The following is a 239,170-nucleotide window of genomic DNA, read 5'->3' as shown; positions in this document are numbered from 1 at the left end:
CGACCATCTTACAAACATAATGGTAGATGGCAGATGTGGTGCTGGGCTGTAATCCCACCATTCTGGAGCCCAAGCCAGGAGAACTGCTGTGAGTTCGAGGCCAGCCTGAACTACATAGTGAGACCCTGTCTCAAAAAAATTTTTTTTAATATCTTAGTTCATTACCTAATAAACTTGCTGTACATTTCCTGTTGCAATTAAGTAAAAATTATAGGATGACTTTGGGGTTAAGGTCCTGCACTGGGCCGGCAATGGGCCAGATTTGTCAAAATGGAGCCATTCATACTAAAATTCCACTTCACCAAAACAAAACTAAATTTTCTGAATCTCACATCGGGACAGAGATATAGCCACATTTTCCAAATCAGTTTCAATCAGCATGATTATAAAGTTCTCTCTGCTTTAATCCGTGTGAAAAAGGTAACCCGATGTCAACCAGTTTTTGTTTTGGCCCTGCCTTACAAGGAAAGTGAATGAGATAACCATTCCACTGTTTGCTTTTTTTTTCTTTCCTTTTCTTTTCTTCCTTCCTTCCTTCCTTCCTTCCTTTTCTCTCCCCCCCCTTCCTTTCTTTTCTTTTCTTCTCTGTTTTTGTCAGCCTGGTTCTTTTAATACAGCCAACTTCCCTGTGTGTGGTGGCACGCACCTGTAATCCCACCACTCTGGAAGACCGAGACAGGATGATTGGAAGTTTAAGTAAGCCCAACCTGGACAATTTAGTGACTTAGGGAGATCCTGTCTCAAAGAAAAAAATTAAAAAGGATTGAGAATGTAGGTCAGTTAAAAGGTCATAGGCTCAATCCCCAATATGGGGCGTCGAGTAAGGGAACCTCTTCTGCTTGGCTCATTGGAACATTTATTCTATTTTGTGGAATGGACTATTGACTGATTCTAAAATCAAAAAGATAAGATCTTTAAATTTATTGTTTAATAGAAGGCATCTCTGCTTTCTACAAAATAAGTGATTCTTTTTCTTCATTCCTCCTTGTGGAAATCATTTGAAGGTTCACAAAAATTGTTTGCTTCTTTGAACTTTCCAGCAATGCATATCTCATGAATCAGATCCTCCAGACAGATGACATCCTATTTATTGAGAGAGCTAGCAAAGAGTTATCTGTCAAGATAATTAATTCCTTACTGATTTTGTCATAACCATACTTGTTGATCAGTTCATTTACAGATGATAAGTTTGGGTACCTCCATGCGAGCTTTGGACACAATTCTTGTAATGTTAACTGAGGCCTTGTTGAGTTTAACAAAGGTACTATTGACCAAAGTTACTGTGAACGTGAAAAACCTGCAACACTTTTCAGATCTTTGGACTCGCATCATTGATAGCTTGCATCCTGATGACAAATGCCAATTTGGATTCTGTGGGTACATGTAAGTTCCCAGTTTTTCTTGTCATTCTAGCCATTCAAATCTCAGTTCTGGACAAGTATGTATATTCCTTGGGATAGTGGATAATTTTTCCATAGATACAGTGACACACCTACCTCCTTACCTTATCTTCCTTCTTTGCTTTCTTTCTTTTTTTTTTTTTTTTGTGATACTAGAGATAAAAGCCCAGGGATACTCTACCACTGAGCTACATCTCCAGTCCTTTTTATTTTTCATTTTGAGACAGAGTCTCAGTAAATTCCCATTCTGGGTTTGAACTTGGGATCCTCCTGCTTAAGCCTCAAAGTAGCTGGAATTACAGGTATGCACCACAGCACTCATCTTCCTTCTTGCCTTTCGAAGCATCTTTTAGGCAAATTTCTTTCTCAGGTACCTGATCATCAGCTCTGTGAAACGTTTTCTTAAGGATTCCTGGTATAGAAGAAATCTTTTTCTTTCTTCAGTACTCTCCTTGATTCCAGTTGGAAAAGAAATAATTTTATGTTGTCAGAGGTATTTACATTCTGCTCTAATTTTGGGAAATAGTGTTTTTAGGAAGGCTTCTTCAGACCTTATCCACCTGAAGACAATGTAGTATTTTGAGAAATACAGCTTTGGGCTTGATCTAGGTTCAAACCCTCTGCATGTATGAAGATTCCTCATCTGAAGAAAAGATATCACAATTTCTTTATCAGAGATTAGTTGTGAGGATTAAAAATGTTATGTCAAATGTACACTGGACATAGAGGTCCTTCACATAAGATATTCTCCTACCTAGTCACAATATAATAAACAATCAGAACATTTAATATAAACAGAATACTGTAATTAACCAATTCAAATTTCCCCAAATGTTCCAGTGCCCTTTATAACTGTTCTCCAATGTATGATACAATATAGGATCATTTATGTAGTTATCATATTGTTTTGTTCTACTTTAATTTAGAATAATTTCCCCAACTTTGACTATTTTCTTTTGTCATTGACTTTTACACTACTGCCGCGCGCGCACACACACACACACACACACACACTCTGGGGATTGAATTCGGGGCAAGCACTCTATCACTCTATTACATTATGTTTCACAAAATGAAAAAACAAAAATGTGAATACCCCACCTAACCTCAATCCTAAACATAGACTAGGTAACTGGCAATTTCCACTCTACTACATTCATATCCCTACTGACTTTTTGGGGTTTTTTTTTTGGTACTGGGGATCAAACTCAGGTCCTTGCACTTGCGCAGCAGGCAGCGAAACCACTGAGCTAAATCCCTGGCCCCAAAGACAAGGGAGGCATTTTTTTTTTCCTACTGCCTTTTTAAAGAATTCAGACCAGTTTGAAGAATGTCCCTCAATTTAGATGTCTGTTTCTTTGTGATAAGCAATTTGTATACATTTGTGAGGGTCAGGCCAGAAATATTACATAGGTGTTGTTAAGTCTCCCTCCCTTCTACTCTTCTTCTCTCTCCCTTCCTTTCTTTCTTCCTCATTTCTCCTATGTTCCTTCCTCTCTCACTCCCTACCCACCCCTTCTTCAAGAGACAGGGTTTTGTTACGTAGTCAAGGATGGCCTTGAATTTTCTGTGGGCTGGCCTCCAATGTAATCCTTCTTCCTCAGCCTCCTGAATGCTGGGATTACAGGCATGCAGCACCAAGCCTGGTGATCATTACTTACAAAGTCATCTTAGATGGCGCATGAGGTCAGTCTGTCTGATTCAAAGTCTGTTGAATCCCCTTGTTCCTTCCAAAGAATTATCCTTTCACTTGGTATTCCTTTCTAGGTACTACCTTTTCTCTCTCCTTCCCTTCCTACCCAAATGTCTGTTTCGCTAAATTGTAAATAACTGTTGGTAGCTTGCTTTCTTTTTTTTTGGTACCGGGGATTGAACTCGGGTCCTTGTGCTTGTGCAGCAGGCAGCGAAACCACTGAGCTAAATCCCTGGCCCAAAGACACTATTTCTTTTTTTTTCTTTTTTCTTTTGGAACCGGGGATCGAACTTGAGACCTTGTGCTTGCGAGGTGGGCACCAGAACCACTGAACTAAATCCCCGGCCCAGCTAAATCCCCGCCCCAGCTTTCTTACTATAAATACAACATACGTGTCTCTCACAGAAAGCTAATAGACATAAATAGACATAAAGGGGAGAAATGAAGAATTCTCATGACTACATCTGACCACAATTCCATGAAATATCCCCATCAAGAACCACTCAGCTGGGTGAAACTCGGGAGTAGTGCACATGCTCAGCATGGGTGAGGTCCCTGGTTTAATCTTCAGCTCCATGGAAGGTGAGGGCAGAAAATCTCACCCACTAAATCCAGCCAACCCGGAGTTTATAATATATTGTTCAATGCCACTACAACTTTAAATTTTATTTTAGTTTATTAGTACATGTATGTATTACATAATGTTTACATTCCTTGTGGGAAGTTGGTATACACATATAACACATCTTAATTCCTTTTTCATCTCCTCACCCACCTCTCCCTCCCCCTTCCACCCATCTCTTGGTCTTCTTCCCCTTTAAGAATGATCTATCTCCCTACTTTTTCTATTATCTCTTTTTTCTTATTATTTTTTCTATTATTTCTTTTGCTCTTTATTTTTACCCTCAGTTGATCATATAAGAGAAACCATATGATATTTAAGCTTGTGTCTGATTCATTTCACTTAACATTATAATCTCAAGGTGCATCCATTTTCCTACAAATGACTCAAGTTTATCTATCTTTATGCTTCATTGTGTGTAAATAACACATTTTCTTTATCCATTCATTTGTTGATGGACATATGGGCCACTTCAAGATTTAGCTATTAATTGTGCTGCTATAAACATGGGTATGCATATATGACTGTCATATGATGTCTTTCACTCCTTCAGGAAGATACCTAGAAGGGGAATAGCTGAATCAAATAGAATTTCTAGTTTTAGTATTTGAGGACTCTTCATAGTGATTTCCATGAGTTTGTACTAGTTTACAGTCCCACCAACAGTGTAGAAGGGTTACTTTTCCCCTGCAACCTCTCCAGCATTTGTTATTGTTTGATTTATTGATGATGACCATTCTTTCTGGGGTGAGGTGAAAATCTCAGTGATGCTTCAATTTGAATTTCTCTAATGGCCAGGGAAGTTGAGGATTTTTTCATGTATTTATTGGCTATTTGTACTTCTTCTGTGAAGTGTCTATTCATTTTGCTTGCCCATATTTTGACTGGGTTTTTTATTTTGGGAGAGTCTAATTTTTAAAAAATTCTTTATATATTCTAGGTAAAGAGAAAAGGGGGAGGCACCACAATCCTGAATTTGAAGTTATATTACAAAACTATTATCGCTTCTTGGCCTTTTGGCTAAGATCAAGTGTAGTATATTACAAAACTATTGTGATTAAAACAGCATGGTACTGGCACAAAAAACAGACATGAGGATCAATGGAACAGAATAGAGGATACAGAAACAACTCCAGGAACACTCAGCTACTTTATCTTTGACAAAGAGGCCAAAAACACCCACTGGAGGAAAGATAGCCTTTTTAACAAATGGTGTTGGGAGGGCCAGGGATGTAGCTCAATGGCACTGTGCCTGCCTGGCAAGCATGAGGTCCTGAGTTTGATCCCCGGTACTGGAGGGAAAAAAAATGGTGTTGGACTTTCTGAACAGAACCTCAGTTGCAAGGAAATAGTTCTGAGAAGCAAAAATGGGATAATATCAAATTAAAAAGCATCTGCACAGCAAGAGAAGCAACTAACAGAGAGAAGACACAACGTACAGAATGGTAAAAAATTTTTGCCAGTGATTCCTGAGCAACTTACATTTTATAGTGGTGCTTTAAATAGTTATGGATAACAGGAACAAATGAGATTATATACTATTTTATAATGTTTATTCAGCTAACAATATGAACACCTTTTCATGTCAAAAATTATTCATCTACATTGATAATTTAGCCAACATTGTGAGAATAATATTTCTTCTTCCATTTCCATTTCCAACCTGGCTTAATGCAGTCTGCCTGACTTTAACCTTCACTGGTAAATGAAAACTATTCAAAACAAGGCTGCCAATGGTCTCTTTCCAGTAAAAGTTTAGTTTTTACCTAGATGTAGTAGAGCACCCCTGTCATCCCAGCACTTGGGAGGCTGAGGCAGGAAGAATGCCATGAGTTCAAGGCCAGCCTAAACTACATAGAGAGACCCTACTTCTAAATAAGTTAAGTAAATAAATAAATACTAAAAATAAAATACAAGTTTGTTACTCATTTCTCTTCCCTGGAAAATTTGACACCAATGATCACTCTCTTCCTAGCTACTCCCCTGCTCCTGCGTGTCCATGATTTTGTTAATTGGTTTCTAGTCCTCTGTAGGCTCTAGAAATCTGCCTTTCCCTTCAATGATAGTCTTTTCCAGAGTTCTGACTTAAGCCCTCTTTTCTTTTCTCCAAGTCTGTTCTATTCTCAGGCTTCAAACTACCATTTCCTAATAGATCCTCCAATATCTACAGTCTAGCCCATATACTGATTTTTTTATTCAATTCATACATTCAATTGCTTACTAGATACATCCACTTTGAGGACAGAAAGAATTATAAAATTTAACATGGGTCTGGGGATTTAGTTCAATGGTTGCTAGAGCCTGCCTTGTAAGCGCAAGGTCCTGAGTTTGATCCTAGGTACCGAAAAAAAACAACAAACAAAAAAATTAACATGTTCTAACTCTTAAACCTGAACTCGTTTGTGTCCTCCCTTGCTCTGCACCAAATGACACAACAAAGAGCTGTCCTTTAGTTTTTTATCTTGGCAAATGGCCACATCCAGTTATCTAAATCAAAAATCAGGAAATTGATCTCAATATAACTGAAGTCCCATAAGGCAGAAGTATTTGTATTTCATTTGGTGCTCTATCTCTAAATGTTTGTCAAGTGAATTATTCTTGTCATCCTCTACATCTATTTTTGGTGGTAGGAGGACTGAGATGGGATGTCACTATGTAGTTTAGGCTGGCCTCAAACTCGAGGTGATCTTCCTGCTTCTGCTTCCTGAATGTTGAGATTATAAACATGCACCATCACCCCTAGCTGTTACCAAATCTTAAAGCTACCTTCTTAATCCTAAATGGTAATCTCTTCACTGTGCTAATGTAGATCTTCCAATTGAACTTGCTTTATACTGTTAAGAAAATGATCTAAAATTATAAATCTGATTGTTGCTCACCTTTCAGTTTCCTTCAATCTCAATTTTAACTCCAATTACTTGACTCAGTCTTTGGGATCTGACTTACCTGCCATCATCTTGCCATTATCTCTGGCACAAATTCTATATTCCAGCCATATTCAACCATGGTTCCGCAGACATTCTGTAGCTATTTGGCATATTTTTTCCAGTTCTACCAAGCAAAGGCAGAACAAACCAGTGCCCACATCATAGACTGCTATGCAGTCACTAAAAGGATGTTTAGAGTTTGTAATAACTTGGTCATGTTTGTTTTACTTTAAATGAGGGAAGCAGACTGGTGTACTGTATATATCAATATGCTCAGAACCAATGTAAAAATGCATGAAAATTAAATAAAGGTTATACTAAAGTTGATAGTGGTTGTGTTTGGTGAAAATGGCTAATTTTGTTATTGTCTAGTTCACTATGACTTATTTTATTTAAAGCAATTAATTTTCATAGCAGGGCCCAGTTGAAATTCAAACAGTTCAATAAATTTATTAAAGACTCCAAAGAGTCAGATGTGCATATAGTGGTTATGACAGGTGCTTAAATTTGTTTTTGCTATGCCCAAAAATAATAGAAATATTTTCAATAGTTGTAGGATACATAAAAGCTTATATAAAAAGTATTTAGATTATTAACAGCTTGTTCAGACATCAGATGTTAGGGGTTTTTTTGGTTTATTTTTCAGATATTAGATGATGTGTTTTAAAATTTTTAATATTTGGGAGTTTTCCTCTTTGGGCTCAAAACAGTGCAAGTATGCTCTAACTTTGTAATAGTGTTTTATCTAAAGTAGTAGAATTGCTGAAAGATTAAGTAATTTACTCCAGGACATGGATTTGGAATTAAATTGATCAAACCAAAATTTCCTCTCTATGTATGTATATTAAAAATAAGAGTACCTGTGTCATAGATTTAATATGAGGACTTAGGGCCAGGGATTTAGCTCAGTGGTTTCGCCGCCTGCTGCACAAGCACAAGGACCCGAGTTCGATCCCTGGGACCAAAAAAAAAAGGGGGGGGACTTAATTAACACTTGTCAATCATGTAGGATGGTGATGACATAATAACCACTCAATATAGTGTCTAAGCTTACATTTTACAACATATAGTAAATATTTAAGACATTTTTGCTATTTTATTTAGCTACACTAAGGCAGGGACTATATTTATTTACTTCTACCTGTAATTAGTAGGTGCTTAATAATTTTTCCCAAACAAATGGATCATTTTCAAGCAATACAACTGCATTCCTCAAATAACATTCTATCTACATAGATATAATCAGATTTTAACTTATGTTCATTTTCATTTTATTATATATAAACACTTCACAATACTATGCACCATCTCAAATGATGTCATTTTTTTTCAAATGATGTCTTTATCATCTCATTCTTGTGGAGCTTAAAAGTAGGGACAAGCCTTGAATAACTTGTTTATAGAGTCTTTTCTTTCAAATTGTTTTCAAATTGAGGAAAGCAGAATGGTGAAATGTAAAACTTTTAATTTCAAGGTACTCTTATTGCAGAATTGTGATTTGAACACTGACATCTGTATAGTTAGCAGTAAGTTCTGGTGTGCTACTGCACAGTTGAGTGACTACAGATAATAATGTACTGTACATTTCACTAAGTCTTTTTTTTTTTTTTTTGGTACTGGGGATCGAACTCAGGACCTTGTGCTTGTGAGGCAGGCAGCAGAACCACTGAACTAAATCCCCAGCCCTGTTCTGTACATTCCAAAAAGCTGGGAGAAAGGATTTTGAATTTTTACCCTAAAGAAATGATAAATGTTTAAAATGTTTAATCTGATTTAAACACTACATAATGTACACATGTATCAAAACATCACACGGATCACATGGTACTCCATAATATATACAATTTTAATGTTTAAATGAAATAAAATCCAAACAAAAATGACATCTGGGATTTTGAACATGAAATCATAAATGTGATTACTTCTTAGACTTCTAACAGTAAGCCTTAGTTCAATAAAGGTTCTCCCAGTAGTTTGTTTCTAGTGTCTTAAGCATGGAATAGTGATATTTTTGAGGCAGTGTGATTTTGCTGACAAAGGTTTGTCAGACAAATAAATCAATTACAATGACTCCTCCTTAACAGACATCTCAGGCCTCATCAATAGTGAAAGTGATCTTGGGGGCAACTGAAAAACTGAAATCATTATCCCTGTTCATCAGGACATTCTCCAGCTAAACCACACTATTATTGCAAGTTAAGCATTTTACTTTCCTGTTTTCTCTGCTTGGCATGGAAATCCTGCAAATTCAACACCCATTCACATTTCTTTTTTGTTTTTTTGTGGCAGGGTCTCCCTATGTAGCCCAGGCTGCCCTCGAACTTACGAGAATACTACTGCCTCAGCCTCCTAAGTGCTGGGATTACAAGTATGTGCCACCACAGCTGGCCCCCATTCACATTATTTTTTGGTACTGGGGAATCGAACTCAGGACCTTGAGCTTGTGAGGCAGGCAGCGGAACCACTCAGCTAAATCCCCAGCCCCTCAATTCACATTTTTAAAGGTTGGGAGAGCACTGTCTTGCAGTTTTCTCTAAGAAGCACAATTTATATTGTTTAGATTTTATTATGGAAAGATATCTGGCATGAACCTTACCCCATACATTAGGAAAAGTCACATTAAATTTTTTTTCTTATATAATCTTGATTCTAATCAAGTCCTCATTCTTCCTGTTTTGATGGTTTGAGGGTAGGAAAGTCAACCTCACATATTACAGGGGTTGGAAAGGCCTCAGAAAACTACGCTGTCCAGTCCTCACATTTGTTGCAGATGGGAGGCTTGCTCGAGGTGGAATGGGCAGGTGCGGCAAGGTGGAAAGAATGCAGGGAAAGCAACCACACATCATTACCTGAAATAAATGCCCCCCCCCCCCGCCCCAGCCCGCAACTAGGAATTGGCCAGGGCTGGAGTTACAGGCTAGTGCCACAAATGATTTTTTTTTTCTTTCTGGTACTGAAAATTAAATCCAAGGCCTTCACATTAAGCTACATCCCCAGTTCTTTTTAAAATTCTGTTTTGACCTGAGTTTGATCCCTCGTACTGGGGAAAAATTTTTTTTTTTTTGGTACCAGGGACTGAACTCAGGACCTTGCACTTGCCAGGCAATCAAGGCACCACTGAGATAAATCCCTCCCCCCATATTTATGTTTTGAGATAGGGTCTGGCTAAGTCACTAAGTTGCCTAGGCTGGGCTTGAACATGTAATCCTCCTGCCTTAGCCTCCCAGAGTGGTGGAATACAGGCATGCGCTACCACACCTGGCTACCAGTAACAACTTTTTGAGAAATAGTAATTTAAAACATAAACAATTAGTTACCACATAAGTACAGTTCGCTTTGTCTGCAAGCAATTATCTTCTAGAGGATCTATATTTTTAAAATATATTGTTAGGAGCTGGGGACATAGCTCAGTGGTAGAGTGTATCCCATGCAAGAGGCCCTAGGTTCGATCTCCAGCATCACACCAAAAAGGAATAAATAAATCCTTAAGGTGTTATTTTAATGACTGGAAAATGCAGTATACTGTATTTAGTTCATAAATCAAGAGCAGTAACTGATTTTTAAAATACTCTGAATACATTTTAAGCTATAAACATTTTGACATGTAAGAGCAAACTATGCAGCTTTTATAAATAGAAGTGCATTTAAAAGCATAAAATGATGGAATGTAAGCATCAACAATGCAATAGAATGCTAAAAAACTGTCACGAATGTTGCCTTTGAAACTTGCTTGGAAGCTTGAATCTGCTGAAAAAGGGCATTAGGTAAATCTGTGTTTCAAAACCTTATTTCTGGCTTATTTGTAAATTAATGTGATCAAGTTTAATCTTTAGGAAAAGCCTACCATTCTAGGGGAGTCCTTCTGCTTCTGTCCTTCACAAGATCAACTTGAAGTTTCTTTAGCTGTTTACAAAGACTATTTCAGGTAATAAAATTAAATTCCTTTTTTCTTTTTTTTCGGTGGTGGTGGTGGTGATTGGACCTAAGGCGTTTGCACTGACTTACATCCTCAGCCTTTATATTTAAAAAATTTTTTCAAACAAGGTCTCTCATTTGAACTTGTAACCTTCCTGCCTCAGCCTCTGAGTACTGGGATTACAGGCATGCACTACCAAGCCTGGCTCCTTTAGCTTTTTAAATGACTTTCTCCCTCCTGATTAAATATGAAATAAGGATGACTTCATCATTTTTAAAGCAAAGTTGTTTTTTTGGTACAGGGTATCGAACACGGGACCTTACGGTTGCAAGGCAGGCGGTGGAACCACTGAGCTAAATCCCTGGCCCTAAAGCAATTTATTTTTAATTGAAGATCCCATAACAATGTTAAGAAGTAGTAATTCAAATCATTACTGCTAGCCCAGTAATTTTTATTACTGTACATCATCCCCTATATATTTACACTTTACATGACATATAGCCTTAAAAACCTATTTTAAAAAAATTTTTTCACTTGTTATTGATGTGACTCTTCACCCCTTTGTGTTTTTTCTTTCTCCACTGCTGCACTTTTGCTTTTCTTCTTTTTAAAAGTGAAATAAAGCAGTTGAGCTAATTGTGACTAATGCCACTGCTCCTGAGTTTCAGGAATAACTGAGCTAAGAAAAAACCCTATGCCCTAACTTTGCAATTTCCTTGGGGGAAATTCTGATGGACAGTGGTGCAAGAGGTGGCACTTTAAAATGTCTTCACTTTGCAGGGCAAAGCACAGAATGCTTGGCATTTTATAGCTATCCTGTTGCCATTCTGAGAGCTGTCCTCTTTACTCTCCTTTGAATGACTTTGTTGAGAGTTCAGGACAACCAAATCATTAATTCTGCTTCTGTCATTAGCCAGATCCTGTTGGGGAGTGAATGCCCTGACCACGAGAATATCGCACTGGGGTTCAGAGTGGATGGGGGAAAAAGGTAGTAGGAGCCACTTTCGCCTTTAGTGACATCCTCTAAGTATTGGACAAATGAAATTAATGGTAGTGGCAAATAATATTCCATTTCTGAAAAACTGAGAAACATTAGGTGTTTGCTAAATAAACAAGATGGTTCAGCTTCTACCAAGAGCTCAAGATGTATTTCAGGAAGCATTATTGGCTTTTTGTCTAATTCAATAAATTCTAAGCCAGGTGCATTCATCAATTGCACAATACAAAAAGGAGAAATTTGGAAGGCCCCTAAAGAATTTTTGTTTCTCAGCCAGGCATGGTAGTATACACCTATAATGCCACACTGAGAGGCTGAGGGAGGAGGGATCAGTTTGAGTCCAACCTGGGCAACTTAGTAACTTACTCAAGATCTATCTCAAAATTTAAAAAAAAATTTTTTTAAAGGGGCTGGGGATGCAGTTCAATGTGAAGGCCCCAGGTTCAATTACCAATACTGCAAACAAAACAAAATGCCACCTGTGGTGGTACACACCTATAATCCCAGCACTCAGGAGGCTGAGGAGGGAGGATCACCAGGAGCTCAAGGCCAGCCTGGGGTACACAGTGGGTTCAAGGCCAGCCTAACTATAGTGAACAATGTCTCAAACCACCCCCTGGCCCAACTCTGAGTCTTCCAGCACAATCTTGCATGATCCAAATCATACTTTATTGAAGCCAGAAAATCCAAAGGAATCAATGAAATATGAACATTTCAACAGTAGCTCTAAAAATGACTAAATCAACTGTAATCTCTAAGAGGTTATACCTTAACATATGCACCACAGATTAAAAATCTCCTTGCATCATTTCTTCAAACAATAGATACACAAGTTATCTGGATGTCAAATTTTTTTTAATTAAAAAATTTTAATGGTATTGGGGATCAAAGTTATGGGGGAGTTACTATATAGTTATATTCCCAACACTTTTTCATTTATTTTGAGACAAGGTCTTGTTAAATTACCCAGTCTGGGCTCAAATTTTTGTTCCTTCTGGCTCGGTTTCCCGTATCTCTGGGATTCCAAGCATGTGTCACCTTGACACCTGGCTTCCAAAACTTATTTTTGAGAATTTATTACAAGGTAGAAATCCCACACATAATGTTAGATGTACATAGAATCCCCCCAAAACTCAAGCTGAATTAATCCTAACTTGCTCTAGCAGTCAATGTAACTCACTTCAACCAGATGAGTTTTTAATCATTTGATTCTGTGTCTACCTATTCTTCTTACTTCTAAAAAGGCAACAAAACCTAAGCAATAAATGAAACATTCAGTTCACTGCAGAGGTAAAATGTAAACACACACCATTTGGTCTCATAGATTTTTCTTCTAATATGGATTACAAATGTCTGATTAAAAATGAGGATTGAGTTGGAGGCAAGCTCTCTGGATATCTGAAAATGAAAAGCAAAAAAAGTTACTATTAGTATCACTCCCTAACTCAAAACCGTTGAAGGAAAACGTTTCTGTCATCATTGAAAAATACGGAACATGTGGGGTAGGCAGAATGTGTGCAAACATAAGTGGAAGGTATTTCTGTGGGATGATGATGGTTATTGGTGATGGCACTCCATGGTTACTATAGTGGTTCAAGAACTGTGGAATTAGCCCAGATTGGACTTCTCACTTATGGCATCTCACCTGATCCTGGGCTTCTTTTGAAAGAAACTCTGCAGAGGATCTTCTCAGGTGCTCAGAATCTCTCTAGAGAGAACTGTGGCTTCAGGTTAGAATGTTTTAGGTTATCCTGGAGCAGATTCACACAGGTCTTTGTTACAGTAAGTTACTGAAACTGTGTGGAAGGCTGTAGTGGCTCCCAAAGGTACGTCCATACCCCAATTCCCAAGTTTATGAACGTTACGTTCATTTGAGGAAAGGATCTTTGCAGATGTGGTTAAGGATCTTGAGCTGAAATAATCCTAAATTATTCAGGTTTGCTCTAAATGCCGTCACAGATGTCCTTGTAAAAGAGAAGAGGGTATCAGCCACACAGAGATGTTCAGATGGAGGCAGCCTGGAATGATGGGTATAATGCTGAGGAATGGATTCTCTTCTAGAGCCCTGATGAGGGAGCTTGCCTGATGAAATTTTGATTTTGGATTTTCAGCCTCCAGAACTGAGTACATTTCTGTTACTTTAAGAATATTAAATTTTTTAACACAGTCCTGGGAAACCAATACAAATGTTTAACAGTAACTTTTTTTTCCAGAAAATAATACGAAATAGATCAATAGGAGAACCCAGTTAATAAGCAGTAAGAATTTATCTCCAACATTTTGGGTAAAGTACTAAAAAGCCATTTAAAAATGAGAGAAAAAATGTTTACATTGTTGAAGTATACAGGAAAATATTGCAGATATACATTTGGGAGCTGATTTGTGGCCCTGGTGCAGCTGAATTTGAATAGAAGTTTGCCACCACTGGCTCTGAAACACTTAGTTGCTATATAGCTACACACAGGCCTGGTACTAATTAGATCTTATTTCCAAAATTGTCCTATCCTTAGATTGTTAGCCACCTCTCCATCAATAGGTATATAAAAAGGCATAAATTATGACATTTAGAGAATGAAATGATTGCTGGTTATAGCACAGGACAAGTATAAAGAAACAATGGCACCTTGTTCTTTGCCATCAGGATGCAGTATTCTCAACTGCTATACAGGTATTTGCCTTATGTGCCCCTTTTTCAGTAATAGGACTCTTGTAATCCAATCCTTCTTCCCTTCCCAAGCCACTTTACACCAGGTTGTCCATTTTTTTCCTTCATGTTTAATTCTAAGGAAAATAATTTCACTTACACTCATGGCTTCAAATTGCCTCCTGTCAAATCAGTAACTCTCAGGGAAGGGAAACTGTTTACATTTGGCTATCTACAGAAGATATCCATTAAGATATTCTACTAAAAGCTGGGAGTGGTGGTGCACACCTGTAATCCTAGTATTCTAGGAAGCTGAGGCAGAAGCTATTGACCAATTCTCCAATTATTTCTTTGCACTTTCTTGGATTTCCAGTCTCACCACAGCTATAATCCTGACCACTTCACGCTTACTGACCAAACACCCTATAAGACTGGGTGGGTTAATGCTAGCTCTACCTTCCTGGGCTACTTTTCACACAGCTGTCAAATCTGTTGATTTTATTATTCCTATTTAGTACAGCAGACGGCTTCCTGGTAACTACCCAATCTATTCAAGACCCATCTGATTGTACTCCATTTCCAGGATGCAAAAATTCTTTTTCTTTCTGCCTGCCATGTAGTTCTCATCACTGGTTAATCTGCTTATGAATCTATGAATTAACACTGACCTCTTAATAGTCAACTAAATCTAATAGGAATATGAATCAAACAGTTTACGAATTGACTGATTTTTTTGAGACAGGGTGGCCTCAAAACTTATCATTTTTCTGCCTCAACCTCCCAAAGGTGGAGGTTACAGGGGTGTGCCATGACACCCCAACTTTAGTTCCTGAATTTTAAAGCAAATAGTAAAATTTCTAATACCAGTCACTTGCTCTAATATGGGTAATAGACTATGTTTAGATATGATTTATTAGATTTGATAGTTTGACTGATCCTTTCCACCAATGACTCATTAAACAACTTGCCAGCAGAGACCTGGTTTATTATAGTATTTACTCATTCTACTCCCCTCTGCCCAAGCCCAACGCATTACACATTAAAACATGACAGTAATAGTTTCCTTTTCTGAAATTAGTGCTCACAGTGGACACAAATTACCACACTATAAATAGAAATCTGAATGGGTAATAATACTGGCAGATGATAAAAACACGAAAGGCTTTTGATCTCTGCCTATTTAAAAACTGCTCTAACCGACTTAAACAAATATATTTACATAAAAATCCTGTTAAGATGTTTAGTTTTCAGAAAAAGCCCGCATTTTGAGCCAAACACTGAAACTTGTTAAACTAGGTTCAAAATAAAACCAAACACTAACAATTTTCTGCATATTCTTTCAGACCAATCAGAACAATTACTGACTGCCTATGATAAATATTCTTAAACATACAATAAATGATAGCATGACCATTACACTGTCCCAAATGGAGAGCTCTGTGGAAGTTTAACAGACTGTTACCCACAGAGCTTGGTCTGTGTTTCCCTCTGTGGGCTAAACATTCCCATCATATCTCTAGCATTGTAAACAATGCTACAGATAGCTCTTAATACTTCACATTTGTTGATTTTTAGACACACAGTATCAGGTAGATATCCTTTATTTTAGAAAAAACCCTTACTTTCTAAAATCATTAACCTGTAGCTGGGCGTGGTGGCTGATGCCTGTAATCCCTGCACTCTGGAGGCTGAGGTAGGAGGATGGTGAGTTGAGGCCAAACTGGGTTACACTGTCTCAAGTTCCAGGCTAGTGACATGGTCTAAAAAAATAACAAAACCTATGGGCCATTAAAATGGACATTTTAGAGAAGCTAAGTTCAAAAGATGTGTACATATGGAATACTTTTTTGAAAAAAAACCAGCAATATTTAGAAAACAGGACCATTTAGCACTAAGCATTTTTTCCTCTTTGTGGTACTAGGGATTGAATCCAGGGCCTCTATAAGTTATGTTCCCAGACCTTTTTTCTTTATTTTTTTGAGACAGAGACTTGCTAAGTTTCTCAGGCTGGGCTCAAGGTTTTGATCCTCCTGCCTCAGCCTCTCAAGAGTGCTAGGATTACAGACATGCACTGCCATCCCCATCTGCAATGAGTTCTGATTCTAAATCTGCTCTCTCTCACATCTCAAGATGAGATGAAGTTGAGCAGGGTGGCACACACCTGTGATCCCAGCACTTGTGAGGCTGAGCCAGGGGGATGGCTGTGAGTTCAAGGCCAGCCTTGGGCTGCACAGTGAGCTTAAGTCTAGCCTGAACTATGTAGTGAGACCCTGTCTCAAAAAACCAAAAATTAAAGACAAAGCAAAACTTGCTTTTATAAATGGAATTTTAAAAAATTCTTTTTCTTTCAGTAGTGGAGATTGAACCCAGGGCTTTGTGCATGCTAGGCATGTGTGCCACCACTTACTACGTCCCCAGCCCCTTCCTAAAAAACTTTTAAAATTCTGAGATACAGTTTTTCTAGGTTGCCCAGGACTCAAACTTGTGATGCTCCTACCTTGGCCACTTGAGCAGCTAGGATTACAGGTGTGCACCAATGCCTCCAGCACCTTTTTATTCTTAATGTTCATATATAGTAGACTATATATTGATACTTAAAAAAAATTAGGACGCGTGGTGACACATGCCTGTAATCCCTGTGCTCTGGGAAGCTGAGGCAGGAGAAGTGCAAGTTTGATGCCAGCATAGGCAATTTAATGAGACCCTGTCTCAAAATTAAAAAGAAATGGGGGGAGGGGAGGAGAGAAAAAGGTTTTCATATTTCTTGAAAAATGTCCATAGTACTCACTTTGATTTTCTTCTATAATTAATTTCAATTACCCTTGGGGACATAAAAACAAACACAAGCCTGATTTTAGTATTATTTCATCTAAGTGCCAGCCAAGTCCATCTACATATGATTTAAAACTCTAAACTGCAGCTATTTTATATACAAAAAGTGTTTTTTTGCTAAACCCCAGCCCTATTTCTATAAGCATTAAAAAGAAAGGACTAAAACATCCTAGAGGATAGTAGTGGCAATTCATTTCACTCTCTTTAACTCCCCTGAAGTAAAGGGCATTGTTCTTTTCATCTTATAGAGGAGGAAACAAAGGTAAAGTAAGGTCACACGCTAGGGAATGGTAGACCTGGGTTTAAGAGACCCAGGAAATCTGAGCCCATGTCCTTATTCACTAAAGAATCCATTTTATAGTCCTAACAACTGTCTACAACTAATGTGTTTTTCCCACGGATGAGTTCTCAAGTAGTTTTGCAATGCAACTGGAGGGTATCTGACAATGTCTGGAGACATTTTTGCTTGTCATAACTTGGGAGTATGTGTGTGGAGTTATTGGAAACTAGTGGGCAGAGATTATAGAGATGCCACTAAAAATTCTGTAATGCATGGGGTAGCTGCTGCAATACATTATACAAAAACATCAATAGTGCTAAAGTTGAGAAAATCTATATGACAGTATAAATTCTAGGCGGAAAGGCAAGGTTTTAGTTGGGTTTGGTTTGCTGTTACATCCTTAGGCCTAGAATGTTTTTTGATACTGTAAGTTTTATCAGCAGCATGAATATTTAGCTGTTCCTAAGAGCCTAGAACTGTTTCTGGTGTACAGCTGCTAGGCAATAAATATTTATTAATGGTAACTGAATTAATGTCAGTGCCCTCAATAAATTTACAAAGCACAGTAAAATGAAGTGATTTTATTGTTCCACAGTCCTACTTTCCTGGGCTTAATCTTTACTCAAATGACTATAAATAAAACCAGTTCTGCCAAAACAAGTCTCTTAGTTAAGTAAGAACTTGTGGGAGAACATTTTTTGTTTTCTATGCCTTTCAATAGATGGAACTGTCTATTAAATATGTAAAGTAAGACTTTGTCTTAATGTGAAAGCCTTTAATGTCCATTCAAATAGCATGCACTTAGGGGACTACTACACACTTGTAAATTAGAAGGTAGCACTAATTAATTGTTCCAGTAGGTGATAAATATTATGAAGAAGTTTGAGTTAAGAGCTTCTTTATGAATTTCACAGAATTGAATTACGACACATATGACACAGGCCTATTCTCTAAAAACAAAGTAATGAGCCAGGGATTTAGCTCAGTGGTTCCACCGCCTGCCTCGAAAGCACAAGGTCCTGAGTTCGATCCCCATTACCAAAAAAAAAAAGAGTATATTATAAAAACAAAGTAATACTTGAGTTCATGTCATTCAAAATTTTTATAACTGTAATATTCTAAGTACAACTTCATTCTATATAAAAAAATTCATAGTGTAGTATCTACCAAAGTATTTTCAATTCTTCCTACTTCATCCCAAAGAGCTACTACACATTTATTCATAAATAACACTGCTTGATTTATAAAATTCCTTTCTCCGGGAAAAGTTCAAAAGTTATGTAGACATTGAAATAATAGGAAAAAACCCCCCGATATATTTCACTCATCTCTTCTGTAATTAATGAGTCTGGTTTACCCAAATGTTAAATTATAAAACCACATTGTGTAAAATAACATCTATTACATTTAAAAAGAAGGTAAACCCATATTTATTTACTAGCACTGTTAAAACATTACACAAAACACATTCAAATGGCAAGTAATTATAATGCAAGCCCTTGCATGGCAATCCAAATTTATTGAACTACTGATGCTAAGTTATACAAAATTGCACCACTTTAATTAAGGCTTTTAGTTTACATTTGGCCACCTCAAAGTAGTTGTAACATTAGGTTGGTCAATTTAAATACTGTGGCTCCCTGTTGGATAGACACACAATCTTTACACCCAAACATTAATGCATACAAAGCAACAAGGCATTGTTAAATAAAACAGCAATAGTTACTGCAAATTAGGCCTTGTGACCAATTACACATGATTAAAATTACTTCCCACATTCACATCCACAGTACTCGTCCACCATTTAACATCTCAACCAAAACATTACACATGTGAAACAATCACTAACAGGCAAAAATACTAAACCTGTATATTTGGTATTGCAAATACACTTATGCATGAGCAAGCAAGGGATTCACAGTGAGAATCTACAGCTGCAGAAGCCTGAAAATGATTTACAAAAATTGTTAAATCATTAAAAAATTGTTTGAAAATATACACTTCTTGTTGTAGACCCCCACTGTACACACAACTATAAACATTGTTCCCTATGTAAACAAAAAAGGAAACATAATAAGGGAATTTGAAAAGTCTGGACATTTCCTTCCCAACAGATATTAAAGGCAACGTCTTTAATCTAAGACATTATACTGAAAGGACTATCATATTTTAAAGACAAGATCACTGTCTCCACAGGTTTTTGAAAAATTAAAAAAATTATATAGCTGTGTTAATCAAAGCGCTTATTTTGTACAATACAATGATAATGACCTTGATTTAAAAAAAATTACAATAAGCTACAAGTATCAAAGAAGCAGTTATCTGGAGTAGTCTATATAGGAGCTCTTTGGACTTTCTTTTATTATGCTAAAATAGTGGTGCTTTTAGGATTTACATTATTGTACTCTCCAATACAAAGTATGGGGTGTGTTAAAGTATACAGTACACCATTTTCATACATGTACAACATTGGTGGATGAAGAAATGTCTCTTAGCAGTAATACTGGATGTAGCCTCTGGTTTTACCAGCTGCATACTCTAGGACTATTATATAAGTAAAAATCTCTCTTGTGATACTGGAAAGTGATTAGAATGTGCAAACTGATATAGTAGCTTTCATCCGCCTCTTAAAGGGTACCACCACAGGAAAGTCCATTTAAGATGTTGGTAGGTTTAACAAAGTTGGAATGCTGGCACTGTTGAATTGGGCAACAGTTCTTCAGACCTGTCAAAAGGCGGAAAGCAAATAATTGAAAACAGTGTACTTAAGATCCAAAGGAAATAGTAAGGCACAGTTTTTAAGTGTTAGAAATAAATATACTACAGGATCTCATTCTATTATTACATTTACAACAATGTACCATAATTTACAGTAGAGATACTTTCGTCTTTTCATTCTAAAGCAATTAAGTCTAGCTGATGGCTAGACTCAGGCCTGTAACCCAACACTCTGGGAGGGTTAGGCAGGAGTGCAAGTTTGAACCTAACTTGGGCAAGGAGACACTATCTCAAAAATAAAATTAAAAAAAGAGCTGGGGATGTAGCTCAGTGCCTGTCTGGGGGTTCAATCCTCAGTATTGCACAAAGAGAGAGAGAAGAAATCTTTTCTGCTGCCTTCTTTAGAGTCAAATGAACAATTTAGATATAAAAAGGAAAACATATTTGTGCAAATTTCTGTGTACAGTGGTACCTTGGTTCACAAATGCTTTTTTGGGGAGTGGTAGTGTAGTGCAAACAATTTATTTTGCAAACAAAAGCATTTGGCATAATTTTGTACATCAGGTGACAAACATGACCATAACTGTGGCCATCTTTTCTGCAAAACACAAACATGGCCATCTTTTCCAAAATCATGTAACAAAGTAAGTTCATGAACCAGGGTACCACTATATTACCTTCCAGAGACGACAATTTAGGTCAAGTCAACCTAGTAGAATTAGGATTAAGAGACCGATAGCAATATTAAAAAATGAGTGGTCCTATAACTATTTAATCCTGGAATTACACTGTAAATATAGAAAGCACATGTAACAAGAATTTATAGTTTATCAGAAAACTAAGACCTTGTTTTTATACTCTTCTAATAAATGAGTAGCTGAAAAGTTGGTTCAGAGTAGGCAATTTACTGTGATTTTTTTTTTTTTTACTGCTTTACAGTTAACAGTTATCTACTTTCCAATTTCATACTTATACAGATTCTATCAACATAAAAATGCCGATATTACATAAAAATCACGTTTTTCAGAGAAAATTGAAATACATTAAAATATTATTTGTGAATGGGCTGGGGATTTAGCTCAGTGGTTCTGGCACCTGCCTCGCAAGCGTAAGGTCCCGAGTTTGATCCCCAGTAGCCCCCCCCCAATTATTTGTGAGTAATATAAAAGTAGTAAAATCTGAGCTGAATCTGAATTTTCTACATACATGTCTGGGCTTTTAAAATAAAGGTTTTTTAAACTTTGTTTTATTTGGCTTAGATCTGTTATAAACTCCAGAAGGATTGTTTTTTGTTTTTTTTGGTACTGGGGATGGAACTCTGGACCTTGCATTTGGGAGGCAGGCACTAGAACCACTGAGCTAAATCCCCAGCCCCAGAAGGATTATTAATATAGATGTGGCTGCTGAAGTAATTTTTTTACAAATGCCTAGAACTTTAGGTTTTCATTCATTCTGAGTCTGAATGAGGTTTGTAATCTAATTTTCTAAAACCCAGAGACTGAATATAACAACTTGAAAAGGACAGATCGGGAGTGTGTGAACTCAGACACATGTGTGCTGCTAAGAATGAGCATGCATGCGGCCAGGAATGAGAAGAGATCAGAATAAGAGGATCTATCACTAAACAAAAAGCCCTAACTGGACTGTAGAGAAAAAAACTCCAAAAAAAAATACTCTTAAGTTCTATGGTAGTACGGAGCCACTTAACAAAGGAAGAAGCAGAATCATAAATGTCAAAAGCTCCCGAGGTTGAGAGCACAATTAAACAAGGCTGAGGGGCTTTAAATGATAATTGAATAGAAAAAGATACCATTGGCAAAGAGTGGAAGCTAATAGTCTAGTGCTTATTACGTGCCAGACATGGATCTAATCTATTTACAAGTATTAATCTTAGTTGATATGATTATTTTTAAAATCTATATAAAAATGCTGTATGTTCAGTTTTCCTTTCCTCACATCTCTGGGTTTTGTTGTTTTTTTGTCTTTACTACCAACATGGATAACCTGCGCCCATCTTTTAGATCTCAGCTTAATGTCTCCTACTCTGACAAACTTTACTTTAATCCTTAGTGCACATAATGACACGTTTGATACTGTAATTATATGCTCCCACAGTACCTAAGCATGGACTCAGGAGCCATCTCCTATTCAGATTCTGGCTCTGATATTTACTAAATGCAGGGTTTGAACAACTCTTTTGTGCCTCAGTTCCCTCATCTGTAATGTGGGAATAATAATAGTTCTTGCTATTTCTGTTGTGAGTTAAATTAATATATAGGAAATCTTTCAGAGTGCCAGGCACCTAGTAAATATGTCAGGGGGTTTTATTAGTAGTACTATGCTAGATTTATTCTCTAATTGCACATATCACATTTTGAAATTGTTTTTCTCTTCTACTACACATCTTGGTTTCATACAGTTAAGAGACAAGGAGGAGAGGTTGGTTTGTTAGTATTGCCAGCACTAATTAGCACACATTGACTGAACTTATTTAGAACATTCACTTATGTGCAATACCTTACTTATGGTAGGTAAATATTTATTTTAATTTATAGGATATATTAACTTATGATTATCTTAAAAAGTTACTTTTTTAGAGCAATGAAAAAAATCTATGCTTGTTTTCATGACAGTGCCCCCCAAGACGTTACATGATTGAAAGTCAGAGAAAAGATGAATTACCTGGCTCAGAGCTACAATGCATTTAGTATATTAAAGCAGCTGACATGATGACTTTTTGCGGGCCTTCCCAGGCACTGGAGTTTTTCTGTTAATTTGCCGCACTAGGTCATAAAAGATCTGCAAACATATGTATTTTTTTTAATTTATAGGAGGAACAAATACCCCAACATTGAAAATGTGGAATTAAAAAAAAAAAAAGGAAATATCCATGGATAGAAATGAACCTGCAGAAAACAAATATTCTGTTCAGTTAAGGAATGAGAGTAAAAGCAGGTGTTCTTTTCAGTGCCAAGTACTTTTAAATTTATTTTTTGGGAGAGTTAAAATTATTCTCTTTAAAACAAGTACTTAACTGAAGGAGCTGCAGAGATATTAAGTTTAGTTAGAACAGTTACCATTATACAAAAAAAAGTCCTGTCTTCAATCTGTCTTTTGAGCCCCTTCAATAATCATGCACACCTTTCTGAATTTTAGTCTTTTACATAACATCCCCACCCCTACTTCCTGTCTAGCTTTACTTTTTCATAAATCTCTCCTATATCAGCATTTATTAGACTGAAAGAGTACTATTACTTATTTAGATGCATATATATATAAAAATTCAATTTTTTTTGCCTCTAAGATTATTAACATGTCATCCTAAGTACATATTAACTTGGGGCTGAATTAATGTACATACATTTTTCTAATAATTTAAAATGCTATAGTGCCGGGGATTTAGCTCAGTGGCACCACACCTGCCTGGCAAGCACAAGGTCCTGAGTTCAATCCCTGGTATAAAAAAAAAAAAAAAGCTATATTCCACATAAAGAGCTATTTTAAGTATATCTGACCATACCTCATTAACATTTATTTTTGATTTTGCAGAAGATTCTAAGAATGCACAGTTGTTCCACTGTCTTGCTAGATTTTGACCTTGTTCCTTTCCTACGACTCTTTCGTCTTCCAAGTCACATTTATTACCAACCAAAATCATTGGAACCTAAAAAGACATTTGTGAGGATAAAAACATGTAAGTATAGTATACAACTTCAAATAAAAAGAATTCTAAGAGTCAACTCAAAGGATTACTTTCCCTATCATGCTAGAAAAAAAGCACTAAATTAATGAAATGCAGTTAAAATATGGGAAGTCTTAACAATGTTAATTTGTTAAGACTTACTTTGTTAAGACTTAATTAGTACTGACTTTCAGATCAATTATACTGTCAATCACCTACACTGCTCTCTCTTCCCATGAAAATTACAACTGATAACTTCAAAAGGAAGTAAAGAGAACAACTGAAATTCTCGTATGGGTAAAACAGATATAACCTAATCAATGTCGATTCAAATAAGAGCCACTCACAGGAAATTTTTAGAAATAAGCTGTGACCTACTTATAAAAACAGGGAAAATTCTATCACAATTGACTTATAAATAATTATGGTAACTAAAACACAACTTCTTTAAAAGGAAGTACAAAGGATATTACAGTAAAAAGTCAATCTATTTAAACATTTTCAAGTGTTTCTTTAAGGGTGTGAATCAACCTCAAGTTTTCTGGTTTCCTGACATGAATTTATCAATTGCATAACACAAAAAAGAGAAATCTGGAATGTCCCTGAAGAATTTTGAGTTTCTCAGCCAGGTGTGGTGGTGCGCACCTGTAATCCCAGTGTTCTGGGAGGATGAGGTAGGAGGATTATGACAGCCTGGGCAACACAGTGAGACCCTGTCTCAAGAAAAACCAAGCCAAAACAAAACAAAAAACCCAAGAATAATTTATTTAGCTTCTTTCTTTTATAGTCTTGTGTTAAAAAACCAGAAAGATCAACTTAATTTACTAAAAATCAAGGCTACTTATCAATGGCATCATGTGTCTGGATATATGCGATGCTTATAATTTTAAAAGAACATTGTAGGGAATAATAATGCTTACTCTATCAAAGCACTACTGACTGCTTAGAAATCATTTTTTTTTTTGAGGCAGGGTCAGGTCATCCTTTGTAGTTCAGGGTGGCCCTGAACACAATATGTAGCCCAGGATGGCCTCGAACTCTGTGGTGATTCTCCTCCCTCAGCCTCCTGAGTGGTGGGATTACAGGTGTGTGCCACCATGCCCAGCACTAAACTGCATTTTTGAAAAAAATCTAAACTAGAAAAAAAATTTGGTGTTTTAGAAATAGATTTAGTTTATTAATCGGTATTTAGTAAATAGCTGTTTGATCCAACTGATAGAAGGAAGTATGTAGCTATCTCTAAATTCCAGTTTGAGAAGTCCAGAACATGACAAGAGACCCATGGGTGTCTCTCAGTTCCCACAATGGTAGCTATAAGGGAACAATAAAGTGCAACCAGATCAGCAGCCATCAAGGCCACCTGCAAACATGTTAGAAATGCATGTTTCCTGGGCCTGCTCCAGGCCTACTGAGGCAGATACTCAGGGGCTGGGTCCAGCAATTTATTTTAACCTACAGTTACTTTGATGCAAGAGCAATTTTAAGCATCACATACTGAGGAATTAAAACATTCTTTTTGAGGTTTCCAATAGGATTATATTCTATTTTGTTACATTCTGAAGGGGAACACAAATTAATGTTGGAATCTAATGTATTTTTTACTTTCCATTAAAACTTTCATTATGTTCCTGTCACAGTTGCATATATGTTCATATGTGTAATTTTTGTTAAAAGGCTCTTAAATGTACCAGAAATGTGCCTAGAACATAATTTGCTCTATTAGTAACATCTACCTCCAACACTTCCCCTTCCTTTCCACAAGATGCAGTTTAAAAAGAGGAAGGGCGTAACATTTAATCTTCACAAGATAGGGGAAAAGGAGGGAATGTATCACTTTCTGGATGACATATATTTAAAAACATCTATAAACATTAAAGATGTATTTCTGCATCTCAAAGCTTCTGAAAAACAATTCGCCCCATCTCAAATACATGACCTTTAAATTATGTTTAAATTTAAACTTTAAAATTGGATACCAATATAAAAAGGAACTTGAAATAAAATATTTATTTAGTAGAAGTCAGCTTACATCATCAGTGTCTTTAACTCGAAGAATCTGTTCTCTCAGATCTTGTAAATCATTAAATGTGGACTGTGCTGTGATGGAATAAACTAAAGCAAAGCCTTGTCCATTTTTCATGTACAAATCTCTCATTGCTGTAAATTGTTCCTATGGTAAAAAGAAAGGAAAATTAAAAAACAAAAATGTTTTGAGTTAATCTATTTTCAAAGTTTATAATCTCAATGAAGAATACTGGAGTATTATGTAACATTTCTTAAAATTACAGTCTGTAGCAAGATACTATTTGAAAAAGAAAGATGTAGGTTCAAGACCAGCCTGAACTGCACAGCCAGACCTTGTCTCAGAAAAGAGAAAGAGAGAGAGAGAGAGAAAGAGGCTTTAATAAAAAGCAAAACCTCCCAAACATTTATATAAATATTCTTATATGGAACTAAATAGCTTGTCTTTTTTTGTACCGGAGATCGAACTCAGGACCTTGAGCTTGTGAGAATAGCTGGTCTTTTAAAGCCACTAAAAGTCAGGATTTTAATATCAAGTGTAGCACATTCTAATTGTATCCTCAAGTTATAGCTAGCTCACAATGCTCTTGTTCTGTGCGGTCCATCACCATGTTTACCATTATCTTGCCATTTCTCCTCACACTTCTTTACTAGACTATGAACATCTGAGGATTAAGAGCACAGTGCCTGGCACATACTGGTACTCAAACATTAGCTGAATGCATACCATACACACAGAATACATTTTCCCTTTACTTTTGGATACTATATTTACAAATCTAGTTGCTCTGGCTGGGTATAGTTTGAGTGTCCCCAAAGGCTTCATGTATGGAAGTTTAATCCTCACTGTGAGGAATGATGAGGGTGGAAACGTAGCCTGCTTAATGTTCAGAGGGGCCTTTGGAAAGTGATTAGGATCCCCCCATTGAATACTGGGGCGGCTGCATAAGTAGAGGGAGAGACACAGACAGACAGATATGCTCTTTGTCTTTTGCTATGTAACACTCTGCATTGCCTCAGGACTATCAGCAAGAAGGCCATCACCATACAGGACCCTGAGAACTTGCACTCTTTTCTTCATAAAGGAAGCCTCCCTCAAATATGTCATTATAGTAACAAAGGAGTGAATACACTGACCAATTACTTCTAAAGAGTAAAGACATCAGTTAAAACCCTTCACACAGCCACTGAGGAATGAAAAGTATGTGAATTTCCACATCATTTGAAATATGGTAAAAGTACTAGTGAAACTGAAAATTTTCATTCTAACACATTTTATAAATTCTTCAACAACTGATCCACTGGAATTTCGAAGTGTAATATTAAAATAAGTAGAATTCAAGAAAATTAAGAAAAACAGCTTTAAATATTAATATTAGTACTTTTAAATAAGCTTACTAGTATTATCTACAAAATAACAGCATTAAAGTCAATATTGTACAAACTGCATAAACTGTCATAGTTCGTTTTACATACCGTTCCTGCAGTATCCAAAATTTCAAGCATACACTGCTGTGCATCTACTTCAACTTGCTGAGGGAAAACGGAAATACAGCTTTATTTTTTATGTATATAAAACTACCTTAAACATACACAAGTTATTAAAAACACATACAGATTAGGGCAACTGTATAGGTAGTTATCAATATCAAATCAAGTTTCAGTCTTAGTATCATTCAGCTCTTAATTCTGAAGAAAAAATTTCAAAATATCTCAAAGCCAGCAATAATTCCAATATCAGCAACGATTTTGACTAATTTTCCCATAATGCTTCAGATATACTTTCTTTTTTTGGTTTTTTGAGACAGGGTTGGCTTTGTAGTGCAGCCTGGCCTTGAACTTATAGAGATTCTCCTGCCTCAGCCTCCCAAGGGCTGGGATAACAGGCGTGCTCCACCACACCCGCTCCACCACACCCAGCTCTCAGATATACTTTTTATTCTCTAGTTAACTTTATTCCCTCAATATACTGGAATAAGATTTCTTGTAGGAACAAAGCAGTGATATTATAAAATAAGCTGTATTTTTCTGTCACCACATTTAACCTAATATTTCCTAGGGAAAATTACTATTTAGAATAAATTTCAGAGTTGGGGTACAAGAAGGAGTTTCCAGTATTTCTGGTAGACTGTGGACACAGAGAAATGGAAACACAATATTTAAACAATAATAGGAGCAAGGCTGACTGCTACCTGAAGGTGGGGAGATAACTTTCCCCACTGAATTATAAATGTCTGCACATTGTTTACTGCTATTTGCTGTATTAAAAGACATAAGAATTCAACTTTCTACTGTGAGCAATGACACTTTCTCAAGGAGGTAGTAAGTAGGAAGGTTAGGGAAACGTCTGTATGGCTTTCTCCCAGTTAAAAAATGGAGCTTGAGAGCAATCATTCTAGGTGGCAGGGAATAAAAAGCTGGCACTTGAAATGAATGGGTTGGCTCTAAAGTTTGTGTGTCAAATCACAATTCTCGGATCAGTTCTCTGTGTGTGTGTTTTATTTATTTTTTTCTTTTTTTGGGGGGGTACTGGGGATCGAACTTAGGACCTTGCACTCGCAAGGCAGGCGCGATGCCACTGAGCTAGATCGCTGGCCCCCGTGTTTTATTCTTAACTGGCAAATATGCAATGCCAGAAAAAGTGTAACTTTTAACACCGATTTTCTGAATTAACCGTCTCTTCATTCTACTTTGTATACAATATCCAATAATTATAAAGGTGAAAAAATTTATTTACATTAAAACCAAAAGGCCTTTTAAAGTAACATATACCTTTCTATAAGAATCTTCTATCGTAGGATCATATTTTTCAACAAAAATTCCTTGAACAAACTGTACAGTCTGAAAAAAATTAACATGCCATTATATTTCTAAAGAAAAGAACATATCCAAGTCTCTACATTTAAATTATAGCTGACCCTCTATATCTATGGGTTCTGCACCCTAAGATCCAACCAACAGATGATAAAAAATACTCAGGGGGGGCACACACTGTAATCCCAGTTACTCAGGAGGCTCGGATGGGAAGATCGTAAGTTGCAGGAAGCTTGAACAACTTAGTGAGAGCCTGTCTCAAAATAACAAAAAACAAACAAAAAAGCTGGAGGTGTGGTACACCCTTACTTACTTGGTTAGTATGTACTAGGCCCTGGGTTCAATGCCCAGTACTGGGGAAAAAAAAAAAAATCCAGGGAGGCGGGGGGGGCACAGACAGGATCTATACTAAATGTACAGTAAAATAATTATTTATATTCCATTAAGTATTATAATTTTGTGCAGCGCACACACGCATAGCCAACCCAGCTCCCCAATACTTCAGATACAAATTTTATTTTATTTTTTTTTGGTACCAGGGATCAAACTCAGGACCTTGTGCTTGCAAGGCAGGTGTGGTACCACTGAGCTAAATCCCTGGTCCAGATACAAATTTTAAAAAGCAGCTCATGCCATAGGGGGAAGGGGGCAGATCTCACCATGTTGCCTAGGCTGGTCCTGAACTCCTGGGCTCAAGTGATTCTTGCACTTCAGCCTCCTATGTGTTGGGACTACAGGTGTGCACCACTACACTTGGCTCATGCCATATTACATACACCTCTCCGTTTGATCTAAACATGTCAAGTTCTGTGCTGGATGGCTACTTTAAGTGGCCAAGGTAAGATGACTTATCTCCATAAGGGGAAAAAGAAGGTCAATCTATGTTCTTATGAGTCTCTGCCAAACTTTGAATCAAAGTGATTTTCCCGAAATCCCTTCTCCCAATCCTCATCACTAAGTTATTTTTGCATTCTTGCTATCCCATTCCTTTATGCTGTAAACATGACCATTAAAATAATGCAAAATTAGACAAAGGTAACTGAAACTTTATAAGCTTTGACGTTTTCTACTATAGAATATGTAAGACATTTCATAACTAGAAAACCCAAAATTCATTCCTATCCGGCCCTAAAATACAAACAGACATATACTTATACACTCTCACATTGTGTGCTTAGCCCAAACTATATTCTGGCATACCTGAAATACGATCATTGGATATAAGTAAAAATCAACTAAAATCACAACAAAAATACCACATTCCTTTTAAAGTTATTAGGGATTTCACCTTAACAAATAAAGACAAATAATCAAAAGCTAAAACTCAATAGGAAAAAGAACATCTTGGAGTGAAAGCTTCGTTCAGCCAAGAATGACTTACCAGAGCAGACTTTCCAACGCCTCCTGAGCCAAGAACAACTAGCTTATACTCACGCATGATGCCAACTTGTCAAATTGAGTACCTTGTTAAAGAAGAAGAAAAAAAGAATTCTTGAGTAAAGTCTTGGTATTTATGTGCTTATAAAAATAAGATATTTGTACAAGATTTATTTAAAATGATTACCACACCATACTACTACGGAATACTCTATAAACAGACTTACTACAGAACTACAGATAGGACTTTCAGCCCTATCCCACGTATGAGACAAGCACTGAGCTACACCGTTAGCCCTACAGAAAGGTTTAATGAAACAGTCATATCCATTCATTTGTGTAATCTCTGTGGTTTCTTTCATGCTATAACAGCAGAGTTAAATAGTTATAACAGAGGCCATCTGGTCTACAAAGCTTAAATTATTTATTATTTGGCCAATCCCTGGGACTGATGAATGATAAGTGTAAGTTAAGCTGGCAGAGGAAGCAGAAGATCACATTTATAAATAATTCCTGAAATGGATGGAAGTATAGACAAAGAAGCTGAAATATTCTGAAATCAGAGGCAAGACCAAAGACTGAATTCCCAGACTGAAAAAGTCAACAAGTGTTCAGAATGATGAAAAAATGGAAACCAAACCTAACAGAAACAACCCATACCAAGGCTTATTATTAAGTTTTAATAATACTACTGGTAGATATAAGATTCTAAACATTTCCAGAATAGGAAATTATATTAGAATAAAAGCTTGCACACTTCTGGAAACAAAGAAATGATCAGTAGTTACAGCACAAAAATAACCACTGGAACAGATTTTAATTAGGGTTGGGGATGTAGCTTAGCAGTAGAGTACTTGCCTAGCATGTACAATTCCTGGTCCCCCCCCCCAAAAAAAACCCCCCCAACCCCTCCCCATGTCTTTCAAGGTAATAAGTCTAGAACTAGCTTATGGAAACTGAATCAACCAATTACAATTTACCTCAGTGAACATGCTTCTGGAAAGTAACCCATTATTGGTGGCCCCTTATTTCTGAAAGTTAGCTAATTAAAAATGGACACACTTCAATGAAAACATTGTGAATGCCAAACAATTGACAACCAGCACAGGTCTTTGTATAAGTTAATCAACCCTTTTGGTTTTTGACTTGGAATTGTACTTCAGTACTTGGTAAATAGTTTTGTAATTAGTTTAATTCTTCTGGTACTTTAACTTCTGTTTCTTTATTTGTAAAAAGTTTTGTCTCTGGGCTGCCATTTTCCATTTACTGAGTGCTATTCCACAGGGAGTAGATGGACACACAGGATCATGAGCCCTTCAATCCAATTCAAGCTGGCCCCAAGTACTCAAGGTTTAACAGGAATAAAACCAGTAACATTCAGGCAGAAGTGAGCAACTGCTCAACTGCTCACCTGGGATCAGCTATGAAAACCTGATAATGGCAATCATTTTATGAATTTATAATCATTCTGTTTAGTTTGTTATCAAAAGGGTAGTAACTGTGAGTCTGTTGATTACACAGCTTCTTCCCACCATTTGCTTGGTCAAAGAATCTGAGAATCTATTAGAAGATACTTATTCTAAAACATTAAACATTAAAAATATTTTAGTTTATTGGACTACTTTACATATAGTGAAAGAACAAGTATGTCTTACGAATTACAATTATGCCAATATCCATATAACCCACAAAGGCATCCCTCATTAAGACTTAAAACACTTCTATTATATAGGAAGTTCCAATGTACCCTTTCTCTCTTGAGACATCTTTTTTGGCCTGTAGTAGCCTCTCATTTGTCACAGGTTTACACTGTCAAAGCCACAACGTCCTCTTAGAAGAAGTTCTTTTGTGAACTCTTAATATAATCTTTAATCCCCCCCACCCCCTGCTTGCAGTACCGGAATTGAACCCAGGGCTCGGCCCTGAGCTGAATCCCACACCCCCCCATTTTTGAGAAAAGATTGTGCTAAGTTGATAAACTCTCCAAGCTGGGCTTGAATTTGAGATACTCTGGTCTAAGCCTTCCACAGTGCCTGGATTGCAAGCATGTGCCCCATGGCATGCTGCCACACCCAGTTTAACCTTAACTCTTGCACTTACATGGTTAATGACAAAAATTGTGAATTAACAACTGGGCATATGGCCAACTTTTCAAATGTCACAAAACTTTAAAAGGAACTATATAAAAATTATGAGACAAAAGTATCATTCAACAATCAACTTCTTCAATTGGTATTTGTGGTGGATTAAATAATGGTCAACTTATAACGCCCAGCTGAAATAAATCAGCATAGTCTGGGTGTGGAAGATCCACCTGAGGATTGTTACCAACAGGCATAAAATCAGAACTGGAGGGGAAGAATGAGGGCTGTTATTTTCTAGGAGAAGTTTGCTCCCATGGTTTTCCTGATGCAAATTTGGCTATTCTTGTCAGAGGAGGAGCCTGAGGCCTCACTTTCACTGGGAATGGCTGCTGTTCTTGTCAGGAGAGCTCTGATCTTCACCATGAGCATCACTTCCTGGCTCCAGTACAGATCCCTCAGCCTGGTGGCATAAATCCTTCACCCCACTGGCACAGGTTTTCTGGTTCCACCACTGGCCTTTGGGCCTTCCAGGTATAGATCCTCCATATGGACAAGAATGAGTGACTATAGGCCACTGGCTTGGACTCTAAGCCTTTAGCTGGACTTGTGTGGGACACTGTTGTGGAATCCAGGCCGTTGGCTGGATTCTTTGGACCTCCAGTGTGTGGCTAATCTCTTGCACTCCTCTGTATTTGACTTTTGGGTAAATACCATAAAATGATCCTATAAATTACGTGTCCTGTATTAAATGTATTCCCTTGCCAAAACCCTGACTACAAAAGTATTTTAGAGCATCAAAAAAGACTAAGATATTCCTCCCTGCTCAAACCTTCAGAAATCTATTCCTTGAATCATTCTATTTACAGTACTCATACAACCATTCTATATCTGCTGCTTTTTCCTCTTCTTACCTGTGAAATGAATTACCTTTCTTGAGGGTTCTTGGGAAAGGAGCAATTACGCAACAACCTCTTTGAATTGCTAGAGCAAAATCCAAATCTATAGAAATTGAATTTAAACTCTGGTAAATATTTTCCTAAATCGCAGAAAGACTGACAGAAACATATTGCAGAGTTCAGGAATCTGTTACCTACCTACTCTTCCAGAATGCTACATCTGTACTAGCCCTTCAATATGAGAATATTGTTAAATGCAATGGGATAGGAAGGACCAGGAGATTTAAGTAATCCAGCATTTTTTTAAAAACAAAAAATGACCTTAAAAAAACTATCTAAGAAATACATTATTAGCCAGGCGTGGTGGTGCACGCCTATAATCACAGCACTGAGGAGGCTAAGGCAGGAAGATCATTGTGAGTTCCAGGCCAGCCTGAGCTACACAGCTCATTCAAGGCCCAACTGAACTACAAAAAAAAGCAAAACAAAACAAAGCAAAAAAAGAAATACATTATTTCACAAGTCTTTCTTAGGAGTATATTGGTCAGACCAAGATTCAAAATTGTAATCAAAATAAAAATGACCTGATAGGAATCAAAATAAAACTTTAGGAAAGTTCAAAGTTCTTTTGCTCAAATTCAACAGCTGAGATAAGGGGAAACTTTCTTTTCTTTTCTCTTTTGGTAAATGGGCTCACACCTTAAGTGGGAAACTTAAAATGGAAAACTGATAACTTAGAAAACTTAACAATGACTGAGAGTTCCAGAGCACCTTACAAAGATACTTTTAAAAACAACACAACCAAGCAAATCACATTAAACCAAAAGGTCATTGTTTTCTAAGAAATGGAAGCTTATGGACGAGGGCACTTGTAAAAACTGCCAACAGGAGTCACAGGAAGAACAATGGTTCATATTTACTAGAAATTGAAGTACAACGATCTAAAAATCTGCCCAATACTGCTGTTCCACGGAAAACATAAGCACTGAATTCCCTACCACTTCCTTTCCTGGGAGTGGAGGTGAGATTGACTACAGGCAGTAAACAGAGAATCTTTCAAGGTGTTGGAAATATTCTAAAGCATTTACACATGCAGGATGTATCTGCATAAAATCACTAAAACCCCCAAACATAACTGACCAAATCAACATGAAAACCAATAGTTAAAACTATTAAATATAAAAAGGAAACACTAATGGGAATTATTTTCCTTTTTTTAAAGTACTCGTTTTTGGGCTGGATTTAGCTCAGTGGTGACGCTGCCTGCCTTGCAAGCTGAGGTCCCGAGTTCAATCCCCGTACCATAGATAAATAAATAAAGTACGTGTTTTTATTTCCTTGCTTTACAAATAAAGGTGAATGAGTTGGCTGTGGGAATTGCACTTCTTTTTTTTTTATTTTTATTTATTTTATTTTATTTTTTGGTACCGGGGATCGAACTCGCGTCCTTGCACTTGCGAGGCAGGCAACAGAACCACTGGGCTAAATCCCCGGCCCAGAATTGCCCTTCTTAATGAGATAGTTAGGATTCTTTCTCCTGGTTGCTTCATTTATCCATGAATGAGAATTACTTGTTACTAGAATGAGTCATGGTTCATCCATTGTGTCTATCAGTAAGTTGTTCCTTTTCTCATTATTGATTAAATATATCCATTTTATGGATACAACATTTTCTTTGTCCATTCAAATCAGTTGATCCTATCTGGATTGTTATTCAATTTATTGAAATAATGCTTATCAATTTGTTTTGATTTTAATAACTATACCAATACAATTTTTTCACTCCTATAGGTAGGTAACTTGTGGTTGACAACAGTTAACTATATTTAAAATAACTAGAAGAGAATTCTGAATATTCCCAACATAAAAAAAGATAAAATGTTTGAGGTGAGGTAATAAGACTATTACTCTGTCATGTGTACATGTACTGTAATGTCACACTGTACCCCATAAATATGTACAGTTACTATGTATCAGTTAAAAATATATTTAAAAATAAAAAAATTCACTACAAAGCCTAACAGTAAATTTTAAATATTTCATATTTTAAAACAGCAAAATATGGTGAGGACACAATAAAGATTTTCAAACTTAAAAATATGACAAAACACACGTGACTTGACAATATGAAGGGAGTTTTCTTTCTTTTTTCTTGTGGTGCTGGGGATCAAACCTAGGACTTCAATTGTTCTAAGCAAGCCTTCTCCCACTGAGCTATACCCCTAACTCCTCTCTACTTTTCAAATTCGTACTTTGGTTTGAGGCACCTACTGAGAGTCTTAAAACATGTCCCCAGTTAGGGAGGGATTACTATAAAATTAATGTAAAAATATATAGGTGACAGGATAGTGATTGCTTTTCTTTTCCCTTTGCTTATGTTTTTTTTCTGATATTATTAGTTAACATAAAAATTTATAAAACACACAAATGAAAATACAAAAAACTGAAAGTAGAAGAGGAATCCTGAGCCAGTCATGGTAGTGATATCTATAATCTCAGCACTAGCTTATGCAATTTAGCAATTTGGTTAAGACTGTCTCAAAATAAAAAATAAAAAGAGCTGGGGATGCAGCTCATTGCAAAGACCTTGGGGTCAATCGCCAGCAATGCACACTCCCCTTCTACCCCATGGCCACTTGCCAAATTCTGGTTAGAGCTGTTTTCCGCATGATTACTACTGACCTTTATAAAAGTAACTGAAGGTTCTTATACTTTGCTATTATTTCTTGCAAAAAGCCTGAGTACTCAACTCATTTGTTTAAAAGTTTACTTATTACTTCTAAAACTTTCTCCATTACTTTACAAACTTTATCTTTGCTTGCATTATTATTATTATTATTATTATTATTATTATTAAAATCAGCTTAAGAGGTTAATTCCAGCCCCAGAGTAAACCACAGCAAAGACATGAAAACATGACCCATTAGGGCTCCTTCCAAAGTCAACTGACAGGGCCTGCTTCATAAATACTTGAAATGAAAAGAAGAGGCACAATCATTCTATACTAAATTCAATAAATTTATCTAAGATAATACTTCAAGCAAATTAACTGGTTTAGTCACAAAAATATTGTGACGCTATAATGATTTTGAAGTAACAGAAAATCCTGGAGTTTTATGAGTCAAAGAAAATGAAAACTGAGTAATGATTTAATCTAAATATATTCACTAAATGAAAGCACACATCAAAAGCAAATAAATGATTTAATTACTCACAATTCTAGAGTACTTACATTACTCATTAATAAGACCCAAATAAGGGCCAGGGATTTAGCTCAGTGGTTCCGGCGCCTGCCTTGCAAGCGCAAGGTCCCAGGTTCGATCCCCGGTACCAAAAAAAAAAAAAGACCCAAATAAAAATCAACTGCAGAGATTGATCCACATTATGAACTACAAGAATCTAAAAATCATTAAGGAAATTATTTATTGGTGGTAACATTTACTGAGGCCATATTCTGTTCCAAAAACTGTGCTAGAACCAGATGATCAGAAAAGAATCTAAGAAATGACACCTTCTACCAAGACTACTGTAATTAAACATTAAATATCCAACATTATGCCAAGTGCATATTCTATCTCTAGCATTGTTCTGGAAGCAGTGAACAAAAGATCCTGTCCTCAGAATTTATATTCTAGAAGAGGACAAAGTCCATATAAAAGATGGCGAGATGTGACTAGCAGTATGTATGAAAAAATAAAGCAAATTAAAGAAGACACAGAATGAGAAATGGATGTTTATGTCAAGTGGCTATGACTTAAGGTAAAAAGCACCCAGAAAGCCCTGTCAATGGAATAATATTAAATATTATTTTCAACAAAAGGCTGTATCATTAAAATCATGTTTGGTGGGGTAACATTCAATTAATTTATGGCTGGAATTACATTTAGATTTGGGAGCAAGAGATTTTGTTCAAGATCTACTGGAGAGCTCATGGCTTAGATGTTCCTTCCTTGCTAATAAAGGTATAAATGGATTCCTGGAGGAAATGCAGTTGGTCTTATGAGATGCTGTTTTTCCATATGTACAAAATGCCCTTCAGTGATTTCCTTTACTAGCTCTTTTACAGGAGACTATTCTTATCTTTCTCCCTTGTGTAGCAAGAATAATATATAGACCAAGTAGCATACACTCACGATGCAGTTCTTGCAAGGGTAGTGTTAAGGACATCTGTGAAGAATGCTTGAATTATCGACGCACAGTGATCATTCCCCAGTCTGACAGGCTGCACTAGATACTTTTAAGACTTGATTACATACTATCTTGTGTTTTCTAAAGGAAGACAACAAGCTGTATAAAGTAACATCTGGTGATTTAAGAGCCTTCACCCTACATGGTACTTTGATTCACCAACTTGATTCTTTCCATGATTCTGGTTGCAAGCCAAGTTGGACGAGAACTCAATCAAATTCAATAGTTGGGTTCAATGCTGACCTTATGGGGAAATTTGTTTTGGTTCTCACCAAGTTCGGTTTGCGACTAAGTTGAGTTTGTGAATCAAGACACCACTGTATTTTAAAAGCTGTGTGTGGGGGGGTAGTAAAGGGGATGCAACACAGGGTGCTGTACTACCAAGCTATAATACCGACCCTTTTTAATTTTGAGACAAGTTCTCACTAAGTTGCCCAGGCTAGCCTCCAAATTACGTTCCTCTTGTTTCAGCCTCTTGAGTAGCTAGGACTACAGGTGAGTGCCTGTGCCACCATGCCTAACTGGAAAATTGTTTATTTTTGAGGTAAATGACTTAATTCTGTTTCCTGGTTCCCAGCCTGTAAAATGAGAATGATGGAAGGGGGAAATAATGAACACTGATGCCTTACAACAGACAGGTTAGTATATAAATGCCTGAAGCATCATGGTGCTCCAGGAAATGGCATAGACTGTGGTCAAGTACAGAGTGAAGGCTTAAGCAAGTAATAGCATTTGCATTCTACAAATTAATGGAATACTGTAGTAACCAACAAAATCTATGAGAGAGAGAGAGAGACTGATTACATTCTGGGCAAGTAGTTTCTAACTTTTCTGGACTAGCTGATCCATGAGATCTCTTTTAATTCTAAAATTAGATATATCAGGACTTGAAAAATTAAATATACACAACACTTTAAAAGCATATCAATGCTATATTTCTCTTCCTTAATAATGTTAGAAAAGAATAGAAAACTGCTTTAGTAAGAAAATTCAATAATAATCTACTATTTCTCTAACTTCATAATGGTGCTTTGATATTACAGTTATTTTAGAATCATCTTTCAAATATAGATTTTTTTAAAGGGTTAAATAACAGGACAGCTGCCCATTCATAAGCTGCCCAAAACTGGGAAAATCCAGTAATACTACTGGGAACTCAATTAAGGACAGATGCAAAGGCCTTCTACATTTTCTTCTTCCTTCTGGCATGCTATTCTCCAAGATGCTTCATGCACTAAAGGCCTTTCTAACTAAAAATTAGGGCATGGGCATGATGAAATTACCCCAAATGATGAAATTGGTTATATAATTATAAATAATGGTTATTAATATTATAAGACCAGGAAGTAAAAAGATAAAAAGTACAAAATGGCTATAAAGGAGAAGTCTATATCCCAAATATGTAAAACATGTAGATTGGGGGACTAAATATTACTAGATTATACTACAGATCATTAAAATGAATAACAGACTATTTTTAAAGATTGCTTGAATTCTATTCAGGATAAAAATTCAGATCAAAAGAATTACAAATAAATTATTTCACTTTTAAAAAAAGATAAATCTTTGTTTAAATGAAATAAACCAAGCTTATACTATACTGTATAGCTCATGACATTTTTAGAGACTTCTTTAATGAAGCAAAGTTCATCATAAAAAAGTCATTTGGATGGTTCGAAGACCAAATTTAGTTTTTCTTTATACACATAAAAGTAAACATGATTCCATTTTTGCAGCCCCGTCATCAAACATGCAGTCTAGAAACAAGGAGACCTAGAACTAGCTATATATGTAATTTACCAGAGGGCAGTCATTTCTTTCTAAGCTGGTATCCTAATCTGTAAAATATGGACAATGATAGCCAACCAATTTCACAGGACTGATGGACAGATTAAACAAGAATATAAACTATTGATAAAAACCTTAAATGTTAGCCATTGCCAGTATCAACCAGATGAAGAGTGGATCTTATTGTTCCACTATTTGATATAGAAATGTTTGGTGAATAAGACCAGCTAAAGACTAGTAATAATTTACCTTTAAAGGTAAATTGCTATTTATATTCAATTTTTGACAGATGGCATGAATCCTAACTGAAGGTTGAACTATACAAATCTTGGCATCAAAAAAAGTTCTTACTTGCCTTTTAGGAATTACAGTAGAGTAGAAAAGACAAGTGCCCTGGAGCAGAAATAGTGTTAAAACCAATAACTCAGCCAGGTGTGATGGCATACTCCTGTAATCTCAGCACTCTGGAGGCTGAGGCAGGAGGAGCTCAAATTCAAGGTCAACCTGGACTACATACCAAAACCTTGTCTTAAAAAATGAGAAATAATTCCTCCAAACCAAACCAAACACCTATCTCAACAAAACCCTCCAAAACCCTAACAACTCTTCTTTTCTACAGATCTTTGCCTCTTGGCCTCATATTTACTCTTTAAATCTCAATAATAAATGTAAAAAGGGTTAAGATAAGAATCAAATCCTTGAATAGCATCTAAGCAACATTTTAAAAGCCTGTTTGCCCTTAAAATCTCAAAGGGGTCTCAAATAGCTAAATCAAAATAATTTTTTTCCCCAAAACTGTTGCCAACAAGCACTTCTTATACTGAAGTTAGTTACAGCTCCTATACCTTCATTTGAAATTCTGTGATCTTAAACTACAAAGAAAAGGCTAAGTAAAAATACCTAACTACTGGTTCCTGAAGTCAAGTGACACTACTTCTCCCACTGAGTACTTTCTGGAAGAAGATACTTGATTTGTCCCATCCACCTACAACTCCTAAAGTAGTATTTTTTTTTTTGGTACCGGGGATCGAACTCGGGTCCTTGCACTTGTGAGGCAGGTGCTGGAACCAATGAGCTAAATCCCTGGCACCTGAAGTAGTATTTTAGTAGCTAGAAGAGATTACTGTGTTCTCTTCTCATTTCCAAATAAAATTAATTCAAATGACAGAAGGACCCGGAACTAATCTGTTGGACACAGTAACAACATTTAGAACTCCTGAGCATATTTAAAGTTATTTTTGGTGGAAAAAAATTAGGCCCAACCACTACCTCTGGAAAATAACTCTTTAAACTTCTAACAGGGAACAACAAAATGAACAAAAAGCTGTTTAAATACTGATTATATTTACTTTTTGAGTTATCTACCTGCTACAAATAGAAATTGTTTCTAATTGTACTAACTTATATTCTGCCAAGAAAGGTCTCTGTGATCTGGGTTCCTAAATTTAGTCAGTGTAGAAATTTGTAGACTATCAACGTGTTTACAGCATTTTTTCTAGTCTGACCATATTTCTATCTTGAGTAGGAAAAAAATCTTCCTTGCCCTTTTCATGGATTAATACTGCTGGTAAATAAAGCTTATTCTAATCAGTCATACCTACTTTTTAAACTAAAATATTCAGTAATAATTTGACATGTAATTTAGGATGTTTTCCAGTTTTATATGTAGTTACCTATCAGTTCATACTTCATCACGAGAGAATACAGTACCCAGAATAAAACAATTTATCAATAATCTGTCAAATGCAGAAGAATCAGTTTCTTAATAGACTTCTCAGCTGAGTCAAGGTACTTAGTGACAAACTAGAGAGACTAGCAATGTTTCAAAGGCAGGCAAGAAATGAGCTCAAGATCATCTTACTAGTTTTTATCAAATTCTTCTGATAGGTTAGGTTTGTTGTGCACAATTCTCCCATGCTCTTAAAAACAATCTAAGACAAGAACCTGTCAATTTATTCCCTATCATCAGATCAAACTGTAAATTCTATATAGGCAGTCAAACTGACTCAACGACCTGCTATATTCCAAACATAATTTAGATAAACATTTGAATATTAATTAACTTTATTTGCTGTTTATCTTAGATTCCAACATACAAAAAGGTTTTGGTTAATTGCAATTTAAATTGAGAAAAGGGGGCTGGGATGTAGCTCAGTGGCTCCACCTCTGCCTGGCTAGCACAAGGTCCTGAGTCCAGTTCCCAGTACCAGGAAAAAAGAAAAAGAAAAAAAAATTGGGAAAAGGATAAAATAGGAATGTAAGAACAGATAAAAATACAGACTTCAGATCTGATTTCTGGGTTGGAATCTCAGTTCTACAACATATACTAGTTCTAAGTGATCTTTGTGCTTAATTTCCTTATCTGAAAATAAGAATCTCTATAAAAAAGATTAAAATGAAATATGTAAAATGCTTAGAAGAATGAGTAAAAAGTAGTTGGTATATGTTAATTTGCTAGTTTTATAAATTACATCTAAATGTTTATAGTGCTTGAAACTTAACACCTAGAAGTATAATATTTTAATAAGAAACTGTGTCTGGAAATTGTCAGATTCTTTTCTCTTCACCTCTTTAGCAAGTCTATCCCATTCTATTTGATATCTCCAGAATCAATTTCATTCTCTCTACTCCCCTTAATAAGGGCCCTCTTTATTTCTTATATATTCTTAATAATGAGGTGATATAGGAGGCAAATATGAAAAAAATAATTTGCTATACGCCTGAATTTCAGAGACTTACAGAAGAGGTATTAGTTTTAATCATGACTAAGTGGGAGTCCCAGAAATTTGAGAAAAAAATAAATATGACTTTATTTTAGTGGACTTTTATAGCCCAGAAGTCACTTTTTCAGCTTTATACATTAAAATGTTTATAGTTTTTGCACTGATAAGTTCATAATCAGGCAGAATCTACAGAACAAAGTGCTCGCTGTGAGTACCCAGAAGAGAAATGTCTGCCTGAGAAGACAGCTTAGGTAAGTCAGGTAAGACGACTTCATAAGTAGATACCTAAACCAGGTCAGACCAGCGGATATTTTATGAGAATGAAGGAGTTCATGGGAGATAAGGGCACTCTTAGGAAAAGGATGAGGATGATAAAGTCCTCAGCGTGTGAGAGGCAGGGGAGGTAGATGGAAGCACAGGGGATAGGAGCTTTTTTTTTTTTTTTGGTACCAGGCATCGAACTCACAACCTTGCGCTTTCGAGGCAGGTGCAATGCCACTGAGCTAAATCCCCAGCCTGGGATGGGGACTTTTAATAACCACAAATCTCCACTTAAACTCCTGGGCTCAAGTGATGTTCCCTCCTCAGTTTCCCAAGTAGCTGGGACTACAGGCATACACCATCTTGCTTGGTGTTATCGTTTATTTATATGTCCCTCCAAAGCCAAATGTGTTTATGGGTTGTGTTTCTGTTGTTGTTTTGAGGCAGTCTCCCTTTATAGCTCAGGTTGGCCCTGAACTCACTATGTAGCCCAGGCTGGCCTCGAACTTGCGGCAATCCTCCTGGCTCAGCCTCCGGAGTGCTGGAATTATAGGCATGTGCCAACATACTGAACTGGGTCATGGGGTCATGATACTTATCAGTAGATTAGTTCACTTTATGGGTTTATTCTAAATGTGATGTTGGGAGGTGGAGCCTGGACAGATGAGGAGTGTCACTGGGTCTTCTGGAATATACTGGGGTGTATTTCCCTTCCTGGTTCCTGACTCTTATCACTCTGCGGTTCCCTGCTGTCATGCCACCACCAGCTCTCCTCCACCATACCCCTCTGCCTTGGAGCCAGCTGACTACAGACTGAAATGTGAGCCAAAATAAACTTCTCTTCCCTTTAAGTTTTGGTTGTTGGGGCTTTTTGTCCCAGCAATAAGAGAAATGACTAAGGCAGATTTTGGTACCCAGAGAGGAATTGCTGCTGAAATGCTGCCTGTCCACATGGTTCAGAAGCCTTTGGAACTGATTTGTGGGAAGAGTTTGGAAAGGTTTGGAGATGCAGGCAAATGAAGCCTTAGAATGCTGTTAGCCGAGTTTAATGGGAGATTCTGGTCAGAACTCAGAATACTAGAAAGCTGATAAAAAGGCAGCTGGTAAAGACCATCCTCACGAGGTTCCAGTTGGGAACAGGGACTCCACTAACAGTTGGACTCCATGCCAAGTGTGATGATATGTTTTGGCAGAATATTTGTCTACATCTTGTTCATGTTCTGAGATTCTATAGGAGACTTAGATTAAGGACAGCTGACCAGCTGATGTGGCAGAGGAAATTTTAAGACAGCCCAACATACACAGACTGTGGCATGGGTATTCTTGGAAGATTTTAGCCAACTTTATACTAAAAATCAAGAGCAAAGAGCACAGCTCAATGACTTGAAAAGCTTTGAGTTTGGCCAGAAAGGAACCTCTGGTAAAATTGGGCCCTGTAAGGATGGAGGAGCAGGAGACCTTGGTAGCTAAAAAGATTAGTATTAAAAAGAAGCCAAGCCTGGTGTGGTGGCACACACCTGTAATCTCCGCATTTGGGAGGCTGAGACAGGACTGCAGAAAGTTTGAGGCCAGACTGGACTACATAGTGAGTTCAAGGCCAGCCTGAACTACATAGTGAGACTGTCTCAAAGAAACCAAACCAAAGCAAACCAACCATCCATCCATACAAACCAAAGCCAAGTACTTTACAACAGGACAATAGGAAAAATGGCTGGAGGGCATGTTAAAAACCAGCAAAGCCTCACCTTTTGCAGGCTCAAAATTGCAAAAGTGAAAGACTTCACTTTGAGAGAGAGCCCCACGGCACTGTGCTTAAGAAGGCCATTTAGAGAATTTGTTCCCTTGGATTAGGAACATAGTACCAAGCCATCCAAGCATGCTACAGCTGTGATACAAGGAAGCCTGCCTATTTACTGCTCAAGCTGGAGGCAGATCCTGGCATCACTCATGTGGTGCTGGTTTTACAGGCAGGCAGAATGCAAGAGTTGTGGTGTCAGGAGGCTTCCACCCAGATTTCAAAAGGCCTGGGAGGCCAGGCAGTGTGACCAAGAGGGCAGTGAGTGACGCTGCGACACTGAAGCCCAAAGTGCAGTGGAGTCTCCAGAAAGTTGGGGAAGGCAGGAACATGGAACATTTGAGGAAAACTGTAAGAAATAAGCAAAGCCAGCCCAAGAGAGAAGCCATAAAGGCTACAACCACCAGCAATACCTAAAGGTGAAGACACCCAAGCCATTTGGAGTTCATGTCTCATCACTACAACTTGCCCTAGGTGCTGGACATGCAACTACAGGATTTAATGTCTGCCTTACTGGATTTTGGTCTTGCTTTGGTTCCACTGGTTTCTATCCTCCTGTTTCTCCCTTTTGGAATGGGAATGTTTATCCTGTGTCTATATGCTGGCAGTATTTAACTTTCCTTTGATTTTTTGGTACCGGGGATTGAACTTGGGTCCTTGAGCTTGTGCAGCAGACGGTGAAACCACTGAGCTAAATCCCCGGCCCACTTTCCTTTGATTTTTACAGGGGCTTACAGCTAAGAGTTTGCCTTAAGTCTCATGGGAGACTTTGTACTTTTCAGCAATGCTAAAACTGTCAGGACTTTGGCAGCTGGGTTGGAATGTTATGGTTTATATCTAGATGTTCCCCCAAAGTCTCATGGGCTCACAGGTGAGGCTTTCAGGTGGTGAACTGGATCATGGGGGCACAATACTCATCAGTGGATTAGGTCACTGAAGAGCTTACAGCTAAATGTGATATTGGGAGGTGGAACCTTAAGGGGGGGGGGGTGACCCTGGAGGCATGGCTTGGGAGGGTGTATCTCCCAGAACAGTTTATGTCCCTCCAGGCTTATCTGCTGATGAAATTAGCATAGATTTTCAGCAGCTACTTTATTTTAAGTTATATACCTGCTATTAAAGAAAGATCTTGGCCATGAGGTTCTTTGATTTATGCAACATGAACATCTACAAAAGCCAATTATGGCAAAGAAACCTAAGCACAGTTATCCCAGACGTTCCTTTAGAAACACAGCTTCTATAAACCTCTAAAGCTTAAACTACTTTAGAAGGAACAAAGGAAAATTTCAAGATGCCTCAAGCTTTATTATATTTAATAAAATACAATAAAGCATTATTATCTGACATTATGCAATTTCTAATTAAAAATGTCAAGTAGCACCATCTTCTAGCAAGGCCACCAAGATGTCACACACTAACATATCCCTAAATAGATGAATGAATTGATCAAAAGTACTCCTTTTGAACATCAAATAGTCTATCTAAAAATAATTACATCAGAAACTCAATAAATAAAAATCCAAGTTCCCCTAACATCCTTCCCCACCAAATAAAACTGCCAACACAACACCAACATAACTGCCTCTTAGCCAGTGTTTATTGTACTTCCTCAAAAGTACACTAATATAGCAATATGCAAAAGAAATAGCTATAGCACAAAGTGGAATCAGGGGGACTAATAACCCAGTTTAAGCTCCAAAAGTCTCAAGTTCCTTGAGTGAAACAGGATGGCTGGACAGTCTAAGTGGAATAGGTCTTGATAACTGTTTGCTTCCTCTCATGTTTCATAATCTTTTTTTTTTTTTTTCCCTTTGGTACTGGGGATCAAACTCGGAACCTCGTGCTTGTGAGATAAGCAGTGGAACCACTGAGCTAAATCCCCAGCCCTTATGTTTCATAATCTTAAGGAAGAACAGAAAATACTTGCTCAAGAAGCTTCTATTCTGTAGGAAAAGATGAACCATAAAATCAAGGAAAATATATCTGGTGTGGTGGTGCAAGTCTGTAATCCTAGCACTCCTGAGGGCTGAGTCAGGAGGACTCAATGTTTGAGCTCAGCCTGGGGAATTTAGTGACTTAGAGAGACCCTGTCTCAAAACACCAAAAACATTAAAAATGGGCTAGGGATTAGCTCAGTGTAAAGGTCTTGGGTTCAATCCCCAGTACTGGGGGAAGAGGGGCACAAAATATATGGGAGTTCAAAACACAGTATCAGGAAAAGATTTATGAAAAAGGCGCAGCCTGACTAGATCACTGGGTACAAAGGAACAGGAAGTCTATACTCAAGATAATAGAAATCTTTGAGTACTGGTTAGGGGTTTTGACTCATTTATTGTCAATACTGGACAAGCGGAAAAGAAACAACATTCAAAAAACTAGAAGTAACTTTAACAAAAGGACTTCTAACAGTAGAAGGTTGAATAATACATCTAAGAATGTTAAGCATTTTATTAAAACATGGTTAACATGCAGCCTATTTTTAAAATGCATGAAATGGTTTGCAACAAAAATCTATGTAAGATGGTGGAAATCAAAATTAAAAGGTCAAAAACAATATATCACATAGAGGAAAATCCAAGAAAAAGACAAATGGATGGATAGTTAAGACAACTGGTAAGGTCAATTTTATTCAAAAACACTGAATAGATACTAAGTGCCTATTAACTGAAGCCAGTCTAGATGTCAGATTTCACACATCTTAGGCTATTTTTCTTTAACAGGATGCTAACTCTGATAACATAGCATCTGATATTTACAGCATATTGAGATTACTTTTAGTTATACCACTACCAGAATGTGGCACTTAGGGTAGCAGGTTCAGTTCTCACATATATTGGTAGATGAATGGGCAAGTCATATATATATATACATGACTGCATTGGGTCTTTCCAAGTATATTAAAGGAATAAACAAACAAAAAACAAAAAACTCAGTTAAGGTTAAATACCTCATGGCCCAAGATCTATGCAATATTCATTGCTACATAACAATACAGTCCGTGAATACAGAAGACACTTAACGAATTAACCAAAACTATTTTTGTGGCTTAGAGTAGGCATAGGCTAGCAAATAAATCTCATTTGCTGCCTTTTTTTAAAACAGTAGTGCTACTGTCCAATCCTGGGCCTCAGGTATGGTAGGCAAGCCATTATATACCACTGAACTACACCTTCAGTCACTGCTGCCTGAAGAGTATTCTGTAAATAACTTACTAGAACACAGCCAAGTTTATTCACTGTGTATTGTCTATGGTTGCATTCATGCTACGATGGCAAAGCTGAATGGCTATGATAGAGACTATATGGTCAACAAAGACTAAAATATTACCTGGTTCTTTACAAAAACACTTTGCCAACAATTACCATTCAGGCTAGGGCCTAGAAGAGACAAGGAAAAATCCTGCCCATTAGTTTAGTGGTCACAAATGGGTTTTAGCTCAAACATCAAGACAAAATACTAATGGTTGCTTGAATTGGGGGCAATGTTGATGACGATTTTGAGACCAACTCTGACTCAAAGAGACTCAATGATAGACTACAGTTCATAATTATTAAAGTCTACTGTGGTTTAGGTGAAGGAGAAACAGGATTATTAATCTAAAAACATTTGAAAACTGCCAAGATAGATCAAGGTCTGTCTGCAGAAGACCATCTTATTCATCTGCTTATTTATCTGCTTGCATCAAATTTCCCCCAATAGAAAATGAGGGTCTTTGCTCCTCAGATCTCTAGACATCAAATTCTTCAGTAACTCAAACTAGCCACTCATGTCTTAAGCCTTCGTAAGTCACCCAAGGTGGGGAAGGGAGTTGGAGAAAAAGATACCACCTCCAAAGCATGACCTTTACTGAGGGAAAGAAGGCTACCAAGGTGGTTTTCGATGTCCAGAATTTAATGTTACCATCAAAAAAGTCACTCACTGATGAATAGGCTACAGAATTAGATAACTATTAACAAAGAGAGATCTCTATAGGTACAAGTATCTGCTTCCATATAGTTAAGGCAAATAATAAATGCAGTTTATGAGATGTTGGGGTAGGGGCATAAGCAATCAGAAATAAGGCACTTAAATACAAGTAGACAAATATAAGGATTCCAGAACAAATCACAACCATTTTTATGAATATAAAAACATCACAAATATTTCTTTTTTTGGTTTTTTGAGACAAGGTTTCGTTATGTAGTTCAGGCTGGCCTCAAACTTGGCAGTGATCCTCCTGCCTCAGCCTCCAGAGTGCTGGGATTACAGGCGTGTGCCACCACACCCAGAATTTTACAGATATTTCTTAATATAACTACGTAGGATGTGTAAGTTTTAAATTTTACAGTGTTTCAATGTATTCAATGAATTCAGAAATAAATTAAGTGTATTCTGTAAGAGAAACAAGTAGCCACAAAACTATTTTATCTCATTTACTGTTAGCTTCTTATCCAGAAGTAAACAGACAATACTTAATATGACTGCCCCCAAATCCATTAAGAAGCCATAAGAATGCCTTGGTTTTAGAATGTGCATTCATAATCTGCATGATTACACATTCTAAATGAAACTTCAGGACCAGAATATTCCTAATGGAAAATTACCTAGCAAATCTGCCAAAAGTTCAGAGAAATATTAACCAGGCAATAATAATAATAATAATAAAAAAAATGGAAGCACAAATTTTCCTTAATTTTCCCTTAATTTTAATATCAATTAAATGTGTAATATAATTCTTAGAAACCTTATCAACTGAGATAAATTGCATGGTATCTTGTAAGACTTTTAAAATCAAGAAGAAACTGATTAAGGTAACAGCTTTCACTATTTAAACATTTTTTAAAAACACTGTTTGCTAGGCACCAATATGCAAAGACGAATATTCACTATTTCCAAACATTTAATTGGGCTCTACAACTATGGCATTAGGTGGTTCTTCTAACCTTTAAACACTCAGCCTCAGCAGTGCATTCCATCCTGTGTTAGTACAGAAAGAATTCCTGGGCAAACTGTTTCTAAGTTAATTGGCATAAAGTACCATACTCAGACCTGTAAGTCTTCCCCAAAGATACATACTAATGAATAAAGACTTTCCAAGCCATTTCAGAATCATTTTATAGAAATTCTTAAATTTATAGGTATCTTCCTTTAGTATCATGTACAGACCCTGCTTCACTTTTATTGCCTTTTCTTAGTAATAGAGCCTAGTCTTTATAAGGACTCACCTCTAAAATACATTTGGGTATTTTGAACATTTACATTGCATACTGATTAATTTTTTCCATGTCTTTGCTAACCTTTTGTGTGTAACTCTTTGATTTAATTTTTTGTTTGCTGTTTTGAGACAGGGTCTTGCTACAAAGTTCAGGCTGGTCTTCTTGATCCTCGGGTCTCAGCCTCCTGAGTGCTGGAATTACAGGCATGCACCACCCAGTCTAACTATTCAATTTAATTCTAACATACAGTAACCTAGAACAGTTAGCTCTCAATAACATGCATCCAGATGAACCATCAAGAGACAGATGCCCTAAATAAAAAATGAGGAACTATAGTTAGACATAGAAATAATTTCAAGAAATTAGTGTAAGACATAGTTTATGATGGGAATTGATAAAGACAAAGCACTGCAAATTTTATACATTTTTTTTTCAATTAAAAGCTTTTGAGTATATGCCAACTAGACTTGGCTAACCATTTGAGATAGTGGTGGAAGTAATGTAGTGTTGTTTTCCTGAAATAGTTTAGAAGGGAAAAGAGATAAATGATTGGATAAACAGAATTACTAAAAAGGCAGTGATGAGTGATCCTCCTTTATATAAGGTGATCAGGAAAAATTGCACCATAAATGTGACATCTGAGCTAAGATCTAATGCTGAGACTAAAGCAGAATTGCAGACGGCTGGGGAAAGAGCATTTTAAATAAAACAAGCTCCAAACCTCAAAGGTAGTAAAGGGATTATGGGGCTAAAATCAGAAAGTACAGTATCGTGTGGAGACCATGGGTGTAAGCTCAGTGGTAGAGCACTTGAGCCTGCTCTCCTAGTACACTCAAAAGCTCTGGATTTGAAGCATGGGGGTGGGGTGGGGGTACAGCTATAGTTTAGTGAACGGAAAGGAGATAAAGATGTGAGGTAAGCAAGAACTAGATTATGCAGGACCTGTAGGCCATGATAAGGAACTGGTTTTTTAATTTTACGCCAATGGGGGAAAACTGGGACCAGAGGGGAGAATATCACATGATCTAATTTACATTTTAAAGGATTTGCCTGTGTCTTCTGGGTAGACTGATGAGGGGGAACATAAGAATGGAAATTCCTTAGAAACCTAAAGAGATGACTGGCATAAACAAGGGTGGTATCATAAAAACACACAACTGGACAGTTCAAAAAGGCCTTAACAGCCATTTAGCCACACTTTCTTTACATAAAGATAACTGTCTTAAGAGTTAATCTGATCAAGTTTTCATGGCCAGTGACAGAAAAAACTGAAACCCAAGTCCCCATTGTCAGTGGGATCAACCACTAAACCATGCTATTTAAGACTATAGGGTGGAAACAAAGGTTCAAAACTACTGTAGTTAAAACAGGTGGATAATTTCTCAGGTTTCTCCTCATATCCAAAGGAACCCACTAAAAACTTAGGATAATGAAATGTCTTACCTGAGCACCTGAAGATTTCTGGGGAGCAGAAACAGCAATAATACTCTCAACTCAAACTGCTTAGTGACAAAACTTTAAGACCACAATCTCTAAACTGGTAGATAATGCCAATTTATCCTCTACACAGGCCTCTCCTGTGGATAAGATCAACCAAGCATCACAAGTGCTTTTCAAAGTGGGGTTTATCATTCCTGTTGAACCCAGACTGTGAAGTGAATAGCCAGTAAACAGTGGCCCTGATCATTCAAACAAGAACCTCTTAATCACCATCCTCACACTCCTTTCTGTTCTACTTCCTGCCCTTCCACCTCTTCATTGCCTATTATCTTCATCATCACTTGTCTAACAACAGAGAAAAAATGTTATGAATGCCATTCTGTCCTTAAAAACTTGCAAAGCCTATCTTCTCTTTGTTGAACGATAACAAAATAACAGGGCTCATGAAGAAAAAAAAAACACACAAGTATAAAAACGCTAAAATAGAAGCTACTGCACTCAATTTTTCCAGCTAGTAACTCAAAACTGCATAATAACTAGTAGCAATCTTGTGACTAATCTGGATGTCCTGGATATAAAACATGCTAAGTATGTTTCCTAATTCAGAACTGCTAAAAAGAATAGCTGAGCAGTTAATTGCTTAACATAGGGAGCAATAAAGCTCTTTAACTTCCCCCCTTCCTTACTGTGGGATTAGGCAAAAGTTGTATAATGTGTCACCCAACCCTGAAGTTAGCATTTCATACTTACTCTCTAAACTACTACTCTTGTTCTCTCCTCTGGTGTCAACCCTGTCCTTTCCGTCAGTGGTGTTTCAAATTCAATATTCATTTTCTTAAAACATATTTATCTCTAGAAAAAAAGTAGTAATAAACTTCTAGGAAACTGAGCACAGTGTAAACTATAATTTACCCATCATTCTTACTGCTTTCATAATCTGAGACTGACTGCTTGATCCAAACACAGGTTAGCTTAAAAATCTTTAAACTTTGGAACTGTCTTACCACAGTTTATAAAAATAGCTCTTAAACAAGCATTGCTACAATTTTTTTTTTTTTTGAGACAGGGTCTTCCTACTGAGCTCAGACTAGTCAGGAACTTGTTATGTATCTTATCCTGACCTTAAACTTTTGATCCTTCTGCCAGTCTCCTGAGTGCAGGAATTATATGCATGTACCACCATGCCCAGTGCCAAAATTGTTTTAAATCATTCTGGTGGTGTTTTAAAAAAGTATTTACTTAAGGTAGACACACAAAATTCTCAGGTCAAAGAGATATTATTAAAACTTAAAGGAAAAAAAAAAAAAACTTAAAGGAAGACAGGAGAGGGGGCATATGCCTATAGTCCCAGCTACTTGGGAGGCTGATAGGGGAGGATTACAGGAGCCCAGGAGTTTTAGACCAATCTGGGCAACACAGCCTGTCTCAAAAACAACAAATAACACCTAGAACTCAACAGTCTGCTCTGAGAATAACACCAAAAACTGAATGGTCTGCTCTGAGAATATTGCAAAGAAATTAAATCTAAAACAATTATATGTTAATAAGGGATTCCAAGATAAAGCACATGAAAACACAGCTTCACCTTTGCCTATCGTTACCAACCCTTAGGGCCCATGCCAACAAAAATAAACAAAGTAAATCAAAGACATTAAACACAGAATAAGGCATAATACAAAATTAAAAACATCGAACAAACAAATATTTATTTTAACAGCCTATTTAGATAAATGTGGATAATCTTCCTTGATATGACACCAAAACTGGACAATTGGTTGCAATACAGAATGGGAAACCTCATCAGACTTCATGTTCTCTGTAATACTAATATCCACTGGTCTAGCCAGCACTTTAGAAGGAAATTCTTACCCATGCATGATTTTGTAATTCATGCATTGGTTCTTTGGAAAATACTGGCTCACAATTACACAGACTTTTCAAGTAAGGACTCATTTCATCATACATTTTTTTTTTGGTACTGGGGATCGAACTCAGGTCCTTGCGCTTTTGAGGCAGGTGGTGGAACCACTGAGGTAAATCCCCGGCCCATTATACATTATTTTTAAAATGTACCTTAGTATCAGGAAAATCTTTTAAAAATATTGAGAGGCCGGAGATTTAGCTTAGTGGTGCTGCTGCCTGCCTCAAAAGCGCAAGGTCCTGAGTTCAATCCCCAGTACCCCCCCCCCCCAAAATTGAGAAATTGTCAAGGGCCCAACAACTGATACAAGCTTTCTAAAATTCTAACCTTTGCTTAAAAACAACTTTTTGACTGTATTTTCCTTAAAGCAACAGGCTCCCTGAGAAAATATCAGTCTAATATGTAAGTCCAAATAATCAGTTTGTGGTTAAAATGGTAAAATTAAGGAAAAACGCTATTTCATAAAAATGCAGCTGGTTCAGCTTTTGAGAATCAATCACACAAATACTTTTTCCTAGCAACAACCACTATACAGTATGCAACCAAAATGTTTTAAACATACTTATTTTGTACAGTATATTAAAAAGATGTGTACAAAGTACAGATTTAATTTAAAACTGCTTTCTAACTTCTTCATCACGGGCACGTAGGTGAAACATTTTTTCCTTTTAATTGCAAGTGCATGGCAGTGACTATTAGTACAGTGTGGTGCTCTATTCTGATTTGATTCTAAGGCACCATTGTTTCTATGCCACAGGTACAAATGTCAATACAGTGAAAAGGCAAAGAACATCTCTGTGTTATTATAAAAAGTTCTGTACTTATAGACTCCCGGAAAATATCTACAGAATCTTCACTTCCTGGATTCCTTGGATCATAGTTTGAAAATCAATGAGATAGACAATTCATTTTTAAAGCTGTTCAAAATCACAAATTATTCTCTTTAGTTCTTACTCAGGCCCTAGTGAAGATCTTAAGCAATGCCTATAGGGGCAGTGGTGGCAAACCTACAGCCCATGTGCCACAGCAGGCTGTTATTATTAAAGCTCTAAAAGCCTCACCATTACTGTTACAGGTGGAATAAAAGCTTTAAAGAACAAGAAGTAATGCTACATTAGCATATTCTTTGTGGTTTATAAAACATTTCTAATACTCTTATTTAATCCTCAACAACTCCATCACTGTCACAGACTAAGAAAGGAAGTAAGAAAGCTTTAAAGGGAAGTATGTATTTTGCCTAAAAACATCAATGTAGTGGTGGACTTACAGGTGATACTAATTTTCTTCTTTACACTTTTCTGTATTATAAACACTTAAATACATACTTGAAAACTCAGTCAACTTTATCAATACACATTTTGTGTAATATCAGTAATTCAATAAATTTTAAGAGCATTAAGAAAAAAAAATGACACATTATTATATAATTCATCCCTATCCTTCTTTTTTATCTATATAGTACAGAAGTCAAAATTTCACAGGGATTCCTGAGTTTTACAATGGTTACTGAGCTCATCCATAACTAACATCTTAGAAGCAGTTGGGCATGGTGGTTCACACCTGTAATCCCAGCACTCTGGGAGGCTGAGGCAGGAGGATCATAAATTTAAGCCCAGCTTGGGCAATTTAGTAACACCCTGTCTCAAAAATGAATGAATGAATGAATAAAATAAAAAAGGCTGAGACTGTAGATCGATGCAAAGCCCAAGCTCAATCCCCAGGTACCACCTCCCCAAAAGCTAAACTGCAGCTATAAATGTTAACATATTAATAGGATTTCATATTCACTGTAACTTAAGACATAAGGTAAAAAAAAGCTGAATCCAACATACAATACCACTTAATATTCACTTATTTTTGGTTTTCTGAGACAGTGTCTTGCTATTGTATTTTAGGCTGGCCTTGAACTATGTTACCCAGGCTGGCCTTGAACTATGTTACCCAGGTTGGCCTTGAACTTGCTGTGATCATCATGCCTCAGCTTTGAGAGTGTGCCATCAGGCCCAGCCTAGAAGGATAAGTTTGAGAAGACAGATAATTAGATACCATTTTCCATTTCCTCTTCAGAAGTTTCCCTCAAAATTACTATTAAATGGACAAAATGAAGATGGGAATATAGTTTAACAGCAGAGTGCCTGCCTAGCATACATGAGACCCTGCCTGGATTCAATCCACAGCATCATCAAAAAAGGAAAGACAAGACAAGACAAGACAAAACATTATTTGCTTTCATCATTTTCCCCCTTCCCACAAGGCAAGGGGAGAAAAACAGGAAGCAGAAGTAATCCACCAATGGAAAAAAAATCAGTTCCCTGTATATTTTCAAAACAAACTTAAATTTTAAGTGAAGGAGAAAAATCTTTTTATCAAGTACATATATGTTTACTGAAATAAATTTCAGAGTAACTACAGAAAAGCTACCGGAATTTAACTTCTGTGGTGCTTTTAATGAATATTCTCTTGCTTTAAACATCTTTATTCAGCTATCTGTACATAGTTAAAAGACATTTGATCCTTGTCTAGAAAAGATCATTTGGCAAGTTGTCTCATGACAGCCTAATCCATTTTAAACTGAAAAAGGTCTCACTGATCTGTATAAAACAGTAATAAAAGCAAAAGTATAAAATAAGAGTATAGTAAAAGATTTAAGTTTTGGGAATCAGATATAAAATTCATATTCAGAACATTTACTCTCTATGGTTAAAAACTACAATTTTCTATACAATCAATTTTAAGCAGTGATACTTTAAAATATTGTCCTTCTGTATAATAAAAACCAGATGGAAATTCTGCAGCTCATGCTGCAAATATTTTTACTTTAGAGAAGTAATTTAAATGTTATTTTAAACCCCCCCCCCCCGTTTTCATTTCTTTTAGAGTTGTCTTTTTTGTGTGTGTGGTGCTCAAACCCAGGACCTTGTGAATGGTAGGCAAGTATTCTACAATTGAGCTACAATCAACCCTTTTAAAAAATAACTCAAAATTTCCTTGGAAACAATTTAAAATGTTTTGATTCTCCACTGATATGTGCGTGGCGGGGGCTTTCACAATTTTGGAATAAGTACAGCAGTGTTATGAAGTATGGAAAGTAAGGGATATTCTTTTTGCTAGTGGTCAATTTTCAAATATGATTTTTTTTTTTTTTAAAGCAGCCCAAAAGTTCTCGAAAACATTTTCATTTAAAATAGAAACTCTATGCCTAGAAAGATTAGCCTTGAAAGTCAGTATTCTACTGATACAAAGTACAACATATTATCTAGCAGGTCAGTTTTTACTATAAATGGATATATTCATTCTATTCTTTGTACCTAATGATCCCACTGTGTTCATTAGATTTCCAAAGAACTAATAAAAGATTGAAGTCCTCAAATGGTAATACCTTTGAACACCATTGCAAAATATCTATGAACACTAGTTTTTAGCACAAAACATGGTACAATCCTCTTGTTTACAAACACACACACAGATGAATTAAAAGTTTTGTTTCCAATGTTAAAATGAATCATGGCATTCATTATGATGTTTATTTCTTAAATTATTCTATCTAAAAAGTTCAATTTGAATGAACTAACCAGTAAAAACTTCAGCATAATCTCTAAGATCATAGAAACTTCAAAAATAAACGGAACGGCCAGGCATGGCAGGAGTTGCCTATAATCCCAGCACTTCTGAGGCTGAGGCAGGACTACATAGTGAGACCTTCTCCCAACAAAACAAAACAAAGTGTGGGGGGGGGGGGGACAAAAGGCATACATTTAAAGTGTTAGAAAGCTTAAGATCAATTTTTATCAAGTCTTTATCTTTTCTGAGACAGTATCAATATGTAGTTCAGGCTGGCTTGGAACTCACTAGGTAAGCCCAGGTTGGTCTCCACTTCCTGGAGATCCTCTTGCCTCAGCCTTCCCGAGCGCTGGTATTACAAGGATCCATGACCATGCTTGGCTCTCCAGCTTTTCTACAGTGAACCTGTAACATCACTGGTATTGAAAAATCAGCTTCTGAATATTTAGTTCACAAACAGTAAACTATCCCTAGTCCCAGTTAAATCTACACTACAAATCAATACTCATCCCCTTTTATCAACACAGACACACACAAGGACATATTTTATATTTTCAGGTAAATGATTTGGGCAGTCTGACAAGGAATCATAAAATTACTCATGTAAACTATGTTATAGGGGGGACAACACCTTTGTAAAATCATATTTTCTCTGAATCAGATCCAAATTCACAGATTAATTTCATTCCCTCAACAAGTATTTATCAATTACTTAAAAGGCAAAAAACCCCAAATGTGAGCTTTTCATCTAACTTTTAGACTTTACATTTAAAATAAGATACGTATAATTAGTCCTCATAGGCCATATCTTTATATAGGCCTTCCATCAATTAAATTATACAGGAAGATACATTTGAAAGACCATTATATACATAGGTCAGTTAAAAAAAGTTATTTCACCTTGCTAGACCTTCCATATAGTGGTTCTTTACTATACTTACTTTCCTTTTACACAGCCAAGAGAAATTATTGGAATTCTGTCAAGGATTGAGGAAAAAATGAAAATCAGTCCGTAAGGAGATTCCAAAGGCAATGTGGAAGTATTTCTTTGAAAGGATTACGCTTTTCTTTTCAAATACACATTACTTTGCATGTTCATTACTATTATTATTCTTAACATTTTAATCCTAAACATTACTTTTACCTAGGCCAGGTCCTAGGAATGAAGAATACTGTGGAGAATAAAACAGATCAAAGCCCTATCCTCATGGTGTTTTCATTTAACTAGTATTGTCTACATGCCTCTATTGGCCAATGATTTGGGACATATAAAAAGCAAACTTATGTTCTCGGAGTTTACATTTACAAACACATTATTATAATAGAAGACAAGCATGGGTGTCATAGAAAGAGAGATGACTTTCTTGGGGCTGGGTGAGAAAACGTAAAGACATAGTAGTGATCATTTCACGCCCCATACCACATTCTAAAACTAAGTTTAGTATTGGACTCTTCAGCTGTATTTTGATACACGGCACATTAAAATCAAACTGGCTATACATGTGTTTCAACAACGTACTTTGGGGCTTTCTCAAACAAGGATGCTTCACAATTTATTGTGAATGTCAAGAAAATGCAAGTAAATATAATGTAGTGCAAAGATTAAAGGAATGGATGGCGTCAAATAAGACTACAAGATTCTGTGTCCTTAAACAAAATTAGTCTCCTGAGTACATATTAATTAACTCTCCAAAAACCTGGGAATAAAACTACCCAAGGGGTTATTCCACACGATTTGACTAAAGTGCTCACTTTTTTGGGTATATGATGGGACTAGTAATCTCTGTAAGATTTAACTCACTATAAAAATGTCATATTTCTTCTTCCAGGGTGCCTATGATGGCTAGATTACTGTCCTAAAAGTCAGCAGGCCCACTAACTGGTTATCTTATCTATTCTAGGCCTCAGTTTCCTCCTCCATAAAAAGACAGGGTGGGACTGGATGATCTAAATAGTCCCTTCCGGCTCATATAAAGTCCTATGACTCCATTATGACTCAATGAATACTATTTCAAGAGTCAGCTTTGAAAAAAATGATAAGAGTTTGAAGTTAAATGAACATCTCTTTTTAGGTTACTTCTTGCTAAGCTCTTTTTGAGTAAGACTAAACATCATTTTAATTATTTAAAAAAGGGTTGAAAATAAAATTTACAAAGGTAGAAGCTTTAATAAGGTACTTGATTACATATATGTGTATATATATCTACATATTAGCTACATACGACCAGCAAAACAAAAATCCAACTAAACTGGATTTTAAAATCACAATTTTCATTTCAGTGTCCACTTTCAACTCTGTACAAATATGATTTTCCGTTACTGTAATAGAGAAGTGCTTCTATTCATGCTAATCAGGAGTTATAGGATCAAAATGTTTTCTAAACTACTGAGAGCGTGCAAGGGGGACAAGCGAAGGGGAAGCAAACCATCTGCTCAAACCGCAAGGACGATCTTTTCTCCAAAAGGGTTGGGTTCTCCCCACCCCCCGAAGAAAAATCCAGAGGGCCTGGTTCACTACGAGTACTTTCAGATAAAATTCATGGCGCTGTTAAGCCAATTTTAGGATTACACACATCGAGATGGCGAAAGAGACGAGGTCAAACTTCCTGGATCTTTTTTTCTCTCTCTTTCTGTGCAAGAAAAAGAGATTTCCTCTTGCTGACGAAGGGAAAGGCCCCTTTAACAGTTCTTCTCTACACGGTGGCGGCTGCCAGACTAGGTGGGGCTCCCTCCGCTGCCTTCCTCCTGCCACTTCCCGCAACAAATGGAGCGAGTCAGCCCCATTTCAGGCAAACTTTTTCCCTGTCAGGCTCGGGCCCGCAGGGGGCCGGGGAGTGGTCCCCCCCCCCCAAACGCTCCACGCCCCGGCTCGGGGCTGGTCAGGAAGCCAGATCTTCGCAAAGGACAACTTTTCTGGTTTCCGTTCTAACTTCACTCACACCCGGGAGGGGACCGAGGCGGCCGGCAGAGGAAGGCGGGCAGCGGGAGAGGCGGCGTGGCCGCGGCCGGGAGGGAGCGGCGGGGGGGGGGGGGTCCTCGGGCTCTCACTTCCTCCGCCATATTTCAGACATTTGACCCCTTCCGCAAAGCGCGCTGTTCCCCCGCGGCGGCGGCGGCAAAGGTTCCTCCTCGCCGGCCCGGGAGGCAGCGCTACCGCCGGCCGGGCGCCAGGCCCTCGCGCCACCTGCCGCACGCACAGGGCCTCCGCGGGGGGCCCCGGCCGCCCCGCTCGGCCCGGCCCGGCCGCGCCGCACCCCGCCCGCTCCCCTCGGCCGGCGCCGGCCCCCGCCCCGCGCCGCCGCGCTCCCCGCAGCGGCCACGCACGCACTCTGCGAACCTCTCACGCTGTCACCGGCTCGCCGCAGCCAGCGTCACCCCGCGCTCCCTCCGGGTCGCTGCTCCCGGCGCCGCGGCGCTCCTGCCGCTGCCGCTGCCGCTCGGGCTGGTTTACACGCCTGACTCTGGGCGAGGTTTGGCGGTGTCGCCTTGACGTCAGGCGTTCAGCCTCGCTCTCGCTTCCGCCCGCGGGCGGGGCGCAAGGGGTGAGGGCCGGGAAGGGGCGGGGCCGCGGGCGGGGTCCCGCGCGTTGGTTCTCGCAGTGGAGTTCGCTCCGGCCTGCCCCTTGCACCCGGGGAGCTCGACCGGGTTCACGCGGTTCTTTAGGTCATGCGACCCACGGTGCTTCTCCCGCCTCCGCCGCCGCTTGAGCTTCGCCGCCGCAGGCTGCTAGGTGGGCGGAATCGAGGGCTGGCCTCCCCCACGCGCGCCCTGCCGGACCCCAGCAGTTAACGGAGTGCAGGGCTTGGAAACCCAAAAGGTGCCTCTTAATGCAAACGATAATTCAACCACCACCGCCTCCGAACCGTTGGTGTTCGCATAGCCTTTTGTGCTGGAGAAGTAGCTCGAGAAGTAACTGAGAGCACGCAGTGTCCACGCCTAGATCTCTCTTGCAGGAACCTAGGCCAGGACAGTCTTTTGAAGAGGCATTCGTCCTGAATTGACAAGTGTTTCATCCACTGGTGACTTAAAACCCGGGGAACCCTTCCAGATTACTCCGCCAAACGTAATAAACAAATTGATGATCCCCGATTGAGCTGATACCCTGTACCTAAATTAACAATTTAAAGAAAATAAATTGCACATTAAAGTGCACAACTGGGGCACTTTAGTGACTTTAGAGAGTACCCGTAAGTAAGTAGGTCTATGATGTGGCTTCAGGGTGCCAAAAACCATTTTCTGTTCCAAAAATGTCTTGTTCTGAAAAGCACAAGAACTTACCAAGGGAACCTACCATATCCAGAGAAAAGATTCCTTACTCTTAGCATGAGAAACTTACTGGGTTTTTTTTCTTTTCTTGGAAGTAGTTTGGATGGGAGATTCAGAGCAAAGTGCCGGGAAAAGTAGGGGTTGTTAAAATATTAACTTGTACTTAATTCAGTACAAATTATCCTTGAAATAAATTTTTATGAACTTTGATAAATTTGGAAAATAAATGAAATATGATTAATTTCACCCCTTTTAACAATACATAATAGTTGATCAGATGTGACTAAGACCTGTAATCATAGCACTCAGAAGACTGAGATAGGATTGAGAGTTCTAGCCCATCTTGATCTACATAGCTGAGATCAAGGCAAACCCATATAGCAAGGCCAGTCTGACTACATAGGGAGAACTTGTCTTAGACAAGGAAACAAAACTAGGAGAAACCAAGAAAGAGTATATATATGTATATATATGCACACATGTACATATATATATGGTGTATATGTATCGCTATGTATATTCAGAGTCCACCAAAAAATGTATATACACTTCAAGAAAATAAAAATAGTGTGATGTTTTTCAACAGATGGTGTTACTCTGATATGGGGACCCTAGAGAATGTTGTATATCACAGAAAACCCACTACACTGCTGGCCTTTAGAATAGAAACTGAAAATGCATGTGCAGCAATCTTAGTGACCAAGGTTACCCAAGCAGCAGTTTGCTGTGCTAATAAATGTCTAGAAGCTAATGGCCACAACTTTGAGCACCTCTTGTAATTGTAGAGCCCAAAGATAACTTTCATTAATCTCATGATGTCTCAATAACTTTTATATTAAAATATTTGTACAAGTTTTTTTCTTCAAGTGTGTATACATTTTTTAGTGAACTCTAAACACACAAAACTAAGCAAACTTAAGTTAAATAAGAATGAATTATAATTATCTCAACCGTTTTGCATTTGTATTTTCTAGGTATTTTATAATTTAGGTTATTTAAGGCTGGGATGCAGCTCAGCAGCACTGCACTGCCTGACAAGTGCAAGGTCCTGAGTTTGATTACTGGTACTGGAAAAAAAATGAGAAACAGGCCGGGGATTTAGCTCAGTGGTTTCGCCGCCTGTTGCGCAAGCGCAAGGACCCGAGTTTGATCCCCGGCACCCAAAACAAAAAAAAAAGAGAAACAATTTAGGTTAATTAGATATGTTACCTATTCCCATAAGTTCTAGTTTCTTACAGAACCCCTTTTAATGGAAATTTCAAAGGCACTTAGTTTCAAGATTATCAGTTCTGAATGAATGAATTGCAAATAAATTTGACTTTCCTATCTCATCAATTGCATGAAAATTTGAGAAGTCAGAAAGCCTAAAGTTTTTAGCTCATGGAAGCAGTGTTATTCCCTTTTTTAACTTTTTCTTTCTTTCTTTCTCGCTCTCTCTCTCCCCCTCTCCCTCCTCTTTTTCTTCTTTCTTTCTTTCTTGATATGAGGATTGAACCCACGGCCTTATGCTTGCTCTGTTGTTGACTACATTCTCAGCCCCTTTTTAATTTTGAAACCGAGTCTCATTACTTTGGATAGGCTGGCCTTGACCTTGACTTCTTTGGTTTCATTTTTGGCCATCTACAATCAATCTACCATTAGCTAGGAAAGAAAAGAGTTAGTATTAACCATAAAATTTTGAGTGTTTTATTTGTAGTGGTACTCCTGTTTTAATTCAAACAAGTTTCCTCTCCCCTCCTCTCTTCTCTCCTCTTTTCCTTGTCTTTCCCTTTGCTTGGTTTCCTTTCCCTTTTTCTTTTCTTTTGATACTGGGTCTTTCACTGTTGCCCAGGCTGGCCTCTGACTCACCACCCTTCTGCCTCAGCCTCCTGAGTAGCTAGAATTACAGGGTTTTGTTCTTTTTTTTTTTTCTAACTCTCTTTGACTTTGGGCAATTGATTTTTTTCTTCTTCAGAAAAAAGATTGAAACTAGAATTTTAGATTTTGAGAGAGTGTGTAAATAGTTTATTTTAATTAAAAGTACATTTATCATCTCTACTAGGCTGAGAATCATTGAACTTGTATTAAATTTTTTATCACTATGCAGAGGATACCAGAATCTCCATCTTGTAATACTGAATTTGAATCCCTGTTCCTACCCAGTTCCTTGACATCTTAACCAGGATATCCCACTGGCACCTCAAACTGGTCATGTGTGCAAATTGAACTCATCATCTCTGTCACCACACCAGTTTGGTCTTCTTTGTCAACTGAATTTAAAATTACCCATTCTTCAAGCCTGACACTTTTCTTTTGCCTATTCTTGAATAATCAGTCAATTGGCATATCTATCAGTGATTTAACAAGGTCTTTCATCGTGTCTCTGTTTCTGTTAACATTGCCACAACTTCTCAGCTCCCAGATCTTTGCAGCCTGGTGGCTGCAGGCTGTTGCTGCTGTGATCCATTTTTCACACTGTTGTCACATGCGTTATCTTAAAGCACACTCAGGAAGCCCATCCTTCCGAAGAAAGCCTTCAATTACTCCCCTCTTCTTATATCTCACTTTTCCCTTTCATTTAAAGCTGGTTTGCACTCAGAGTGGACTTTTATCTTGCCCCAAAAAATAGCTTCCCTTTCCTCTGTTGTATGTAGGTAATTTTCAATGCCTAGAATATCACTTCCCACCTCATCTCAGTTTGAAAATACTTGGCTTGTTATTCGAGCCTGTTATTCCACCTACTTTGTTTAAGAATATTTTTTCTGATCCTTCCAACCTAACATGGCCTCTTCTCTTTTGAATCCCATAATATCTTATTGCTCCTTTCTTTTGTTACCTGTGTTCGATCTTCCTACTAGGATGAGGGTTTGCAAACCTTTTCTGTCAAGGGTCAGATAGTAAATATTTTATAATTTGTGGACCAGATGGTCTGTCTCTGTTGCAGGTATTCTACTATACAACTAGTCATCTCTGTGAATGTAGCACAGAGACAGCTGTAGACAATATGTAAAGAATGGATGTGGCTGTATTCTAATAAAACTTTATTTATGGACACTAAAATTTGAATTTTATATAGTTTGCATGTATCAAAAAATAGTATTTTGAAACTGATGAATAATATAAAAATGATTCTTAGCTCATGACTGAATAAAAACAGGCAGCAGACTGGAGTTGGCCAGTGAGCTATAATTTGCTGAGCCCTGCATTCAGGCTGGTTTCATACAGTTGTACAGGCCTTGTGCATATAAGGGCCAGTGACTGATTTAATGCTCAAATGTCACTATTTTGATATTTTTAAGAATTTTAAAACAAGACACCTACATCTTCATCTTGTATTAGGTCTCAAAAATTATCTAGTTGGTCCTGTCTATAGTAGAGTATAAGATCTAGACTAGGATGTACATTTCTTTTAAGATTGAGATAAATATTTCTTATCTTTGTCAGCACCTGGCATGCCTTTGTTGGTACCTGGCATGATGTTTTTCACATAATAGGCATTCAAGATCTATTTGCTTAATTTTCTGTGACAAGGTACTGTGCAATAGTGGAGAGTCAGTGTTCAGCCTCACCACTTGTTAACTGAACAGTCTTGAGCAAATTATGCAACCATGTAGAGTTTTAGTTTTCTCATCTATGACATGGAAGTAATAACATCTGGTCTGCAAAACTGTTGTAAGATGAGGTGTAGAAGATAGTCAAGTCTCAGCCCCAGGAACAAGAAGAAGTTTAAAGTTAGTTTTTCCCCTTTTAGAGAAAGTAAACTAACAGCATACCCATTATTGTTGTTATATTTTACCTGAAACAATATTTCTGACACTTCTAATTTTTCACACTCTATACTTTAAAAGTTTTACTTCAGGGCTCTAGAGATAGCTTAGTGGTAGAGTGCTTGCATAGCATGTGTGAGGTTCTGGATTCAACCTTGAGCACTGACGAAAAAAAAAATTAAAGTTGAAATGACTGTACTTCATTAATTTCGTTTCAAAAATACACGAAAGTTGCTGGGGATTTAGCTCAGTGGTTTCATCGCCTGCTGCACAAGTGCAAAGATCCGAGTTCGATCCCTGTACCAAAAAAAAAAAAAAAGTAAATTTAAAAGTACACGAAAGTACAAGTAAGCACATTTTTAAAATCCCAAATTTATTATTTTCTTAACTGTTAATGATTATTAGTATAAACAAGAGTCATACTATTTAACTTCCAACTAAGCTTGGTTAATATTAATATGAATGTTTATTAACCTTAAGTATTGTTTCATTCACAAATAAACAATATTGACATTTGAGCCTTTCAAAGTACTTTATTACTAATTTCCCTTTTGTGATTTTGTGTATTCGTACACGTGTGCATGCAAGTGTTTGCAGCTGTATGTATGAATATGTGTATGTGTATATAGTGTATAGAACATAAGTCTGCTTCTGTATCTTTGCAGGAGTTGGAAGTTGAACAGAATAAGAAGGCTGCTTACTGGATGCAAAAGAGGAAAAACTATGGCTTAAATTTCCAGTGAGTTTCATTGTTTTTTTGGTCAAAGATTGTGTTCCATGCTCTATGCAGTTGCGTATTTTATAAATCCAACCACTTAACCACACAGGAGAGCAGGTAAGAGCACATTAGACAATTGCTAGTATGGGAAAACAACTCAGGACTTGAACTCTCTTAAGGTACTTTGTATACCTCTAAGATTTCTGTTTTGGGAAAACCAGGTACTTGGATATAAGAAAAATGAAGCAGTTTGGCATGTTTTCTACTCTGTAGCAGCTGTAATAACTGCTTATTCATCTCAAGATATATTTCAAATTCTGCCTGTTCTCTATATCAGGAGTTGTAGGCTTGACCACCAAACCTGCCTATACCACATTACATAAATCTTACAGTTTTCTAATTTTTTTATTGCTGATGTAAGGAACAGATTATACCTAAAATTTCTCTTCTGAAGCCTTAGCTGAGAAAAACCATAGAAATGAAAATGACATTCCCAGAGCTATCATGTAAATGAGCATTAAAAGCAGAAAAGCATTGAAAAAACCAGCTTTATGAAGTATCCTCTGCCATGAAATTTTCAAAAGCAATTTAAAGGGCTGAAGGCGTAGCTCAATAGTGGAGTGCTTGTCTAGCATGTGTGAGGCCTTGGCTTTCAGCCCTAGCACTAAAAAAAGAAAAAAAAAAAAGAAAAAAAAAAGAAATAGAAGAAAAGCAATTTAAATTAACAAAAATTTCAAAAACCATACATAAGTCTGTCCAGAACTGGGGCTTTTCGCAGCTCAAACAGCTAATATGCCAAAGATGCTCAAGAGTCAGGGATCTCCTGGGACTTTATGATTAAAGCAGCAATTGTCTTCAAGTCCCAGTAACCAGCCAGTCCTGTACATGAATCACACACCTTAACAATGATTTCCAAATTCCAAGAGATAGGCTTTGTTTTTTTGTTTTTGGTGGTACTGAGGATTGAACCCAGTGCCTTCTCATGAGCTACATCCCCAGCCGTTCTTCTTTGTTTTGTATTTTAAGACAGAGTCTTGCAACATTTCCCAGGCTAGACTTGAACTTGTCATTCTCCTGCCTCAGCCTCCCAAACTCCTAGAGTGCCAGAGCCACCACACTAGGGTCAAGAGACAGGTTTTAACATTCTGATACAAGGTAAGAAAGCTAAAGGTTAGAAAAATCAAGTGCCAGATATGAATACATGACAGAAGTGAAATTTGTGTCTTACTTTATCTGCCCTCTTTTGACGTCATCCTGCCCTACTTGTGCCTTTATTAATACTGTTCTTTCAGCAAGAAAAAACAACTCTCCTATTTTGTATTTATCTAAATCTTAGTCATTCTTCGAGACTCAATGTTCTCTCCTCTAAATTTCTCTAATAATTGTGTATACCATTCATTTGCTACTAATATACATTACCTAAATTAAATTGCTCTTGCCTTCTCTCTATCCTGAGATTCTTGAGTATTGAAACCATGTCTTACACTTCTTTGTACCTAATATACTTTATACCATTATGTATAAGAAGTTAATGTAGTTGGAAAGTACTAATCTTGGTTAGAGTCTCCAAATTGATCATAGTGGATTTGTGACCCATGGCAGCTATTTAACTTTCCTGAGTTTCTTTTTATTAATTTTTAAAATGCATATAAAATATTTACAATGCTGGGCTTTAAAAAAGATTTAAAATAGGGGGCCAAGTATTAAAGAAGTAGGGCTGAAGTTGCAGCTCAGTGGTAAAGTGATTGCTTAGCATTTGCAAGGCCCTGGGATCAAGCTCCAGCACTGAAAAAAAAAAAAAGAAAGTAATAGAGAATAGCAGTTAGGCAGACTGGCTTCAGAGTCACACCAGAAGTGTTCAAATATGGCCTCCACTCATTTTGAGGGATTTATATCTAGTGCCTCATGTTGTAAAATAAGTACAATAGAACCATGTTATGGGGTTATCTGTGCAGATTATAGTATGAGTAGGATAGTGTCCACTATGAAATAACCACTCTATAACTATTAGATATCATCACCCAGAAGATTTTCAATAAGTGTGAGCTCTTGATACATTCTCTGGCACAGTATTACTTCGTGTAACCATAGTAAGAATACATAAAATGCTTATCAGACTTTCATTTTGCTTTACTTTGGAAGTTCTCAATTAAGGATTGTTTGTGTTCTTTATATCAGTAGTTTGTAATTTGAAAATATTTATGCATTAGAAGCGATGCTTTAAAATTTATAGCCTGTGTGAATTAAAATGTGACTTACTACAGAAGCTCAAAAATAATACCTATTTTATCCATAAATGCTGAAAACAGTTTTAAAAGTACTATTTCAATGACTACTTATCAGCATTTTAAACACCACTTCCTTAGTTTCCACATTGCCTCATTCTCATGCTTTTTGTCCTTTCTCTCTGGCTGCCCAATCTCAGTATCTCTTCAAGGCCTTTAAGGGTTAGAGTCCTTTAGAGCTTGATCTTGGGTTCTCTGGGCTAGCTTATGGTCTCTGCCCTGACTTTATATGCCATTTAAATGTCAGTGACTCATAGATCTGTATCTGTGATCCAGACCTCCCTGCTGAGCTCCAGATGCCTAGAACCAGTTGCCTCCTGGAAAGCTTTCCTTATTTGACCTTCCCAAACTGCTCTTCCTCTAGGAATCCTAGTATCAATAAATGGCACCACTTCCCTAAAACAGAAAGCTGATGCTTCCTTCCTCCACTTATCAAATTCTTCACTTAGTCCTCCCGAAACACTCCAGTCTGACCACAGTTCTCTATTTCCATTGTTTGTTTGGTTTATGTATTTTCATTTTTGTCCCTCTTTCCATCTAAACTCTAGTCTTAATTTTTAAAATAACTTTTTATTATAGAAAATTTCAAACACATATGAATAGAAAAGTTTAATGGACCTCTATGTTCTCATCATTCCATCTCAACACTTAACCTCATTTTCATAATCTTGTTTCATCTGCTCCCCCGCTTCCCCTCATTGGAATAGTTTAAAGAAAATCCAAGATATCATTTCATTTCATCTATAAATATTTAGATATGCATCTCCCACAGACAAGAACATTTAGAAAAACATAACCATGGACTGAGAATGGTGGCATGTGCCGATAATCCCAGCTACTCAGGAGGCTGAGGTAGGAGGATTACAATTTCAAGACCAGCATGAGTAATTTAGGGAAACATTGTCTCAAAACAAACATACAGTCACAATAGCATTATCTTATCTAACTTAAGTAAAAATCATTCCTCAACACATCTAATATTTAGTTCATATTAAAAATTCCCTGATTGTGTTACAGGGAAGTAACTCTGAACTGGTTAGATGTGCCGAGCTCATGTCTCATGATACTAAAGAATAGACTTGGAAGGGCTGGGAATTTAGCTCAGTGGTTCTGGCGCCTGCCTCGAAAGTGCAAGATCCTGAGTTCCATCCCTGGTACCAAAAAAACCAGGGCGGGGGGGAAGAATAGACTTGGGGACAAAGGAGGTGAAAAGTAGGAAAGTCTCACTGAGAGTCTTACTCCTGAGAAGCAGGAGGGGTCCTGAAAGTGGGTTGCAGCTGAGGCTCTTTGTTTAGGGGGGTTTTATACAGCAAAATCACATCACAGGTTACCTAGGTTCAAACTACATTCAACCTATGGATTACAATTATAGTCACTTAGTTAATATTGATTTAATAGAAAAAGTTCTGGCAAGGATATGTAGCACAGAGAAGAACAAAGGCATTTATGGAACGGGGAGGAGTGAAGGTCAAAGTGTTCTGGTCATCTGTCTGTGTTTGTTACATTGTTCAGGCTTACTGGACCAGATGGAGCTAGTTACAGTATAGCTTTCCACTGTTGTTTATCTCTGAGGAGGTTTGTAGGCTTAGCCTTTGTGTCTCCATTTTAGATCTTAGTTTCTATTAATTCAGCCCTTGATCACAAGCCTAGTTTGCCCCATGTCTGTTCTGACTCTGCCTTGGGCCTTGTCCCTTTCTAATTGGCTATCAAATGCTTCCTAAATTAACTATCTGCAATAATTGTATCAAATAGGACTTTTTACTGTTTTTTTCATGATCCAAACAAGTTCAAACATTACATTTAATTGTGGTGTCTCTCAACTCTCTTTTAATCTAGAACAGTCCCTACTCTTTTAGTCAATGACCATTTGTACTTTTTCTTTCATGGTGTGTCTTTTCTTATTTTCCAGATTCTGTACACATGGCACCTCTTCAGGCCAGTACCTTCTTTATCTTTTTTTTTTTTTCCTTCCTTTTTTTGCTGTGAATTAACCCCAGGGGTGCTCTACCACTGAATTACATTCCCAGCCCTTATATTTCTTTTCTTTTTTTTGGTACCGGGGATCAAACTCAGGACCTTGTGCTTGTGAGGCAGGCAGCGACACCACTGAGCTAAATCTCTGGGCCCCCAACCCTTTTAATTTTTGTTCTGAGTTGGGTCTCACTAAATTGCCCAAGTTGGCTTCAAACTTGTGACCCTCCTGCCTTAGCCTCCTGAGTAGCTGGGATTAACAGACACATGCCACCACGTCTGGCTCACATGTTTATAAATGTAAGACTGAGAAAGTAAGGACCTCCCTTATACACACACATATTTATATTATGTGAAGAAAATTTGGAAGGTAGATTAAAAACTATTCATCAGTCCCTAAATCTGGGCAAGAAGTGCAGTCAGTTAGTGAACCATTGCTACCTGCTAGGAATTTATCTTACTTGATCCTTTCAAAAATCATTTGAGTTGGGAATTTTTTATCCCTGTTTTCAGATTAGGAAACAGGTTGAGGATGGCCAATAGAAATATGAGGACACACTGTCAGCTTGAAGTAGAAGCCCAGGTCTCTCTGGGAGACTCACGATCTTTCCATGTGGCTGTGGTGCTGTAAAGTGAAGAAAGTAGTGAGGTAATGAAGATTTTAAAAAAATCTTTCTTTTTTCTTTTGTTTTTGTTTTGAGACAGAATCTCACTATGTAGCTCAGGCTGGCCTGGAACTCGAGCCCCTTGAGTACTAGGATTACTAGCGTGTACTACCACTTTGGGCAACGAATATGGTTTAAATAGGAAAAACACAAAACAAAACAAAACAAAACAACCAAAGAGCAATTCTGGTAGATGCTTTATCAGACTAAAAAATCCCCTACCTGTGTGTAGGGACAGACAACTGTGTTTTGGTTTAAGGTGACTGTATTTAAGACAACAATTACTCAGTGGGATTCTCATAAAAGCTTAGCAAAAGTTAATAGTGGCAGAAGCAGCCTTTTAAGAGTGTGTATCTTTCAATGCTCAGCTGTAGCTGATTCTGAACATTCTTTTTCATTACATAGTACAATATTTGTCCCTTTACTTTTTTATGCTTGTTTGTTTTTAATTTTTTTGGTTCCTTTGCTTTTTTAAAGGCTGACTTTAATTTCAATAATGTGTTCATACATTTCCTTCCTGCTTCACAGTAGACCTCAGAGCCACAACCTTTTTTTTTTTTTTTTGAGTAGTACTCTTTTCCTCTTCTAACTGTCTCTATCTAAATTCTTTAGAGGTTGTCATGTCTTCAGTGCCTACAAAATGCATGCCAAAAGACCATGTTAACCAAGGTTGGGAAATTATGTCTAAAATACCTTTGGCCTGGAAACTTCTGTCTGGTTCAGGAATCCACTTGTATGTGCCTATGCTTATCTGTACCTCCTCCTGCTGCTCTCCCGGATACCAGTTTAAGATGACACATAAGGATTTCCCTAGATGTCTGCACATTTGTAATTCATAAATTGATATGTGTGTGCACACACACATGCACATGCACAAACCAAACCAAACAAACAAATGAATAACTGGCCAATATAAAACCAGGAAAAATGATTGAAAATATTTTAGTTGATGTATATATACTCAACAGAACTGAAAGCAGAGACTGGGAGAAATAGATACTTCCTCCCATGTTCATAGCCGCACTATTCATAATGGTCAAAGGTAGAAGCAATCTAAGGGCCCAATGGAAGATATCTGGTTAAACAAGATGGGACACATATACAATGAAATATTATTCAGCCTTGAAAAGAAAGTCATTCGGACACATGGTGCAATACTGTTGAGACCTAACAAAATTATCCTAAACAAAATAAGCCAGCCAAAAAGGGATAAATATTGTATGATTCCACCTCTAGGTGTATAGTCAGATTTATAGAGAGAAAGATATTTTCACAGGGCTGGAGGTTAATGGCAAGGAAGTGTTTAATGGGAAGAGATTTTAGGAAGATGAAAAAGTTCTGAAGATGAATGGATGGTGATGGTAGCAAAACAATAGGAGTGTATTTAATGCCATAGAACTGTACATTTAAAATTGGTTAAACTGGTAAGTTTTATGTTATGTGATTTTACCACAATGAAAAAAAATACCTTGGTAAAGAATTTGGGTTCTGAGACAGGAAGCCTGGATTCCAATTCTATAATTTAGTTGTGAGAACTGCCACTATTTCCATATTTTAACTTTGAGTTTCTTTGCCTAAAAAAAGGGGAGGGTATAAGAATAGTACCTATCTTATCAGGGTGTGGTGACAATCACCTGTAATCCCAGCACTAGGGAGATAGGAGGATTGCTCCATGAGTTCAAGGATGGTTTGAGATACATACCAAGACTATCAAAAAAAAAAAAAAAGTACCTATTTTGTTGGTTTATGAGAATTAAATGAAACAATCCATTTAGAATTGTTTGCACACTGCCTCTCACAAGGGTAGCACTCAACAAATATTACTGTTGTCATTTTCTTATACATGGACTGATGTTTCAAGGTTAGGGTGGTAGATTTTCCCATGAGTTTTTAGGAATTCAGTCCACATATAAACTTCTTAATTATGTGGCTCTTGATAATGATTTTTATATCCATGGTAGCTACACAGGTAGCTGATCCTGAGTTAGGATAAATAACATGAAGTTCTGATGAGTTTGTGAAGTTTGATGGAAAGAATAAAGATGTTAGAATAATTATGAAAGGATCTCTTTATGTGTGGGAAATGGAATTTTCAGATGCTTTCACTAAACTATTCAAAAATAAATAGCCATTAAAATTTCCTGATTTCTGAATATTCTGAAACTTTAGATAGCTTTTTGATTGGTAGCATTACTGCATGATCCAGTAGATATAATCTAACTTGAAACTACAGAAAAATGTAACATGCTTTTTAGAGTATGAGTATGTATCTGCTGACTTGAATAGTTTCAGAAGAATAATTGTGAAACGTCTCAATACTTAGAAGAATGATTCTTTTGAAAATCATTTGTGCGTGTGTGTGTGTGAGAGAGAGGGAGAGAGAGAGAGAGAGAGAAACAATAGAAACTTCAGAGTTCTGTTTCAAAAAGGGTAAGCGAAATAAATAATATAGGGGAGTCAGTGTGCCAGCCTTTTCACAAATGAATGAAACCCTTGACTCTTCCAAGTTGCCATTATCATCATCAACTCTGTTTTAAAGGTGAGGAAGCAGGCTCAGAACTTGTCTGTATGTACAGTAAGCCTGGAATTTAAAGAGAACTTGACCTGATTCCAAAGACTGTGTTTTTTCACTCAGACCACACGCCCCAAACCAGAACTTCCTGTCACACTTGTTACTGTCACTGGAGCTGGTGGTCTCCCTTTTGGAGCTGCTGCCTGTTCTGAAGTCACCCTCTGGGGCTACTTGCTGTCCCTGATGGGAAGCAATGGTGGCTCTTTGCTCTCCAGACTGCTTTCTGCTGAAGGAAAGAAGCTGCTTCTTAGAAGAGGTGAATCACAGGAGCACAACACAGTCCCTGTTTCCCAGAAACATTCCCTCTCCTCTCTTGTTTAACCTGAAATGGTGCTAGTCAAGTCATTTTTGGTTTGGAAAACAAAAGTGCCATTGTTTTCAGAAATACCTCCTTACAATATGCACATGCTACCAGAGAGTAAGGAAGGATTGAAAGTTTACTCTGCCTTTCTCATTAGCACAGTGTGTCAGATGAGCTAATTGTCTCCTAGAAGGCCTAGGAAGACTGTCCCAGGGAAGACACACTTGAGAAGCAAATGTCATCAGTGCTTAATGAGAGTTCAGTGAGGACACAAGTCTGGGCTGAGGTCCTGAAACCTGAGTTATAATGGAGCAGGCTGTGGATCCTGGGCAGGTAGTGTGAGTCTTAGTCATGGGTGCCTATTATAGTGATGGCTTATTCATTGCAAATAATAGACCCAAGCCCTTAAGCAGGGTGGGAGTATGTTACAAGGATAGAAAGGTATCTGAAGGAACCATGGAATTATGCAACCACCAAACCTCAGAAAGGAAGGGACCAAGGCTAGTCCAGGGATGGCTGCTGCAGGTGATGGGGGGCCCAGCTCATGGCCATCCAGTAAGCTAACTTGGCTCCCAATTCGTTTCTCAAGCTCAAGTGAGAATGAGAATACAATCTGCCCAGTTTATTGTTCACTGTTGTCTTACTCAGCAATGGCTGTATGGAGGAGGGACAGTGATGCAGGGGAAGTTCAAACAACAGAAATACAAGCCTCAGATTAAAAAAGAAACACTTTTTCTCTTTGAAAGGGACAATTAAGAGAATGAAAATATGATCCACATACTAAGAGAAAATATTTGCAAATCATATATCTGGTGGAGTTGTATCCAGAAAAAATGTCATAATTGAACAATAAGACAAAACACCTAGTTTTCTCTAATTTCTGAGACCAAATACCTGAAATCCAAAGTTGAAGGGAAAAAGATTTATTTAGATCACAGTTTGTAGACGTTTCAGTCCATAATCAGCTAACTCCAAGGCATGGTGGCATGACAGACAGGAATTGCAGATGAGAAATAGTTTATAGTGGGCAGAAGGTAGCAAAGCAAGCGAGACATCAGACAAGCCTCTTTCTGTCCCTTATATTGTATCCAGGCTATGGTGATTAGTATGGTGCCAAACCAGCCAGTGGACTGTTTTAGTAATCACCTACCCTTATTCCTAGCACTTTTGATCCTAGCATTGCACTGTGAATTAATCACATACTCTAGATCCAGCCACCTCTGAAAAAGCCCCACCTATGACCACATGAGGCTTTGGGGGGACATCTAAACACAAGCCATAACAACATCTCACTAAAGAAGTTATTTGAATAGCTAAAAAACACATGAAAAGGTGATTTTTCCTTGACTTGGGAAATCCAAATTAAAATCACAATGAGATACTACTCATTATAAATTCACTAGAAAGACTGTGATCCAAAAGACTGACTAGAACAAGTAAAGAAGCTGTGGAAAAATTGGAATAACATACTTTACTGGATGTAAAATGATGCAGCTACTTTGGCGATATCTTAAAAAGTTAAATATAAATTTAGCATATGATGCAGTAATTCATTCCCTAGATTTTTACCCAAAAGAACCAACAACAAAAATATGCTCACACAAAGACTTACAAAAATATGTTCATAGAATCATTATTCATAATAGCTGAAAAACAGGGAGCTAGATATTTTGTGTATGAGTAAGGAAGCAAGAGGTGGATGGGGGGATGAGGGAGAGAAGAGGAAGGGAAAGTAACAAGAATAAGAAGTGTTATGTACACATACCAACCTCCCACAATGAATGTAATCATCATGTACTGAAAACAGGTACTGCAAAGTTTAGAAATAGCTTAAAAAATGGACAACATCCAAATGCCCATTGACTAAATAAAACATGATATTATATAATGGAACACTATTCAACAACAACACACAAAAAATAAACTATATATCACAGGTGAACCTTAAAGACAGTATGTAAATTAGGAGACAGAAAAGACTTTGTCTTGCACGATCCTAGTTACATGACATTTCTAGAAAAGACAAATTTACAGAGACAGAAAGCAGAACAGTAGTTGTCTGGGGCTAGGGATCAGAGTAGGGAGTGACTACAAACTAGAGTAAGAGAAATTTGGGGGATGACAGCAATAGTTGAAAACTAGAGTGGAGCGACAGTTGCAAACTTCATCAATTTACTAAAATCTATACTTAATGTGTGATTTTTTGGGGAGGGTTGAGACAGGATCTTGCTATGTAAGCCAGGTTAGCCTTGAACTCACAGTGACTCTCCTGGCTCAGCCTCCTGAGTGCTGGGATTATAGGTGTGCACCATCATGCCCAGATTTTAATAGGTGATTTTTATGGTATGTAAATTATACTTCAATAAAACTGCTTCTTTTCTACATATCAGTCATTTTTATGCCTGATCTCATCTCACTCTATCTCCCCGCCTGGTCCACCCTGGAGAGTAACTTTCTTTATCAGGGAGGATAAAGCATATATGGACAATGAAGTCTAAGAGTCTTCTATATTGAGACCTGAAGTAGTCTTTATGAATTAACTTTCTTTCTCTCTCTCTCTCTCTCTCTCTTTCTTTCTTTCTGGTTTTTGAGACAGGGTCTTGCTGTATAGTTCAGGCTGACTTTGAACTCATTATGTAGCCCAGGCTGGTCTTGAACTCATGGCAATTCTCCTGCCTCAACCTCCTGAGTGCTACAGGTATGTGCCACCATACCTGACCAGGAACTGTATTTATTAGCCCTAGCTATTCCCATTCCTATTTGATAGTGCACAGGTCCAAACATTACTTGAGAGTGGGAAACCACTCTCCAAAGGAAATTTGCCAGAGCTGATTTCTACAACTACCTGCCAATACCCAGGAATTTCTTTTCTTTGCCTTCAGAGTGCCATACTGTCCTAACTTGACAGGAAAAAAACAACTTTCAGGTTGAGTGCCACATCAAAAAGTCTTCTCCTGTTACTTAAAAAAAAAAAATCATTCACTTGATAGTTACTTCCTGTGTCAAAGTATCAAATGTTCCCTTAGAAGGCAGCCTTCTGGGTGTCCGTTGTTTGTTTTATGCAATGTGTTAAGGTAAGACAGCTGGAAGGAAGAATACTCATTCACTTACATATCCATGTATCCATTCGTTCATCTACACTTCAACAATGATTTCTTGAGTACCCCATCTGCACTGTACCCTGAGCTAGGTACAGCAGATGCAGCAGTACATAAGAAAGGCACGGTCCCTAATCTCACAGACTTTAGTCTTTTTCCAATGACAAAGAAGATCAGCAGTAAAGACACAGTTTTCTTTCGTGTGTGTGTGTGTGTGTGTGTGTGTGTGTGTGTGTGTGTGTATTGCTTTTGACTCTCTCCTGGCTCTACTGGTAACATCTCAGGTGACATGTAAGTGTTATGATTATTATCTAAAATGTCTCCCAAAAGGCTGTTGAAGGCTTGATTGCTGGTGGACTTTGGGGAAATGATTGGACTATAAAGGGTCTAACTTTGTCAGTGGACTAATCCATTAAAGACAGCATAATTTATGGTATTATTGGGAGGTGATGGAAACAGGTCTTGGGGCCTAATTGAATGGACGAGATCATGGGGTATGACCTTGAGAACTCTATCAGGTCCTTGTCCCCTTCTTTTCATGCTGTGACTCTCTCCTCTCTCTGGCTCTTGGTTACCCTGAGATGAATAGCTTTCCTGCACCATGCCCTCCATTATGATGTTCTGTTTCTCCATAGGCATGAAAGCAGTGGAGTTGCCTGACCATAGCTAAAACCTCTAAAACTATGAGCCAAAGCAAATCTTTCCTCCTTTACATTGTTTATGTTAGGTATTTATCACATGACAGAATGCTAATACATGGTGGCAGTGAGCTCCCAGGTGGTATTGCTTTTGCTTCATCGGCAGTGGTCACTTTGTTAAACTCCAAAGGGTTGAACTCTGAAGCAGCTTCTTTTTTTTTTTTTTGGTACTGGGGGTTGAACTTGGGTCCTTGCGCTGCACAGCAGGCGGCCAAACCACTGAGCTAAATCCCCCGGCCCCTGAGGCAGCTTCTTAATGACAAGTGCAATAGTCTTAGCAGAGGCCACAAGAACTTTGGGATGGTAGCAGTGGCTCTGCCATTGTCAATGGTGTCTCCAGGACCTCTATAAATTAACTAGAATCAGATGCAACCTATAAGTCTTGTAATGAAAAGATACTTCTTGTTCTTCCTTAGAAACACATCCATTTTGCAAAGTAGAACACTTTCGTGCCATAATTTCCCCAAGAAATAAGAAAGCATTTGTTTTGTAAATATTTCATATTTCTGTGATCACATAGTAAATCAAGATTACTTTTCAAGTCTTGCTGGGTGGTATGTGGCAGCTAGGCAATGACATTAAATAACATTACAGAAAAAAATTAAATATAATGTGCCCAGTGGAGACTCTACAGAGAAAACAATAAATAGACAATTTATAACTAATGCTAAAAGATAATAGTCCTAATCTTTATTTTTGAACAAAACAACAAAAAATATATAAAAATTGAACAGTACTTTGGACAACTTAAGTGTGTTAAGATGTCCCAAGACCAATACACTTGCTGTATAGCCTAAATTAACCCTGAATATAATGAAGTCCAAAGGTACTTGAGTTACATGATTTGCAGAATGCCACATAGTGTGATCTAGTTACTGAATTACTGCATCCATCACAAGAGACTTGTGTGATAGTTTCTTTCATCCTGTCTGTCTGGACAGTCCTATCATCGAAGAGACTTCCTGTGAGGTCAGGATGACAAACATATGGTAGACATACCCAAGCCCAGAGCACCACCACTTTCTCCTTCCATCCCTCTCCACCATTGAGCCCAGGTATGGCCTCAGAACCTTGATCAGTTCAGTCTTGCAGGACCCGCTACCAATTAGTTGGAATTAACATAAGATGAAATCTATTGGATTAGGGAATTAAAACAGTCTCATGGACTTTAAAGGTTATCTGTAATGCAAATATAGTATCTAGCCAGGAAGAGTTTGCCTGGACCAATAGGAAAAGTTCGCTATTCATTTATTCATTTATTCATTCATCATTCATTCACTCATTTATTTATAAATCAGATTAATAACTATTCCTAAAGAATCAGAAGAGTTGGAATTAGAGGAAGACAAGAATGGTAGTGACTAGGGGCTGAAGGTGTAGCTCAGTGGTAAAGCACATGCTTAGTATGGTTGAGGTCCTAGGTTTGATCTCCAGCACTGGAAAAACAATTAAAATAACTAAAGAACAGTAGGGACCAAGTTTGGAGCCTGAAATGGGGGAGGGGTGTGTGTGGCCGGGAAGGAAGCCCAGAAAAGAATGGAAATGAGAGAAAAAGCTAAACTTGTCTCATTTTACAATTATGTGAGGTCATGACGTATTTTTCCTAGTGCTGTCCTCAAGAGTTTGGTGGAGAAAGACTCACAATGGGGCTACTCACAGTGAGTCGTCTGCCACTTCCTGGATTACCTGGACATTTTTGGAAGACTTCCACCAAATACTGGTAGGGCAGCCCAGCCCCACCTATCTTGTGACAGTTGAAACATATTGCTTGAGGTAAATCTGAGTGGAGTAAAACATTCCTGGGCTGATCATTTCCCCTGAAAACGGAAATAAAGCTTTTAGTGGCCTCAGAGGCTATGAGGTTTGTGGCTTTAGAATGAATGGCTTCCGGTCAGGTGAATAACCAGCCAAATTTGGGACTGTCCACTAAAATTTCCCTGATAAAATAATTTAAGACTTAAAGTAACTTCATTTTTATTGTTCCATTTAATAGGACAAAGACCATAAGGCAACTTTGCAAATTGCCACTCTCTCTTAACCTGTGACCTTTGTCAGTCTTGTGATTTTTCTTTTACTTTATCTATGAAATGATTGCTTTTCAAAAAAGAAAAATGAAGGCTGAGGCTATTGTTCAATGGTAGACCACTTGTCTAGCATGTGCAAAGCCCTGGGTTCAATCCTTACCACTGCAAAAGAGCGAAAACAAGAACAGTGAGTTGTTAAATAGTTTGAAACAAATAAATATATAAAATTGTGGCTTATGTTTGAAAAGTATAAAGAACTCAAGCACAACACCTATGGAAAGTTAAAACCTCCTTGGATTTAAACTAGAGGCTTTGGTGGTGGCGGCAAAGGTATAGCACTCGTGCTATTTGTTACTCTTTTAAGACAAAAGATGTTCATGTATGAGATGTTTTTTCTAAGCTAAAATCTCGGTATTCAGGTTTAATTGCAGTGTTGGGACTTTGCTATAAATGAGTGGGTTTTGAGTTGCAATTTGGGCCCTTGTTCTTTAAGTTTCACCCATCACTGGTGTAGAGCAAGCAACAAAATGCAGATTTAATGTTTTCAAATCAAACTGTTCACTAGAACAAAGATCCAATGTGCAACTTTCACCTTTTATTACTTTTGAAAACATTTACTCTTCTTTTGACTCCCAGCTAAAAAGAAAAAAGCATTGAAGAATGTTGTAGGGACAAGCTAAAAATAAACCAATCTTCTATAGCCTTCCTCCTTTCAGCAGCAAGGTTCTAGCCCAATTAACACACCGATTTAAATGGAAATAAAATTGTGGTCAGTTTTGGTTGCTTTCTCCTCCTTCTTGCTGTTGAATCCCAGTGTAATTAGCATTTTAATTTTTTAATATGTAATTTTAGTTAAGAAAACAAAATTGAGGATGTAGGCTGTGTAATTAGCCAGAACTTCTATTTTATTCTTTTTTTTTTTTTTTTTGGTACCAGGGATCGAATTTGGGTCCTTGCGCTTGCGTAGCAGGCGGCAAAACCACTGAGCTAAATCCCTGGCCCCTATTTTATTTTCTACTGATGCACCCTCACATCCAATGAACTTCATGTTTCCACATTTTTATGCATTTTATTTTCTAGAACACAAAGAATAGCTTCAAGAAAAGAGACCAGTTAGCAAGGATTCTTTACACCTCTTGTTTGTCTCAAACATGGAATAAATTCATATTTGAAAGTGTTCATGATTAGGTTCAACTCACTTTAAATACACTGAAAACAAATAAGTCAAATAGAAATGAAAAAAAAGTCACTGATAGTTCATTCAAATTGTTTTTCAAGAATTTTAAACGTACAGTATAGTCTAGATGTACAATGTAGTGGTTTTATCATCATTTCTATTGAAATAAGAGGGTTTTGTTTAATTTAAGGGAGACTTTGGTCTTCATTTTAAAGCAATCTAGTTTAAATACATGTTGAGATTAAAAGCAAAGAAAGAACCCTAAACCTAAGGGACAGAATCAGACGTGCAATTTCAAAAATCAGACGTGCAGGAGGAGGTTGGGCTGCCTCTAGTTTTTAGTTTCAGGTCAGAGGTCATTACAGATCCCGATCAGTGCATCCTTTTAGTCTTTGGCCCCAGGTCCCCTCCAGGGGGTAGATGGGTATCTTTGCCTTCCTCAGGCACACCTGAAGGCCAAGACCTCTGTCAGGGCCTAACTCCAGATCCCATCTGCCTGAGAAAAACAGAGAGAAAGGCAGAGGGATCAGATCCTCCTTCCTGGGGAGTCCCTCACCTCAAGCACTAGTTGAAATAATTTACCCCAGACAGCAAAGTAACTTAAACAGCAGGCCAAACCAAAGCCCAGAGCAAGACCTCTCTGACTGGAGGGGCACTCTCTGTCCTACTGCGTAGGTCATCATGTCACATCATGTTGCTTGTTTAGTTTTCCACATCCGCACCCTTCAGACTTCCCTCCTAATTCCCATTATTCTTTTTCTCATTTGCTGGACTAGACTGGTTTCTTCTTTCATCCTCAACTATAGAATATATATCCAAATTTAATATATATGTGGCTATTTGAACAGTGCTCATATCTCAGTAAGGTGTTTCATTTCCTTTTATCTTTAAAGTGTTTGATGGACACCTTTAATATAAATAGTGGCCTCACTGACTTAGCAATTTGTGGCTGTATCCTTTTGCCTTAGCTTAAAGTCTTTTTTCCTTCCTCCCCTGGCCCTCTATGCCCTTGTTTCTCCTTCCTCACTCTCTCTCTCTTTCCTCTCCTCTTTTCTTCCTTCTCTCCTTTCTTCCTTTTCCTTCTCTTCCCTTTCCTACTTTTTCCTTTTCTTTCCCATCTTTTACTTGTGTGGTTAATATATTTTGATAAAAATCAAGTAGCATAAAAGAAAATTCAATAAGAGTCTCAGATGTTTAAATATTTTCCCCTAAAAATTTGATGATCTCTGATTGATATGACTTTCAAGCTCAAATGAAGTTCTGACTAAATTACTTGAAATCAAAGACAAAGGCAATAGCAATAATCTATTTACCAAACAGCAGAGAACAAATCAATGGTTGAGATTCCTTCTTCCCCCTTCTCCTTCTCCCTTCCCTCTGTCCCTTTCTCTCTTTCTGCTTGCCTCTCTCTGTCTCTGATTCTCTCTCTCTCTTTCTCTCTGTCTCTGTCTCTCTCTCTCTCTCTCTCACACACACACACACACACACACACACCTCACTTGACAAATAGCTGGCAATTTTGTGGTGAGTACTCTAGGCCATGCTATTTAAAACAGACCTTATTTAAAGTTGCTTTGTGTGAAGTGGGTCATTCTATATTTTCCAACACTCAGATGCAATGTTCCTTACAAAATTTATGACTTTGAAAGCTGGAAATTAAATTTACTTCAGCAAGTAATGTGTTGACCAGTTTCTTACTATGGATCTTGTAAAACATTTATAGGGGTAAAAGAAATGTATCTTTAACAAGTTCCTTCTCAGTGGCAGGAATCTTTCTTCTAGTCTGCATTCTGAAGTCATGCTGCACTGCCACTCTCCACTTGAATGACCTGAACAAGTTCCTTAATCTTGGTGCATCTGAGTTGCTTTTTTTCTTTTTTTGAGGCAGAGTCTGTCCTGTGTTGCTCAGGCTGGTCTCAGATTCCTGGACAGGGATCCTCTTGCCTCAGCCTCCTGAGTGCTGGGACTGTGAGAACACACCACCACACCCATCTGTATCTCAGTCTTATCATCTATGAAATGCAAATAACAACAGGACTTAGTTCATATGCACATATGAGGATTAATTAGATAATTCAATAAATATTTGACGTACTTCCTAATTCTAATCAGCATTTAATAAATGTCATCCCTGACTACTGTAGCTAACTTCCCCTACCTTCAGTCTTTATTATCTGACTCTGTGGAGGCAGATATTATTTCATCTGTTTTACTGATGAGTAAACCTATTAAATAATTCAGTTTGGTACTGAACCCAAATCACAGAGCTTTTCACCAGCAGAGCTGATACACAAACTTCATCTACCTACCTCCAAAGCCTGTGCACCACAGTACACTGAGTTTGCTCTTTGCATATAGATTATAAATCATTATAGGACATATATATATTTTTTGGGGGGAGAAGTTTTATGCGACAGGGTCTCACTATATAGCTCAGGTTGGCCTGAACTCACTACGTAGCACAGGCTGTCCTGAAGCTCATGGCGATCCCCCTTTCTCAGCCTCCCGAGTGCTGGGATTGTAGGCATGTGCCACCGTGCCCAGCCACAATATTTCTATATAAATTTTGACTTTTACAATAAATAAGAAAATTTGAATTTATCAGATATCCAACAACCAATTAATTCCATAAGAGTAATATTTGTAGCCATTTAACATTATTTTTCAATAAAGAAACATGATTAAAATATTAATTGATAGAGAAATTTAGCTGAAGAAAGAGAAATTTAGCTGAAGAAGTAGGAAAAAAAAGAAAGAAGAGAAGAAAGATGAAAAATACACAGAGAATTCCAGGGTGTGTTTCAAATTTAGGGCAGAATCAAAGTAATAGTTTACTCCATCATTCTCCATTATTTTGTAGGTGTCACAATGTAACTCGTGCCACTCAGATTTTGGGGAGTTGAAATCAGTATGCTAAGATGTCTGCACTTCTGTGTTCATTGCAGCATTATTCATAATGGCTAAGGCAGAGAAACAACATAGTATCCTTCTTAAATGTATAGAGAAAATGTGGTTGATTTACACAATGGAATACTGTTCAGCCTTTAAAAAGAAGGAAATTTTGTGTTTTGCACCAACATAGATGAAACTGGAGGCCGTTATGCTGAGTGAAATAAACCAGGTATTGAAGGACAGATGGTGGAAATGTTCCACACGACCTCAATTATATGCAGAAAAAGTCATACTCATGGGAATGGAGAGAGGGATAGTGGGTAATAGAGGCTGGAGAGGAGGGTGGGTAGGGAAAAGGGAGATGTTGATTAAAGGATATGAAATTCCAGCTAACAGGAATATGCTTTAGTAATATGGCACAGAATATTTCAAAATCATTAAGAGTATATTTTAAATAGTTTTACCACAAAAATGATAAGCGTGTGGGGTGGATTTGTTAATTAGCTTAATTGAATCATTTTATATGTAAACAGGTTTCAAAGCATCACATTGTATATCACATAAATATACAATATATACAATTATTATTTGTCAATTAAAAATAAAACTAAATTAGGGCCCAGGATTTAGCTCAGTGGTTCCACCGCCTAGCAAGAGCAAGGTCCCGAGTTTGATCCCCAGTACCAAAAAAAAAAATTATAAAAAAGAACACCGATTTTGTAATTAGATACAGTCCAGCTATTGGAATTCTAGTTCTGCTGACTTTGGAAGGCCTGACTGTAAGTGTCCTTACGTGTAATATCAGGGTAATAGTATCTATTTTATAGACTTGTTAAGATGATTAAATGATACCATGATTGTGAAGTGCCTAAGTGAGGGCCTGGTGAAAGCTAAGTAGCAAAACAACATAACCAACTTTTATAATAAGTTTTTGAGGTTGTATAAAGTTCTAACGGGTCTTTTCAATAATGTTGAAGAATTCCCAGTATCTGTGTAATCATAACATTGTGGAATTTTAAGCTGGCTATGGTGATGTATACTTGTAATCTCAGCACTTGGGAAACTGAGGCAGGGGATAGCCAGGAGTTTGGGGCCAGCCTGAACTACATAGCAAGACCCTGTCTCAAAAACAAACAACCAAAAAAACTCCTGAAAGAAAAAACAAAACAAAACAAAAAAAACACTGTGGAATTTTAATGATGAACTACAAATTAGAGAATTTTCTAGTTTGATTACTTCATCTTTTTTGTTTGCAGTACTGTGATTGAATTCAGGAAGCCCTGAGCTACATCCCCAGCTCTTTCTCTTTTATTTTTGAGCTAGAGTCTTGCTAAGTTGCCTAGGGTGGCCTAGAACTTGTGATCCTCCTGTCTCAGCCTCCCAGTGTGCTGGGATAACAGGCGTGCATTACCATGCTCAGCTAAATTACTTCATTTTATGTTTTAGGAAACAAACTCCAAAGAAACTAAGGGAATTGCCTAACTTGTCACACAGCTAATTATAATCAGAGCTGGGACTAGAACATGGGCTCTTAATGATTCCTCTAATTTTTTGGAAGTTGTACAGAATGATCAGATCATTCTGAAGTGTGAGCATCTGTGAACAGAGGTTTGGATTCTAATCTATTAACGCTCATAATAAAGTTAGACATATTTATTTAATGAGAGCTGCAATTGTTCTTGCACTGAATGCTAATAAGGCACAAATATAAGCAGTTCATATAAATAAGTGTCATTGTAATTATTTTGTATAACCATGCCAAGAGGAAACTGCTTGGAGGACCTCTCTTAACGCTCTTGAATCTGTTACGTAAAAAGATTGGGGAGTTCGGGCTAGGAGTGGAGAAAGTAGCTGTGTTTTTTTCTAGCAGAAGATAGGAGGCTGGAAAGTGGTTTCAGAGGGAGTAGAGACAAGAGGTTTTCACTGAATATCTCTTCTTCTAATGGAGGAATCAGCCAGCATTCTTCTTTTTCCCCACTGACATCTTGCTTGGATCCACATTTCAGCTGCCCGAACTCATTCCTTAGCAAATGATGCGAAAGCCAACAGAGTGATAGAATAGCTGTACTTTTAGCAAATCTTACTTGAGTCTTCCATTGTCACTGTGTCCTGACTCCTAATACTTTGTGGCCATTGTACTGATACACTGAAAACCTCAAAGAACACCTGGTCCATGGAGCACGCCTCACCCTAACCAAGTGAGAGTCGGGTATATGATTATCTCTTTGGTCTTTGGAGAAAACTCTAGGTTTTCAATTCCTTCTTCTGTTGCTCCCAACAGGAGAGAGTGAGACATCACTTTTTCTAGGCTTCTTTAGAACTATGTCAAAGACGTGACAGAGGAAAAGGATCTTGGCTAAAGATTTTTTTCCCACAGCACATGGTCCCTATAGTTATTCCTCTGGCGGGCTCCTTGCAGTAGAAACATTTTCATTTATAGGTTAGGTTAATCACATTGTTTTCTAAGACTCAAAAGGAAGGAAAGAGTCTTCTGATTGGGGGTGGGGGTGAGGCATGAGAAGTGTAAAATACATTATGAGTGGTGAGAGTTTGAAGAGCTTCTTGTATTGGAGTCCCTGTTGGGGAACTTTGGTCATCTAGACAGCAAGATGGGAGAGAAAGTGTAGCAAGGAAAGGAGACGTGCACATCCAAGAGGAGGTCAGCTAAAGTCAAACTTCATTTTTCCACAAAATCTCTACAGGATCTCCCTGTCCTTTACTTATGTTTCTCTCCCTACTGTGTCTCAAGGAAAAAAAAAAAGCTAGTATTTAAATCTGAAAAGGTGCCAGACATGCCTCATTTCTGGAGGGCTTAAACTATATGAAGACTCACTCAGAGATGATCTGTATAAATTTCTTTGCAGAGACAGGTCCAGGACTATCTCTGGGCAATGGGTAAGAAAGTATCTTAAAGTGTGTATAAAATAGTTTCTGCCTACATCCACGTGCAGTTGAGCTGGAACTCTGTCACGTGATATTTTCCCCGTGTCTTGCTGTTGGGTCTAATTGACACTTCATGCTCATTGAAAAATCTACCTTCATTAGCCAGGTCACTCAGTCAGTGCATGTGTGTGTCTAAGTGGGAGGTGGGACATTCATTCTTGCTCTGCGCTTTGGTCCTCCTCTGGGCTGCATTGCTTGGGCCTGGTGGCAAGTGTTGCTTTCCCACAGCTGTTGCCACACTCCCAGCTACTTAGTTGTTCCTGTTGCTCAGGCAGCCATGCTCACTGTTCTTACCTTTGTCCTCTTTTTGCTGCCACCACCAGCAATGTTGTCTGCACTGGATGCCTCAGCTCACCTGCTCCTGCTCAGAGCATCTTGGAGTTCGAAGAGAGATTTTCTCCTAGATGGTGATGGCTCTTTCTATCATCCTTGGCTAGTCGAACTTCTTTATTTCATCGTGCTGGGGATCAAAGCAGGACCTTACACATGCTAAGCATGTGCTGTACCATTGAGCTATACCCCCAGCCCCATAGTCTAACTTTTTTTCCTTAAATTCTTTTATTGGTACATTTTAGGTATACAGTATGTTTACATTTATCATTGGGTGCTTGTATCTGTACAGGATGTATCTTGGTTCTTATTTTTTCCCCATTCCCTGTCCTCCCTTCCCTATTTACAAAGACTTTGTTTCCATTTTTTCCTTTTCTCATAATTTTTTCTTTCACTTCTTTCCTTTCCCCTTCCCCTCTCACTTTCCCTACTCCTTTGAACCTTTTCTTCCTATTTCAAATTATCAATTATTCATTTTAATCATTTTAGTCCTTATTTACACTTTCATTTTCTCACACCAGAGAAACACTTTGGTATTTACACATGTGTGTCCTATTTATTTCACTTAAGAGTATGGCCTAAATATGCACCCATTTAGCTATAAATAACTCTAGTTTCTCATTCTTTATGGCTGGGTAGTACTCCATTTTATTAAAAAACCACATCTTCTTTATCTAGTTTCCAGTTGATGGGCACTTGGGCTGTTTCCAAGCTTTAGCTATTACAAACTGTGCCGCCAGAAACATAGGTGCACATATATTGCTGTGGTATGATTCTTTTAATTCTTTGGTGAAGATACCCAGCAGGGGAATAGCTGGGTCAAATGGGACCTCTAGTCCTAGTTCTTTGAGGCATCTCCATACTGATTCCACAGTAGTTGCCTCAGTCTGCACTCCCACCAACAATGGAGAAGGGTTCCTTTCTCCCCACAACCCTGCCAACATTTGTTATTGATTGAGTTCTTGAAAGCAGCCATTCTTTCTGGGGTGAGGTGGAATCTCAGTGTTGTTTTCATCTGCATCTCTCAAATGACCAGTGATATTGAACATTTTTTCATATGTTTATTTGCTGCTTTTACTTCTTTGTGTGAGAAATGTCTGTTCATTTCAGACGCCCATTTTTGAATTGGGTCTTTGAATTTGTGGGGTGTGATTTTTTTTCAGTTCTTTATATATTCTAGATAGTAGCCCTTTGTCTGAGGTACAGCTGCTATGATTTTTTTCCCCACCTGGTAGGTTGTCTCTTGGCTCTGTTGGTGGTTTCTTTTGCAGTGCAGAAGCTTTTTAATAAGATGAGATCCCAGTTGTTGATTCTTTGTGCTAGTTCCCGTGCTACTGAGGTTTTGTTCATAAAGTCTTTTCCTATGCCAATGTCATCAAGAGTTCTACCTAACTTATCTTCCAGCAAGTGTAGTGTTTCTGTTTTAATATTTAGATCTTTAATCCACTTTGATCTTAGTTTTAGTGCATGATGAGAGATATCGGTCTAGTTTTAATCTTTGGCAGGTTGAAATCCAGTTTTTCCAACACCATTTATTAAATGGGCTCTTTCCTCCAATGAGGGTGGTTGGCTCCTTTGTCAAAGATGAGGTGCCATAGTCTAACTTTTAAATGGGATGGGGTAAGTTTTGGAGCTTGGAAAACTTGAATTAGAATCCTAGCTTTTCCACACAGACACACAGACACACACAGACACACAGACACACACACACACAGACACACACACACACACACACACACACACACTGACTGGTGACCTGAATAGAGAAGGTAGGCCTATTGATGAGGACAAGTGCCAATTAGACCCAAGTAGCAAGGCACGGGGAAAATACCACAAGTGACAGAGTTCCAACTCAACTGTATGTGGATGTAGGCAGAAACTATTTTGTGCATACTTTAAAATACTTTGACTTTGGGAAAATTACTTAAAATTTGGGACTTTGTTTCTTTACTCATAAATTGGAGACATAATAGCCCCTTGACAGGATTGTTATGAGAAATGGAGGTATTTTATGAAATACCAGGGCTATAGTAAACATTTAGTTAATGATACTTAAGCTCATTATTTAAATGGCCACAGTTGTTTTGTTTAACATGAGAGAGCTAGGCTAGAGTTCTCAATTGGGTCTGGAAATCAGGATACTTCTCATGACCTTATTATAGTTCATTGGTAATTTATGGATGGTTTCTAGGGTAATCTTTGTTCCCAAAGAATGTAGCAAGTTGGAGATTTTATTTCCAGGCATTCTATCTAATACAATTTTATGGAAAAGTTTTCACTCACTAACAAATCAATAAACTATTGGCCTATTGAATCTTTTCTTATGAACTCAGCTTAAGGACAGAAGTAGTTGGTCTTTTCAGAGCTGTACTTGTGGCATTAAGGACTGAGGGAATGGGACTGTCTTGTATGTAATTCAACCCCTGCCAAAAGGTAAGGGCTTGAGTATTACTGAGGGATGGGTGTATTATTGCTACGGCAAGGCCCTATTGCCTGAATTGAAAGAAAATGGTATTCAGTCTGTGGCCGTGACTACACATAGCCATGAAAGTGCTGAGTACCATCCAACAGAAAAGCAGGCTCATAAAAACATTACCATGTGTCCTCGTCTACCTTTTCCACTGGATCTGGCAACTTTCAACTTCTGGCTGTTCTCCAGAATCAAAATTACCAAGAAAAGTAAATTGTTTGAATCAGTTCAGGACACGGGGCAGCCATAAAGCGCAACTAAAGACATACACACAAAAAACTTCTAGAATTGCTTCAGAAAGAGGCAAAATTATGGGATAAATGTGTTCCAAGTCAAGGGCAGTATTTGAGGAGGATTAATCCAATGTTTTTTATAGTAATAAAAATTTAAAAAATTTAAATGTTCACCATATTTTTCAGTCACACCTCATATCCCAAACAATGCCAAAACTTTGTAGGTATTAGCACATATAATCCTCAGAAGAATCTTTCGATGATAAAATATGAAGTGCTTAATATATACCAGGCACTGCTTTGGATACTTTACAGTTATTCATCGAATTAATCTTCAGTACAAGAGAATTAAGAGGTAGGTAAAATTATTATTCCCACAGATGAGGAAATTGAAGATCAGAGAGGCTATGTAACCTGCCCAGGCTCACACAGTTGAATACGTGGCTCAGCAAAAGTTTAGAACAGGTTGCTCTGTCTCTAAGTCTGGTATTATATGGTGTATTTTTGTGTTCAGAATTGACAGAAACATCTCTAAATGTTCTGAATCATTTCTATACCTGCTAATGAAATTTTTGATAAACTGTCGCAATAGAACAGATCTTACTGTTAAAAGATAATCTTATTCTCAAATTGAGCTCCACTTAAAAGTATCTTTTAAATTCAGAATTGCTTTCTTTTTCTTAATTTCACTGAACTTCTTTGAAGAGAGGCTTCAAAAATGACGCCAAGACTGGGGTTATTGTCCATTTCTATGAATAATACTAAGGCTGCCTTTAAATCTCCTGTTGCTTTGAAAGTAATTCAAAACATATTCTTTGTGATAGGTACTTCATCACATTTTATTTGTATAGGTATTTTTAATAATAGGCAACAACCCCTGAATTATTTCCTTAAATTGTTCTTGTCAAGCACTACTTGTAGTGCTAAATTGGATTTTGGGGGCAGCGTAAAGCTTAATGTTTATGGGGAATTTTCAAAGGAATTTGATTTTTATTATTTTTCTTAGTTTCATATTTGACTTTAGTGTTCAGAGTGATGCCCTAAATAAAGCCTTGGAGATTGAAGTGTTTTATCTGCAGATTGGCCAAAACAATTTTTACAGAGTACATGTAAAGCCATTTCCCTGTGTCTCATTCCTTTATCAAGGAGATGCTCAAGGGGCTGGCTGCTAGTTCATTTTCCCTTTAGTCCATGCATTGGCCTATAGCTGCAATCCAAGGTCATTTGTCATTTGAAGTGAACATTTTACAACACAGGCTTTTCTGGATGACAATGACTAGAATCAGACATCCATACATTGCAACTTTCACTAGATTCCTGAACTGTGAGAGGTGCTAAAGTTAAGGACCAATCCTGACAGCCATTGAATTACATCACAAACCAGAACTGTTCTGTGGTCTCTGATAGAATGAAGGATTCTTTCATGATGTAAAGCAAGGTTCTTAACCTGGCAGTCTACAGATTGGTGTTTAGAATTGAGGGGTCCATGTACATGAGGGAAAAACCCCCTACATATTTATGTTCATAATCTCTACTTGAAATTTAGTATTTTCTTTCATTATGAATGTAAGCCACAAACCACAGTAGAATTAACATTACCTGTGATTCTATCTTTAGTAGAAATAACAGGCATTATTCTTTTACATGACAGATATTACCGACGTCTCAAAATATCATTTATCTTCCTTTCTACTTTAAGATCATGGTAATTATTAGACTTACTGAGACATCTTGAAATTTAGTGTCTTAATAAAGAAGTAGATATTATAATATCAAATTCAAAAGCTATTTTGATAACCACATTTCAATATAATTGGTTTACAACCTAATATGACTTACTTTATAGATTTAAAAATAGTTTATTTTCTGAAAAGGATCCTCCAGACTTACAAAGGGATGCATGGCACAAAATAAGTCAAGAACCCCTGCAGAGGAAGTACAAAGGATGCAGGCCAAGGGAACTGGTGAAATGCAGTCTCCAAATCAATCTGTCTGAGTGATATCCAGAGAATCTTAGGAAAGGAAGAGAGAGCCTCATTTGCCCTCCCAGCTTTTAGCAAGGATGATTGATCCTTAATCTAAAAGATCTGAATCAGAAATCCTGGATCATTAAGAAAGCCAGCCAGCCCATACCCAGGGATGTGAGCAGGTCCCAGGAGCCAGCAGCTACTGGTGCTTCCATGAACCCAGTGAACTGGGGGGCTTCGGTGGACCACTCCAGGCAACTCCCTTTATGATTTCTGCATAAAGCTGCTTATGTTGCTAAATACTTCTGCGCTCCGTTTTAGAGGATACACAATACATAAAACACACAGACTCAAGTGCTTATTTGTAGCAATCTGTTCAGGAGAATTTAACTTTACTCTTCAAAATGTAATATGGATCCAATAGTATATATAAGAGCCTATGACTTGAGAATGCACATATCTTGAAATAATCACCTTATTTTCTGATTACTCACTGGTAAAAGAATTTATTTCAAACAGAATAACCTTAAAAATAATTTGAGTAAATTATGTGTATCAATTAGGATTATAATCTGCTGCGTATAATTGGAAACTCCAAATCACATTGGCTTAAGATAAATATTTATTTCTCTCATGTTAAAAAAAGTCTGAAGGTAAGAAGTTTAGGAGTAGCATTGTATCTCTGTAAAGTCATCGATCCAGAATCCCTTTTGTTACTCCCCTCAGAGGAAGTGACATCCAGTCTCTAGTGAGTCAGTATGGCTGATTGAACTCTTGCTATCACATCTGCATTCCAAGGAGCAGGAAGGAAGAAACATAGCATAAAAGAGTTCTTCTTTCAGCTAAGTTATTTTCTTTTTAGTACCTTTCCAGTAGGTCTCATTCAACAATTCTGTTTATATTTTCATGACCAGAACATAGGCATAAGGGAGAATGGGAAGTGGAATCTCATAATTAGGTGCATTATTGCTTCCAATCAACCTGAGGGTCTAGTTTGAGAGAAGAAAATGGAATGGATATTAGGTAGAAACTTATGATCCTGTTATAATATATACTTGGGGATTTTCAGTTAAGCATGTACATGTTTCAGAGGAATACTCAAGAAAAAAGCACTAGAATACCAGACAGATGCCCTAGGTCCTAGTTTTGCCTCTGCCTTTTATCTACTACACCTTGAGCAAATTATTTAGCTTCTTTGAAGTATAGTTCTTTCATTTTTAATGTGGATGTGATAATTCTTTTCCTTTTGCTTTTCAGTTGTGGTGGATTAAGACCGAGACAATGTATATGAAAGCATTTAAAAAACTATAAAAGCTTTGCTTAAATGCAAGCACGTTTTGTTTTTTTGGGGAGCATGGGAACTATAATCAGAGACGAGTTCAGTGACTCTCTCAGTAGGCCATAGTGCCAAAACCCTTGAGCCAAGGAATACCCCCCATCTCCAGATAGGTTAATCAACTTCTGATAATGTATTTTCTAAGTTTAAATGGAAATTAAATTATTGTGTCACCCGACCATTAAATGGTGCCAACTCCAATGTACTATAATTGCCACATCAGTAAAGAAAGAAGTTTTAAATACAGCATCATGTCTAATGGCTAATATCTTAAACGGGAAGCCTTGCCCATCATTGAGAAGACAGAATCAACTCCCGCTAACAGAAGCAGAAAGAGTTGCACTGTAGGATGTAAAATGGCTTACCAAATCACTGTGGACAAGGAGCTGAAGAAAGAGCCCTGGCGGGTGCTGAGCTTCTATAGCTTAACTTCTAAAGCCCCCATGGAACTGGACTGCTGTTCCTGCCCTGATCAAGAAGCCATCTGTTAAATCAGGAGTCTTGCTTGAGGTCTTGGCTCTAGAATCTCACTGCAGGAGCCTCCGCAGATCCAGCCTGATCCAGCCTACACCAGCAGCAAGATGTCTTTTACCTTTTCTCCCTGCATTTATCTCCTGTCTAAAACCAAGACCCACATGATTGCTTTTGACTGATGGAACCTCAGTCAACTCAGAACGCGAGCTTTAAGGAAGGCTAAGAAATATAGCTTTTGTGTTTACAACTTCTGCTAGGAACATGTTGGAATAGATGTTATATGTGTCAACCCACAGTATCTGCCAGAATGATTTTTAAGTGTACCTATGAAATGGAAAGTGCTATTTAAAGTTCAAAAACACAGGCAAGTTGTCCTAGAAATGAAATAATTCCAGTGTGGCAATCATGTGAGAGGAAATTTATTTAATGCAAATATAGATTAACTAAAGAATCAGAAAACAGAAGAAACATTTTTGTACATGTATTTGTAGCATGCTATTCTTACATTAATAAATTTGTACTAGCATGCCAATTTAGGCATGTGAATATTTTATCAAGAGTATTATTTGCTCATATATATAAATTTCTGTTTACTTCCATTGATTAGGAACAGAAAAACTTACTCATTTTAATGTGTTTACACATCATGATGAAAACAGACTAATTACATTTCAATGTGTGTATAGAAATAATCTAATGAAATTTTATTGACTGAGAGAGTTCCCAGTATTCATCTTTCTGCTTGAATAGCTTAGCTAATAAAACATAAGGCATTCAAAAATAAGATTAGTTAGAGTCATGGAAAAATAATCAGAATTCTTAATGATTTAAAAAATATTATGGAAAATAAGATATATTCATTACAGTGAGGAGACAGTTTTGTTGTTGCAAGTCAGATCAGTTTCTGAGAAGGGTGGGCTTCCAAACCGGTAACACAGATAACACAGAACTTTCTGGAAGTAGAAATATGACCTCATACTGATTTGTGTATTGGGGAAGTAGATAAAGATGATCAATGGATGGAAGAATTAGACTGACATTTCTGAACACGGATAAACAGGGCAATGGAGAGGGAAACAGGGAAGGGATGATTGAAGGACAATGGACCTGTGAGAATGTCCCTCTTTCTAAAATCTGTTTTTTGCGGTTAGGGTTTTGGCTGAGAGTACAGTGCTTGCCTAGAATGCATGAGACTCTGGGTTGGATCGCCAGCACCATAAAAAAATGAGACCTGCTTTGTGTTTCCCTGGGAGAATGGTTTGCAACATTTTGTTCTCAAGATTCTTTAATCTCTTAAAAATAACTGTGGCTCCCCAAAGAGCTTTTTGTTTGCATAAATTATGTAGTCACACCTATCAATATTTGTCACATTTAAAGTTAGTACAAAAAAAACCCCTGAGAAATTTGAAACTATTTATTTAAAATAACAATGATTTCATTACATGTTAATGTAAAGGTTAGTTACAATTTGTACTCATATCAATGAACTATTTGTACTCTGGTACACTAAAATCCATTAGTCTGTCTTGTACTTTAAATGACTCATTGCAAATTTTGATTATTTAGCATCACTCATTGGTCATTGGGAAAATATTAATTCACTGAGGCAGGAGATTAGGGGGTGGCAGGCTGGCTGGGGAAGTAGGTGTGATCTGTTAATTATAGAGTCCCAGGACACATGCACAGAATGGTTCCCAAAGCCCTGTATGTGGAACCAATCATAAAGTTCTCTCTTCATTTTTTTTTTTTTTTGAGACAAGGTCTCACTATGTATTTGAGGCTGTCCTTGAACTCACTGTGCAGACCAGGCTGGCCTCAAACTTTCAGAGATCCTCCTGCCTCAGCCTCCCAGGTGCCGAGATTACAGGTGTGTGCCACCACACCTGGCTGTCTTCAGTTCCTGCAAGAACTCAAGCAAGTCTTTGATAGAATAGCCTAGACCTGATGTCAGCTTGAGGAATGGGAGATACAAAAGGACAGCTACCACTGTACTCTTTGATACTGTGTTCTCTATTTCTCAGTGGTCTATTCTCATGCTGTAGAGTGCACTTTTTTTTTTTTTACTACTTTTACTTGGCTCAAACTTGCTCTGCAGAGCCTATTTCTTTTCCTATCTTTAATAAATGTAAAACCTCACTGTCTTTTGCATTTGGCTTGACCAATTCTTTGTTTAGGACAGAAAGAGCCTAGAAACCATCTATAGAAGGAAACTCCAGCACCCCCAAATCAGGTAACAAACCTACCATAAAGGTATATACACTGTATTATATAATATAAAAAAAAAATCACATCTATTAATGTCATCATTGATGTCATCAGAAAACTCTTAAGCATTGGGAAGTTGTCAAGCTTATTATTATAGATATGTTTTCCACAATTCCAATTTTGAACCTTGAGTGCTGTCATTGGCAGCAAAACCTGTTTATTGTTTTCCTTGAAGTGACAGGCTCACTGTGTTCATCTTCCAAGGAATTGGGTGTGGTGGTGATTGCCTATAATTCTAGCACTCTGGGAGGCTGAAGCAGGAGGACTGCAGGTTTGAGCCCAGTCTGGGCAATTTAGCTAGATCTTGTCGAAAAACAAAAACAAAAACAAAAACACAAAAAAACAAACCAGCTACAGATATAGCTCAGAGTGAAGGTCCTGGGTTCAACCTCAGAAATAAACAAAACAAAACAAAACAAAAAACCCCTGCTAAGCCAAAAACCCACGTCTGAATCATCATTGTTTTTCTGTCAATTGTTTTTTTAAGTAAAAATGATGACCCATGGGGAAAAATGGCTAGTTGAGATTGCAACTCAAACAATTGCACAGATACTTTTCCTAGAAACAATAGAAACACTTCTACTTTGACATACATAAGTGGTTCACATATACTTCTGATTTCATCTCACAAAATATCCCTCAGGTTGAGGTGTAAGAAGGTAATATTTTTACTGTTTCACCAAGGAAAATATAAAGTGAAATTATTTTTTCCTATAAATTCATGGTGATGACTACTGATACAGTAAGTACCACTTCCTTGATTTGTGCTAATGTGCTAGCAGTTTGTCTGTTATCATTGCAAATATCAACAGAGTGAAAAGACAATGCCTTGTTTTGTCATAAAAATAAAATTGATCTCATGGACTCCCTGAAATACTATTGAAGTGGGTATATGAAATGGTGGTTCCTAGCCAGGTCCCATATTGCCCTATGGTAATTGTCATTGGCATGGAGATTTTTGCATTTGCAGTGAGGAAGCTGTAGTCTTGTGCCAGCCCTATACATGAAATATTGAAGAAATATTAGATTATTATTTGTATAACATTAATATTAATCATGTTTTGCTAATTCAGGAGCACTGCTCTAAACAAGACTTATAAGTTTGAAAAAATTATGTTAGTATTGCCAAAGTTCTTTCCTTAGCTTTCTCATAACCTTGTACACATACCCCTGGGTTATTATTCCTCCCACAGGGATAGTCCTCTGAGCTGGCATTGACAGCTTTCTTTTGGCAGTTTCCTTTGGATATTTTGGGGCACCTCAAATCCAAAATGACCTCTTCTCTATTTCCTCTTTTGGTGTCCAAGCCAGAAACTTGGAAGTAAACTCTAAACTTTCTCCAATTAATGTCATCTTTAAGTATTGCTTACTCTGTTTTTTTCTATCTTTTAAATCATGCTGCTATCCTGCTAGTCCATTTTGAATCCTTGGATAACTATTACTAATATCCTGATTAGTCTCTCTGTCTTGGTCTACCTTATTCATTTTTTTAAAAAAAACAGATCTTAGAATTTCTTTTGTCTAAAGCCAAATATGACTATATAACACCTCTATCAAAAGTCCTTTATTGAGAACTTCCAGGAAAATGGAAGACTAGTGAACAGCAAAAAATAACCTCTCCAAGATTTGGTGTCTAGATGTTGGACTGTAGCAATATGGGGAAGAGAAGAAGGAGGGAAATGGGTTCCCAGGACCCAGAAAGGATCTGAAGTTAGAATTGAAGCACATAGGGAGAGTGAAAATCTCAATGCAGAAGAAAGAGGTGGGAAGTCGAGCTTTCTCCTTAAGCCATAATTCAGTGCATGGGAGGAGTACCTTGAACCTGCAGAGACACCATGACTACTGGGAACTCCAGAGGCCTCCATGGAGAAATGTACCAGTGGAGTGAAGCAGTGGATGCATCAGACTTCAGTGGCTGGTGAGTTATTCAGGTTCAGATGTCCCCCAGGAGAGGGCAGTTGGCCAGTCACCATTTTGGACAGAGGCCAGCTGAGCTTGGAAGGAGCTGTGGGCTGACCAGTGTCAGTCAGGGTAAGGTGGAACTAAATTCAAGACAGCCAGAGGTCAAGGAGTCAAGTTCAAGCTGGCAGGGAGCTGAGTTCAAGCCAGCAGGAGGTACATGGAATGTTGCAGGTTGAACAAAACAGGTTCTAGCCTTACAGCCAGAAACCAGCCTGAACTTCAATGGAACTAAAGGTGCAGGCTTGCTGGGATTACCCACTACCCTGCTTTAAATCCATGGCTGGTTTGCTGGGATTAGTAAACACAGATCTGGGCTCTGTTTGCTCATTCTGTCTACCAGTGACAGCAGAGATACACCCTGAAGTGACCAATTTTTTCTTCTTTTCTTTTTCATTGTTGTTTTTATTGATTGTTCTTATTTTTATATGAGTTTGAATGTTGTTTCTAATTAATTTTTGGCATTTTGTTGTTTTGATTTCTTCTCTTTTCCTCTTGTCTTCTTCACCAGTTTCTTAAAGTTCATGTAATCTTCTTTTGTCCTCCAGCCTTGCTTCTACTCTCTTTCTCTGGTTCTACTTCTCTCTTTTTATTTCTCCTACCCCCTTTTAAATTTTTTCCCCTGAAGGTAAAGTGGCCATATTGAGGGTATATTTAATGTATACAATTTTCATATTTGTTTTAGATTTTGTTATATAACCACAAACCTAGTTCATATGGTTAAAGGTGGCAAATTAATAGTTACCACAGTTTGCCATTTTCTAGGCTGTTTGAAGCTATTGTTATTATTAATTGTATTGCTTTAGCCAAGGTGACATAATTGTTCTAATTAGTTGTTTTTCCTGATATGCCAAGACTGAGATAGATCACAAACAATACTATAGATCAGTGCTAAAGAACTGGGGCTAGGCCAAATAGACAGCAACTTCTCAACCTCAACAAATTGAAGAGGTGGGATTTTGCAATAGACTCAAAACTCAAAAGCCAGCCTTGGAAAACACCTGGAAAACATCTCTGAGAAGTAGTCATTTCCTAAGGGTTCCCAATACTAGCAATAAAGCTACCTTCATAAGCAATTTACAAACATCAACCCAGGAATTAAACTAAAAAAGAGAAAAAGAAAATGAGGGGATTTAGTTCAGTGGCAATATGTCTGCTTTGCAAATGCAAGGTCCTGAGTTCAATCCCTGGTACAAAAGAAAAAAAGAAAAAGAAGGCACAGAAGCAAGACGCAACCCTAAATTTTCAGCTCATCAGAGGCAAACCCTCAGGGCAATGAGGTGGAACAAGTCAAAAGCCACACACCTGGACTCTCTGAAGTGGCAACATTGGAAGTAACAAAGCAGATGAATGAAGTTCTAGAAAAAGTCAAATCAGAAGTAATTTCTCAGATAACTACAGAGATAGTGACCAAAGTGAAGGACATGGTTAATGACTGTAGAGCAGATACAGATAAAAATATTAGAGGAGCTTAAGAAAATGATGGAAATCATGAATGCCCAACATAGGAAAGAAGTGGAATTCATGAAACAGATTCAAACAGATATGCAGGAGAGTAAAAATTCCATTGAAAGTATACACAGCAGAATGAGCCAATGTGAGGACAAAATATCAGATAGAGAAGACAGGATTGCAGTTAGCAATCATAGAAAGAAAGATTTCTTAAAAATAGCAAGGGACCACAAAAAAAAAATCAATCCAATAGCTGCTAGATGATGCAAAGAAGAATAACATGAGATTGATCAGAGTCAGTGAAAAAGGAGATAGTGCAAATGACAGAAAAAAACCTGTTTATAGAAGTAATGGCAGAAAACTTCCGAAGCATGGAAAAGGAATTTGACATACAGATAAATGAGGCATATAGAGCTTCAATTAGCCATGATAAAAAAAAATACACTAAGGTATATAATAGTCAATTCAGAAATTCAACCCAAGAACAGAATACTAAAAGTTGTTAGGAAAAAGAAACAAATTGCCTACAAACGAATCCATCAGAATCACAGCAGCCTCCCTGTACAGACCCTCAAGTCAAGGAGAGCTTGGCATGAAGTATTTCAAGCCCCAAATGATAACTTCCAACCTAGACTGATGTACCCTGCAAAACTACCTTTCAAATATGATGGAGAGATAAGATTATATATCATGTACGGTACAAATTCTCTATTATGAATGTTATCATCATGTATATCTAAAATATACCAATAAAAAGAAATCTAGTTTAAAAGAGAAAAAATTGATTAAAAAATCCATCAGGCCTAGTCCACACTCAGCGGAGGGGATTCTACAAGGACATGATCACCAGGAGGTGGGGATCACTAGGGGAAATCACCAGGTGCTATACCTGTAGGCACACCTTTTGCTTAATATTAGGAAGTAGAGACCTGGCTCCCAAAATCATGTAGCAGGTGAGCTCAAAGAGGGAACTGGGGCCCAAATTCACCATCAGAAAAAGAAAAGTCCTTTATTGGTGTCTTCAGGATCAAAGGAAAACTCAGAATAGCATGAAGGATTCTCTGGCATCTGTTCTTCTCTTCCCAGCCTTATTTTCCTTACTTTCCCTCCTTCCCTTTCTTCTTCCTTTCCTTCTTTTTTTCTTTCTTTTCTTCCTTCCTTTACTCTTCTCCTTCCCAACCCATAGTACTGGGATTGAACACAGGGCCTTATATTCTAGGCAAGTGCTCTACCACTGAGCTATTGCCCATCGTTTTTTTTTTAGAAAGAAATAAAATTATTACTACTATTATTTTTTTGCCCTGCCCATCTTTATTTCCCTCATGCCTTCTTTTCTCCCAGCCAGACCATTCTGTTTACAATTCCTTCAAAGTAGTGTACTCTTTCTCATGTGGGTGATTTTGGTTATGCAATTCCCTCTGTGTAGAAATCCTTCTCTTTCTTTTGTCTACATGTATCACACTTGCTCTTCAAAATTCAGTTTAAGCACTGGGCAAACACACCCAACCCCTCAATATATGCCCTCCTACGTATTCCACACCTCCTTGAATTTATCCCTAGTATAGTACTCATCATATTGCATTGATTTGCTTGCCTGTGTTCCCCAGGGCACTTAATCTTTTAATACAGAGTCCTTTAAGGGATATTCATTTCTTTCCCCAGTGCCTACCATGCTATTGAGGACACAGAGAAAACATTTAAAAAGTATTCAACAAATTTAATTCTGTAAATAATTATTTAAAAAATAATAAAAATTTAAATCTTCACATATTTTAGAGAAGAAGTCCTGTAGGATTCTACATTAGTATAATTAAAGAATTATGGTGGAATAATATATATTTTAATATAATTTAATCTCATAGTTTTTGAACGGGCTTCAGTTGTCTTCAGCCACCTGCTTCTTTTGTGGGAGCAGCATCTTGCAATAGATGGCAGTAAATGGCCCTTGAGACGGGGTATGGTTGGTAAGAAGACCACTTATCTTTGTGTATATTGTTCCATTTTCAACGAGGATGAGTCCAAGCATGCCTAAGATGTAGTCTGCAGTGCTTGGGTAGGGTAGGGATTGGGAGGGCAAATACTGCCAACAGTCTGACTCCAAGAGTGGGGGGGAACCTAGAAGGGTGACAAGGGTCTCTCCTTGTGCAGGTGTGTGAATAGAACTCTCCTGCAGATGAAGACACAACAGTGGCTATGGACCTAACTGTAGGATCGTTGTCATCCTAGCTTTCCTCAGTTCTGGCTGAACTGTGGGTGTCATGGATCAAAATAAGGGATTCCTTTGGGGACTGATACGTGGATGTTGTGTGAGCTGCATTTGGGAATGCTTCTTTGGAGACTCATGAAATTCATTAAGTGGGTGTATGTTCTGAAAGAGTGTCATTAGAAGAACCTCACAATCTTAAGTTCTCTCTTGTGAACTCTCCAAAAACACACAAAGTATTTCTTGAATGTGGAGAGTCTTCAGTGTTTCAGCTCAAGGGTTAACATTTACTTTAGCAAGTTGGATTTATCCACCACAGACTTCTACTTGAAATTAAAGGCCTCTTGTGTGAAGCACAGGAGAATTTTGTTTTGATAAATAATGTTTCTGAGTTATCACTGGGAGGGCTCTGGCTGTGTTGACTATGGAAATCTTTTGATAATTCAGAAGCCTTCTTATCACAATCTTTTCTTTGGCCTATTTTTCTTCCTTTTTCTTTTTCTTTTTAATCTTTCTTAAGTTGGTTTCTTTTTTCTTTATACTTACAGTCACAAGATGGCTCAATTATGTTTTTTTTTTGTTTTTTGTTTTTTGTTTTTTTTTTGTTACCAGGGATCGAACTCAGGACCTTGTGCTTGCAAGGCAGGCAGCAGAACCACTGAGCTAAATCCCTGGCCCCTATGTTTGTTGTTTAGTTGAATACTGTCTTACTCAAAGCTAGTTCTTTTCCATAGTAAATAATTTTTCCCTCATAGTCCTCCCTCTACCGCCCCCTCCCCCCAAGACTGGAGATTAAACCCAGGGCCCTCACACTGAGCTACATCCCCATCTGTATACCAAAGAAAATTTTTTTGAGATAGGATCTTGCTTAAATTGCCCAGTCTGGGCTGAAACTCATGATACCCTGCCTCAGCTTTCTGGAGTGCTGGGATTACAGGCATGTATCACCACACCTGGCTTATATCAGGATTTTTGAAAATAAAGTTTCTCTTATTTTCAAGTATAATCTAATTTACTTTTTTTGGTACCGAGGATCAAACTCAAGACCTTGCACTTGAAAGGCAGGCGCAGTGGCACTGAACTAAATCCCTGGCACTCTAATTTACTTTTTAATCCTATGACTTTCTATGCAATAACATATGATAATTTCTTCTGAGATCTCTGGGTGTGGTTATATGTACATTCTTTTGTTCTTCTTATTAGAGAATCTTTAATGAATCTTTCTTCTTCTGCTTTTTTTTTTGAGACAAGTTATTCTGTGTAGTTTAGTCTGGTCTTGAACTTAATGTGTAGCCCAGGCTGGTCTTAGATTCCTGGCAATCTTCCTACCTCAGCCTTCTGAGTGATGAGATTACAGATGTAAACCACCATAATTGACTTTACTTTCCTAAATCATATATCAGCATAATTTAAAAATTTTTATCAACATTTTCTTTACATTAATCTATAAATATAGATGTTGATTTCTCAACATATTTTTTGTGTTCTATGCTTATATACCTGTTTCTAAAGTTTCTATATATTGTGTGGTTTATGTAACTATTTGAAAGAATGTGATCACAGAGTGTCAAACAGTGTCATAAGAGGAAAATACATAGAACTAGAGTCTCCTTGCATTTCACTCTGTTTATTGAGTTAACAGTAATCTCATTAACTGTGTTGCTTTCCAAAGTGTCCACAAGCATTAGTTCATATTGCTAAGCAGACAAATTGTCCTTTGGAAAAGAGTACAGATAATTTTTAGAAAGGACATAGTCATCACAAAGCTTCTTTTAGCTAGAAGTGAAAGCAAATAAAAACTGCAAATGAACCAATAAAAAAGAAAGAGAAAGCATTTGCAGAATAAACCCTATGATGCACTTACGGAAGTGCTGCATGACATTTCCTTTTGCTGTTATAATGGTGTGCACTGGTTGACTAGCTGGCCAGGCAGCCACTAAAGACTTCATAGCCTGTTTTCCAATTATAGGACTAAGAATTAATGCATCACCAGCATTGAGCAATGACATTTTGGCTCATTTAACTAACTCCTTTACACAGGTTACCTTCCTTTATCAGTACCATAAAAATGAGACTGATGGCAGTATTTATAGTCACTGCTAAGAGTAGCCTCATAAGCCAGTGCATCATGAACTCATTCTTTCCCGTTGCCCAGCATTTCTAAGCAAAGCTGAAATGTTGAAGAAAAATGAACCATACATTTTGCAAACATGCAAAGAAGCATGGTGACAGGTTAACTGACAGTATTAGAGTCAAGATGAGAAATCATCTGAAGCCATAATATTATACTCAGAATTTTTTCATCTTAGAATATTGCCTTGCAGTTTACTTTAAACTATTCTTGTAAACTATTTTAATAATTTAAGAGATGATCAGTTAGGTCATTAAATTAAATTTTTATGTCACTACTATTATAACATTAGGTGCACAGCATGAATATGTTTCTGTGTGCTGCCATTGATATGGCTGACATGTACAGTCTTACTTTGCTTTCAGGGCTTAAGTTGTTGAATTGGACAGGACAAAAGAATTATTTACATACTTAATACATTTTTTCTGATAGGATGATGCTTTTGAAATAATTCAGACTTAAACTCCCTTTTAACTAAGATTTGAATGGCCAAAGAGGAAGTCTAAAATCCAAATCTAATTTTCTGTAGAAGAAATTACACTGTCAATCTTTTGGGTAGTGATATCCTCAGTAGAAGCAGTCATACAAATGACATAAAATTTGGATTGTAGAGGTGTCATATATTTTAGATGTATATGACATATCCCCAGATGTGGTCACAAGTAGAGTGTGACAGGAGACAGTCTACAACTTGAAGTATTCATCTTATTACCAGGGTGCATCATTATGCATTACTGTTTTAGAATAAATCCTGCAATTATCTTGTGAGTAGAACATTGCATTGTGTAGGGGTGGGTGGGTGGGGAGAGTGTTAGAAACATTACTTTGCCAAATGTTTATGTAATTATGTAAACATTTATGTAATTTTTATAATCTCATTCAGTTATTTCTTCCATTTCTAATGGAATGAGACATTAATAATAATAATAAAAGTAAAGCAAGTTTGCTTTTCCTGAATCTCTGAGAAGCTTTGAGAAAAAATACAAAGAAAAACATCTGAGAACTTAAGTGATTCTGCTCTAGAACTTACTGTGTAGTTTTTAGAAGAATAAAGTTAGATTTACAGACTCTTACTCAGCAATTAGGGAAAAGTCAGAGCAACAACAACAAAAACAAACAAAAAAAGAGGACTAAAAGTGTCAAAATATTAACATCAGCTAGCCATGATTTCAAGATTGTCCACGTGTTGACTGGGATACAGCTACATATTTTATTCCTCTTTTTTTAAACTGAGAATGTTCTCTTTCAGCAAAACACTACTGTGGTTCTGTCTGGACCCTAAAGTGTAACACCAAAGTAACTATTTTCCTTCTGGTAAAGAATGTATCAAGCATCCAAATTGTAAATTGTAAACAATTATATTTTTTCTCGGAAGTAGTTTCTCCAATTCTGCCTTCACGTTTTTTCACGATGCTGTTTCCTGTTTCCCTCTGTGTCCATGACATTTTGCTGTTCTGAGCCCAGAGTCCAGGCCTACATATGCAGTGGCCTGAGGCTCATACCTCACTCCGCCCTCACTCCGTGTCAGCTGCTCCCCAGATCTTCAGGGTTGATATATACTGGGGTTATTGAAGTGTGGTCCCCGCACAAAAGCATTAACATCACTAGGGAAGTTGTTAGAAATGAAAAATTTCAGGTCCTACCTGAGTAAAATCAAGAACTCTGGGCATGGGGTCTAGTAATCTGTCTTTTAATAGATTAAAGTGTTATAGGTGATTCTGGTGCATAATCAAAGGGGTTATTTATGTTTTTGTAGTACTGAAGATTGAACGTAGGGCCTCACACATGCTAGACAAGTGCTCTACCGATGAACTACATCTGTAGTCTTTTTCTTTTTTTAAGTTTTGAGACAGTGGTTTGCTAAATTGCCTGTGCTTGGCCTCTACCTTGTGATCCTCCTTCCTTAGCCTCCTGAATATCTGGGATTATAGGCATGTGCTCTTGTGCCCAGCTATACTTAACATTTTAATAGAGGACAACATTTTGACCCAAAGAAATGCATTTTTGTGTGGTGGAATTTCAGGTTATTAGTGACAAAGGGAAGTGTTTTTCAGACTGTGCCACTAAGTAACTCTACCTGTGTATAAAATGCATGTTACCTTGGGTCCACAGCCCAAAATAAAAAACTTGATGGTGTGAGGATTGTGGCTCAGTGGTAGGGCTTGGGATGTGTGAGGCCCTAGGTCTGATTCTTAGTGCCATAAAACCATACAAAACCAAACCAAACCAAACCAAACAAAACAAACCAAACATGGAACCTCAAACTCGAAGCTACAACAAATCTAATGGCAAGCAAAGAGTAGATATAGTTACATAGAACTAGGCCAGAGAAAGCTTAGATTCAGTTCCTTGAGTTAGGGGAAAGATTGAGAGGAAATTTGTCATTTTATTGCAGTCATGGGAAGCTTTCTTTGTTTTCACTGTTCTTGCATTTGATCTTGAATGATTAGAAGATGGCTACAACGAAGCCTTTAAAAACTAAAAGTCATCCTACTCCAAAGGAGTTTTTATGCAGTAGTTTGAATGTTAAGACTAAACTGATCTAGATTACAGACTGCCTACCTTTTTCTTGATGGTTTTATGTAAATGGATTACTTTTGTTCCTCGATTTCTCTTTTAATTATGAATATATTCTTTTTTAAAAATTGTAAATATTTTAAATCTATGAGTATATTATAGAGACTGTTTATAAAAACTATTGGGAAATGTTTTTTTCTTCACATTTCTTTGTCTTGTTTTGTTTTCCTCTATAAAAGAGGACCAGTATCAAGGTAAGATGAGGGAAGAGATACTCCCCTTAGTGTGGAGGAACGGGGCATGAGAAGGATAAACCTCAAAAGGAGGGAGGGTGGGAAATGTCACTAAGGAGGCAAAATATTCTCCGTGAAAAGTAGAGGGAGTGCCACAGCCTCAGAGACAAGGGCAGAGGTCCCCTTCTCAGTGGGGGTTCTCTCCACTCAAGAGTCCAGAAGGGAAATGGCAGCTTCTCCTTCTATGGCAGCCACTCCACTGCTCACTGTGAGTCACCTTCCTCCTTATGTAGGTAAGAGTGCTGCTGGGCTTGGAATGCAGAGATTTGTCAGCATTTCCAGCAGCAGCTGTGCTCTAGACTCCTCCATCTCAGGCCCCACTGACTGCACTGGGCTTGGCCCTCTGGGGAAAACAACCTCCTGGGGTAAAGATACATCTCTCGGTCAGCATCCTCTGGAGGCAGCCCAGTCAGGTCAAAGATTTTTCCCAACTGGTCAGCTTCAGTTTCCACAGAAGAGAGGCTTTTGATGAAACAGCTCTGCAAAGATATAGCCAACATGTCACATGTCCACAGGTGTTTTGTATGTAGATTGCAGAAGAACTTCAGGAGCCCAGTACCAGAGTGAAACTACCTAAAGGGAGTAGTTACGGTAGATGAGTAAAACACAGGACTTCTCAGCTGGTATGGGCAATCACTCTCCTACCCCCAGCCAGAACCCATTTGGTTACTATCTTTTCACTGACCACTGGTCTAAGGGCCATCTGGTAGCTGTAGATTCTGGTGAGGCCAAAGTCAGCCAGCTTGACTGTCCCACCTCTTGTCACCAGAATGTTCTCTGTTTTCAGTTCTTGATGAATGACATAGTTGGCATGAAGGAAATCTGGGCCTCTTAGAAACTGGCACATCAGATCCTTGATGGTTTTAGCTGGCAAGCCTGGTGGAGGTGCCTTGTTGAGATCTGTTCTAAGGCCTTGTTCTATGATCAAACACTAGAGTCACCTTGATCTCCTGGTCAGTTCAGGAAGTGACACAGAGGTCCATCTACCCAACAACACTGGGATGCTCACATGCCTCCAGCCGCCTTAGTAAGGCCACCTCACTTACTGAACTGATTGATGGGTAGGCCTCCTCCAGCTCCTCCACTGGGGACTCATACACTCCTGAGGGCCACAAAGTAGGGATCAAGGGCCTTGTACACAGTCCCATAAGCATCAACACCAATTTCAGCCACTGTTTCATATCGAGAAGTAGACATTCTCAGATCAGGGGAGATCCTCAAGCCAGGCCAAGAGCTGCGGAGGTGGACTGTTATTGGGGCCCCAGAGCTGGCTCCCGTGGCGCCATACCCTGGAGCTTAGCCTGGGACAGCTGGACGCTACTGGACCACAGACAGAGGCCACAGGCCTCACCCCACCCTCCCCATGTGACCAGCTGCCAGAGAAGCGCATGGGAACATCTGGGAAATATTCTTATACTACTTTATTCTTTCTAAGATATGATTATGAATGTCATTATCCATATTATACCAATATAACTAAGGAGGTTGTTTCTGATTTCTTTTTTTTGGTACTGGGGATTGAACTCAGGTCTTTGAGCTTGTGCAGCAGGTGGTGAAACCACTGAGCTAAATCCCCGGCCCTATTTTATGTATTATTCAAGCTATCATTGTGGAAGAGTTTAGGCATTATTTTCAGGCGTGGTTGTGTATTGCGATGGGATGTAGGTGAAAAATGTATAGATGAAAGTCTTTCTTTTTTTTTTTTGAAAGTCTTGTCAATGAGGACAAATTGCATAAGAAATGGCAATGGGAACAAATCCCCTCCTCTCTTTCTTTCTTTCTTTCTTCCTTTCTTTCTTTCCATCTTTCCTTTTGTTTTTGTGGAAATATGTGGCTGGCACATAGTGGTAGGCGTATGAATTAAATAATTGAATATTTATAAAAATAGAATCATATTTAACAGAAAGGATTTAGTTCAATTTGGGTTAAGAATGTCAGTGACCTTGGCCCTAGGAAGGCATGTATGTTGAAGGGAGCAGAAAAAGGGATCACCAGTGATGGATGAGGATCCATGAGTTGTTCATCTAGACTAACAAAGTCCTATTTCATAGTTACTTCACTGTTTTTGAGTGTATGTGTGTGGGGGGTACTGGGGATTGAATCCAGGAAGCACTGGGCTACTTTCCCAGACATTTTTATTTTTAAATGTTGAGAGAAGGTTTCGCTAAGTTTCCCTGGCTGGCCTTGAACTTGGGATCCTCCTGTTTCAGCCTCCCAAATAGCTAGTATTGCAGGCATGTGCCACCATGCCCAGCCCTGCATTTTTATATGTTTCTAAAAGGGTCTTCAGAATTAAAGTAGTTTGAGAAGTAGGGAAGAATGAGAACATCAAATTTTCCAGAAGCTGGCAGGCCATTCACTATGATTCTGTGATTGTTTTTAAGGTCGTATATAAAGTTCTAACCTAGTTGCTTCACATAGGTGTCTAACTTAAGTTACTAATGTTTGGGCAACTAGGAGTAGCTGAACTAGTCCAGATTTATGTCCCATTTATTTCATAGAATGATAATGCTTGTTTTTTTTGGTCCCAGGGATCGAACTCGGGTCCTTGAGCTTGTAAGGCAAGTGGATAATTCTTTTTTTTTTTTTAATCTACCTTCTAGATTTTTTTAAGTACCACATAAATATTCATTGATCTTACTAATGTCTGATAAAGAGAATATTAAAAATGCACTGCTTGCCCTCCATGTCTGCAGATGCACAAATTCAATGGACTATGTATTGAAAATATTTGCAAAAAAATTATACCTATATTGAACATGTGTAAACTTTTTTATTGTTAGTAGAATGACTATTTATATAGCATTTACATTGTATTAGGGGTCATAAGTCCTAGAGATGATTCAAAGGAAGATGTGCATAGGTTGTATGACAACACTACTTAAAATAAGGGACTTGAGCAGTCTTGGATTTTTGTGTCCACAGAGTGCCTGGAACCAATCTCCTGCAGATATGGAGAGATTTTATAAATCGTTCACAAGAGGATGTGCAGAAGGAAGGACTTTAATGATCTCTTGTACTTTAACTCCTCAGTTCTAATTACCCTGTGGTGCTATATATGTCATACAAGTGTTTGACAAGAAAAAAAGGGTTTACTTTTAAGGTAAAGGGATCTGGGTGTGCATCCCAGACCAACTACTTAATCAACCAGGTGGCATTTGGCCCTCAGCTTCTTCATCTGTAAAGCAGATATAAGGTATTGGCCAGCTTTCCTGTTGCTGGAACACAATACCTGAGACTTTCAACTCTAGGAAGGAAAGGTTTATTTTGACTCACAGTTTCAGAGGTCTCAGTCCATGGTTGCCTGGCTCCAAGGAAGAAATATCATGGCCAAAGGAATGGAAGAGGAAAGCTGCTCACTTCAAGGTGGCTGGAAAGCTGGGCACATGGGAAGAGGGCCAGGGAGAGATATACCCCCAAAGCCACACCTCCAGTGGTCCACCTCCAACTGGACTGCATCCCCTAACAGCACATTCAGCTCTAAGCAGCAGTGGATTAATCCACCGAGTGTATCATTCCTATGACCCAGTCACCTCCCAGGAGTCTCTTAATCCAGTCAAGTTGACAGTTAAGATTAACTGACACCCATAGTAATGCTAGTTTATTGCAATTATTTAAAATACTGTGTATAAAATGTCTGGCCCTGGCAAGTTGTCAGCACTTAATAAAAACTATAATACTTTTGGCATCATTAGTATTATTTTTTCTACCATGTAAAGAGAAGATGCCTGCAAGTTCTGGCCCAGGGTACTGGGCATTTGCTGCTGTTAGTAGCATGACAGCTGTGTATAATTCATAGTCCTGAAATAATGTTTGTAACCCCTCAGATGAGGCATCACAATGAAAATACTTTTAATTTTATCTGGGATGTGTTTGTTAATCTTTGGCCAAGTGTTTCATCAGCTCTTTTGTAGGATTCCTTTGAAAGTCCTGAAGAAATAATTCATTTGGTATTCATACTTGACCACTTGTGTAATTTAGGATTAAGCAACATCTAGAATTATCCTTTACTTATGTAGTTAATTTGTATAAAAGCCAATGGATGGCTTCTTTTGGCACTCTCCTGATGTGACTGTCCAAGCCTGCAGAGTGATATCCCAGGACCAGCTGCTCAGCCCTCACTGCCTGCTCTGGAGTATCAGCCTGCTGACCTCTGCCCAGCCCCCTGGGGTCAAGACGCTGCCTCTCCCCTCTGGCTTGCTGCTGGGCCTGTGACCTGGCCTGGTTCACTCCAGCTGCTTCCCATTCATTTCCTGGCTTCCTAGCTTGCAGAAGGCTTGGGAATTTTTCTCAAGTCAGGCAGTGATCAGCATTCTTCACAGCCAGCAAAATGAGTCTTCCTCCTGCAGAGTCCCCCACTTGCCTATAGCTATGTTACTTCTGGACATGCCCATGGCATCTGGAACACAGAGTGAGAGTGACAAAAACTGAGCTGAATTTCTGCTCAAGGCTTTCCATACCTTATTCCAGACAATGGAAACCCCCTTCCAACTCTGCCCTGTCTCCCATTCACAAACAGAGTGAAGCATCCTCTGAGAAGATTTCTATAGGTTCCTGCCCTGCCCTGCCCTGCTCCCATTCCCTGAAGGAGAACACTGTAGAAAGTCAACGGGACTGGAAGCCAACCAGCCAGGGTTAAATCATGGAAAACAGCAAAGATCCAGACAGGAAACAGAGGCCTCATATAGTTTCAGATAGTTGATGAAAAGCAGGATTGACTGGACATTCACACTTGTGGATAACTGGAGCCAGCCACTGCCTGATGTGATTTTTGTGTCTTCCATTGGCCTCACATAGTGCCTGAAGCTCTAGCTCCTAGCCCAACTTCCTCTTTCCACTGAATGCAGGGTGTGGTGCAGCATTTTCCAGAGTGTTCTGTGCAATAGGAATCCCCAGAGGTGCTTCCGAAGGAAAGGTTTCCATGGTTGAATAACATTGTGCAATGCTGTATACTTTCACTTGTTGCAGATTCACAGTGAAATCGTGTGTTAGAATTCACTCTGGAAGTTGTGTTTAACCAGTTTCCAGAAGTTATGGAACCATAGAATGCTTCTTTTAAGTAACACTTAATCATAATCAGTAAAATTAGTGTTCACTGGTCATACTGTTCTTTACACACACACCTCTGCCTCAGGGCCTTCATCACTGCTGGTCCCTTGTCTAGAATGCTTTCTCTATGAATGTTCACATGACTCATTCCCTCAGTTTGCTCTAATCTCTGCTCAAGAGATGTCTTCTCCGACTATCTTGTTTAAAACAGCCTACCCTTTCATTCCAATCCAGCTTCTTTCTACGTATCTGCTGACTTTGTTATTATTATTATTATTATAGGTTTTTGAGACAGGATTTCCTTATGTAGTTCAGGCTAGCCTTGAACTCATTAGCCTAGGCCAGCCTTGAACTCTCAGTGATCCTCCCACCTCAGCCTCCCAAGTGCTAAGGCGTGCTCCATTATGACTAGCTTATTTTATTATTATTATTATTTTTTTTTTTTGGTACTGGGGATTTAACTCAGGACCTTGAGCTTTCCAGGCAGGCAGCAGAATCACTGAGCTAAATCCCCGGCCCTAGCCTATTTTTTTTTAATAGCAGTTATAACTCTCTGGCATTACAAATTATGTATTATGTAATTAGTTTATTTTTTGATAAGTCTGAGGTAACTAAAATAGGAGCTCCCTGAGGGAAGAAACACTGTTTTGTTTGGTGTCTGATGTGTTGTCAAATCTAGAATGGTGCCTGGTGCAGTTTGCATATGACAAATAGCTGTCGTGAGGGATATTACTCATTGCCAGAGACTGGACTTCAACCCCACCTCTGCCTCTTTTCTGTGAGTAAATCCCTTTGTCACTTAGATTCTCCATTTCTTTATGTAAAGTGAGACAAAACCACGCCCATCTTGCCTATCTCATAAGAACAGGAGGAGGATCAAATCAGACAGGGAAGAGATGATGTATTGTAAACTGGGGGGAAAGAAATATAGGTTGCTAATATATATTATTAAATATACATATTATATAAATAATAAGTATATTATCAAAGATAAAATGCACAAAAGAAGAGGGAGTGAGGTCAGATTAGCTGGCTATATGAGGACAGAGTGTTCTGATGGAGGGAAAGACAGAGTAGGAAAACCCAGCACAGGTAGGTAGTATGACCTGGAGAAGAAAGATCCCTTGATGCTGTTCTCCATCACAGCAAATTGGAGAAATATTTGAGAAGAAGAAAATTTCATGAGTACAAGCAATTAGGGTAATTGAATAGTTATTGCTTCTTGGATGCTACAATGTCTCTGGCACATTAATTTTTAAACAAAGTTGGTTGAATTCTATGTGACAGTCTTATGGAGTATTGTCTGGGTTTTATTTGTGAGGAAACTGAGACAGAGGGAGTTTCAATACTGTATCATACCCAAAGCCACACAGAGAGTGAAAGTCTAGACCTAGAGTCTGACCAAATTAAGTCTGTTCCTTACCATATGTGGAGGTGGCAACATAAAAGTTAGGACAAGGTTGACCAGGAAACATCTTTTGACCTCTTCCTTAGCTCTCTGTAGAAGAGAGTTTGAACTATGAACCTACAGGGGCTACACACCTTGCTGTTGCAAAGAGCCATCCACTGGGTTGTTCTAAAGAGCAACCTAAGAGGGACCGAGCAGGAAAAAGAAAGTGGAAGGAAGGAAGTGTTAAGATATAGCAGTAAGGCTGGGGATTTAGCTCCGTGGTTCTGGCACCTGCCTCCCTCCCAAGTGCAAGGACCCAAGTTTGATCTCCGGTACCAAAAAAAAAAAGAAAAGAATCAGCAATGACCTTGACCTTGTTGTTTGAGAAAATGTGCCCATGTCAAAAAAATGAAAGTTATTGAGACTGAGGTATAAGGACCCTGCCCTTAGTCTTGGTTATTTGCATTAATTTCTTGTTGCTAGGGTTCATTTCTTTTCATGATTTTTTTCTCTTCACTTTTAAATCATGCGTCAATATGTTTGTTTGCATGAATTAATTATCTGTGTTTCTCCATCTAAATTAGTCCAAAAATTGTAAGTGACCTGAGTGACAAATCTGACACTTAAGTGAACTGCATGAGATCTAAGATTCTTCTCTGTCACCAATGTTTATCTAAATGAGGATTTAAGTTAGCTTTGAAAACCTTATATCTATTTGAGTATTAAATTTAATAAAGGCCTCCCACCAATCGGGCAATTAGTCCTGATGTGTGAAAATCACCCCCACTGAAGTTGCTGGGAACTTTGCCTCTAAAACAGGGACCATGGTTAAAAATCAAATCTTGACAATTGTAGAATACAAGATAGTTGAATAAAACTATCCTGGGATAAAACATGACCAATAATATTTCTACTCCACAGAGCTCATTTTCCTTGTAGAAGTTGCTAGGAAGTGGCTCTGGAGCAAGGCTTTGACTGTCTAAGTAGAGTGGCAAATCTAATTATCAAGGTGAATGAGCCACCAAAACCTTTTTCTCAAAATAAGCAAATGTAATGTTAAGAGTAAGAGTGGGGGAAAGTTTTGGTCTCATTTTCTTTTCTTTTGAATAATACTTTCCATTTTTTTAGTTCAAGGAAATGGGAGAGAGAGAGGAGAAGGAGAGAATGTGTGTGCGTGTAGGTCAGACAGTGTCTTCAGACTTAAAATATTGGGATAAAATGTGATTTCAAAGCCTGGCTTTGAGCCAGGTGTGCTGGTAGTCACCTGTTCTCCCAACCACCTAAGAGGCTGAGGCAGAAGGATCACTTGAGCTCAGCAGTTCAGTTGAGATGAACCTAGGCAACATAGTGAGACCCCCAGCTCAGAGCAAAACCAAACCAAAGCACAACACAGCACAGCAAACCAAACTAAGCCTGGCTTTGTGTCTTTTCTGAAGCTGCTCTCTGTACCTTTGATGGATCCTAATGGTAATCTATTGGGATTCTATTTATCTTTCAAAAGCTCCCACTTGGATCTTTGGGCACTTTCTGCAGTCATGTCAGCGATAACTGATCTTTCTTTCTAAATTCTTACAGCATTCTATTGCCTTGTAAATATTCGTGTGGAAGTTTTGTCTTGCCTGTGCTTTGAGCACAGGCTGCCTGCCTCATCTGCCTTTCCATTCCACTTAACTTTTGGCACAGTGTAGGCACAATGAATATTTATTGAATGAATGAAAATAGATGAATAAGAAAAGACTTTTGAGCAAAATTTAAGAAAGATTTGTTATGACAGTTATGATGAAGTACAGTTATCTGAGTTCTAAAATCTATTTCTAAACTATATAAAATGAAGAAAATCCTTAGATGCTACAGGATTCAAGTGTAAAGTGCTGCAGCCTTTGTATCAGAAATAATCCATTGTTTTAGGCACTTTATTCATTTAGTCATTTTATTGCTCATTTTTATGTGCTATGTGGTATTTCAATTGTTGGAGCTATGACCTTGAACAAGACCACCTGTGGTCTTAATTAGCTTATAACTAGTGAGATCTTTTAAAAAAGCAATTACAAGCTGGGCGTGGTGGTGCACACCTATAGTTCCAGTACTCAAGATGCAGAGGCAGGAGGATCAGCATGAGTTCAAAGCCAGCCTGGGATTCACAGATTTCAAGGTCAGCCTAGACTAGATAATGAGACCCTGTTTCAGACCCTGTCTCAAAAAACCAAAGGGGAGAAAAAAAGGCAATTATAGAATTTGATTATATGAGGACAAACACACTATGTAGCAATTAGATAGGGTGCATCCTAGAATGAAAGACAAGGGGACAACTTAATTGCTATAGTCTTGAGGGTCAAAAAGGACTTCTTAAATAATAACATACATGGCTGGGAAAGTGGGTCAGTGCTACAACGTTTGCCAAGCATGCATGAGACCCTAGGTTCAATCTCTAGTATCATAAAAAAACCCTAACATATGTGACATATTTAGTGACCAGCAAATTGTGAATGATGATAAATTCAGAGGTAGAAACCATAAATATATTGTGTTCAAAGACAGGCTGATATGGTCAGAGAAATCTTCAAAGAGGAGATTTGATTTAAATTAGACCTTACCCAGTTGAGTAATAGAGTTTTATATGGTCATGATAGGAGGCCAGGGAGAGAACATACCAGGAGAAAGTTTCAATAGGTGTGAAGATAGGAGTCCCTACTTTGAACTAGGTATCAGGGACCCAGTAATGAATAAAACCAGGTCCTGGTCCCTTACAGTGAGTCAAGTGTATAGTATTATGAGGATTGATCTTGGGAACAGTGGGCAATATGACTGAAGACATAGAGTGCAGCCAGATACTGTAATATTTTGTATAACGTCTTGGGAATTATTTCAGGTTTGAAGTCACCAACATTTTTTATAAAGCAATACATTTCCTGGCCAATGTGATAGAAGGAATGTTATGGGAAGAAGCAGCAGCTCTTCTAGGCACAAGGAAGTGACCCAAACAGGTTCAAGAACAGGCCAATTTCTGGATCCTTCTTCTACTACCACTGCAAATATGCTGGCTTAGGTCTGAGTTGTGGATGTCTCCCAACTGGTCTCCCTGACTCCAATGTCTTGTCCACTCTGCTGTGGACACTGCAGGTGTGACGTATTCATGAAACAGCACCATGGTTCTCATCTTAGAAATTCTCAATGAGTTCCTTTTCATTAATTCAACAAATATTTTTTGAGTGTCTAAATCAATCAATTATCTATCTCAGTTGGTAGTGAGTTCTAAGAATCAAAATGGTATAAGGTAACAGAAAACAACATATTTGGGGATAACATTTTGAGGGATAACCCCCCTAGTAAGATGAAATTTGAGAAAAGACTTGATTGTGGAGACGTTTTGTGGCTAAAGGAGTGGCCAGGGCAAAGTCCATGAAGAGGGAGTGGGATTTCTGGGGTCAAGGAACAGAGAGGTAGTTTTGTGGCTGGACCATAGTGAGTGAGAATAACAGAAGGTAAGCTTCAGATGGAGGTGTGGGGCAAATGAAGTAGTCCCTTGCCATCCATTCTAAAGATTTTGTTCTGAATGAGGTGAGAAGTTGTTGGAAGGATCTGAACAAAGGCATATCATGAGATGATTTAGTTTTTTGGTACAAGGAAGAGACCCAGGGTCACCCAAGGAAGTAACCCTCTACACCAGGGAAATTCACCCAGGTAGGGCTGCATTATATTCCCAGCCCTTTCTATTTTATTTTATTTTAGATTTTGAGACAAATTCTCACTAAGTTGCCCAGGCTGGCATTGAATTTGCAAACCTTCTGCTTCAGTCTCCTGGAGGCAGCCTGGAATTCAGGCGTGTGCCATCATACCCTGCAAGGTAGTCCTTTAGTTTAGAACTTTACTGTTATGAGAAGCTGGAATGGAGGGTATCTTAAAGGATCGGTATAGCAAAAAGAGTCTTGTCTTTAATAGGATAGGAGACACTACAGTGTAGTTGTTGGTGGTGAGAATGATGATTGACAACCTGGGGAAGACAGGACATTTGCTGAAGTCTTTAGTTTCCCAAGTAGGTGAGAAAGCCTGCAACCCGGTGTGCAGTGGAGGCCAGCCGTGGGAAAGAGCATGGAGCGTTCATCCATTGTAACAACAGCATGGGCAACGGACATTTAGACAGCTGGGAGACGCTGGTTCATGTAGTCTTGGGAATGCTTGGCAGTTTTTTTTTTTCTTGTTGTTTCTAGTTTCTCAGCAAAACAATTAAAAACAGTAATTGATAAGGAGAATGATGGAGATGTTATAGGATTGAAGAACAAGAATAAAATATAAATTAGACATTTAGAAGAGGAAGATGTGATGGTAATGGAAATTTTCAAGGATTGCCATTTATTATGGCATTCCAAGCTTCTCAAAATTTCTTTCTTAGCTCATCTGTTCTTCACTTCTGGTCAGGCTTATACTCACTTCCATGTTAGCATCCTGAGTTCAGGCGTGATACAGCAGGATGCTGAGGGAGGTGACTGCTCTGCTGACACCCGCAGTAAAGTTTGAATCTCATTTGCATCGTTTTGTGGGTCTCCGGCCTTGCACGTTAATTAACTTTTCGGTCTTATTTTCCTCACCTGTTAATTAGGGCTAGCAACAGTCCTTACTTATTGTGGCTGACATGAAGATTATATAAGTAATGCATGCAGAGCAACTGATGCATGGTAAAAACTCAGTAATTATTAGTTATCTTTATTACTGCCATCCTCTCCATCCTCCCTAAAGACTTGTGTTTCCTGAGGGCAAGGATTATTTTACTCATCTTGTGGTCTTCAGGATTCCTTGTATGGAGTAGATGAGTAATAAGTGTTTATGGGGTCTACATTTAAACAAGAGTGAAATGGGGTCTACATTTAAACAATACTCAGTATACTGCAATTGACCCTCAGGAGTTTTGAAAATCTGAGAACTTAGCACGTTTTCTTTGAAGGCACTGTCAGGTGTCAGGTTTATTGTTTGAAGGCTTCCCTATCCTAAAAATAAATTCAACCTGTATTTCTCAAAAGCACACCTCACACATCCAAATGCCACCTTATTTTTTGAACAAGTACCAGACTGGATCCGGAGCCTGAGTTTTATGTAGCTGCTAGGGGAGCTGGGTGCATGAGATCCACAGTTGAGCAAATCAGATGAAGTTTTGAACAGGGTTGGTGAGAAAACAGTTGTTTCTATTTCTTCCTGCTTTTCAGTGTAGTGATCACAGTGGGCAAACAGAGGCACAGAGAAAATTAACTAGGCAAGCCAACTTCTATTATTAGAAAGGCCTCGTCAGCTGGGCATCTGCTAAGGAGAAGTGCTTTAAAAACAGTACAACTGGGGCTGGGGCTGTAGCTCAGTGGTAGGGTGCAAGCTTAGCATGTGGAAAGACCTGGGTTCCAACTTCAGCCCTTGAAAAGAAAATGATACAACTTTTCAATGTCTGCCTGAGACAAACTGTGAGACTAAATTGTTCAGGTTGTGCAGATCATGCTTCTGGAACAACATTTCATTGTAGAGAGGTGGCAAGAATTGACTTTTATTAATAAGCACTGTGATGATAAAATGTGATTAAGAGGAATCAGAAGAAATTACAAGCTAGAGTCCAGAAAGGATAAGGGGACTTGGTCATGAGAACACACACCAGATGAATTCATTCTAAGGGAGTTTGTAATAATTTCTCATAAATATTGGAATAATAATCACGCCCCCAAATTATGTGAAAATTATCTCCCTTTTAATTGCATAAAACAGTTTAATGCCTATTATCAACGGAGCCAGGGAACATGTAGTGATGTGAAACTTAAGATCTCCATGAAATGTTTCCATTAAAAAAAATGACAGTCAACTTTCCTTTACTTACATTTACTTGTCAGATTCAAAGGAATCAAATTTCATTATGTTATATAAATAAAAGATCCTGAAGGCGCTAGCTCCTGCTGTTTCAGTAAGCTACCCTATATTTAGAAAATTTCTGTGGCTTTGAGCTAAATGCATTTCCTTTAGAAAAGCAATTCTCACAACCCAGCCTAAATGGACGGAGTAGTAGCGGCTGTTTCTAATGCAACTAAAGAATTCGTAATGTCATCCTGTGCGTGGCAATCCCCCAATTAAGGGGAGGGGGTTGTAGAAAACGCAAAACCCTCTGGTTATCTTCTGGAATTTAAAAGAAATGTATTAAGAGCTCATTATGCACGCCCACAGTTTGTAGCAAAATACAATCCACTAGAAAGTCAAAGGGATCGCTCTTTTATGTAACTTGGCGTTGGAAGCCTGCTGTATCAAGCCGCCCGGGTCAACAGCCCCCCTTTGAGCAAACGCAGAAAACCACTTGTTAGTTCCTCGCCTCTACGCGCTCCTCCCTGTGGTTCCGCTTTGTTTTTAAGCTATTTTATTTTTGGTAAAAGTTACAATACGTGAAATTGCCTGCTATCTTTTGTAACACTGGAAACCGCTCCAATGTAAAAAAACCGGTACACTCCATGCGGTAGAGCAGAGGAAAGTTATTTTAACAGTTGGCACGAGAACTCCTCTTAGAAAGGGAAATGTATTTACTTTGAAAAATACCCTGAGAGATTGAAGCTCAGCAGTGAGCTCCGGAGGCGCTAAGGGTGTGGACCAGACGTTCCTGAGCCAAAGGGAGCAATTGGCAACAACTTGCGAGCGCCTGGGGAGGGCCGGGAGGGCCGGGAGGGCCGGGAGGGCGGGAGGTGCTGCAGCCAATGAGCCGGCGGACGCGGCTGGCGTCCTCAGGGTGGTTCCGTTCCTTCCCTCTGTCCTTTTGGCGCAAGTCCTCACTGGAGTGACTGCACTGCCTAAGTTCTCGGTGCAAGTAAATTTTTGTGGCTGTTGTGAGAAACTTGCTTAAGGGTTGGGCTTGTGCCTAGATCAGCTCAGTAGAACAGTGTTAACACAAAGTAGACCTGAGTGGGGGAAGAAAAAAGGTCTCTGAAAATAAGCTTTGAGCATTATTTTAGAAACCGTGTGCTCCCAGATCTGGGTGGGTTTGTTTTCATCTTTGAAGGGGACAGAGACCCCCGATGGCCTTGATTCGACCAGAATCACTGTTGGGCTGGGTGGGAAGCTACGGTGACTGTCTTACCTGCTTTGTGGACAGGTACTTGGGAGCGGAACTCTAAACACCAAGCGTCCCGGTTATTAACTGTTCAGACTTCAGTACGTTAATTTTAGAGGCTGCTTTAAGAGGCTACTAATATAAGTGGAAAATAATGCTTCTGTAGTAGAATAACGAACTTTCATATTAAGTTTCATATTCTAAACTTAACAGTTTGTAAATACTTAATTCCAGTGTTAAAAAAATTAATTAAAAATCCTTGAGAATGAGGAATAAATCCAGAACCGAAAAGGTATCTAGTATTCTAGACAGTATTCAGAAAATGATTCCTCGTTGTCAAGGTTGCGCTAAGTAGCAAGTGCAGATGGATACACACACGTGTTGGACCCTTTGCACACCGTCGTCATATCTGTACTAGGACCAAATCTAGAGAACCGCAGAGGAAACCAATGGACAAAAGGTAGAAACATATTTGACCATGGCTTCACATTGTGCCAGGGATGTTGGGTATAAAACTGCTGCTATATCACCTACAGAAACGATTCAATGTGCATTAGATATTTCTGTGGCCTGAAGTTTCAGATTCTGTCTCCCCTCCACTCAGAAGCATTCCTTGATCACCTCTTGCAAGTTTCCTCCCTGCATACCACCCTTTGGATTTTCTTCACAACATTTATTGCCATCCAAAGCGATCTTGTTCATTTCTTTTTTACTGTTTTGTGTTCTGTCTGCCACTCATTGCCACACGAGGATCATGAGAACAGGATCCTGATGTGACTTGTTCATTGCTACTTCTTAAAGCTCCAGTATAAGGCCTGGCACATAAACAGAGTTCAGTACAATAGATGGTTGTTGAATCATTTAATGAATTTCATTCGGCATCTAATGCATACATGATCAAAATCTTAATAGGCCACTGTAAATATAGTATGTTGCTTTTATAAAGGAAATACATACTGAGGGATTCTATGCTGATATTTTGATCTAATTCCTTTTTTATTCTCAACTTAATCTTGGATCGTGTAAATGATGATCACATTGTATCTGTTGGGATACTTTGCAAGAAAAAATTCACACTTATGTTCTCTGTGCTCAGAGTGAATCTAGAGATTCAATTAAATGATATAACAGCAGAGTTCATTTTAATAAGGAGGAATGTTTTGATGTTCAATTTTAGTTTTAGTTTAATAACATTAGCTTACACTATTGAGTCATTAGAAGAATGAGTTCATTTTTTAAATTTGAGACAGAATTTAGGAGTGGAAACTAGATAGCAATACCTACTAATAAGATCCAGCAAATTTAATATCTATAGATTTTAAATTTACTTGAAAGCACACTTATGAACAGAGAATATATGAATACATGTATTTAAATGAAAACAAAATTGTTCATCAGTATCATATCATGGAAATTAAAAAAGATTTCAGAATTAATACAAATGCATTGTTTTGGTTGAGTGGAATTTAGTTTCTATTTTATAACTTATTGCATTGACTTTTTTGGAAGGGTAATGATGTTATTTGTTTGTGATGTGTTGTTACAGAGGTTTGGTTTTATAAAGTGACTAGACTTGTTAGGCATCAAAATTATTAGTTTTATTCATGTGCATTATTTTCCCCACCCTTCTATAAGAAAAATAACAAAAGCACTGCTGGATGAAACTGAGCACATAAAATAATGTTTCAGAAATTAAAAAGAAGTTTCCTTTCTATAATTGGTGTGTAAATATTTATTATTAGCAGAGTACAAAAAGAAGTGTTTTCTGGTATTTATTATACACATTTTTTTTGTTTTTTCTAAAAAAAAGATGGTAAGGACATTAGTTGCCTATTCTATCTAACAAATTACTATAAATTTAGTGGCTGAAAACAATAATAAACATTTATTATTTCTCACAGTTTCTGTAAGGAATTAGGGGATAGCTTAACTGGCTGGTAGTGGCTGGAGGTCTCCCATGAGGCTGCAGTCAAGATGTTCACCAGGGGTCGGGGATTTAGCTCAGTGGTTCTGGTGCCTGCCTCGAAAGTGCAAGGTCCTGAGTTCGATCTCTGGTACCAAAAAAAAAGAAACAAAGATGTTCACCAGGATTTTACTGAGCCTGGAGGATCTGCCTCCGAGATGGCGCTCTGACAAGGCTTGCCATTGGTGCTAGCTGATGACAGGAGGCCATGCTTCTTTCCAACACACCTTCTCCAATACAATCTTTTCCATTTGCATCAAGTCTGAAACTGTGAACCGATACCGACTTATTCGGATCAAGTCAGTTGCCAATGGGACATTTCTTTCCTCTTCTGTTGATTTACAGGCAAATAAAAGCAGCTCAGTGCAACACACCCAGGGTGCTTGGGCTGTACTTTCATTTTGCACAGGAATCTGTCCAGTAAATTCACAGCTAGAGAAAATGTCTCTGTGTCAAAGCCAAAGACCTGAGTTAGACTAAGAAGATCTTTCACTTCAAAGTCCCTCAGTCTTGCAGTCATTCTAAGGCCACTATCATGTGCAGATTCAATTAGTCTCAAGCCACAGACCTTTGGTTGACATCTAGCCTCCTATTCCAACAGGGTATTCAGCTGGTGTAGCAGTTTCTGGGAGTCAATTGTTGTCAGGACTTCTATCATTTTGGTAGAGACTGTGGCTCCTCTGTGTGATCACCCTGCCCTGGCCTGCTCTCACCTTGGCCCGTGATATAGGATACAAGAGGCCTAGACGGTGAGGACACTCGAGGGCAGGAGGGGAGAAGCCCGGGAGGGAGAACTGTCCTGGGTGGAGGTCTCTGCAGCGTTGCTGAGACTACACTGCCCTCCTCCTGGTCGGACCGAAGCCAGGAGGCCATGCTTCTTCACATACCCCTCTGAGGGGCTGCTGGAATGTTTTTACAACAGAGTAGTTGGCTTCTCCCAAAGTAGGTAACCAAGGACAATGTGGAAGTTAAAATGTACTTTATGATCTAACTTTGGAAGTCACACATCACCACTTCTACCATGTTCTACTGGTCACACAAACCACTCCTGATACAACATGGGAAAGGACTACAAAGAGGCATTAAGCACTAGGGGGTAAGAATCACTGGGGATCATCTTGAAAGGTGAATACCACAGAGGGACTTCAGGGTTATCTTAAAATCTACCACTGTTACAAGTTATGAATGATTGCCAATTCTCACTAAAATGTGCTTTTCAAATTATGGGGTGGTCCTGGTAGGAAAAGGAAACAGGATTTCACAAAAAGACCTGATAAGTGTATAAATAACTTTCCCCCCTAAATATGATAAACAGTATCTCTCACCACCTTGGATAACCCAAGTAAGTAAATATTGTCAAAGCTGTTTTACAAGATAATAAGCACCTTATGCTTTGGGCAGGAAATGAGGTCAGATGATTAAAAAGAGCATGGAGAAAAGAGAGAGATTGGAAAAGAAAATAAGGACTAGAGAAAGGAAAAAGAAGTAGAAAAAGAGCAGAGAAAGTATAGAGGATACAAGGGATGAGAGAAGATAAAAGGGAGGGATAATAGAAGATGAAGAATGTAAAGATATGTAGAAAATAGATAAAGGGAGTACAGTAAAAGGATGATCTGAATGAAAGAGAGAGGAGGAAAAGGGGAAAAGATCGGGAGATGGAGGGGGCAAAGTAAAACAACGACTAAAGTCAGATTAATTTTCTCCTCTACCGATCTTTAGATCTTTTACTATCTTAGAACAGGCCCAGGGGCTTGTGGTTTCTTAGTTTTCTCACTGTGTTTTCTTAGCTTCTCTGGGAATTCCTTTTTAATGCCTAGCTTTAATGCACACTTTTCAGAAATCAGATTTTCTGCCTGTTTCTTGGACTTGACTGGGTGACAGTTTCTAGAGGATTGTGGAATGACCACTTTGTTTATTGTCTGAATTATTCTTCTTAGGTAAACACAATTGTGTTGGATAACATTTTTCTGAAGGTATTGAAAAAAATGTAATTTCTCAGAAAAAAACCAGACAGAAGCAAATGATTTTCTGAGAGAGCTTTTGCAAAAAAATTATTACTATATTTGGGATTGGCTCCCTATATGGTTTTTGATTTAGGGTTTACTTCCAGTCATGTTTCTTTGGTTGAAACAAAATTCTAGCCACCAGTATCTTAGGTAGCTCCTCCTCCTCTTCCTTCTGCTCCTCCTGCGTGTCTTGCCCTCCTCTTCTTTCTTCTTTCTCTTCCTCCTCCTCCTCTTCCCCCTCCTCTTCTTCCTCCTCTTCTTCCTCTTTCTCTTCTTCCACTTCCTCTTCTCCTTTTCCTCTTCTCCTTCTCCCCCTTCCCTTTCCTCCTCCTCCTTTACCTCCCTCTTCCTCCTTCTCCTTCATTTTTTTATGGAGCTGAGGGTCAAACCTAGAGCTTCACACGTGCTAGACAAGCACTCTATCACTGAGCTTCATCCTTGGCTCTACTACTTTGTAGTTTTTTATTGAGAACATTATATAATTTGTGCTTTAACTTGGAGATTTTAGGAAACTTGGATAAGCAAGTTTTATATATATATATATATTTTTTTTTTTCTTTGGTACCAGGGATCGAACTTGGGACCTTGTGCTTGCGAGGCAGGCACCAGAACCACTGAGCTAAATCCCTGGCCCAAGTTTTATATATTGAAATAGTAAATCAGTAATATGTATTTTATATATTATATATATTTCATATATATATTTTAAATTTTTATTTTTATTAGTAAATGTTTGCAGTACATAATGATTATAATCATTGTGGGGAATTGGTGGCACATGTACATAACAAACTCTTTTTTTCCCCTTCCCTCTCACCTCCCTTTTTTACTGGTATCAGATTCATTTATTTATCTTATAAATCCTATAAAGTTAATTATCATGCAGATTAATAGCCAGACTAACAGGCCAAAAAATGTATAAAACACAAAGGATAAAATTGTACTACATCATGGTACATTTTTAGATACATTGGCCATACTGGATAACAATAACTTTTTCTCTCTCTTTTTTTCCTATTGTCTGTCTTTAATTTTGCACTTTATTTATATATTGATTTTCTCATGTAAGAGAAGCCACGTGATATTTGAGCTTGTGTGTCTGATTTACCTCATTTAACATTATGGTCTCAAAGTGCATTCATTTTCCTACAAATGACTCATTTATCCTTCTTTCTTTATCCATTCATCTGTTTATAGACATATAGGCTGTTTCCAAGGTTTAGCTATTATGAATTGTGCTGCTATAAACATGGATATGCATACATAACTATGGTATGATGTCTTTAGAGGAATAGCTGGGTTAAATGGAGCCTCTAGTTTTTGTTTTTTGAGAAATCTCCATACTGATTTCCACAGTGTTTGCACCAGTTTACATTCCCACCAACAATGTAGAAGGGTTTCTTTCCCCCCACACCTGGCCTCTTCAGCATTTGTTATCAGTTGATTTCTTGATGTTAGTCGTTTTTTCTGGAGTGAAGTGGAATCTCAGTGTTGTTTTAATTTGCATTTTTGAATGGCCAGCTATGTTGAACATTTTTTCATGTATTTATTAGCCATTTGTACTTCTTCATCTGAGAAGTGTCTATTAATTTCGGATGCCCATTTGTTTAATTGGGTCTTTAGATTGGGGGGGGTTTAAGTTTTGCTCCTTATATATTCTAGATATTAGTCCTTTATTGAGGAGTATCTGGCAAAATTTTTTTCTTATTCTGTAGGTTTTCTCTTTACTTTGTTGGTGGTTTCTTTTGCTATGCAGAAGCTTTAAAATTTTTTTTTCTACCGGGGATCAAACTCAGGACCTTGCAGGTGGTGTCACCACTGAGCTAAATCCCCAGCCCTGAAGCTTTTTAATTTGATGTGATTTCATTTGTTGACTCTTGGCATTATTTCTTGTGCAGCTGGGGTTCTGTTCAGAAAGTCTTTGCCTACACCTATATCTTCAAGAATTTTATCTGTCTTCCAGTTGATTGTGTTTGTTTTAATATTTTGATCTTTGATCCATTAAAATTTTTTTTTTCATTAAACTTATTGGTACATTTTAGGTGTACAATATGATGACATTCATCATTGGGAATTTGTACCTTTACATGATATATCTTGGTTCTTATTTTTTCCCCATTCCCCTGCTCTCCAACCCCTCCACCCCTCCCTATTTACAAAGATTTTGTTTCCATTTTTTCCTTTTCTCATATTTTTTCCTTTTCCTCTTTCCTTTCCCCTACTTCTCCCACTTCCTCTTCCCCTTTAGACCTTTTCTTTCTGTTTCACATTATCTGTTATACATTTTGATCCTTATTTACACTTTCAGTTTCTCACACCAGAGAAACTATTCAGTATTTACACATGTGTGTTCTATCTTTGATCCATTTTGATTTTAGTTTAGTACATGGTGAGAGATATTGGTCTAGGTTCAATCTTCGGCATAGGGATAGCCAGTTTTCCCAGCACCATTTGTTAGAGAAGCTATCTTTCCCCCAGTGTATGTTTTTGATTCCATTGTAAAAAATAACATAGCTGAATGTGTCTAGAATTGTTTCTGAATCTTTTATTCTGTTCCATTGATTTACAAGTCTGTTTTTCCCCCAGTACCATGGTGTTTTTTTTATCACTGTAGCTTTGTAGTATAACTTGAAGTCTGGGATTGTAATATCCCATGCTTTGATCTTGTTGCCTAGAACTGCTTTTGCTATTCTAGGTCTCTTCTGGCTCCATATGAATTTTCAGATTGCTTTCTCTAGTTTTGTGAGAGAACGAATGCTATTAGTATTTTGACTGAGATTGTGCTAAATCTGTATAACAGTTTTGGAAGTATAGTCACTTTGACTATATTGGTTCTATTAAAGAGTAGGGGACATCTTTCCATTTTCTGATATCCTCTTTGATCTCCTTTTTCAGAGTTCTATAGTTTTCATTGTAGAGGTCTTTCATTTCCTTGATTAGGTCAATTCTTAAGTATTTAATTTTTCTCTATGCTATTGTGAAAGATCTTTTTTTTTCCGGAATTTCTCTCTCAGTAAGTTTGTTATTGGTATACAACAATGCTATGGATTTTCAAATGTTTACTTTGTATCCTGCTGTTACTGAATTTGATTATTAATTCTAGGAATATAGTATTTTGGTGGCATTTTCAGGGTCCTGTATGTAGAGGGTCATGTCATCTGCAGATAATGGTAATTTAATTTCTTCCTTTCCTGTCCATATCCCTTTTATTTCTTTCTCTTGTCTTATTGCTCCAGCTAATGTTTTGAGAACTGTATTGAGCAGGAGTGGTAATAGTGTACATCCTTGTCTTGTTCCTGATTCTCTCCATTTAGTTTGGTGTTGGCCATTGGCTTGTCACAGATGGCCTTTATCAGATTGAGAGAAAAACTTTCTTTCTTTTTTTTTCTTAAATTCTTTTATTGGTACATTTTAGGTATACAACACATTTATATTTCTCACTGGGAACTTATACCTTTACATGATGCATCTTGGTTCTTATTTTTTCCCCATTCCTAGCCCACCCTTCCCTATTTACAAAGACTTTATTTCCATTTTTTCCATTTCTCATCATTTTTCCTTTCCCCTCTTTCCTTTCCCCTGCCCCTCCTACTACCCCTACAAACCTTTGAGAGAAAAATTTTCTATGCTGATTTTCTTCAAAGCTTTTAAAAAATCATGCATAGATATTGGAATTTTTTCAAGTGCTGTATCTACTGAGATGATAATTTTTGTCCCTGCTTCTGTTTATCTGGTGTATTACATTTATTGATTTCCATGTGTTGAACTACCCCTGTATAACTGAAATGAATAGTACTTGGTCATGGTATATGATCTTTCTAATGATTTGCTGCATTCTTTTTGGCAGTATCTTATTGAGGACTTTTGCATCTGGTTCAATAAGAAGATTGGCCTGACGTTCTCTATTTGGTTGGGTCCTTTTCTGGTTTTGAAATCAGGGTGATGCTCACTTTCAGGAATGACTTTGAGAGTTCATCTTCCCTTTTGATTTTGTTATAAGAGTTTGAAGAGTGTTGTCATTTGATCTTCTCTAATGATCTTCTAGAATTCAGCAATGAAACTATTGGGACATGGGGTTTTTTCTTAGTTGATAGTTTTAAAAATTACTTCTTCAATATCATTGATATTGAATTATTCAAGATTTTTATATTTTCTTGGTTCAACTTTGGTAGTTCATATGTATCTAAAAATTCATCCATTTCTTCTGAATTTTCCATTTTATTAGAATACAGTTTCTCAAAGTAGTTACCAATGATCTTCTGTGTTTTGGCAGTGTGGTGTGACTTCACCTTTTTCATTTCTAATTGTATGGATTTGAGTCTTTACTTAGTTTGGTAAGATTGGCTAAGGGTTTGTCTTCTTTGTTCAGTCTTTCAAAGGAACCAACTCTTTAATTCATTGATTTTTTTAATCTCAATTTCATTAATTTCTGCTCTGAGCTTTATAATTTCCTTCCTTGAACTAGCTTTGGGTTTAGATTGCTGTTGTTTTTCTAGTATCTAGATTATTTATTTCACTCTGTATTTCTGATGTGGGAATTCATTGCTATAAACTGCCCTCTTAGGGGTGCTTTCATTGTGTCTCATAGGTTTCAATATGTCATATTGGCATTATTTGATTGTAGGAACTGTTTCTTTTGTAATTTCATCTGTGACCCATTGATTGTTCAAGAAGGTATTTTTTTTTAATCTTAAATTGGATCTCTCTTTTTTTTTGTATATCCTTTTATTGGTACATTTTAGGTGTACAACATAATGACATTCATCACTGGAGATATGCACCTTTACATACTCTCCTGGTTCTTATTTTTCTCCCTTCCCCTACCCTCCCTTCAACCCCTCTATCCTTCCCTATTTACGAAGACTTTGTTTCCATTTTTTCGTTTTCTCATATCAATTCCATTCCCCTCTTTCCTTTCCCCTACCCCTCCGACTTCCCTCTCCCCTTTGCCCCTTTTCTTCCTATTTCACATTATGTATGATACCTTTTAGTCCTTATTTACACTTTCAAGAAGGTATTTTTAAATTTCCATGTATTTGTATAGTTTCTGTGGTGTCTTTTGGATTGACTTCTAGTTTAATTGCACTATGATCTGGTAATATGCATGGGATAATTTCAGTTGTTTTGCATTTATTGACCATGCTTTATGCATTAGTATATGGCCTATTTTGGAGAAGATTCAATGTATTTGAGAAGAATGTGTATTCTGTTGTTGTCGGACGTAGCACTCTGTTGATATATATTGAGTCCAGTTGTTTGAAGGTTTGGTTCAATTGTTGATGTTTCTTTATTAATTTTTTTGTCTAATTGATCTGTCCATTTGTGACAGTGGGGTATTGAGATCCCTCATTACAATTGTACTAGTGATTATCTGATTTTTCATGTTCAATAGTGGTTGTTTTATGAAGTTGGATGGGTGTGCCAGTATTTGGTGCGTATATATTTATAATTGTTATCTCTTCCTATTGAATTATTCCCTTGACCAATATGTAGTGTCTTTCTTTGTTGCTTCTGATCAGTCTTGACTTGAAATCCATTTTGTCTGAAATTAGGACAGCTACTACTGCTTTTTTCTGGGTTCCTGTTGCATGGAATATTATTTTCCATCCTTTTATTTTTTATTTTCTTGAGACAGGGTCTTTGTGTAGTCCATGCTGGCTTTGAACTCACAGTCCTGCCTCAGTCTCTCAAGTGCTGAGATTATAGACATGCACATTACATCTGGCTTTCATCCTTTGATTTTTAATCTGTAGTTTTTTTATTGGATTAAGTGGATTTCTAGTATACTACGTATCATTGGGTTTCATTTCTTTTTTATTGGTACATTTTTATTGATACATTTTAGGTATACAGTTCGTTTATATTTATCATTGGGTGTTTGTACCTGTACATGATATATCTTGGTTCTTATTTTTTTCCCCATTACCTGTGCGCCCTTCACCCTGGGTTTTATTTCTTGATCCATTCTGCCAGTCTGTGTCTTTTGATTGGACAATTGAGATTGTTCACATTGAGAGTTATTACTGAGAGGTATTGACTTATTCTTGTCATTGGATTGTTTTCCTGTTGCTGATTTCATTTTTTTTTTTTTCCTTTTGCTTAGCTACTCATCCTACCAGGTGTATTCATTCTTTTTTGACATTGTTGGTTTCATTGTCTCTTCCTGGGTTATCCTTGAGAATTTTTGTAATGCTGGTTTTATGGTCGTGAATTTCTTGAGGTGCTCCTTGTCATGGAAATGCCTTATTTCTTCAATTTTGAAGGAAAGTTTTATAGGATACATAAGTTGGAGTTTGAAGTTGTTATTGTTTAGGGCTTGAAACACTTCAAGCCTTCTTGGACTTTAAGGTTTGTCTGCTATAATTCTATGGTGTTTACTTTTTAATGAGATTGCCTTTCTGTAATGGATTTTAATATCATTTGCTGAGTGTGGTGGCACAAGCCTGAACTATATAGCAAGACTCTGTCTCAAGAAAACAAAAACCAAAAAATAAACAAAAAAAGATTTTGTCCTGGTATGGACTTCCAGTACTTTGAGTACAATGTGGCATGGAGAATTTTCTTTTGGGATTCTATATGCCCCCCTTAGCTGTATGTTTATTTCTTTCCTTATATTTGGGAAGTTACCTACCATTATTTTTGTGAACAGATTTTTTATTCTATTTGTGTTTTCTTCCTATTTTTTCACTTATTCCATTACAGTGATACCTCAGTTCATGAATGCTTTTGTTTGTGAACAATTTGTTTTACAATCAAGCATTTGGCAAAAATCTTATTTTTGTTGACAAACTCTAAATCAGGTTATGGACATAACTGTGGCCATCTTTTCCACAAGATCACAAACATAACCATCTTTTCCAGAATTGTGGAATGAATTAAGTTTGTGAACCAAGGTACTACTGTATTCTTAGAGTAGTTTTATTTGTGTCATCTGGTAGCTGTTGAATCCATTTTTCATGTTCTGTTATTTTCAAGGGGTCTTTGATAGTTGGTCCTTGAACACATTATTGTCTTCTAGTCTGAAATTCTGTCCTCACATTGATTGCTTCTATTGCCTATACTTTCAATATGATTTTTTTTTTTTTTTTGGTATCGGGGATCAAACTTGGGTTCTTGTGGTTGCAAGGCAGGTGGCGGAACCACTGAGCTAAATCCCTGGCCCCTCAATATGAATTTTAATCTCCTGGGTTTCTGATTGAAACCTTTTCATGGACTCTAATTTTTTGGTAAACTGGTCATTCATGTTTTGTATAATTTTGTTTAGTGCATCTAGCTTTTTATTAGTGTTTTCTGGAAGCTTCTGTATCTTTCTGATTACTTCCATGATCTGTTTAATTATATCTTCTGTGATTCTGCTAGGTACCTGTTTGATCTCTAACCTCCACTATCATTCCTTCCAGTAATTTGGGGGTGTGACTTATGCTTTTCTGCCCCTCAGTGCCCCTGGATGACTTTGGGGAGATTGGGAGTTTTGGGAGGCATTTTGTTGCCTTGTCTTCTCATGTTCCTATTGTTTTGTTTGTTTATTTTGTTTTGTGTTGAAGTTTGTGGATGGTTACATTTTAAAGACTTTGTTGCCAGTACAGAGATCTCTTTAGTTGCTTTTCAGTGATGTACTTTGGGAATGGCTAACTCTAATCTTTTGCCACAGCCTTAAGATCTGACCACCTTGGTTAATTTGGGAGGGGAATACATTTTAGTTGGCCCAATAACCTAGTTCTTTGAGAATATACTCTAGTACTGCTAATGTCACAAGGGTTATCTAAGTGTTGGCTAATAGAGAAATAGTGACAGTTATGTAACATTGTTAATATCAAATGAGTCAGTTACAGTGGTACCATTCAAGACAAATTGGATATTACATACCATAAAAATCAATTATGTACTACCCTTAATCTTAGAAAAAACTCAAAATTATGATGTAAACATTAAGACAACCCAGGTATTGACTTACACCTAATAGGTACTAAGTGGGACAACTATGTCTCCACTAATGGTAGAAAGAACTCGACAGTAATTTTACAAAACTGACCATTGAAAGATTAACAAAGCTTTATTGTTGTACCATGGAAGATACAGGGTTTGGGAGTGGAGGAATGCAAGGAAAAACTTTGAAACCTTAAATTCTGTGTATGAAAAGGAAGAAAGAGAAGTGGTACAAAGGATCTTATTGGGTCATAGAAGGATACTTATATAATTGGTAAAGGTAAGAGAAAAAAACTGACAAGAAATAGTTGATAACAAAAAAGAGGAAGAAATAAGAAAGTAATTATATAGAGAGTAAAAATAAGAGAGAAGAAATTAACAGTAGAAAAATTAAAAGGGAGAAGAGGAAAAATTAAAGAAAGAAAAAAGAAGAATAAAGAGGTAAGAAGCAAGGAAAGACAGAAAAATTCTGCAAACCTCAGTAAACTGTTGAAGAAGTGAGGCGGAAAGAAGAGAAAAAGAGAAAAACAAAACCAAAATAAAACAAAGTAAAAAACGATGCACACACTAACAGAAACAAAAACATAAACAACAGAAAAAATACAAAAACCTAATACAACCAAATTAAAAAAAAAGAACTTTCTCTGTGATTCAGAACATACGATTTTCTTCTGTTATCTGAAATTTTGGGGCAATGTCCAAGTCAAAACAAGTCCCTGCTCATGCTGGCAGATAAGGCGGTCATATCCCAGATCTGTGCTGGATGCAGGCACTAGCAGGCAGTGGGATTAACGTGAGGGCACCGATTCTAAGACTTTCCAATCCAGAGCAGTTTAGGCTGAGCTTGGCTTCTGGATGTGGGTATGAGGCCTGTGTTCTTCAGGTTAAACCCCTCAGGGGTCTCTTGCCAGCCTGACTATGGCTCCCTGACCACGATAGTCTCCTGCGGCTGTGGAAGTGTAACACTGGGAGTCCTGAACTGAAACTGTCCCGTGGCTGCACTGAGTCTTGTGTTCAAACAATCAACCCCCCCCCCCCCCCGGAATGGCATCTGACCAAGCAGTCTCTCCTGGGCTTGTGGTGGGTGCTTGGATTGGAATCACATAATAGCTATTGCAGCATCTGCAGTCACAGCATCTGGTGCTCTGTTCCACCACTGTGTTTTCCCCTAAAGCCCTCTGCAATCCTCTGCTTTCACTTTGTTTCTGTAGATTTGGTCTTCCTTTCTCTTGAGCCATGCACACAAGCTGGGAGCTAGGGAGAAAGTTCAGATCGTCCCTTCCCTTTTCCGCGTTGTATTCTATTTCTTCAGTTTCTCTGTGGGTTTTAACTTTCCTGTCAGATCCTTCCTGGTTTCCAGGGATTTATACCCCCACCCCTTTTTTTGTCTTCCCCAAGTTGTTATTTTCCAGTTTCTGGGTTCTGAATCGCACAGAGGCTGAGTTGTTGTTGTTGTTTACCATTCCACTATTCCTCTAGAAGTCAAAGATTCATTGAGGTTCACTTTTTTTTTTTTTTTGGTTCCGGGGATCGAACTCGGGTCCTTGCGCTTGTGCAGCAGGCAGTGAAACCACTGAGCTAAATCCCCAGCCCAATTGGGTACTTTTTTAAATCACGAGAGTCCATATATTTATATATTTTTTTCTTTTTTTTTTTGTACCAGGGTTCAAACTTGGGACCTTGAGCTTGCGAGGCAGGTGGCGACACCACTGAGCTAAATCCCTGGTCCTCCCATATATCAGGTATACTTCCCGATGTACAAGTTAACTCACAAAAGTAAATTTAATCAAAAAACTCACATGATGTATAACATTCTTCTTGATTTGTTTCCTAACCTTCTCTCCTCATTTGGTTAATTTATTTTTGTACCGGGGAACGAACTCAGGAGCTTGTGCTTGCGAGGCAGGTGGAGGGACCACTTTTGGTTAATTTTTTAAAAAAGCTATTTAAATTTTTTTTTTTTCAAATCGATAATAAATTTACAAAATTCAAAATTCACCCTGCTTGGGATTCATTAGACTTTTCAAAATTTGTGATTGGTGTTTTTCATCATTTTGGAAAATTCTCAGCTATTATCTCCTTAAATCCTGCCTCATGTTCATTCTTTTTCACTTCTGGAAGTATAATTAGAGGCATGTTATCTTTTCAACCTAGCTTCTGTGCCTCTTTGTTTTATATCTCTGCTTCTCTCTGTTTCCTTCTAGACAAGTTTTTCTGGCTTATTCTCCATTTCAATTTTTTCTTTCTCTAGCTGTGGTAATATGCTGTTAAAACCATCCATTTAGTTTTAAATTATAATTATTGTCAGTTTTTGATTTTCTATTTGAATCCTTTAAAAAATCTGCATGGTCATTCTTCAGTTTCTTTTTATCTGGATTTATTTTCAAGCTTTGCCTTTATCTAATAGAGTACCGGAAATAGTTATTTCATAATCTGTCTGATAATTCTAGTGCCAGATATTTTTCAGTTTTTTTCTGCTTTCTGCTCCTTGCTCTAGTACTTTGTCTCTTTAATGATTATAAGGTACTCACTTTCTCTGAAAAATTATTTGTGAACCTGAAATGTTTCTGGGTTCTTCCAGTGTTGATTTTGGCTGTGTGTCTGGGAACACAACTAGTCCTTGACTTTTTCTTGGATCATCCAGTTTATGTGCATTTGGGATATAAGTCCTCAAGAGGGCTGGTTGGCTTGTCATCATTACAGCCTTGCAGGAGACTTCTTCTCAGGTGCCTTTTCTTGAAGTTCCTTGGAGGCAAAAGTGGAGTTTGTCTTTGATTCATCCTTAGAGCAAGGGTTCGTACTTACACCAGTCCTTTTTGATCTGAGTACCCTATTACATTCCCCAAGCAGTTCTGGGCTTTATCTTTCCCACATCTTCTAAGGCCATGGATTGGCCAGGTTTGGCCCAGTGTTCCACTCACATCTGGGTTCCCATCTTCATTACAATTTTGGGCTAAAAATTTCTGCTTAACATTCCTTTAATGCTTTTAAGATTTTATTAATATTTTATCTGTTTTTTCCAGTTATCTAGCCTACTCTATTACTGGAACAAAAAGTTCTAGTACAAAATTTAACAGGTATAAAGATATACAGTAACATCTCTGTTACCTGCTTTCTTGGTTACCATATGATCTTCTCAGTAGGTGCTAAAAGCACATTTGGTAAAATTCAAAACTTGTTTTTACACCTGTACACACACACACACACACACACACACACTTGGAAAAGGAAAGCTTAAAAACTTGATAATGATTTAACATCACACTGTAGTGATTAAAAATTGGGGGGCATTCTTATTAAAATTAAGAAGACATCTAAGAGACCTCTGTCACTACTTCTATTCTACACCAGCAGCCATAGCAAACACAGTAAGATAAGGAAAAGAAGTAAGACATTGGAGAGGAAGATAAAATCCTTTTTTTAAAAATTTGCAAAGGATATAGTTACCTATGGAGAATCTTGAATAAGAATGGATTGAGTTCACTGGATAAAATAGCATCCCTATATTGGTAAAAAATTAATGGAAAATATGTAATTCATAATAGCAGTAAAACTATAAGTTATCTTTGAATAAATCTAACAAAATCTAATAACTTGTGGAAGAAATAGAAAGTTACCAAATGACATTAAAGTTCTGAATAAATGGAAATATTTACTATTTCATGAAGAGAAGATTTAATATTATAAAGATGTCCATTTCTCTAAATTAGTGTATAAATTCAGTACTTTTTATAGAACTTATCATGCTGATTCTGAAGTTCATTAGACATCACAAAAATTAGACTAACTTTGAAGAATTTGCAGGACCTGTACTGCTAGGTGCCAATGCTTATTGTAAACTTAAGATAACTAAAATAATACTGTATTGTTTTTAGAGTATACAAATGCATATATGGAACAAAACAGAAAATCAAAAATAGAAAAAATACATGTAGAAATACATAGATAACAGTTATAATGAGTGGGACAGGACAAATTATTCAAGGCATTGTCATTGGAACAGCTGCTTATCCACACTGATAGGAGAATTGCCTCCTACACTAAAGTTTTATGGGGTTTTTTTGTACTGGGGATCAAACTTAGGACCTTGTGTTTGCGAGGCAGATGCAGCACCACTGAGCTAAATCCCTGGCCCCCTACACTAAAGGTTTTAATTCTAGAAGGATTAAAGACCTACTATGAAAAGTGAAGCTTGTAACATTTTAGAAAATTTTTGGAGAAAATATAGGAGATATATTTTTGGTTCAAGTGTAGGTAAGGATGTGTTTAAGGAACATAGTTTAATTTGGATAGTTGGAATGGGCTTTATCTGTACCCTTCAGACTGTTATGACCTTAATTGAATAGAGATGTTTTATTATCCCTGAGGGGATAGTCTTATACTACAAGGACTGTTTATTAAATAGGCCTGTTTATTACAGACCATATGACATGTAGTGATTATCATTCAATAATGCCAACAGGAAGTGAGGAGATGGAAATTGTCCCTATGAAGATCAGTGACCATTACTTACTACTGGTAGCATATGTGTCAGCTTTGCAAATATTAGAGATATTAAAACTCATGACTGGGTAAGCATATGGAGATCCTTGTATCTTAAATAGCAATCACATATAGTAGTCCCTCCTTTTCCATGGTTTCACTTTCCAAGTTCTCATTTACATATGGTCATGTTATGAAAATATTAATTGGCAAATTCCAGAAATAAAAACTTCATAGAGTGTAAATTTCACAATATTCTGAGCTCGTTCCTATTCTCCTCTGAGCCACACAGGATATGAATTATCCTTTTGTCTAGCATATCCATAGTGTATATGCTACCCACCCATTAGTTACTTAGTAGCTGTCTTGGTTATCAGATTGACTGTCACAGTATTGTAGCACTTGTGTTCAGGTAACCCCTGCTCTACTTAATGCCCCAAAGTGCAAGGTTACTGATGCAAGGGAAGCATCAGGGCATAAAACTTGGAAGGAAGACTTACTCTGGTACTATGTGACAATGCTGCATAACTAGGTTTCAGTGTTACCCATGTTTCAGGCATTCACTGGGGGTCTTGCAATGTTTTCCTAGATGATAAGGAGGGGTCTACTGTGTTTGCATATTTCATCAGAGTTTATGATATGCTGTCACGCATATTTTCTCATAAGCTCTTCCCAACAATCCAGGTGAACAGTGTATTATTTTCCCTGTAGGGCAGATGAAGCCTCAAGTAAAAGTGGTTAAATAATTTAAGTAAAGTCATATTTTCAATAAATAGAAATTCTTATGTGTAAAATCTTTTAGATTAGATAAAGTTTTAAAAGTATGACATGTTCAAAAGCTATAGGGATGAATTAATACATGGGAGATATTGTTGAACCGTGCTAAGTTTATTTTTTCGCATAAGAACTAAACCAGTGTAATTTGAGCTTTCATAATATTTTCAATAAATATTAAATTACAGTTGAAAACACTGAAGCATTCTGAAATTGGCCAGGAAGTTTGCAATTCCTAGAAAAGCTGGAAGATCTACCAAACTTATTTTCTTCAGCTTAAAAGAACCAATAAAGGAAAAAAAAAGAAGATGAGGTTTATAGGCTAATTCAGTGTGATGTCCACTTGTTCTCTTTTCAATTTTGTTTTGTTGGTTTTCCTGAGAATCTGTGTTTGTTGGTGAATACAAGTAAACTGAAGACAGTTATTTACTGGGTACTCACATATATAACATTTAACAAAGCATCTGGGGTGGTAGAAGAGGAGAAAATGAAATGATCATATTTCCTGAGAAACTTAGAATGTAAATAGGAAGAAATAAAGCCAATGAGAGCAAACACAAAACTATAACTGGAGAAGTGTGAAATAACTCAGAACATATTAAAACATCACTAATAGGGGGAATTTAGAGAAAATGGTCAAAGTAAAACTGAGCTGGTCTTAAAAAACTGTAACTGGCAAATGTTGAACCAAAATTTGAAACCCATTTTAGTTTAGGATTAAAGGAGATGAGCTGGATTGATTTCTTTGGTGTGGCAAGAAATATGGGGGATAGGGGAGGGTTGTTGAGTACCAGAGAATTCCCAGTGAAGATAAACCTACTAGAGGCCTGGGAAATGATATAAAGAAGTGAAGCTGAATGGACCCAGGATTTAGCTCAGTGGTGCCATGCCTGCCTGGCAAGTGCAAGGTTCTGAGTTTGATCCTGGTACAAAAAAAGAAAAAAAAAGTGAAGCTGGAAAGACAAATTTAACAATATAATCTGTAACCCCAATTAAAAAATAAAAATTATCTTAAAAATGTTAAGGGGGCCAGGGATTTAGCTCAGTGGTTCCGGTGCCTGCCGTGCAAGCACAAGGTCCCAAGTTCGATCCCTGGTACCAAAAAAAAAAAAAAATGTTAAGGAAGGCATGTTGTTTGAGAATTGTGTATTTTTCTGCATGGAACAGTTTGAAATTTATTTTTTGTTTTGTTGATAATGGGTAGCAGAAGCTTAAATAAATATGTGGCAAAATATATATTCATTATATATGTAGCAAATCAGTGCAAAATATGAATGTTTCACTTCTCCAAGTTTATGTATAATTGAAATAATAGACACTTCTTTGACTATGCATATTTTGACTATATATAATCTAATATACATATTATATACACATACTTAAGACAGCTGAGCTCTTTTTCTACCTGAATGAGAGAACAATTTATTAAAGAAGACAAAACAAATGATAAATTTGATTATATGATAATTCAGAATACCTATTATTCAAATGGCTCAGTGAGTTGACAAATTTGTACCAATACTTAAACTCTTTCAAAATATAGAAAAGAACACTTTAAAATTCTTTGTAATGAGGCTAATATCACCTTGATAACAAAGCCAGGTATACATAAAACACACACACACACACACACACACACACACACACACACACACACACCCCATCCCTGCTAAACACGAATACAGAAATCCTCAACAAAATATTAGCAAATAGAATTCAACACCGTATTATTTACAAAGACTTTGTATCTGTTTTTTCATTTAATTCCATTCCCTTCTTTCCTTTCCTTACCCCTCCCACTTCCCCTTCCCCTTTGCCCCTTTTCTTCCTACTTCACATTATCTATTATACCTTTTAGTCCTTATTTACACTTGCAGTTTCTCACACTAGAGAAACGATTCCGTATTTACACATGTGTGTCCTATTTATTTCACTTAAGAGGATGGCCTCAATGTGCATCCATTTAGCTATAAATGACTATGGTTTCTCAAAAAAACCCCACATCTTTATCCAGTCTCTAGGTGATGGGCATTTGGGCTGCTTCCAAGTTTTAGCTATTACAAACTGTGCTGCTATGAACATGGGTGCACATATATGACTGTGGTATGATTCTTTCAATTCTTTGGAGAAAATACCCAGCAGGGGAATAGCTGGGTCAAATGGAACTTCCAGTCCTAGTTCTTTGAGGTATCTCCATACTGATTTCCACTGTGATTGCACCAGTCTGCACTCCCACCAGCAGTGGAGCAGGGTTCCTCTTTCCCCACAGCCCTGCCAGTATTTGTTATTGGTTGATTTCATGATAGCAGCCATTCTTTCTGGGGTGGGGTGGAATCTCAGTGTTGTTTTCATCTGCATCTCTCGAATGACCAGTGATGTTGAACATTTTTTCATGTATTTATTTGCTATTTCTACTTCTTTGTCTGAGAAATGTCTGTTCATTTCAGATGCCCATTTTTGGGTTGGGTCTTTAAATTTGAGAAGTCCAATTTTTTAAGCTCTTTATAGATTTGAGATAGTAGACCTTTGTCTGAGGAATAGCTGGTACATTTTTTTTCCCATACTGTGGGTTGTCTCTTCACACTGTTGGTGGTTTCTCTTGCTGTGCAGAAGCTTTTTAATAAGAGATCCCACTTGCTGATTCTTTGTGCTAGTTCATGTGCAACTGAAGTTTTTTTCCATGAAATCTTTTCTTATCTTCAAGAGTTCCATATAACCTCTCTTCCAGCCAGTTTAGTGTTTTTATTTTAATATTTAGATCTTTAATCCATTTATTTTTTTCTTTTTTTTCCCATTAAGTTTATTGGTACATTTTCGGTATAAAATACAGTTACATTAATCATTGGGATCTTGTACCTTTACATGAGTATCTTGGTTCTTATTTTTTTTCCCCTTCTCTTGCCCTCCCTTCACCCCCTCCACCCTTCCCTATTTGCAAAGACCTTGTTTCCATTTTTTTCCTCTTTTCATATTTTTTCCTTTCCCTTTTTTCCCTTTCCCTACCCCTCCCAATTCCCCTGGTCTTTTAGACCTTTTCTTCCTGTTACACAATATCAGTTATACATTTTTTAAATTACAATATTAAGATCTAGGAGACATTACCACAGATTTTACAGAATTTAAAAGGATATAGAAAGCATATTACAAAAATCTTTTTTGAAATAAATTTGACAACTTCTAAGAAGTACCTTGGAAGACAAATGAATGAAACTACCTCTGGAGGAAATATAAAATTTGAATAGCACCTATTAAAGAAAGTATATTCCTAGCTTGAAAACCTACCTATATGACAACAGCAGGCTCATAAACATTTTAACTGATAAATTATATCAAACAATTAAAGCAGAAAAAAGAAGGAACACTTCTCCCCTCATTTTAGGAACTCAACATTGTGCTAATCCTAAAACTAGATAAAGATAATAGAAGAAAAAAGTATGAACATAGATAGAAATTTGTTTAACAAAACAAACTATTAGAAGTCAGATCTGGCAGGATGTAGAAAGTGGTTTTGTTATAGGGATGACAGTTGGTTCAGCATTGGAAGATCCACCCCCAAAAGTCATCATTTAAACAGAGGAAAGGAAAAAGCCATATGATCTTGTCACTAGTTGGAGAAAAAGTATTGGACTAAATTCCAAGCTGTTCATGGTAAAAGCTATCAGGAGCCTAGAAGTAGAACAGAACCTTCTCAAAAGATTAAAGACATGTACTCCATACTTCCAGCAACAATGCCTTATATAAATGGAGAAGATACAATGCTTTCTCCTTAAGGTGGGGAACAAGGGCAGATATGCTTACTCTTTATCTGTCCATTAAACTTTGAAACCTAGCCCTCACCAAAATAGTCTGGCAATAAAATGACACAACTAGGATAGGATTGGCGAGGCAGAAACAAAATCTTTATATGTAGATGAAATGATCATCTACAGAGAAAATACTAAGAAATCTCTAGGAGCCCCTAGAACTTGTACTCGACTTTAGCAGGATTAGAAAACACAAGGTATATATAAAAATTCAGGTCTGTGTATACTTCTTATAAATGAAGAATTGGATATTGAAATTTAAAAGTTATGTAGGAGTACAAAGGACCCAGAAAAGCCAAAAACAAAAACAAAAACAGTATTGGAAGACGTTTAGTACCTAATTTTAAGACTTCTTCTAAAGCTACAGTAATCAAGGCAGTGTTGGTGTAAGGAAAGACATATAGATCATTGGAATAAAACAGAGAATCTAGAAATAGAACCACACATATATGGTCCACTGAGTTTTGAAAGACTATTAGAATATAAACTCAATTCAAGAGCCGAGGAGGAGATAGTGTCTTCAGCAAATGGCACTAGAACACCTGGTATCTGTATATAAAAAATTAACCTCAACCCTTTTTTTCCATACATGAAAATAACTTGAAGGGATCTATGAACCTAAATAAGAAAGCCTAAAAGTATAAAACTTTAAGAAGAAATTATAAAGGAAAATATTTATGAATTCAGGGTAGGCAAGAACTACCTAGGATACAAAAAAATATGATGTATAAAAGAAAAAAATTGATAAATGAGATTCCATCAAAATTTAGAACTTTAAATGACATCATTAAAATGAAAAGTAGTCCTTAAACAGACCATATTTACAATGCATATAACCTATGAGCAGAATATATAAAGAATTCTTAGAACTCATTTATAGACAACCCAATTAAAATGTAGACATAAGAAGATGATAAATAGCCAGTATAGCACAAGGAATGGTGTGCAACTCTAGAATCAGGAAAATACTAATCAGTACAATAATAAGATTGAATTATACACTCATTAGGGAGATGAAGTTAAAAGTTTTAAAAGCCTTGTCATGACTTTTTCTTTTTGTTGGATTCTCCCCCTTTGTGTTTAATTTGTCACGCCCAATGGATTCATTCTGCTGGGTTTCCTGGGGTTGTGATCCTCATTGTCTTTTCCTAGGGTATTGTCTAAAATTTTTTGGAGTGCCAGTTTGGTATTCATGATGTTCCTGAGGTGCTCTTTCTCATAAAAATATTTTATTTCTCCATCAATTTTGAAAGATAGTTTTGCAGGGTACATCCGTCTGGGTTGGAGGCTGTTTTCCTTTAGGTAGGGCTTGAAATACATCACTCCAAACTCTTCTTGCCTTGCGGGTTTGCATTGAAAAGTCTGCTGTGATTCTGATGGGCTTTCCTTTGTATGTGATTTGTTCCTTTTCTCTCACTGCTTGTAGAAGTTTGTTCTTCTGTTGGATTTCTGGAATCCTAACTATTATATGCCTATGTGTAAATTTTTTTTTGATTAAGGCTGGCTGGAGTCCTATATGCATCACTTATCTGTATGTCAAGTTCTTTTCCCCTCCTTGGGAAGTTTTCTGCCATCACTTCTGTGAAGAGTTTTTTTATGTCATCTGCACTGTCTTCTCTTTCTTCATTGACTCCAATCCGTCTTATGTTATTCTTCTTTGCATTGTCTAGCAGCTGCTGGATTGATTTCTCATGTTCCCTTACAATTTTAAAGCAATTTTTCTTTTCCTCCTCACTAATTGCAATCTTATCTTCTATATGTGAAATTCTCTCCTCACATTGGTTTATTCTGCTGCGCAGACTTTCGATGGAGTTTTTAATCTCTTGGAAATCTGTTTGTATCTGTTTTATGGATTCCATTTGTTTCCTATGTTGGGATTCCATCATGTTCCTCAAATCCTCTATTTTTTTATCTGTGTCCTCTCTAGATTTATTAATCATGTCTTGCACCATGAGCAAAATCTTTGGTGTTATCTGAGTCATTATTTCTGATTTCATTTTTCCCAGATCCTCCTTTGTTGCCAGTTCAGGGAGTCCAGGTGGTTGAGTATCAGATTGTTCTATCTCATTTCCCTTTGGGGTTGCTGTAGGTGATCCAGAAGTCTGTTTTTGAGACTTGTTTACGTGTCTTCTCATTTCCACGGGAGGGGGTGCTTCTGGTGCCCACATGGCTCACCTTTTCTGCCCTAGGAGCTTGGGATAGCAGCAGGGGAGCTTCCTTCCAGGTTCTGGGACCGGCTCAGCTTCTCTGCCCTACAAGCCTGGGATCCCTTTAATCCATTTAGATTTTAGTTTAGTGCATAGTGGGAGATATAGGTCTAGTTTTAATCTTTAGACAAGACAAAGAAATAAAAGGAAATAAAAGGAATAGGAAATGAACAAGTTACACTGCCATTATTTGCAGGTGACATGATACTCTATATAGAAGACCCCAAGAACTCCACCAAAAGTCTTCTAGACTTAATAACCAAATTCAGTTGAATATCTGGATACAAGGTCAACGCACAAAAACCAATAGCTTTCCTGTACACAAATAACAGACTCACTGAAAGAGGGACTGGAGAAACAACTCCCTTCACAATAGCATCCAAAAAACTGAAATACCAAGGTATCAACCTAACAAAAGAAATCAGAGACCTCTACTCTGAAAACTATAGCACTCTGAAAAAAGAGATCAAACAGGGTATCAGAAAATGGAAAGACATCCCTTGCTCCTGGGTAGGAAGAACCAACATAGTGAAAATAGCCATATTTCCAAAAGTGTTATATAGATTCAATGTAATCCCATTTGAAATTCCAGCAGCATACTTCACGGACCTTGAGAAAACAATCCAAAAATTCACTTGGAACAAGAAAAGACTTATAATAGCAAAAGCAATTCTAGGCAACAAAGACAAGGTAGGGGGCATCACAATCCCCAACTTGAACTATACTACAAAGCTACTGTGATAAAAACAGCATGGTACTGGCAAAGAGACCTGAGGATCAGTGAAACTGATTAGAAACAACTCCAGACACACTCAGCCACCTCATCTTCGACAAAGGAGCCAAAACACCCTCACTGGAAGAAAGATATCTTCTTTAATAAATGGTGCTGGCAAAATTGGGTTTCAACTTGCCATAGTTTTAGTTTTTTTGAGGAATCTCCACACTGATTTCCACCGTGGTTGCACCAGTCTACACTCCCACCAACAGTGGAGAAGTGTTTCTTTTTCCCTACAGCCCTTCCAGCATTAGGTATTGGTTGATTTCTTGATATTTACCATCCTTTCTGGAGAGATAGAATTTAGCATTGTTTTAATTTGCATCTCTTGAATGACCAGTGTTGCTGAACATTTTTTAATATATTTATTTGCTGTTTCTATTCCTTCATTTGAGGAGTGTCTGTTCATTTCAGATGCCCATTTTTGGACTGGGTCTTAGAGTCAGGATTAGTGTTAGTTGGCACATAATAATTGTACCTACTAATGGGGTACAGAATCTAATGCACTCTTTTTTTTTTTTTTGGTACTGGCGATTGAACTCGGGACCTTGTGCTTGCGAGGCAGGTGGTGGAATCATTGAACTAAATCCTTGGCCCCAGAATGTAATGCACTCTTGACTTGATTTCAAATCTTGGCTCTACATACTTCTGTAACTTTGTATAAGTTGTCAATGCATTCAAACTCATTGTGTCAGAGTTCTGTGAGGATCACATAAGATTATGTATGTGAGGGACTGGGGCATCTCTCAGTAGTATAGGGTATGTTTAACATGTGTAAAGCTCTAGATGATGCAATGCCCAGCACCTAAAAAACATAATGCATATGAAATTAGCTGTCATGTGGTAGGCAGTCAAAGTGTTTTTTTCTCCTATGGAATGAAGGTGTCTTTATGGAGAAGGTTGTGAGGACTGAGTGGGATGTGGGTGAATATGGAACATGTTTGGTTCCTCTCTTAAGTAAAGGGTGAAGCATGTCTTCACACCCTTTCCATGGAAGCTTCCAGTAGGCTTTGTACCTCTGAACATCACCCAGTTTCTTGAGTCAGGTCTGAAACACTAGACCAAGTCATAGTCAGTCATGAGGACTGGTCTTTTACTTCACAGAGAAAACACTTATAAAAATAACTCCTTCCTCATAGAACTTCATGTACTGTAGAAAAATTTAAAAATCCAGAATGTGAAGAAAACCTGTAATCACATTGTGTATGTTTTCTCCAAGTCTTTTTTGGTGTAATATATACCTAACTTGCAATCAGTAGTACATATCCTTTGTAACATGATTTTAAAATATTAATGCTATACAGGAAGCACATTCTAATATCATTAAACATAAGAAATATTTAAAAACATGATTTTTAATGGCTTAATAGCCTGTAGTATAGCCCCACCAGTGACTCATTGTGTTGGTTACTTTTCTGTCATTGCTGAGACAAAACACTGAACACCCAAAGTTAAAGGGAGAAAGGTTCATTTGGCTCACAGTTCATAGAGGTTTCAGTGCATGGCTGGCTCCAAGGCAGGGTGGCATGGCAGAGGAGAAACAGTTCACAGGGGTGGAAGCAGCAAAAGTAAGAAGAGAGGGGTCCTCAACTGACTATTTCTGCCCTCTTTTTTCAGGCTACTGGGATTAAGGTGGTGCCAAACCAATCACTCATGTGTAGGGGTTTAGTAATCACATGTCCTTCATCCCAGCATCACACACTCTAGATTCAGCCTCCTCCAAAATAGCCCCATCTCATTCCCATGAGGCTTTAGGAGGACATCTAAACACAAGCTATAACATTCCACCCCGCCAAGACGCATGTACATTCCTTTATGTAAAAGGCATTTAGTCCATCTCTAAGAGTTGCTAAAGTCCTAACAGTTTCTGCATTACTGAAAAGTTCAAATCCAAAGTCTCCTGAGATTTAAGGAAAGCTCTTAGCTGCAAGCCCGTGTATAAATGAAAGTTAAACACTTCCAACATTCAATGGTACAAGATAGACATTTCCATTCCAAAAGTTACAAACAGTGAGATACAAAGGAAGAGGAACAAAGTAAGTCCAAAATCCAGCAAGGGAAACATTAAATCCCACAGTTCCACTTGCAGCAACCTCAAAGATCTGTGGCAAGCTGCGAACTCCAAAGAGCTTGGGTGGCTCTGCCCCTATGGCACGGCACTTCTGGTGGTTGTAGTTCCTAAGGCTTCTGTCTCGGGCCAGCTCTGCTCCCTCCTTGCAGCTTTCCTCAGACGATCTACGATCTATGTTCCTGGCTTCTCCAAACTTCTGGGGTCTCCACTGCACCTTTGGCTTCACACTCACAGCTTCACACACTGCCCTCTCAGGGGCACACTGCCTGGCCTCCCAGGCCTTCTTCTGAAATCTGGGTTGAAGCCTTCCTGACCTCACAACTTTTGCATTCTGCACTCACCTAAAACCAGTGCCATGTGGATGATGCCAAGGTCTGCTGCCAGCTGGAGCAGTAATAGCCAGTCTTCCCTCTCTCTTGGCTGTAGGGATCGAGTGCCTAGATCACTGAGTAATCTGAATCCAGTTCTGAGAAGCAAATTCTCTAGGCTGCCACCATTCTAGATCATGGTGCTCTGGGGCTCTCTTCTCAAAGCAAAGTCTTTCACTTTTGCAATTTTGAAGCTGCAAAAAGTAGAATCCTGCTGCTTCTTGCGATGCCCTCAAGCCATCTTTTCTATTCTGTTCTTTCTCAGCAATGAAGCTCTCCTCTGCTCTATCTTGGCAGTCCACAGCTTCACTGGAGCTCCCTTTTAACTCTTCCCCTTCCCAGAAGCCAGTTCAGAAAGCTCTTAAGCCACATAGCCAGGTAATGTCACAGCAATGACCCGACTTCTCTTGTATCAAATTTCTGCGTAAGTTACTTTCCTTTTGTTGCTTTGCTGTTTTCTGCTGCCATGAACTGTTGCCCCTAGCCACCTTGTCTTGGAGCCAGCCGATTACTGACTGAAACCTCCTTGAATTTAAGCTAAATAAATCTTTCTCCCTTTACCTTTGGATGTTGGGTAATTTGTCTCAACAATGACAGAAAAGTAACTAACACTGTAACCTAATGATTTTCTTATTTTTGAGGCTGTTTTGAGTATTTGCCATAATACATATCATTGTAGTGATCACCTGTGTACATAAATCTCTGGTTATTTCTTTAAATAACCTTTAAAAATAGATTTCCAGAAATGGAATTATTGCATAAAAGAGAATAAACATCTATAAGTCTCCTGATATTGAAAACTGATCCTATGGAAAGATTGTGTCAATTTTATAATCCTGTCAGCATTGTCTGAAAGTCAGCATTTCTCATTGCTCTCAAGCAAAGTATTTTATGAAGACTCCCTTAACAAATGATTGCCACATCAGCTGGGCTGATTAATGTCAGGAAACCTTTGCTAATGGCCATTTATGAACAACCATGGCTATTATACCTGAGGATTTCTATTTCATGTTTATCGTCATATAATGTAGATATTTCCTTTTGAGGTATTTTCTAAAAAGCAGCAAACCAGTAAGCATGCTAATAAAATTAAAAATGAGGTAGAATTTCTTAGATGAAATTGCAGCAAGCCAACACTTTCAGACTTGTGGGAAGACTGGAAGGATGGTTGCCTGGGAAATACTTTATGAGTCATTGTTTTTAAAACCACCAGAGCCAGGAAGAAGGGACTGATTAGTACGATGGGCTATCATTTTCTACTTCATATATTTCTAGAAACAGCACAATGTTATGCATGTGTTAAATGAATCAAAATTAATAAATGACGATAAAACCAGAAGATGAGCTGCTTTAGGCAAATTTGGCCCCATGACCTAGTCATGAACCTTTATTAATTAGGATGAACAGTCTTTATGTGTTTATGTTTATTTGTGTATTTGCCTGTCTCCCTTACTGGCCAATAGAGTTCCAGAGAATGAGCGTTTTTGTTTTTGTTTTACAGCCAGAAGTTGAGAACAATGCTGACAATATAATACTGTGGATGAATAATCACTTGTTGGCTGAACAGAAAAGGACTTTTAAAAAAATATAATAGCAACAGAAGAAAACTCAAAGGAAATTATTGAAAGATTTGAGTATATAAAAATAAAAAAATGCCTCAACATGACCTTCCTCTTCCACAAACATCTAAGCTCCTAAATAAACTTAAATGACAAATCAATAGGGGAAAATATTTTTCATAAGTTTGACAGATTTAATAACTTTCAAATATAAAGAACCTATAAATAAGAAAATTATCAAGAGCCCAATTGTTAAGTGGGCAAAAGTCATGAATATATAAATCACCAAAGAGAAAATAGTAATGGCTAATATATATGAAAAATGTCAAGTTCACTTTTTTGTGTTGTTGTTGTTTTTAGTTTTTTGAAATAGGGTCTTACTATGCAATTCAGGCTGGACTTGAGCTCACTATGTAGCCCAGGCTGGCCTCGAACTCTTGGCAATCCTCCTGCCTCCACCTCCCAAGTTCTGGGACACAGGCGTGTGCCACCACACCCATTTTCAAATTTGCTTTTACTTTTTTTTTTTTGGTGGTGGTGGTGGTGCTAGGGATTGAACTCAGCTAGGGAAGTGCTCTATGTATAAGTTACACCCCTAACTCCTAACTTCACTTTTAATCAAAGAAGTGCAGGATAAAACAATCAAATATCACTTTTGATCATTAGATGAAAAAAATTCTTTTTCTTTTTTTTTAAGTGCTAATTAACTTAGAGAATGCAGAATGAAAGGGAATGTATTTTGGTACAGTATTTCTGGAAAGTAATTTGGGAATATGTATTAAAAACCTTAAAGATGATCATATTCTCTGACACAAGGGTCCCACTTTTAGAAATTTGTCTGAAGCAAATAATTTGAAATGCAAGTAAAGGTGTTCTACATAATGGTCTTTATCTTAACAAAATATTAGAAAAATTTAAAAATCCAATAGCAAGGGATGATTCAACAAATTGTGGCATAGTCAGAAAATAGATTGCATATTCTTGTGACATTATGTTAATGGAATTAGAAAAATAATATAGTAACATACTTATGATATAAAGTGGTACCTTGGTTCATGAACTTAATTTATCCCATGATTCTGGAAAAGATGGCCATGTTCGTGTTTGTGCAGGAGAGTGGTCACAGTCATGTTTGTCGTCCAATGCAGAGTCTTCAAACGAAAAGTTTTGTCAGGGATGGGGATTTAGCCCAGTGGTTCCGCCGCCTGCCTTGCAACCTCAAGGACCCAAGTTCGATCCCTGGTACCAAAAAAAAAAGACAAAAAACAAAAAACAAAATTTTGCCAAATGCTTCTGTTTGTGAACCAAATTGTTCACAAACAGAAGTGTTCATGAATCAAGGTGCCACTGTAATCTGAAATGAAGCAGCATTTATAAAATAGACTTTTATGCATACATGTACATGTGCAGAAAAATTTACTAAAAAGAGATACAACAATTTATTAGCAAGTTCTTCATAGTAATTTCACCATACTGTTATGTATTTTTTGCATTTTTTCTGAGACAATGTCTTTCTCTGTAATTCAAGCTGGCCTTAAACTCACTATGTAGCCCAGGCTGTCCTCGAACTCATGGCAATCCTTCTGCCTCAGCTTCCTGAGTGCTGGGATTATAGGTATGTGTCACCATGCCTGTCCCTTTTTGTGCATTTTTAACAATGATAATCTATTGCAAATATTATCTGAAGTCAATAGTATGTATATACCTAAAAGACACTTTGCTAAAGAGAAGCAAGAAATAAGCAATAGGTAGAAGAAAGCTTTTCTTTTCTTTTTTTTCTTTTTCTTTTGTGATTCTGGGGCCTTCACCCTGAACTACAAACCAAGCCCTCTTTTTATTTTTAATTTTGACACAGAGTCTTGCTAAGTTGCTTAGTTGCCTAGCCTGGGCTTGACCTTGAGATACACCTGCCTCAGCCTCCCACATCTGGTTAGGAGGTTCTTAAGGTGAAAAACATTTAAACACTTCTGTGGGATATGAATTACCAAAATTGAACCAAGAAGATGAAAATGCTGAATAATCCAAGAATAATCAGTGAAATTGAGGCAGTAATAAAAAACCTACCAACTAAGAAAAGCCCAGGACCTGATAGATTTACTGGTGAATTCTGCAAGACCTTCAGGGAGGTTATAATACCAATACTCCTCAAACTCTTTAATGAAATTGAAAGGGAAGGAGTACTTCCAATGGTAGCCAGCATCACTCTGATTCCAAAACCCAATTACAAAAGAAAACTACAGGCCAATCTCCTTAATGAACATAGATGCAAAAATCCTCAGCAAGATGTTGACAAATAGAATGCAACAAATCCCAGGGATGCAAGAATGGTTCAACATATGCAAATCAATAAATGTAATACACCTCATAAACAGAAGCAAAGATAAATTATCACATGATCATATCAATAAATGCAGAAAAAGCTTTTAACAAAATTCAATGCCCCTTCATGATAAAAACCCTGAAGAAAATAGGTATAAAGGGACCTTACCTCAACCTGATGAAAACAATATATGACAAACCAAAGGCCAACATCATATTAAATGGGGAAAAGCTGGAAGCTTTCCCTATAAAATCAGGAACAAGACAAGGATGCCCATTATTACTTCTCCTGTTTAATATACTACTGGAAACATTAGCCAGAACAGTGAGGTAAGAAAAAGAGATACAATGGATATGTATAGAAAAGGAAGAAGTCAAATTATCATTATTTACAGATGACACAATCCTTTATATTGAAGATGCAAAAAATTCTACCAAAAGACTTCTACAATTAATAACCAAATTCAGTCAACACACAGAAATCAATAGTGTTCCTGTGCACCAATGATGAACATACCAAGAAAGAAATTAGGACAATAACATCATTTACAATAACATCAAAAAACTAAATTCATAGGAATTTATTTAACCAAGGAACTGAAAGATCTCTACAATGGAAACTACAGAGCTCTGAAAAAGGAGATTGAAGAGGACAGCAGAAAATGGAAAGACATCCCCTGTTCCTGGATAGGCAGAATCAATATTATAAAAATGATCATATTTCCAAAACTGATAAGCAGATTTAATGCAATCCTAGTCAAAATACCAATAGCATTCCTCACAGTACTAGGGAAAAAAACCACTTCTAAAACAGCTATGGAACTTGAAGAGATTCAGAATCGCAAAAGCAATCCTGGATAATAAGAGCAAAGCAAGAGGCATCACAATCCAAGATTTCAAGTTACTTTTTACTTTTGTAAGTTACTTTTTTCATTGCTGAGACAAAATACCTGACACCCAAAGTTAAAGGAAGAAAAATTTATTTAGCTCAGGGATTGTAGAGGTTTCAGTCCATAATCAGCTGGCTCCAAGGCAGGTGGCTTGGCAGAGGAGAGAGAGTTTATGGTGGCCAGAAGGTAGCAAAGCAATAAGGGGACCTCAACAATGTCTTTCTGCCCCTTTTATCTTATCCAGACTACTGGGATTAGGGCAGTGCCAAACCAATCAGTGGACTGATTTAGTAATTGCATACCTTTAATTCCAGAACCATACATGATAGATTCAGCCACCTCTAAAAAAGCCCTGCGATTGCATGAGGCTTTGGGGGGACATCTAGACACATACCATAACATCAAGTTATATTACAAAGACACAGTGACAGAAACAGCATGATGCTGGCACAAAAACAGACATGTAGATCAGTGGAACAGAACAGAGGACACAGGAGAAACCCCAGCCACTGATCTTTGTCAAAGGAGTTGACATCATATGCAGGAAGAAAGATAGCCCCTTCAGTAAATGGTGATGGGAGAACAGGTTATCCACATGCAGAAGATTGCAGCTAGACCCACATCTCTCACCATGTACCAAACTAAAATAAAAATGGATCAAAGATTTAAATATTAAAATAGAAACACTTAATTTGCTGGAATATAAGGTAAGTAAACTTTTGAAGTCAAAGGCATACACAAAAACTTTTTGAACAGAGCCCTAACTGCACAAGAAATAACACCAAGAATCACAAATGGGATCATATAAAATTAAAAGGCTTCTGAACAACAAAGGAAACAATGAACAGAGTGAAAAGGCAAGCTACAGAATGGAAAAATTCTTTTCAGCTACTCCTTGGAGAAGACTAGTATCTAGAATATACAAAGAACTCAAAAAATTAGGCCACCAAAATATAAGATGCAATCAAATAATGGGCAAGTGAAATGAAAAGACACTTCACAGAAGAAGAAATACGAATGGCCCATATATACATGAAAAAATATTCAACATCTCTGGTCAGTGGAGAAATGCAAATAAAAACAACACTGAGATTTCATCTTCCTCTAGAAAGAATAGCAAACATCAAGAAATTAAATAATAACAAATGCTGGGGAGGCTGCAGGGGAAAAGGAACCCTCTTACATTTTCAGTGAGAATGTAAACTAGTACAGCCATTATGGACATCAGTATGGAGATTCTTCAAAAACTAAAACCAGAAATTCCATTTGACGCAGCTACTCCCATTCTAGTTATCTTCTCAAAAGAGTTAAAGATATCATATGACAGTGATACATGCATAACATTGTTTATAGCAATTATAATGTAATTTATAATAGTCAAGTTTTGGAAGCAGCCCATATGTCTGTCAACAGATGAAGGGATTAAAAGTGTAGTATTTATACATAATGGAGTACTACTCTGGTATAAAGAAAGATGAATTTGAACCATTTGTAGGGAAATGAATATATCTTGAAAATATAATGCTAAGGGAAATAAATCAGATACACAAGCTTACTGCATAATTTCTCTCACATGAGAAAACCAAAGCATAAATAAAGAGCAAAATACAGAGTCTGCCAAAAAATGTATATATCAGTAAAAGAAAAATTTGTGTAAATATTTTAATACTAAATTTATTGAGACATCATGAGATTAATACAAGTTACCTTTGGCCTCTACAATTATAAGAGGTGCTCAAAGTGGTGGCCATTAGTTTCCAGGCATTTATTTGTATGGTGAACTGCTGAAGTGGGTATACATTTTTTTTGTAGACTCTGTAAAGGAAAGAAAAGGTAGTAAGTATCTTTATACAGTGGAGTACTGCTCTGCAATAAAGAAGATAAATTTGATTTATTTGTAGGAAAATGGATATACCTTGAGACCAGAAGTTTAAATGAAATAAATTGGACACACAAACCTAAATATTGCACAATTTCTCTTATATGAGAAACCCAAAGTATAAATAAGTTAAACAGCAAAACAAAAGATAGATAATAAGAAACAAAGAGATAGAACTTTAGCAAAAGGGAAGGGGACCGAGAGATGCAAGGAGGAGGGAGTGAGGGGGAAGGGAATAAAAACATTAAGAGGTGTTATATGCATGCACCAACTCCCCCAACAAATGTAATCACTCAGTACTCCAAACATGTACCAATAAAAAATAAACAAAATACTTAAAAAATACAAACACAAACAAAACAAACAAAAACCTATTCTGTGGGAAGAGTGGAGAGGCAGAGGTGCCAGGTATAGGAGGAGGTTCTCTCTGAGGGCTGAGGACCTGGAACACAGAGTTTGGGGGCCTCAGGGGACCCCCTGACCAACCAGGCTGGGAGGAGGAAGATTCGGACAAGTTAGTCTGCAGGGAGAGGGAGCGGGAGAGACAGTGCCTGCTGACTGCTTTTTTCCCCAAAGAGAGACTTCTGAGTTTCTCTGCTGTGAAGCTTGAGAAGAACGTAGAGCTGTGAAGCACACAGTGAGAAGAAAACAAAGTGCTCTTGTGCCACTTCCTTTCCCAAACCACCTCCTTGTTCTTATTTCTCTAATCAGTGATTGGCACCAATGAGTCAAGGCAGAAATCTGGAAATCCCCATTTCTACTGATCAATAAAGTTCTCATTGTTCAACTCGATAAGCATCTCTTGAATCAATTTCCTTCTCTCCACCTCTTCTTCATCTTCCTCCTGCATTGCTGCAGTGGTTTTCTGGCTCTCTAGGCTCATTTGCTCCCACTTTCAATTCATCCATTGTACTGCTATCAGGCCAACCTTCCAAAAATCCAATTACCCATTTTTTTTTTTATAACACTACTTAGAAGACTCCAATTGTCCTTAAGATAAAATCCAGATTCCTCTGCAAGATATACAAGGCACTTTTCAAAATTAGTTCTTGTACGTTTTCAACTTTATTTTTTCACATTATTTACTTTTTCTTCCTCCTCCCTCCCTCCCTTCCTTCTTCCTTCTATTTACAAATGCCTGCAACCTGTTGGCAACTGTGGAGACTAAGTGCTAGGGAAATAATAGATAGCAGTTTAGACAAGGTATCTGTGTAAGAGAAACATAAATGTTGAGTGAAATAGACATAAATAAGGTAAATTTTATAATCACAAAAATCTGTACAGGGTGCAGTGAATACACAAAGGAATAAATTTTAGGTGTTGGAGGCAGGGATTGGACAGAGAGATGGAGTCAGGAAATGTTTCCTGGAGAAAAAGACTTCTGAACTGAATCTTCCCCAGGAACTTGGGCTTCTCCCTCTTCTCTTCCATCTCCTTCTCCTTCTCCTTCACCTTCTCCTTCTCCTCCTTCTCCTGATGGAGAAGGATGTTTTGGGCCCAGACATTAATATGTGCAAAGGAGTAGAGGTGTGACATGAGGAGTAGTGTCAGTGGATCTGTGTGTCATTTGGTATACCTGTGGAATACAGTCTAAGATGAGTGTGTGTTTGTGGGAGGGTGCTGGGGCAGTGCACCAGGCTGTGGGAGTGTGAAGAAGGAAGCAGGGATCAGATGGTGGAGTTCTAGACTCTATCCTGAAAACAATGGAAAATAATTTGCAGGTTTAAGAGGGAGGATATTATAAGTAGATTTAGAATCTAAAAATATTGTCTATAAAGCAGGTGGATGGGAAGGGTGTAAGACACTGTAGTCAATGAGGTTGCTTTGGAGGTTGTTGTTTAGAGGAGGGATGATGAAGCCTAAGGGCTTGAACTAGAGAAAGAAAGTGGGGTGTTCTAGAGATGCTAATGAGGTACAGAGAGTCCCTGACTCATGTTTGTTCCATTCATGATTCTTTTGACTTTGCAGTGGTGTGAAAACAATACCCATTCAGTAGAAACTGTACTTTAGATTTCGAGTTTGGATCTTTTCCCAGCTGTCAATATGCTGTACTTTCTCTTGTGATGCTGGTCAGCAGCAGTGAGCAGCAGCTCCCAGTGAGCTGCCACAACAGATATGCTCCAGTGCACTGTGTTGCTGAGCAACAACACTTGGTAGTTAGTTGTGTTAAATGTGTTTTGGACTTTTGATATTTTCAAGTTACAGTGGGTTTATCAGACATAACTCTATCGTAAGTAGAGGAGCATTTTAGTACTTTCTTTTTTTAAAATTAATTTTATCAGTACATTTAAGGTATACAATATAATGACATTCATCATTGGAAATTTGCACCTTTACATAATCCATCTTGGTTCTTATTTTTCCCCCATTCCCCTGCCCTCTCCTTGAACCCCTCCACTCCTCCCTATCCACAAAGACTTTGTTTCCATTTTTTCTTTTTCTCACATTAATTCCATTCCCTTCTTTCTTTTCCCTTACCCCTCCCACTTCCCCTTCCCCTTTGCACCTTTTCTTCCTATTTCACATTATTATTATTATACCTTTTAGTCCTTATTTACACTTTCACACTAGAGGAACTATTCGGTATTTACACGTGTGTTCTATTTATTTCACTTAAGAGTATGGCCTCAATGTGCATTCATTTAGCTATAAATGCCACTAGTTTCTTGTTCTTTATGGCTGAGTAGTACTCCATTTTATAAAAAAACCTACATTTTCTTTATCCAGTCTCCAGTTGATGGGCAATTGGGTTGCTTCCAAGTTTTAGCTATTATGAATTGTGCTGCTATGAACATGGGTGCACATTTATCATTGTGGTATGATTCTTTTAATTCTTTGGGGAAGATACCCAGTAGAGGAATAGCTGGGTCAAATAGGACTTCCAGTACTAGTTCTTTGAGGTATTTCCATACTGATTTCCACAGTGGTTGCACCAGTCTACACTCCCACCAGCAGTGGAGCAGTGTTCTTCTTTCCCCACAGCCCTGCCCGTATTTGCTATTGGTTGATTTCATGAGAGCTGCCATTCTGACTGGGGTGAGGTAGAATTGTAGCGTTGTTTTCATTTATATCTCTCGAATGACCAGTGATGTTGAACATTTTTTTCCTATGTTTATTTGCTATTTCTGCTTCTTTTTTTTGAGAAATGTTGGTTCATTTCAGATGCCCATTTTTGAATTGGGTCTTTAAATTTGGGAGGTCTGACTTTTTAAAGTTCTTTATAGATTCTAGGTAGTAGACCTTTGTCTGAGGAACAGCTGGTGAAAATGTTTTCCCACATTGTGGGTTGTCACTTCACACTGTTGGTGGTTTCTCTTGTTGTGTGGAAGCTTTTTAGTAAGAAGAGATCCCATTTGTTGATTGTGCTAGTTCATGTGCAACCGAAGTTTTGTTCATAAAATCTTTTCCTACACCAATGTCTTCAAGAGTTCTACCTAACTTCTGTTTCAGCCAGTTCAGCTTTTCTGTTTTAATATTTAGATCTTTAATCCATTTCAATTTTAGTTTAGTGCATGGTGAGAGATAAAGGTCTAGTTTTAGTCTTTGGCAAGTTGAAACCCAGTTTTTCCAGCACCATTTATTAAAGACGCTATCTTTCCTCCAGTTGAGGGTGTTTGGCTCATTTGTCAAAGGTGAGGTGGCTGAGTGTGTCTGGCGTTATTTCTGCATCTTCTAATCTGTTCCACTGGTCCTCAGGTCTGTTTCTTTGCCAGTACCATGCCTTTTTTTTTTTTAATCACAGTGGCTTTGTTGTATAGTTTCAAGTTGGGGATTGTGATACCCCCTACCTTGCCTTTGTTGCCTAGTATTGCTTTTGGTATTCTAGGTCTCTTCTTGTTCCAAATGAATTTTTGGATTGTTTTCTCAAGGTCTGTGAAGTATGCTGCTGAGATTTCAATAGGATTGCATTGAATCTATATAGCAGTTTTGGAAATATGGCCATTTTCACCGTGTTGATTCTTCCTACCCAGGAGCAAGGGGTATATTTCCATTTTCTGATATCCTGTTCCATCTCTCTTTTCATAGTGTTATAGTTTTCAGAGGAGTGGTCTTTGATTTCTTTTGTTAGGTTGATTCCTAGGTATTTCAGTGTTTTGGATGCAATTGTGAAAGGAATTGATTGCCCCATTTCTCTCTCAGTGAGTCTGTTTCTTTGTGTACAAAAAAGATACTGATTTTTGTGTGTTGCCCTTGTATCCAGCTACTTTACTGAATTTGGTTATTAAGTCTAGAAGATTTTGGTGGAGTTCTTAGGGTCTTCTATATAGAGTATCGTGTCATCTGAAAATAATGACAATTTGACTTCTTCATTTCCTATCTTTATTCCTTTTATTTCTTTCTTTTGTAAAATTGTTGTGGCTAATGTTTCCAAAACTATATTGAACAAGAGTGGTGATAGTGGACATCCTTGTCTTGTTCCTGATTTTAGTGTGAAGGATTTCAGTTTTTGATCATTTAGTATGATATTGGTTGATTTAGTATGATGTTGGTTTCTTATAGATGGCTTTTATCAGATTGAGGTAGAGACTGTCTATTCCAATTTTCTGTAGGGTTTTTATCATAAATGATTGTTGGATTTTGTCAAATGCTTTTTCTGCATTTATTGAGATGATCATATGGTTTTTGTCCTTGGCTCTATTGATACAGTGTATTACATTTATTGATTTGCGTGTGTTGAACCATCCTTGGATCCCACTTGTTCAGGGTGTATGATCTTAATGATCTTCTGCATTCTGTTTGCCTATGTCTTATTGAGGATTTTTGCATCTATGTTCATTAGTGAGATTGGCCTATAGTTGTCTTTTTCAGTTGGGTCTTTCTCTACTTTGGGGATCAAGGTGATGCTTGCTTCCAGGAATGAATTTGAGAGTATTTCTTTCCTTTCAATTTCATTGAAGAGTTTAAACAGTAGTTCCTCTCTAAATGTCTTGTAGAATTCAGCAGTGAAGCCATCAGGACCTGGGCTTTTCTTAGTTGGTAAATTTTTCATTACATTTTCAATTTTATTGATTGATATTGAGTTGTTTAGAATTTTTAGGTCATCTTCATACAACTTTGGTAATTCACATGTATCTAGGAATCTGTCCATTTCTCCTGTGTTTTCCATCTTATTGGCATATAGATTCTCGAAGTAGGTATTAATGATCCTCTGGATTTCTGCTAGGTCTGTTGTGATTTCACCCTTTTCATTCCTAATTGCATGAATTTGGGCCTTTTCTTTCCTTTGTTTGGTGAGGTTGGCTAAGGGTTTGTCAATTTTGTTTATTTTTTCGAAGAACCAACTCTTGGCTTCATTGATTTTTTGTATTGTTCTCTTAGTCTCCATTGCATTGATTTCTCCTCTGATCTTTATAATTTCCTCTCTTGTATGAGCTTTGGGTTTGTCCTGCTCTTCTTTTTCTAGAAGCTTGAGGTGCAGCACCAGGTTGTTTAATTGAGCTCGCTCTGTTTTCCCAATATGAGTATTCACTGCTATGAATTTCCCTTGTAAGACAGGTTTCATTGTGTCCCATAGATTCCAATATGTTGTATTGGCATTGTCATTTAATTGTAGGAACTGTCTGGTTCCTTCTTTAATTTCCTCTGTGACCCATTGGTTATTCAGAAGTGCATTGTTCAGTTTCCATGTGTTTCTGAAATTTTTGTCGTTTGTTTTGGTATTGATTTCCAATTTCGTGACACTATGGTCTGATAATAAACAGGATAACTTCAATTCCTTTGCACTTACTTAAACATGTTCTATGAGCGAGTATGTGGTCTATTTTGGAGAATGACCCATGTGCAGCTGAAAATAATGTGTATTCTGATTTTGTGGGGTGGAAGACTCTGTAAACATCAGTGAAGTTCATTTGTTCAAGAGTTTGATTGAGTTCTACTATTTTGTTGTTTATTTTTGTCTAGTTGATCTGTTTGTGACAGTGGGGTATTGAGGTCCCCCACTACTATTGTATTAGTGCTCCTCTGATTTTTCATGTCCGTTAGTATTTGTTTTATACAGTTGAGTGCACTAGTGTTTGGTGCATATATATATATGTTTGTGATTGTCATCTCTTCCTGTTGGATTGTTCCCTTTACAAGGATATAGTGTCCTTCTTATCTCTCTTAATCAGTGTTGGGTGGAAATCCACTTGATCTGTGAAGAGAAGAGCTACTTCTGCTTTTTGGGGGGTTCATGTTCCATGGAGTATTATTTTCCACCCTTTAACTTTCAGTCTATGAGTTTCTTTTTGAATTAAGTGTGTTTCTTGTATGCAGCATATTGGTGGATCTTGCTTCTTGACCCATTCTGCTATTTCTTTTGATTGGTAAATTGAGACCATTAACATTGATGGTTATAACTGATGTGTATTTACTTATTATTGTCATGACTTTTTGTTTTTGTTGGATTCTCCCCCTTTGCATTTAATTTCTTGTCGTGCCTGATGGATTCATTCTGCAGGGCTTCCTGGCCTTGTGATCCTTGTTGTCTTTTCCTAGGATGTTGTTTAAAACTTTTTGGAGTGCTGGTTTGGTATTCATGAAGTTCCTAAGGTGCTCTTTGTCATGAAAATATCTTATTTCTCCATCAATTTTGAAAGATAGTTTTGCAGGGTACATCAATCTGGGTTAGAAGTTGTTTTCCTTTAGGGTTTGAAATACATCACTCCATGCTCTTCTTCCCTTGTGGGTTTGTGTTGCAAGTCTGCTGTGATTCTGATTGGCTTTCCTTTGTATGTGATTCATTTCTTTTCTCTAACTGCTTATAGAATTTTGTTCTTCTGTTGAGTTTCTTCGATCTTAACAATTATATGCCTATGTGTAGATTTTTTTTGATCATGGCTAGTTGGAGTCCTATATGCCTCACTTATCTGTATGTCAAGTTCTTTCCCCCTATTTGGGAAGTTTTCTGCTATTACTTCTGTGAACAGTTTTTTACGTTGTCTGTACTCTATCCTGTTTCTTTATTGACTCCAGTCAGTATGATGTTATTCTTCTTTGCATTGTCTAGCAGCTGCTGGATTGATTTCTCATGGTCCCTTACTATTTTAGGGAAATTTTTGTTTTCCTCACCACTAATTGCAATCCTGTCTTGTACATCTGAAATGCTATCCTTGCATTATCTCATTCTGCTGTGTAAACTTTCAATGGAATTTTTAATCTCCTGGAAATCTGTTTGCATCTGTTTTATGGATTCCATTTGTTTCCTATGTTGGGATTCCATCATGTTCCTCATCTCCTCTATTTTTTTATATGTCTCCTCTAGATTTATTAATCATATCTTGTACTATGGGCACAATCTCTGCTGTTATCTGAGAAATTATTTCTGATTTCATTTTCTCCAGGCCCTCTTTTGTTGCCAGTTCAGGGAGTCTAGGTGGTTGAGTAACAGATTGTTCCATCTTGTTTCCCTTTGGGGTTGTCTTAGGTGATCTGGAACTCTGGTTTTGAGATTTATTTATGTGTCTTCTCATTTCAACAGATGCAGCCTGCTGTGCCTTTGTTGAGGCGACTTTTTGTTTACCCAATGGTCTTGAATTCTCAGCAAGCCACCCAGCAGCCTTTAATTTGCTGCTCACCAGTACACCAATTCCTGGGTTCAGAGTGGTGGCCTTCTGGGTCCCTGAGCTGACCTGTTGTCTAGGTGGGCTTCTGGCTGGGACCTGAGCATGCTTGGGATGGTATCTAGGTGTGCCTCTCACTGGGGCCCCTATGTAGCTGTTGTCTGGGAGGGCCTTTGGCTGGGGGCTGTGCACCCCAGTACCTGTTGTCTGTGCAGGCTTTGTCTAGGGTCTCCACGCACTTATTTATGGTAACAGAGTGAGTCTCTGTTTATTGCTTGTGTGCCTGTTTAGCTCTTTTCCAGGTGAGGCCTTGGCTATGGCTGATGGTATGGCGGTCCTCTGGCTGAAGCTTGTGCACCTGTGCAGCTCTTTTCTGAGTGGGACTTTGGCTTGGGTGTGTGTGCAGGAGCCTCTGGGATTGGAGTGGAGCCCTGGCTGGGATCTGCCTGCAGCTATTCCGGTCTGGGCCTCACAGCTGATCCCCGGGTCTGTGCCCCCTTACTGATGGAATGGCGGGGCTCTAGCTGAAGGTACATCTTAGTACTTTCGAGAGCAATGATTTTTAAAGTGTGGTTGCTGGACTGATGTAGCCTGTGAAGTGTTTGTTACTAGGTTGTAACAAGCTAATACAAAAATTGAGAGTAAGATTTAGAAATTTTTATAGCAAGTTAGAGGAGTAATTTTATAATGAAAGAACCTGGACTTGTTTTTTGAAGTATGCTTTTCATTTCATTTTTTAGCCATTTACTTTCATTGCATTTTACTAATGTATTGGACATATGAATAGGAAATCCAAACTGAACCTTGTGACAGTTGACTGAGGACTGGTGGACTTGGTGGTTATCAAGTCAGTTGGGAATGGGTGGAAGGAAGGAATCTAAGATTACCCTTAGGTATCTGACAATAGGGTATGGTAGTTACAGAAAATTACAGAAGCAACTCCTTTTTTGTAAAGGTGGCAAATTCCCACTTACCTATTGCCTTAGACTACTCTTGTGCTAAAAATGCATTTGAATAAACATATTACAATCTTTCATGCCTTTAGTTAGGTTTTCTTGCAAGTACCATTTTCTTTAGTGGAAACATCTCTTCCCTTTTTCTTCACTTGGCTAAGACATAATATAAAGGCAAATGTTGTAAAAAGTGTTTGTGTGTTAGAATTGTACTAAATGCTTTATATTTGCTATTTCATACAACAATTCTCACAATAACTTTGTAAAGGAGGGGTCTCTTTTTGTAGATGGTAAAACTGAAAGTGAGGTTAAGTGACACACAAGGTTACCCAGCTGGTAAACTGGTAAACTGGTGGAACTGGGCTTTGAACCCCCAAATGCAACTCAGGAACCTATGTGCTTTAATTACTATAACACAATGCCTCATCAAAGCTCTCTTCAACTGTATTTTCTTGTCTTCACTAATGGGTGTACCACCTGCATTTCCATAAAGCATGTGGACAAATCTCTATCCCAGGACTGCCAAATCCTCTTTGAACCATTTGTTCATTTGCTTCTTCCCTGTATTTCCTAGACTGTGGGCTCCTTGAGGTCAGGAAAAATTCTAACCATCTCTGATTCTTCAATCCAAAGTACAGCTGGGTCAATGTTTGTTGACTAAATGGAGACATAAAAAAGCTTGGCATATTATTGATGAGAAATTAGGTGGGGCCAGAAATTAGACTGTATGGGCTAAAGCTATAGACGTAGATTTGGATTAGATTGTGAAAGTTGCTAAACACTAGTTTAGAATTTGCAAACAGCAGCCACAAGACCATGTAAAAATACTTCCACATCTATGGATATTAGACTTTTCAGTGCTACAGCTTTTTAATTCAGGTCATTAATCAGTGGTCATTAATCAGCATTAGCTCTCTTATCTGCTCAATCTTTGCATTTCAGTTCCTCAGTTCTCAAGTTCTGTACTTCCTCTTAATACTATTCTTTTTTGTTGTTGTTGTTACTGGGGATTGAACTTGGGTCCTTGCACTTTGATGCCATTCTTAAAGGGCATGTTTTATCTTGAATAATAGATTTTCTCTGAATGAGAATACAGTGCTAGGTCATTAATCAGTGATGTGCTGCTACGTGCTAACAACCACACCTGTCCCCCCAGCCCTAATAAGTAGTTTTAAAAAAAAAATTCCATGATGTAGCTGTTTGTGTCATGGCCAATTGAGGCTATCCATGTGACCCCTCTGAGTATGGAAGTAGGAAGAGCTGTGCAGTAGCAAACCATATAAAATGTTTCCACCACATAGTTATAGTGGTCATTAAATGACCTCAAGAGCACAGATAACAGTAAAGTGTAGTGAAATAATTAGGAAACAATAAGTTTTGAGTGATTGTTACCTCTGTTTTTAACATAAATCTTTAATTATAAGTTTATGTAGCTTAATTTTTAATAATTTCCATATTTAACAACCGCCTTACAAAATTTCTTTAATTTTAACAAATAAACTGATGTGAGTTGACTCCAGGACACAAGTGTCACTAATCCCTTTACCTACAGAGACATTCAAGTTCAGCTCCTGAGATTAATCTTACACTTAAGCAGATGACTGTAGGAAAGCGCTGGCTCAGGAGCTTCTCCCAGTAGCACTAGCTCTCAATCTGTGTTCCAGTTCCTCAGTTCTCATAGTTCTTTTTTTTTTTTTTCAATCTGAATAATAGTCTCCCTCTGAATGTGAATACTAGTATCCCTCAGGCTCTCCTCTGGGCCAGGGATGATCAAGTTGTGCAAGTTGTGCATGCATAGGGGTATGACGTACGTTCTGGGGTGATCACAGGCTCTCCTGCTTTCTGCTGCTTATCTGCCCACCACTGCTTGAATACATGCCGTGCAGTTTGGGCTTGCTTTGCCTCCAGCATATGACTCTTATCTGGTCATGTTCTTAGTTTTGGATCTTAGTGTTGGACTCGAGGTTCTGTATTCCGTGTGCTTCAGTAACTGACACCTGACCTTCATCCATGATCTGACTTGCAGGGCTGCCTGGCTTTGGCCTACCTGACCACAACTCAAATCCAAATGCTGATTAAACAGAAACATGAGAAAATGAGGGGATTTAAGCAGATATTACTGTTTTGCCAATATTTGCCAATAGTTACAAAGACTGTGGTTGCCTTTCTTCTAAATAGTTCTTGGAGTTTTGTAGAGCATGCCTAGGTTAAAAATAATGGAGCAAGTACATTAAACAAATAATAGTCCTCTTCTGTCAGTTCAAACAGGGTTCAGAAGAGATTGAGGGAATGCTCAAGCCTTCCATGCATTAGTGTTCTCTGTGCCCAAGCCCCATAAGAAGGACACGTGGGCTGGATCTATCTGAAAACACTATGCATTTTAAAAATAAGACACATATACTTATGTATGATTTGTTTATTCAGTAATTGAACCTAACACAAACAATATTCTTCATTGAGAAAGGAGGTTTGGCATTTCTCAGTATTAAGTAGATACCAGCATTTGTAACCTGATGTTGGTACCAGACTAGTGTTAGAAGATTTTAGCATTGAATATCCTGGAATGATCTAGGAATCAACTTGAGAAAAACCACAAGGAAAAAGCACTTTGAAAAATTTATTTAGTTTCTTTACTGGGAATGAGAAGCTGGAGTTGCTAATGAAGAACCAGTGCTCTCAGGTGGAGGGAAAAAAATTGCCTGAGTGCTTTAAGCTTCATAGTTGCCCTGCCTCTGCTGAGAGGTAACAGAGGCACTTGGGACACCAGGAAAAAGTTGCTGTGCTTATCACTGAACAGACTGAAACTGTATGGATTCAAAGGTGATCTGAATTTTCTAACACTCCAGGAAAGCAGTTGTGTTGAATGACATAGTAAATATCTGACCTAAAACAAGAAGCTGGGTTTCCTATAACAGGCTGAATCTCAAGTGTTTCTGTAAAAAGGGAAATACCTTAAACTTTTTCCTGGACAAAGTAGGGCTAAAAAAGATATTCTAAAAAATAAATAACAGTGACAGTAGAGAGAAAACAGCTGATTTCTGGGAAATGTGACTGGTAAAGTTGTAGAGTTCTGTCCTTGGAGGAGCTCCACACTTGGTTTAATGTTTTGTTGTTGCCATCTTGAAATTCCTAGTAACTTTTTTTTTGTTATCAGGGATCAAACTCGGGTCCTTGTGCTTGCACCACAGGCAGCGAAACCACTGAGCTAAATCCCTGGCCCTCTAGTAACTTTTAAAGAAGAAAGCTTAGAGTGTCATTTATCACTATTCTGCAAATGGTGCAGCAGGTTCAGTTGGCAGGTGAGTGTAAAAGGAGGAAGCGGAGGAAGAGGAGGTAGTGGCTACAGGACAACATTGAAAACAAGCCTTTGTGATGTTTTATTTACCTAGCCGGGCAAGAGAAAAGTGAGAACAGGGTCACCAGAAGTGGTAATTTATAGACATCTGAATGTGTAATAGTAGCTGTATTTATATAGTGTTTACATGTGTCAGGCTTTGCATGTGTAAATTTAATAGTCATCATTTTACTCCCATTTTACAAGTGAGGACAGGAGACACAGTGGATACGAAAACCAGCCAGAGTCACATGAGTAAGTTGGTAATGGTGCTTAGATTCAAACCAAGGGAGTATGGTTCCTGAATTTTTTTTAATGTCATATCTTTCCCTTCTACTAAACAGAGCAATGACATTGGTTTGCTAAAAGGTGTTTTAAATCATATCTGCTTAAACTAGTTATTGTTTTGAATTCTGAGAACTAATGAGCTAGGGCTTTTAAAGACCTTCCATGTGTCCTTGGAAGTTAATAGTGAATTGTACTAGAGAACATATACACTCTTCTCTTTCTTTTTTTTTTTTTTCCTTCTGGTACCAGGAATCAAACTCAGGACCTTGTGCTTCCCAGGCAGGCACGGTACCACTGAGCTACATCCCCAGCCCACACTCTTCTCTTTAGAACATCAGCTACTGACTCTTTTAGGAAAGGGAAAAGTACTAAACATTCTACACTTTAGTGTCTCATAACAAGCATTCAATTTTGTCTCAGAAGCTTACATGCAAAAGGCAATATGTTCATTCTTAGGAATTTATACTATACTTTATTCCTTTCAGAGAATTGGGGATTTAGTTCATACTTGCTGGATATGCTGCATGATCTGGGAAAACCGTTTTTAAATTAAAGACACTTTATTTTCTAAGATTTCTGTAGGCACCAGAGATATTGGTTGAAAAGGCTGGGCTTTGGCATCCTATGGCTGATTTTCTGGCCTTATGTTTGCATCTGTGATAGTAGTGAAAAGAGACATCTCACATGGCTTCCTAGAACATTGCTAGCTTCAGAACAGTTGTTTGATTTATGAGAACTGGTATAGAATAGTAGAATAGGCAGTTCTTGGGAAGATAACTTCTCTAAGCCTTATTTTCTTTAATAAAAAGTTAATAACATCTATGTCACAGGGTGTTATAAGAATTCAGTAAGATACTGTAGAAGTATTTATCATACAGCTGGCATATATTAAGTTCTTACTAAATTTTAAATTTCTAATGTGGATATAAGTAATTCACAGTGCTCTTTGAGGCCCAGTATAAAATTGTTTTAATTTTAATAACATTTTTCCTCTTTTTTTTCTTCATAGTTCATACTGTTAGGAGAATGAGATGAATGTTGTTTTTTACTGTACAGTGATACTTTTCTGTCTTAATTATGCATTTTAAAAATAAACTTTGGAAAGACAAGTTGGTTTTTGTCCAATGGTCCTTTTATAAAGGGCTATTTAAAAAGACATAAAAGAAATAGCATTTGTTCATTATTTAATACCTTGTATCAGTGATTACATCAGCTCAGTCTGGCCATCGTTCGGGCTTCAGAGCCTTTGCTTCAGCCAGACCTGAGAGCAAAACAAGCAGAGAGAAGGCAAAGAGCTGTTCATCTCCCAGGCCCCAGGTCTCTCTGCTTCAGTGGTCTTTCTGTGCCTGCTGCTGTTTGCCTCTATGACCCCTTTCCCTCTGTCCACCAAAGCACATGGCTCATTCCCACCTTCTGAGGAAGAAATAAAGCAAACCACTTTCTCCTCAGACTTGTGCTCCCTTAAAGTAGCATTTTATCTTTTCCTTTTCTTTAGTAGCTTGAGTTCTGCTAAAAATGGTCTTCACTTCTTTAACTTCTCCCATTTCTTATTCTCTACTTTCCCCCTATGACTTTCCCAAAACCATTATCTTGAAAATATTTAAGGACCTCCTCCTCATCATCAGGGTGTGTGACCTTTTCTTCATCTTCATTCTTTTTGATCTGCTTGGAAATGTGACATAAATCACTAAGCTTCGGGGACATGGTTTGTTCTTTTCTTAACATTTGTGTCTTAGTTTGCTGATAGAAAATGTCAATGATGCCAACTTTGCAGAATATTATGAGGATAAAGCAAAGTGATAACATTAAAGTATTTAGCAATCAGGGAGTTTTACCTGGCAAGTACATTTACCCCCAAGTATGTTACTCTCATGCTCCAGATACTGTAACTGTATTTTAAAAAAATTTAAAATGCAAAAATTTTTATTGACAGTTTGGAGCTTAATTCCACAGAACATAAAATAATGTGTAAGATGAGACAGTGGAGTGTAAAATTGCAGCAGACAGATTAATATTGTTCACCTTCATCCTCTCTCTCAGCACTATCTGCTCCAACCTCCTCATAATCCTTCTCTAGGGCAGCCATGTCCTCCTGGGCCTCAGAAAACTCCCCTTCCTCCATCCCCTCACCCACGTACCAGTGAACAAAGGCATGCTTGGCATACATCAGATCAAACTTGTGGTCCAGGCGAGCCCAGGCCTCAGCAATGGCTGTGGTGTTGCTCAGCATGCACACAGCCTGCTGCACCTTGGCCAGGTCTCTACCAGGCACCATGGTGGGAGGCTGGTAATTAATGCCAACCTTGAAGCCAGTGGGACACCAGTCCACAAACTGGATGGTACGCTTGGTCTTGATGGTGGCAATGGCAGCGTTGACATCTTTGGGAACCATATCACCTTGGTACAACAGGCAGCAAGTCATGTATTTACCATGGTGAGGGTCACATTTCACCATCTGGTTGGCTAGCTCAGAGCAGGCATTGGTGATCTCTGCTACAGTAAGCTGTTTATGGTAGGCTTTCTCAGCAGAGATGACAGGGGCATATGTGGCCAGAGGGAAGTGGATGCGGGGATGGGGCACCAGATTGGTCTGGAATTCTGTCAGATCAACATTCAGAGCTCCATCAAATCTGAGGGAAGCAGTGATGGAAGACACAATCTGGCTAATAAGGCAGTTCAGGTTAGTGTATGTTGGATACTCAATATCGAGGTTTCTACGACAGATGTCATAGATGGCCTTGTTGTCTACCATGAAGGCACAATCAAAGTACGCCAGGGTGGTATGGGTGGTGAGGATGGAGTTGTAGGGCTCAACTACAGCTATGGAATCTGGGGGCCTGGGTAAATGGAGAACTCCAGCTTGGACTTCTTGCCATTGTTAACAGAGAGACATCCCATCGGCAGGGAGGTGAATGCAGAGCCAGTTCCCCCACCAAAGCTGTGGAAAACCAAGAAGCCCCGTAGACCTGTGCACTGGTCAGCCAATTTCTGAATTCAGTCCAAGACAAGGTCACTGATCTCCTTGCAGTGGTGTAGTGCCCATGGGCATAGTTATTGGCAGCATTTTCCTTGCCTGTGATGAGCTGCTCAGGGTGGAAGAGCTGGTGGTAGGTACCAATGTGCACTTCATTGATGACTATGGGTTCCAGGTCTACAAACACTGCCCTGGGCATGTGTTTGCCAGCACCAGTCTCGCTGAAGAAGGTGTTGAAGGAATCATCTCCTCCCCCAATGGTCTTGTCACTTGGCATCTGGCCATTGGGCTGGATGCCATGTTTCAGACAGTAGAGCTCCCAGCAGGTATGGCCAATCTGGACACCAGCCTGGCCAACGTGGACAGAGATGCACTCATGCATGATGGGGACTTGTAGGAATCAGCGGTGCTGGACAAGGTGAGACAAGGGAGAGGAGGATCTCCCACTGACAGACTGCCAAGGAGTCTGGGGGGAGAAGCAGTGTTATGTACCTGTATTGTTATGTTAAGCTTTCTCTGGATGCTAATCTTCCTTTCTAACAGACTGCTGCACATCTGTTTTGACCTGTAATGATAAAATCATGGATGATAAGGGCTGGAAGAGTTTTTAGAGAGACCACTCAGTCTACAGTGGGGGAAATGATGGTGTGGAGAGTAAATTGATTTGAGACAAGGCTGCTTAGTCAGTAAGGATGGTTTCAACTTCAAATAATAGAAATCCCGATGCAATTAGCTAAATATTCTATAAGAAGTAGTTCAAAAAAGTGGCATGCTATCGTTGATTAATGTAGCAATTCAATGACAATATCAAGGGCCCTGACTCTACTCTACTCTCTACTGGCTTTGTTGTAATCAGCACATCCATCAGTCTACAGGGCAGCTCCTGGTGGTTAGACGGCTGGAGCAGTTCCTAGTGTTTCATGTAGAATCCGCAATATCCAATGAAAGGAGAGGTCATTTCTTCCTATGGAGCTCTGTTTAAGAATGAGTGTACCCTGACTCTGGCAGTTTGGAGTTAAAATTTTCTTTCAATAAGGCATGGAAAAGATTTAACAGCGCCAGATTGGAAAAGACATAAAACTATTCACAAATAACACAATCATTTATATGACAAACATTATGTAATCTATGAAAATAGTTTCTAGAACTAGTAAGAGACTTTAGCAAGGTTGTAGGAGGCAAGATCATATACAAAAATCAATTGTATTTCTTTATACTATAAATGAATAATTGGACACTAAAATAACTACTTATAATAGCTTCAAAAGTATGAAATTTTGGGAGATTCATCTGAAAAAAGATGTGAAAGACCTGTTCACCAAAAGCTAAAAAATTCATTGATAAGAGAAATGAAATAAGACCAAAATAGAGAGACATACCGTGTTTACAGGAGGCTTAGTATTAGTGACAGTAATTTTCTCTATGTAGATTCAATGGAATTCCAACTAAAATCCTAGCAAGTTTTTGTTTTGTACATAGGAATTGATGAGCAGATTTTGAAATTTATATGGAAATGTGAAGGACCTAGAATAGTTCAAAAAATTGAAATGACAAAATTGGAGGACTTAAACTACCTGTCTTCAAAGTTTATTATTATTACACTATGGTAATCAGGACAGTTGACAGATCAATGGAACTGAATAGAGTCCAGAAATAGACCCATTAAATATATGATCAGTTGATTTTTAACAAAGATATAAAGGGAATTAAATATAAAAGAACATTTCTTAAACAAATGGAGCTAGAACAATTGGATATTCATATACAGCCTCCACAAAACTTCAATCCATACCTTATATCATTTACAAAAAATTAGCTCCAAATGGATTACAGACCTAACTATAATACTATAAGACTAGAAGAAAACATAAGACAAAAATCTTTGTGACTTCAAGTTAGGTAAAGATTTCTGAGATGCAACATCGAATGCATGATCCATGAAAAAATTATCATGAAAAACCTGATAATCAGACTTTATCAACATTAAGAACTTATCTTTTTGAAAGACACCATTAAAAGAATGAGAAGGTAAGCTGACACTGGGAGAAAATGTTTGCAAATTATATATCTGATAAAGAACTTGTGTATAGAATGTATAAAAAACTAAAATTTCAATGGTAGTAATAACCATAACAATAATTTATAAATGGGCAAAAGATCTGAACACTTCAAATTTGACAGTTCATGAAAAAACTATAAGAATAGCAACCCAAAACCTGAAAAGACATTCAACATTGTTAATGTTTGAGGAAATGCAAATTGAAGTCATAATAATATATCACAACACACTTATTAGAATGTCTAAAATTTAAAAAAAGTAACTATACTGTGTGAAAGGATATGGAACAATTGGAATTTTCATATACTGCTGGTGGAAATGTAAAATGATCAACCACTTTGGCAAATATTTATCAGTGATTTAAGAAATATAATCTAAACCTACTGTACTACCCAGCCATTTTATGGATATTTATCCAAAAGGAACAAAGACATATGTCCATATAAAAACTTATACATGAGTTAGGTTGGGGATTTAGCTCAGTGGTTTCACCGCCTGCAATGCAAGCTCAAGGACCCGAGTTCGATCTCCGGTACCAAAAAAAATCAAAAAACAAAAAAAACTTATACATGAGTATTCATGGCAGCTTTACTTGTAATAGCCAAAACCTAGAAGCAGTGTAGATGTCCATCAATAAGGTAAGTGAATAAAGAAGTCATACCACATCTACATAATGAAATACTACTCACTAGGAAAAAGGAAGAAACTATTGACATCTTTGACAACATGAATGAATCTCAAAAATTATATTGAATGTAGTCAGGCTAAACAGAGCCCATACTACATGATTCCAATTATAGAAAAATGAAAATGAACCTATAGTGATATAAAACAAATCAGACATTGCTTAAGTGTGGGGCAGGAGAGAAAGATTATAAAAGGGGATGAGGAAATTTTTGTGGGGAGGGTGACAGTTATGTGCATTATCTTGATTGTATGGATGGTTTCCTGGGTGGGTACATATGTCAAAGCTTCAAATTTTGCATATTAAAATGCAATTAATTGTATATCAATTTTAGTTCAATAAAGTTGTTTAAAAAGGAGATATTGCAAGTAAGTAAAAACAGGTAAAGGCTGAAATATTAGTGAAATCTTGCAAATCTGCATTTCTCTACTGATAATTTCCAAACCTGTAGGCCTGGTGTTGGTACTCCATGAGGTTGTCTTAGGCTAACATTCCAGCTGTATCGGGTGTTGCCATTCTGGAGGCATTTCATGGACCTGAAATGATCTGCCCACCTTCTGACCTCTCACACAGAGATGATCCCACCCTCCTCTGAGTTCCCATGATTCTGTGCAGCTTTCTTTTGGGCATTTTATCACATATTTCTTTACATTACAGTGTGCAAACATATTTCTTACCTTCTTTACAAGGCTGAAAGTTTCTTGAAGATAAGGATTCATGTATTCCATACTTATTCTCCTATCCCAATGGCATCCTACAGAATGTCTCCTAAATAGTAACTACATGTATAAACAGTAAGTATGCTTAACTGAATATTTTTAAAAAATACTGGGTTAAGAACTGAAAATATTTCCTTGATATGAAACTTTTCCAGATTGTTGCATTTATAATCTTCATCATATAAGACTGGAGAAATATTTCCTTTACATTTAAGTCACTCTATCTCTTCAACTGTTACAAATATGTTTTGCTTATGATGTTTAAAGATATTTCGCATTACCTAAGTATCAGTAGCTACTCTTTGTAGATTTGTAATTGTTTATTAATACTTTCATAATGTGTACACTCATGTTTTGAGCACAAATGGTGTAGAGATGCAATGCTTATGGAAAAAAATGTCTTTCTGTTTTTGTCACATTTCTTTGAAGTTTTTGATTCTGTGCTGAAATAATGAAACTCAAATCTTATCTAAGAAATAGGTTGATGATAAAACCTAAATTTTGTCGCAGAGTTAAGGTGAACAAGAAACCAGGCTAAGAGGGAGCTTTATTTCAGTTTCACGTGTCTGACAAAATTGGGAAATTGGATAAAAGGAGTTTAGGAAATTGTACTGAATGAAAATGTACTGATGTTTTCTATTTGTTCCAACATAAAAGCATCTATTTCCTCTACACAGAGATGGATAGATATTGGTCTCAAATCTAATGGAAGTGCTCATTTCCAGGGGCATTGTAGTTTTGAAATGGGTTTGTTTGAGGATTCTGGGTCTAATTTCATATTATTGAACTCTGAAATTACAGAAGCCTTTCCAAAGTAATACTTGAACCTTAGAATGGCTTCGTGGAGCACCCTGAGCTTGTTGTGTACAAAGACTGAAGGGCTTCTTTGCAATACAATCCTCTTCTGCATAACAACTGATGCTGTGTTTTAGTTCTTGAGATTCTCCTGAGCTTGTTTTCTTCCTTTACTCAGTATAAGAGAACAGCCTGGGAGGTGAAATGACAGCCAGTGAAAGTTTCAAGAGCAAATAATAGGGCAGAGGTTAAGAGTTCAGCATTTGGAGGTGGGCCTGGGCTTTCCTAATTCTACCATTAGCTCTGTGGCCCCGGGTCCGGTTATTAAAGCCTTTCAAAATCCGACTACCTCAGTTGCAAGACAGGTCCCATGAATATTAAAAGTTTATCATGGTGTCCATCCAAATGGAAGTTATTAGTGTTATTAACAGAAATTCTTTTAGTTTTACTTCAAGAAAATAGCTTCTTTTGCTTTTTATGCATGAGTCACAAACTGAGAATTATGTATTCACATTGTCATTGTAAAATATCCTTATTGTTCTAATTAAAAATGCAAACCTGAAAGTGTGGATGTGGACCTTTTTCTTGGAAATGGTTCTGGGTGGTTGTATATCTAGTGTTGAAAGGCCAGCCTGATTTGGTCACAAATGCATATATATTAGTGCCTCCAAATAGACAGATGATGTTATGGGACTCCAGATATTGTCAATTCAATTCACTGTGGGCAGGAAGAAGACCTATTTTTAGGGGAAGGAAAGGGAAGACTGTAAACTGATGAAAGATAGGATTCTCCTGTATCCCTTTTCTACCACTATTGCTATCCATGTTTATGACTAACTCCATTTTTCCTGAAGTTCCTTTATCATCATTGTTCATATTCCTCTTCTCCTTTTCTATTCTATAAATGGCACATATTAAGAAAGAGCAAATACTTGACACCATACCCAGAAAGTCAGTGGTGGGAGTAATGCCTTTTTAATCCTGAACACCTGGTCTCCTTTTATTTGGCTGCCAGAAGGAGAAGGTTTCTTGATTATTCAAAAAAGTATTCTTACACTGGTGCTCACAAATGACAGAAAAGGTTAATACATTTCAGATCTGCTTGGTAATCCAGAGAGATAGAGTTCTGCAAACACAGAATTGCCTTTTTAGGTTGAATCTGACATTCTGAATAGCCACCCTTTTCTTCCCACACTTGAAGTATTTACCCAAGCTTTAAACACTGAGTAGCACTGGTGTGGCAAGAGAGCCAACATTAGCCAAGGATACCTTTGCAAAGGAGCCTTATGCACGTTATCTCATTTAGTTTTCATGACAATCTCATGAATAAAGCATCAAATTTCCCATACTTCATAGGTGAGTATGGGCTTCAGTAGGCCCTGGCAAGGAGGGACTCACTCTAGTGCAGTCTCCCTAAGCACTGGTGACCTCTTGCAAGACTTAGTGGTCTTCTCTAGGTGACCTCCCTCCTCTCTGCAGTGGCATCAGCTGCATAACTTTAATACAAGTGTCTCTTTGCCCATCAGGCAATGTCAGTTACAGCAAGATGTAGCTCCTAATTCCAGTCACCTTCTGAAGTCAGCCATTTTGTGGGACCATAGCCAAGTGCAGAAATCATCCTACTAGGAGAGTAACTGTGGCTGGGGAGAGCTCAGTGGTAGAGTGCTTGCCTAAAGTGTGAGGCCCTGGTTCAATCTTCAGTACCAAAAAAAAAAAAAAAAGAAGAAGGTAGTGACAATGGAACTGATATCTCTCCCTCAGCAGTACAGCAACAACATCTGTCTCCCCAAATCTCTTTCCTTTGCTTTGGTTATATAGAGGTGAGCATGACTGTCCTTTTATATGGCTGGGAAGGTAGGGGTGGTAAAGAGGTCAGTAAACCCTGCAGGACCAATGCTGGAGTATTTAGTGGTTTTGGTCTTCAGTTATAATTCTAGGACAGCAAGAGCATTATACGTATGTGCATTATCAAATTAATCCCTATAAAAGTCCTACGAGGGAGGCTCAGTTATGTGGTATGGTAAATACGAATGTGGCCTTAGGCTTGAATCACGGCTTTTAGACTATTGATGTGAATATGAAACAAGACCAGTTGTTATTTGTGTGACCTTTACCTCCCTGTACTTGTTTCTTGTCTGTATGATTTTAAAAAAGAAAAAAAGAGTACTTACCTTACCTTACAGTCTTATGAAAATAAAATGAGATAACCTACATGGTATTAAATTGTCTGTGAATGGTCACTAATGTTATCTTCATTTTCCAGATGAGGAAACTAACACCCAGAGATATTTTGTAATTTCCCAAAGTCACATAGCTAGGGGGTGCCTCACAAATCCATGGTCATAGTCATTCCTCAATAGTGGCACATTGTCGTCCTTTTCGTATCCAGGCCCACATGGAAAGTTATATTACTCATACACAGCACTGGGGAGGATGGACTAACTAGCTCAAGGACCGACTAGCTCAAGGAGCAGTCTGGGGGGCTCCACTCCCCCTAGGTCCCCTCTGATTTACAGATGCTCTGGCTTCCTGGAAGAGAAAACACGACCTGGCAAGGCCAATGGGATCAGGTGAGTCTTCCTGGAGAAAAGGATGACTTAGTTATAGATTTAAAAATCAGCAAAATTTAGTATAAAAGTAGGATGGATACTTTATAGTAGCTTTTTCAAAGCACTAGAGTTCCTAAATTAAGGAACATTTATGGAAAAGGATTTGTGAAATGTGATAGCAATATTAGCAGTTACTATTCTTAAGAAAAATGGACAAAATATTTGAAAGTAAAAAGTGAACCACATATAGTGGTTACAGAGATGGGCTATTTCTAACAAACTTTCATCTGGGGACATTTATAGCTTTATTAGAACTCTCATTCATTCATCTTTAACTAAATAAAAAATGAACATTAACTTCTACTAAGATTTGTTATCACGTTTCAGCTATTTTTATCAAGTAACTGAAGCAAGCAGGAATAGATCAAGAATATGATTAACTCTAGCCCGGTGTGTCTTTGAAGTTCAGAATAGTTTGGCCTTATCTTATCACAGGCTGTCTCTATGTGGCTGTCTCTATGTACAAGAAGCTGGGCCCAGAAAGCAAGCTTTGGTTGTTGGACTGGCAGGCACGGGGAGAGGATTTGTGGCTGTCACTCAGGTTGTCTTGTGCTTAATGACTGACATCTGAGTGACTGAGTGACTGGCATATGGAAAGGGGATGGGAAAGTAGTGACTGAAAGTTGTTCGGACAGTGCCCATCATGGGGCCAAGGACATCTGGTTTGGTCCTCTCTAAGAGAGAATATGCCAAGAAAGGAAGACATTCTCCCAACTGCACAACACAACACTGGAAAGCATTGTCACTCTGATGGCTCCGTGTCATTAGTGGTGGCAGGAGATGGCAATGTCTCTAGAAACAAAAGGATAGGAGCCACAGAAGAGAGAGAATAGCAGGTGCCATGAGAATAGCGATCAGATTTATTTATTGAAGATGTTTGTAGAAAGAGTGATTGGGGACAAAAAATATAGGAAAACATGAATTACGCATAGAACAAGTGCCACATAGTTAAATGCTGGGACACTTCCTCAAGTCTTCATTGCCATTTTGTTTCTGCATCCTTCAGTTTCATACTTGCTAAATTCCAAGATGAGCTGTGTAGATCAGTTCATAGCAAAGTAATTATCTGTTCTAAGAAGCATTTTTTTTAAAAAAAGAGTTGTTAGGGTTTAGATCTAAAATGGCCCCCAGAGCCTTGTGTGTTTGCAAAGTGATTGGATTATGATTGTATTACAGCTGACTTGCTCTTAGGAGGTGGGGTCTGGTTGGAAGAGGCGGGTTGTGGGGGCCATGACCTGGAAGGATATGTGTTTTTTTCTGGCTCCTCCGCTCACAGTCTGCTTCCTGGATGCCATGGGGTGAGCAGATTTTGCTCCACTATGCCCTTCTCCATGCCATTCTGCCTTGGAGCCAGTGGACTGTAGACTGAAACTGCTACAAACTGTGAGCCAAAATAAACCTTTCTTCCTTAAGCTGTGAGCAATGGGTATTGTGTCTACTGAGAAAGTGACTAAGACAAGAGTTAATTTAAAATTTGTCCAAATTTGACATTTTCTTTCCCGAGTTTATTGAAAAATTCAAGTCAAGTAACTTGCACAATTGCATCAATATTTTAAAAGCTAACAATCTTACATATGCAGAAAAGGCTTACAATCTTCAATAATCTTTAATGTAACACACATTCATTAAATATGAGCCTCAAAGGAGAAACTTGGATTGTTCAGAATCCTAAGTGCTACACAATGGTGGCTTTGGGATAGTAAAATACCACACATTTACTTTGCAAAACCATCATTGAATGACTAGTGGTTTAACTCTGAAAGTCATCATGACTGTTTTGTGTTTAGGACCAAGCAAAAGGAGGGAAGTTTCTCTGATGTGGCATTCTTAGCAAGATAGTCTCCTTGTAATTTGACTCTGATGTTGGAATGCTCATCAGTTCTTGGAGAAACTGACTCATCCATTGTGGCTAAACTCAAATGTTACCTCCTCTGTGAACTAGTCTCTGACACCTCAAGCTAGACTAATTGTTCCCATGGACCTTGATATTTGCCTCTGTTATGGCACCATTATCATACAGTATCTTAGCTATTCATGTGTTTGTTTACTTAATAAACAAGGAACTCCTTGTGGTTAGGGATGGTTTGCAGATGATTATGCAATTAAGGAGCTGTTATAAGTAGGATACTACATTTACAATATGGATAAATTTGTACACTTGTACACACCAAAAAAAAAATTCAAGAGACTTTTGCCATCCAGAAGTAGAACTGAAAAAAAGAATTTTGGGATATTGTCATCTTAAAATCTCTTCCCACTGGAAAGACTCAAAAAAGTCAACATTTTGAGGTGAATGACTGAGTGAGTGAAGATTTGTGTTTGATTTATAGCTGTATTTAAAGCTACGGTGAAGGAAGGGCTTGGGTTTGATATTTGTGGAGTGACTTCTCCTTAACAGGCTCCTTATTAGGCAATTTGCATTATGTGGCTTTCACATTGGGTGTAACTATCTTGCTAGTTGGGTCCTAGCAGCTCCTTTTGTCAAATGGGGAAACTAAGTTTTAGAGAGGATTGTGAACAAAGCCATTCATCTAGAAACTAGAATTCCACCCAAAGCCTGAAAAAACTTTTAGTACATGCTTGTATGTGTTAAGGACAAAAAGAGAATTCAGTTGTTATTAAGGTAAGAGGAGCAGCACTCATCCTACAGCCTGCACTTCCCCTCTTAAATAAATATGTAGTGAATAGGTTGAGTGAAGGGAAAGGGTTCGAATTAGGCAGTTTGTGTGATGGTTAAGCAAATGGACTCATGAGTCAGACTACCTGGGTTCAGAGCCTGGCTCTGCCTTGTTCTAGTTCTGTATGACCTTGGGCAAATTATTTAACTTCTTGAGTCTCAGGCTCTTTATCTGTAAAAAATGGGTAGAAGATAATAGTCATTGTTCATCATCTCACAAGATATTGTCAGGATGAAAACCAAGAATGAACATAAGCACGTAGCAGAGTGCTTGGGACACACTGATGCTCAGTACATTATCATAATTATCCACATACAAATAATTGCTCATCTTTCTACTTTCTTAGTGCTTAGTAGATACAATCTTAAAGTTGAAGAGAAGTCCACCGAATGATCTCTTCCCAGTGATCTGTAGCCCAAGTATGAGGTCTGTAATCATTTGAGAAAAGTTTGATTCCTGGCTCTGCCTAAAAATCTGTGGGAGTCAGTTTTCTCACCTGTAAAATGGTGGTCAAAGCTTTACCTGCTTTACAGAATTCTTGTCAGGCCTACTTGAGAGTTCTAAGATAAGGAGTACAGGAAAGTGCAGCCTCTGCTATAAATCAGGGAGTCACATGGAAGATAGGAAGCCTAAGTGGACCCCTAGAAAAGAAAAGGGCCTTGCAAACTATGATGCACACATGCTAGTAATAATTAATAATATAAATATACATAACTGACATTTAAACTTGTTTCAGAATATATTACCTATTTTATTAGTTTCACATAACCTTTGAATTTCATTTCTTTTTTTTTCTTAAATTCTTTTATTGGTACATTTTAGGTATACAATATGTTTACATTTATCATTGGGTGCTTGTACCTGTACATGATGTATCTTGGTTCTTCTTCTTTCCCCATTCCCTGTGCACCCTTCACCCCCTCCACCCTTCCCTATTTACATAGATTTCATTTCCATTTTTTTCTTCTTTCATAATTTTTCCTATTTCATTAATTTTTAAGAGAGGAATGCTGTGAATTTTTGTAGACTGTAATTATCTCCAAAAGTTGGTGCATCACTTTCCTAAAGAAGCTCTTGGTAGAACTTCAGTATTCTTCAAGGCCTTCAATCACTGGCTAGGTAATGTGAGACCCAAAATACATATAGACTGGAATTTCTTTCTTGCTTTCATATTGAATGAGATAAATGCATGAGCTGAGTGTATATGTGTGTGAAAACACATGTATACATCTTGAATTTGATCCCGAATTATTCCCTGGGTATAAATAATACACTCTGAAAGGAACATTAACTTTTTCAGGTCACTAGGGTTTTCATTAGAATGCTGGACTATAAATAGTTCCCCAGAGGGGTAACGGAAATGATGCACCATTCCTGCTCCTCCCACAGGGCACAGAGTAGCAGAGAACAGCACTCACTTGCAAGTGTTTGGCTCACTGTGCACTGGTCTTGTTTATAAGGTCAAATTTTGGATTAGCCTTTGAGATGAAAAAAAGAAAAAAGTAGTCAAGGGCACCTTCATGAACATTTTGTTTCTTAGGGAAAATAACTTTACATGAGATTTACCTCGTGTACTACATAAAAATTCTCAGCACAGCTAACTAGCACAGTGTATTTCCCCCGAGTTGCTTAAATGTCATCATGTTTGGTACAAAATAGGAAAAAAACCTTATTTTGCAAATAATCTTGCCAGGATTTCTCTGTCATGGTCTAATAAATAACTGTGGCATCCACATAGAAAAGGATAATTGAGTAATTACCTGGTGAATTCAGATGACAGAGACAGCCACAAGAGGTAATTCAGAAAACCTTTACTTTGTTTTGTTATCTTTTAGAGCAAGGTTATTCGTTTAAGGAATCTAGAGAATTAGCTTTACTGTTTCCAAAGTATTTTGTCTGAACTTATTTCTGTGAGGTCCACTGAAGAGGCCATGCTGGGATGAAGCAGATTTGTAGAGCTAAGATCTGCCACAGGGCTGGTTGCATCTGGCTTTTAGTAGCTGTAGCAGTTTGAGGGCACAAACTGTAGCCTCTTTATCCTTGTCTCTCACTGGTGTCTTGAACATAGTAAGCCTTCTTCTTTAAATAGTTATCAAAAGTATTCAGGTTCATTTTGTTATGAAAATAATTTCTGGGTCTCCTAGGAATCAGATAGTGTTTGAAAAATATATTCCTTAATGCTCATTATTCCATCTGATTTAGTTTCACATGGGGACCCATATATGTTATTAAGATATGGAGTATATGTGATAGGGAAATATGGATGTGACAAGGAAAATGGTAAAAATTGGGTAACATTTGGTAATTATGGGTAAAATTAATGCAAACTTGTTTGACTTAATAATTCATAGAGATTGAGCTTTTGAAAGCTGTTTGTATGATTGTTATGCATTATATGGTTGGTGTTACTTTTCTCTTTTGATAATTTTATTTTTAAGTAAGCCAGAAAATCAGGTGAGGAGGTGCATGAGGTGTGTATGTGTGTGTGTGCGTTCGAGTGCATGTGTGTGTGCGCGTGTAAACAAGGGGTAAATGGAATTTTACCTTAATAAGATGAGCCCTGTTTAGAATGATAATGATCATTAATTGAGGGGTTAATATGTGCCAGGGAATCTTTAAAAACACTAACATATTTAATGTATGCTACAATGCTATGTGATAACTGTTATTTCCATTTTTTAAGATTAGTAAGCTAATATTCAGAGATGTTTAAAAACTTGCTCAAGCTCACATAGTGAGGGGCAGAGCTAAGACACAAACTCCAAATTCTCTGACTAATAAATTAGCATTCTTCCCACATATCAGCTTTGACGCAGAGGAGGCACCTACGCATAGTGATTCTTAACAGTGTCAAAACATCCTTTCTTCTGAGACACCACTTGTCTGTAATTATTACCTGTAAAATCTTTCTTTGAGCCTTAAGGCTAGATTAAGGCCTTGCTTATGTAAAGCAATAAAATGGTCCAATCTTAGCTTCCAGTACTGGCAACATTTCTTGGGAAGTCAGTAAGCGGATAAAAGTGAGTCACTTGAATAAAAGAAAAAGAAAACCCCAAAAACTAAAGTGAGAGAGTATTTAATGCGTTGTCTTTACTTAATGCAACTAATTAAGCAATTTGGATGCTGAGCAGAAGAAAGAAATAAACGAAATTGTTATTTAACTGTTCTAGCTCTATTGAATTAATATTCTTGAGTTTTTACTTTTAGGTAGTCAAGAAGGAGCCCCAGGAAGACCTGCAGGTGGAAGCGATGGAAAAGGATTGTTTCATTGGTGGATACAGGAGCCATGGTGACATTTTGTCTCTGGAGGAGACTGGCAATTTATGAGAAACATTAGCTAGTTACTAGTCAATCTTTTTTCCTGTACATACAGAATAGTTACAAAGTTAAAATTAAAACATAATTTATCTATCTGAGTTTTTTGTTCAAGTGCTTTTATATTCAGAAGCAGTCAAAACAGCAAATAGGTTCACTGAGATCTAAACTCCTAAATTTGGTTGTTTGTTGTACTGTGTGCCAGCTACAGTGGTGAACAAAAGAAGCATGTTTCCTGACTTTGTGGAGTTTATCTTCTAGACATAAAAGTACATAATATCTTCACAAGTAGTATGTGAGGACTTGTAAAGAGATCACATCCAAAGACAATTCAGCAACTCAGAGGGACAAAACTGCCTTTAAAAGACCTCTGGAGCAGCCTTCATTTGAGAGTGTTCAGAGGGGCTGTGGGAAGACAAGATAATGGAAAGGAAAAGAAGGACTCCAATGCAGCTGTCAATTACTTAAAGGTATCGATATCATCAGGAGATTGCACTGCTCTTAGTTGGGGCTATTGGTGCCTGGGCCTTAAAAGCTCCGACCAGAATGAGTACCATAGTGGTTTAATGCACACCATCTTTCATTCATTGGTGACTTGAGCAGGGGCCTGTGAACTCTAGCAGTCAATAACATGTACCTTCTCTGAAGAGGCATTCATGCTGATTAAACATTTATTTATTTATTTTGCTCACATGAAATGTAGAATTAACTATTTTAAGGTGAACATTTCAGTAGCATTGAGTACATTTATAATGTCGTATGACCATCACCTCTAATTAGTTCCGTGACATTTTCATCACTCCAAAAGGAAACCTCATAACTATTAAGTGGTTTTCCATGAACCTCCCCCTGTGCCTCTTGTAACTGCAAATCTGTGTTCTGTTGCTGTGGATTTACTTATGCTGGACATATAATATAAATGGAAACACCTCACAAGCGCAAGGACCAGAAAAAAATATATAAATGGAACCATATAATATGTAACCTTTTGTGTTTGGCTTTTCTCACTTAGCATAGTATCTTTGAGGTTCACCCATACTCCAGCATGTATCAGTACATTATTCTTTTTTTTGTGCTAATATTCCGTTATGTGTATATACTACATTTTGTTGATCTAATCATCCACTGGTTGACTTTTGGACTGTTTCCCCCTTTAGCCATTGTGAATAGTGCTGCTGTGAACATATGCATATGTACTTATTTAACACTTACTTTTAATTCTTTTGTGGTAAACCAAAGAGTAGAATTCCTTAGTCATATGGTGATTCTATGTTTAACACTTTGAGGAACACCAAACTATTTTCTACTGTAGCTGAACTATATATTCTTATTAGTAATGTAGGAGGGTTCCTATTTTTTCATGTCCATGCCAACATGTGCAATTTTCTATTTTATTTGAATATAGTCACCCTACTGAGTGTGGGGTGGTACTCCATTGTGGTGTGGTTTATATTTCTCTAATGACTAATGATGAACATCTTTTCGTGTGTTTATTGGCCATTTGTGCATCTTGTTTGGAGGAATATGTATTCATGTCCGTGGGCCATTGTAAACACTGAGTTGTCTGTTTTTTGTTGTTGAGGTGTCATATTACTATTTGAGCCATGTAGGTTAGCTATGTTTTGTTGCAAATAGAATGCTCGCAGCAGTCATGGTGGTGGGCATGTTGGTAAGGCATAGAGAGCATAGGAGAGGGTGCACTTGGGGTGTAAGTGAAAGGGTGTAACATCAAGATATAGCTTCCCGTAACTCAGAAGAGAAAGTGGTAACTCTGTCATGGCACTTTGATGGATACACATTCTTAGATTTTGTGACCTCCACTCCATTCACATGGCTCATGTGTAGCTCAATTTAAGAGCTACTGTTTTCAAGTCCACTGCACATACAGATACACATTATCTCACTTAAACTTCATAGTCATGCTGGATTTTACTGTTATTCTAATTTGCGTGTGTGAGTGGTGTTGTGGATTGAACCCACTATTGTTCTAATTTTAAAGGTAAAAATTAAAGCTTGGGGAATTAAGGAAGTGGTTCAGAATCACAGCTGGAAGAAAGACTGAATGATGAAGTATTTCTTCCTCACAAATTCAAGCCCTTCCTCTACTACTCCATGGATGGCTCTTTGGTTGCCTTATGGCTAATGTCCCCAAGCTCTCTCCCTTTCTTCGGTGCTACCTTCCCCAATCAGTTCTCCACATTGCTGACACTGGTGTTTCATCTTAAATGTAAATCTTATCCTGCCACATCCCTGCTTGAAGTCTTTTAATGACTTGTCATCCTTCAGGATTCCTTATCTTCCCTTTTAAGTTGGCATCTTTGGCTTCCCTCATTTGTGCTCTGCTTTACCGCCATGTCAGACTACTCCCAATTCCTGGAAACTGTCAGCCTTGCTTCATAGCCTTGTGCTCACAACATAGAGTCCCCTCTGCCAGGAATATGTGAAAGATTCTCCCTCCCCCCAGCACTACATGATGAACTTTATCCCTGCCATAAAATGCATAAATATTGGCAAATGAGGTAGTAAGGGGAAAAGAAGAGAGGAAGCTGTCATTATTTACATGCCTCACCTTGACTACCTGGAATATCCAAGGGAATCAACTAAAACTAACGTGATAGCTTAGTAGCTACAAGGTTTTTAAAAAAATCAGTAGATCTAGTCAGCAGCAGTAACCAATTAGACAATGTAATGGAAAAAGAATCTTACTCATAATAGCAACAAAAATGATAAACTACCAGAAAAAATCTTAAAAACATGTAAATCCATATTTTAAAACTTTCAAAACTGTTACTGAAAGACAGGAAAAAATACAAATCCATGAAAATGTATTCTGTGTCTTAGTACAGAAAGTTTAGTGTGGTGGTTATGAGCCTGAAGTTTGCCTGAGTTTGAATGCCGCCTCTACCAATTTTTTCCTGTGTCATCTTGGAAATTTGCATCACTGCTTTAAGATTTAGTTTCCTTGTTTTCAAAATGAGGGCAATACTGTTAGCTAATTTATGTAGCATGTATTGAAATTAAATCAAATGATATGCATAAACGCTCAGCCCAGTGCCAGGCACATGGTAAATACTTAATAGGTAATGTATTACAACAAGGAGGCCAATTATCTTTAAGCTAATCTGTGCATTTATTGATGCAGTTCTAGTTGAGCACTTGTTTCTGTGTGTAATTGCAGTTTTATGGAGAGTTCATCTTTAGAAGGCTTATTTTTTGGTTTTATGATTTTGGTTTTATGATTTTGGAGTCATGTGTGTTTTTCGCTCTAAGTGTCTCCCAACATAGGTTTTTTTTTTTTGTTTTTGATTTTACCTGGTATCCTCTCTCTCTCTCTGTCTTTCTCCCTCCATTTTTTAACGTATTACTTCTAGCTATGCACAGACGTGCTTAAAATAAGTGTTCTTCTATTCTAGTAAAGAACTAGAACATTTCCACTAGAACATTTCCTTGTGCCCCTTCCTAGCAACCAGCAGTTCCTCCTCCTCAAGGGGGATTGTTTTTTAACCTCATAGATTACCTTCACCAGGTTTTGGACTTTATATAAATTAAGTATAAGAATACTGTAGTGTATATTTATTTTTGACTTTTCCTATACATTATGCTTGTGCAGTTTAATTGGGTTCTATAGGTAGCTGTACTTTCAAAATTTTCATTGCTGTGTTTATAATTCTTCTTTAATGTTGTAAATGTGAGTTCTCAGTTTAGGGTATTAGTAACAATGTTGCTACAGTCTTGTACATGTCTTTTGATGCATATGTGTATGCTATTTCTGTTGGGTACATATTTTAGAATAGGACTGCTGACAGGATGTTAAACTTTAGTAGATAATGCCAGAGGGATCCCCCAAATGGTCAAACATTCCTATCAGTAAGGAAATGACAGTTCTCTGTGTTCCATATCCTTGCCAACATTTGATATAGTCAACCTTATTAATTTTAGCAATTCTTTGTTTGTATTTTGTTATTTCATTGTGGTTTTACTTTGCATTTCCCTGTTGTGATAGAACACTTTCTCAAATGCTTTGTCACCATTTGAGTATCCCTTCTTGTGGAGTGCCTGTTCCAAGTCCCTGTTCCATTTTTCAAAATGTGGGTTGTCTCTTTCCCTCAATTTATAGACATTATAAATTGTTATCTGTTAAGTGTTCTGCATTTGAATTTGTTGGCTGCTACAAGTATTAATAACTTTTCCCAGTTTGTGCTTTGCCTTTTTATTGCATCAATGGCATCTTTTAGTGCGTTAAAATCCTATATTTTAATGAAGTCAAATTCATCAAGTTTTTTCTTTTATGGATAATGGTTTTGTGTTTAGTTTAAGAAATCTTTAGCTGATATTCTGATAATATTCTGATATTATGGGCATTAGGGCTTCAACATGTGAATTTTGGGGAGAGAACAGCATAATTCACCTTATAACATAGAACTTTAAGGTTTTTTCTTTGTTTGTTTGTTTTGAGATTGGGTCTTATTATGTGGTTCAGGCTGGCCTTGAACTGACTATATAGCCCAGGTTGGCCTCGAACTCATAGGAATCCTCCTGTGACAGCCTCCCCAGTGCTGGCATTGCAGGTGTGCACCACCACGCCTGGCTCAGGATTTTAAGTTTTAAAACTCAAAAAGTCTAATGAACAAATTAATAAACCACTTCTCCATCTGGTAGCTGATTTTTTCTGTTTGATTTTTTAATTGAACGCAGGGCCTTGTGCATGTGAGGTAAGCACTCTGTCACTGAGCTAAATCCCCAACTTGTTCATTTATAAATCAGAAAGAAATCAATGTGGTGGATTACCACAGTGTTGATGCTGTAGTCCCTTTTGTTTAGGCCCCACCCCCAATATACAAGACTAATAAAATTACCAATCCCATATATTAAGAAAATTTTCCCTCCAATTCCTAAAAATATTCTCTTATGTATGAAATCCTAGAGTTTATTTTATTTTATTTTGTACCAGGGATTGAACTTGGGACCTTGAGCTTGCGAGGAAGGTGGTGGAACCACTAAGCTAAATCCCCAGACCTAGTTTTTATTGTTTTACCTTTCACACTTAGATCTATAATTTACCTGGAAATGATTTTCTGATATGGTGGTAGTGAGGGAGATTTAAATTTTTTCCACATACATGTCCAGTGATCCAGAGCCATTTATTGAAAAGAGTGTTGTTTCCTCATTGCTCAACAGTGCCATCTTAACATGTGTCCATGAGTCTGTTTCTGGACTCTCAGTTCAGTTCCATGGGTCAGTTTGCTCTCCTTATGTCAATAACATCTTTTTAAAAATTTTTTAAAACATTCTTTTATTGGTACATTTTAGGTATACAATACATTTACATTTCTCATTGGGAACTTGTACCTTTACATGATGCATCTTGGTTCTTATTTTTTCCCCATTCCCTGCACTCCATTCACCCCTCTAGCCTTCCCTATTTGCAAAGACTTTGTTTCCATTTTTTTCATTTCTCATAATTTTTCCTTTCCTTTCTTTCCTTTCCCCTACCCCTCCCACTTCTGTTACCCCTTTGGACCTTTTCTTCCTATTTCGCATTATCAATTATTCATTCTAGTCATTGGTACATTTTAGGTATACAATATAATGACATTCATCATTGGAAATTTGCATCTTTACATAATCTCTCTTGGTTCTTATTTTTCCCCTTCCCCTGCCCTCCCTTCAACTCCTTTATCCCTCCCTATTTACAAAGACTTTGTTTCTATTTTTCCATTTTCTCATATTAATTCCATTCCCTTCTTTCCTTTCCCCTACCCCTCCCACTTCCCCTTGCCCTTTGCCCCTTTCCTTCCTATTTCACATTATCTATTATACCTTTTAGTCCTTATTTACACTTTCAGTTTCTCACACTAGAGAAACTATTTGGTATTTACACATGTGTGTCCTATTTATTTCACTTAATAGTATTGCCTCCATGTGCATCCATTTAGCTATAAATGTCTCTAATTTCTTATTTTTTATGGCTGAGTAGTACTCCATTTTATTTAAAAAACCACATTTTTTTAATCCAGTCTCCAGTTGATGGGTAATTGGGCTACTTCTAAGTTTTAGCTATTACAAATTGTGCTGCTATGAACATGGGTGCACATATATCACTGTGGTATGATTCTTTTAATTCTTTTGGGAAGATACCCAGCAGGGGAATAGCTGGGTCAAATGGGATTTCCAGTCCTAGTTCTTTGAGGTATCTCCATACTGATTTCCACAATGGTTTCACCACCCTACACTCCCACCAGCAGTGGAGCAGGGTTCCTCTTTCCCCACAGCCCTGCCAGCATTGGTCATTGGTTGATTTCATGATAGCAGCCATTCTTTCTGGGGTGAGGTGGAATCTCAGCATTGTTTTCATTTGCATCTCTCGAATGACCAGTGATGTTGAACATTTTTTCATATGTTTATTTGCTATTTCTACTTCTTTGTTTGAGAAATGTCAGTTCATTTCAGATGCCCATTTTGATTGGGTCTTTAAATTTGGGAAGTCTGATCTTTTTAAGTTCTTTATAGATTCGAGATAGTAGACCTTTGTCTGAGGAGCAGCAGGTGAAGATTTTTTCCCACCTTGTGGATTGTCTCTTCACACTGCTGGTGATTTCTCCTGCTGTGCAGAAGCTTTTTAGTAAGAAGAGATCCCACTGGTTGATTGTTTGTGCTAGTTCACAGACAACTGAGGCTTTGTTCATAAAATCTTTTCCTACACCAATGTCTTCAAGAGTTCTACCTAACCCCTGTTCCAGCCAGTTTAGCATTTCTGTTTTTATATTTAGATCTTTAACCCATTTTGATTTTAGTTGAGTACATGGTGAGAGATATAGGTCTACTTTTAATCTTTGGCAAGTTGAAACCCAATTTTTCTAGAACCATTTATTAAAGAAGCTACTTTTCCTCCAGTTGAGGGTGTTTGGCTCTTTTGTCAATAATGAGGTGGCTGAATGTGTCTAGAGTTCTTTCTGCATCCTCTAATCTGTTCCACTGGTCCTCAGGTCAGTTTCCTTGCCAGTACCATGCTGTTTTTATCACAGTAGCTTTGTAGTATAGTTTCAAGTTGGGGGTTGTGATACCCCCTGCCATGTCTCTGTTGCCTAGAATTGCTTTTGCTATTCTAGGTCTCTTCTTGCTCCAAATGAATTTTTGGATTGTTTTCTCAAGGTCTGTGAAGTATGCTGCTGGGATTTCAATTGGGATTGCATTGAATCTATATAGCAGTTTTGGAAGTATGGCCATTTTCACTATGTTGATTCTTCCTACTCAGGAACAATTGATGTCTTTCCATTTTCTGATCTCCTCTTCAATTGCTCTCTTCAGAGTGCAATAGTTTTCAGAGAAAAGGTCTTTGATTTCTTTTGTTAGTTTGATTCTCAGGTATTTTAGTGTTTTGGATGCTATTGTGAAAGGAATTGTTTTCTCTATTTCTCTCTCAGTGAGTCTGTTGTTTGTATAGAGGAAAGCTATTGATTTTTGTGTGTTGTCTTTGTATCCAGCTACTTTACCGAATTGGGTTATTAAGTCTAGAAGACTTTTGGTGGAGTTCTTAGGGTCTTCTATATACAGTATCATGTCAGGTGGAAATAATAATAATTTGACTTCTTCATTTCCCTTTATTCCTTTTATTTTTTTCTCTTGTATAATTGGCATGGCTAATGTTTCTAAAACCATATTGAACAGGAATGGTGATAGTGGACCTCCTTGTCTTGTTCCTGATTTTAGTGTGAAGGATTTCAGTTTTTGATCATTTAGTATGATATTGGTTGATTTAGTATGAAGTTGGTTTTTCATAGATGGCTTTTATCAGATTGAGGTAGAGACTGTCTATTCCAATTTTCTGTAGGGTTTTTATCATAAATGATTGTTGGATTTTGTCAAATGCTTTTTCTGAGTCTATGGAGATGATCATATGTTTTTTGTCCTTGGCTCTATTTATATAGTGTATTACATTGATTGATTTGTGTGTATTGAACCATCCCTGAATCCCTGGGATGAATCCCACTTGTTCAGGGTGTATGATCTTCTTAATGATCTTCTGCATTCTATTTACCAATATCTTATTAAGGATTTTTGCTTCTATGTTCATTAGTGAGATTGGACTATTGTTGTCCTTTTTTGGTTGGGTCTTTGTCTGCTTTGGGGATCAAGGTGATGCTTGCTTCTGGGAATGAATTTGGGAGTATTGCTTCCCTTTCGATTTCATTGAAGAGTTTAAACAGTAGTGGCAGTAGTTCCTCTCTAAATGTCTTGTAGAATTTAGCAGTGAAGCCATCAGGACCTGGGCTTTTCTTAGTTGATAAGTTTTTAATTACATTTTAAATTTCATTGATTGATATTGGGCTGTTTACAGTTATACTAATTGTAATTCATACTTCTCTCGGAATGTGTCCATTTCTTCTGTGTTTTCCATCTTATTGGCATTTAAGTTCTCAAAGTAGGTAGTGATGATCCTCTGGATTTCTGGTGGGTCTATTTCGATTTTACCGTTTTCATTCCTAATTGCATGTATTTGGGCCTTTTCTTTCCTTTTTTTTGATGAGGTTAACTAAGAGTTTGTTAATTTTGTTTATTCTTTGGAAGAACCAACTCTTGGCTTCATTGATATTTTTGTATTGATCTCTTAGTCTCCATTGCATTGATTTGTGCTCTGATCTTTATAATTTCCTCCCTTGTATGAGGTTTGGGTTTGTCCTGCTCTTCTTTTTCTAGAAACGTGAGGTTCAGCATCAGGTTGTTTAATTGGGCTCGCTCTGTTTTCCTAATATGAGTATTCACTGCTATGAATTTCCCTCATAAGACAGGTTTCATTGTGTCCCATAGATTCCAATATGTTGTATTGGTATTGTCATTTAATTGTAGGAACTGTCTGGTTCCTTCTTTAATTTCCTCTGTGATCCATTGGTTATTCAGAAGTGCATTGTTCAGTTTCCATGTGTTTCTGAAATTCTTGTGGTTTGTTTTGGTATTGATTTCCAATTTCGTGGCACTATGGTCTGATAATAAACAGGATAACTTCAGTTCCTTTGCACTTACTTAAACATGTTCTATGAGCGAGTATGGGGTGTATTTTGGAGAATGACCCATGTGCAGCTGAAAATAATGTGTATTCTGATTTTGTGGGGTGGAAGACTCTGTAAACATCAGTTAAGTTCATTTGTTCAAGAGTTTGATTGAGTTCTACTATTTTGTTGTTTATTTTTTTGTCTAGTTGATCTGTTTGTAACAGTGGGGTATTGAGGTCCCCCACTACTATTGTATTAGTGCTCCTTTAATTTTTCATGTCCGTTAGTATTTGTTTTATACAGTTGAGTGCACTAGTGTTTGGTGCATATATATATATATATATATATATATATATATATATGTTTATGATTGTCATCTCTTCCTGTTGGATTGTTCCCTTTACAAGGATGTACTGTCCTTCTTTGTCTCTCTTAATCAGTGTCAGTTTGAAATCCACTTGATCTGCAAAGGGGATAGCTACTCCTGCTTTTTTTTGGTTCCTGTCACATGGAGTATTGTTTTTCATTCTTTAACTTTCAGTCTATGAGTTTCTTTTCAAATTAAGTGTGTTTCTTGTATGTATCATATTGTTGGATTTTGCTTCTCGACCCATTCTGCCGGTCTATTTCTTTTGATTGGTGAATTGAGACCATTAACATTGATGGTTATAACTGATGCATATTGACTTATCATTGTCATGACTTTTTCTTTTTGTTGCATTCTCCCCCTTTGCATTTAATTTCTTGTCATGCCAAATTGATTCATTCTGCTGGGATTCCTGGGGTTGTGATCTGCATTGTCTTTTCCTAGGATATTGTCTAAAACTTTTTGGAGTGCTGCTTTGGTATTCATGAAGTTCCTAAGGTGCTCTTTGTCATGAATGTATCTTACTTCTCCATCAGTTTTGAAAGATAGTTTTGCAGGGTACTTCAATCTGGATTGGAGGTTGTTTTCCTTTAGGGCTTGAAATATGTCACTCCAAGCTCTTCTTGCCTTGAGGGTTTGTGTTGAGAAGCCTACTGTGATTCTGATGGGCTTTCCTTTGTATGTGATTTGTTTCTTTTCTCTTAACTGCTTGTAAAATTTTGTTCTTCTGTTGGGTTTCTGGAATCTTAACTATTATATGCCTATGTGTAGATTTTTTTTTTTGATCAAGGCTAGTTGGAATCCTATGTGCCTCATTTATCTGTATGTCCAGCTCTTTTCCCCTGATTTGAAAGTTTTCTCTCATCACTTGTGTGAACAGTTTTTTTATGTCATCTGCACTCTCTCCTGTTTCTTCATTGATTCTGATAAGTCTTATGTCATTCTTCTTTGCATCATCTAGCAGCTGCTGGATTGATTTCTCATGGTCCCTTACAATTTTAAAGAAATTTTTCTTTTCCTGGTCACTAATTGCAATGGTATCTTCTATATCTGAAATTCTGTCCTCACATTGGCTCATTCTGCTGTGTAAACTTTCAGTGGAGCTTTTAATCTCCTGGAAATCTGTTTGCATCTGTTTTATGGATTCCATTTGTTTCCTATGTTGGGATTCCATCATGTTCTTCAGCTCCTTTATTTTTTTATCTGTGTCCTCTCTAGATTATTAATCATGTCTTGCAGTGTAGGAACAATCTCTGCTGTTATCTGAGAAATTGTTTCTGATTTCATTTTTTTTTTTTTGGTACCGGGGATTGAACTCAGGTCCTTACACTTGCAAGGCAGGCAACGGAACCACTGAGCTAAATCCCTGGCCTCTGATTTCATTTTTTCCAGTTCCCCTTTTGTTGCCAGTTCAGGGAGTCCAGGTGGTTGAATATCAGGTTGTTCCATCTCATTTCCCCTTGCGGTTGCTTTAGGTGATCTGGGAGTCTGGTTTTTAGACTTGTTTAAATGTCTTGTCATTTCATGGTGGGGGGTATGTGTGCTCCTGGCTCCCTTCCAGCTTACCTCCTCGGTACTGCGGGCAGTAGTATGGTGCTTCAGAAGGTTCACCTCCTCTGCGCTGGGGAAGCTCTGCTCCTCAGTGCCTGGGGTCATGCTACAGTGGCCTGGAAGGTTTATCTCCTCTGTGCTGGGGGCAGCTCTGTTCCTTGGCACTGGGGGCAGTTGTATGGTGGCCCAGAAGGTTCACCTCCTCTGTGCTGGGGGCACCTCTGCTCCTTGGTGCTGGGGGCGGTGGTACAGTGGCCCCATCTTTTCTTTAAGAGTGTTTTTGTTCTGGTCTTTTTTTGTACATAATTTTAGAAATGTCTTGTTAATGTCCATATTTAAAAAGCTGTGGGAAGGGCTGGGGATACAGCTCATTGGTGCAATGGTTACTCCTAAGTTAAACCTCATTACTGGGGTGGGGGAAGAATCTGCTGTATTGAAATTGCACTGAATCTATAGATAAGTTTAGGAAGACTTGATATCTTCTGAATATTGAATCTTCCAGTCCAGAGGTATAGTATATCTCTCCATTTGGTAAGATCTTCTTGTATTCTTCCAGTAATGTTTTAAAGTTTAACGTGTGGAGGTTTTAAAGCCATTTTTTTGCTCATTGTTTCCATAGATTTAAAAAATGCAGGTTTGGATTAAGAGAGACAAAGAAGGTCACTACATCCTTGTAAAGGGAACAGTCCAAGAGGAAGAGATAACAATCATAAATATATATACACCAATAGCAGTGCATCCAATGATATAAAACAAATATTAAGGAACATGAAAAATCATATGAGCACTATTATAATTGCAATGGGGGACCTCAATATCCTATTGTCACAAATAGACAGATCAACTTGTCAAAAAAATCAACAATAAAATAGAACTGAACCAAACTTTTGAACAAATAGACTTGGTAGATATTTACAGAGTGTTCTACTCCACAACATAAGAATACACATTCTTTTCAGCTGCACATGGGACGTTCTCCAAAATAGACCACCTTCTAGCTCATAGAACATGAATAAGTCAATGAAAAGAAATTGTAATTATCCCAGGCATATTATCAGAACATAATGCAATGAAATTGGAAATCAATGGGAAAAGAAATCACAAGAACTTCATAAATACATATAAATTAAATAACATCCTCCTGAACAATCCATGGGTCACAGATGAAATTAAAGAAGAAATCAGACAGTTTCTACAATTAAATGGTAATGACAATACAACATACTAGAACTTATGGGATGCAATGAAAGTAGTCCTATGAAGGAAATTTATAATGGTGAATACCCATATCAGGAAAACACAGTAAGCTCAAATAAATAACCTAATGTTGAACCTCAAACTTCTAGAAAAAGAAGAGCAAGTCAAGCCCAAAGCTTGTACAAAGGAGGAAATTATAAAAATCAGAGCAGAAATTAATGCAGTGGAAACTAAAAAAATAATACAAAGAATCAATGAATCAGAGTTGGTTCTTTGAAAGATTAAATAAAATTGACAAACCTTTAGCCAACCTTAAAAAAAAAAGGAAAAAAGACTCAAATCTATGCAATTAGGAATGAAAAGGCTGAAATCACAACAGATTCTGCAGAAATCCAGAAGATCATCAATACCTACTTCGAGAACCTGTAGTCTAATAAGATGGAAAATACACAAGAAATAAACAGATTCCTAGATACATATGAATTACCAAAGCTGAATCAAGAAGATATAAAAATTCTAAATAAACCAATATCAGCCAATGAAATTGAAGATGTAATTAAAAATCTACCAACAAAGAAAAGCCCATGACCGGATGGAGTCACTGCTGAATTTTACAAGAAATTTAGAGACGATCTAATGCTACTACTCATCAAACATTTTAATGAAATTGAAAGGGAAGTAATACTCCAAAATTCATTCCTAGAAACAAGCATTACCCTAATACTGAAACCATAGGAGGATCCAACCAAAAAAAGAGAATTACAGGCCAATCTCCCTAGTGAACATAAATGCAAAATATTTCAGTAAGCTACCAGGTAACAGAATGCAGCAAATCATCAAGAAAGTTATACACCACTGAAGGACCCTAGTTAGCAAGACAGACTCCATATTGCTGCTTGACCCACCTGCCAGTCATTTAGATGAACTCAGAAGGAGGAAGCTTAGAAACCTCCTCCCCTTAGAAAGTCCCTTTAGAAATAACAATTAATCAACTATTGTTTTACAAATATTCTAACAGCAGGACATTCCACTTCTCTACCTTTCACTTGCTTTGCTAATTCTATCCCATAGGAGGGCCTAGAAACTGTTGGCCTCAAAGGTGTATAAAACATGTTTGTCTCCCCCCCCCGTCGGGGCTTGAGTCTGATGATCGGCTCTGGTCCCGGCTGGTAATAAACTCCTGTTTGGATTTAATATCAGTCTCTGGTTGGTTCTTTCTCACTGGGTCTAACAACCATGACCAAGTTGGATTCATCCCAGGGATACAGGAATGGTTCCACATATGTAAATCAATAAATGTAATACACCATATTAAAAGAGTGAAGAACAAAACCATATGATCATCTCATTCAATGCAGAAAAAGTATTTGAGAAAATACAACATCCATTCATGATAAAAACCCTACAGAAAATTGGAAGAGATAGTATTTATCTCAACCTGATAAAAGCCATCTACGAAAAAACCAACAGCCAACATCATACTAAATGGTCAGAAACTGAAATCTTTCATGCTAAAACCAAGAACAAGACAAGGATGCTCACTGTCACCACTCCTGTTCAATATAGTTCTGGAAACATTAGCCACAGCAATTAGATAAGAGAAAGAAATAAAAAGAATAAAGATAGGAAACAAACAAGTTAAACTTCCATTTTTGCAGATGACATGATACTCTATATAGGAGACCCCAAAAACTCCATCAAAAGACTTCTAGACTTAATAACCAAATTCAGTAGAGTAGCTGGGTACAAGGTCAACACTCAAAAATCAATATCTTTCTTGTACACAAATAACAGGCTCACTGAGAGAAAAATAGGGGAATCAATTTCTTTTATAATAGCATCCAAAATAATGAAATATCTAGGGATCAATCTAATGAAGGAAGTAAAAGATCTCTACTCTGAAAACTACAGCACTCTGAAAAAAGACATCAACGCAAATATCAGAAAATGGAAAGACCTCCCTTGCTCCTGGGTAGGAAGAACCAATATAGTGAAAATGTCCATACTTCCAAAACTGCTAAATAGATTCAGTGCAATCTTGATTGAAACTCCAACAGCATATTTCACAGAACTAGAGAAAACAATCCAAAAATTCATTTGGAACTAAAAGAAACCTAGAATAGCAAAAGCAATTCTAGGCAACAAAGACAGGGTAGGGGGTATCACAATCCCCAACTTGAAACTATACTACAAAGCTACTGTGATAAAAACAGCATGGTACTGGCAAAAGAACAGACCTGAGGATCAATGAAACAGATTAGAAGATGCAGAAACAACTCCAGACATACTCAGCCATCTTATCTTTGACAAAGGAGCCAAACACCTTCACTGAAAAAAAACATAGCCTATTTTATAAATGATCCTGGAAAAACTGGCTTTCCACATGCCAAAGATTGAAACTAGACTCATATCTTTCACCATACACTAGCCTAAAATAGAAATGGATTAAAGATCTAAATATTAAAATAGAAATAGTACATCTGTTGGAGGAGAGAATAGGTAGAACACTTGAGGATATAGGAGCAGGCAAAGACTTCATGAAGAAAACCCAGACCACATGGGAAATAGTACAAAGAATCAACAATTGGGACCTCATCTTATTAAAAATCTTTTTCACAGTCAGAGAAACCACCAACAGAGTGAAGAGACAACCCACAGTGAGGAAAAAAATTTACCAGCTGTTCATCAGACAAAGGAGTACTATCTAGAATATATAAAGAACTCAAAAAAACCAGACCCCCCAAATTTAAAACCCCAATACAAAAATGGGCATCTGAAATGAATAGATATTTCTCAGATGAAGAAGTAGAAACAACAAATAAAAATATGAAAAAAATGTTTAACATCACTGGTCATTCCAGAAATGCAAATGAAAACAATGCTGAGATTTCATTTCACTCCAGAAAGAATGGCTATTATCAAGAATCAACCAATAAAAAATGTTGAAGGGGCTGTGAGGAAAAAGAAACCCTTCTTCACTGTTGGTGAGAGTGTAGACTGGAGCATCCACTGTGGATTTCCCAAAAAACTAAAACTAGGGGTTCCATCCACCCCAGCTAGTTCCCTTTTTGGTATCTTCCTGAAAGAATTAAAAGCATCATTCCATAGCGATATATGCACACCTAGGTTTATAGTGCCACAGTTTGCAATAGCTAAATCTTGGAAATAGCCCAAATGTCCATCAACTGATGAATGGAAAAAGAAAATGTGTTTTTAAAAAAATATAATGGAGTACTACTCTGCCATAAAGAAGGATGAGCATCAGACATTTATAGCTAAGTAGGTAGACCTTGAGACCATATTCTTAAGTGAAATAAATCGGACACACATGTTCAAATATCGCGTGGTTTCTTTGGTGTGAGAAACCAAAAGTGGAAATAAGAACTAAGATGTATAATAGATATTGAGAAATGGGAAGAAAATATTCAAATGTGAAAGAGAACAAGGGAGGAGGGAGGAAGAAAAGAAGGAAGGGACAAGAAAAAAAAAGAAAAAAGAAGGAAAAAATGGAAACAAAGCTTTTGTACATAGGGAGGGTAGCTGAGGAATGGGAAAAAAGAGGCAGGACGTATCATGTACAGGTGCAAATTCCCTACAATGAGTGTTACCATTATGTATGCCTAAAAAGTATCAATAAATGTTTTGCTATAAAAAATGCAGGTTTGAAGTCTTAGCTTCACAAGATGATATTTTTTCTTTTAAGAGTAGGCTTGGTGGGACATGGTGGTACATGCCTGTAATCCCAGCACTGTTGGAGGCTGAGGCAGGAGGATTCTCAGTTTGAGCCCAGCTTGAGCTTCACAGTGAGACACTGTCTTTAAAAAAAGATGGGGGCACAGTGTCATGGCAGAACTCACACAGCTGTGCTGGGCTGATAGACTGTGTGTATGTGTCTGATCCCTTTTTCATTGATGGCCATTTGAAGCTCCCAGCTTCTTACAGGAGCTTTTTTGTGGTGCTTACCCCTAAGATAAGATTGGAGTGGAGAGTAGATAAAGAATAGAGCCTCTCATGTAATTTTGCATAATATTTTATATTGTTTCATATATTTGATATATTATTTAATTATGAGCAACACAATTTAAATTGCTTGTAGAAGTTTTCTTGGTTTTTTTTGAGGCAGCGTCTTCCTTTGTGGTTCAGGCTGGCCCTGAACTCACTATACAGTCCAGACTGGCCTTGACCTCAGGGTGATCCTCCTGCCTCAGCCTCCGGAGTGCTGGGATTACAAGCGTGTGGTACCACACTCGGCTCTGCTTGTAGAATTTAACAACCAGTCCTTACTCAACCTCTAGCTCAGGTCCCAAACCCTTGACAGCCTTCATGACCTTGTCCTTTCTCTACCTCCTCAATACCTATGCTCCAGCCACTGGGCTGTCTTTGATTTGTCTTTGTGCTTTCAGCGTGCCAGTCTCCTTTTCATCTTTATTATTCTCATTCTGCCTGTTATATTCTTCACCTTTTTACCTTGTTAGCTTTAACTCATCTTTTTAACAGTTCTCAGCTCCTACCACATATCATCAGGGCAGCCTTCTCTGAATTTCAGATCAAGTCATGTCCCTGGATATATTTTCTCCTACAGTCTTAGATTTTTTATTTTGCAATATTTGCCACAATTTAAATCAAAAGGATTATTTTTGAAATTAACTGTTTAATTCCAGATGTGAGTTTTGTTCAGGCAGGAACTACAGCTATCTCCCTTGCTACTGAATTCCAAGGCCCAGCACAGTACCTTGTATCTCATTGGGTCTTTGATAGACACTTGTTAGAGGAATCAATGTGTTAAATGAATGAAGTTTTTTGGGTTTTTAAAAAAATCTTAAGCACAATTTCTGATTCTCCTAAGTCCCTTTATGAATTCTTAGAGGAGTCTGAGTCTTTTATGTTGGGAGCTATAAGTTCCCTTTCCATTCGTCTTCAGGACTGCACAGATTTATGCCATGCAGGCCTTGTGGTTTGGTGGTCCTTTATACTTGCACTGCATTCTGAGAATGCCATCTGTAGAATGTGTCCTTTAGAATTCCTGTTGTCTGAATTCTCTGACCACAATCAAAGGAGGGGCGTAAAGACCTACAAGGGTGTTAGTGGGAATTGTAATTATTTCCTGAGCAGAGTGCTGCCTGGGAGATGCTTGCTTTCTCCACAGGAGCCCTTCCTCTATGCTCACTTCCAGGGTCCCATCCTACATCTTCAGAACTTCAGGTGCAAGCTGGTCTCCTGCTTCCTCCCTGGAGTTTCATTGCTGGGCAATTTCCTGTCCATCGATCCTCATGAGATTATGGTGAAATTGCATTCCAAGTATCATAAGGAGTGAAACTAACCAAATTGAACCCTAGAGAATGTGTTTTAATTCATAAGAACACTGCTAAGTAATCGCTGTGTTCATCAGAGGAAGAAACCATTCACTATAAAACTCATGCTGTAGGACAACTTATTTCCAAGCAAGATCATTATGAGAATTGCCTAAATAGAACTACGCTTTTATGGATTTTTAAAAGAAGGACTAATTTATCCATCATACTAACAGAAACATTTCATTTCACTTAACGAAAAGGTCAGAGCTTTTGGTGTTCAATTACACAGGAAATATGTTGTGCACATGCTCATCAGAACTTAATGGATGACTTTAGGTATGAAAAATCCAGCCATTTTGAAACTCCTACTCCGTGATTCCTAGTGGAGAATCCTTTTTGCACCTCACTCTGTAATCAGACCTTACATCTTTCCATCCAACTCTTTTGAGTGATTTCTAAAAAAGAGAAGCCATTTGCACAAACGTTCCATTTTTGTCTGTCAAAGGGCAATTTGCAAATGAACATTACACTCTAGGAAGTAGAGTTCTTCTATTCTCAGAAAAAAGTGATTATAATTGGGACTTTACATATGTTTCCTTTTTGAGATACCAGCCACAGAATTTGTTTATAACTATCTTTAGCACAAATAGGAAGCTTAGGATGAAATGGAAGGGGAATAGAGTTAAAATGTTGTAAAACTCATGGGAGATATGTTCCAAATGATCTGGTGGCTTAGAAAAATCCATTTAAAAACATGAGAATGATGCAGCCTTGGGTTATATTTTCAGTTAGCAGGGAGCAGCTTTGCTGTGCCAACCCTACTTTCAGGCCCTGTGACAGGCTTCTCATTATATATCATAAGATTATCTGGGTGGGACCAAGGCTGTAGTCTTTGGCTGAGGAAGAAGTGTTTCTCCTATCCAAGTACTAACCAGGCCTGATCATGCTTAGGCTCCAAGACCAGGTGAGATTGGGTGCACTCAGAGTAGTACGGCCATAGGCAATGTTTTTTTGTGTGAGAAACTTACTTGTTTGCATTAAGCTTGAACCAGGAATGCTGACTTCACAGTATCTTGGCCCCAGCTTTTTTTTTGGTATCGGGGATTGAACTCAGGACCTTGTGCTTTCGAGGCAGGCAGTGGCCCCACTGAGCTAAATCTTGGCCCTTGGCCTTACTCTTAACCTCATCACTAATTTTTTCTCCATGAAGTTTATTGGTACATTTTAGGTATAAAATACAGTTACATTCATCATTGGGATCTTGTACCATTACATGAGTCTCTTGGTTCTTCTTTTTTTCCCCATTCCCCTGCCCTCCCTTCACCTCCTCCACCCTTCCCTATTTGCAAAGACTTTGTTTCCAATTTTTTCCCTTTTCTCATATTTTTTCTTTTCCCTTTTTTTCTTTCTCCTACCCCTTCCACTTCCCCTACTCCTTTAGACCTTTTCTTCCTATTACACAGTATCAGTTATACAGTGTTTTAATTACAATATCAAAATTTACAGGACATTACCACAGATTTTACAGAATTTAAAAGGATATAGAAAGCATATTACAAAAATCTTTTTTGAAATAAACTTGACAACTTCTAATAAGTACCTTGGAAAAGACAAATTAATGAAACTGACTCTGGAGGAAATATAAAATTTGAATAGCACCTATTAAAGAAAGTATATTCTTAGCTTGAAAACCTACCCATATGACAACAACAGGCTCATATACATTTTAACTGATGAATTATATCAAACATTTAAAGCAGAAAAAAAAAAGGAACACTTCTCCCCTCATTTTAGCAAATCAACATTGTGCTAATACTAAAACTGGATAAAGATAATAGAAGAGAAAAGTAGGAACATAGATAAAAATTTGTTTAACAAAACAAACTATTAGAAGTCAGATCTGGCAGTATGTAGAAAGTGGTTTTATTATAAGGATGGCAATGTTGGTTCAGCATTGGAAGATCCACCCCCATAAGTCATTTTAACAGAGGAAAGGAAAAAGCCAAATGATACTATCAGTAGTTGCAGAAAAAGTATTGGACTAAATTCTACAGCTATTCATGGTCAAAGCTATCAGGAGAGTAGAAGTAGAACAGAATCTTCTCAACAGATTAAAGACATGTACTCCATACTTCCAGCAAAAACACCTTATATGAATGGAGAAGATACAATGCTTTCTCCCTAAGGTGGGGAACAAGGGCAGATATGCCTAGTCTTCATCTGTCCATTAAACTTTGAAACATAGGCCCAAACCAAAATAGTCTGGCAATAAAAAGAGACAATTAGCATAGGATTGGCAAGGTAGAAGTAAAATCTTTATATGTAGATGAAATGATCATCTACAGAGAAAATACTAAGAAATCTCTAGGAGCCCCTAGAACTTGTATCTGAATTTACCAGGATTAGAAAACACAAGGTATATATAAAAATTCAGGTCTATGTATACTTGCTATAAATGGAAAATTGGATATTGAAATTTGAAATTTATGTGGGAGTAAAAAGGACCTGGAAAAGTAAAAAGAAAAAAAAACAGTTTTGGAAGACATTTATTACCTAATTTTAAGACTTCCTCTAAAGCTACAGTAAGCAAGGCAGTGTTGGTATAAGGAAAGACATATAGATCATTGGAATAAAACAGAGAATCTAGAAATAGAACCACACATATATGGTCCACTGAGTTTTGAAAGATTATTTAACATTAACATTTTATAGAATATAAACTCAACTCAAGAGCAGAGGAAAAGATAGTGTTTTCAGCAAATGGTACTAGAACACCTGTTATCCATATGTAAAAAATTAACCTCAACCCTTTATTTCCAAACATAAAAATAACTTGAAAGGATCTATGAACCTAAATGTGAAAGATTAAAACTATAAACTTTAAGAAGAAATTATAAGGGAAAATGTTGATGAATTTCGGGTAGGCAAGAATTTCCTAGGATACAAAAACATGATGTATAAAAGACAGAAATTGATAAATGAGATTCCATCAGGATTTAGAACTTTAAATGACATTGTTAAGAAAATGTAAAGTAGTCCTTAACCAGAACATGTTTATAATACATATAACCTAAGACCAGAATATATAAAGAACCCTTACAGCTCATTAATACACAACCCAATTAAAAAGTAGACACAAGAAGATGATAAATAGCCAGTACCTCACAAGGAAAGGTGTGCACCACTAGAATCAGAAAAATACGAATTAGTACAATAACAAGATCATATTATGCACTCATTAGGGAAATAAAGTTAAAAGTTTTAAAAGAATAAATGTCAGCTTAGGTGTGAACCAGTTAGAACTTTCTAATACTGCTAATGTGAATGTAAAATGATAAAACCATTTTGGAAAACAATATAGAAATTTCTTGTATTACCGTTAAGAACCAACAGTTCTGTTCTTAAGTTTTTACTTAAGAGGAATGAAAACACATGTTCTCAATAGATTTGTACATACAAGTTGAGTATTCCTTATCTGAAATTCTTGGGACCAGAAGTGTTTCAGATTTTGGGTTGAAATCCACTTGATCTGCAAAGAAGATAGCTACTCCTGCTTTTTTTCATCATGACTTTTTCTTTTTGTTGGATTCTCCCCCTTTGCATTTAATTCCTTGTTGCACCCAACAGATTCATTCTGTTGGGCTTTCTGGGGTTGTGATCCTCATTGTCTTTTCCTAGCATATTGTCTAACATTTTTTGGAGTGCTGGTTTGGTATTCGTGAAGTTCCTAAGGTGTGCTTTGTCATGAAAGTATCTTGTTTCTCCATCAATTTTGAAAGATAGTTTTGCAGGGTACATCAATCTGAGTTGGAGGCTGTTTTCCTTTAGGGCTTGAAATACACCACTCCAAGCTCTTCTTGCCTTGAGGGTTTATGTTGAGAAGTCTTCTGTGATTCTGATGGGCTTTCCTTTGTATGTGATTTGTTTCTTTTCTCTAACTGCTTGTAGAACTTTGTTCTTCTGATGAGTTTCTGAAATCTTAACAATTATATGCCTATGTGCAGATTTTTTTTATCAAGGCTATTTGGAGTCCTATATGCCTCCCTTATCTGTATGTCAAGTTCTTTTCCCCTGCTTGGGAAGTTTTCTCTCATCACTTGTGTGAACAGTTTTTTTTATGTCATCTGCACTCTCCTGTTTCTTCATTGACTCTGATAAGTCTTATGTCATTCTTCTTTGCATCATCTAGCAGTTGCTGGATTGGTTTCTCATGGTCCCTTACAATTTTAAAGAAATTTTTCTTTTCCTGGTCACTAATTGCAATGTTATCTCCTATATCTGAAATTCTGTCATCACATTGGTTCCTTCTGCTGCATAAGCTTTCAATGGAGTTTTTAATCTCCTGGAAATCTGTTTGCATTTGTTTTATGGATTCCATTTGTTTCCTATGTTGGGATTCCATCATATTCCTCAGCTCCTCTATTTTTTTAATCTGTATCCTCTCTAGATTTATTAATCATGTCCTGCACTATGGGCACAATCTCTGTTGTTATCTGAGAAATTATTTCTGATTTCATTTTTTCCAGTTCCCCTTTTGTTGCCAGTTCAGGGAGTCCAGGTGGTTGAGTATCAGATTGTTCCATCTTGTTTGCCTTTGGGGTTGCTTTAGGTGATCTGGAAGTCTGGTTTTGTAACTTATTTACGTGTCTTCTCATTTTGATGGGGGAGATACTGCTGGCGCCAGTGCGGCTCACCTCCTCTGTGCTGAGAGCAGGGGTAGGTTGGCCTGGAAGCTTCCTACTCTGCACTGGGAGCTGTGGCACGTTGACCCGGAAGCCTCCTCTGCATTGGGAGCTGTAGCACATCAACCTGGAAGCCTCCTCTGCTCTGGGAGTTGTAGTGCGTTGACCCAGAAGGCTCCTCTGTGCTGAGAGTGGGCATATGTTGGCCCAGAAGCCTCCTACTCTGCACTGGGAGCTGCAGCACATTAATCTGGAAGCTTCCTCTGTGCTGGGAGTTGTAGACTAATTTTTTTTTCAAAACAATGTGGTTTAGTGGGTAATCTCAGGAGATAGACAAGAGTTCAAGGGCATGTTTTCAAATATACATATTACTCCTTAAGGAGGTACCAAGCCCTCTACCTCTCTTATTTCTTTTGAATTTTACATCTGCACCATAAGTTATCCCTATCAGTTAGCATAGGCCATGTTATGCTGCTTTAACCAACAAAAAGAATCTTAAAATCTTCAGACATTGGTTTAGGAATTGCTGGAGCTGGAAGATAGTGAGCAAACCACACTGGAGGCAAGAAGAATATTTCTTGTTCCCTCTGCCCTGGGACACAGACAGTGTTTGAGATGGAGAATGTTTGAATCTATTGGGGTCCGAGAGTGAGGTGAGTAGCACAGCCCCAGCTGGCTTGAAATGCAAACAAACTTTTGTTCTTATAAACCACAAAGACTTAGAATAACATGGTTTATCCTAATACAACATCTAGTGAAGCTTTAAAGATGGACAGACAAATGCTCATTGAGTTAAATAGCTAGCCTAAGACTACTCAAGGACCAGGGGCATCATGTATGAGTGTGAGTTCTCTCTAACCATCATACTGACTCCTCATTTGTGTCTGTCACTGCCATGAAAGATTGATTCTTTTCAACAACTACTGAATCCCCATTCTAATGAAGTCATTCTGCTCCTGTGTGGCTTTCAGAATGAACTTGGTCTTTGCAAAAAGAATGATATAACTTTTTGGGGAGTGGTTTTTAATATTGCAGGTAGGGTGATGAAACATCTTAGTTTGCTTAAGACTGGGGAATTTCCCATGAAATGGGACTATCTGTGTTAAAACCGGGAAAGTTCCATGCAAATTAGGATGAGTTGGTTACTTTAATAGTGAAGGTGATATATCTTAGCAACACTTAGGAATTATACAGCTTAGAATCCCACTGCACGTTATAATTCTTCCCATCATAATATTTATCACATTGTGTGGTAAATGACTCAGACTGTTCAGTGTCTGTCTGCACATAAAACTCTGAATTCCTGAGACCAAGGACCATCCCCCCCATTTTGTGTTCCCAAAACCTTGTATGGTGCTTGCTATTTCAAAAGAGTACAATAAATATTGAATGGGTGAATGAATGCTGTTGCTCTGCTGTTTTTCATTCCAAAATCTGGTGTGATATGATTGGCTTTTTCTCCTTGGAGGATATGATTTGTTTGTTCTCCTGTGAAGCCTTTTCTCCTTATAGTAGCAATTCTGTCTTGATATCAATTTAACCATAAAAAAAGGTAGGAATCACTCTCGACTATGGCTATAAGCTTGTGTAAAGCCTTCAGTGTGACCCATGGTATATGATTACATAAACTCAGCACTAAGTTTCAGCATAAACTGACTCTTTATTAGACTAACTGAATAATTGAATTTCCTTGTTTGGCATTTGTTTAAAGACAGAAGGTCATGGGACAAATGGTGGGTATTTGAGACTATGGAAACATATGTTACAAATTTGATTTAGCTGTTTCTGGTAACTGGGATTATTGTGACCGAAGACCCAGGCTTTCCAAGTCTTCCCTCCACCCTTGGGAATGCACAGTGCTGTGCCCTCTGAAACCAAAGGTAAAAAGAAAATCTTCATGGGCATGCTTCATTGATCAACCACATTCATTCCCAGTTAAAGGGGAGCAAACACTGTATAGAGAGACTTGCTTCAGAGGGTCAGAGCCAGATAATATCCAGTTGATATTTTCACAGGAGTTCCAAGAGGTATGCTGAGAAAGACCTTGGTGGTTCTTGACTACACTTATAGACTAACGCCTCAGACATCTTTGCTTTCATTAATCATCTCTCCTAAGTGACTAAACCCTTCTGAGAAGTGATTTAAATTCTAGAAAGAGGCCCTATAGGGCAGTGGGAAGAACACTGAAATTGTATTAAGACATTTAAGACTCCATCCTCATTTTCTTCCTATATAGAACGGGTTTCATTACATTTGCCTTTTTTATCTCACAATATAGCTTATGAAGGTCAAAATAGACTAAGTCAGTGAAAAAAACATAAATTCATCTGATTCTTTCTAGTCTATAACAAAACTTACCTAAGCTTACTTTTGCTTTAGGATTTCCTTTTATTTATTCTAATACTTTCCTCATCACAGGAAGGGAATAAGCATTTGTTGTACAGTTTGTATGTGCACTGTCCTTTTGATAGTCTTGCGACAGGGGTACCATTATCTTAATTTTATCCACAGGTACTAGTTCACTGTGGTTAACTAACATGTTCAAAGTCATGCAGCTGGATCATAGATTTGATCTCAAGTGTGCCTATTTCATGGACCATGCATTTTCCATCCACTACACTACCTTCAAGTTTTAAACAAGTCCTCTTCATTGTTTTTTTCTTGGATTTATAGTACAAGTTCAACATTTTTGTTTTCTAGATTTTTATTATATTCTTCTATCTTGTATCACATCCAACTCCATATTCTATTACAGTACTCCTCTCCATTCACTGGATATCTGTATTTGTTTTTATTTGGACATTTCTTGAGACAGTAACAGGTAAATTTGCATGTAATTGTCCAGGTGCAGGTGTCCTAGTTTGGGTACCAGGGCATAACACAGTGTCCAGATATATTGTCAATGCTCAGCAGGATGATTTGGTATCATTAGCTCTTTTGGTGGATGTATGGCAGGTCCAGTGGAACATCTACAGCTATAGCCAGCAACTATGTGGTTGGCCTTTAGGAACACAGTGTCCTAATGCCTCTTAAATCATCCATTTACATATTCATAAATATTTGAAAATACTTACGCCAATCTTTCTCTATGTGCTGTAGATGGAGTAGAATAAAATATTCAAGTCTGTTTTCATGGAGTGTATTGAGTAGTATGGAGAAACAGCTGATATGGTATGATATGTCAGGTGGTAAGTCTATGTAGAAAAATCAAGCTGGCAAAGGGAAATTAGAAGCAAGACTAGACAGAACATATATGCCTTTTTTGTATAGAATGGTCAGGGAGATCTCTGTTAAGATGACATTTGAGCAGAAACTTGAAGATTATCTCAGACAGAGAAAATAGCGAGAGCAAAGGTGGCAGAGAAGCTCCTTGCCATGTCTGAGATATGCCAGTGTTGCCACCATAGTAAAGTGGGAGTGCAGGGATTTGGGGAAGATGAGCTCAGAGATAGTAAGGTCAGAAATATGAAGGTCAAGGAGAAGCAGTCATGGATGGTGTTGTAATTACAGTTAGTTCTTTGGGTTTTACTCTGTGTGAAACAGGAAGCCACTGGAGTGTTATGGGCAAAGAACTGGCCTGATTGGACTGAAAGTCTCCAGAACTCACTTTGCTCTGTGGAGGACAGAGAGTAGGAAAGGAAAGGTGGAGGCAGGGAGGCCAGTTAGACAGCTGTTGTAATAATCCAAGTGAGAGGGGAAGGTGGCACGGGTCAAAGTGATGACGAAGATAAGGGCCAAATGTGGCTGGATCCTACAGAAAGAGGAGTCAGTAATGACTCTGAGATTTTCAGCTTGAAAGATAGAAAGAATTGGATGAATGGGTTTGCCTTTTATGAAGATGAGGAATACTGTGGGAGGTACGCGCACGTGCATGTGTTTGTGTGTGTGTGACTGTATGCACATAATATATCTTTTTTATGTGGTTATAGAGAAGCAGAATTTGGGGTTTAGGATACTATATTTTGGCATACATTCAAGTAAGGTTATGAAATAGGTAGCTAGGTATAAGCATAAAGTGATCAGGGGAGAATTTAGGGCTGGGTCTAATTTACAATTTACATTTATGTTCTTAAACATCTTAGCGCTAAATGAGATTATGTATATAATATATTTAGTACAATATATATATATGCTGAACCCTGGGGCACTTCAAAGGGCTGAACTCTGGTGCACTCCAACATACCCTGTAGAGCTTGGAGACACAGAGGGAACCAGTAAAGGACAGTAATCACTTAGACAGCTGTTTTGGGTTTCGGTGGTTGTGTGGCTGCAGCTACTGTAAATACTGGGTCTGTATATTGGAGATCTGTTTCCAATATGTATTCTTGTGCATGTGGCCACTGAAGAGAGTTATTGTGAAAAAGCAAACAAAAAGACTTGTTATCATTAAAAAATCTTCAGGAGATTGGCCAGTCACTCCTAGTATAGAAAATTAGGTTGACTTATTTCAGATTAAGGAAATTTGTTTAAGTAGAGAGCAAGGGCGTCATATATGCCTGATAATATAGAAACAGAGTTCCTGAAACTCTTAATACTCTTAATACCACAGATATGTAAATCATTAGCATGTGCATTTATAAACTTGAGAAATCAGACTTAGAATGCATATTAACAAAATCATCTATACAATACATATAGTAAAGTTTGGCCTTTAGAACTCTTTTTTGGTTTTGAATTGTGATTCGTGGTTAGTGATCTAGGTCATACCAAGGAAATCTTGTTCAACTCGTGATATATTTCAAGAGTGTATCTGATTTTTCAATTTTCAACTTTCAACCATGATGTTAAGAGTTTTCTTCAATTGAAATTCTGGTCAGCAAAACTACTTCAGTTGATAGACAACCAAAGTCATGTGTGCAAAAAGGTGAAACAGTAGCAGGTTTTAAAAAATGCATTTAAAAAATTCATAGTCTCCTTTTGTCCCTTGAATCCCTGCACACCCCCTCTCACCCACGGTTCCATCACAAGTGCGGTCAGCTAGAAATAGGTCTCTAGTTCCCAAGGGGAAGTAGAGTCAGAGAACAAAGATAGCACATTTTCAGTTAAGTTTAAAAGGTCTTGATCTTTGCATGAGTCAAAGAGATTTAAAAGAGTAATAGCAGAGAGATAAGCCTGGATCTCTAGGCTGGATTGTAAGGGGACAGTTGGAGAGACAGACTCTGATGGGGTGCTGAGAAGAAAACCTTAGCCTGCAACTCTACCTCATTATTTTTGAACATGTGAGTGATGTGAATGTTATTTTTCTAAATATTACATATATTCAAGCTGGATCGTCTAAGTTCTAGAATGAGCTCATTGTTTTTTCTGGCTTGGTTTCAGAGGAGAGGTCTCAGCTACTTTCAAGTTGATGAGGCACAATATCCAATACTCACAGTTCTAAAGAAGAAAAATTTATTTTGCCTTGCAGTTTGTAGAGGTTTTAGTTCATAATCAACTGGCTCCAAGGTAGGGTGACATGGTTGAGAGTCATGGCAGGAGAAACAGCTCATGGCATGGCAGTGGGAAGCAGAGAAAGAGATCACGGGACAAGGGTGGGAGATATACACTTCCAGGCCTTGGCCCCATGACCCACCTCTTCCCAGCATCATATTTAGCTCTAAACACATCAGTGGTGGAATCCACTGAGTATCACGCCCCCATGATCCAATCACCCTTCCAAAGCCCCACCTATGAGAGCATGAGGCTTTTTTTTCCCCATTAAGTTTATTGGTACATTTTAGGTATAAAATACAGTTACATTCATCGTGGGAATCTTGTACTTTTACATGACATATCTTGGTTCTTATTTTTTCCTCATTCCCCTGCCTTCCCTTCCCTATTTAAAGACTTTGTTTCCATTTTTTCCTTTTCTCATATTTTTTCTTTTTCCTTCTTTCCTTTCCCCTAGCCCTCCCACTTTCCCTACTCCTTTAGACTTTTTCTTCCTATTACACAGTATCAATTATAATTTTTAAAAATTACAATATCAAGATTTAGAGGACATTACCACAGATTTTATAGAATTTAAAAGGATATAGAAAGCATATTACAAAAATCTTTTAAAAAATAAATTTGACAACTTCTATGAAGTACCGTGGAAGATTAATGAAACTGACTCAGGAGGAAATATAAAATTTGAATAGCACCTATTAAAGAAAGTATATTCCTAGCTTGAAAATCTACCTATATGAAAACAACAGGCTCTTATACATTTTAACTGATGAATTATATCAAACATTTAAAGCAGAAAAAAGAAGGAACACTTCTCCTCTCATTTTAGGAAATCAACAGTGTGTTAATACTAAAACTGGATAAAGATAAATAGAAAAGTATGAACATAGATAAAAATTTATTTAACAAAGCAAACTATTAGAAGTCAGATCTGGCAGTATGTAGAAAGTGGTTTTATTATAAGGATGGCAATGTTGGTTCAGCATTGGAAGATCCACCCCCATAAGTCATCATTTTAACAGAGGAAAGGAAAAAGCCATATGATACTATCAGTAGTTGCAGGAAGAGTATTGGGCTAAATTCTATAGCTGTTCATGGTCAAAGCTATCAGGAGACTAGAAGTAGAACAGAACCTTCTCAACAGATCAAAGACATATACTCTATACTTCCAGCAAAAACACCTTATATGAATGGAGAAGATACAATGCTTCCTCCCTAAGGTGGGGAACAAGGGCAGATATGCCTAGTCTTCATCTGTCCATTAAACTTTGAAACATAGGCCCAAACCAAAATAGTCTGGCAATAAAAAAAGACAATTAGTATAGGATTGTCAAGGTCGAAGCAAAATTTTTATATGTAGATGGAATGATCATCTGCAGAGAAAATACTAAGAAATCTCTAGGAGCCCCTGAAACTTGTATTTGAATTTACCAGGATTAGAAAACACAAGGTATATATAAAAATTCAGGTCTATGTATACTTGCTATAAATGGAAAATTGGATATTGAAATTTGAAATTTATGTGGGAGTACAAAGGACCTGGAAAAGTAAAAAGAAAAAAAAATAACAGTGTTGAAAGTCATTTATTGTCTAATTTTAAGACTTCTTCTAAAGCTACAGTAATCAGGGCAATGTTGGCATAAGGAAAGTCATATAGATCAATGGAATAAAACAGAGAATCTAGAAATAGAACCACACATATATGGTCCACTGAGTTTTGAAAGATTGTTTAACATTAACATTTTATAGAATATAAACTCAAGAGCAAAGGAAAAAATAGTCTTTTCAGCAAATGGTACTGGAACACCTGTTATCAGTATATAAAAAATTAACCTCAACCCTTTATTTCCATACATAAAAATAACTTGAAAGTATCTATGAACCTAAATATGAAAGACTAAAACTATAAAACTTTAAGAAGAAATTATAAGGGAAAATGTTCATGAATTTTGGGTAGGCAAGAATTTCCTAGGGTACAAAAAACATGATGTATAAAAGAAAAAAATTGATAAATGAGATTCCATCAAAATTTATAACTTTAAAAGACTTCATTAAGAAAATGAAAAGTAGTCCTTAACCAGAACATATTTAAAATACATAGACCCTATGACCAGAATATATAAAGAACTCTTACAGGTCATTAATATACAACCCAATTAAAAAGTAGACACAAGAAGATGATAAATAGCCAGTACCTCACAAGGAAAGGTGTGCAACACTAGAATCAGAAAAATACGAATCAGTGCAATAACAAAATTGTATTATACACTCATTAGAGAAATAAAGTTAAAAGTTTTAAAAGAATAAATGTCAGCTTAGGTGTGAACCAGTTAGAACTTTTTACTACTGCTAATGTGAGTGTAAAATTATAAAACCATTTTGGAAAACAATATAGACATTTCTAGTATTACTGTTAAGAACTAACAGTTCTGTTCTTAAGTTTTTACTTAAGAGAAATGAAAACACATGTTCACAATAGATTTCTACATACAGGTTGACTGTTTCAGATTTTGGTTTGAAATCCACTTGATCTGCAAAGAGGATAGCTACTCCTGCTTTTTTGGGGGGGGGGTTCCCGTCACAAGGAGAATTGTTTTCCACCCTTTAACTTTCAGTCTATTGATTTTCTTTTTGAATTATGTGTGTTTCTTGTATGCAGCATATTGTTGGATCTTGCTTCTTGACCCATTCTGCCAGTCTATTTCTTTTGATTGGTGAATTGAGACCGCTAATATTGATGGTTATAACTGATACATACTGACTTATCATTGTTATGACTTTCTTTTTGTTGGGTTCTCCCCCTTTGCATTTAATTTCTTGTCATGCCCAGTGGATTCATTCTGCTGGGCTTCCTAGGCCTATGATCCTCGTTGTGTTTTCCTAGGATATTGTCTAAAATTTTTGGAGTGCTGCTTTGGTATTCATGAAATTCCTAAGGTGCACTTTGTCATGAAAGTATCTTATTTCTCCATCAATTTTGAAAGATAGTTTTGTAGGGTACATCAATCTGGGTTGGAGGCTGTTTTCCTTTAGGGCTTGAAATACACCACTCCAAGCTCTTCTTGCCTTGAGAGTTTGTGTTGAGAAGTCTGCTGTGATTCTGATGGGTTTTCCTTTGTATGTGATTTGTTTCTTTTCTCTAACTGCTTGTAGAATTTTGTTCTTCTGTTCGGTTTTTGGAATCTTAACTATTATATGTCTATGTGTAGATTTTTTTGATCAAGTCTAGTTGGAGTTGTATATGCCTCCCTTATCTGTATGTCAAGTTCTTTCCCCTTGCTTGGGAAGTTTTCTGCCATCACTTCTGTGAAGTTTTTTTTTTTATGTCATGTTTCTTCATTGACTCTGATCAGTCTTATGTCATTCTTGTTTGTATTGTCTAGCAGCTGCTGGATTGATTTCTCATAGTCCCTCACAATTTTAAAGAAATTTTTCTTTTCCTGGTCACTAATTGCAATGTTATCTTCCATATCTGAAATTCTGTTCTCACATTGGTTTCTTCTGCTGAGTAAGCTTTCAATGGAGTTTTTAATCTCCTGGAAATCTCTTTGCATCTGTGTCATGGATTCCATTTGTTTCCTGTGTTGGGATTCCATCATGTTCCTCAGCTCCTCAATTTTTTTCATCTGTATCCTCTCTAGATGTATTAATCATGTCTTGCACTATGAGCACAATCTCTGCTGTTATCTGAGAAATTATTTCTGATTTCATTTTTTCCAGTTCCTCTTTTGTTGCCAGTTCAGGGAGTCCAGGTGGTTGAGTATCAGATTGTTCCATCTTGTTTCCCTTTGAGGTTGCCTTAGGTGATCTGGGAGTCTAGTTTTGAGACTTGTTTATGTGTCTTCTCATTTCAACAGATGCAGCCTGCTGTGCCTTTGTTGAGGCAACTTTTTGCTCACTGAGTGGTCTTCAATTCTCAGCAAGTCACAGAGCTACCTTTTCTCTGCTGCTCACCAGTACACTAATTCCTGGGTTCAGAAAGGTGGCCTTCTGGATCCCTGAGCTGACCTGTTGTCTGCATGGGCTTCTGGCTGGGGCCTGAGCACACTTGGGATCGTATCTAGGTGTGCCACTGGCTAGGGCTCCTATGTAGCTGTTATCTGGGAGGGCCTTTAGCTGGGGGTCATGCAGCCCAGTTCCTTTTGTGTGAGCAAGCTTCTGGCTAGGGTCTTATGCACTTACTGATGGTATTGGGGTGAACCTCTGGCTGTTGCTTGTGTATCTGTGCAGCTCTTTCCCAGGCAAGCCCTTGGCTTGGGCCAGTGTGCCCCAGCCTCTGGGGTTGGGGTGGAGCCCTGGCTGGGATCTGCTTGCAGCCATGCTGCTCTGGTCCACACTGCTGTTATCCCCAACTAAGGTAGTCTAGTGTGCCTTTATTGCAGAGATTTTCTTCACTTTTCCAGTGGGCTTTAATTTTCATCAAGGGGCCTCCAAGCAGCCCTCTTTCTGTTGTTCACTTCTACTATATCTTCTAAAGCTCACAACAATGTCCTTTATGACCCCTGCAACTCTTCAGTGTGGATCCATTAGGCTTGACACATCTGGAGATGGGGGGAGGTATGCTGGCACCTCCTTGGCCCTCTGGAGTGGTGGTAGGGCAGCTGAGTGCATGAGGCTTTGAGGGAACATCCAGATATAGACTATAGGAGACTCTGAGTCAGATCTGTCACCAATGGAACAACCAGGATATCCAGAAGGGCCACTATACTAGGAAGGGAATGAAGCATTGACAGAAGAAGCAGAGTGGTTTTGAGTTTCCCTTGCAGAGCATGGTCTAGAAGGGATGTTCTTCTCTTCCCCTTTCCAGGTGTCAGGGACAGGATGGGCCAAGGTGCCCATATTAAAGAGAGGCTGCTGCCTTGGCAGTCCTAGCAGGACCAGCCAGGCCTCCTCCTCCCATGCTTTTCTATTTTTTTTATTTGGTGGGTGAGGAGAGCCTGCCTTATGCCTACAAATATAGATTTAGTGCCTACTTCTTTGTGCACCAGTTGTATCTCTATTACAGGATTTACTCTGTTGTATTATTTTCTTGTCTGTCTCCCCTACTAGACTGTGAGCCTTTAGGAGACACTAAGTTATAATTGTCTATGTATGACCCCCCAGGATGATGCTTGGTTGTGGCAAGAGTAAATATTTGGTGCACTATAAAGGAAAACAAGGGCATTTGCTCCCAATGCCACCAGTGGCTTCTTACCCGGGGTGAGTGATGAGAATAGAAGGAGAAAATGACTTGACCAAAGCAATAAACACCTTCTGTTCAACAGGTGCAAAATGACAGTGACTATAACCACCTACAGAGTCTTCTCTTTATTTCTTCACTTTCAAGTAACAGATTGAGACTTATTTTCTCCAAAAAGCTTTTGCTGTTTACCCATCTTACAATCTGTTAGTCCTCTTTTTATTCAGACATTTCCTGTTATCACTGTGACTATAGCCTTAAGTATGTGTTCTTGGATTTTACATTCAGTCCCTTCTTTTGGCCATAGCAAGTCTTTAGAAATCATGTCTTCCATAAAACAGAACATTCTTTCCTCTAGTAACAATGTAGCCATTAAAATTAAGGGCAGATCATGGTAAATGAAATAAACCAGATGTAAAAAGTAAAATATCATGTTTTCTCTCATATAAGGAATCTAGAATAAAAAGAGAGATGATATTAAAGTAGAAGGGAGACCTAAAGAAGGCGAAGGAGTTCAGGAGAGGGTTGAGGAATGGGGAAGGAAGGTAACAATCAAAGTATGTTGTTATATGCATGAATGAATAAGCCATAATGAAACCCACTGTTATGTATAACGAATACGTACTAGTAAAAAGGCAAACAATTAAGGGCTGAGCAAGGTTTCAGTATCAAATAAAATATAATCATGTTCAATAATATGTCAAAAAGATGAAGTTACAACCACAGTCTTCTAAAACAATATAAAATCATATACCAAGTCCTATACAAAACAGTCAAAAACATAATCTCCTACAGAATACCTGGGAATTCTGTAAACTTATGTAAAAAGGAATATTATACCATACCCTATCACAATTTTCCTAAAATTAATATAAACATTAAGATGAATATTTTTAACATATAATAATGTGTTCTGCTTTTAACATACAAATGGAATGTTGGAGGATGATTAAGGTTGTTTAAGTCTTTTAAAACAAGCAATTCAGGCAAATTGGAGTGATGTTTCTTTATCCTTCATAGCTTTCCTCTCCAAAGCAGAGGCTTCCAAGTAACTCCGTTGATCCCACAGTTGCACCCAAATTAGGAGGCTCATGAAAGACTTCCTGTTATTTAAGACAATGTTGGTGTTTCTTCCTCTGACAAGCTGACCCAGAGTTTCTGATCTTTCATCTTCTGATCTCTCATTTTCTCCATCATCATTTAAAGCTAAAAGGGTAGCTGCGCAGTAGAAGACTGAGCCAAAGTAAGAAAAGTCAACATGACCTTAAGTCACTCAAGCTCTTCTTCCTCCCATAAATGAGTCTTCCTTGATTTATTTTTGTTTTTTTAATTTCAGAAGCAATAAAACAATGGCTGATTGTGAGCAAGTTCCATAAAAAGAGCTTCAAGACATTGGTGACATGGTTTCTAAGAGGTCTGCCTGTCATTGCATAAAATGCAGTAGGATAATTCAGTCAACATTTATTGCAGACCTACTGTGTGCCAGGGCTTAATGTGGGGTTCAAGAGATCCTGTGAAAAAGGTAACAGCCTGGCCTTCAAGGAATCCCTGTGAGGTGGTAGATGTGATGGAAATAGGACCTAAATCCAGTTGTGAAAACTTTCAATAGGATGGTGACCTTTATTGAGGTAATTTGGCCATGTGACCAATAGGTTTGTAATTGATACTGATCTATAATCATGTTTGGTAAGAGGAAGGACATTTAGAAACAGTTGTACAATAAGCCTCATGTTTTCTAGTGAGTTTAGGATTTATTTCATGTTTGTTTAAGAAAAATCTCTTAATCCCCTTGAAAGTAAAAATAAGATTATCATAATGTTGGGTAAAGGCTGACATTATGAGCAATAGGCAATTCAATTAAAATAGTACAAGGGTGAGACAGTAATGAGTAAATGAGCTCCTTAGCCCTAAACCATGGATCGTATTGAGTACTCCAAAGATGAGCAGATTGAGTAGCCTCACTCAGATATACATGGTGTTATGGCTTGTGTCTGGCTGTCCCCTCCAAGCGTCATGCAGCCATAGATGGGGCTTTTTCAGAGGTGGCTGGATCTAGAGTGTGTGATGATGGAATTGACTCACAGTGCAATGCTAGGCTCAAGGGCACTAGGATTAAGGGTGTGAGTGTTATCCACCTTAAGTAGCTGGACAAGAAATAAGGAATAGAAAAAGCTGTGGTTGTTCCTTGCTTGTTTTTGCTGTCTTCTGACTGCAGTGAACTGTTTTGCCTCTGTGATGCCCCTCTGCCATGTGCCACTCTGCCTTGGAGCCAGCCAAATATGGAATGAAACCTCTATGAACTGTAAGCCAAATAAACCCTTCCCCCTTTAACTTTTGGTGTCAGGTATTTTGTCTCAGCAACTAGACAGAAGTAACTAAGACACATGGTTTAGTTAATATTTTTCTTAGCATTTTTAAGGATTTTTTTCAGGACACAAGTTTCATATTTCTATAAAAATATTACATGTCTACATGAAATATAGATTTTTAGGACAAAGGGAAGCATCAAGGGTAGATTATTTTCAAATTTTCAAAAAGCTAGACATGCAAACAAAGAATTAGTGAGTGTACTTCAGACATTGAAGATTACATGAAATTTTGTTTGTCTGGAAAAGTTTTCTATCTTAGTCACTTTGTCATTGCAGGGATAAAATACACAGCACATACAATTGAAGGGAGAAGATTTAGTTTGGTTCACAGGTTTTTAGTGGATTGAGTCCATAGTCAGCTGGCTCCAAGGCAGGAAGGACATGGTGGAAGGGTCTGGTGGAGGAAATCGGCTCACATCATAATGATCAACAAGAAGACAAACAAGGAAGGAGCCAGGTTGGGTCCCCAGTGACCTGCCTCCAACCAGATCCCACCTTCTAACAGCAAGGCAGCTATAGCACCTCCATGATCCAATCATCTTCCAAACACATGAGGCTTTTGGGGCCATTTTAGTTCTAAACGATAAATGTTGCTGTGTGGCAGAATCATCCACCTTTATTGTCTTAGAAAATGATTCCAAGGTGACTTTTTGATAAGAGCAAATACAATCAGAAGCAAGACACCAAAGTTTCATTTTCCCAGGGTTACATGACCCTATGTTTGAAACCATTACCCTGAACTTGTTACGTACATACTTTTTGCACAGAATACATTTCTCAAAATAGTTTATGACTTCAGTGAAAAATGAAGCAAAAGCATGAGTTTTCTTCATAAGTGTAGTGGTCTAGAATTCAAAATATATGCAAATAACCAGGAAAGGCCTAACCACCCTCTCATGTCTGCATTGCAATCTCTTCCTGCCTACCATTCTGCCCATCTCTCCTCCCACTTCAGCCTTCATAGGCCTCCCAGGTTATTTGAACTAGATATCTCTTAACTAGACCCCCTTTGTGGCTTTCTGTTGAGCTCAGTAAAGGGCAAATGCCCCTTCTTCTGTACTGGGGGCTCAGGGCCTTGTGCATGTTAGGCAAGTGCTCTACCACTGAGTTACACCCCAGGCCAAGGCTAAACTCTTTAGCATGGCACATGAGGCCTCCAATAACTTGGCTTTTGAGGTTCATTTCTGCCCTTACCCAGCATACACCACATATTCTCACACTGCACCCTTTCTGGAGTGTGCCATCCATATATAATGTCTCCCTGCTTTTGTAATGGTTACGTGTATCTTCTGCCCAGAAAGTAGTTCAAAAGTCACTTCTTTTGAGAAATCATTTGTAACTCCTCCAGCAAAAGAAGAGGTCTGTATGCATAAGGGCTGTCTAGAATATCACTTCTTAAAATGCCTCATCATGATTTGTCAAAACAGCACTCTTTATTTTTATTCTTCAGTTGCTGCTAAGGCCTCTAAGTTTGTGACTGAAAGAAGAGGTGCCAAGTAATACCATATTCTAATGTGGGATGCTGGTCACAGTGCTGGCATTGCAAAGGACAGGCCCGAAGGCAGGTTTTGTGAGTTTATTATCTTCTTCTGAGATGTAAGACTTGGAAAGTTGGAAGAGGAAGGTGATTTCTTCTGAGAGTAGCGATAATGTATGGTGTATGGTTCTCCTTCCATACACCATGAGGGACTAGAGGGAGGAACTTCCCTCTTTCCTCAAGTTGAGCAAGAAGGTTTCCACAGGGCCATACCAGGAAAAACCAGAAGTCCTATGGAGCTCAAGAGGCAAAAGGATAGTTATTTGTTTTGTGCCTGAGAATACTGAGGGCAAAAGACCAGGGCTGGAGTCACCTGCCCACCAGCCCAGCAGAGGATGGCAGGTCTTCATTGGGAATAAGCCGTACTTTAATTTATACTGACTGGCAAGAGTGCATGAGGGTTTCCCATTGGCCAGAAACAGGGCTAATTGGAGTAAAACAGCCCAGAGCTGTTTTTGAACCCTGTCCACCGAGGTAGCCAGAAGAAACACTTGACTCCAGTAGAGGATGCGGTGGCTATGGATGGCTATGGGAAAAGGGGATGGAGCAGAAGCCAAGGAATTTTCATTGCCTGTATCAAAGGGGCTCTTCAGAGGACTCCAAAGGGGGTGCTTGGTTCCCCCTGAAGCACCCCATAGGAAGTCAGCTCTAACATCCCTGAGGGCACAGTGCTGACAAGGGTACTTGAGGGTAAGAAACCTCCTACTGTTTATTTGTCTTTCCTGGAGCCAACCCTGGAGGAGGCCGAGAGTGGTGGGAGGACACACAAGTAGGAGAAGCTGGAGGCAGAGGGATGGGAGGAGAAACTGACTCCAAACTTTCTTCCTCAGAGGGTAGCCTGAGGCAGTCCCAAGCTGGGATGTGAAAAGCATTGACTTGGAATGACCTTTGGATTATTAAATAGAACTAAAATCAGACTGTGCTTGTGACTAACAGAGACAGGGGGACTCTGCATTAAGGGTATCCAGAAGAGTTTGTGGAATCCACCCACAAGTTCATCCACTTCCCATGTAGGGAAGATAGAGTCCACAGAATGGGATTAGACCCCTAGCAGAGAGGAAGGACAGAATAACTCCCCCACCCTAATCTCAGTTTAAATATTTACTTGTCAGTGTATCGATGAAACTGTTTATATTGGACACTCAATTGTGCTTTCTTGTGGGCAGCTGGGATCTCTCATTCTTGGATCTTTCTGGAGTTCTGTGGCATAAACCAGCCTACTTCTGAGCTCTTCCAAAAGCTATTTCAACTTCTGTGGCTTTGATAAGTCAGTTACTATTGACTTTCTGGCTTCAAAAATTTTGTTGCTTTTGCTTCCTCTTTGTCCTGTGTAGTTATACTTCAAATGAAATTCTTTTCTAGGAAAAAAAATGGAAACAAAGTCTTTGCAAATAGGGAAGGGTGGAGGGGGTGAAGGGAGGGCAAGGGAAGGGGAAAAAGATAAGAATCAAGATATTCATGTAAAGGTACAAGATCCCAATGATGAATGTAACTGTATTTTATACTGAAAATGTACAAATAAACTTAATGGGGAAAAAAAATGAAATTCTTTTCTGCTCGTTTGGGCAGAAGACGGGGGGGGGGATTGAAAAGTTATGATTATGAATATTCAGCCTGCCATGTGTAATCTGAAGTACGTGTAACTTTTATAATGAGAAAATTAATTGTGGTTGTAAAAAGGAATTGACTTGAAGATATAAAAAGTATATGTTCATATTTTTATATATGTAAGGTTAATAATACATCTATGCTATTAAAAATACCCAAGTATAAAATAAGTGCTTCAGCAATTTTTTTTTTTGGTACCGGGGATCATACTCCCAACCCCTCAGCATTTTGATGAAGTAGCAATCACCAGGGACTTGAAATTATCAGAGAAGGCTACATGCTAGAGATAGAATTTTCTTGGACTCTGAGTAGAATTTGGTTTTCTTAAATGGAGGAAGTAGATTTCTAACTCATTTACTTATCAGTAATGTGTAATTTGGGGAATTAACTCCTGTAGTAGCCACTGCTTTGGGCTTCTCAGCATGTTTTTTCCTTGTTATGCTTGAATTAAGCCAGAGCAACAGAGAGAAGCAAAATTTGGAAGAGAAATGATGACAGTACTGGAGCCCAGTTCACCTATATCTAAAGCTAGGGTGCACCAGGGCTACCAATATGGAGGAGGACAACAATACTTTTTTATTCTTAAGTTAATTTTAGTTGGATTTCAGTCATTTGCATCAGAAAGAGTCCCCAGCAGTGACTGAATTGTATTTGTCTTGGAATTTTAGAAGAACACCACAGAGGGCAGAGCTACAAAACACTGAGTCTAACTTGATGGCTAATGACTTTGAATGTTGTTTTAGAGCAGGAGAATGCAAATCAAAACTGCAATGAGATACTATCTTGCTACAGTTAAGAATGGCTATTTTCTCTCTCTTTCTTTCCACTACCGCCACCAAACAAACAAACAACAAACAACAACAATAACAACAACAAAACAAATGCTGCCAAGGATGTGGAAAAAAAGGAATTCATAATTGTTGGTGCAAATGTAAATTGGTTCAGTCATTGTGTATGAAAGTTCCTTAAAAAATGAAAATAGATCTGTAATGTGATCTAGCCATTCTATTTCTGAGTATATGTCAAAGAAAATGAAGTTAGCATACAAAAGAGACACCTGCTTACCTATGTTTATTGTGCATTATTCACAATAGCTGAGGTATGGAATCAATAGGTGAGTGGAAAAAAATAATGTAATATATGTACACAATGGGGTATTATTCAGCCATAAAGAAAAAAATGTATGAAACTGGAGGACATATTAATTGAAATAGTCCGGACAGACACAAGTCCTTCATGTTCTCTCTCATGTGTGAAAGCTGAAACAAACTGACTTGAAAGTAGAATAGTGATTGCTAGAGCTTGGAAAGGGTGTGTGTCTAGTAAAAGGGGCATGCAAAAAGGGAGGTTGGATTTGATTAATGCATACCGTATGCTTGTGTGGAAGTATGCTAAATCCCATTAATATGTACAATTAATATGTTTTAATAAAAAAGAGACTTGAATAACAACTTGCAGGTTCTCATTAAGTGTATTAGTGGTAGATAATTCTTATCTTTGACTCAAGGGAGAATGGGAATAGACCGGTGCCTGCATTTTCCCTCTGGAGCTTGTTATTTTTCTCATAACAGATGAATTATTTGTAAGCAAAAATTAAAGATAAAAATCAATTCCCATCATCTTTAAAAAATGCGATGAGCATGTCCCTAGAGTTATGAGACCTAGGAGTAATTCATCTATAATGTGCTGCTGGAAGGCAGAGCCCACTAATTCCCGAAGTGTCAGGTCAGGGGACTGATGTGTTTACGCTTATAGATAGAAGTTCTTGCTGCAACAGCAAGGGCAAGATAGCAAATCTGTAGATGACATGGCAAATTACTTCATTATAGGTAATTAATAAGTAAACACACACTGTAGTTCCACTACTGTTTTCAGTGCCTTTGATGTATTGGCACAAACCCAAGGATTTAGTACTAATATTATCACCCCTCTCATTCATCAAATGAGGAAACTGAGGCAGAAAGTTGTTAAATCAGGTTAGGCACACAGCAGTGTGATCCTAGTACTAATCATGATACTACACTCACCTAGGTTTATAATCAACTTATCAAAGTACCCTTTATTTTATTTATTTTTAAGATTTTCAATTTTATCATGATACCTTTTCTTGTTATAAAATTTACTTTTTTGTTTTGAAAGACTTCTTCATGGTGGATTTCCCTTGTCCGGTAATTTCACTTCATTTTTCACACTGGCTGCAGGCTTCTTTGAAGAGCTACCAGTAGGTTTCTTGACAAGAGTTTTGACCTTAGGAGGGGCTTTCCTGGGCAGGGGCCTAGCTTTCCCCCACTGGGCAGCTGGGACTTGAGGTGCAGGCCTAGACCCTCTCTGCTTCATGGGTGCCACTTTCCTTTGGGACTTGGTTGGAGTTTTCTTTTGCAACCTTTGCTTAGGTGGTGGCTCTTCATCCTCAGGGTCTTCTTCTGATGAGTAATCTCATCCTCACCTTTAGAATCATCTGGCTCTTTCTTTGGAAATAGAACTCCTGGGCTTGGGTAATAGGGAAAACAGAGTTGGAAGGTGCCACTAAATCCTTTACCCAGAGATCGGCTCCATCCACCCATTCTTTTCACATTTCTGTAGAGTTTTCTTCAGCAAATGGATTTGATAATTAGAATTGGTCCCTGGGTGGTTCTCCAGGACATACTTCTTCAGAGCAGTGGTGGAGCAGGTCTTCGGCTCATTCATGGCAGCAATGGCAGACAAAATTGCATATTCCATTGGGCTTCCACGAGGCAGGGGGTTTTCCCCTGGTTTCTTCAGCTGGAATGTCCTCAAAGCACCTTTGCCAGTTATTTGTTCTAACTGGCCTCTCTCTACTGCTCTCTGCAGAGTGTTCTTCAACAGCTGAGGCCTGATGTCAACTCTAAGCTTAGGGTAATACTGAGATACATATTTCCTGATAAGACTGTAGGAAGCTTCTTTAGGTTCACAAAGACGAGTAAAGGCCAGTGGGAAGGTATCCTCCAATTTTACTTGTGGTTCCGGATCCACTGCAGAACTCCCCTTCTTTCTGTTTTTGGATTTCTGAGATGTTTTTCTTGACTTCTGGACCATGACAAAACTTCCAGATGCACCTTTTCCTTTTACCTGTTTGATGATGACTCTATTTAACTCTTTTCAGTGCTTAAGGAGATAACCCCTTCTCTCCAACTCCAAAGAAGGATACTTATGGATGATGTATTTTCCAATAGCAACCACTGATGCACCCCTCTCCCGGAAGCAGGCTTAATGGCCTCAGTTAGGATTGCATCCATCTTGGGATGTGGTGTGGAAGCCATTGGTGTTTGTTTCTAGGCCCTAGCTAGCTGGCTGGCAGAAAGAGTAGCCCAGGAAGCTATCATTTTTTTCATGTTCTTCTACTTTTCCTTAGACTGATCTTTCTCCTTCTTTTTGGTTTCCTCAGAAGGTTTATTTTCTTCCTTCTTTTCAGTTTCAGGCTCTCCCTTGGGCTGTTCTGCCTCACTAGATGTAGCTGGTGGGGTTTCATTCTCTTGTTCTTCTACAGTGGAGATAGATAGATTCCTCTGAACTTACACCTGGTTCTGTCTTTTTTTCCTTACCTTCAGCAAGTTTGCTTTTGGGTGGAGTTTCCTGGGTAGAATTCACAGCTCGACGAATTGGCATGGTGCTATCTTCTACCTTCTCTGTGCTCCCCTTTCCTGGTTCCCATGCCCTGCATAGCCTCTTGGTGCCACTCCACTGCTGTGCTCCAGGCCCAACCCTCTGAGTTCTGCCACCCTGCCTCCCTCCCAAAGTACCCTTTATTGTACTAGCAAGTCTCAGATCTTCACTGACAAACCAAGGGTTGGGGTTGAGGCAAGAGAAAAAATTACACAGATAATCAGGAAAAGGGAGGGGGTACTATTTCTACAGGAATGCATTTTAGTGGTGGCAACCTGAATTTTTCTTGTACAATTTTAAATATGTTACTTAAAAAGTTCCAGTTATTGTAACATTTCCAAAATGACCTGTTTGTGATATTCAGAGAGTTTCATCCACTCATCCATTTATGGAGACAGACTGGCTGCAATCTGCCTCTGTCCTGGTACCTGTTCCTCCAGGCCCTTCTTTGCTAACAGATCTGGTTATATGTAGGCATCATGAGGTGATCTCCTGCTCTCAAGGGTTGTGAGCATGTGGCCTCATTCTGAAAATGAGATATAAGGGGAAGTCCTTATAATGATCTATAAGATGACAAATGACGAGGCACCTCCAGCACCTGTCTGAACCCATCTCCTACTACTTCCCACTAGCTCACTTTGCTCCAGCTGCACTGACCTCCTGCTGGGCTTTGAATATCCTGAGCTGTGCCCCTAACACTGGCTGTTCTCTCTGTCTGGAATGCTTTCCCCTAGATAGCTCCCACCTCCTTTCAACTGTTCAAATGTTCCCAGCTTGTGAGATTCCTGGCCATTCTATTTAAACATACATCCCTGAGAAGGCATGGAATCTCTGTGCTTTCCCCCATACCTTGGCCTATACATCTCTTCCATCTGTCTGGTTCCCGGTTGTGTCTTTTATTAAAACAACAACATCAACAACAGCAACAACAACAACAACAACACTAAAACAAAACTGGTAACCGTAAGTGTTTTCCTGAGTTCTGTGAGTCATTCTAGCAAATTATTGAGTTTAGAGGGTGTTAGGAACCACTGAGTTCATAGTCAGCCAAGTGGAAAACTGGGTATTCTAGGCTTTCATCTGTAGCTGACATATGAAGTGGGGGTCAGTTGTGTGGGACAGTTCTTAACCTGTGAAGTCTGATGCTAATTCTAGGAGTTAGTAAAACTGACTAAGATTTTTGGAAAAGATACCACATATTTTCTGCCAGAAGAAAAATCTCCTACTCATTTGGTGTCAACAAAGAAGAATTTGCTAGAACAGCCATGGTTTGTGGACACATGTTGTTTGAGAAGAGGAAGGGTGACAGAGAAGTAGACTAGGAATTTCTGATCCCTGCATTCTACCTGATTCCCATGGTAAGGAACTGCAGGTGGGCTCTGCTCAGTTACTAAGGTAAAAGTTATCAAACAGAATTTGGAGATGGGGATAGATCTGACACCCAAGAGTATGTAAGGCAATGTAAAATAGTAACAAGCTTCCTAAACAGACAGTCCTTTGATGAGTTATCTTTAATGCTAAATGAAAGTGAAAGTAAGTGCTAACATTGAGGGTTGATAGTTGACCAAACTTAGGTTTTGGTCAGTCTGAGCTTCAGCGGCTAGCTTTGAAGCCATCCAGAGGGGAAAATTATGCTGAGAAAATAAAGTATTTATAAGGCCTCTGGTCTCCAAGAAGGTAGACCACCTGGGAGAAAGGCAAAAACTAAGAGACTGCTAAAGCCAAGGGGGGATATTGTGAAGAAGTTGTCTTATTTTGTAGATTCAGTATCATCAGTTTCCTGAAGACCCCTCTACTAAAATGGATTGTAAGAGTTGAGTAATTTAGGATTAGTTTAAATATTGCAGAGTGGAAAGGGCATTTTCAGGGTAACACAGGACCAACACACACTACTGAATAATCACAGATGGCTATATGGTATGCAGACATAAGATTATTCCTGAGGGAATGGCCAGCCAGTGGATAAAAGCCACTGTAAAGTGTCTCTACCCCAAGAAGGGGGACTATTCAACTCTTCCTGTAAATTTCAAGTGGAACACCACAGATAAAGTAACTGATATGTTTCATATACAAGCCATGTGGGACTTACTTTATGATAGCCAAGATAGTCACCCCAGAATAAGCCTGTTACCCAGGTCATAGTAAGAGCATAAAGGTCCCTTTTACATGAGTATCTTGTGTAATCTTACTACTGCAAAACTGAATAGCCTGGGAAGTCTTATTGGATTTGCTGTCTCAGCTGTTCCCTATATTTACTGATATCAAGATCACTAAAGTAATTCACAAGAAAATGGGCAGACATAGAGGACAGGATCAAGGGCTGTGTCCCAGCAGAGTTCAAGAATCTTGGCTGTTATGAAGGTATGAGGTGAATGTGGCAGATATTGATGGTATCAAAAAAAAATTGTTGATGCAGTGGTGTCAAGGTTGTATGGAGCTACTTTTCTCATTGCTGAGACAAAATACCCAACACCCAAAGTTAACAGAGGAAAAGTTTATTTAGCTCAAGGATTGTAGAGGTTTCAGTCCATAATTGGCTGGCTCCAAGGCAGGTGGCTTGGCAGAGGAGAGAGAGTTTATGGTGGCCAGAAGGTAGCAAAGCAACAAGGGGACCTCAACAATGTCTTTCTGCCCCTTTTATCTTATCCAGACTACTGGGATTAGGGCAGTGCCAAACCAATCAGTGGACTGATCTAGTAATTTAGTAGGCCTTCCTGACTCCACAACTCCTATATTCTGCATGTGCCTAAAACCAGTACCACATGAATGATGGTGAAGTCTGGTGCCAGCTGGAGCAGTAGCCAGGCTTCCTTTTCTCTTGGCTATAAGGGACCAGTGCCTATGAACCAAATCCCAAGAAACAACTTTCCTAGGCTGCTGCCATTTTGGAACATGGTGCTCTGGGGCTCTCTTCTCAAAGCAAAGTCTTTCACTTTTGCAATTTTGAGGCAGGAAAGAGTGGAGTTCTACTGCTTTTTGTGATGCCCTCTGGCCATCTTTTCTACTCTCCTGTTCCTTCTCAGCAATCAAGATCTCCTCTGCTCTATCTTGGCAGGCTGCAACTTTACTGGAGCTTCCTTTCTGATCAAACTCAAAACTTTTTAAATCATTCTGCTGGGATCTTTGCTCTTGATTTTCAGCATAAGTCTGGCTAATAGACCCCAACAGCAGCCATGCCATGGTCTCAGCATTAGACAGCCTTGAAATTTTTTCTACCAGATTAATTAGTCTGGCACCCTTAATCTCAGTCTCAGGCAGTATCTGGACAGGAGCGAAATGAAGAAAAACTTTCTGTCAAGGCATAACACACATTGTGGATGAAGGCCTGGGAAAGTTCATTAGGCCCTTTGAATATAATTTCAGGGTCTATGAACTTTGTAATATTTCAACACTGGGAAAATATTGGGCCCAAAATGAATAGAATACTAAAAAAATGAAATTAGTACATGTTGGTTGAATGCTACAGAAAATACTGTGTGAACTAGTCAAGTAACTGAACTCAGGTGGTTGTACTAAATTTTATTTTACGTAGGACTTAGGTGCATTGTACGGCCACCGTAGAGTTAATACGCTGATGCTCTGTTACAGAAGTGAACCTGAGGGAGGGACACTTGACATATTCAGGGAACTAAAGGCTTCTCCATCCCCAAAAGAATCTCGAGAATTTGCTGCCATAATTCCATCCTGGAATTCTTGTAGTCAATGTAACTGTCAGAATGCCAAAGTTGGTTACCTGAATTTGCCTTTGAGCTTTAGAGATGTCTGTACCAAACTTTAAAAAACAGAGAGCTTATTTTTATTATAAGATTTCTCTTATAAGTATTTCATCTTTTACAAGAGAAAATCAGCCCCAAAGAGATAAATGCGCAGACCACTGTACTCTGCATCCAAGAAAGCAGAATGAATACTTCTCTGCTGCCAATATACTTAATCAGGATAAACAAAGGAGGCATTATTTAAAATTATATTTTTGTAAAACAAAAGTTATTGAAAGAAATGGAGGGCTGGGGATTTAGTTCAGTGGCACCACGCCTGCCTCTCAAGCTCACGGTCCTGAGTTCGATCCCCAGTACAGGAAAAAAAAGAAAAAGTAAAAGAGAAAAAGAGAAAGGAATGGACATGATATTGTACTGAGTGTTCATAAAACTATGTTTCAGGCATATAAAAATACATTAGATCTGTTTTATAAGAAGAGGAATTCAGGGAGACAAGAGTAAGAATTAAATAGTAATAATTAAAATTATTTAATGATGAGTTTTTTGTTTTCGTCTTTTGCAGTACTGGGGATTGAACTCAGGACCTTGTGGTTGGGAGGCAGGCATGTTGCTACTGAGCTCAATCGCTAGCCCAATAATGAGATTCTTTACAATTCATCATTACTGCATAGCAGGGAGCTAAGGTTTTATAATAGTGAATATAGTTACTATTTTTGGTTCCTTACAAATATTGTTTGAATTACATTCTCCTTTGTAGCTAGATTGCTGAAGTAAAAAATATGCCAGAAAAATTAAGGTTTTTTATTTATATAGTAATAACAAAAATACCTTATAACTGCTGAGTTGATCACACATACTATTTCATTAAATATTCTCAACCCAGTGAGGCATAAATAATAACCAATATCATTATAGATAGGAGAAAATTATAGCTTAGGAATGTCATATGATTTTCCAAAACACAAGTATGGTGCTGGGACCGAAACCTGGGAGTTTTGACTTCAGATTCTGAGCTGGGGGTGGGGAGGGGAGCAGTGAGCAAGAGAATGGGTCTGGTGTCAGCTGGACCCGGGATTGTTTTCCAACAGTATCTTTATAAATTACCTAACTTTTTAAATCCTTAGCTTCCCCTTCTGTGAAATCTGTGAAATGGGGATAATACCACTCCGCTCCTAGCTTGGAGGTGAGGATTAAGTGAGATCACTATTAAATGTGAAGCGCTTACCTACTATGTAGTGTGTGTTCAGTGAAGGTTGTTGGTATTATTAATGAAGAATAAAAGAATAAAAATAATGACTTGGAAATGCCTTCTCATTTGGAAGGGAACAGTAGATTAAAACAGTAGTTCTCAACTGGGCCAGCTGAGAAGGGAGTATGAGAAGAGGGGATGATGGCAATGTCTGGAGGCCCTTTTACTTGTCATAGCTGGAGAAGTGCTACCGCTGTCTAGTGAGTAGAGGCCAAGCAGGAGTCTAAACGTCCTATGATACACAGGACAGAGCCACAATAAAGAATTGTCTGGTCCAAATGCCAACAGGCTGAAGTTGAGAAAGTCTGCATTAAAACAAGGATTAATTGGGTACACTCTTTTTTTTTTTTTGGTACTGGGGATCGAACTCGGGAACTTGTGCTTGTGAGGCAGGGACCAGAACCACTGAGCTAAATCCCCAGCCCTGAGTACGCTCTTAATGAGCCATGTAAACATCACTTCTCCAAGCATAGAATTTGAGAAGAAGGAGGCAATACATTTTTGTCAGTGCAGGATACAAAATAAGGAAATGACAAAGCTTATGCTGGACATATGAATGGAATGATAATTTGGAGTTTCTAACTAGTGAGAAAATTTATCAGTTTTAGAAATCTTTGTGGCTTTTAGGGGACAGTTTTCAACACTGACAACTTAATGATTTAATTAAAGCATTTTAATATGATGACACAGCTTAAATTCATCAGCAAATAATCTTAGGTGATCTTTCATCATTCATTGCATATTTTTCAATGACCAAGGCTTGTAGGAACACCAGTAAGATATAATCTGGTGAAAAAATTATAAGAATTTTTGTTTATGTGGCAAAAGAACGTAATTTGACTTTATTAGTATAAACATCAGAAAGCAGTATTCTCTTGCTTAGAAATCAAGAGACTTGGTACTTTTTATGAAGATCTTACTGTTCCTTAATTTGAACATTTCAAAACTAACTGTATTACAAAAATTGAATCTGACACTCTAATTCACTTAGAGGGTATAGATCATGATGAACTAATTTCTTTAGGTTTATGATTTGAATAATTTATTATTGTGTAACCCATCCCATATTAGTGGTTTTGTAAAATGGTGCAGAAAAGCAATCTTTTGCCAACTTCTACTTGTTTGAAGAAGAATTTCATGTATGTTTGTCAAAATCTGTTACCTCAGGGCCTAGAGATGCTAGATTATATAATGTACAAATGCAGAGAGCATTTATAAGGGGCAATTTTTAAAAATGAAAAATATTTTTAAAAGATGCATTATTGCAGTTAAAGCCCAAGTGTCACCACCACGAACATACCCTGAACACTGTTCCAGGAAGGCCGGCGGGTGTGTTGGACTCACAGTCATCGAGGGGCAGAGCATATGCTTCTTCAGGCCTATCAGGCCCACTTGTTGCCATGACTGGAGGTCAGAACCAGGTGTGCCAGAGAATGAAGAGTGGCAGTGGGAGAAGGGAGGTGGTCCCATACATGTATTGAGTATATATTTATTTTTTCAATTTTCAAAATTGTAGTAAAATCTATATAACTCAATAGTATTTATTGATTATACATACAACAACAAAAATAGAGGGTATTATGAAAAAGAATTAGAGAAACTAGTCTAACCTGGGGGTCAGAGGAGCTAGCTAGTAGTAGACTTGCTCAGTGTAAAAACCAAAAAACTCAACCCAAACCAAACCAAATCAAAATAAAGATCCTTTCCCCCAAACCAAGGTATGGCTTATAGCTAGTAAGCAGCACAATTCAGATTTTAAATAGCCCTAATTAAGTGAGAGGTTGTAGGCCTTTAGAGGACAGGGTCCTGTGATGAGTGATGGTTATTTTCACTCTTAACCTAAAAGAAGCCAGAGCTTACAGGATTTTAAGAAGTCCAGACTGGCCTTAGTTATTGAGTGACTTTGTGAAAAAAGGTGGTTTTATGGAAGGTGAGGTTGGTGAGCCAGCAAAGAATTGGGAAAGAATCCAGAACTGGGAGATAGTAAGTTTGGAAGGGGTAAAGAGCAAGCAAGAGGTAAGCAAAATGATGTGGCAGACAGAAAAGCACAAGGAAAATAGGTGTTAAGGTCACAGGAAATAAAGGGTGCTAGAAGGAGGCAGGAAGCGGAGGCAGCAGTGGGGGGGGGGTGTGGCACAGGATGTGATCTGGACAGGAAGTACGGGGTATCCTCTGAGAAGGAAGGGGAGATAGGAGGAAAGTGCCAGTTACATAAACCTTTTTCCTATTTGGGGTTTTAGCAGTTCAGAGCTTCTCTAGCAAACTAACCTGGCCTGGGAGGTATTTAAGAGGAACATGAACGGAGAGAGGAAAAATTGGTGGGTGGAGAATTACTATGGGGTCATGTGTGACATAAGATCTGCCTGGTATTCAAAAGAAAAGAGTCGCCTTTCCTCCCCTCCCTTGGGGTGCCATGATGATTTATCTGTATGTGACTCTTGGTTGAGAGCCATCTTTGTGTTAATAAGGCCAAAGGTTGAGGAATGGAAAAGAGTTAAGATGTTATTTATTGGGAGATTATATTGTTAACTCATTCCCATTTAGACTGAAGAAGAAAATGATAAAGGAAGCAACTCCCCAAACAATAAACAAACAAAAAAAGCAAAAAAAAAAAATCCCTCAAACAAAACAAAACAAAACAAAAACATCCCCAAGTCAAACAGCCCCTCTTCCTAACAAAAATGCACTGGAGTAAATAGGGGAGAAGGATGCAGTGAAAAGTTATTTTTATTTTTATTTTTTATTTTGGTACTGGGGATTGAACTTGGGTCCTTGCACTTGTGAGGCAGGTGGCAGAACCACTGAGCTAAATCCCCAGCCCTGCTGAAAAGTTAGAATGAAGGATGTATGTGGATATATAAACTTTCTTTTAAACGAGCTGTAAACAATGTGGTATGAGGGAAGATGGGAAAAGATATAAAAATAAACCGCATTAAATTAAAGGGGATAATTACAGGAGCCAAAATAAGAGGTGAACTTTGCAAAAGATCCAGCTAACTCTAGAGACTTGAGAAGTTTTTTCAAAAATGTCCTTTTAGGAAACTGCAGAGCTTTAAATCTTTCAGGATGTAACAAGATCCTAAGTGCATATGTTTTAAACACACACACACACACACGCACGCACACACATTTTTGTGTGTGTTTTCCCTGTGGAAGGACTCTGGACTAGATGAGTTGTTGGCAGTCATTTGGAGAATAGCTTCTGGTACATTTTATTTTGCCGTTAAGAGCTGCTAAGAACAGTCAGCAAATACAAATCGGTCTACAGAAATAACATGGCTTCCTGGAACTTAAGGGGAAGGAAATGGGTGGTTTCTTTAATTACTATAGTATTTGTTTGCGTATGTGTTATAACTAAAGATAGATGTTGGCTAATGTCCTCAGGAGGGAAGGTGAATTTGGAAATTAATGAATTCAGAAGCTATATACAGTTGTGTTTAATTTACTAAGTTGAGTAAAACAATACTGCTCTTTATTTTCAATATCCTGGCTACATCAGAGTGGACTGAAATTTGTTCTCTGATATTTAATCAGTTTAAATTCATGAGCATTATTATTCATATACAGAGAGCTAATGAGTTTAATGTAGGCAAGAAAGCTTATTTACAACAAAGATGTGATTGAAGGCCGCAAGAGGAGTGTTGATAGGGCCCTAATTAATTGATTTACTAATTAATCTTTTCTGTGGCATGTGATAGTACTTTTACAAATGAGCAGGAGAAACATGAAGGCCGTAGTGAGGTATTTCAGCACAGTACAGCAACAGCTTCTTGGCCATTTAAATGTGTTCTGGGGGCCTTTTATGCTGAAGTTGTAGACTTTATAAAATTGAAGAATTAAGCATCTTCTTATATGTGTATTTATCAGCTTTGTGACTTGGTCCAAGTCTGGGCTTAAAAGACATTTAATGAAATTAGAAATGAGACAACAAGTTTGAATGTAAATAAAAACTAAAAATATGTCCTTGGTAGTACCATGCACTTCTGTCTTCAGGCTTTTAAAAGATATTGACTGCTGGCTATCAGAGAAGTGCAAATTGAAACAACACTGAGATTTCATCTTACTCCAGAAAGAATGACTATCAAAGAAATCAAATAATAGCAAATGCTGAGATGGCTACAGTTGAAAAGGAACACGTCTGCATTGTTAGTGCAAATGTAAACTGGTACAACCAGTGTGAAATTCAGTATGGAGATTTTTCAAAATCTGAAAATAGAAATTCCATTTGACCCAGATATCTTCTAGGTATCTTCCCAGAAGAGTTCAAGACATCATATTTCAGTGATACATGCCTACCAATGTTCATAGCAGCACAATTCATAATAGGTAAATCTTGGAAGCAGCCTATATGTCCATCAACAGATGAATGGATAAAGGAAATATGATATCTATACATAATGGAGTACTACTCAGCTATAAAGAAGGATAACATTGAGACATTTGTAAGAAAATGGATGCACCTTGAAAACATAACGCTAAGTGAAATAAATCAGATGCACAAGTTTAAATACCATATGGTCTCTCTCATTTGAGCAATCCAAAGTATAAATAAAGTGCAAGAAAAAAGATCAACAAAAGGAAACAGGGAGATAGATCTTATGTAAATGGGAAGTGGATCAAGAGACCAAGAGAGTGTGGGGAGAGAGAGGGGAAAAGGGAACTTAAAAATATTTAAAATGAGTCATGTGCAAGTACCAACCACCTTCAGTGAAAATAATCATTATATGTTAGAAACATGAACTAAAATAATAATAATAATAATAATTAATAATAATAATAATAGAAGGGGATCCAGAGACAGGGAGGGAGGAGGGTGAGTGGAGGAAGAGGACTAAAAGGAATCAAGATATGTTAAATACAGGTACCTACTCCCTAAAATAAATGTAAATATCATGCACAGCAAACATGCATTAATAAATAAAGATATCAGCCAGGATTTAGCTCAGTGGTTCCACCGCCTGCCTCGTAAGCGCAAGGATCCGAGTTCGATCCCCAGTACAAAAATTAAAAAAAAAAAAAAAATTTAAAAAAGTTAAAAACATCAATCATAAATAGCTACACTATGCTCCTTGGTGTGAGAATGGCTGGACTGGGGAATAACTAGAAGATGCACTCATTCTGTTCACTTTTCCTGTAAGCTTGCAGTTCTGTATTTGAAAGACATGATATTGAAGATATTTTAAAATCCCCAGGAGAATCCATGTCTATATTTGTGACTCCTTGCCTGCACCCTTCACTGTGTTCAGTTTGGGAGTCCTGTCCAGTTTCTTCCTTCAGTGAGCTTGCTCTGGACACCAGGCTTGTGCTCAGGCTGTGCCTCCTGCCTAACGTGCTGTCTCTTCCCTCACGCACATCCTCTCTCTGTCTCAGCTTTGTCCTGTTTCTTCACTGCCTAAGAGAAGGAGGTGATTCCTGGGGTGACTAACATTTATCAGGCTTCAGGCTGTGCTGGCAGTTTATAGGTATTGTTTAACAATACCCTCATTTTACAGAAAGGGGAGCACAAGCTTCAAGAATGCCAGTGAGCTCACAACTAGTATGTGGTGCAAGCCAGAACAGGAATCTAGGTCCTTTCTGATCATTCTGGACTTAATCTTATAGTACCTTGCACTGTTTCTCAGCTATTGCCTATACTAAGGCCTGATTCCTAACCAGATGGTTGGCTGCCAGAAGGAGGGAACTTATTTTGTAGTCTCTATAGAACAGGATCTCACTACTTATAGCCTTCTGTTGAAATATAAAATATAAAATATTGGAGGATTTTATAAGTAGGTTGAACACTGGAAGAAAGAGGCAAATCCTAGGAAACTAATTTCTCAAAATTACTGCATGAACACTATCAGACACTGGTTCTTAGTGTGGCCAGTGCTACCCCACAGGTGTCTGGAAGTGAGGAAGGGTTTTCTTAGGTTGTCAGGACACTGTAGGTGTCTGGCATCTAGTGAATAATAGGAATGTCAAATATTGTGCGGGCCATAGGACAGTCCCACAAAATTGCCAGGTCCCACATGCCAACAGGGCCCTGGCTGCACCTGGCTTAGCAGCCTAGTGATAGAAAATGTAGACTCAGAAGCCAGACTGAGTTCCAACCCAGCTCCATCTTTTTCTAGCTGTGTAACTCTTGTTAACTCTCTGCCCTCTGTCCTCCTGGTAGACACTTAGCGCCCAATAATGTTAGCTCTTATTCAGCAGCTCCCCTAAAAGTATTCTCAATAGCAAGAGAGGGATTTTGAGGAGCTACAGAATTTACTAAAACAATAGCAACAGTATGTTCTAAAGTGGTGTTTCACAAGACTTAGTTGCTTATAAATCTGAGAATCATCTTAAAATGCAGATTCTGACTCCGGGGGTCTGGTATGGGGTCTGAGGGTCTGCATTTCTTGTGAGCTCAGGATGCCATCCGTTGCCTGGGAGCTACATGTTTAGCAGCAAAGTTCCGAAGTACCTTGGGGAGAGGACAATTTAGTAAATGAAACAGTCACACATTTATTGCATTTCTGCTAATAACCAGTGGAGGTTGTCTATAAGGAGTATAGAATTTCATTTCTTCACAGAAGGAGCTTCCATCTGCTTTGCTACTTTTATCTGAGAGAGAGTAAGAGAGGGAGAAAAAAAGAGAGAGGGCACATTTTCCATAGATAGCTGTATTTTTCTCAGAGTAAAAAGGCAGGGAAATATTTCTTATGTATATTTCCTCATAAAAAACGGGCTGTTTTGGGCTCCCCCATAATTTTAGAAGAGATATTGTAACTAAACAAAGAAAAGCCTTGGCCACCATTCTTGGATGCAAGGTATAAGTCTTGCATATCTCAGAACTAGTAGGCAGTGTGTGTGTTTGAGCACTGTTGTGCATGTGCTGTTGTATACATGTACATGTGAGCTGCAAAGTGTATCAGCCATTGTTAGGCAATTGCACTCTTAAATATCACTAGAGAAGAGGGATATAGTATTTTCCTCCATGAAGATTAAAGCGCTAGGTTGGGGGACAGGGCTTCCTAAGGCAGCCTTGAAGGGGAGCTTTGCATATTATAGACAGAAGATGTTATTTGGATATAGTCATTGAGAGAAGAGACTACTCATTATCCACTTAAAATACTTCCCGGCTGCAGCATGGTGTTGTATGGAAGCCAGAGTAATTGGTTTTGCATTTGGCCAGCTGATTTAGCAAGAAATTTTGCAAATTATGTAGTCCTTACAGATGGTGCTGTTGGCTTTGTAAGACTGTTTTAAAACACTTACACATTTGACCAGGAACTGAATTTTCAGCCCCTTAGACCAACCTCCAGCCAATCCTAGACTATTTCTATAGGCAGCTGGAGACAAGGAACTGACCTTTCCTGCAACCTTGTGATAAATTATTTCCTTTAGAAAGCACTTGTATCAGAAAATAACTTGGTAGTGAACTTGGCCAAGGGGAACTCCTGGAAATTTTTGGGTACTTTTGCTTATCTTTGAGTTACATGGTATTTGATTGACTTTCTGGCGCCTGCCTGGCGGTCAAGGGAGGAGCTGGTATTTCTAGGAGGGATGATGAGAATGCTCTGCCAGTAGGAAGTGTAAATCCTCAAGAGGCTGTGACAAGGTCTCTGCTGAATGTGTAGAGAGAAGGCTGCAGCTTCTTTCAGAAAGATGTTTCTAAATTTGCACCTTGGAAGCTATCAGAAGGTTTGAGGCATAGTATCACCTTCATAGGCCTAATTCCTGCCCAGAGGTTTGCAATAGGGGCTGCTCTAGGTACTCATCGTCAGCTGCTTGCTTGTTTTCTTGGTTTCTATTTGAATCATTACCTTTCGTCTGTCGTCCTCAGTACCCCTTTGGTTGTGCTTTTTTGGCTTAATGTAAGCAGCATCTCTGGATGCATGAATGAAGCAGATAAAATTCCCCGGGGTGACTGATCTGCCCTTCATCTATTTTTAGTACTGCAAAGAACTTACCATAACCCACAGCATAACTCAATCTCTGTAAGCCAGTGAGCAAATTCTAAGGGTGTTTTTGCTTCCTAACCTTTCCCTGAGACATTTGACATAGGGTAAGCTTAAAGGCTCATGATTCAATCATTGATTATTTAAGACATGTCATACTTAGGTTCTATAATCACCAGATTGATATTGTCAATTAGACATTCTGCTCTGGCTGCCAGTTTTGTTCAGGAAGCGCACAAAGCTTATTGTGTCATTGTGTGTGTGTGTGTGTGTGTGTGTGTGTTAATGCAGAAATGGCAACAAGGAAGTATTTAGGACCCACTAAAGGACTGATGGCATCCAATTTACTCTCTCAGTCAAGGTATCTTTCTTAGGAGAACACTTGGCTTGTAGTTTAAACTATTTGACCTCTGTGTATCTCCCAACCCTTCCACCCTTATGAACCTTTCATAAAGTGAGGGCAATATGTCTTATTTACTACCTTCTATATTTGAGTGTTGGTGCCTCCCCCAAATTCATATGTTGGAGCTTAATAACCAATGTGATAGCAGTGAGTGGCCCAGAATTGAGCCTTATAAATGAGGTTGAAGTGAGCTGCCTTGCCCCTTCCACCATATGAGGACACAGCAAGATGGCACCTGCTTTGACTTGCCAGACATCTGAGCTGCTGGTGCCTTGATTTTAGACTTCCCAGCCTCCATAACTATGAGCAATAAATTTCTATTTTTAGTAAGTTACCCAATTTAAGGTATTTTGTTACAGCAACCTGAACAGAAGATAGCACCATACTCCCAGAGTTTAACAGAGGGCCTTGTGCTTTTCTTATCAGATGAGTTTGATTAGTTCATTGATGAACACCAACACTCTAGCTTGTGGAAGGTCTTGAGTAGGATTCTTTCTTTTGATAGGAATACTTGCTTATCATTGTTTGGTTGTAAGAGATCCCTTATGCCTCCTCTGCTTCTTGGGAGCATGTTCCTCTGATTTTCTACCCAGATGTGTTCATTTCCTTTTCCTCTGCAGAGTCAGTACTATTCTGCTAGTAAAATGTCCCCCACTCAACTTCTGAACAGAACCAGTATCTGTTACTTTTTTTCATTCAGGGTCAAACTGGAGGTTAAGGGGGAAGTTGTCCTGTGAGGTGACCTGTGATGATTGTGATGTGTCTACTTGGCTAGGCTGAATGACATACCCTAGAATTCTCCTATGTTTCTGGCTAGCGTGGTCTACAAAGGAGATTCTCTTGCAAAAAGTTCAACTAGGATGACTGAGAAGAGGCAGCTGTTTTGTACCATACACTCACCTCCTGATTATTTCATCAAACACAAATGTAGGTGCTTCAAAGAAGGGATTGTGAGGCTATAAAGGCCCTAATAAGTTGACATTAACTTAATCAAAAGAGATGACTTATTTAGTCAAAAGTTTTTACAAGTCTAGGGTAGGTCCTCCTTGATATCAGAGACTCCAAGCACCAGAGGAAAATGGAAGTTGGAGAATCTTTCTACATTCAGGAACAACACTCACATTGTCATTGCTAATTTGTGTGTTGGTTCTGCCAGTGTGAAGTAGGATCTGGGCTTGTGATTGCTTTCCCTTCCAGCTGGACCTACTTCTACTTTGCTGACTCTTGGGCCAGTTCTTAGAAGGTAAAACCAGGAGGCCCTGTCTACAGTGAGGTGTCACAGAAAGCAGGGAGGGCTTAGAAGGACAGAGAGCATGACAACACGTGAAGGGTGTCCAGGTGGTTCTGCAGGGTTCTTCTGCATGGTGGGAAGAGTGGCGGAGGCCTGGCACGTGAACTCAAGATAATGACACCTGACTTTACTCCAAAGGTTGAGTATTTTTGTTTGAAAACTCTGCCTGGAACCAGGCATGGTGGTGCACCCTTGTAATCCTAGTACTTGGGAGGCTGAGGCAGGAGGATTGTCAAGAGTTTGAGGCCAGCCTGGGCTACATAGTGAGTTCAAGTCAAGTCTGAATTACAGAATGAGACCTTGTCTCAAAAAACCGAACAAAACATTAAAAAAAACACCCTAAAACAAATACAACTATTTCTGCTTTGGAACCCTTTATATTTTTTTATTTTATATATCCCAATGCAGTTGCATTTTGAGCCTTTAAATACTCCACAGTGTTAGTGGGTTTTCTCCTGCCAATGCTGTTGCTACTTCTTGGCTCTTTTCTCCAGTCCTGTGTACTCCACAATACTCTTTTTATTGTGTAAGCATCAACTGCCACTGCCATACTATTTTTAACCCATTCTTTTGCCTTGTGTTTTGAATTCTCACCTGTTGAGAGGAAAACAAAACCTGGACTCTTCACATTAATTTTCCTGACAGTTTCCTTGTCTCTGTATTTATTTTCTGTTCTATTGACTCACAGAGAAGGCTTCCAGAGGCAGAGTGGTTTCCTAGACTCATTATTCCTGTCACCACCTGAGGTGCAGGGGCTCAACCTTTCCTCAGGCTATGAACCCTTCCTGATTGCTGAGCTCCCTGATGCTCTGATGAGGCTCTTAATTAAGCAATGGCATCACATGCCATCCTTGAAAAATGGGGCAGTAAATATCATCGGTCCTCTCGGCAAGAGAGAGCAAAGACTGGAGTGGAGAAGATAGAATGTGACAAAACCAATCACAAGTCTGAATCATGAAGAACAGTGTGAATTTAAATTCAGTTTTGTCATCCTTTGCTTTCATTAATTTTTTCCAAATCTGCTCATCAGTTCTCCCCATAGCTGTTTTCAGAAAAACAGCCATGTGTGAAACTTGAGCCAGATTTGAAAGCCAAACTGACTTGGGGTGGAAGTCAAGTTCCACCGTAACCTCTTTCTTTGTAAAATGGGAATAATATTACCTACCTGTTATATAACAAGAACAAAGATGCTAGTTTGGTGGTGGGCACATAGATAGGACTCAGTAAAATTTGGATATTAAGCCTATGGCCTTGACTTGAGAGGCAGAAGGAAAGATTTTCCCCTCTCTTTTTACCCATATTCTGAGAGTCAGAATATCACTTGCTGCAAGGGCCGTACTGGGTCTCTCAGGGTTCCCATTAATAGTCATGATAGACAGCCAGGTTCCTGGGTTGTTAGGATACTTGTAGAACTTACCCAGAATCATTTAAAAGTCAATTGGAATAAGAAAGTTTTAGAAATTGTGACTGCTGCACAACATTGTGAGTTATAATGAATGGCACTGAATCAGACACCTTAAAAAGGGTTAAAATGGTAAGTTTTATGTTATTTACCTAGCAATATAATTTTTAAAAACACATTGGAGAGAGGCTACTGGCTATGCCTGAACTTCTCTCTTTCTGCTCCCAAATGTAGGCTAGCTCAGAAATAGTGACCCACTTAAGAACTGTATGTGGACTATCATCACTAACTGATTCCAGAAGGTGAGTTGGAAGAGTCTGGATTTAACCTCTTCATTTTATAGATGGTGAAATCTGGACCTTGTTGCTAAGAATCCAGGTGCTCAGAGTTCTAAAATTGTACAAGGCAGGGCTGGAGCACTGGGTTTCAGTCACAGCCAAGCAGGTGTGAACAGAGTGTAATGTCTTATGATTCCATAGCTTGATCATGGCCACTTTGCTGGCTGAATTTCATTGCCGACCTGCAGTCCAGCACACTTGGTCGTGTTAGGGACTTTGCATATGCTCCCCACATTCATAATTTTTATTCATCTCTTCAGGTTTCAGGTGAAACATAGATTTATTCAGACAGTTTTCCTGTCCTCCCAGCCTATGTTAGTTCAGCTTGTTGCATGACTCTTAGTACCCTGCATTTCTCTGTAACTGTCACTCTTGCAGACAACTTTCTGTTGTATGTCTGTGTTCCATGCACGAGGACAGGGTTTTGGTCTGTCCTGTTACCATTGTTTACCGAGAACTCAGTATAGGGCCTGATGTATTTGGGTTCATTCAAGAAAACAAAAACAAAACAAAACAAAAGAATAGCAAAGCAACCCTGTCTTCTCATGAGGGGGAGAATGAAGATGATAGTTTGCTCTCACTTGTGATTCCCAGGCAGGAGTGGCTGGAGGAAGCAGGGCAGGCATTGCATTTAATCTGCACACGCAGATCCGGGCACTAGTTGATGTTCCAATGAAATGTACAAATGGGCAGGTGGAGAGCCTGAGCCAATGCCTGTTTTTGCATTGTGTGCTCATGAAAATAAATGCTAAATCAGCCACAGAGGGGATAGAAATTTGATACAAGGGAATACTTTCTAGTATGATATTAAAGATTGCTAAAATGGGTCTGGTAATAGAGGAAGGTTGTGGAAACGCCTCCCCTAAGGGCTTCAGAAAAGAGGCCACAGTTCCATTTCAGCTGGTTATTTTAGGTTTCCCCAGGCAGCAGAGTAGACGAGACATCCTCTTAGGGTCCAGTAGTTCTGTTCCTCTGACCCATAATAAATGAAGCTACAGATGCTCTTGCTGCCAATAAACATGCAAGCACACACACACACAAACTGCTTTTAGCTGTAAATGTTGCTAGTGTGTTTTCTATTGAATATTCTGGATTCACCTTTTGTTTAGAAAATTACCTCAGTCTTTATGCACAGGAAAGCTCTCTCTATGAAAGACTTGCTCCAAATTTCAAAGTGAGAACTGTAATGCATACCAATGTAATTCCTGTGTTGACACACTCACCTAGAAAAAGTGGGGAGTACAACCAGGCAAGGGTATGAAAAGAATACTCTCTTCCTCAAAGTCCCTGCATGGGGGCACAGCGATCTGGACACTGTTGTGTGTCTTAATCCCAGCCAGGAGACTGGGACATATTTTCTCTTTCTCTGCCTTTAAAGTGAGGACGGGAATGGTCTTGAATATGCAAATGAATCTAATTTAATTAACTTTTATGACCACAGCTTCTTTGAGCTAACCATAGGAGCCAATTAGATTCCATTAAAATTCAGTTATTTCCCTCAAGCTTCAATGAGACACCCTTGTCTTCTCCACAAAACAACAACCACAAAAATGTAAAGAGATCTAATGAGAAACAACAAAAAGAGAATAGGTTGTCTGCAGTGACTCTGCGGTTTGATGTCAAGCTGCTTACACAGTGGCCTGCCCCAGGGTCTCACCCCTGATCCTGGTGCTGCAGGTCAGCTGGGTAACTGCTGAGCCTGAGATTGTCATGAAATAAGTGATGAAATGTAAAGGCAATGCTATTTCCTACTGCGAGCAGAAACACAAGCCTTATGGGCTGGGAGAA

General features: G+C 37.9%; 2 protein-coding genes and 4 pseudogenes across 13 annotated transcripts; 2 read left to right on the top strand and 4 right to left on the bottom strand.

Moving 5' to 3' along the window:
* Positions 1-4,715: 4,715 nt before the first annotated feature.
* Positions 4,716-4,784, top strand: LOC147823638 (U2 spliceosomal RNA; annotated as a pseudogene).
* Positions 4,785-18,717: 13,933 nt separating this feature from the next.
* On the bottom strand, positions 18,718-59,249 carry Rap1b (RAP1B, member of RAS oncogene family). Of its 7 annotated transcripts, none has more exons than XM_087192405.1 (10): positions 59,114-59,242; positions 56,065-56,181; positions 54,132-54,223; positions 29,929-30,010; positions 28,506-28,574; positions 27,210-27,266; positions 25,741-25,881; positions 23,550-23,693; positions 22,712-22,828; positions 18,718-20,036 (listed from the first exon to the last, which is right to left on the bottom strand). In XM_087192405.1, exons 4-9 carry the CDS (start codon positions 29,983-29,985, stop codon positions 22,742-22,744), a joined length of 555 nt encoding a protein of 184 aa, XP_087048531.1. In that variant the 5' UTR covers positions 29,986-30,010; positions 54,132-54,223; positions 56,065-56,181; positions 59,114-59,242; the 3' UTR covers positions 18,718-20,036; positions 22,712-22,741. The 7 variants fall into 7 exon arrangements, with proteins under 7 accessions (XP_087048531.1, XP_021108014.1, XP_021108016.1 ...); XM_021252355.2 differs by having other exon boundaries at positions 54,157-54,223; XM_021252357.2 differs by having other exon boundaries at positions 54,157-54,223; positions 56,065-56,192; positions 59,114-59,241.
* LOC147823637 (uncharacterized) lies at positions 58,300-179,848 on the top strand. 6 transcript variants are annotated; one of them, XM_087192403.1, is made up of 3 exons: positions 58,300-59,318; positions 64,454-64,527; positions 179,126-179,848. In XM_087192403.1, the coding sequence occupies exons 1-3, from the start codon at positions 58,356-58,358 to the stop codon at positions 179,127-179,129; spliced, it is 1,041 nt and encodes a 346-aa protein (XP_087048529.1). In that variant the 5' UTR covers positions 58,300-58,355; the 3' UTR covers positions 179,130-179,848. The 6 variants fall into 6 exon arrangements, 2 of the variants coding, with proteins under 2 accessions (XP_087048529.1, XP_087048528.1); XM_087192402.1 differs by lacking the exon at positions 179,126-179,848 and adding an exon at positions 146,138-146,356 and having other exon boundaries at positions 58,301-59,318; XR_015443450.1 differs by lacking the exon at positions 58,300-59,318 and adding an exon at positions 59,331-59,593.
* Positions 104,966-105,959, bottom strand: LOC101696778 (cyclin-dependent kinase 4-like; annotated as a pseudogene).
* On the bottom strand, positions 165,210-166,166 carry LOC101697153 (tubulin alpha-1C chain pseudogene; annotated as a pseudogene).
* A 39,708-nt stretch (positions 179,849-219,556) lies between the features above and the next one.
* On the bottom strand, positions 219,557-221,089 carry LOC101697523 (heterochromatin protein 1-binding protein 3 pseudogene; annotated as a pseudogene).
* Between the last annotated feature and the right edge of the window lie 18,081 nt (positions 221,090-239,170).

The sequence above is a fragment of the Heterocephalus glaber genome, unplaced genomic scaffold (genome assembly GCF_053883595.1).
Source record: "Heterocephalus glaber isolate CG9 unplaced genomic scaffold, H.glaber_assembly_v1.0 deba00001571, whole genome shotgun sequence".
In the NCBI taxonomy this organism is placed as follows: domain Eukaryota; kingdom Metazoa; phylum Chordata; class Mammalia; order Rodentia; family Bathyergidae; genus Heterocephalus; species Heterocephalus glaber.
The sequence above is the reverse complement of the archived record's forward strand: the minus strand, read 5'-3'. Positions and strand labels throughout refer to the sequence as shown.

Excerpts from the sequence above, each read along its gene's own strand:
- Rap1b (XM_004875044.4), bottom strand. The coding sequence starts at position 29,985 with ATGCGTGAGTATAAGCTAGTTGTTCTTGGCTCAGGAGGCGTTGGAAAG. Across the intron at positions 28,575-29,928 it reads GCGTTGGAAAGTCTGCTCTG|ACTGTACAGTTTGTTCAAGG; the intron begins GTAAGTCATTCT and ends AATTTTTTTCAG. Across the intron at positions 22,829-23,549 it reads CAAAAATAAATGTTAATGAG|ATCTTTTATGACCTAGTGCG; the intron begins GTATGGTCAGAT and ends ATATGTTTGCAG.
- LOC147823637 (XM_087192402.1), top strand. The coding sequence starts at position 58,356 with ATGGCGAAAGAGACGAGGTCAAACTTCCTGGATCTTTTTTTCTCTCTC. Across the intron at positions 59,319-64,453 it reads CCGCGGGCGGGGCGCAAGGG|GAGTTGGAAGTTGAACAGAA; the intron begins GTGAGGGCCGGG and ends GTATCTTTGCAG. Across the intron at positions 64,528-146,137 it reads AACTATGGCTTAAATTTCCA|CCAGAAGTTGAGAACAATGC; the intron begins GTGAGTTTCATT and ends TTTGTTTTACAG.